The following is a 288,358-nucleotide window of genomic DNA, read 5'->3' as shown; positions in this document are numbered from 1 at the left end:
TGACATTAATGTTTCACTCTTCACTCCTCACCACCCAACCCCTCTCCCAGCGCGCAATGCGAGCAGCAGCGCGTCGCGCAGCCGCTTCGCAATTTGGATCGTGCCGCGATGCAAGAACCAGCTCATGACTAAGGGCCCCGTATGGGTTCGAAACTAGTCGGGCATACTCCGACCTAATATTACGTGAGTCTTAGCCGTGTTTCATGATCAATTAATATATCACCTTGTTCTCCTGCAGCACATCATCGTCGTCGCCCCAAGCACCAGCCGCTTCCAAGGGCTCGTCACCCGCAACATCGGCCACAGCACCCACCGCGCTAGCGTCCGCCGCCGTGCGAGCTCCGCCCGCCACTTCGAAGAAACTCCTGGTACAAATAAAAATAGGGTATGTTTTATTGTTTATTGTATAATATACTAGCGGACGCCCGCGACTTCGTCTGCGTAAAATTCGATGTCAATTTTACTACTACCCCCTAACCTAACCTAACCTACCCTACCCCTACCATACCCCTACCCTATCACTACCCCAACCCTACCACTGCCCCAACCCTACCCCTACCCTACCCCTACCTTACCTATACCCTACCCCAATCCTACCCGTACCCTCCCCGTACCCTATCCCTTTCCTACCCCTATCCCACCCGAACCCTATCTCACACCTATCCTACCCCTACCCTGCCACTTCCCTATCCTACCCTACCTCTACCCCGACCCTACCACTACCCTAAACCCGGCCCTAAACCTACCCTACCCCTACACTACCCCTACGCTTCCCTACCCGTACCCTAACCTACCCTGTAACTTCTCTATCTTACTCCTACCCTTAGCAAAATCGGTCCAGTCCTTCGAGAGTGGTGGTATGACCAAGAGAAATAGAGACTTCTATGCTAATAATATAAAGAGGTAAAGTTCGTGTGGTTGTAGGAGGTAATCTCTGGATCTACTGCAACGATTTGGAAAATTGTTTTACCAATAGAAAGCTACGTTATTTGCGAGTGTCCAAGGCTATGTTTGATCCCCATATTCACTACGTAAATGAAAGCGCCGGGCGTCATATAGTGGAATTTCTGCGTCTTTTAGAAATTTTGTATTATCTCCGAAACTATTTAAGTAATTAACATACTGTAAAGGGCAAATCTTATCTCCATAATACCCTTGTGATTATTAAATAATTTATTTTAATAAGGATTAAAGTTTAATTGTATAAATAATGACGTAAACCTAAGTATATAAAATTAATAATTTTTAAAACACAAAAGGCCTTTTTTCTTCTATATATCAGCTAATATATATAAGATAGATATGTGGTGTCGCGGACTTTTTTGTAGAACTTTTAAAGATACATAAAGCCTCCATACATTAATTTCAATTTTACACAATGGTTAAGGCAGCGCATGCGAATAAGTCTGCCTAAGAGGATTTTCGGTCCGACCTGTATGACAAAAACTGTGATAACTCGGCTAATATATATGATACCAATATAAAATATAGCCTATAGCACTCCCCGATAATGTAGCATTCTACTGGTGAAAGAATTTTTAAAATCGGACCAGTAGTTCCGAAGATTACCCCATTTAAAAAATGTGACAAACTTACAAACTTACAAACTTTACCTCTTTATAATATTAGTATAGATATATTTTTTATTATTTACAAGTTAGCCCTTGACTACAATCTCACCTGATGGTAAGTGATGATGCACTCTAAGATTTTTTTTTTTATTCTTTACAAGTTAGCCCTTGATTACAATCTCACCTGATGGTTAGTGATGATGCAATCTTAGATGGAATCGGGCTAACTTGTTAGGAGGAGGATGAAAATCCACAACCCTTTCGGTTTCTACACGACATCATACCGGAACGCTAAATCGCTTGGCGGTACGTCTTTATCGGTAGGGTGGTAACCAGCCACGGCCGAAACCTCCCACCAGCCAAGATATATTACTTGTTAACCTACCACTATTCTCCAAGTCGGTTCAACGTGTATAAACATTGACTTATGTCTCTTACTCAGTACATAGATGCGCAAGTACAATCTCGACACGAGAAGTGTCAATTTAACGTCACCTCCTTCTGTAAAACTTGTCCTTGTTTTTTGTTGTTCTTTTGTCAGAGGGAGTTATAGAGAGAGATAGATAGAGAGGGAGTGGGAGGAGGGCGTGATGGAGAGAGCGATTGGGAGAAAGATAGGGTGGGAGAGAGTGGAAGTGAGACAGAAAGGGGGAGGGAGTTGAAGACAGCATGAGTGGGAGAAAGATAAGGAGGACAGGGAAGAAGTGAGAAAGAGTGGGATTGGAAGTGTGTCAGTGGTAGAAAGATGGAGGGGGAGAGAGAGTGAGTGGGAGACGTAGTTGGAGAGGTAATGGGAGGTCGAGTGGCAGAAAGAAGGAGAGGAAGAGAGAGAGAGGGAGTGTGAATGGGAGAAAAATAGAGAGGGAGCGAAATGGGGTAGAGTGACGAGCATCAGGTGTGACTCACTTGGAGACGGCTAGTAGTGGCCAGTTGGGCTGAGCCCTCTGCACCGGCAGCGGCGCCCTCACGAACACCGCCTGAGGGTCGGGCGCCGGCACGGGCAGGTTGGCCGCCTCCAGCGCCGCCTGCAGCTGCTCCGCCTCGTCCAGCTGCTTGTGGGTGATGGCCGTCAGGAATGCGAGAGAGAGCTGCGAAACAAGTTCAAACTTAATTAACTAACAAATAATCTTGGGCATAACTCTATTTAATCACTTTTGGGCATGATTGTATACTAGTAGACTACGCGCGGTTTCACCCGCGTGTTTCCCGTTCCCGTAGGAATACGGAGACAAAATATAGCCAATAGCTATGCCTAGCCTTCCTCGATAAATGGGCTATCTAACACTAAAACAATTTTTCAAATCGGACCAGTAGTTCCTCAGATTAGCGCGTTCAATCAAACAAACTATTCAGCTTTATAATATTAGTATAGATTTTTTGGGCAAGTAGTATTTAATGACTTTTGGTAAATTCTGTTTGATCACTTTTAGAAATATTTTTTAAATCATTTTGGATGGGGATAGTTGTATTTAATCACTTTTAGGCACAAGTTTGTTTTAATCTTTTTAGATGAGGATGGAGATAGAGATAGTTGCATTAAATCACTTTTAGGCATAATTTTGTTTAATAATTTTTGGGCAGAATTACATTTATTCATTATTTATTTATTATTTAGACGACCAACAAAATTATATGAACACAGAATCAGAATATTTTAAAACTAGGGCATCGAGACACATAGAACAATACTTAAAGGTAGCCACATCATGCATAAAGTGTAGGTCGTACTGACATTTAAAAATTGGGCAATTATTGGACAAAATTATTGGGCATAATTGTATTTAATCACCTGTCCAGCATTCTTCAGGAGGCGGATCCTCTCGTTCACGTCGCCCAGCAGCAGCGCACCCTGGAACTGCGAGGACACGTCCTTCCTGATCTCCGCGATCTTCATCATCTTGCGCAGCTTGTCCAGGTTTCCCGTGATGAGGTACAGGAACGACAGCTTCTCGAAGTTCTTCGTGCGTTGATAGCACATCTCTACTATCTACAAACGAAGCGATTTCATTATTATAAGCAGTACTTTGCGGTTTTACCCGCGTAGTATCCATTCGTATACTACGCGGGTAAATTCCATAGCGGCGTTATAGAGTAACAAACATCCAAACATCCATACAAACTTTCGCGTTTATAATATTAGTAGGATTAGCGGACCCGGTCAAGCTTCACTTTGATTTTTGTGCACTTCTTCCCTACCCCTACCCTCACATGTAGCGTTAGCCGCGTGTCAAACTGTCAAGGTCACCATGGCTCACCTGATGGTTGCCAGTGGCCAGCGCGGCTTTGGCCAGCTTGTCCCAGGCGGCGGGCTCGTCGAGGCTCTTGGCAGCTTCTAGCGCCACCTCGATGTTGCCACACTGCAGCGCCAGCGACAGCCGCGTGCGAGCGTCCTTGACGAAGTGTAGCGCCACTTCCGGGTAACCTGCCCGGACAAAATGTTATGTATCATCGTGAGTAAGCGACATATTGTATTAGTACGAGATCCGGCTCAAGGAATATGTTGCAAGGATATGATAAAAAGCCGTGATAGCCCAGTGAATATGACCTCTGCCTCCGATTCCGGAGGGTGTGGGTTCGGATCCGGAGGGCATGCACCTCCAACTTTTCAGTTGTGTGCATTTTAAGAAATTAAATATCACGTGTCTCAAACGGTGAAGGAAAACATCGTGAGGAAACCTGCATACCAGAGAAATTTCTTAATTCTCTGCGTGTGTGAAGTCTACCAATCCGCATTGGGCCATCGTGGTGGACTAAGGCCTAATCCCTCTCATTGTGAGAGGAGACTGAGCCGAAAATGGGTTGATAACGGCGATATGATTAAAAACAGGCATTTGGTCAATTTCCTAAGGGATTTGATGAAATCACGGAGGGTGTTAAAATAACAACACGATTTTATCTTTTCCCTAAACAAATCTGGTGAATTGAACAAATCCCTGAACTAGTTCAGTGAAATTACAGGTTATAATCTAAATAACGGAGGTGGGTCTATTTATGGATGGTTTAAAAAAAAATAACCACAAAGGCTAAGGCGCCTTAGCCTTCGTGGTTATTTTTTTTTCTAACCTAACCTATCTTAGTCGGGGTAGGGTAAATAACATTCAGACAAACGGCGGCACCCCGGTTTTCTATCATTTATTTCTTATCCCAAATAAATAACAGATGAGGGTACATATTGCCGGATGTAACTCATAGACCATACTATTATTTTGTTGTTGTAAGTAATTTAATATTATGATGTATGATAATATTTATTAATAGTAAATTATGTCAAGGTAAACTTTATTCAACATGTAATACTTGTGACGAATATTGTACTTATTTGAAATGAGGATTAAAATCGCAAATAACGCATTTTTTCAGAACAAATTTTCTTACTTTAATTTATATATCAGATATACAAAGCTCGTGTCATAGTATTTCTGATCACATATACTCTTCAATCTCCCATTAAAAAGTGGTTGCACAATCAGCAACCAAAAAACTTCCCCACTCAATGAGTGTCAAACACAACTTCTTGGCACTCAATTCAAGTAGTCGCATTGGCAAATTCAACCTTAAACTCAATACTTAACGTTGAATTTGCTCTGAATTTGGGATTTTATTGAATATAGGCTTTTTGGTATAATTTTCTAAATTACTTTTCAAGTGAAATTTTGAAATGAATGAAATGAAATATACTTTATTGTACACCAAAAAGAATAATAACAGGCAAGAAATTAACTTAAAAACTAATGTACAATTGGCGGCCTTATCACTAATGAGCGATCTCTTCCAGACAACCAATCGAAAGAGAGAAAATAAATACAAGGAATAATGAATAATGACATTTACATTTACATAATAATGAAATTTTCTACATGATTGTGCATCCTTTTATTATAAGAGGTCAATGCATATACTGGACTACAGTTTTTTGCGATTAGTGCAACCAAACAAACATTCAGCTATACAGTAATAGTATATCATCATCATCTCCTTACCCTTATCCCACTTAAGTGGGGTCGGAAAACTATGTCAATCTTTTCCATTCATCTCTATTGCTCGTCAACTCATCATCCACTCCTTTTACACACATGTCCTCTTTCACACAATCCAACCATCTCTTCTTTGGCCTTCCTCTCCTCTTATGACCTTCCACTTGCACATTCAACATTTTTCTAGTAATATGACTTTCCTCTCTACGCATTACATGTCCATACCAAGCTAACCTTCTACTCCTCAATTTTTCTGTCACTGGCGCCACCTTCAGACTTCCTCTTATATACTCATTCCTTATTATCCATACAGTAATCTATACTAATATTATAAAGAGGTAAAGTTTGTAAGTTTGTAAGTTTGTCACATTTTTTAAATGGGGTAATCTTCGGAACTGGTGGTCCGATTTCAAAAATTCTTTCACCAGTAGAATGCTACATTATCGGGGAGTGCTATAGGCTATATTTTATATTAGTATGATATATATTTGCCGAGTTAACACAGTTTTTGTCATACAGGCCGGACCGAAAATCCTCTTAAGCAGACTTATTCGCATGCGCTGCCTTAACCATTGTGTAAAATTGAAATTAATGTATGGAGGCTTTATGTATCTTTAAAAGTTCTACAAAAAAGTCCGCGACACCATATATCTATCTTCTATATATTAGCAGATATAGTACCTTTTGTGTTTTAAAAATTATAAATTTTATATACTTAGGTTTGCGTCATTATTTATGCTACTTAACTTAAATCCTTATCAAAATAAATTATTTAATAATCACAAGGATATTATGGAGATAAGATTTGCCCTTCATAGTATGTTAATTAGTTAAATAGTTTCGGAGATAATACAAAATTTCTAAAAGACGCAGAAATTCCGCTACATGACGCCCCGCGCTTTCAATTACGTAGTTCCCGTTCCTGTGTGAATATGGAAATAAAACATAGCCTATGACACTCGCAAATAACGTAGCTTTCTATTGGTAAAATAATCTTTCAAATCGGTCCAGTAGATCCAAAGATTATTTTAGCATAGAAGTCTCTATTTTCCTTTGTCATCGCACCACGCTCATAGGGCTGGACCGATTTTGGTAAGGGTAGGGGTAAGGTAGGGAAGGTATAGGGTAGGGTAGGGTACAGGTAGGGTAGGGGTTGTGTAAGGGTAGGGTAGGGGTAAAGGTAGGGTAGGGTGGGGTAGAGCAGGGTAGGGGAGTGTATGCCTAGGTTAGGGGTAGGGCCTACCCCTATCCTAGGGGTAGGGAAAGGGAAGATTACGGGTAGGGTAGGGTACGGGTAGGGTAGGGGTAGGATACAGTTAGGGTACGGGTAGGGTAGGAGTAGGGTAGAGGTAGGAGATCGATATTGAATCCTATTTTCTGTTTTTTGGCTGTCTGTTTGGCTTTTTTTTGACCGGGCATCACGCTGAAACTACAGAATGAATTCAAATGATACTTAAGACGATTTGAGACCATAATACGTAGAAGGATAATAGGATACTTTTTGTCGCGAAAAGAAAATCAGAAATGGGAAGTAGGGGTACAAAGTTTGTACGGAAAGTTTTAATTTTTCTAGGTACATTTGTAAATGTAAAATGATAAGTGGACTATTTATTAGGTACCTATAAGTTATAAAACTTGCAAAATAGAATCTGAAATAGGGGTTGAAAGTTGATATCGATTTTTACGCGGACGAAGTCGCGGGCGTCCGCTAGTAGTATATATAAATAAAAAGTCCAAAGTCACCCTTCTCCTGCAGATACGCGATGATGCTCTGGCCCACGAGTTTGGCGGTGCGCACCATATGCAGCACCTGGTCGTACTGGCGCGTCACCAGCGCTAGCTTGAACCTGCGGGTATTTGTTTAGTTAATCACTTACCATCAGGTGAGATTGTAGTCAAGGGCTAACTTGTAAACAATAAAAAAGAAATCATTTCCCTTCTTCAAACAAACAAACTGGTGTGTAAGAAGACTAGTACCACTCAGTCTCTCCAACTGCCAACCTCATATACACCCTGCAGATTTTTTTAAATTTTTTTTTATTTTTACAAATTAGTCCTTGACTACATTCTCACCTGAAATGGTAAGTGATGATGCAATCTAAGATGATTTAATGATTCGATGTCGTGTAGAAACCGAAAGAGGTGTGGATTTTCATCCTCCTCCGGACAAGTTAACCCGCTTCCATCTTAGATTGCATCATCACTTACCATCAGGTAAGATTGCACACAAGGGTTAACTTGTAAAGAATAAAAAAAATATATATATCACTATGGGTTGATGATAATGAAGCTGACCTGAGCTGGGAATCGTACCCAGGACCTCGCTGTAAAGAAGCACAGCAAAGCTGTGTGACAATACTGACCTGTACTCAGTGGGGTCGATGTTGAGCACCTTGGGGCGCGCCTCGCGGTCGAGGCACACCACGCGCGCGCCGGTCTCGCTCGCTATCACCTTCACCGCGTACACCGGCACGTCTAGCGTGCGGATTATACCGTAGTCGCTGTGAAAAATCCAATAATTCAAGAAGACGAAGGATTGCGGTGAAAAATTAAGATCGAGTGAAAAATTAAAGACGCGAGAAATCCCACAATGTAACAACTGTCTACAATATGGCCATACTAAACAATTATGTTTTAAGAAAACTAAATGCGTCGAGAAACACACATCGATAAACTGCAAACGTAAAAAGAGGCCAGACTGTGTTAAATACATCCTTCGTGAAGGAAAATATAGAAATCTCAGAATGCAGTTGCAGTAACTATCAACTTTATTGTTTTCTTTGTTATTTTATACAAAAACGTTTATGTATCCTATACGCCAACCATAGAATACCATAGAAAATACAAGCTAAAATTTCCGTCTCATATAAAGGTTGCTGTTTGTTGGTAGTTAAAAACTGCACATTTCGAAAATTTGACAATATGAGCTTAACAAAATGGAATGGGTGGGTTTCAAAGTTACAAAATAAAACCCTTATATTTTAATTCTCGAGTTACGAGCGCGATGCACTTACGTTTTACTTATTTTGAAGGAAATACCCTCCTCTAATTAATCGCTAAAATTTTCTGATAATTTCAGTAAGCCAATAAAAATTGCTTTGAAGCACCGCTAAAAGCGAAAAAAGTAAATAACCATTTATTCTTCCTATAATTTAATCTACCAAATGCAATCGGTCCCAATGACGCTCGACTAACTGCAAACTTAGCATCCCGGGCTCCCCTAATGTTCTCCACTTACCCATCCTTGCAGCAGTATTTGATATGGTTGGCAGTGGTGTATATGAACACTGGCTGAGGAGTCGAGTCGTCGAAGGCTCCCGACTTGACCCGCGCACCTTCGGTGATGGAGCACAGCTGTTCCAGCTTCTTGGTGCAGATAGTCACCGAGTGCTTGGCCAGCAGGGCCACTAGCGACATGTCGGAGTTCCATATCGCGTAGCGGCATTTTGACACTTTCACCTGTTTTATGTAAAAAAAATATATTTATTTTTTTGCAGTATGGTTAAAGTCCAAAAAAAGCCATGGTCATGGCTTTTTTTACGTGCTGCTCAAACGTGATATTTATGGCGTTTTCCTTCCAAGCCATCTTGGTGTGTCTGATAAGACATATGCAGCGCCATATTTACTATAGGAAATAACAATTTTCTTAAGTAAACAAACAATAATAGCACCCAGAACTTTAGACCACACGACTGAAGTAAAACTTCATTAAAAAAAAAAAGCACCATCTATGAGTCTTAGTCATAACTGTATCGCAACAGGTTCTTGAAGTGGGGGTTATTTCAAAGTTCTCTAACAACGCCATCTACTGGTAGTTTTAAATAACATACAATGATCACGCATCTTAAAAGCCTCGCCGGATTAAACTTTTCGTAAAACATTCACCAAGTCAAGCGTGCGTCAAGAAGCTTTACCAAAAAGGGGAACCAAATTTCCTGTTGATTAATATGACTCTTTATTATTGTGATCTTCTTAGACTCGCTCTTCATCACCAGCTGCAGCAAACATATGACTCACGCTGGCAATGGTCCGCTTCTGCTGCACGTCCAGCAGCTGCACGCACTCGGGCTCGCGCAGCAGCAGCATGCCGGTGCCCGCGTACATGATCTCCTCGCTCTTCATCACCAGCTGCAGCAAACATATGACTCACGCTGGCAATGGTCCGCTTCTGCTGCACGTCCAGCAGCTGCACGCACTCGGGCTCGCGCAGCAGCAGCATGCCGGTGCCCGCGTACATGATCTCCTCGCTCTTCATCACCAGCTGCAGCAAACATATGACTCACGCTGGCAATGGTCCGCTTCTGCTGCACGTCCAGCAGCTGCACGCACTCGGGCTCGCGCAGCAGCAGCATGCCGGTGCCCGCGTACATGATCTCCTCGCACGTGGGCGTCGCGATCTTCTTTGACACCTCGTTCTTCAAGTTCTTTATCACCAGCTAGAACAAAAATATTGGTTAAGTTTTAACAATAGTTAAGACTATTTATATAATCTCAACGGAGCTCACTCCAGAAGCTAAGCAAGCTGCCTTGACTCTGATTGTTTATGTAGAGTTGTTAGGGAGCTGCATATTATTTTGATACTCTCACCAGCTTAGTGATTCCACCACCAGGTTCTTACACACACCTTGTTTTTACACACACGCCTGGTCGTTCTTACACACACACACCTGGTAGTTCTTATACACCTGGTTGTTCGTACAAAACACACCTGGTATAGTATGCGCATTATCATCTGAGTCGTCCGGTCATAAAAGTCAAAAAAGATAGGAATGTGCAGCGCGCCTACCTGCGCACCCTAATTATCGATAAACGGCTACCTGCGCACGTGCTAATGATGAGTCAATAATGATTTGGACGATTCTGATTGGTCGGTTTCTAATGTAATTGCATTGCGTATTTTTTTGCTATAAATGTGTTTACTGCAATTAAATAAATACATTCATGTGTTACTCGTTGCGCACTATGGATACTAATATATAATAAATTTGGCAGAAGACGAAGATTCTGATGATGAAGACTCAGATGAAGATTAATTTTATTTAGTTAATAATTATATAATATGAAATATGTATTATATTAAATCAAATATTGTTAATTTTTTTAATTTTGTGAACAAGATACGATAATAAACTTTACTTATCGATAATATGTCTTTCATTGTTACACCCTTCACTAGACGGCTCCATAAGACCCATAAGTGCAAGCGAGATAGATATAGAGAAATGATTTATGGCCCTAAGACTCAGTTGTTAATGCTATTAGTATAGTTCTCACATACACACATGGTTTTTATCACAAACGTACCTGTTTGTTCTTACACACACACACCTGGTTGTTCTCACACACAAACACACCTGGTTGTTCTTACACACACACACACACCTGGTAGTTATTATACACCTAGTGTTCTCACATACACGCCTGGTTGCTCATACACATACATGTCTGTTCTCACTCATACGCTGGTTGTTCTTACAAACACACCTGGTTGATGTCATACACACACACCTGGCTATTCGTACACACACAACTGGTTGTTCTCATACATACACACATGGCTCTTTTCACACACACACACCTGGAGGTTCTTACACACACACCTGGTTGTTCTTACACTCACACCTGGTTGTTCGCACACACACACACACACACACACCTGGTTGTTCTTCTCGAGCGCGGCGAACCGGTTGCGCGCGACCCACACGGCGGAGGTGGCGTGCCCGCGCAGCGGCTCGGGCGGCGCCGTGCTCGCCTCGCCGTCGCGCGGCGCCGAGTACAGCTCGTACGTGTTGCTGTCGCCGATGCGCCACGTCACTAGCACGCACCACTCCGCGTGGTTCAGCGACATACTGCCGAGAACATATTATATTGAAAATTAAAAAAAAAATACAGGAAGAGGTTTTTTGAGTGCACAAATTTTTGTGTTTTTTACATAAAAGGATTATAATAAACATGGTTTTTTTTTTCTCGTACTCGTCGTCAACCCATATTCGGCTCACTGCTGAGCTCGAGTCTCCTCTCAGAATGAGAGGGGTTAGGCCAATAGTCCACCACGCTGGCCCAATGTGGATTGGCAGACTTCACACACGCAGAGAATTAAGGTAATTCTCTGGTATGCAGGTTTCCTCACGATGTTTTCCTTCACCGATTGAGACACGTGATATTTATTTTCTTAAAATGCACACAACTGAAAAGGTGGAGGTGCATGCCCCGGACCGAATTCGAACCCACACCCTCCGGAATCGGAGGTAGAGGTCATATCGACTGGGCTATCACGGCTGTAATTTAATTTTTTTTTTAATCATGATCAAATCATATCAGCCGATGAACGTCCACTGCAGCACATAGGCCTTTTGTAGGGACTTCCAAACATTACAATGGTGAGCCGCGTGCTTCAATGCAAACCCTGCGACTTGTGTGGTCAGTCCACCTGTGGGGGGTCAGCCAACACTGCGTTTTCCAGTGCGGGGTCCCCATTTGTCACTTCAGATTTGTGACTTGTTCTGCTGATCTCCTCATTTCGGATCCGATTGATACTCCGAGCGTAGCTCCGAGCATAGCGTTCCATCGGACCAGTAGTTCCTGAGATTAGCGCGTTCAATAAAAAAAAAAAAACAAACTCATCAGCTATATAATATTAGTATAGATAAAAAACAAAGCGCCATCTATGAGCCTCATGCATAACTGCATCGCAACAGATTCTTGAAGTGTACAAAAAGGGATTGTTTTAAAGTTCTCTAACAGCGCCATCTTCTGGTAGTTTAAAATAACAAACACTGATTTATTATACCTGTAGATGGCAGCGCGCATCTTAAAATTCTCGCCCAATTACACTTTTTGTAACGTTACTCCCCAAATCAAACGTGCGAATTTTACTCCAATTTTTTTTTGTTGTTAAGTTGGCAACACTGTATTCTATTTTGCATGCTACTTACCTGTATGGTTGGTGGCGGCCGCCCCCTTTGATCTGCATAATGGGCGCATCGCGATTGGTCGACATGTCTAGCTTGCGCAGTTGTCTAGAATACGGAAATACATATTATAGCACTACTTATTATATGATTGTGGCGTCTATCTGTCTGTGTCTATATATCGCTTTGCGATAAACTCACAAGCTATTGAACAGATTTTCATATGGCTTTCACTAATATAGATTGATAGAGTTTTGGAATGAGGAAGATGTTCCTATTTAATTAGTCAAGGTATTGTGTAAATTGGTTAAAATATGACGATATAATTGTTGGAATCATCGGAAAAAACGGACTTTTCTTTAAATTGTTTGAATTTTTATTTTAACCTAGAATGGAATCCCAAAACTGTTATTTGTGATTTTTTTTCTGTCTATCCCATTTTAATTTTATCTCGGTCTTTGTGTTTTTCTTTCTATTCGATCTCAATTTTTCTCTGGGTTTTCAACTGCCAAAGATGTACGGCCAAGCGATTTAGCGTTCCGATACGATGCCATGTAGAAACCGAAAGGGGTGTGGATTTTCATCCTCCTCCTAACAAGTTAGCCCGCTTCCATCTTAGATTGCATTATCACTTACCATCAGTTGAGATTGTAGTCAAGGACTAACTTGTAAAGAATTAAAAAAAAAAAGTTTCTCCTACGTGGCGTCTATCTATCTGTGTATATATATATCTATTTGCGATAAACTCATAAGCTACCAAACAGATTTCATGTGGTGTCATCAATAGATAAGATTGATAGAGTTTGAGAATGAGGAAGATTTTCGTACATAATTTGTCAAGTTATTGTGTACATTGGTTAAAATATGACGATATAACTGTTGGAATCATCGGAAAAAACGGACTTATCTTTAAAAAAATTATTTTTCCAATTAATTTTAATCTAGAATGGAATCCCAAAATCCCAAAATGTAATTTGTACCTAACCCGTAACCCTTTTTAATTTTAGTCTTTGTGTTTTTCCGTCTATTCGATCTCAATTTTTCTTTGGGTTTTCAACTGCCCCCCTAAAAATCTCAAACTCATACATACCTGTCCTTTATATAGAACAGCATGTTGTTATGCAAAGCGTAAGCCGGTCGCTCGCGCTGCAGCTTGAACAGTATCATGCCCACGTCGTGGCCGGCCGCGAACAGGTTCAGGGTTGGGTGCGCCGCTAGCACCCAGTACCTGCAACACGAAGCACATTAAGTGAGGTGGTAGTGGTGTTTTAATGATGGTATTGGTAATGAGTTGAGATGTGATAGCCCATAGATATGAACTCTTCGATACAGAATCAAAATTAGAATTAATCTGGGACATGCACCTCCAATAGTTATTTATTTATTTATATACATGAAATATGCCCAGAGAAACATTACAGGTTCCCAATTCGTCTCTCGAGCAATCAGAAATAATAATTACAACAATAAATCTTAAATTACAAAATGAATATTAAACAATCAAAATAATTTAAAAATAGTAAATTCAAATTCAAACAAATTAAATATTAAGAATAAATTAACATTAAGCAAGCACTACACAAGCACACTGCGCTGACCAACCCGCATGCCCAGCGTGGTCAGTACTGGGCAAAACTTTGTATGGACGACAAAAACAAAACTTTGGAAGCCCCTACAAAAGGCCTATGTCCTGCAGTGGACGTCCATCGGCTGATATGATGATGATGATGACACAAGCACAACATGACAGACCACTCGGTTTGACCCGCATAGTTCCCGTAACCTCAGGAATACGGGAATAAATATATGCGTATAGCACCCAGGAATAGCATAGCTTCCCAACAGTGTTAGAATTTTTCAAATTAGTTCAGAAGTCTCAGACATATAGATCTTCAATCAAATCTTTCCTCTTTATAATATTAGTACAGATGTACATTTTAAGAAATCAAATATCACATGCTTCACGTGCGGTAAATCCAGCGGGAACTTACACCGAGGGACCCACGCACAACGGCCAATCACATGGCTAAGTGCGGAAACGGCCCAGAAGAAAGAAGAAGAAGAAGAATCACATGCTTCAAACGGTGAGACAAAACATCATAAGGAAACCTGCATACCTGTGATTTTTTTCGTTTTTCGAATTTTTTGTGTGTGAAGTCTGCCAATCCGCATTGGGACAGGGTACTCACTCTGAGTGAGAGAGTGCTCAACAGTGAGCCGAATATGTGTTGTTAATGATAAAATATTGTAACCCAATTATTTATTCTCGACAATTCAGTTAGTTTAGTAAGAAGTAGTAGGAGATTTGTGCTCAACAATAAGCCAAATATGGGGTGGTAATGATGATGATTGATATGATGATAATGGTAGCGACTCACCGGTCGTTCTCCCGGCGGAAGGTGTGCAGGCATGTGCGCTTGGTCATGTCCCACACGCGGATGGAGCGGTCCTCGCTGTTGGACAGGATGAGCTCGTGGCGCGCGTGGAACAGCGCGCACGACACGTTGTTGTAGTGGCCTCTGCATGTGTCCACTTCCCACGCCTGTACAATATACAATCTCATATATTACTAACGGATTTTCCTATCTTCTATGCACAGATTAATCTATACTAATATTATAAAGCTGAAGAGTTTGTTTGTTTGTTGGTTTGATTGAACGCGCTAATCTCAGAACTACTGGTCCGATTTGAAAAATTCTTTCAGTGTTAGATAGCCCATTTACCGAGGAAGGCTATAATATGTCTATGTCCCCGTATTCTTACGGGAACGGGCACCACGCGGGTGAAACCGCGCGGTGACAGCTAGTCAATAATATGCTGATGTAGCGTACGGAACAAGACGGTGTCGTACCCGTCACGGTTACGAAATTCAAAAACGAATATGTTTTCTTGTCAGTACGATACGAACCGTCGCATCAGTAATTTTCAATATTATTCAAGAAAAATGGCGTCTACGTTTTTAAATATTTTAAAAACTGTTCACAAAAACTAAAGAAACGAGATAAAGTATTTTTTAATGGTTATTATTGATTATTATATTAATTTACGTAATTGTTGTTAGTGTTAAATATAAATTATGAAAAAAGTGTGTATACGCGGATGTCAAGGAGACGCGTGACTTTTGTTTTTTTTTATGGGTTGCACAGGCTTCAGCACGCAATTTGTAAAGACTCTCTCTAGTTACTCTGTGCTTCTATTATCAGCTAAAGAATTTTTCCATTGTCAGGCTTCTATAATAGATTTCCAACAACATTCTCTTGGCTTAAACTATGCTTCTTGTTGTTTCATATATTTAGTGACTTCGCGGTTATCAATATCAATCAAGCACACATCTTAAAACTCTCGCCCGATTACACTTTTTGTAACACATTTACCAAGTTACTGCTAAAATGAAACATACAAAAAGATGTTGCACTTCAATTATGCTGTAGTATACTAAGAAGAGTTTCAGTGGTTTAAGGGAAGCTCTTTGGCATCCGAGTCTGATATTGACTCTCTATTTTATATATTGGTCTCGGAGGCACCTACGCACAAAAAGAACTGCAACTCCTTGCATCCTATTTGACGTCATTGGACAAACATAGTAATACGAAGTCCAAGAAATTACATTATAAAATATATTTACACACATACCTTAGCGTCGTTCATCCTCCACAATTTGACCTGTCGATCATCAGCTCCGGACACTATGAGAGGCAGCGTAGGGTGGAAGGAAGCCCAGTTGACACCGCGATCATGGCCTTCCAACACATGTTTCACCACAGCATCGGCCTAGAGGACATGCAGTCACCTTTAATACTTTAAGATTAACAATGATAATAGATTCTAGTCAAATATTCTAAACAAAAATAATATAAAGACTATACATTCATTTTTAACTACCTCATTGGAAAGCCCTTTTTTTGATTGTGTGTATGTGTGTGAAGTGCTGTAGGTCTCTTTAATCCATAAGGACCTAAGGGGCGTTACCGGGAGGTGCGTATTTGTCTTAATTTCATTTAATCGTTTATTAAAGAATGAAAGCTATTTATACACACAATGCCAAAATTGTGGTCAAAAATTATTATAATGATGAAAATAGATTTATACATTCCATAGGAAAATGTAATCTAGTTTTTGCTTGACATGAATTATGTACAACTTGAAGAAGCAAAGCTTTTTGATACATTTTGAAAATTCTTTTTCAGTATCAAAATATGAATAATAATTATGTAAAAAAAAATGCAACAAACTTTATGTATGTATGAAATATACAGTGAATATTAATGAAATTAGATTCTATTTTACAGATATGACGTGTAGGGTTTTGAGTTGACAAAAACAATGTTTTTTTGTAATGAGATTTTTAACAACAAAAAAAAACGACTTCCATTAGTAAGGGTTTGATTTCACCATAGAGAAAACGAAGCTTAACATAATTAATATTATTTTTTTTTAAGAATAGTTCTTAATTTTTCACCTCATTCAAAATACTCACACTAAAAAACTATACAGTCCAACTATAGGCTAATTGCTTAACTCCAGTTGTTGCCTGCATGGTTTTAAATGAGAGTCAACCACTTATCTATAGACTTCTCTGTCTATGTCTCTATAAAGTATAGATCTGTCATTTGCTCCTCTGTCTACACCCTTTGTTGTTACAACACACACCCCTGTACACAGTGGTGGATTTAATTTAGTACCTTTTAAGTTTTACCCATTTATTTTAATCTGATGTGTTAATAATATCAAATGTCTGTTTATTTTAAAGAAAGAAGTCTTCGTGCAATACCTGTATGTGACAGCAGATAACCAGAAAGCAAATTGCAATGGGAAGGTGAAACTGAAGCCCATGGTTAATGGTTTAAAGTTCAATGCCAGCAGACACGCCATGACTGCATCCCATAAAAAATAATAAAGGCAAACATACATTTACCTGTCCAAACAAATCAGTCGCTTGAGGATTCCTTAAGTGCTCCGCTAACCCTGCTGGGCCGGGGGCTACGCTCTTTTTCCTCAGGCCAGAGAAGTCCCACACTCGGACCGACTGGTCCAAAGAAGCTGAGACTATGAGGTCCTCGGTGGGATGGAATTGTGCACACATAACGTAGTGGTTATGGCCTGTAAGGACACTGATGCATTGACGAGACTGCCAGTTCCATATTCTTATTGTCTGTAAGTAAATAAATTAATATAGATATATTTAGACAATACACAGTATGTAGCCCCAATGTAACTTCTTTTAGGGTAGTAAAATAGCTGATTTCATCCTATCTTATAAATGTATAAATAGATACATTTAATCGTGTTGTATTTAGAACAAGTAGATAACAAATAATTAATTGCTGATAACTTTCAGCATTATCTAAGGCATAATAAGGGTTATAGTGCACTTATCATCTCGGAAAGGGAAAGTCGCCGTTATCGCTTTTCGCCTCAACGTCCAGCACGCATCAACATAAAGGTAGAATACCCCTCTTTTATCACAAATTGTTTATATGGGAATACAGAAAAGTGTTGTTTTAGACATTTTTAAATATTTATGATTTTTATATTACACAAACCTTGTCATAACAAAAACTAATACATAAAAACTAAAATCTTACAATTTGGTGCAGTCGTTCAAAAAGTACGAGGACACATATATTTTAAAGATCCATTTTTATTTATATAGATTTAACTTTAGTAGTTAGTGAGTTATCTCTACTCACACAATATATCACTTAGTAGTTGTACTAATTTCCTATCAAATTACACAACAGACATTTGTGATGGTTTCCAAAAGATTGTCTTTTAATTTCCGTGTTGATAAAATCTCTCTGATAAGAATTAAAGAGAGAGACATTATCTTATGTATCCCATTTTTTTATAGGGTTTTTAAGGTTCCTCAAATGGGCCTGTCACACCATGCGCTTGCACTACCATTTGCTATGTTTACATTGCCACAATGTTGGCCTCTCTGCCAATACACTGCTCTATAGTGCCCGCCACGAGAAATTGTGTTTGTGAAGATAGCAAAAAATTACTGTGCAATGAATCAATAACAGTACAAATGGTGCAGACAGGGCGGGTTCTAGGGAGCTAATTTCACAAACATAAAGATCCAATTTGAAGTGGGGAGCACTGTACTTGCATAATTAATTACAACACTGTACTTGTCATTTGTCTTTACTACACAATCCATTGATAAAATAGGGAGTGGTGGGTAAGATAAGGAACTTGACATGCAGCATGACAGTTACTGTTGCCACTATGTCTTTTTAATTATAAATGATAATTGATTCACAGAACATATCAGAGCTTAAAAGAAAGCACATTATTTAAACCTATTTTCCTATAAAAACAATGAGGGGATATTCTCACTGGGGAAAAGCAAAAAGTTATTACAAAACACATCTGCTTATAGATTACTGATCGCAGATAACCCCAAAAGAAAAAAAAACTGTCTTTGCCTCTTCTCCTTGCTTCCTTCATAACATAGGGTTTGTAGTCAAATGAAATCATATATTTTTTGTAGTAGTTGTAGGAGTTAAAGGAGACAATAAAGATGAGTATATACCTGATCATCAGAGGCACTCAGGATCCATGGGTACTCGTGATGGAAGTATGTAGCACGGATATAGTCCAAATGGCCGAGGAGTGTGAAGAGGCATCTCCTTTGCTTGTAGTTCCAAACCTGTATATTTTAATAAAAAGTTTGATTAAACAACTAACTAAACCCAGCAAACATTATTACTTCCATGTAAATTACTTTGGTATACAACTGATTGAGCACACATAAGTTTCATTCCTATAGAAATATTTAAATAAAAAAATGCCTTTGTATCTACTCTAATTTATTTTATCATGATTATTATGGATTTCATTTTACTATTTGTAGTGTTTGTATCTACTAAACAGGTCTACAATACTACATACACCCATCTCATGGACATTGGTAGTAGGGCAATGGGATAGTCTCACCGGCGCTTGACTGGAGTGGTCATGTGCGGTCTGCTTGACATACCAGTGTAGGGACGAGCCAGTGATTTGCTTATCTAATAGTAAGGACAAGGGTCCTTACAAGTGGCAATGAGAATGGGATCATTTACTATAAAATTCATGTGATTCTTTCTTTCTGATATTCAATGACAAGGAGTCAAGGACTTATATTTTTTCAAGAGAGCAAATGACAATATTTTTGCTTATTATTTATAAAATATATTTTCAAAACAGCTGGTTTCATTAGTGGCAGACAAAATTGACCCTGTCTTATGGAAGTCAATGTTGTTCAAATATAAGCAATATTTCATATCCATACTAATATTATAAATGTGAAAGTAAGTCTGTATGTTACCTTTTCATGGCAAAACCACTGAACTAATTTGGGTGAAACTCAATACCAACATAAATTGAACCTTGTAGCGGAAGATAGGCTACTTTCTGTCCCAGAAAAATCACATGTGTATGGTTTGTATAACACTGAATTCACAAGAACATAGTCGGGGATGTCACCTAGTACTTTATAAAAAAGAGTTAGCAATATTTTTGACTTTAAATGGCAGGCTATGTAATAATAACAACCACTATCAGATGTCCAAAAATCAATGGAACAGATGTCCAAATTAATCCAAACCAGGACCAAAGGCTTAACATGCTGTCAGAGGCAAATTTCCAAAGTCTGGGCTGAGAATTATTACTGAATTTTTAGTAAGAAACAAAAGCTCAATGTTTCATAGCCTGAGACAGGACTCACACCCAAAACCTCTTGATTCAAAGCCATCACTAGACCAATGAGGCAATACTTGATCAAACAATATTCATAAAACACGTAAGACTTAGAACCAAAGTTGAATTAAATACTTCCTAACTTACCTTGATTATGAAACTCTAATGCAATATTAAAAACAAGTATCGGGAAGCGCACTTGTACACTAGACAAGTCCTAAATCATTATTATAGTATTATTTATTCTGCTAAAACATAAAACATGTTGGCATACGTCATATATGTAGGGAGTAAATTGATAGGAAAGTTGGCTCTAACCTTTATCTTATAGTCGTCCCCGCCAGACACAAACAGCGGCTGCTGGATGTGGAAGCATATACCACGCACTGGGCCATCGTGTTCATCGAATTTCTCAAGCAATGTACACATACGATAATCCCAAAGTTGTATTACACCATTGTGAAGACTGGCCAAAACCCATGGTCTTTTCGCGTGAAACGATATACCCTTCACCCTGGCTGATTTGGTTTCGAATTTAGTCAACATTTTAGACGATTTCTGTGTACAATTTCACGTACTTCCACTATAAATACACTTTTAAATTCTACTTTTGAACAAAACTTTGCGAACACCATCGACATTTCATTTCATAATGTCAAACTGACGTGACACGTCTGAAATAGTGATGTGTCAAGCACCAAATAGATAAAAAATTGTTGTTTGTTTTTGTTGCACCGGCATCAAAATTGTTGTTTGCTGCAGAGGTATATGTCCCTATTAAATATTATATGGAAAATTAATAATATTTATTTTTATCCACATATTAATAAAATTGAATATATCATTAAAAATTGCGAAGTCTATAGTTTTTTTTCTGTCATAATTTGCACTCTATTTTTCTAACTGTCATAGTCTATGATTTATGATTTTCTAACCTGAAAATTTGTGAGTTTTTTTTGCTTTGTTTACTAAAAAAAACAGATCTATTGTATTTTTATTTTTTTTTTCAAGTTTTAAAAATTAAACTAGAAATCAGAAAAGTTTAATATTGAAGAATAGCATCCCATAAAATAGAACCACACAAGTATAAATAATCTATAGACGTAAAACTTCCTACAGAAAAGATTGAAACAATTTTTTTATTACTAAGGTATTCATTTATTTCTACGATTTTACAAATTACAATGGACGAGGAAGGGACTGAGAAAATATGCATTCCGGGAATGCGTCTAAGTACGTTACAGGGGCACAGCAGTGGTCAAGGAACTTACGTAAAAGACGGTTACATTTTCGCTGCTTTGTCGGGCATACTGAAAACTGAAGAAGACAACAAGGTACTTGTAACTAGTAGAACAGATAGCAAGTGAGAAATTAAAAAACCTTATTAACTTTACGGTTAAAGAGTCAGATTCTATCAGATTGGGTTGGATACTCTTTAATCTCATATAGTTTGTTTGATTTCAATAAAAAAGCTGATTTGTGTAGTAAGCAAGTTTTTTATAAATGACAACCTAAAGAGACTTCCTCTCAATTTGCTGCATATAGTTGTTTTCTTTTAATTTTTTTTATGTATGCATACTAATTTATCTGAAGCCCATGGTTCCCATTTGCATATGAATATAGGTATAAAATATAGCCTGTGACACTCACTAATAAAATAGCTTTCTAGTGGTATAATTATTTTCAAAATTGGTCCAATATCCAGAGATTATCCCCTACTCCCCTACTCTCTACTACTCTAAACTTTGAACATAATCCATCATCATCATCACCAGCCGATGGACGTCCACTGCTAGACATAGGCCTCTTGCATGGACTTCCAAACGAAATGGTCTCAAGCCGCCAGCATCCAGAGGCACCCTGCAACCCATTGTACTCCTATTAATGAAATCTCACTATATCCTAACTACTTCTTTATTTTATTGGTGTAGCAGCATTCTACAGGTCTTCACGAGGTCCCTGTATCACATTGACTGCTTTTCCTCTCCAATACTGGTTGCTGCCAGGTACAGCAGCAGTAACCTAACCTAACTTAACTACTACTATTAGTCTATATTAATATTATAAAGAAGAAATATTTGATTGTTTGCATTCAATAGACTCTGAAACTACTGAACCAATTTGAAACATTCATTCTCTGTTGGCAAACTACACTATCCCTGAGTGCTATAAGCTATATTTTATCCCCATATACCTACTGGAACAAGAACCATGCAGGTGAAACTGCACACAGTCTGCAATCCTATAATATTTTCTCTGAATTTTTAGGTTATAAAGCTCTCAGTAGTAAGTCTAATAACACCTAGCATCCTTCCAAAAGCAGGTGACATAGTCACAGCCAAAGTGAATGTTGTCAACTCAAGACAGGTTCAATGTGTTATACTGTGTACAGGTCAGACAATCTTGACGCGACCATATAAAGGGATTATCAAGAAAGAGGACATACAGCTAAAGTATAAAGATGGGATTGATCCGTATAAATGTTTCCGGCCAGGTGACATTGTATTGGCTAAAGTTGTATCCTTTTCACAATACAAGATAGTAAAATTTTTTCAACAAAATAATTTAACTGACTTTAAAGATGCATTACTCTAAAAAGAATGACATGGTACCTATGGATTGAAGGTGGTGTTATGCCAAATATGCTCTTAATGTTTATTTTTGCCATTTTAATTTGTAAAGTATATATGTGGAATTATATTTGTCTGACATGTTGTGTTGTGACACATCAGAACAGAATCAGTATTATACATTTGTATGGCAATGTTTACACTTGTGACATTTTGTAATGGCTTCTGGTGTGTCTCATACAAAATGTATGATACCGATTCTGTTCCGATGCGTCACAACACAACATGTGAGACAAATATAATTCTGCCTTAATTATTACTGTGAATAATGATGATTTTCAAAGAACTTTCAGTTCATTTGGATTTGCTCAGTGAAATATGCCATTGGCCAACCTGCTGATGCAATGTCTAAAATAAATAAATATGTATTATTTGCAAATTACTACAAAATATACTAGTTTCTTATCAAGGGAATATTGTGATGTATAATTTCCTCAGCCATTAAATCAGCTTCCAACAACAGAGCTACATTGGTACCACCTGTCTACAGAAGATAATGAACTGGGTGTTATCATAGGTATGTTTTATATTGCTTTATACAAATCAGTAACAATAGCAAAATACAACAGACAATAGAGAAATTGACCTGTGTCCTGAAGAAATTGATCTGGCTAGGTAATAAACCTTAATATCTCTACGGTAAAAGAGCATCTCTGAAATCATAGAGAACTAGGGTTTGATTATCCTAGGATGCACTACATGAATATTTTCCAGTTGTGGGGATCAAACCCACAGCCCTGGATGCAGGATGCAAGGTCCCACTGTGCCACATGGCAGTCAACATTATGTTTGATTAATTTCCAATCGTAATTAATGGCATCAGTTGGGACAATTTTGACAACAACCTCCATTGTGCTTTTATATGTGGAATATGCATGGGATTTCAGCCTGTCTTATTTTTGATTCTACCCTTCTCAGTGTGACATGACTGTGACGTCACATAGACTTCGCGCCATGAAAGAAGTGCCATGGTTAAAACCTGCACTAAAATTGACCGCATCTTACACAAATGACATTAAACCAGAGTCTACGGGACTTGTTTCGTGGCGCGGGTTCTAGTTTACAAATTCAAGCCTTCAAGGACAATTTGTTTCCTTTACAGCAACTGCAGAAGGATCTCCTCCAGGTGTGAGCATGATACCCATCAACTGGTCAATGATGCAGTGCCCTAAAACATTAGTGAAGGAATTGAGAAAAGTTGCCAGAGTGGTGCCAGAAAACATCAATGAAGCATTATTACCGCTTCATTTTAACCAAGATGATGAAAGTCTACTGTTGAATAAATAAATAAATAAATAACTAATGATTTTTCAAGTTTTTATTTTATCAAGCTTAAACTTTTTTTACTTGGTTTGTTTGTGTTTTCAAAGCTTGCAGCTGAATTTTAATAGTTATCCCAAAATGATTGATCTGTTAATTTTAATTACGCTCAGATACCTACTCCTAGATTATGGGTCACCCTCATAGAGTAGGATGAATATAGGGTATGGTCACCCTGTCAGCATTAGTGCTCACTAATGCTACACTCGAAGAGCACGCTATACTATTGGTCCCAGTCTATATGTTTAACATCTGATAGTGATTGTTAAATATGATAATGCATTTAACATTATCACTCTAAACCAGCATTGGAGCAATGTGGGTCTAAGATCCATATGCCCTTTCTTGTATAGAGGAAGGCCTGGCTTAGTTTTTTAATTAGTTTGAAGCAGGACCAGGAAGCTGTTATTGATAAAAACAAGACATTTTGCACACTTTGTGCCTCCTAAGAGTATTATTATTGTGTGCTTTGTGCACTGTAATATTTGTCGATGCAACAATTGGCCAACTCTGAATCTCTGTGGCCGTATTGCAACGTGGGAAAAAATATGGGAAAATAAAGTTTTTGTGAATTTATGGATTTTTGATGTTAATGATACCAAATACGTATAGAGATATTTTTATTACTACCTAGTTATAGACACATTTTCTGAACGCAAAGAAAAAAGTCAAATTATATGATGACAATCTGTCAAATCCACGTCAAATCACAAATGTCAATCACATTTACAATTTGCAAATTTTTGTGTCCACTTTTTAATTAAAATCCCTAACGTTTGTGATAAAATATATAATTTTATATTATAAGAAGTGTAACCAAAAACATTCCACCTATTTAGTTAATATTTGTAGGGTAATTATTGTAGTGCTGTTATCATGGTTACTTGTATAAATATACGCTATCTCTAGGGTTTAGTAATACTCAAGTGTTTTGTTAGAACTTAGAATTTTTAGTTGTTCGTGGATCGCTGAAGTGATTAAACGTATGGACAATGAAGTTCGCAGAGCACCTCAGTGCGCATATTACGCCTGAGTGGCGAAAACAATATATCAATTATGAGGTATGAAAACACTCATGTTGTATAGCGATTTTTATAAAGGTTATTAATGTCTGCAAATAAAACATAGACACCTAACTAAAATTCTGAATAAACTTCTCTAATCCTATAACATATAGATAATCTTGAATAAGATAATTTCCTTTTTGCTAAATACACATAGGTGCAAGGACGGAATTAATGTTTTATCTTTTTAACATTATAAGACTATTTTAATGGTCCACTACAGGCGACTGGGCCTGGCTTTTTTCCTTGCAGGGAGGGGATTATGGAGCTTTGACTTTCCTCTATACCCAATGGGGGTTTGCAGTTTTAGTCAATGATTTAATTTTTATAATGATTCATCATCATCATTATCAACCGATGGAAGTCCACTGCTGGACATAGGCATTATAATGACAAATTTTATAAAACTCTTAAGGCTTAACATGCTCTTCAAAGCACAGAGTGAAACAACTAATATCCCTTCTCCAGGCTGAGAATTTTTACATTATTTTTTTGGAAAAGACCAAGAGAAACCATATTTCGTAGTTAAAACAATTAGAAAGAAAGTTGTGAGTGGGATCAATAATAGTCCAGCACAGAGGCATCTCTAACATATGCAGTCTGTGGGTGCAATAATTAATTACCCTAGCACCCTCTAATTCCTCTAATAAGTGTGCTGTTATAATTGAATAGTAAAAAAATGTTAACAAGTTTTTATGGCTAGTGCCCCTCAAAACCATCACCCGGGTGCTATGCACCCCCTGGTAAAGATACCTCTGGTCCAGCAGGCAGGGTTTAAACTTGGAAACTCAGTATTTCTTAGTCCAAACAATTAGTAAGAATTAGAATTATGAGTGGGTTCAATAATAGTCCAGCAGGCAGGATTTGAACCTGTGAACTTTCTTTGTTAGGGTAGCCTGTTTACTGTAGAGCTATTGTGGCTAGCTAGAAGGTACACTTTAAAAATCCCTTTTTTAAGACAGATTAACATACCAAATTATTATATGCCTTTCTGTTTCATATTAATGTTGTTTCTTTTAAAATAATCAGGAAATGAAAGCAATGCTGTACACAGCTGTGGAAGAAGCTCCATCGGCTGAGAATGTTGAACCAGAAGTATTATCCAGACATTTTGCCAATTTTGATGAAACTTTCTTTCATTACTGTGATCAGGAGTTGAAGAAAATAACCACATTTTATTCAGGTGAGATTATAAATACAAAGACAACATGGTTTTATCTAAGTACACTATCAGTATGCAAATGTCTTATAAGTTTTATTATATCTCTAACATTAGTAAGTGGAGTTTGTTTGTATGTTTGTTTAAAGTCAGATTTTAAATGTTATTTTTGTATAATATAATTATTAAAATATACTTACACTAAACACTAATTACTACTTAGCCCCAAAGTAAGTGATATAACCTGTGATATGGGTAATAAGATAGCATATTTCAACATATAAACTTATACCTACATATAATGCATAAATTCACCCAGAAATTCAAACAATTTTTAATTATGGTAATCAAACTCACAGCCATAGATTCAGAAAGCAGAGTCACTACCCACTATGCTGGCTGTCAATACAGAAAAAAAATTTTAGTCAGACTCAGGAAGTGAATTTCTTGAAATGATAATTAAAAAAAAAAATCAAAATACTAAATCAACAGTATTTTAAGCAAGTTTTTTAATACACTCACAGTATACCTGCAAATAAGGAAAAGCTTAGTACTGTATGCAGTACTAAGCTTTTTTTACCTGCTTATAGTGAAAATCCGAATAAGACATCAAAAATTAAATATTAAACATTAAATATTAAGAGCTTTTGACTGTAATTAAAAAATTAAATTTTCAAATCACTATTTTTATTCTGAGGTTTTTTTTAAACTAAGGTAATGAGGTTTTTAACTATTTATGTACATACAGTTTATACAAAAGAGAAAATTCCTTCTTCAACATAGGTTGGTAATGAGGCAACAGTGTAGTGCATTTGTACAATCTATCTATAAAGTGCATGTCGTTGTTTTTATCACTGCTAAGTTGGGACAAAATAAAGTTCGATGATCATCTAATTCTACGGAACAAATACCATCATTCTAATTCGTCATTGGTGATGCAGAACCATGGATACCCTATACTGAGCGCATTCCTACTGATTTTCTTATTTACCTGCGTTTTTGTTGCGGAAGCTCAAGAAGCTCTAATAAAATTTTATATATGTACAAAATTCATTTCAAAGTACAGACATTCTATTTCTGTTAATAATAGGTATCATCATCATCATCATTATCAACCCATATTCGGTTGACTGCTGAGCTCGAATCTCCTCTCAGAACGAGAGGGATTAGGCCAATAGTCCACCACGCTGGCCCAATGCGTATTGGCAGACTTGACACACGCAGAGAATTAAGAAAATTTTCTGGTATGCAGGTTTCCTCACTATGTTTTCCTTCACAGTTTGAGACACGTGATATTTAATTTCTTAAAATGCACACAACTGAAAAGTTGGAGGTGCATGCCCTGGACCGGATTCAAACCCACACTCTCCGTAAGCGAAGGCAGAGTTCATATCCACTGGGCTATCACGGAACTCATAATAATAGGTATAACGTAGGTTAACAAATATGTTGTCTGTTGCAGAAAAACTCGCAGAGGCCACACGTAAATATGCCACATTACAGAGTGAATTAAAATCAAGGTTTGACACAATAAAACCCAAGAGTGGGGGTGACAAGAAATCCATCCCTCGTCGGAAAGTCCAGGAGCTAAAGTTGGCCTTCAGTGAGTTCTATCTTAGTCTAATACTGCTGCAGAACTACCAGAACTTAAACTATACAGGATTTAGGAAGATATTGAAGAAACATGATAAGGTTAGTTTATTCTGTGTTTTATTATTATTATACTGGGTGTCTGCTTTTCCTTTACACGTTTACGTTAGGGACATATGATATTTAATTTCATAAAATGCACACAACTGAAAAGTTGGAGGTCCATGCCCCCGACCGGATTCGAACCCACACCCTCCAGAATGGCAGGAAAAGGCAGAGGTCACATCCACTGAGCTATCACGGCTCTATAACACATACATGACCCTACAGAGCACAAATTTTGTCTGTCCCTAGTGGCGAAAAATTCACAGTCGCCACTGGACAAGCAAATACAAACATAATAAGAGCATCAATCATTAATACACATACATATAAATAAAATTAAAGTGTCCATCTGTGCTTTAAAAATCAAAACAGCTGTGTTTTCTCTAGTGCTTAAATAGTTGTTTGCACAATATTATTTTTTTTTTATGTAGAAGTTTTTTAATGGACTTTAAAAGTGAACAAGATTTAAAATTTACAATTACTTTTACAAAGATTAAAAAGAATAATAGAATCTAAATTTAAATTATTAAAACACTATTGAACCTGTATTAATTTTCGTCTCTTTAGAAAATCAATTGACATTAATGTGACATTCAATGGCACATAGAAGAGTATATTGAGCATAATTTAGGCTACTTTTTATCCCGAAAAATCCATGCCAACCGTGCTATTTGAGAAAAACGCAAAACGAAGATTTCACGCAGAAGCAGTCGCGGGCGCCCGGTAAACTTGCATAACAATGCAAAGACTCTTTGAAGATAGATAAATTGTTTGTGTATAAATAACTCAGCATACAATAACCAGTCACCCATAATCATCACAACAAAATAGCTATTGTAACCATATTGAGTATCACTAGACCATAAAATTAATTAAAGTCTTAACAGACTCAAGGTTAGAAAATATTGTTAGAAAAACCAACATCAAGGTGAATTTGCTAACAATTATTATGAAATTTGTAATGGTTATACAAAATAGTTTAAATAAAAAATTGATTTTAATGAAGTCCACTTAGACTGCCCGCAATAGCCAGACGTACTTCATTGCTTATAGCAATAAGGCTGCCATTGCATGCATTGTTAATTTTTAATGTTTTTGTTTATTTTTTTATTTGGTATGCAATAAAGTGTTTCTCATTCTTCTTCTACTATTTACACCAACACGAACGACAGTTACACCAACTATGACATACCCAAATATAGATTGTCGATTTTGATAACAGCCTAATGCCAAGCGGCACGTCGATTCTAGTCGATTGACGTCTTTCTACGATCGCAAACGCTTCGAAAACTAGAAAAATGCACCTCCTACTTTTCAATTACGTGCATTTTAAGAAGTCAAATACTTATCACGTGTCTCAAACGGTGAAGGGAAAACATTGCGAGGAACCCTGCATACCTGAGAATTCTCTTAATTCTATACAAATGTGAGGTCTGCCAATCCGCATTGGGCCAGCGTGGTGGACTAAGGCCTAATCCCTCTGAATTTGAGAAGAGACTTGTGCTCAACAATGAGCCGAACATGGGTTGTCAATGATGACTGTAACATATTCATTAACATCAGGAAAATGAGGTAATATGATAAAATTACCTCCAAGGTATAGCTTCCCAACTCTGGGCTGAGAATTTAACTGACAATATCTCAGAAGAAAAATAAACTCAGATACTCATGTAGCTCGACCTGGGATTCGAACTTGTGATCTTAAAACAACATGGGCTCACCTCTGAACCACCGAGGCAGTTCATATGTATGTATGCCTGTAAGGATGTCTATAGTAATGTTATAAAGACGGAAGATTTGATTGTTTGTTTGTTTGTAATTAAGAAATTAAATATCACGTGAAGGAAAAAGATCGTGAGGAAACCTGCCAATCCGCATTTGGCCAACTAGGTGGACTATTGGCCTAACTCCTCTCATTCTAAAAGGAGACTCTAGCTCAGTTGTGAGCTGAATATGGGTTGATATTCCGAAACTACTAAACCGATTTGAAAAATTCTTTCAAAGTTGGGATTCTACACTGCTATAGTCTAAATTTTATCTTCGTATTCCTACGGGTACGGGAACTACGCGAGTAAAACCGCGTGGCGTCTGCTAGTATTTATATACTCTCTTTCCTCAGCTACTAAACGTGAGCAACGGCGCGCAATGGAGGGCGGAACACGTGGAGACTTCTCACTTCTACACAAACAAAGACATAGACAGACTTATAAGCGACACAGAAGCGACGGTCACCAACGATCTAGAAGGCGGTGACCGTCAGAAGGCTATGAAGAAGTTGCGAGTGCCACCGCTCGGAGAACAACAGAGTCCGTGGACAACGTTCAAAGTGGGACTCTTCTCTGGATCGTTTATAGTCCTGTCGATCACTGTTGTCCTTTCCGGTGAGTAGATTCTGTTTTTAACTTGTTGTATAGTTTTTTTTTTCTCTTATTTATTTACTTAACCCCCCGCTGCGGGACATTTGAGTGCCCAAGCAACCAGTGGTCAGGGTTCCAGAGTGAGGAACCTCCTCACAATACGCGCCGTCTCAAAAATAACTGCCTTCTCTATCCGACCCTTGATCCAACTGTTTAGCGAAAGCTTCTTGAGATGTTGGTCGAAGCTTTTTGCTATAAGACCATTGACTGAAACGACTATCGGAACAATAATAGTTGACTCAACATTCCACATGGCGGTAATCTCGTGAGCAAGGTCCAAGTATTTTGTTACAGGATGCTCAGTAGTATTTCCCATAACTTCAAGGTGTTGACAAGTCCACATATAGGAGCCGAACTGCATATATTTTTTTTTTAATAAAAAAAACTTATTATGTTTTCATACAAAGTAATTCAAATAATTCTGACTATCCATGTAACACACGCCTTTATCTATCCTTGCATTTTAAAATTTTAATAAAAAAATACAACCGACTTCAAAACCTAAAAACGTACCCACTGAACTAAAAAGCGAAAAATAACATCATAATATGTTCTACCTGCTGATCAGTATGAAGGCGGTGCTAAGCCGGTGATGTATTAATTCAAGCCATTTGAGAATATCTTATAGATTTAGATTTTGCAGATAGTGTTGTTTCATGTGGTCCTGTCAGAAATGGCTTAAATTAAGACAACACCGGCTAAGCACCGCCTTCATACTAATCAGCAGGTAGAACATATTATGATGTTATTTTTCGCTTTTTAGTTCAGTGGGTACGTTTTTAGGTTTTGAAGTCGGTTGTATTTTTTTATTAAAATTTTTATTATTTTTCCATTTTTAGTGTAAAATTTCATTTCAAACGAATACATCAGACCCCTAATGACAGTCATAACCCATCTTGGTACAAAATTCTCAGCAATACAAATTAATCAAGCCCAAGCACATGGTAGCTACCGTAAACCGTTAAGGGGTTCCCTTAATTGACCTTGGTCTTCATCATCAGACCCCTAAAAACAGACACAACTTATCTAGGTAGAAAGTTCTCAGCAATACGAATTAATTAAGGCCAAACACAAGGTAGTTACTGTAAACTGTTAAGGAGTTCCCTTAATTGTCCTTGGTCTTCATCACCAAACCCCTAAATGACAGTCACAACCTACCTATGTGGAAAGTTCTCATCAATACAAATTAATCAAGCCCAAACACAAGGTAACTGCTGTAAATCGCCGAGGAGTTCCCTCGTCTGTTTTATGGCTCCATCATCAGATCGATTTCAAACCTTCATGAAATTGTAGCGCTTTAATATACCAAATGGAAAAGTATACGAACACACTAGACACCCATATAATTTTTGAAAGTTCCCCTCAATTTCTCCAGGATTCCATCATCAGAACTTGACATGATGGCAATGGGACCAAATGGGGACTATACCGTTTCAAACAAAAAAATAATTTTTGAAATCGGTCCAGGCGTCTTTGAGTAATCGGTGTACATACATAAAAAAAAAAAAAAAATACCGACCGAATTGAGAACCTCCTCCTTTTTGAAGTCGGTTAAAAATACGTAAGTAATAAGACTGTCGATATCGACGAGATATTGCAACTGGCACTTCAGAAGTAAGCTACTTTAAGATATTTATCAATGAATAAGTTTGGCTAGGTCATAATATAAGGATGCGATTGAAGAGGCACTGATAATTGTATTTTTGTGGATTTTTCCAGTGTTTATATAGCTATTCTAAGTGTATAATATACATATAGATAAAAAGTATATTATGTGGTAATCCAAGTTATAAACCATAATTATGTGCAAGTACCAAATTCCGCTGAAATATATTCAGCCGGTAATAGTGTCAATAGATTGAGAGCCTATCATAGCCAGACCTTCGTAATTTTATTAAAAGTAAAAGATTTTCAGCCTATGTTTCTATGAAACGTACGTGACTAAATACGGTAGGCAAAAAGGCTAAATTCACTGACTGAAAACTGAGGAAAGATTTTGTGTATATCTTATACTAAACTAGAAAGTTTTAAGTTAGTTTTTTTCACTATTCAACAATAAAAAAGGCATTTTTACGAAACTCCTTACACGACGAATACGATTAAGACTATGAAACATCGATTGTATAGACAGTTTTATAGTCGCATTAGATCGCTGATCATATTCTTTGACAGCAAATGTAACGTCTAGCGAGCCAGGTCACTGTTTCATTAGTCTGAGGTAAGCAACTATGGAGTTAGACTGTAAAGGTCCAGCTCGAGACTCAAGTCCAAGTGTAAAAAGTAATTTATTTATTAGTAATTATATAAATATACTAGCTGACGCCGCGCGGTTTTACCCGCGTGGTTCCTATACCCGTAGGAATACGGGGATAATATATATTATATAGCCTACAGATAATATATATCATATCTAACACTGAAATAATTTTTCAAATCGGACCAATAGTTCTTGAGATTAGCGCGTTCAATCAAACAAACAAACAAACTCTTCAGCTCTATAGATATTATAGCATAAGCTCTTCCCCCTCAAAAAATGACAGACTATTTTGTTTGTGAATTTGGTTGCGATACTAGTCCTTATGTAGTTAGTCTGAGTTGCATGAGCTGACAAATTCACAGCTTTAAAATGACAAAGGTCTAGTCACTCCAGACTTGCAATCCAAAATTAGCAAACAAACATTTTAGTTTTATAATACAATTACTCTTTTAAATATAATTAAACGCACTTACGTTATATCATGTAGATTCGCATTGTTAAAACCACGTGTCATGTGTTTAAACAATGAGTTTGTTTAACAGCCTTATCAAGTCATGATTTAAAAATGCGTCCTCGATTCAATGTGATGTAATGCATATATTGGTCACCATAAACTATGCTATGCAAACAGCCTATTGTAATTCACATCTGTTATCTATGGACTATGCTCCATGACACCGGCCAGTAATCCTCCATAAACAACGTGGACCTAGCGCTTGGACAAACATTTGTGCAAATATCTGCATAGTAGTGTTTGCTTGGGTGTGTAATTTTCTCAATGTTTGCATAATGCATCTAGGTTTAGGGCATGAGCATATGAGAGACATTCCTTGATGGTATAGCCTTTCTTTTCTTGTCAACTTTTGTTTCAATTCAATCCGAACCACTTTGGTTTGAATTCATAACATATTTATTTAGGAGCCCGGTAGTGCCGTCGTATTTTTGTCATTGTCATCATTAACAACCCATATTCGGTTCGAAAACGAGTCTCCTCTCAAAATGAGGTTACGCCTTAGTCCACCACGCTGGCCAAATGCGGATTGGCAGACTTCACACACATAGAGAACTAAGAAAAATCTCATGTATGCAGGGTTCTACTCCTCACGATGTTTTTCCTTCACCGTTTGAGACACGTGATATTTAATTTCTTACGCACTTTTCACATTAACTAAAAAGTTGGAGGTGCACTCCTCGGACCGGATTCGAACCTACGCCCTGCTAATCGAAGGCAGAGGTCATATCCACTAGGCTATCACGTCTCTTTATTTCTTCCCCTTCTACATTTGATCGATTCAATTTAAAACAATCATGTGCATACAGCCTCAAATCTATCTATACTAATATAAGGAGCTAAAGTTTGTTAGGTTATAGGGAGATATATCCGGATGCACTCAACCGATTTTGAAAACTCTTTTACCAACTTTTCAGTTATGTGCATTTTAAGAAATTAAATGTCACGTGTCTCAAACGGAGAAGGAAAAACATCGTGAAGAAACCTGGATTCCAGAGAATTTCCTTAATTCTCTGCGTGTATGAAGTCTGCCAATCCGCATTGGGCCAGCGTGGTGGACTATTGGCCTAAGCCCTCTCATTCTGAGAAGAGACTCGAGCTCAGCAATGAGCCGAATATAGGTTGATAACGTTTAAAAGAAAGACGTACTTAAATAGTAAAAATATTTGCAACTCATTACACCCCCAACAATGCCCAGCATATGTGGAACTATAAAACTATAATAATCGATTTCGAACGATGACCTATAACGAAACGGTTAAATCAAACATATTTGCTGAAGTATAAGGTTTGTAGAGAACTATGATACAAGCCACCAGATCTTGAGAAAATATATCTATTTAGTCAATCTACACTAAGATTATATAAAAGATAAAGGTATTTTTTGTCTTTTATCAGTTGATAAGAGATAATAATAGCATATGAAAAATCAATGATTATAGGATTAGGAATGCATTGACTGAATTCTCAATTTAAAACAAATTTTTAACTCAGTCTTTTCTGTTGAATGTCAAGTTAGCCCTTAACTGCTATCTCATCAGTAGTAATAGAGGATCTTCCCCCATCTGCTTACTGGGTGAAATGTTTTTTATATCAAACTAGCGGTCCGTGTGAAATTTAGTTTTTCACAAATCCCTCGGGAACCATAGATTTTTCCGGGATTTAAAATAGCCTATGTGTTAATCCAGAGTAAAATATATTTGCACTTCAAATTTAAGCCAAAAAGGTTCAATAATTGAGGCTTAAAGCCTCAATTATTGAACCATCAAAACGAACATCCATACAAATTTTTGCGTTTATAGCATTAGTAGGATTAAATATGCCAATATTTTTTGCCTATAAAATGAAATACAAATTTTCGGAGTAAATAATATTCCTTTTAGTAAATGACGTAGCCAAGTTTGACGTATTTTAAAATGCAAGGATAGATAAAGGCGTGTGTTACATATCCATATATAGGTTTCATCCGCGTGGTCCCCGTTCCCGTAGCAATATGGGGATAATATATATGCCCGCCTTCCTCGCATCCATCGCATTTGAGTGCATCCGGATATATATCGCCTTCCTCGATAAATGGGCTATCTAACACTGAAAGAATTTTTCAAATCGGACCAGTAGTTCCTGAGATTAGCGCGTTCAAACAAACAAACGAACTCTTCAGCTTTATTATATTAGTATAGATGCTGGATCTTAGACTATTAGTTTAGTACCCCCAAGCTACGTTTACTTGTGGGCTAAACAGTGATGTGTATATTGTCTTAATATATTTATTTACATTAATATTTCTTGTTTCAGCGCTATTCCACGAAGGAGGCACGGAGAGTTTCAAATCCGCCTTCAGATTATACCGAGGGCCATTCCTATTAGTCGAATTTATATTTCTAATCGGCATAAACGTATACGGATGGCGGTCTTCAGGGGTCAACCATGTATTAATATTCGAATTGGACCCCAGGAAGCACTTGTCTGAACAGCATTTAATGGAGTTAGCCTCAATTTTTGGGGTGGTTTGGGCTCTGAGTTTGCTAAGTTTCATTTATAGCGAAAGTTTGAGTATACCGCCGTTGGTGAATCCTCTCGCATTGGTTGTTATTATGCTGGTGTTTCTGATGAATCCTCTGAGGGTGTTCAGGCATGAAGCGAGGTTCTGGTTTCTGAAGATCTGCGTAAGTTGATGTTTTTTTTATGTTTTTTTGTGTGTTCCATAATTTGGTGGTGGCCTCCTTGGCGCAATTGGCGCAGAGTTCCTGGGTTCGATTCCCGTTGAGGTTTTTGTAATTGGTGCGGATCTGGCTGGTGGGCTTCGGTCGTGGCTAGTCACCCGACCGGCACAGACGTACCGGTAATAGCTAATTAAACAGTGGCTGTATGCATCGATCGTAGATTGTTAGATGGGCCCCAAAGCGTCGCAGAATTTTTATTGGTTTCGCACATACTTACGAATGAAAGTAACAACTTTCTCATTATTCGTGTTGCGGCTTGTGTTTTTACACTTCCAAAATGATCACGAGGGCATAATTTAGGGATTAAACAAGAAAAAAACAGTAAAATGTTTTTTAAGTCACAGCATGTGCTTGTTGCATACTAAGTTAAGATGTGCGTGCACGTCTTTGAGTAATGACGTAACATTGTGCGTTCTTTAATATGCAGGGGCCAATCTAACGATTTATATATATGCCTGTATGGTCTCTTTTTGGTGCGTTGGTTTCGACCATGTTTATTTATTACCTTAATTATTAGGTTAGCCTTGTCTCTTAACTTATATGTCTATCAAAATATTAAGGTTACATAAACTGTAAAGCAAGCTTATTTATATGATTTATCTGTAAATAATAGTGATATGCTGATGAAAAATACTTGCTGAGTTTGTTAGCTTTTCAGTTTAGGCGCCTTATTGTAATTTTAAGCTTACATTTTATTTAAAGGGTTAACCATTATTCACGTGATTTTAACACCCCCCACCTCCTACCTTTTGCACTACCCCTATCCTCTCAAAGTTCAGTGGATTATTTTTATTATAAATTATCTTTGAAAGTACGTATATGTAAAGCCCTCTGTTCGCTTTACCGAAACATCTACGTTTCGCGTTCTCTTTCGTCCCATTTATCGAGGTAGAAGTTATTTATCAACAATACCCTCAGACTAAATACATTAGGACCAATATCCCGCCCAAATTCAGGAACGAAATTGTCTGTCGTCTTTTGAAAGGGACGAGGTAAAAAATATCAGATCATTGATCTGATATTTGACAGAGGGGTAACGTCTAGCGAGTCTTGTCCATATTATGTAATTAGTCTCAGACAGTACCACATTTCCTACCTCCCTCATTATACGCATGCTAGGCATGCTCGTAATATTTTGGTATTTCAACCCTCAATCTTGCCTGTGATATTTCTTGATATTTTTCAGGACCCCTTCCCGTTTTCACTTGATTAATGGTCAACCCCTTACCGTGTATAGATTAAAGCTCGGATTTGCTCGTTCCAGGGTCGAATACTAGCGGCACCTTTCATGCCAGTGTTATTCGCAGATTTCTGGCTGGCGGACCAGTGGAATTCCTTCACCTTCGCCTTCCTCGACTTTCACTTCCTCGTCGCGTTCTATATCGCCGGCGCGGACTGGTTCAACGTCAACAGTGAGTTTTGTTTTCTCTATCGATCAATCACTCAGTCATTCAATCATTCAACAACACAATTTCTGGCATTCTAACTAATACAATTCCTTTATCCTCGCCTTTCACTTTCTTGTCGCGTTCGATATCGCCGGCGCGGACTGGTTCAACGTCAACAGTGAGTGCTGTTTTATCAAGCAATCAATCAGTCATTCAATCATTCAATGACACAATTTCTGGCATTCTAACTAATACAATTCCTTTATCCTCGCCTTTCTCGACTGTCACTTCCTCGTCGCGTTCTATATCACCGACGCGGACTAGTTCAACGTCAACAGTGAGCTTTGTTTTTTCTATCGATCAATCAATCATTCATTCAATCATTATATGACAAAAGTTGTTTCGCCTTGCTCGACTCTCACTTCCTCGTCGCGTTCTATATCGTCGGCGCGGACTGGTTTAACGTCAACAGTGAGTACTGTTTTCTCAAGCAATCAATCAATCAGTCATTCCATCATTCAATGACACACAATTTCTGACTTTCTAACCAATACCATAGCTTTATCTTCTCCGCCTGTCTAAACGTCAACAGTAAGTGTTATTTTCTCGCTCAATTCGTCAAAAAAAAAGTCATTCTATCATTCAGCGACCATTGTTTAATGCATCACTTAATGTACCCCACCAACTGAATGGTGATCATTTAAGAATTTAGATTTTTTTTTGTATAAAACAGGCAGAACAACGTTTGACGTGTCAGCTAGTTCTTGCCTAATATGTTTTGATTGTCGCAGAGAGTAGTGATACATTCAATCAAAAACTCAATAATTTAATTAATAATTATTATTAATCATTATAATTTTGATCTTTTAAAGCAGGCGAAAATCGTGACTGTGAGTTGGTTTTATCTTTCACTCGGTAAAAAAATTATCAAATTCACTTTGTTCAATTTATAATACATACAAGTTTTAAAATTTTTTCATAATTTACGATTGTGTAGACTTTGTGTGGATGTCCATACAAATAGGCTTTTTTGCCCGACCATCATTTTGGACGTCCATCGGCTGATGATGATGATGAATCTATTATTAACATTATTTACTTTATATGATTAATGAAATACTCTAAAATAAATATTAAAACCTTTTTATATTAAAACCTTTTTATATTCTATTATAATGTATGTCATAAGTAATGGTTAGCAGCGACACCGATTGTAACGTTTGAAACTGATCTTGTGGTAGAGAAAACACCTCGAGCCAATCCCAGGGTGACCTTGGGTGTCGGTTTAAGGGATGCCATTAGAATGCATTAACACTCACCTCCCCTGCCTGACATGTTCTCCATACTCACATCAATAATTTCATCACAAAACATTATTGCACAAAATCACTAACGCGACTGGCAGCGTGACGGCGTTTACGCTGCCTAACAAACAACTGGACTCAAATCACGAAATACCCTTTTTATTTACACTATCGCTGTCGTATACAACTGTATAATCACTGTGTGAATGTAAACCCATATTCGAGGAACTCCTAACACTGTTTCTTGAGAACTTTTACATGTTACACAGATACGTTCGAGTCAACAAAGTGGTTCATCTTCACTCGCGCGGCGGTCAACATAGTGCCGGCGTGGGGGCGGTTCTGGCAGTGCCTGCGCCGGTACCGAGACAGCAGGGAGGCTTTCCCGCATCTCGTCAACGCGGGGAAGTATTCCACCACGTTCTTCGTTGTGTTCTTCTCCACTTTGAGGACTTTGTACAGTGGTAAGCAATCAATCACTCAGTCCAGTTACCCAATTCAGTTCCAGTTACCCAAGTTAGGTCCCGATTCGAGGAAGAGGTGAACCGTCGAATCCAGCTTGGCTGGGCGTTTGGGAAACTTGCGAAATCTATCTGTCTTAAATTCCGCAGTTCCTGAAGACGAAAGTTTCTTGCCAGTGGATCAAGGAAAGTCACTCGGTCGCCGATGGAGCGAGCGATGCTTGGAGTTTCTCTGCGTGATCGAATCAAAAATAAGCAGATCCGCAGAAGAACCAAAGTCACTGACTAAGATCAGAGAGTCGCGAAGTTGAAGTGGCAGCGCAGGCTACATAGTTAGAAGAACCGATGGCCGTTGGGGTTCCAAGATGGAATGGCGACCTCGCACCGTAAAGCGCAGTGTAGCAGGGAGCCACTGGACGCTGGCGGCTCGAGACCGTGGTATTTGGAAATTCATGCAAACGGCTGATAGACTGAAGTAAAACTTCTTTCTAAAGCGCCATCTATGAGCGTAACAAAATTGCCATTTGAGTGTTGACTCTTAATATAACATTAACCTGAGCATTTTCTCTTCCGGTTCTTCTGCTTTGCTATCATAGAGGATAAAACTTCTTTCTAAAGCGTATTCTAGGAGTGTACAAAAAGGGATTGTTTCAAAGTTCTCTAAAAACGCCATCTACTGGTAGTTTAAAATAACGAATTAAGGGTTACTATGCCTGGAGATGGCAGCATGCATCTCAAAGCCAAAGCCTCGCCTAAGTACACAAATGTGTTACAATTTCCATAACACCTTACTCCCCAAGTAAAGCGTAAAGAAGTTTTACTTCAATAATCGTAATGTTGTTTCAGCTGATTACGAGAGCTCATACGACAACCCGTTCCTGTACCCGTGGCTCGCGTGCCAGTTCGTGTCATCTACCTACACGTACACGTGGGACGTGAAGATGGACTGGGGGCTGCTGAGCGTGGGCCCCAGCGCCGAGAACAGCCTGCTGCGCGACGAGATCGTGTACAGCCCGGGGGTGAGTGACGTCAGCGAAAATTTATAATATATCACAGAGGAAAATAATGATTTTTGATGATTGACATTTAAGCAGAAACTTAAGAAATGGCTTATAAATAACTGTTTCTATAAAATAGATGAGTTTTTACAATTTAAAACCTGACAGAGCACGACCGCCTACAAATTTTGAAACTATCAATTTATAAATAACTAAAAATTTATTGATATTTTATTTTAAAACATGGACATTATTTTATTTTAAAACTTGGACGTTGCTCATTTATCCCATTATTTTGACAATTGTAATTGAGTGAATATGTTCATTTAATTTTATTAGTGTTAATTAAACTACTATTATGTCATTACTATACCTGACATTTATATTATTTAAAATCTTGAACATTCTAATTTAATTCTATAAATGTTCCGCTCAAGTTTCTACTTCATTTTTATCTTATTTTAATTTTGTCTAATGAAATGTAATATATTTTATCTCTTATTATTGCATGTAACATTATTATTTTTAGCAATGCCCTGACAGGGCCCTATGTATCATGCATGCTAAGCTTATGTAAGTGCATGGATGCTAAATACATAAATATCTCAAATACACCCTGCTACACTCTTCGACCATTAACAACATGACCTGCCTTGCTAACCGTTACCCCCTGGCGAAGATCAATGATCTAACGCGTTTCTAAAAACTGTTGCTACAGAATCGATGTTTCATAGTTGTAATCGTTTTCGTCCTTAGACCATTTAAATAACAGGACCTGCCTCGCTAACCGTTACCCCTGTGGCAAAGATCAAGAATCAATGATCTAACGCGTTTATAAAAACTGTTGCTAAAGAAACGATGTTTCATTGTTGTAATCGTTTTCGTCCTTAGACCATTTAAATATAAGGACTTGCCTCGCTAACCGTTACCCCTCTGGCAAAGATCAAAAATAAATGATCTAACGCGTTTATAAAAACTGTTTGTACAGAATCGATGTTTGATTGTTGTGATCGTTTTCGTCATGTAAAGTGCCCCCTAAAAATGCCGGTTTGTGTAGTTGAATGGCATAAAAAACGGCCAAAATCTTGTAGTTTAGTAAAAGATGGAGTAACGTTTCATTTGTAAGTATTTCTTTCTACCTTAATTTTATCAAATCCATACTAATATTATAAAGCTGAAGAGTTTGATTGTTTGATTGAACGCGCCAATCTCAGGAACTACTGGTCCAATTTGAAAAATTCTTTCAGTGTTAGTTAGCCCATTTATTGAGGAAGGCTATAGGCTATATTATCTCTGTATTCCTACGGGAACGGGAACCACGCGGGTGAAACCGCGCAGCATCTACTAGTTTATAATAAAAACAATTTCTAAAAAGAATCGATTCTTTTGACGGAACAGCAAAAATCGATCAAACAATTGAATATTCTATGTATATAATCTGTGGATAGTCTAAGCGATGTGTTTGTGAGCTGCGTAAAAATTACGCATGTGTGTGTTGCGAGTCAAATTTATAGTTGTGTGTAGTGTATGGACACAGAATATATTTAATGGTGTTAAATATTTTCGATGTGTGAGTTTACCTCGTCCCCTTTAAAAAACGACAGACTTTTTTGCTGGTGAATTTGGGTGCGAAATATAGTCTAAATAGTCAAAGGTTTATCCCTCCACTCTGACGTCATAACCTTGCACTGAATGTGCTCTACACACGAGGACTCGTGTATGTAGTTTACCCAAAGTCTAGATGACCGTAACCATGTTGATGTTGATTCTAATTTTGGTTCCTGTTTTGTATACAAGATGGCTTTCGAATACATATGCAAAAAAGGGAATTCGTCGATGAAAAATACCATTAATTCCGGCTACTTGCTTTCACTACTTATAAATGACAAATTTACTCTAAAAATTGAAATTTGTGTTTTTTTTCTTTTCTTTACAAGTTAGCCCTTGACTACAATCTCACCCTGGTAGGACAATCCTTTCGGTTTCTACACGACGTCTTACCGGAACGCTAAATCGCTTGTATCGCGGTAACTTTTTTTTTTTATTATTTACAAATTAGCCCTTGACTACAATCTCACCTGATGGTAAGTGATGATGCAGTCTAACATGGAAGCGGGCAAATTTGTTAGGATAAGGATGAAAATCCACACCCCTTTTTGGTTTCTACATGACATCGTACATCGTACTGGAACGCTAAATCGCTTGGCGGTACGTCTTTGTCAGTAGGGTGGTAACTAACCGCGGCCGAAGCCTCCCACCAGCTAGACCTGGACCAATTAAGAAAATCGGCCCAGCCGAGGATCGAACCTAGGACCTCCGTTTTGTAAATCCACCGCGCATACCACTGCGCCTCGGAGGCCGTCAAAATGTATTAACTATTGATATAACTTTAACCTTAAACATTATCTCTTCCAGTTCTACTACTTCGCGATCGTAGAGGATTTGGTGTTGCGATTCATTTGGGCGCCATCTTTCTTTTTGACGGAGAACAAAATCGTCAGCGGCGATACCATGGTGTCCATACTGGCACCGCTTGAAGTATTCAGGTGACCGTCTAATTGTTTCGGAGTTATTTTAATAAACTAACTAGTACTTCTTGTTTCACTTCTTTATCTCTATGTCTAATACAATACTATGTAACTAGAATTATTTACTAATTTTTCTACATTACTTACTTATTACTTATTGTGAGAAATAACATTTTAGATGCATTCAATAATTGAAAGTTTTCTCTTAAATTTTTGCATATACTGTTAAATTATAAGAAGCGACACCTGTATGTGGCGCAACTGAAAATTTTTTAGCAGACTCAAAAGTGATTACAAAAATAAGAAAACTAATGTCGGACAAAGGATTCACAACATTTGTCAGCACAACTTAATTAACAAATCAAACTGTAACCAAAATAAGACCCTAGAATCGCAGAGAATGACCTTGAGTGAAGTCACGCATTTGTGAACGTTGGGTTGTAGGGTTAAAGGATCCTTTGTCTGTATACAAACACTCCTCTTTTTCACTCAAGTCACTCTCCCCGCCTTCCCAAGTAACCCATAAAGAATTACACAACAAGAGATGTGGACGGCTCGAACGCCACGAGCACACTGAAGCCGTTCGTACCGCAAGTTGTTACAACGCGGCGATAACAATGCTGGAACATTCTCCTCGGTTGCGCACCTTTCACCTTTCACATACATAATCTGCGGGGCAACATACACCTATTTAGACAGTCGATCTGAAAGAGTAGGTAAACTCCATTCGTGCGACGGAGCTGACACACTCTTTCTTTTCCAGGCGGTTCATATGGAACTTCTTTCGTCTGGAGAACGAGCACCTGAACAACTGCGGCAAGTTCCGCGCCGTGCGCGACATCTCGGTGGCGCCGCTCGACTCGTCCGACCAGGCGCTCATCATACGCATGATGGACCTGCCCGACGGAGTCGTCAATAGGTATCCTATTCTAAATTTATTCTAGTTCTAAATTCCGGCTGGTGGGAGGCTTTGGCCGTGGCCAGTTACCACCCTACCGGCAAAGACGTACCGCCAAGCGCTTTAGCGTTCCGGTACGATGCCGTGTAGAAACCGAAAGGAGTGTGGATTTTCGTCTCACTTACCATCAGGTGAGATTGTAGTGAAGTGGGGTACGCGAACCCCTAGAGATTCGCCATTCGACGGCAGGGGGTTCGCGACAAGATTTACGTAAAAAATACCGAGTCAGAATTAATGCTAAAATTGTCCAAATTTACTCCTAACATTGAATTCATTTGCGATAAGAAACAAGCACCTTTTATTCAAATAAAAACCTCATTTTTCAACAATCAAATTTGTTACTTTTTTTGAGGGGGGAGGGTTCATTAGTTAGTAAAAGGTTCGCTGTCACTTGGAAATTTTAACAGTGGTTCGTGGAGCCGAAAGTTTGAGAAACCCTGTGTTAGACTATTATAATATTAGAAATAAGAATATCCAAGAAACCGTAAAATATATCATAACCGATGAAGAGTTCCCTCAATTGTCCTTCGTCTTCATCACCAGACCCCTTAAGCAGTCACAATCTACACACCTATGTAGGTGGAAAGTTCTCATCAATACAAATTTATCAAGCCCAAACACAAGGTAGCTACTGTGAACTGATGAGGAATTCCCCTAACCGTCTTTCGTCTTCTTCACCAGACACCTAATGCAGTCACAACCCATCTAGGACATTGAAGTTACTCTGCGAACATAATATATTACTTATAACATTGAATTTTTACTGTACACATTATTTTCCCCTTACGCCTCCCATTTTTTCAGTAAATTGTTGTAATCGATATCAGCCATTTTTTTTTACTTTTTATTTGAGGTTTTAATTATGCAATAAAACAACTTATTACAGATTCATTGACTTAACCTGGATTCCGAGATATAAACTTTACAGCACTCCACTACTATATTCAAATTTACTTTCCTGCCTATAAAAGCAATAAAATGAGATTTTCGTCCGTCTATTGTGCCAAACAAAGACAGTGTAGCGTTATCCATTTAAATATTATTGTATAATCATTATTAGCGTATCCACATTAATATTTAGTTCGTAGATTATCCTTGATATGTGTGTGTGATTCTCCTTCTCTTGTTTGAGGGCCTTATGTGGCTTGCACACGCTTGACTCATGTAGACCTTTGTTTAAAAGGTTCAATGTTCTCCCTCTGCCTTGTTTGTATATATTAGAAATATTATTACTAGTTAAAAGATATCCTAAATATTTTAAAAGTTACAATGAGTTAAGTGATGTCAGGCGAAGAAGAAAAGATAAGCTAATAATGCCACCAAAAAGGCTTGACATATTCGCTAAGAGTGTACATTGTAGTGCAATTTCAATATATAACAAACTACCAGATATCTATAAGATTGACAATGTAAATAATTTCAAGAGAAAGGTTTCTAAAATGCTCATGGATAAATGTTTCTATAACTTAAATGAGTATTTAAATTACAAATTTTAATGATATTTCTTTTTTTTTTTGACGTATGATAAATATTTTGACATAATTTTAATTGACATGTGTATTTGACATAATTTTAATTGACATTTTAACATTTAATTGGTAATAATGACTTGACTTTGCAGTAAATTTAACATAGTTTAATAATGTCTATTTTATCTGTCACAGTAGTTTTGAGTTAGATTTGTCATAATCATTGAATCTTAAAATGTTAAATTGTATAAGCTATTACATATGTTTTCTTTTTTATCTGTTTGCTTTTAAATTAGGATTATACATAGTCTATTTAAATTTTTCATACACCAAATTATTATGGTAGAAAGTATCAGGGTCTTATTATATTTAAGTAATCTTTGTAAACCTGCTTTCTGATGAATAAATAAATTATTATTATTATTATTATTATTATTATTATTAAGTTTACAACATACCAAATAGGGATGATGACAGTTTTTTAAATTGTATATAAATTAAGAGTATACTAATAGTAAAGCAATTTTGTAAAAGGAACAGGGTATCTAATATCATTACTTTCGGAGCTACAAGGATTTAAAAAGTCAGATTTGCGGCGCTGCCGCGGATCCCTGAAAAACGCCCCATACAAAATGGCTCGAAAAAATGACGTCATAGGCAATGTAATGATCGTTAGATTTGTATGCGCGTTCAAACAAAATTACTAATATCTTTGTTATTTGTGCGTTTATCTTTATAGTTCATATATTAAAAAATGTCATATTTAATGTAAGGAAGCTAAAACTGTATAAATTTTCATCTAATTACGATAAAAAAAATTTAATAGTTTTTGAAATTTTATAATCTCATTTATTTTGCAAATATCCAGACAATCTTTGCTTTTTATGTATAAAATAGTTAACATTGACCCTATTTACCCGAATGTATCATAAAAATCAATATATTCAAACCTAGTCATCATCCCCATTGTAAGCCGACATGTGGCGCGCACGTGTCGATACTAACAACTCAAGAACACATTACTAACCCAATATATTTAGTAATATTAAACCAGTTGAACAGTAAACGGCGATCGATAAACACGCTTTTCTTTGCCCCCTTACCTTCTAACCATACGCGGCAAAACAGCTTTACCGACCTAGTGACATAAAAATTACATTTTTTATTGTTATTTCAGAGTAACCAAGAAGAAGCACGTGAAGAAGGCGAAGGAGAACGACAGGAAGCCTTTACTCAAGAAGGAGTCGATCCAGGAGTTGCAGCGCGAGCTGGAACTGTCCTCCAAGATGCTGTGACTGTGATATACTAGCGTACTGACCGCAGAGCACTGGACGATGAACCTCAATAGTCCACGATTGTGGAGGTGGACTATATAACTATAAAAAAACAAGTCTGCTATAGTCCACACAACTGAAGTAAAACTTTTTTTTACAATATTAAAATCGTAAATGATCATATAATAAAATTTGATCATTTAATTATGAAGTCGAACTTTGTAATACAATTTTTAATTAATTTGATTTTATTTTGTAAAATACTTTAAAAAGCACTTAAAAAAATAGATGCAATAAAAAGTATAACTTTTAGCAATACATTTTACATAATTTATTATACAACAGAAAGACATTTTTTTAAATATGTACTTAAATATAAATAAATAATAATAATTAAACAATAATCAACAGAAAGACGTAAAAGTAAAAAGACAATTTAAATACCTTTATTATTTTATGTTAGTAAATATATTATTCAACTGTCGGAAACTATACAGAAAATATTTTTTCTGAGAGATAAATAGACAAATGTCAACCAATAGCAGTGCAGCCGGAAATACCGCTATCTCTTTCCTTGCTCCGTGGCGCAGTGGTAAGCGCGGTGGATTTACAGAAGTCCTGGGTTCGATCCCCGGCTGGGCCGATTGAGGTTTTCTAAATTGGTCCAGGCCTGGCTGGTGGGAGGCTTCGGCTGTGGCTAGTTACTACCCTACCGACAAAGACTTTAGCGTTCCGGTACGATGTCGTGTAGAAACCGAAAGGGGTGTGGCTTTTCAACCTCGCCCGCTTAGGCCGCTTCCATCTTAGATTGCATCATCACTTACCATCAGGTGAGATTTTAGTCAAGGGCTAACATGTAAAGAATAATAATAATAAAATTGCTTTGGTACGAAAGAGATGGGACTGAGACATCTCCGCTATTGGATGATATTTTGTCTATTTCTTTTCACTTGGTCGCATAAATAGTCTGACAAGTTGGTTGATGACACTCCCATGATATGCGGGCGACGGGGGAAAGACTGCGCGGGTATGAAATCGTGCGTGCATGGGTTTTTCATTCAACGCTACACACCCCCGCCCCGCGCGGATCATCGGGAGTGTTATGAACGAAGTTGCCAAGTACAATACCAAGACAGTGTTTCAGAGTATATACTTGATGTCTACTGTATTGTTATTCTACCTCAGGAAGTCAGTTTGAGATTTTAATAGTTGACATTACAAACGCCTTTGTGTATGTATACTAATATACTCAGAGGCACAATTATCCGCCCATTTAAATAAACTCGCATCTATTTAAAGTGGGCGGATAATTGTGCCTCTGAGTATAAAGAGGTAAAGTTTGTGATGTTGTATGGGGTAATCTCTGAATTTACTAAACCGATTTTAAAAATTCTTTTACCACTAGAAAGTCACGTTTATTGTTGTGTGTAAGACTGAAGGAGCGCTAGTTTTAGTCTTACACACACACCTGTAAAACGTCTGTCTATACACCTTACCATTACAACCAACCCCAAACTGACTTCCTAAAATAGAAGGCCCATATCAGTAATACCTAGTTTCAGTGGCCTGCGGTGTTAGCCATAAGTGATGTTAAAAAATCTATTAATACAATTATATTTATAAATATATTATGTGCTGTTTTATTTAAAAAAAAAGAAACTTGTGCGTCTCAGGACGTTTGACAGATGTGATAACTTAAACCTGCTGCCATATGCGTAAGAGAAAGGGAAGCCAGACAGAGTGGCGCCGTAATGCGTTACGTTAAGAAGCGGTTTTTTTTTATTCTTCACAAGTTAGCCCTTGACTACAATCTCACCTGATGGTAAGTGATGATGCAGTCTAAGATGGAAGCGGGCTAACTTGTTAGGAGGAGGATGAAAATCCACACCCCTTTTCGGTTTCTACACGACATCATACCGGAACGCTAAATCGTTTGACGGTACGTCTTTGCCCGTAGGGTGGTAACCTCCCACCAGTCAGACCTGAACCAATTAAGAAACATCAATCAGCCCAGCCGGGGGTCGAACCCGGGACCACCACTGCGCCACGGAGGCCGTCAAAACCACTCTAAGAAATTATCACTTTAAAGATCCATTTGAACAAATGACCCGAAGCCAGCTGGTCCAGCACCAAAAACAAGCTGGTCCAGCTTGTTTAGAAGCCGCTGGATGCTGGTAAGACCGTGAAGCTTTGAAGTCATTGTGGAGTCTAAGTCCAGCAGTGGACGTCCATTGACTGACAATGATGATATTAACAAACTCTGGTTGGTTATACTTAAAAACCCAATGGATATGACCTTTGCCTTTCGAATCTGGTCCGGGGCATGCACCTCCCAACTTTCAGTTATGTGCATTTTGAGAAATTAAATATCATGTCTCAAGCGGTGAAGGGAAAACATCGTGAGGAAGCCTGCATATCTGAGAACTTTCTAATTCGACGTGCGTCAGCATTTCCTTTACCTTATCCCACTCAAGTAGAATCGGCAAAATATGTTAATTTCCTCCATTTCTTTATTACTGGTCAACTCATCAATCATTCACTTTACACACATGTCCTCTTTCACATACTCCAACCTTCCTCTTTTGTGTCATCTCTATGTGTGAAGTCTGCCAATCCGCATTGGGCCAACATGACCCCCCCTCATTCCGAAAAGCGACTCATGCTCAACACTGAGCCGAATGTAAGCTGTTAATGATGATACTTAACAGCTGGACCGATTTTCAAAAAAAACGATTTGTAGTTTTTGTCTCCTTTTTCAAAAAGCAAAATAATATCATCAGAAATTTCATATTGGTCCTAAAAGCTTTTAGAACATATACGAGTAGGTATTTACCTAAAATTATACAAAATACATAGTAGTAGTGCATTTATTAATATTTAAAAGTATTTACATTAAAAATAATTACTTAAAACGTTCTGAATAACATAAGATAATAATAAATACTATTGAATAATTCAGATAGCAAACATCTTTAACAAGATATGCAATATTTTTACAAACAGAAAGCAGAAGTCATTACCAAATATTGGTCGGTGTTTAAGTAATAATAATTATACAGCCTTGTTTACCAACGAAAAAATTAGTAATGAAGGTAGAAAATGCATGTCATTTCATAGACTACTTTTTATCCCGAAAAATCCATGGTATCCCGAGATTTACGAAACCTGATGATTTTGATGATATGAATGTTTTTTACTAATTCACGCCTCGACTACTGAACCGAATTAGCTGAAATTTGGTATTGAGATATATTATAGCCTGGATTAACACATAGGCTTTTTATCCCGAAAAAATCCATAGTTCCTATTATAGGACTCCAAAAGTGATTACAAATATAAGAAAACTAATGTCGAACAAAGGTTATGATTCACAACACTTGTCAGGACAACTTAATTAACAAATTAAACTGTAACCAAAATAAGACCCTAGAATGGCAGAGAATGACCTTGAGTGGAGTCACGTACTTGTGAACGATGTGTGTAGGGTTAAAGGATCCTTTGACAGTCGACTAACACTCCCCATTTCCACTCAAGTCACTCTCCCCGCCTATCCTAAGTAACCCTTAAAGAATTACACAACAAGAGATGTGGACGGCTCGAACGCCACGAGCACACTGAAGCCAACACGAGATCGAGCGGCGTCATATCCGTCACAGACTACTATTTCCAACACTAAACGGCGATAACATTCGGCCATCCTGGTGGCGCATCCGTCCCTGGATCGCGTTCGTGTCTGGTGCAGTTGCGTTTACACTGACAACTTGAGCGTGTACAAACCACTATTGAAGGTCGTGTATGACTCATTTTTAATCGAATGAGTGTGTATGGACCCCGTGTATCTAGGGTTATGTACCTATAGTTCAAGTCACCATTGTATGTAACGTCGTATATGACTCATATTTATCGAAAAATGGGAAGGGTTACTTAATCCGGTAACCACAATTCACAAATTTCAAACAGTTATAAGTTGAATTATTAACACAAAATCTATACGGCAACATTTCGCGTCTTGTCATAATATTAAAACGCAAAATTTCATCTAGAATACCATGGAACACAATTTCTAAACAATTTCTGTCATTGCCGTCAATACTAAAGTTATACCGTCCACAACTTAAACTTGAAATCACGATTCACACACTATTTACATTCCAATTTAACAATACCGTAATGTAAAATTCATCAGTGTACTATACTCAATTAATTTGTTACCCTCTTTTATAAAAAATGCTCTCATACCATATTAACAAAGAAATGTAAAACGATTGGCCTGAACTAGGTTAGTTTTAAATTACGTCGTTATCTTTATTCACTATGTGGGCACCAGTTCTTTATCGCACTTCTGATATTATAGGACTCCAAAAGTGATTACAAATATAAGAAAACTAATGTCGAACAAAGGTTATGATTCACAACACTTGTCAGGACAACTTAATTAACAAATTAAACTGTAACCAAAATAAGACCCTAGAATGGCAGAGAATGACCTTGAGTGGAGTCACGTACTTGTGAACGATGTGTGTAGGGTTAAAGGATCCTTTGACAGTCGACTAACACTCCCCATTTCCACTCAAGTCACTCTCCCCGCCTATCCTAAGTAACCCTTAAAGAATTACACAACAAGAGATGTGGACGGCTCGAACGCCACGAGCACACTGAAGCCAACACGAGATCGAGCGGCGTCATATCCGTCACAGACTACTATTTCCAACACTAAACGGCGATAACATTCCCGAGGGATTTGTGAAGAACTAAATTTCACGCGGACAAAGTCGCGGGCGAAGTAGTAGTAGAAAATAGTTTCTTTATGCACACATGCGTTTTCTACCTTAATTCCTTCGTTTCTAATTTGTTTGTTGGTAACCATTGAGTAGAGCTGTAATATAGCTTCCATCTTATGCATCGTCACTTAACATCAGGTGAGATCGCAGTCAAGGGCTAACTTGTCATAGACTAAAAAAAAAATGCTGTTGCAAAAAATACTGTTAATAGGTCTTAATAGGTAGATCTTCTCAAATTTCAGAATATTATGCCTATTTTTGTAATTTACCCTTACTTCAAAGACCCCGTAAGTAAGTTAAAACAAAATGGCGCAGGTAAGCAAAAGTTAAAGGCGTGCTCCGTAGCCCAATACATACATTACCTACAGCATGGCGAGTCTTAGCTCCATATCCAAGCAAGGTCTGGCCTTGTGTAAAACATGCCGATAATGATGACAGAATAAGCACAAGTCAACCAATCGGGTTATTGTTTGATAGTTTAAAAGTATTTTTGTTATATATAAAAAGTTATCTAATTTTAATAAATACACGACTTATATAAAGCAACATTAACATCTCTTAACAAAACTTATTGACTAAGAGCCAGCAATAGCCAGACATACTTCATTTTATGAGGCTGAAGGTGTGACAACGCATGTTCCTACCATTAGTATGCATGGTAGTCAAAAAAGCTAGTTAACACTTTTTAAATGGTCATAAAATTGTTCATTATAATTATACTAAATTGAAAAAAATTATCATATTTTTGAGACATGGAATAATGATTTTTAAACATTTTTTTGACAATATGAGTCAAAACGCTATCAGCCATGATGGTCTATATTTTATTTATGACATGGCATCACGTAAACACTAAACCGTTTAATATCAAGGCAAAGAGAAGAAAAAAATTGGTCATGCCTTACAGTGGAATTCATAGACGTTGTAGAGGCACCCCCAGGGGATCATTCACTCGCTGAGTGTCAAATTCTCAAACAAATAGAGGTTAAATTCGACACTCAGCGGCTGAATGATCCCCTGGGGGTACCCCTGCAACGTCTATGAATTCCACTGTATGTTTGACGTTTATTCCTCTAATGGTAGTGACATCAAGTTACATCATAACGTCACAAAATAGACGACAGCGTTTTTTAGGTTTGGAAAAATAAAAAAAAATACATAATTTTTAAATTAATTAAAAAAACCTCAACTTATCTTAATGAATATACATATACATTTCGAACCCTTATTCCATGTAGTATTCGAAATTAATATAGTTTATATTAAATTTGATATGAGTCAACTACCCAATTTTTTTTAATTTGAGTTTTTTTGACTTTTGGATTGTAGTGGCTTTGGAAAGTGGCAGGTTTCACAGGTCCAGACCCTCTGCATTTCAAGTCGCTGACTAGTCCAAGTTGACAAATTTTTAACCTTCATGGGTATGTCTGACTACCACAAGCTATTGTCCTATTATTGTAAATACATAATTATTTTATTAATATTAATACAACAATATTATTCTTTAATGCGAAGACAATAATTGCAACATTTAAAATAATTATTTAAAGGCGTTTTTATTTGTATAAAATCTCTCTTTATATCCAGCATAATTATGACGTTCAAAAAGTCCATGGCATATCTGTAACAGAGACAATATTGTAAATTAGAGGACGCTCGCGATTTTGTGTGAAATTCAGTTTTGCAAAAACCCTCTCTCATTCTGAGAGGAGACTAGTGCTCAAGAGTGAGCCGAACATGGGTTGCTAATGATGATGATGATCTACCAATGAAAGTACCATTTTAATCGGTTCAGCCTTTCCACAAATTAGACCAGACAAATAGACAGACAAACGAAAATTAATTATAAAAAGCGTACCTTTTTGTATAGAGCAAATACGAGTAACAATAGCACTTGAAGAATCACAGTTATCTTGAAATCGAAGACAGGTACCTCTATTTTATTTATATGCACAGATTAATCAATAGTAATATTATAAAGCTGAAAAGTTTGTTTGTTTGATTGAAAGCGCTAATCTCTGGAACAACTGGTCCGAATTGAAAAATTCTTTCAGCGATAGATAGCCCATTTATCGAGGAAGGCTATAGGCTATATATTATCCCTGTATTCCTATGGAAACGGGAACCACGCGGCGTCAGCTAGTCAATAATATACAGATACGGAACACAACAGTGTCGTACCGGTTACAAATACAAAATTCATAAAGTAATACATTGTCTTGTCAGTACGACACGAACCGTCGTATCAATAATTTAAAGTATTATTCAAGGAAAATGGCGTCATATTTTTATGTTTTAAAAGTGTTCTCAAAAACTAAAGAAATAAAATATAGTATTTTTTTATTGATTATTATTGATTATCATATTAATTTACATAATTTTTGTAAGTGTTAAATACAAATTATGAAAAAAGTTTGTTTATGCGGATATCAAGGAGACGCGTGACTTTTGTTTTTTTATTGGTTCAGCACGCAGTTTGTAAAGATTCACTCTGGTTAAACTGTGTTTATATGTATTGTTTGTAGGCCTATAAGGATTTGTATCCAAGGCTGTAAAATAAATTTTAAAAAAAATGTTTGTTAGTAAAGATCTCACCATTATATCCTAAGACCGTAGGGCTTCGAGCCGGGACTGCATCTCGTCGAGTTCCGTTTCGTCGGGCTCCGCCTCCACTGGCTCCTTGCTGGTCGACGGGGCTCCCACGGCGGTCGGCGGCGCCGGCGCTTCGCCCAACTTGCCTTGCGTTAGCTCCCACAGTACCTAATAATAACACGTGATAAAGGCTTTCCTTTTATAAGAAAAATACGTCAACACTAAGGTTATGAATAGACATATTAAGATAATATGCTTTTACTTGTTTGCATATGCATAATGCATATAAGATTAGATATTTTACATAAAATAATAATAATAATAATAATAAAGTCATTATTTATTTCATACAAATTAGTAATACAATTTTTTTTTTTAATAGATTTTTTTTTTCTTTTTATATTACGTTTGCATGAATCCCATTGTCTTGGGTATAGGCCTCCTCCAGCAGTTTCCACTTTTCTCTGTCCCGTCCTGACCTCATCCAATCCCTACCAGCCACTTGAGCAACACTAAGGTTATGAATAGACATATTAAGATTATATGCTTTTACTTGTTTGCATATGCATGATGCATATAAGATTAGATATTTTACATAAAATAGACCATTTTAATTTCAATTACAGCAGCTACAGCATTGAAAAACTGATTCAAGATAGAATAAGGGTTGCACAAAAAAATTTGAAAAATCCTAAAAAAAAAATATAACTTAGTCCTCTAGGGATTTTAGGAAAACTATTCAAATTATTTTTAGATAATTAGCTGGTGTATCTACCATTTGTGTTTTATCCTTTAATTACGGGACATCCTGTATAGCTCTGTTAATAAACCCTTTTTTTTAACTGTGCATATTTACTCTTTTTTTACATGCATACTAGAATGCATATAAAAATCTATATATATTAAAATTATTCCATATATCCCTTGGTTATGCCATCACGCGTGGACGGCTGGACCAATTTCACCATTTGTCTAATTTCAACAAGTCAGGAGACAATAACAAACATAAAACTGACTGTCTTATGACGGAGAAAATTAAAAAAATTGAAGGGGTAGGGCTAGGACAGGGGTAGGGGTAGAGAAGGAGTAGGGTAGGAGTAGTTGAAAGTTAACATCGAGTTTCACGCAAACGAAGTCGCCTGCGTCTGCTAGCAAAAAAAATTAAAAATAAATATTTTAGCAATATATGCACTGTCAAACAGTGAATATAATCCGAGGTCTACTCATTAATAAATAATTTTACTACAGCTTACCTTACACCCAGGTGTAAAGACTAAATTTTTCAGGTTACCTTGTCAACTTCAGTCTGTGCAGCCTCCTCCATTTCCTCCTCATCCTCCATGCCTGACATGGTCTCGTCCAGCATCTCCTCGATGATGCCCGCCTTCATCATCTCCTTGCTCAGCTCCTGCATCGTGTGTGCTATTTCTGGTAGACGGAGGAGTGCTTGCATTGCTTGCATCACCTGGGGAAATTATAGTGGCTAATTACCACCCTCTGGCAAAGATGTGTAGAAACCAAAAAGGGGAGTGGATTTTCATCTTACGCCTAACAAGTTAGCCTACTTCCATTTTAGATTGCATCATCACTTACCATCAGGTGAGATTGTATCTTGTAAAGAATAAAGAATAAAAATAAAGCCTTACTTTACATATAGTTTTACCAAAAAAGTTTAGTTACCAATTACAAATCATCTTAATTCACTGCAGAACCCTAAAAACAAGGTAGTCCAAAGAAATTTACCTCTGTTGACTTCTGCAATGATCCTGCCACCCTTAATGTTGCTGTAATATAAAGAATAGTTGTAAGGTAACTTACTAAATCAGGTAGTTTACTAAATCAATACATATATAACTTAACTTTTAACCAACTTAAAATAAATAAAACATAAGGAGGTTCTCAATACAAAGTGTTTTTTACAAGCATTATATTAGCTTCACTTGTAACTATGTACGTAAGAAAATCTTGGAATCTCAATTTGACCACTGCTTGGTTTTCGATTAGGATGAAATTTTGCCCACGCTCTGAATTCTGATGACAATACATGACTAGTTAATAAACGTCATTACAAATCCAATATGGTGGCCTCCCCAATCACTTTTAACTATGTAGGAAAGACAAGTCTTTCAATCATAATTTGACCAACTTCCTGGTCATTGTGTAGGATGAAATTTTGCACACGCTCTGAGTTCTGATGACAATACACGACTATCTAAGAAACATCATTACAAATCCAATATGGCGGCCTCCCCAAGATGGCGGACTAGATGTTTGAAATCCACCCCCCTGATATGGATATCAAATGAAAGGGTTTGCTGTCAGGAATACAAAAAAAAATAGTCACGTGACTTAAATCCCATATTTTTAGTGTGTGCTAAAGGCTCGTTTTTTAGTTTTTTAAACTATTTAAAGTTATTGATTATATTGCTTCTTACCTAATTGATTTTTCATTTGCATCTGTACTGAATTGAGGTGGGCTTTACTTGTGTATATTTTACTGACTGCCTTCCTCGACCTGATGATCTCCTTGGCTAGGATTGTGCAGACTTGCTTGTCGTTCTTAGTGGCCGCTTCCTTCAGGGACCTTTTGATTTTGTCCTCTTCTCTTTGGATAGCTGTAAAATATGTTAGAAAGAATACAATTATAAATCCAAGCTAACTCATACTAGTAACTAAACAAATCATGCCCACATGGAATGGTGGTAAGAATACTGGCTACATTTCCATGTTGGACAGCCATGCTGGTCCTTTGCACAAAAATATTAATTAGCTGTTCTGTCACCATATTTCCACTAAGAAAGTCTTTTACTTAATTTGCTTAAGTAAAATAGGTGAACTTTTTAATATTAGTGATAACAAAATAAGAAAACTAATGTTGAACAAAGGTTATGTTTGTATGTATTCACAAAATTTGTCAGAAAAACTTAATTAACAAATGAAACTGTAACCATAATAAGACCCTAAAATGGCCACACGCATTCTGAAGCTGTCCGTACCACAAGTCATTGCAACGCAGCAATAAGAATATCCATGATTTTTTAATGTTCTATACAATCTAATTTATGTAGATGTGTGATTTCTTATTAGAATATGTTATTTAGTTTTAGTTCTTTTATTACAGTTGTATATTGGTGTATGGCTACACACTTTTGTAGTTTTACCAGTAGTGTGCAGGTTTTTAACCAGGGTTACAAATTGTACAATATAGAAAATTCATTTTCCAATACAGGTTCCTAATGAATCCTCAGGGTAGGTAGGTGCAGTTCTTTCTGCCAATTAAATGTACACCACAGGATGTTACTTGGATCAAGATGCTATTAAAAACAGGGTTGTATGCTCCAACATTTACTTGGTTCATGCAGCACAAACTGAGTAGATTTTTTAAAGGTTTACCTCCACATAGCAAAGTAGTGTTTCGTGCTTATATGTGGGCTTTCGTGTTGACCTTTATATGCGTTACACATTAATAGAATACTAAGACATTGAGATGTGTAGTGCAGCACAAATTCAAAATAAACATTTTTTCTTTATTTATTTTAATAGAAGTACCTCTTATCTGTCTGTCCAGGTTATACCCTTCTTTACGAAGCTTATGAGACCATTCATTTACCTGAAAGATAAAAATTTGTAAGAACACAGCGTTTTTAAAGATTTTTTTGGGATAATAAACCATTAAAGGTAAAGTAATATTTTTTTTGTCGTACAACGCACCATTTCCTTTGGATTACTCTCGGGAGATTTTCCAAATAAACCCATTTTTAGATAATTTGTTGGAAAACCGCAAACACTCCAAATGTTTATCAAATCAAAATAAATTTTGATTTGACATTAAAAACAATTTACCATGACATTGACATTGAAAATTACGTCATCAAAGTGAGTAATCACAAGTACGACCTTCCACTAAGCGACCACGACGATCACGCTCACGATGGTCGATGAGTTTTTCCGTATCACTTGCTTGCTATGACCGTTGCAATCTTGCATTCTTATTTTATAAACAACTAGCGGACGCCCGCGACTTCGTCTGCGTAAATTTCGATGTCAACTTTACTACTACCCCTACCCTACCCCTACCCCTACCCTACCACTACCCCAACCCTACCCTACCCAACCCCTACATCTACCCTACCCCTACCCCTACCCTACCCCAAACCTACCCCAACCCTACCCCAACCCTACCCCTACCCTCCCCGTACCTTATCCCTTTCCTACCCCTATCTCACGCCTATCCTACCCCTACCCTACCACTTCCCTATCCTACCCGTACCTCTACCCTACCACTACCCTACCTCTACCCCTACCCTACCACTACCCCAAACCCGGCTCTAAACCTACCCTACCCCTACGTTTCCCTACCCGTACCCTACCCTACCCTGTAACTTCTCAATCTTACTCCTGCCCTTAGCAAAATCGGTCCAGTCCTTCGAGAGTGGTGGTATGACCAAGAGAAATAAAGACTTCTATGCTAATAATATAAAGAGGTAAAGTTCGTGTGGTTGTAGGAGGTAATCTCTGGATCTACTGGACCGATTTGGAAAATTGTTTTACTAATAGAAAGCTACGTTATTTGCGAGTGTCATAGGCTATGTTTGATCCCCATATTCACACGGGAACGGGAACTATGTAAATAAAAGCGCCGGGCGTCATATAGCGGAATTTCTGCGTCTTTTAGAAATTTTGTATTATCTCCGAAACTATTTAAGTAATTAACATACTGTAAAGGGCAAATCTTATCTCCATAATACCCTTGTGATTATTAAATAATTTATTTTAATAAGGATTAAAGTTTAGTTGTATAAATAATGACGTAAACCTAAGTATATAAAATTAATAATTTTTAAAACACAAAAGGCCTTTTTTCTTCTATATATCAGCTAATATATAGAAGATAGATATATGGTGTCGCGGACTTTTTTGTAGAACTTTTAAAGATACATAAAGTCTCCATATATTAATTTCAATTTTACACAATAGTTAAGGCAGCGCATGCGAATAAGTCTGTATAAGAGGATTTTCAGTCCGACCTGTATGACAAAAACTGTGATAACTCGGCTAATATATATGATACCAATATAAAATACCTACCTATAGCACTCCCCGATAATGTAGCATTCTACTGGTGAAAGAATTTTTAAAATCGGACCAGTAGTTCCGAAGATTACCCCATTTAAAAAATGTGACAAACTTACAAACTTACAAACTTTACCTCTTTATAATATTAGTATAGACTACGTATGTATATCTTTTACAAAATTAAGTTAACACAAAACACTATAATTACACTTACTAAGTTTTAATTAATTTATATACACAACAATCGAAATAATACCATAAAACGAAATAATAACTAATTACACGAAATACGTATGACGAAAGTCGAAAGTCGAAACGAAACGAATAAAATAAAATTACAAATTATTTATTTGAATTTAAAGTTTAAACCTGATTACCTGAACCTAAACAAAGAAAGTACGACGTATCTAAACTATAAATTAAAACTTAAAGTATGTCTCTAATCTCTATTTCTAAATCTAAAAAGCAAATACGTAAATAGACAGAGTCAGTGTCAGTCAAACAGTACCTAGCTAACTTTAACTACCTACGTGGTACGTGCCTAGAAGTAGAACATAATCATTAACAATTAACATCGACTTGCCAAAATCTAAGTAAATTTTTCACCACCAACATCAATGTATGTACAATCAATTTCGATCATCATGTAGTCGGCATAAATCTCCCTAGCGCCGTACAAAAATATGGTGTTTTTGCTCAACGCCATCTATTGGTAGATGGATAAAACGCCTACATAGAGTTTAGTAACCAAAAATGCTGATCCCTATAAAATACGTAGAAACCTATAGAGGAAGGTTCAACTTAATTTGGCGGTTGGCGCTTAAACATAAGCGGCATTCCGCCTTTTAGAAATTTTGTATTATCTCCGAAACTATTTAACTAATTAACATACTATAAAGGGCAAATCTTATCTCCATAACATCCTTGTGATTATTAAATAATTTATTTTGATAAGGATTTAAGTTAAGTAGCATAAATAATGACGCAAACCTAAGTATATAAAATTAATAATTTTTAAAACACAAAAGGTACTATATCTGCTAATGTATAGAAGATAGGTATATGGTGTCGAGGACTTTTTTGTAGAACTTTTAAAGATACATAAAGCCTCCATACATTAATTTCAATTTTACACAATGGTTAAGGCAGCGCATGCGAATAAGTCTGCCTAAGAGGATTTTCGGTCCGACCTGTATGACAAAAACTGTGATAACTCAGCTAATATATATGATACCAATATAAAATATAGCCTATAGCACTCCCCGATAATGTAGCATTCTACTGGTGAAAGAATTTTTAAAATCGGACCAGTAGTTCCGAAGATTACCCCATTTAAAAAATGTGACAAACTTACAAACTTACAAACTTTACCTCTTTATAATATTAGTATAGATGGAATGGAATATGAAGCGTTTTGACCACAGATTTAAATATTAAAAAAGCATTTTTTTTTCGTTTCAAGCAAGCGTTTATATTCATAATTTCAAATATGGATTTAATCAAGCAATTCTTAATTTAAAATTGTTATCAAATTATCATTTAACGTTTGACTGGTTCTTTTGTAAGGTATTTTGAAAACGGCGTTTAGTATTATCAGAACAAAAACTGTGAACAAAAAGTTGATTTAGGTACTATTTTTGAAAGATTAGTAAATAGTAGTAGATTGTGATGGGATGGGTTGTTACGAGCCTTTCGTGAGTGGAATTAATGATGTTATCATTAATTCATACGTTTTTGCCCGCGACTCGACCCAACCTAAACGACCGCCGTCATCATGTGGAACATCCACAGGAGTATTTTAAAGATTCCTTGATCGCTTAGTGAAACGTAGCCTCTAAAGTGTCAATCGTCAAGACCAAAGAATATATTTCTCCATCAAGACGATCAAAAATGTCTGTAATCTGTGGAATATTTTTAACTTTTAATAATCTGTTTGTATTTGTAATTGTCTTCATTTGACGTTTGTGGTCTTGTTTGTTTATGGTAGTAAATGCCGGTCTTGCAAAAATATTTTCAAACATTTGGGATATATGAAAATCTCCCTTTTTGATTTTCTTCCTACTTTAAAAACGAATCATTTGTTGATTAAAGCCAGTGCATCAGCCATCAATAGGCTACTGAACGACTCAACAAACCAGTTACAAGGTGAGTCAGTTTATTATAAATATTTATTTTGGTACCTGTATGAAACTTCCGATATTAACTAATAATTTATGTACATAATTCTTTTGCTTACACGTTTTAGATGACTATAATTATTTTACGTGATTCTGTCCTAACAAATCTAGCAAAGGCAAATGAAATTTTAAAGAAAAAAAAGAAAGAATTTACTGCTGGCTTTACTTTTTTTAATTTTAGGAATTAGCAGATTTACCGTTACGTAAAAAAAAAGTTTAATCAACTGAAAATAGAACTGCCTCCTAAAACCATAAATACTAAGTCTGTTAAAAATAGTCTGTTAATGGTAGTGGTATGTAAATAATATGGACTGAGAGCCTGCAATAGCCAAACATCCCTCATTTTGCGATGGCTGAAAGTTTGTCAACTCATACTTTAGCTGGTAAGTATTGTAGCTAATTATGGAGTTAGGACTGTGGTGGCTTTGGAAGATAGCAAATCAAAACTCCAGCCCTACACTTTGTATGTATAAAGCACAGAATAAAGATGATCCAGAATGAGTCTCTATTAGCACTGAAGTGAATCCCATAAAAAAACAAATGTCACGCATATCCTTGACACCTGCTTATACAAACTTTTTTCATAATTTATATTTTAAAATTTAACACTAACAACATTTACGTAAATTAATATAATAATCAATAATTACCAATAAAAAAATAGTCCATCTTATTTCTTTAGTGAACAGTTATTAAAATATTTAAAAACATAAGACACCATTTTTCTTGAATAATATTGAAATTTACTGATGCTACTCTTCGTGTCGTACTGACTCAAGAATGTATTCGTTTTGAATTTTCTATTTGGAACAGCTACAACACTGCCGTGATCTGTGCGCTCTATCTGCCTATTATTCTTTAATCTGTGTGTGTATAAAGCATATTTTTTTAAAATATTTTTTCAGCATAATATGAGAAATCATGTCCACAATAACCAATCACTTAGCTTCACAGCAACCCTTACAAAAGACAGAGAATCTCAAATAATTGTGTTTTAAATTTGAAGTATCTGGCATTGAAACCCAAAGGCTTTGAAATATAAATATATTTATATATTTATATTGCAAAGTAGTAAGCTTTATGTGTGTAACTAATTTTCTTAAACTTTGAAATAGCTCAGTTGCACAGGTTGTAAAATTAAACATTGCTATGTTCAAAATTATAAATTGAGTGTATTTTATTTTTGGTGTGTATTTATTTTTCTTTATGCTTTGCGAATTTCGATACAAGCACATGCACGGTGATATACAAAAGAAAACCCTGGCTGAGTTTGTTGTGGGCTCTTGTGACTTTAATTTAAAGTTGACTTATTATCACCATTATCTAATAACACCATTTAGGTGAAATTTTCATCATGATTGTGCGTCCCTTTATTATAAGAAGTCAATGCAAATGTACAACTATTTACAACATATTTATAACTATTTTAATAATTATTTTACCACTAGAAAGACAAGTTATTAAAATTATCAAAGGCACTATGTGAGTAAAACAGTGGCATCGGCATCAGCTAGTTACGTAAAGAGACAAACATGCGAAAATTATAAAAAAAAGCCTTTATTTGTTATTTAGTAAATAAGCTGAGCTAAGGCTGAAACGAAATATCCCATTAGGTATGACCTCTGCTTTTGATTTCGAAGGTGTAGGTTCGAGCCTGGTCCGGAGCATGCACCTCCATTTTTTCAGTTATGTGCATTTTACAATGTGAATGAAATGAAATTAATTAAAGTGTCTAAAATGACAAAGGAAAAACATCATGAGGAAACCTGCATACCTAAGAATATCTTTAATTCTCTATGTTGTGTAGTCTGCCAATGCTCGTTGAGTCAGCGTGGTGGGCTAAGGCCTAACCCCTCTCATTATGAGAGGAGTTAGGCCTCACTCATGCTCAACAGTAAGCCGAAAATGGGTTGATAATGAAAAATGATGATTATGTGAATAAAGTGCACTTGAGAAAACAAAAATATCAATTGAAATTACAGACAGACACTTAAATTTTTTTTTTATCCTCTATAAGTCAGCCCTGGACTACAATGTCACCTAATGGTAAGTGATGATGCAATCTAAGGTGGAAGCGGGCTAACTTGTTAGGAGTAGGATGATATCCACACTCCTTTCGGTTTCTACACGACATCGTATCGAAACGCTAAATCGCTTGGCGGGACGTCTTTTCCGGCAGGGTGGTAACTAGCCACGGCCTAAGCCTCCCACCAGCCAGATCTGGACCATTTAAGAAAATCAATCGGCCCAGCCGGGCATCGAACCCAGGACCTCCGTCTTGTAAATCCACCGCGCATACTACTGCGCCACGGATACCGTCAGAATTTAATGATTTATATTAAAAAAGTCATTTAACAAATAAATGAAATCGACTTCAAAATCACAATACTAAAAAATGAAAAATAACATCGTATGTGCTACCTACTGATCACTTTGAAGGCGGTGCCACAGTACGGGGAAGTGGGCCAAAAAAAGAATTTTCAAAATCTGTTAAGTAATGACGAAGTTATTAAGTAACAAACACAAAAACGCGTCGAATGAGAACCTCTTTCTTCCTTTTTTTGAAATCAGTTAAAAATTCATAGGTTGTGTTAAATTGTGTAGAAATGGTTGTTTAGGTCATTGTCCTCGTAGGAGTCCTTTTATCTGTCATCCCAACGTCTCAAGCGTTCTTGTATTGTCATATAATCAGTCCTTTGTGGCTCAATTTGTCCACTTTGTAGTTTTGTACAGTTATTGATATTGTTGAAGGACTTGTTATTTTCAACACTTATACATTTTATATTACACTCGACACTGGGTGCCTGAAACTGAAGTTTGGTGGTCATGTGTAAATAAACTCTTCCTGTCCTTTGCAAGATTTTTAAACTGTGTGTAGGTTCACTTGGTCCACTGTTTTTGACGACCTCCGTGGCGCAGTGGTATGCGCGGTGGATTTACAAGACGGAGGTCCTGGGTTCGATCCCCGGCTGGGCCGATTGGGTTTTCTTAATTTGGTCCAGGTCTGGCTGGTGGGAGGCTTCGGCCGTGGCTATTTACCACCCTACCGACAAAAACGTACCGCCAAGCGATTTAGCGTTCCGGTAGAAACCGAAAATGGGTGTGGATTTTCATCCTCTTCCTAACAAGTTAGCCATCTATCCGTCCATCTTAGACTGCAATCACTTACTATCAGGTGAGATTGTAGTCAAGGACCTACTTGTAAAGAATAAATAAAAAAAGACATGTCACTAACGCGTCGAAATTGAGGCGCACATAGGTGGCTAATAATCTCTTATAAGTGTAAAATCTTTGCTGATGCTCTTTGAAAAACCTTGGTCTAGAATACCCACTTCAATAGGGATGATGACAGTTTTTTAAATTGTATATAAATTAAGAGTATACTAAATATTAAGCATAAGCATATAGCAAAGCAATTTTGTAAAAGTAACAGGGTATCTGCGATCATTACTTTCGGAGCTACAGGGATTTAAAGGGTCAGATTTGCGGCGCTGCCGCGGATCCCTGAAAAACGCTCCATACAAAATAGCACGATTTAGTGACGTCGTTGGCTTGCTGATCGTTAGGCTTGTATGGGCGCTCAAACAAAATTACTAATATCTTTGTTATTTGTGCGTTTATGTTTATAGTTCATTTATTGAAAAATGTCACATTTAATGTAAGGAAGCTAAAACTGTATGATTTTTCATCTAATTACGATAAAAGATTTTTAATAGATTATGAAATTTTATTATCTCATTTATTTATCAAATATCCAGACAATCGTTGCTTTTTATGAATAAATTAGTTAACATTGACCTTATTTACCCGAATGTATCATAAAAATCAATATATTCAAACCTAGTCATCATCCCCGTTCTGTTTCGTTGATACACGTAACGATAGCAGCGCAGGACGTTGCGCAACACAAAATTATAGATCGCAAACGTGATGTACCGTTTGCATAACAATGTACGACACGCGATCACCGGGTACGTACTAGTACGCAATGGACAACAATGTGGTGACACCGGAGTCGGAGATCCGTGCCAGATACGTGGCGAATTGTTGTTAGACACAACACGTCGAGAATTTTCCAGAATATCATATATTTTGAGGGTTTTTTTACAATTATTACATTTTTAAGGGTTTCTACATGTAATTGTTGTCTTTCTACATGTATTATATTAAGAATTTAGCTTATAAAATCTCAAAAAATTATATCATTTATAGTAATAGCTACTTACCTACATAATATACTAAATAGTATTACGATTAGATATCATTTAAACACAGGAAGAGAACTTTGTACACTATTGAATTGACTCAATAACGGTGTATAATGCTAGCCACAAACGATCAATTATTTTCACGTTTCTGTAGCACCCACGGCTATAATTGATTGTGTGTTGGTCACTGCGTACATGACTTGTATAGTATGCCGCGTAGGTAATCCCGTTTGCTTTTCAGAAACGTGATAATAGTTGACCGTCAATGGCGACCTTTAATTTTTAATGGTACGTAATCTGATAACCAAATCGTATACACTTGAGTAAATGTCTGACAGTTTTAGTTATGCTTTATGACACAAATAGGAGATTAATTATTAACTTTAATGCGACAATAACCCAATTTTGATCTAAATTCAGTAGCTTGTTTGTAAATTCTCTGTACTTACTTAATTGTGATATGTTTTGTGTGTTACAAAGTGTGTAATTTAGCACTTATCTTCGTTGTCATCGTCGTCATCAACCCATATTCGGCTCACTGCTAAGCTCGAGTCTCCTCTAAAAATGAGAGGGGGGTTAGGCCAATAGTACACCACACCAGAGAATTAAGATAATTCACTGGTACGATTTGATTTCCTCAGGATTTGAGACACGTGATATTTAATTTCTTAAAATGCACACAACTGAAAAGTTGGAGGTGCATGCCCCGGACCGGATTCGAACCCACACCCTCCGGGATCGGAGGCAGAGGTCATATCCACTGGGCTATCACGGCTCACGTTGACACTTATCTTACAATTTGATAACCAAATCGCATATACTAAGGAAATGTTATCTGATAGTTTGATTTGAAGCGGTAGATGTTTTGGTATGTGACGTAAAAAAGTGATTAAAAATTTTAGTTCAAAACACTAATTTAAATCTTAATTCCCTTTTGTTTATTTATGCATGGATTATCTGGATTTAAGAGATTTTTGTTTTGTTCTGTTTTATTTTAAGTGTTTTGTTTAATTTCATTACATATGAGTTTGATAGAACTTTGTAGAGAGGTACACTCTTGAGGATGTTTCGTTTTCGGTAAGTATAAGAATAATTATTATTTATCATCACCATCATTATCAACCCATATTCGGCTCACTGCCGAGCTCGAGTCTACTCTCAGAATGAGAGGGGCTAGGCAAGCAGTTCACCACGCTGGCCCAATGCGGATTAGCAGGCTTCGCTCATGCAGATAATTAAGAAAATTTTCTGGTATGCAAGTTTCCTCACGATGTTTTCCTTCACCGTTTGAGACACGTGATATTTAATTTATTAAAATGCACACAACTGAAAAGTTAGAGATGCATCCCCCTTATTATTTATAATAAACTATTTATTCTTCCCATCATCTAATCTATTATCCAATAGGTCCTCGAGACGATAGCGTGAAATTACCTTTATCATCACGTGCCCAAAAGCAATGTTCCGACTGACTTATTTTTTAATTTTGTCTAAAAATTGTAATATAAAAATTAATTTTCACATAATAGGTACATATAGTTATTGAATTATTTTATACTTACATATTGTATTGTAATGTCGCGAGTGGGTGCTTGTTCACGTAAAACAAGCGGGCCCGGGAGCGGCGACGGGCGCGGTGGACTAGGCGAGCTGTGTTCACATTGGCTGCCAGGCGTTTGAGCGACTGGGATGCATTGTCAGGGGTTAAATTCATGCATGCACCATTTTTAATCGTTAATTCAAACCTAAAGTGGGATGAAAAAACATTGATTTGGTGTGCAATTAATAAAGTGTGGTGAATTTCATACCCAAAACTGTCCATTAGATCTCGGTCATCCAAAATGACATAAGTGCATTGCTGGCGAGTGGACGGCGAAGTGACCGTGGTAAGCGAGGCGTAACCAGAGCGTTTCCGTTACGTGTCAGAGGCGTAATAATGAGTTTTCAGATTTAATCGCGCGCTCCGCCTCCAGTTTCGATGTAAACACTCAAATAATATCAAATCATAATATCATCATAATATCAAATGTTTGCCATACAAGCGAGCGCACCGCGAACGCCAGACGCTAGTTTGCCTGCGTAGCAAGTGTTCATTTACATTTTGTACGGCGTATTCTTTTTTAAATATTTGCCATCTTGATATATATAAATTACGTGACACGTTGTCGGTCGGGGATCAAACCATGATCTTTCGGCGTGAGTCCCGTCTCTTTACCAAACTATTGAGGCTTAAAATGAATATTACGCTGTGTGTTTGATGTTTCGTGACCGCGTCCGCCACCGCGCCCGCTTGTCAACATGAACAAGCACTAAGATACAATACAAGTGACGCGTGCATTGATGAAACAGCGTTTGTTTACATCGGTACACGTGCACTTGGAATGAACTCAGCCATAGAAATATTAATATCACGCCAATAAGAATTGCATCTACCCATCCCAGTTACACAAAACAAAGTGTCGCCTACGGATACCTGACTCTTAAGTGTCGAGTGCAGAAACAGTGAGGCATATTTTTGATGATAATGAACGTTTGACATAATATAGTTAAATATTGCGATAGAGTTCGTTACTGAAACGTTTTTATTGATTTTTTGTAACCTATGGATAACGTAATCCCCTCACCTCAAGACAAGCTTACGGTTTGCCGTTGCCGCACTTAAGGCTACGTGAATCCTTGCCATTATCTCCCCTCCCGTAAATCGCTTCATTGTCAACCTGCCGGCCGTAAGCGCAGCGTCGCCTAGACGTAGCCGATGCCGAGACGCCCGAAATGATGACATAACGACCGACAACGCTTCCCAGGCAACACAAACACAAGCTACACAGCGTCTTCGCCGGCGAAGACGAGGTCCCTGATATCTGACGTCACCCAGACGTGGGCATTTTAACTGGAAATTTTAAAAAGAAAACACCATTTCAAAATGGCCCTCTAAGCCAAGGTCCGATGAGACGCCCTTAGGGAGTCGTTCCGCCCATCTTTTGCTTCTGCCTTCGGGCCCCATCAGGCGATGCTTCTGCGCTCGCTCAAACCCCTCGGTGACGCCGCTAAGGTCCCATGAGAAGCCTACGACACTTCATCATCATCATCATCATATTAGCCGATGGACGTCCACTGCAGGACATAGGCCTTTTGTAGGGACTTCCAAACATCACGATACTGAGCCACCTGCATCCAGCGAATCCCTGCGACTCGCTTGATGTCGTCAGTCCACCTGGTGGGGGGGTCGACCAACACTGCGCTTTCTAGTGCGGGGTCGCCATTCCAGCACTTTGGGACCCCAACGTCCGACGGCTCTTCGAACTATGAGCCCCGCCCATTGCCACTTCAGCTTCGCAACTCGTTGAGCTATGTCAGTGACTTTGGTTCTTCTGCGGATCTCCTCATTTCTGATTCAATCATGCAGAGATACTCCTAACATAGCTCGTTCCATCGCCCGCTGTGTGACTCTGAGCTTTCTTATGAGTCCCATATTTAGCGACCAAGTCTCGGAACTATAGGTCATCACTGGCAACACGCACTGTACGAAGACTTGTCTTCAGGCACTGAGGAATTTCGGACGAAAAGATGTCGCGAAGTTTCCCGAATGCAGCCCAGCCGAGTTGAATTCGGCGGTTCACCTCTTTCTCGAAACTGGATCATCACTTACGCAGTCAGAATCGGTTACGATCCCTTTCCAAGTTATGTGTGCTATAACCTTTAATCTTTTTTGGTATAGATACTAAAACCACGTTCACACCCACGTGCACAATCGATAGGTAAGCAACTATCTTTGCGCAGTGTTAGAAAGGCTAAAGTCCTTACGGATAATACCCTTTCTTAATTACATTGTTATCTGGGAATGTGACGTAATCCACATAATGCGCTGTGTACGGTTGCCGATCGATTATCATCATTGCTAGGCTGTAATCAGTGTCAATTAGAATAATGACCTTTAGGTAAATCAGTAAACACCGTGTCATTTGAAGGTCGCTTTCTATCAAGATGTGCTTGCAAACAAATATGATTTAGAAATAAGATTAAAAAAAACAATCATCACACTATATAGGCGAATGTGTGTGTGTAAGGGTGTATGTTTGTTCCTCCTTTACGCTGCGGCTTCTAAAATTTGGAATGGTAATTTTACCCTGGATTAACATAGAGGCTACTTTTCATTTTGGAAAAATCCATGGTTTCTGCAGGATTTGTGAGAATCTGAACTTCCAGCGGACGCAGTCGCGGACGTCCGCTAATAATCAATACATATAAAACAAAATTGAAGTGTCTGTCTGTGATTTCAAAATAACCACGTTTTAATTGATGATTATAATGGGGATGATGACTAGGTTTGAATATGAACATTCGGGTAAATAAGATCAATGTTAACTAATTTATACATACAAAGCAAAGATTTTCTGGATATTTGCAAAATAAATAAGATTATAAAATTTCAAAATTTACTAAATTTTTTTCATCGTAATTAAATGAAAATTCATACAGTTTTAGCTTCCTTACATTAAATGTGACATTGTTCAATAAATGAACTATAAACATAAACGCACAAATAACAAAGATATTAGTAATTTTGTTTGAACGCCCATACAAACCTAACGATCAGCGAGCCAACGACGTTACTAAATCGTGCCATTTGGAGCGTTTTTCAGGGATCAGCGGCAGCGCCGCAAATCTGACCCTTTAAATCCCTGTAGCTCCGAAAGTAATGATCGCAGATACCCTGTTGCTTTTACAAATTTGCTTTACTATTAGTATACTCTTAATTTATATACAATTTAAAAAACTGTCATCATCCCTATTGTTTACATGATATCAACATCATGAAATGTATGGGATTTATAAATATATTATGTAAGTAAACACAAAGTTATGCATGTGTGCGCTCAGTGGAGTCGCTAAATTAGGATCACTTTTTGCTGTGATTTTGTAGGCACGTAACATATCTATAGTATAAAATAATCATTGATTATAGTAGTCACACGGACTACTAAAACTCCTTTGACTACTTTATTACCACAAAAAAAATGCAATAATATGCTACTAGCTCCATGGTCAGAACTAGCAAGCACATGCGACTTTAAATAATTTAACTTCATCTTAAACCCGCCATCCTACATTGGAGCATCGTGGTGAGACCAAGCTCCATATCCACTATAAGGGTGTCTGGCCTTATGCGGGCCATTAAAATGGGCTCTAACTTTACTGTGATCAAACAAAGTTATTTTTATCTTTGTTAAGTCTCTCATTTAATTTACTTATTTGAAATACCAGTGGCTATAACCTACCTAGTAATTTGGTTTAATTTAGCACGCTAAGGTCTTTGCAAGGTGCTTTGGCGAATTAACTAGAACATTATACATCCGATGTTCTGTATTTAGTGTTTTTTTTTTACTTAGGTCGCTATTTTCCCATGACTATTTAAAACTAGTTTGTTTATTCTATATGACCTTTCTGGCTTCGGACAGTCAACACAAACCTAAGGTTAAATGAAGTTTGTTCTACGTTTAGTTTGTTATGTTATTTAAATATATCCGTAGGCTCAACCTTTGATTACTATTTCTGAGCACCAAAAAAAAAATAAGGGTTTTTGTACTACGTACGTTTGGAATCCTAATACGTCACTGGTTTGAAACTAGACCCTCCAAGTTGTCAGTCCATCCGTGAACTATTGAGCTATTGTTTTTTTTTTAAAGAATATTTGCCCTATCTTTTACATATGACCAATGTTCGCGTTCCTCTCCAACTATACTCCGCGCCACGAAACAAGTCCCGTAGACGAGGTGTTAATGTCTTATTCTCATTTGTGTAAAGCGCTGTGAAATTTAGTTCCGGTTTTAGCCGCGGGATTTCTTACGTAGCGCGGACTCTAGACGGGAAAGACTGTACAAGGCTGCCAGTCCACTGAAGCGGAGCGAGGCAGCGGAGCCAAAAAACGGAGATATAATAACTACTAGGATTGGACAAATTTTTGCTCCTCTTTATTTCTTACTCGCTATTTCTCAAGTGGACAGGGACTTGCGAGCTAGTTTAAAAATTCATATAAAACCGGTAAGTGAAGCGGGGAAACAAAGTGGAGTTAAATTTATTAATGGTCAATTTCAGGTCCACTCTTGTATCCTGTATCAAAAAATACTAGGATTTTATTAAAATAAGTGAATAAATCTAACTAAATAAAAAGAAATAAATAACATTAAAATCCAAGTTTTTGAGTTATATAAAGATGGCGACCTTAGAGCAACTATGACAACACAATTGACAGCAAACGTCAAATCGAATACTGCATTGAGAACGTCATCAATCCGCCATTATAACCCTTAATAGTGTTGAATTTCTTGAAAGAGAATAAATATTATTTAGAAAGAATTAAAGTAAATTCATAGATTTGTATATGTTTTCTTTTATTTCCGCCCCCTGGATAATAAAAGAAAACTTATACAAACAATACTGGTACAATGACTGATCCTGGGCTCCATACAATTTTAGACCATCTCCTTTAACATTTATTTATTCAACATAGTCTGCAACTCCGCTCCGCACCCTCGCTCCGCTGCGGTGGACAGACAGTACGCAACTCCAGGCAGGCAGTCTGAGTAGTGGGTACGATAATAGTCCAACGGGGCGAGGATCGAACTACCGCCCCTCGGTAAGGAGTCCGACCGCTCTTACCATAGAGCTATTGTTCATATCAGGCCTCCAACACGTGACGAGGAATTATGCGGTCGAAGGCAATAATTTATCAGTAATTAATTAGACCTAACAGTTGAACTGATCTATTGGCCGATAGTATATAGCGATTTGCAGTGTCAAAGTGTATCGATGTTGACGCACTTTCCTGAGATTTGTTGTGGAAGGATACCGAGGTTTATCTCTAGTGACGAGCCGCGACCTCTGCGGTCCAGTTTGCGTACCGATATATTGTTGTTTGCTAATAAATTACGCTATTGCGATTCAAGATAAGTTCGAAACTTGGTGGGATCTATTTTATATTCTGACCCGGTGGACTTCTTACCGACTGGAGATTTATTACAAACTAGCGGACGCCAGCGCCTCTTTAATCCAGCCCTTACAGTATCGCTGTAAGAATGGAGTAATTTCTCCCGTTTTCCCAACATTTCCCTTCACTGCTCTGCTCCTATTGATCGTAGCGTGATGAAAAGTATACTATAACCTGCTCAGGAGTATGAAGTATAACTGTACCAAGTTTTGTTAAAATCCGTCGAGTACTTTTTTTTTTCTATAACTAACATACAGACAGACAGACAGACAAAAATTTTACTGATTGCATTTTTGGTATAAGTATCGATCACTAATCACCCCCTGATAATTATTTTGGAAATATATTATGTACAGAATTGACCTCTCTACAGATTTATTATAAGTACTAGCGGTAACGCCTGTGACTTAGTCCGCGTGGAAATAGGCTCCGAAACTACTGAACCAAATTGAAAAATTCTTTCACAGTTGGGAAGCTACACTATAGGCTATATTTTATCCTCGTATTCTTACGGAAACGAGTACTACTCAGGTGAAACCGCGGCGTATAGGCTAGTTACTCACACTAATATTATAAAGCCGAATGTTTGTGTGTAAGTGTGTGTGTATGTTTGTTCTTCCTTTACGCTGCGGCTACTAATGCGAAGCTGAAATTAAGAATGGAAATAGATTTCACTCTGGATAAACACATAGGCTACTTTTCATCCCGGAAAAATCCATGGTTCCCGTGGGATTTGTGAAAAACTGAATTCCACACAGACGAAGTCGCGGGCGTCCGCTAGTATAAAATAAACTAATTTCACACGAATAATGATTATTGACATCCCGTTGACTTGGAAAATTAATCAACAAACATGTGGATAGTTACGGCAAGGATACTATTATCCTTTCCGCCGGATACTGTACACTGTACGGCTCATTTTCCATTTTATCGCGTGCAAAGTATCGGTAATGGCAGTGGCGTGCACAAGGTTGTCAATAGGGTAGGCACTATACGTGCATCTATACTAAAATTCATCATTAGCAACTCATTTTCGGCTCACTGTTGAGCACGAGTCTCCTCTCAGAATGAGAGGAGTTAGGCCACACATCACGCACATAGAGAATTAAGAAAATTCTCTGCTATGCAGGTTTGCCTCACGATGTTTTTCCTTCACCGTTTGAGATACGTGATATTTATTTTTTTAAATGCACACAACTGAAAAGTTGGAGGTGCATGCCCCGGACCGGATTGGAATCTATGCCCTCCGAATCGAAGGCAGAGATTATATCTACTGGGCTATCACGGCTCATACTAATAATATAAAGAGGTAAAGTTTGTGATGTTGTAGGAGGTAATATCTGGATCTACTCCGTACTGAACCGATATCGAATATTCTTTTACCATTAGAAAGTCACGTTATTTGTGAGTGTAATAGACTATATTTTATCCCCGTATTCTCACGGGAACTACGCGGGAGATACCGCGGGGCGTCGACTAGTAAGTGTTATAATTACTAGTCGGATAAGAACGGATTTTGCGACGGGGGTGGATTAAAGAGATTTAAGGGTGGATGTCTTAAATATTACTTCAAAAATGAAGGACTTTCAACCCCTTGTTTCATCCCATTCTTTTTCTGCTCCAAGGTCCATTTTATATCTATGTAAGAAATTCTTCAAAATCGATTCAGCAGCTTAGTAGACAACAGACATAAAATGAGTATTTATGCATTTTGCCATAGCTTTCAAATATGACCAATATTCCCATTCTACTCCAACTAGTCGTGTGCCTGTATACGACAATAGTCCATCTGGGCGGGGATCGAACCACCAACCCTCGGAGACATTGTCCGCAAACGAAGTCGCTAGTAAACGCTAGTCAGAGCAAGCGTTATTAATACTACGCAGTCAGTCTTCCCACATCTCGTTGGCTGTTTTTTTTACACAAAAGTAATCTGTAATTTCTTTCTCGCGGTAAGTTAATCTACGATAATTATGTGTTGCCGCAAAAACCGTCTAGTATCACATTATAGTTTAGGAGTTAGTGGACGTTTTTATCATCTAATATGAAATTTTCGTATCGCGGTGTTTGTTACCAAATACTCCCGAAACGACTGGACCGATTTTTACGAAATTTTGTGTCTATAGGTATGCGAATCTACCTACGTGTATTTTTCATACCTCAAACCATACCGGTAGTTAAGTTGGTTTTGTTTTTTTTTATGATGTGACATTGTAAAATACAAACAACCATAAATTTTGACCCGTCTACCATCAACCCCTATGTTTTAATAATTACGATTTTAAGGCAAAACAGCCTTTGCCGGGTCAGCTAACATTGAAAATAAATAAATCACAACACATTTTGCATCATGGTTAGGCTTAATTTTAATATGTATTTTGTAGAATAATAAATAAATAAAAAAACAAGCATGTACAATACTTGTACTGTTTAGTAACTGTATGAAAGCATAAATAAAAATTTTCGAGTTATAAGATTCACGCAAATGTACGAATTAATCGCTGAGAGCTGGAAATTTTGCATAAACAGTTTTTAAAACACTTCATTCTTGTTTTAATATATTTTATTCGTACCAATCAATGATTTTATACTATTAGATATTTTACGTGCTTACAAAATCACCGCAAAAAGTGATCCGAATTTAGCTACTCCACTGAGCTCACACATGCACAATTTTGTGTTTACTTACATTATATATTTATGTATGTTTAGTTTTTACATTTGAACACACAAGTCGACATTGTAGACAATATATAAGTATTATTTATTTAAATAAATTCCGTTGTTTATGCGACTAAATGAACTACTATGTTCACCTCAGTTTCGAAGCGCTAGTGACATATCTAATAATATTGACATCTTTGGTACCAATGACATCAAAAAATCTGCCACTGTCTCTCCAACTATTAGGCAATATACGAGTTATACTCAGTTTCATAATAATTACTTGCCGACCGCGGCTGTAATTTTGAGCCGTTCTGCAGAGTTAATTTCATTCGTCGCTAGTGTTTTGAATTATAACATAACTGTCCCGTTTTTTTATCACCATCAACACCGAATTATTGTCCCTCTGTTGGGCATTGACATCTAGGATTAAAAGCATTGTCCTACCCCGAATTTTATGAATGAATGAATGAATGAATGAAATATACTTTATTGTACACCAAAACAAATAAAAACAAGCAAGAAATTAACTTAAAAACTAATGTACAATTTTAATACAGCTACACGGTTAAACCTAGGGATATAACGGAGGTAATTTTATCTGAATCGAAAGCGGAGTCGGAGTTTTAAAATTTGATTTATTGGAGTCCGAACCTGAGTCGGAGGCAGGGTCTAAAGTGGTGGCAGGAAAGAGATGTTTTATTTAAGGATTAATCAGTCAAATTTTTTTAATTTTTTTTTATTATAAAATAAAACGCAAACAATAGAACCTTTGCATGTCTCCAAATAAAGAGAAAAAATAAATTAAATAAATAGAATCCCAAAACATTGAATACATATGTGTTGCAACGACTTGTGGTACGGACGGCTTCAGTGTGCTCGTGGCGTTCGAGCCGTCCACATCTCTTGTTGTGTAATTCTCTATGGGTTACTTGGGATAGGCGGGGAGAGTGACTTGAGTGGAAAAAGGGAGTGTTTGTTAACAGTCAAAGGTACCTTGAACCCTACACACAACGTTCACAAGTGCGTGACTTCACTCTGCCATTCTAGGGTCATATTTTAGTTACAAATTGATTTGTTAATTAAGTTGTCCTGAAAAATGTTGTGAACCTTTGTTTGACTTTAGTTTTCTTGTTTTTGTAATCACTTTTGAGTCTGCTAAATGTATCAGTAATGATACTGAGAATAATTTATAGTACGAATGATATTTCTTAGCCTGACCCAAGACCACACACGGTTGGACTACTAGGCCAATGAGGCAGTAAGTCCACATTTTTTTTTTTTTTTTTTTCTTTACAAGTTAGCCCTTGACTACAATCTCACCTGATGGTAAGTGATGATGCAGTCTTAAGATGGAAGCGGGCTAACTTGTTAGGAGGAGGATGAAAATCCACACCCCTTTCGGTTTCTACACGGCATCGTACCGGAACGCTAAATCGCTTGGCGATACGTCTTTGCCGGTAGGGTGGTAACTAACCACGGCCGAAGCCTCCCACCAGCCAGACCTGGACAAATTAAGAAAATCTTAATCTGCCCAGCCGGGGATCGAACCCAGGACCTCCGTCTTGTATATCCATCGCGCATACCACTGCGCCACGGAGGCCGTCAAAACATACTACTACATACTAGTATTCACATTTCCAACACACACCCCATCATCATTAACGTTTTTTTTATTATCCTCAACGACTCGCTGCAAAATTCCATACATCGATGCACCTGCTAGACGCTAACTATGCAATGCAGGTGTTTTTAAATTACACGCCTGAGACGCTTGTTGATAACAAGTTTGCGCGAGAACCCGAACTTATTCTAACATGGAAACGTGCTAAATTTGATTGTGAATAACTGTTTTTAAAGGCCCTAAAGGTTAACGCTGACCTGCAGCCCAATTCACTAACATTGACGTATATTAGGGGACATATACGAAACTTACCAACTAGCTATTGTTAGTAATTCTCAAGCCACATGATTTCGTATTAACTGTTTATTTTTATGCGCCGTGATAGCCCAATGATCACTAGTGATCACTAGCGGAAGCACTCGACTTCGTCCGCCCTTAGACCTCTTTAATCCATCCCTTACAGTAGTAGGTATCACTGCAAAAATAGAGTAACTTCTCCCGTTTTCCCAGCATTTTCCTTTACTGCTCTGCTCCTATTGATTGTAGCGTGATGAAAAGTATAATATATCCTGCCCAGGAGTATGAAGAATAATTGTACCAAGTTTCGTTAAAATCCGTCGAATAGTTTTTGTTTCTATAAAGAACATACAGAAAGACAGACAGACTGAAAATTTTACTGATTGCATTTTTGGCATCAGTATCGATCCCTAAACACCCCCTGATAGTTATTTTGGAAATATATTTCATGTACAGAATTCTTCTCTACAGATTTGTTATAAGTATATAGATGAAGTCATCTTATTCAAGACAAGAGTTTAAAGCACTTACATAATATATTTGTACAAGAGAATATTTTGGTAAAATGTATTGTCACGGTTAACCTTGACCTGTCCATTGTTACCACAAGGCCAGCATATTCTTAAGTATTACTAAGGTGATTGAATCGTACGTACCTACTTCGATAACCGATAATGTAACGCATTAACAACACAAAGAACATCAAATATCGCTTCGCACAATTTGACGACGATAAATATTCTTTCTGTTTATTTACATTTGCGATAAAAGCCTTATCATTTCACTTGTTATTCTAAATGTGCTATTTATTTATATTTGTATTCAGTATTTCAAAACTAATACTATTTTATAATAGTAAGATTTTATTTTTTGTATGTTTATTTGTTACGAATACGCTCGGAAACTACCAGTAGTTTATTTTAAAACTAGCAGACGCCCGCGACTTCGTCCGCGTGGAAATCAATGTAAACTTTCAAGCCCTATTTCACCAGTAGGGGTTGAATTTTATTTTTTTTTTAATCTAATGTGATTTAATTTTTTTTATAAATATAATGATATTACACAGAAACACTATACGACGTAATTAAACTAATGTGTTAAATCGTGTTGTAAAAGTGCTAACTCATGCCCACAAAGGATTAGTATGCGTAATAATTTACAATTTCATCGTCTGATGTATATGATGAAACTTTTAATATTATTATCTCATCACCTACTCTGCGTCTTACTCGTATCTCCGAGAAAGTCATTGTTAGCCTATTTGGTCCATTACAGAGCAGTCCCTTCTTCGGGTCGGTGAGCTTAGGGTACTCAGTAACGATGAATCATCATGATCATATCAGCCGATGAACGTCCACTGCAGGACAAAAGCGTGTAGGGACTTCCAAATATCATGATCCTGAGTCATGAGTCTCCATCCAGCGAATCCCTGCGACTCGCTTGATATCGTCAGTCTACCAGGTGGGGGATCTACCAACACAGCCCTCTCTAGTGCGGGGTCGCCAATCAAACATCTTAGGACCCCAACGTCAATTGGCTCTTCAAACTATGTGCGCCGCCGACTGCCACTTAAGCTTCGCGACTCGTTGAGCTATGTCGGTGACTATGGCTCTTCTGCAGATTTCCTCATTTCGTGATTCGATCACGCAGAGATACTCCATGCATAGCTCGTTCCATCGCCCGCTGTGTAATTCTGGGCCCATAGTTAGCGACCAAATCTCGGAATTATAGGCAACACGAACTGTTTGAAGACTTTTGTCTTCAGGCACTAAAGAATTTCGAACGAAAAGATGTCGTGAAGTTTCCCGAATGCTGCCCAGCTGAAAGATTAATATCAGATTATTAATTATAATGTAAGGGGCCGATGGCTTGACGTGCTCTCCAAGGCACAAGGATGTAACACGTCATTAACTTCGCAAAATACAAACACAATATTATTTTAAAATCAGAAATTCTAAGATCCACAACATATAGTATTTAGAAGTTTGTAGTAAAAGTGCTAATTAATAGTAGCCATAGCCATAGCTACTAACAGTGTGATGTTATCGCTTGATAATATCAACGTATAGAATTCTCTTTATGTTGAAGTTACAGACTAAAAGTCTTTTTCACCAGCTTTCATTTGATCTTACCTTAGTTATACGAGCTTTGAAACAATGAGAAGCTTTGGAATCTGCAGAAACTAATCTGTCTAAAGAAGCTTTTTATATTCTCTTTAAAGATATGAGATTTTATATTCAAAACTACTTAAATAAACAAAGTCTCTTTGTAGTAAAAAAATTGACAATACCAATGTAACAAAATTTCTTGGTCTACAAATAGATAAAAATTTGACATGGAAAAATCACATTGAGTATGTGTTTAACATGTTAACATTTAAACATTTAAAAAGTTAAACATTTGTGTAACATGTTAACCGACCACCTGTTTATATAATGCATGTATCTGCAAATAAATAAATTGATTGATAGATTGATTGATTGATTAGTAATATACGATAGGCGTAGTATCAATAAATCGAAATTGCGCAATGGTTATTTTAAAACCAAAAAGAATCGTGAAAAATAAAACGCAAAACTATTTTGTGTAAGGATGTTTGCGAAAATAATACTTTTGATTAGCATCAATTAGAGATATGCGTATGTCAATGATTTTGTTTTTTTTTTATTTTTCGATAAAAAATATGGAAGTTATTTTCCGTGGATGTTAATCAAAAAAGTTCAAGGCTTCTCATAGGCATTTTTGCGATTCCATAGATATAGCAAATCCCTTAATGGTAAAAGTGTATATACTTAGTAAGAGACTTATTGCTAATTTTTGCCGAATAGGTAAAGTAAAATATTTAAAATCAAATGGTTCTTTCTTTTTCTTTATTCTCTACAAGTTAGCCCTTGACTACAATCTCGCCTGATGGTGAGTGATGATGCAATCTAAGATGGAAGCGGGCTAACTTGTTAGGAGGATGAAAGTTCACACCCCTTTTGGTTTCTACACGACATCGTACCGGAACGCTAAATCGCTTGGCGGTACGTTTTTGTCGGTAGGGTGGTAGTAGCCACTAGTCCGAAGCCTCCCAGCCAGACCTGGGACAATTAAAAAAACCTCAATCGGCCCAGCCGGGGATCAATCCTAGGACCTCCGTAAAGTTGTCATATAATTTTCTTCCTTTATGTTATCGGACGCGCCGAAGTCTGGAATATGGTTTATAAGGAAAACGCTCTACCACCATGGTTTCCTACGTTCGTAACATTACCTGACTCGCCATGATTATCACATACTGTAAAGGACAAACCCAGTATCCATACAAACTCGGGCCCAAATTATACAAATGATACAGAGCTGAAAATTAGCCATAAATAAGGTCAATTAAGGAGAACTCGTGAGGGCAATTTTCAAAGAAATCCATATTTGCCTAACCAGTTAAATTACTTGTAACTATAATTCGCATCCCTTTGATATAAAATTAATTGCATTATCTGTGTCTAACTGACGACAGTTTTAATAAGGATATAATGCTAACATGACACAATATCAAATTATGGTAAGAACGATATTTGACAATGTCTTTAATTGACTTTGATATTGACAGCCCGCGTCTGCAAGGACAACTGACAACCAGCGAAGGATATATATAAATCACAACGTCGCGTCGGTGTTAAAATAATGAGATCAGCTCATTCAGTTATTTTAACTGTTGGCGAATATTATTTTAGCTAAGGTTCTGATGGAGTAATCTAGAAAAAGTACAAGATTTTTAGTACATTTTGCATTTCTTATTCTTCTGAAAAGTGGGCCCAATTTCGGACATCCTTTGAGCAGTATCAATCAGTGCCTAAAGACCAAGATTATTACTTGGAACGCACAGATAATAAAATTGTGTACTATAAAATAATTCTTTAAGAACTTTACAAGATTTTTAGTACATTTTGCATTTCTGATTCTTCTGAAAAGTGGGCTCAATTTCGGACATCCTTTGAGCAGTATCAATCAGTGCCTAAAGACCAAGATTATTACTTGGAACGCACAGATAATAAAATTGTGTATTATAAAATATTTTTTTAAGAACTTCCATAATGATTTTAAACTTATTTCGTGGTTGTTCATTATGAATGTTATTTAAAAATCTCGTCTTTTTATCGTGGTATTATTTATTTATTTATTTATTGTTCAACAAAAAACACATTTAAATTAAGCCTAACCATAGTATGTACCCGTTTAAATAACATTCATAACTTCCATTATGTTAAGTATTGTAAATATATATTGTAAGCAAAAATATTTACACACTTAACGTGACGGTATTTTAAGTTCTTCAAAGCGATAAGTAACTTCATTAAGTTTAAAGTTGATTGCATTAGAATTCATGTATTCCAAGGCTTATTTACAACTGTTTGTAGTAGTTTCATCGGTTTGGATCAGAGGTGTGATTCTGCTATTTTATATTCGCCTATAACAAGTTTAATTAGAATTTGAACTTTATTTCTATGGGATGTCTAAAATAAAATGTCACTAACAACGAAGTTGCCATTGTGATGAGCTATGTCACATCGCTGTAACTTTACAGAATGGAGGGGCTGGAAGTCAATTTGCGTAAAGCTGTACAGTTTCTATTTTGTAAAAGAATTGTCAAAATATACCTACTAGTTATCAGCGTTTTTTTTATTTTGTCTGTATGCAGAAGAAGAAAAAGAGAAGATTAACTGTCAAAACTGGGAAAATTTTAAACTTTCCAAATTTCATCATTATTTTATCAGCCTATTTTAACGGCCCACTACAAGGCCATATCACCCTCCTTATACGAGTAAGAGAGGGGATATCCATCTATACTGTGTATTTACTGGCCATTTCCTTTCCCCCAACTTTTTCATGTAATTTTATATTTAATATCTCCTGAGCATGCTTCACTTTCGGAGTGAAACGTACATACAGGAATCTTTGTTGATTTTGTATTTACGATTAGATTAGCCGGTGTTTCGCGGAGAATAACAAAATCGATTAATTATTATTATTCATTATTTGTAATTCAAGATCAATAGACGTGTAGATTATATGCACTTGTTTATAGAAATAACATGTGTGAATAAGTAGCAAGAAGCAAAAAATTGATCGTATCAGGTTGTCGGTCAGGGCTTACAACAATCGACAACAAAAGGAACAAGTTTAAAGGCACCTTTATTAACATTGTTAACATTGTTTTCGCTAATGACTTAACTACACGAAAGCGTTCGATTGAGTTTCGGATGAACATTGGGGTCAATGTATGACGAATATAATAACATAAAAAAATAATTGCTTGCAATGCTTTTTAGAATCAGCATTAGTTTATTTTGTTTGAAATATTTAAAAAATAAATGATTCTAGTGCGTGTAACACGCGAGAAGCACTGATACGATCAAATAATGATAATAATATGAAAAATTGATATAAAACTAAAAATACTGCACAAAGAAATTGGTTTCTCGTTAAGTCGACCTTAATTTCACGCAGACGAAGGACGCGAATCAAGGATATGATAATAGTAAAAAATACACAAAGAACAATAGCGCTCAGTTAAATTAAAAAAATAGCTTTATCAGGGTAGTCCTTTGTCGCTTGTGTTCTAAAATATTCATATTACTTCTGGTCAATAATTTGTAACGATTTCAAGCTGAAACAAAAATAAACAAGCTATATTTAAACCAGCTCCTGCATAATACTTCTCGACACGCTGACGACATAATACTTTTTGAGGAAAACAGTAATGACCTAGAAATGGTGATTCATCTCTAAACGAAGACATCGTGAAAGTAAGAACACACTTATCTTCAAGTTCATAACTTTCGTGACCAAATCTTAATTCGGGCATATCCAGTTTAAGGAAGCGTTATAAAATATAATTCTGTTAAAAATAAAACAAGAACTTAATATAAAAATAAATAAAGAACATCATAATCAACAATCGCTATGAAGTTTTGTTTATGACAAAGAGCATCGAAAAATTACCTAAGAAATTTCATAGCGCTGACAATGAAGAGACGTGGGAAGGCTCAGCGGCGTCTGAATTCTGCCAACTGCGCCAGGCAACAAATAGTAAACATTGTTTTTCTTGTTTGCGATCGACGCATGCGCATCGTGAAAAAAAGAACACCGGCTGATGGCGTGTCATGGCATTTCAGCCACCGGCTCGTCGACGTTGACGTTGTTCGCTCAGTTAGTCAGTTATACTTCGACCGTGCGCGTGGGAGGACGTGGCACGAGCCGCGATACGGTTCGCTTGACGTCGCGTTGTTACATAAATTTAACATTCGCTCGCCACAGTTTTTACCGTTTCATAACAATTAACAACAATTTATTGTGCATTTCTAAATCATTCCCTACTGTTGTAATTATTAATTATTGTATCGAATAAAAGTGAAAAGTCATTTTGTGTGCAGTCGATTTACATAAGGTAAAATGTCAATTACAAAAGTATAACACAAAATCATCGGATATAGTAAAGTGAAATTACGGATATAAACTATCATCGCTATATTAATACGTCACAATTTGCTGCCGATTTCTCTTTCCATTCACGCGATCGCCGGAATTTGATACGATCGTTGGAAAATTGGATACAAATCTCGGACGATTTTTAGATTTTGGTGCTGTGTTTTGTAAAAATTTCGTCATATCATTACGTTTGTGAGATTTTGGTTCAGTAGCCTACGTACATGACAGTTAGTCACGGTCCGATTAATCCGATTTGTAATTCACGATGTTACCGACTTGTTGCCGGTAATCACCTAACTGTAGTGTACGCTCAATGAACTGCGATTGTTTTCATTACATTTAACTTGTATTGTTTTAACAACAATGTTAAACATACAACTTACGATGATAAGAGATTCTTAATAGATTTTAGTTGTTACATTTTAGTTGCTATCAATAGTTTAATCAAGATTGCCGGCAACGTGTAGGTGATAGTTATTTGTATACACACATAACTCACATCTTGTGTATCGCTCCATTTAAACTTATCTCGAATTAAATATAAGTCGTTCATCAATTCTTTAACATTGAATTTTTGCTTTTAAACGTGTCTTAGAAACGATCTCTATCTTACACTTTCGTACACCTAGACAGTTTCCAGATATCCTGAATACTTTTTCAGTGTGGTGTTTTGCAATGTTTATCTAGACTGTTTCTAAAACATTTTTCAGTTCTGTTTAAAATAGTATGCCAGAAAATATCTGATTGTTGTGTTCTTCTATTTTAAACCTCGTTTTCGCTTGCTCTATTGTGATTGATATCAGATGATATGTTAATAACAGTGAGTTAACGTGCTCTGTGAGGCATGGATGGAAAGTGAACACCCTATTTCAGTACCACTACAAATCGGTCAACCATGTTATTGACTAGTGGACGCCCTCGACTTCGTACGTGTCAATTTCTGTTATTCAAATCCGGCGGGAACCTTCAAAACATTTTTAGCATAAAAAGTAGCCTTTACGTTGCCCCAGAACGTCCTCTTTCTTCCAGTGAAAGATCCATTTAAATCGTCTGAGCTAAGCCCTGACAAACAGAAAGACAGATAGACAAAGCTTGATTATGTTTTAGTATAGCTATAAGCATTTGACAAAATACAGATATTTTAAAACCACAGACAGACACTTCAATTTTATTCATATGTGTATTGATAGTTGGTAGTTATAGACTAGCCCCGATGTTGAATCACCTTATCCAGTTTCTGCAATTCGTACAGCTATTCGAAGTATTTGTTTGTACTAAATTCTTGTTTTGATATATTAGGGATAACTTGTTATTCGCGCTTCCATTGTAAAAGTAATCGTGGATTGTTTTGTTGTTAAATTAGCTTATTCTTTTTGGTAATTTGTTCGGACTTTAAAACTAAATAATATCTTATCATTAAGAGATAGAGATAGAGCTCGTACGAATTCGTGCTTCTTCGTTTCTTATTCGCGGGGCTAGGCTAGAGTATGGAACTCTCTCCCGAAGCCTATTCCATATAAAAAAATATATCTTCATACATGTCTCCAGTCCAGACTTCCAGTCGGATTGAATTTTAGTTATGTACTTTCACACTAAAAAAAAGCCGTGATAGCCTAGTATATGACCTCTGCCTCCGATTCCGGAGGGTGTGGTTTCGAATCTGGTCCGGGGCATGCACCTGCAACTTTTCAGTTGTGTGCATTTTAAGAAATTAAATATCACGTTTCTCAAACGGTGAAGGAAGAACATCGAGAGGAAATCTGCATACCAGAGAATTTTCTTAATTCTCTGCGTGTGTGAAGTCTGCCAATCCGCATTTGTCCAGCGTGGTAGACTAAGGCTTAAACCCTCTCATTTTGAGAGGAGACTCGTGCTCAGCAGTGTCTTGTGCTCAGTCGATTATGGGTCGTTAATGATGATGATACAATTAGAAGTAAATACCCGGTTTCCATGTACTTATTAATTTTAAAATTCAATATTTTCCCTATTTAATAAACAACCATACATTTCGTTTTGTTGTTCACGTTGCTATAACTGTCGTAATGTTCGCAGGCTTATTCATAACCACAGTATCGTTCGATGTTACATCATGGTGTACTTAGTAAAAATGTGATTCATCATCATCATTATCTGCTGGGCATAGATCTCTTGCATGGACTTCCAAACGCCACGGTCTGAACCAGCATCCAGCGACTCCATGCAACCCGCTTGATGCCCTCAGTCCACCAAGTGGCCCTCCACTTGGTGGACTGAGGTGAATTGATGAACGTTTCCTCTGCGACTCGGACCTCGGACCGCTTTCCGGAGGTCGCGAGTCTCAGAGGAGACGCCCTTAGAGAGTCGTTCCGCCCATCTACTCTGCTTCTGCTTTCGGGCCCCATCAGGCGATGCTTCTGCGATCACCCAAACCCCCGATGACGCCGCTGAGGTCCCGGAGTCTACGGCACTTACACAATCAGAAAAAAAAGCGCTTTCCGGTGTAGGGCGGCCATTCCAGCACCTTATACAATATATATATATTGTATAAGGTATACCTTAGCAAATTGGTTCATTGCCTTTCATTCCTGATACAAAACTGACACTTGACTCCTTGTAATTATATATGTATCATCGAAACTAGTTTTCACATAGACGACCAATTTGGACGCAATGATTTTATACTGTTAGATATGATACTTGCTTACAAAATCACCGCTAGAATTTTTCGAAACTCAAGCGCACACATGCACAATTTCATTGTATGGGCAATTTCGTTCAATTATTTCAGATATTTTGATTTTAACAAAAAAATACCGAACCGATTTTCGTGAAAATTTAATGGGACCAATCCGGAAGTATTCTCTTTCAAACAATAAATATTTTTCAGAATTGGTTTTTAAATGACAAGTTATGTTAATAATAAACATTAAAAAAACATACGCGTCGAATTGAACCTCATCCTTTTTTGAAAGCGGTTAAAAACACAGATTTCATAATAGTGAAGTGCAAACGAAAATTAACTTTAACCGATAGCACAGATTTTTATGATAAAAATAGATGAAAGATTGCGTAAATCAGCTTTGGATTCCGATTATCCGGTATTTTGTATACGTCTTAGGATTTTTGCGATTATCCGATTAGCACGATTTATTCTAGGATACATTTCTGTATCTATGATAAGAGAGTGCAAATTCAGTGTTTGCAATGATAAAGTAGTAGAAAAATAATAAAAAAAAAAGAAAAAAAAAAATACGTTACCATCTGTAAAATTACTTCTGTGTAATAATAAAATAAATAGAAATGTACATGTATTATAAGTGCTTGCAACAAACAGGCGCTTAGCAGTGGTAGGTTGGTACCTACATGTCTCAAGTTAATAATAGTTTGTTACTTTGTAAATTATGTCCTAATTGTTTTTCCTGCCATTATTCTTAATGTTTATAAAGGTGTGTAAGCCTGTACACACAAATGACCATAGCGTGTTAGCAATAAGAAATATTTATAAGTCTATTGTTCTAACAACACTGTTACAATCTATACTAATATTATAAAGAGGAAAACTTTGTTTGTATGTGTGTTTGATTGTAATGAAAAGGCTCAAAAACTACTGGACCGATTTTTAAAATTCTTTCAACATTCGAAAGTTACATTATCCACAAGTATCAAAGGCTAAATTTAATTTTAGAAAAAAATAGGGTTCCGTAAGATATTTGGGTTTTTCGGACACAAGGTGTAAAAAATCAACTAGAAAAGTAGGGTAGGGGTAGGTAGGAGTAGGGTAGGGGTAGGACAGGGGTAGTTGAAAGTTTACATCAAGTTTCACGCGGACGAAGTCGCGGGCGTCGGCTATATATTATATAATAAAGTCATTAAAAAATCAAATCTAATGATAAAGTAATCATCTAAGTACGTATATTTTCGTCCAAAATTCTTCAATGTCTGAAGACGAAAGTCTTCGAACGTTGCGTGTTGCCAGCAATGACTTACGAATCCGAGACCAGGGTATTATGTATTTCGGTGTACCATTCAGATAAAGTAATCATTGAAGTATGTATATTTTCGTCCAAAATTCCTCAATGCCTGAAGACGAAAGTTTTCGAACATTGCGTGTTGCCAGCGATGACTTACGGATCCGAGACCAGGGTATTATGTATTTCGGTGTACCATTCAGATAAAGTAATCATTGAAGTATGTATATTTTCGTCCAAAATTCCTCAATGCCTGAAGACGAAAGTCTTCGAACATTGCGTGTTGCCAGCGATGACTTACGGATCCGAGACCAGGGTATTATGTATTTCGGTGTACCATTCAGATAAAGTAATCATTGAAGTATGTATATTTTTGTCCAAAATTCCTCAATGCCTGAAGACGAAAGTCTTCGAACATTGCGTGTTGCCAGCGATGACTTACGGTGATGATTCCGAGACCAGGGTATTATGTATTTCGGTGTACCATTCAAATAATTAGTCCACTACATCGTTTTTCATCATATTTTCGTTTATGCAATCATCTAAGATCGTATTTTCAACGAAACTACTAAAGTATCTACATTTTACACACACACGGTCAGTTTTATCGTACGTAAATCCATTAGCGCTGCAGGTGTGTGGGATTACTTAATCGTCAGTGGCTGACTTAACAAAAGCACACACCTACTCAGACCAATTACCATAGGACCTGCCTCGCTAGACACGTGTAATTTTAACATGGTGAAATTAAAATTACACGTGTGTATTACGATTATAGCCCTGATAGCCCAGTGGATATGACCTCTGCCTCCGATTCCGGAGGGTGTGGGTTCGAATACGGTGCGGAGCATGCACCTCCAACTTTTCAATAGTGTGCATTTTAAGAAATTAAATATCACGTGTCTCAAACGGTGAAGGAATAACACCTGCATACCAGAGAATTTTCTAAATTTTCTGCGTGTGTGAAGTCTGCCAAACCGCATCGGGCCAGCAGGTGAACCCCTCTCATTCTGAAAGGAGACTCAACCCATATTCGGCTCAGCAGTGAGCCGAATATGGGTTGATAATGATGATGATGTATTACGATTTAAATTTATCGTTGTGTGCATTGGTGTTAAATATTTTCGATGTGTGAGTTTACCTCGTCCCCCTCAAAAAGCGACAGACAATTTTGTCGGTGAATTTCGACCGACATATTAATTGTCTGATTCAAAGGTCTGTGGACACCTACGATGAAGTCATTGGCAATAATAGTCAACAATTATTGTGATTGCTTAAACTAACCTAATTAATTATATAAACTTATTTGCGTACAATAGACACATGAAGTTGATACGAGTATACCTATATATTTTGTAATCCTGTACTAAAAAACTTGGTTTCTTCCGATATTGTTGGATTTGTATATAAATACTAGCAGACGCCGCGCGGTTTTACACGCGCGGATCCCGTTCCCGTAGGAATACGAATACAAATAAGCACTAGGGCAGAGTGTCTCAAACTTTCGTCTCCACAAACCCCTGTTAAAATTTCCAAGTGACAGCGAACCCGTTACTAACTAATGGAAGGAACCCCCCAAAAAGAAAAAAAATAATTTGACTGTTGAATACAATGAGGTTTTTATCTGAATAAAAGGTAACACATAAAGTACCATAATAATGTGATGAGTGTACTTGTTTCTTGTCGCAAATGGATTCAATGTTAGGAGTAATTTTGGACACTTTTAACTCTCGATAACTCAACTTAACGACTCGGTGTCAGTTATCAAGCCACAATTACGTAAATCTTGTCGCAAACTCCCTGCCGTCAATTGGCGAACCTCTAGGGATTTGACCCCCCACTTTGAGAAACTCTGCACTAGGGGATAGAGTAGTTTCCTACCAGTGATAGAATTTTTCTAATCGGACCAGTAGTTCCTGAGATAAGCGCGTTCAAGCAAACAAACAAACTCTTCAGCCTTATAATATTACTATAGATATTCTCTTGACATAAAGACCCTTTACATCATCTGCGTTTCTTGAAGGCTTTTAGGAGCATCCTTAACACCGTCTTGCTCTTGACTCTTGACCGTAGTACCTACGTCCGTGTGTCGAAATCGTGTTATAATGGGTCTAACGCCGGCTACAGACAGTCAAGTTAGTTACACAGAGCTGTATACTTGACCGTCTGTGACCGACGTAAAACGATCGACCATGACTAATTTGAAAACATAATATCTATTTAAATTTCATTTAAATCGATTTTCTATTTGACTTGTAAAATAAATAAAAATAAATGAAAGTCTAGTTTTATAACGTCAATTTTTTCAAGGGAAAACGAACTGCCTGATATGAATACAAATACTTGAAATTATCTGAAATCTATACTAATATAATAAAGCTGAAGAGTTTGTTTGTTTGTTTGTTTGATTGAACGCGCTAATCTCAGGAACTACTGGTCCGATTTGAAAAATTCTTTCAGTGTTAGATAGCCCATTTATCGAGGATGGCTATAGGCTATATATTATCCCCGTATTTCAACGGGAACAGGTACCACGCGGGTGAAACCGCGCGGCGTCAGCTAGTATAATATAAATGGGGAAACCACCTAAATCGGAACAGTATTTTTAAAAATATTGCCGACATGTACTTATACGGAACCACCTTTTATTGAAATCCATATTATCGATAATTTTATAAAAAGGTGTTAATTTGTATTGTCCTACTATAATATTAGCATGTATACGCTAGTTATTGTTTCATTTTATGTATTCGGCGTATTTTCCGTTCTATATGAGTATCCTTACTAAATGAAAATATCAATAGCTTGTGCTAAATACATAACAAATACTTGCATGTTTTAGTACTGTTTCATCTTGTTAAATTAAACTAATGTTTCAGTTACACGTAACTTTTTTTTTAATGAGAAAGAATACAATGCGGAACTTAAGCTAACTTATCCTAATAACTATACAAATCATGCCCACGTGGAATGGTGGCAAGAATACTGGCTGCATTTCCGCGCTGGACAGCCAGGCTGATCCTTTGCGCAAAAAATGAGCCAGCCCTTCTGTCACCAGTCGAGGCATCTAGCCACGGATTCGGTAAAATTTTTTGGCACTGCGACTCCATGGCCCAAGGGGCTCCACGGCAAAAGGCACAAAAATGTACTCAGTTACACTGTATTGACCTATCTATATTTATAAAATAACAAGCATAGCCCCAAGGATTTACATTTACATGTGTGATTTACATTTACGTGTCTTGATTAAAGTTAATTTAAAAAAAAAAAAATTGTATCATCAATTTATTACAAGCGGACGTCCGCTCCGTTCGTCCGCGTCGAATTTAGTTTTTCACAAATTCCGCGGGACCTATTGATTTTTCCGGGATGAAAAGTGAAAGCCTAAGCCTATGTTAATCCAAAATTTATTTCCATTCCAAATTAGTAGCTAAATCGGTTCAGTAGTTGCGCCGTTAAAGAGTTACAAACATCCATACAACATACAAACGTTTATAATTTTAGTAGGATTATTGCAACATCAAATTTGTAATCGCGCCTGGCCTGAGAGCCCCCAACAATCTCAGTTTTTTTGTTATCACTATATACAAAGAAATTACTCTCATATATTAAATTAGTTGACGCCCCGCGGTTTCACTTGTCTAGTTCCCGTCGCCGTATGAATACAGGAATAAAATATGACCTGTTAAACCTGTCAATATCGGTTCAATAGATTACCCCGTATTCCCAGGAATGGGAACTAAGCAGGTGAAGTCACGGGGCGTCTAGCACTTCGTAAAAAAATATTATTATAAAAACAAAAAACCTGACTAAACCAGACTAAACACCACAAAGAATTTAGTCAGAATTGTATACAATATCTGTATACAATTCTGACTAAATTCTTTGTGGTGCTGCAGACGGGGACAAATACTTTCCTAAGGGCAAAGAATGAAATACAAATGTATGTCACCGCATGCGGCAACATAAAGAAATTAGTCACGAATTAGTCAAGAACTTTATGTAGATATTGTGATACATGTTTATATTAATAATACTTTTTTTTGAACTTTTTAGTTTTTATAAGACAGATCTTTTCCGATCTTCATTTAAAATATAACTAAGTACAGACAATGTCATTCCTGACTTGAATAGGTACATTCTAGTTAGTAAATTTTACTTCGATCGTCCCAGTATAATTGGGATAATTGGGAAAAAGACGCTTTTCAATAATTTGTGTTAAAACAGTAATATATACACAATATAATATATATTTTTTTAAATGGTATTTTTGAGAACTTTCATTTGATACCCATATTGTAAGGAAAAGGTAAAAAAAAAAATTACCCCACCCTTTTTTAAGTGCCTAAAATACGCCATTTTGAAAATTTATATAGCCTATGTCATTACTACAATACTGATGAACTGAATGACAGCTCATACGTGAAAACAGTCCAGCCGTTTGGGTTGTAGGGCGTGTCAAAGAAATGGACATACATACATACGCTAGAAAAACATGACCCTCCTTCTTACGCAGTCGGGTAAAAATAGAATATCTAACAAAGTCGATATCGTCTCATTTGCTTACAATGCCGGCATGCGGTCGCGTGTGATACATTGTGTAACTCTGTATTGGGTTACTGTGACTGTAAGTGAGGCTAAGTGGTTTAGCAGACCTATCACACTTATCTGGGGTGGGCATTGTGCAAGGTATTGGTTGACAATCGGTATACTTTTAAGTAATAGCTGAAAGATCTACTTACAAAAGACAATTAAGACATTCGGAAGTTTTTCTAAATTTTCGATTTTATTTTATGACCTATAATCTCATATCGATATAATCTCAAATGATTGAAACGCTATTAACTTGGCAATTATACACTTTACTCTGTAGACTACCATAGCTTCCATTAGATACACGATAGTACCTACTTTTGACAAAAAATAAATAGTAAACACGAAATCACGTGACTTGAAAATTACTAACAATAGCTAGTGTTATCACCGTGTTTCACCTTCAGTGTGCTCGTGGCGTTCGAGCCGTCCACATCTCTTGTTGTGTAATTCTTTATGGGTTACTTGTGATAGGCGGGGAGAGTGACTTGAGTGGACAAAGGAATTTTAGATATCTGTCAAAGGCGCCTTTAACCCTACACACATCGTTCACAAGTGCGTGACGTCACTCTTCTAGGGTCTTATTTTGGTTACAGTTTGATTTGTTAATTAAGTTGTCCTGACAAATGTTGTGAATCATATTCTTTGTTCGACATAAGTTTACTTATTTTTGTAATCACCTGTGAGTCTGCTAAAACTAGTTAATAAATTTCGTGTATATCCACTAAAATACTCAAATTTAGTGAATAGGCTAGCAAACCTTGCTGTGGATCATTCGATCAGGCAATGATGATCATACGATTCACTGTTGTTCATGATAATTAAAAGCCGAGCCAGCTGATGACCTCAAACGTCATTACTACAAACTTATCAAGTTATCATGATGCTATCATGCATATACTATTTAATATTATATTACTTATAACAACATTATATTAATCTCGGATGATCTGCGACCTTCAATAACATTTTATATATTTATATTTACATAATATTAACACATGAGCTGTGATAGCCCAGTGGATATGACCTCTGCCTCCGATTCCGGAGGGTATGGGTTCGAATCCGATCCGGGGCATGCACCTCCAACTTTTCAGTTGTGTGCATTTTAAGAAATTAAATATCACGTGTCTCAATCGGTGAAGGAAAACATCGTGAGGAAACCTGCATACCAGAGAATTATCTTAATTCTCTGCGTGTGTGAAGCCAGCCAATCCGCATTAGGCCAGCGTGGTGGACTATTGGCCTAACCCCTCTCATTCTGAGAGGAGACTCGAGCTCAGCAGTGAGCCGAATATGGGTTGATGACGACGATTAACACATAATGGTTATTATTATATTAACCTAAGCTGGCATATGAAAATTTCCGAGATACGACCAGATATCGCGTGATTGCTAACCCTTGACATACGGTATACACATGATATATTATAGAGATTTATTTATTTATATAATTATCAACGTGATAGTTTTAATTATAGACGCAATTGCGCCTGTAATTTGTTATCTCGCTGAGATTAGCGGCCTGTAAGGTTAATTGATTGTAGTTTTTATTTTGTTTGATGGTTATGTTTTTTGTTTTCCTAGCAATAGCGTGCACAGGCTTTTTAATTAGGGTAGGCACTGTTCGCAGTGTTGCCACATAGCACTTTCGGTGCTAGATATGGCACTATTTTCTCAATTCCAACACCGTAATTTAACATTTAGCACTTAATTTAGCACTTTTAGGTCCAAAAATTGTTCGTACTCGACTAAAATACTAAAGTATCTTCCACTTCCACGCAGCCACCACAGAAGAAAACACAGCAGAAGAGAGATATGTTATTGAAGATGACTGGATGTAGTTTGAAATAATTGTCATAATTATTGGAAGATTCGAAGTTAAACAATTTTATATTTTTATTTTATTTAATTTTAATCTTGTCTAAAAAATAGCACTTATTTTATTTCTTTTTATCAATCTAGCACTATTTGAGATGTCATTTAGCACCCACCTAAGATAATGAGGTGGCAACCCTGACTGTTCGTACGTTTTTAACCGAATTACAAAAAGGTGTTTTTTACATGTTCGGCTGTACTATGTTTTATTTCATTTATTTACTAGGATAACAAACAGCTGCATAAATAACTTAATTATAAAGAGCAAAGATTTGAATGTTTATTGTTTGATTGCATTGAAAAACTTGATTTGAAAAATGTTTCAGCTGTTGCGAAGCTACACTATACCCGAGTGATATACCTAGGCTATATTTTATCCCCGTATTCGTACGAGGACGGGAACCATGCGGGTGAAAACGTGCGGCGTCTGCTAGTTTAATATAAAGCCAAAAGCTAAATCTAAATTTAAGTAAAAAAAACAAGCCTTATTGGCAGTTAGGTAAAAAGTCACAAGACACACTGCAATGTTTTTTTTTGTGCTCAGCGTACATGTATTAGATTATAATCTAAATAGAGTATAATCTGATTACGTTATCAACCCATATTCGGCTCATTGCTGAGCTCGAGTCTCCTTAGAATGAGAGGGGTTAGGCCAATAGTCCACCACGCTGGCCCAATGCGGGTTGGCAGACTTCACACACGCAGCGAATTAAGAAAATTCTCTGGTATGCAGGTTTCCTCACGATGTTTTCCTTCATCGTTTGAGACACGTGATATTTAATTTCTTAAATGCACACAGCTAAAAAGTTGGAAGTGCATGCCCCGGACCGGATTGGAACCCACACCCTCCGGAAACGGAGGCAGAGGTCATATCCACTGGGCTATCACGGATAATAATCTGATTATCATCTAAAAATTAAAATAATCCGAAACACAAAAAGTCCACGAATTAAGATATTATACAAACTAATTAAGCATTCAGTCACTGACATTTACTAAATAACATTAAGTCGATACAGATTGAAATGAGACTATTTGTTTTTCATTTATCACGTTTCATGGATCATTAAGTAAAGTTATGTCTGAAAAAAAACCGACAGTCATAACATCTACTAAATCAATGTTTACTTTTTTTTAATCTGCTCTTTCGGGTCAGTTCGGACGATTTGTTTGTACATTAAAATGACTTAGGTCAGGGCGTGATTGCCGAATATGGGTTGATGTAGTAAAATACTACATCAACCCATATTCGGCTCACTGCTGAGCTCGAGTCTCCTCTCAGAATGAGAGGGGTAAGGCCAATAGTCCACCACGCTGGCCCAATGCGGATTGGCAGACTTCACACAGGCAGAGAATTAAGATAACTCTCTGTTATGCAGGTTTCCTCACGATGTATTCCTTCATCGTTTGAGACACGTGATATTTTAATTTCTTAAAATGCACACAACTGAAAAGTTGGAGGTGCATGCCCCGGACTCGAACCTTCGCCCTCCGGAATCGGAAGCAGAGGTCATATCCATTGGGCTATCACGGCTCTTTCTACATACAAAGTCGATATCGTCTCATTTGTACAAAATGTCTTTAAAAAAATTATCAAAAAAAATATATTACCATTGTCCAAACTCTATAATGCTACAGGTATATGGGCTTATCCAATGATGAGTGGCCGGCATGACAAATTAGTTTTTAAAATTCTAGTATATCGCATATCTGTTATGCAAGCAGATAATAAAATATAGCCTATGACACTCACAAATAATTTTATATTTAGTAAAAAAAATTCAGTCGGTTTAGTAGATCCAAAATTTAGTCCAACTTTACAAACTTTACCTCTCTATAGATTAGTATACGTATACATATTTTACTAAATTAAAGTGTACTGTAGGTATAGAATACCTTTCCGGTGCCCGTTTCCTGCCACGTACGATTTGAGTGCCGTCAGAGCAAGTGAATAGGCAATTTCTAGGTCAACGCGCGCCAAGTTACCCATTCAATGTTTTTATTTGGCTGGTGGGAGGCTTCGGCCGTGGCTAGTTACCACCCTACCGACAAAGACGTACCGCCAAGCGATTTAGCGTTCCGGTACGATGTCGTGTAGAAACCGAAAGGAGTGTGGATTTTCATCCTCCTCCTAACAAGTTAGCCCGCTTCCATCTTAGACTGCATCATCACTTACCATCAGATGAGATTGTATTCAAGAGCTAACTTGCAGAAAAAAAAATGTCAAGTTACTCCTTGACTGTGATCACACCAGCAGGGTTATTATGTAACTCGGTGTACCATTCAAACAATCAGTCACTACATCGTTTTTCATCGTATTTTCGGTTTTGCAACCATCTAAAATTGTTTTTTAACGAAATGACAGAATTATCGTCATTTCACGTAAAATGGCATTAGTATAAAAAACTGGTATTTACGTAATTTTGTTGAAATAATCATGTTAGATGATCGTAGAAACAAAAAAAAACATTAGCGCTTAATGTAAAGTAGTGCAATCAAGCTTATTTCGTTGAAATAACTATTTTAAATTATCACAAAAACGAAAATACGATGAAAAAAGATGTAGTGACTGATTACTTGAATGGTACACCGAGTTACATAATAACCTTGCTGATGTTAAGTGACGATGCAGTCTAAGGGTTTATTTACACGAGCAGAAACTGCTACCGACGACTGCACTCGGCGACGTCTCGACGGCAGACAGCAGTCGACTGCAGTTGCCGACGTCTCGGCCGTAGTCAACGGCAGTCGACTGCAGTCGTCGGCAGCAGTAGCTACTCGTATAAATGAACTCTAAGATGGAAGCGACTTTAGCGATTTTAGTACTTGAAGGAGGTACAAGTTAATTCTACCCATACCTCTGCGACAGATCTCATACCCATCTCTCATGTGCCGTGATAGCCCAGTGGATACTTATATGACCTCTGTCTCTGCTCATGCTCCGCCAACTTTTCAGTTGTGTCCATTTTAAGAAATTAAATATCACGTGTCTCAAACGGTAAAGGAAAGTCATCATGAGGTAACCTGCATACCAGAGAATTTTCTTAATTATCTATCTATCGTGATGGACTATTGACCTAACACCTCTCATTCTGAAAGGAGACTCATGCTCAGTAGTGAGCCGAATATGGGTTAAAACAAACAATCAAATCTATCTTATAATATCAGTATAGGTAATAACGTAAACCCGAACCCAGGACCTCTGTTGAGTAGCACTAAGAGTACCTACTGCGCCAGCGAGCTCGTGAAAACTTAAAACTCATAATTGCTTGCCATAAAACGTGATTGTATTCAAGCGTAAATTTATATTTACATAAAAAAGTACTCGCATCTACGAAGGTTATTATTGATCATTGATAGGTAGGCGATGTAAATCTTCTAATATATAAAATTCTCGTGTCGCGGTGTTCGACATTGAACTCCTCCGAAACGGCTCGACCGATTTTGATGAGGTAGGGGTAGGGTTGGGGTAGGGTAGGGTAGGAGTAGGGTAGAGGTAGGGTAGGGGTAGGGTAGGGGTAGGGTAGGGGTAGGGGTAGGGTAGGGGTAGGGTAGGGGTAGGGTAGCGGTAGTTGAAAGTTTACATCGAGTTTCACGCGGACGAAGTCGCGGGCATCCGCTAGTAATGATAATAAAAACAGTAGTAAAGTTTTAGAAGCATATAAGGCACATCTTCTTCTTCTAATATTATAAAGCTGAAGAGTTTGTTTGTTTGATTGAACGCGCTAATCTAAGGAAATACTAGCCCATTTATCAAGGAAGGCTTTATTTCTTTATATAAAATATAATTAGCTTTATATAAAATTCTTTATTTATCTTCAAAAAAGCCACGTCAGTCAGCTAAAACTATTTTTTTTATCTTATGGTTGGGAAATGGGTGGGGGAAATTAAAAACTGTCAGATTTCTACGAATGCAAATCTATATATACTGCATATAAGAAAGTCGTGTTAGTTACACTATTTATAACTCAAGAACGGCTGGACCGATTTGGCTGCAAGTTGCTGAGGTAAAAGAAAGGCTAAAAGAGGTAGCTTTGAATCAGGGGACGGGCATAGGATATTTAGGGTAGGGGTAGGGTTTCACGCAGACGAAGTTGCGGGCATTCGCTAATTCTTTATATTTTTCTTTATAATAGGTTTGAATTTTATAACCTTAGTCATCAGAAAAACTCAGTGTCGGTAACCATAGTTATTACCGTGATAATGATTTATAATGATTAATGATATTGGGGCGACAATGATAGGTTCATGACTGGTAAACACATCCGATGTAAAGAAGTTCTGCGAATAATTTCTTTATAATTGTCTTACTCGTAAATATATATAATAAATAATATTATATAATAATTAGCCGACGCCCTGCGGTTTGACCGTAGTACCCGTTCCCGTGAGAATACTGGGATAAAATATAGCCTACGACAATATCAAATAACGTGGATTTCTAGAGGTAAAAGATTTTTTTAAATCGGTTTAGATTTAGAGAATACCCCCTTCAATATCACAAACTTTACCTCTTTATAAAATAAGTATAGATTCATATTTATCTATACTAATATCATCGATTTCCTATTAAAAAGTGGATGCACAATCATCAACCAAAAAACGTCCCCACTCAATGAGTGCCAAACACAACTTCTTGGCACTCGATTCAAGTTGTCGCATTTGCAAATGTAACCTTAAACTCAATCCTTAATGTAGAATTTGTTCTGATTTTATTGAATATTGGACTATATTATATAAGGCCTTTAGGTATAATTTTCTTTACCAATAATTCTAAAACTGTCACAGCAATATTAGCCAGTTTTCAAGTGAATTTTTCTACATGATTTTACTTTTACTATAAGAGATCAGTGATACTAATACTATCTAGTCTAGTCTATAGTAATATTATATAGAGCCAAAGTTTTGTGTTAAGGTAAGAGCCATATCACAAATAACATGGCGTTCTATTACCACTACAAAGCCATGTTATTTGTGAGTATCATATACTAATTATATCCCCATTTATCACCATAAATCTCTTTATAATATTCATTCATTTATTCATTATCAACCCATATTCGGCTCACTGCTGAGCTCGATTCGCCTTTCAGAATGAGAGTGGTTAGGTCAATAGTCCACGACGCTGGCCCAATGCGGATTGGCAGACTTCACACACGCATATAATAAGAAAATTCTCTCGTGTGCAGGTTTCCTCACGATGTTTTCCTTCACCGTTTGAGACACGTGATATTTAATTTGTTAAAATGCTCCCAACTGAAAAGTTGAGAGGTGCATGCCCCGGACCGAAATCGAACCTACACCCTCCAGAATCGGAGGCAGAGGTCATATCCAGTGGGCTATCAGGGCTCCTTTATAATATTAGTATGAATTAAATATAATGCCGTCCTTTTCAAACTGGAGCTGTCTGAAAAGGATGGCGTTATTTTTGGCCAAATTAGTAACGCCGGAGTTCTGCGTAGTGCCGAATAATTAGTAACTACCTCACGTACACACCCGTAGGACAGGTTTTGAATGTATGATGTCATACGATGTGCTAACTTTAACATTCATTATCACAACACTGTGACACCAGTCACACTTGACGGAGACTCACCTGCAGGGCCAGCAAGCTATAGTTTGGCAACTTCGTTCGTAACACTTCGCTGTGTAGCGATGAATGAAAAACCCACGACTGATGCATGTCACTTCCCCGCACGCACCATTTTACACCCGCATAGTCTTTCCCCCTGTCGCCCGCATATCACGGGAGTGTTATCAACAAACTTGCCAGACTATATTTCAAGTTTGACGTATTTTAGTTGACATATACAAATCCAGCTGACGCCGCGCGGTTTCACCGGCGTGGTTCCCGTTCCCGTAGAAATACGGGGATAATATATAGCATATAGCCTTCTTCGATAAGTGGGCTATCTAACACTGAAAGAATTTTTGAAATCGGACCAGTAGTTCCTGAGATTAACGCGTTCAAGCAAACAAACAAACAAGCTCTTCAGTTTTATAATATTAGATATATTCTATGTAACAAATGTCTACATCATACAGTAGGTAGATGACATTTCTCAGCAGATTTAATAGGTTGTTAATAAAGGCCAAATTAGTGAATAGGCCAGCAGGCCCCCTTCAGCAACATAGGCTTCTTTTTATCCCAGAAAAATTCAGTTTCCGCGAGATTTGTGAAAGACTGAATTTTACGTGGACGAAGTTACAGGCGGTCGCCAGTATATAATATAACTAGCTGACGCCGCGTAGTTTCACTCGCATGGTTCCCGTTCCAGTAGGAATACGGGGATAGTGTATAGAATACAGCCTTCAACGATAAATGGGCTATCTATCTAGCACTGAAAGAATTTTTTAAATCGGAACAGTAGTTCCTGAGATTAGCGCGTTCAAGCAATCATACAAACAAGCTCTTCTGTTTTATAATATTAGATAGATTCTATGTAACAAATGTCTACATCATACAGTAAGTAGATGACATTTCTCAGCAGATTTAATAGGTTGTTAATAAAGGCCATATTAGTGAATAGGCCAGCAGGCCTCCTTCAGCAACATAGGCTTCTTTTATCTCAGAAAAATTCAGTTTCCGCGAGATTTGTGAAAGATTGAATTTTACGTGGACGAAGTTACAGGCGGTCGCCAGTATATAATATAACTAGCGGACGCCCGCGATTTTGTCCGCGTGGAAATCAATGTAAACTTTCTAGCCCTATTTCAATACTTTAGGGGTTGAATTTTAAAAATTTTTGAATTACATTATATTTCGAATTTATTTATGATCAAATTCTTAAAATTGTAACTCTAAAAATTAAGGACTTTCCATACCTATTTCACCCCCTTCTCATTTTATTTTCGCTATAAAAATATCCTATAACCTTTTCCGTATTATGGTCTTAAACCAGAATGTACAAAATGTACAGAATTTGTATTTTAAGTATAGATTCTAGATGGCGCTGCGCGTCTGTTATGCCACGCTAACGTTTGTTGTTACAAATGGTATAAGTAAAATCTCAAATTGCGAATAAATGTATAGGATACGACCAGTTTTATTATAAGTATAGATATAGAGGAAGGTATTATATAGTAGGTGTTCTAACAATTGCACTTTGATCGTGTAGTAGGTGTAGTACATAGCGTGACAATATGACAGATAATGACTAAATGCCTTTGTTGCTCCCTACTGATACCATCTGCTAACTAAAGTGCAACGGTTATTAGTTTATCGGCAATTATTCAGGTCGCTCATAAATTGTTTTTAATATACCACTGCAACTTAGAACTTGACTGCAATTTTATAACAATTTAAAATTACAAATAACATCGTACCTGTGATCGATTTGAAAGCGGTGCTTTATTTTATGAGAGCTAACTAGATGGTATTGTCTTAACTAGTTTTGGAGTTCCTATGATGACTTCATTATTAGAGTAGCTCCATAGGATATTGTTGAGTTTTTTTTAGTTTAGTGAGTTATTGAGTTAGTTCTAGTTTATGTATTATGGCAGTACTCAATACTCTAAGGGTGATGCTGATATTTCTATATAAACCCTCTAGCTATACAGGGTGATTCGGTCTTTAGTGCGGATATTTTTTTTCGTGGTTCTGTATCCATTAATAGAATATAATGTATGTATTAATAGAATATAAATCTACAAACAGTTCGATATATTTTATGTAATTTTTTTTTTAATTTATGTCTCTAAAATAACAAAATAATGTACATATTATTACTAAACAAGATATATTCAGCTTAAAAGTGATCTGGTGACGTTCTTTAGGTATCAAACGAAAATAAAATAAACGCACAATAGGGTGACCCTAAAATTCTGTTCAAAAGTAAATAACTTTAGCTAACGATAATTTTGTTATTTTTGAGTTAAAAAAAAAAAGAAAAAATACGTGATCATTAAATTTTGTTTATGTACAAAATATAAAAATATCCGCACTAAAAAAATTTTCTTCCTGTATGCCAACTTTGCAATGTATGATCGGACTGACTAATTCCTCTATTTCTGGTTGTTGTTTCTCCTCCATCCCCCTCCATTTAACTAACTAACTAACTTTTCTTGCTGTTGAATTAAACCAGGGCTGCACGACAATTAGCGGTCGACGAGTATAAAGAACAAGAATCGATCTCCTGTTTGTTGTGTTGAGCTGACATCGCAAGTCGGCATGTCTGTAGTGACTAGATCGTTTTATCGAGCACGTCCAGCACTGCACTGGCAGGGGTGATGTTGATAGTGTGATCCCCGATGGCGTCGAACGCGCTCGTTAAGTGCTAAATTACTCTATTATTGTCGTTTCATTACGTTCACACACTCGCTCAGTCCAACACCAACTACCAGTTCAACTCCGACTGTCGTCGAATCGACACGTGTGTATCGCGTTTAATTAAATATCTATTTATCGCATTTTAAGTCCGATAATTTTATTTTAAGTGCGGCATAAACTGTACTTAGATTCGACAAGGTATCTAAATTAATTGCGTATTTTAAATAATTATTTTTCAAGTAATTAAGTATTATTTAAAGTTTTTTGAATGGAAATTGAAATCGGCTTTTTTTTTGAAATTGGTTTGCGTTTAAAGGGACTGCAAATATAAATGATTGTTTTGTAAAAAAAAAGTGTAAATATCACGTTCAAAATTGAGCGTTTTAGTGTTACAAATGGTACTGGGGATGTGAGGGGTGCGATGGATGCGATGATCAACGTGTGGACGGTGGTGGAGAATGTCCGCGTGGCCAGCAGTGCCGCGGAGGTGGCCATCTTCACTGCCGTGCTCTACTGGTTCTTCACTTCGAGGTACGTGGTTACATCTATGACCTAGGACTAAGAGTAACTAAGGCTCAAAATTTGTTAATTTTAAACTACCAGACGTTCCAGCTGCGTCCGCTCTTAAACCTCTTTAATCCGGCCCTTAAAACTCTTTAATCCGGCCATCTCGAAATACCATTCTTAGGGGACCTCTCATCATTATCAAACTATTCAGGCCTCCCTCCTTATAGGACAGGGGATATGGAGCTTAGACACACCCCGCTTTTCCAATACTTTAGTGTTACAAATGGTATCGAATGAGTTATCGTTCACTGTAATGGTTTTTTTTAAGAACCTGATTTCTTGAATAGTCTTAAAGTACACAGGTAAATATAATGGTGTTTATCTTAATGTATGTGTACATACAATGCCGAAGAGTTGACACTTTTATACTATACAAACTAACACACAATTATACTATACAAACTGACATTATAAATATGTTTATCTGCAGTGGCGTGCATAAGGTTGTCCATCAGGGTATGCATTAGTAATAAAATTGAGTAATCTGGAAAAATCTGTATTTAATAAGCACCAAAAAGACAACTCTTAGGGTATGCAGTACTTTAATGCATGTATGAAGTGCACGCCACTGTTTATCTGTAACTTGGAAATATAGAAAAAGTATATAACTCGGTTACTCTTACTTTAATAGAGGTGCCTTCGGTCGTGTGGTTAAGGAAATATCCATTCCCGGCCCTAGACTGTTTTAAGATTGCTTTTATATATATATTTATTTTATTATAATGACCCTTTCGATATTTTTATTTTATAATTTTCATGTAAATTAATAACAATAAAATGTGGCTTTTAAAATAATATAAAACTTAAAATCACAATGGGCCGTACGTGCATTTTAATACGTATTAAACGAAATAATATAAACATATAATTTTATTATTTTGCTGAAGCCATCCGGTGATGATTAAATATTTCTGCTAATTAATAAATACTATAATTATTAATTGTATAGAAGTTTGACGGCCTCCGTGGCGCAGTGTTATGCGCGGTGGATTTACAAGACGGAGGTCCTGGGTTCGATCCCCGGCTGGGTCGATTGAGATTTTCTTAATTGGTCCAGGTCTGACTGGTCGGAGGCAGACGATGACGATGACGATGACGATGATGATGATGATGACGATGATGATGATGATGATGTACTTAAAAGGTGATTTTTCCTTGTTCCAGCCGTGTAGCTGACATGCTGGAGGTGGTGGGGGAGCGGGTGGGGGGGTGGTGTGGCCGGGACTCGAGCTCGCTGAGGCAGGCGGTGCGCGCGCGCAGGCGACACAACGCGGATGTGTACGCTAAGCTAGACGCAGAGATCACTGTAAGTTGTAGCTCACTGTGGGCTCCTCTCGAGCCGTGTGGTGTAGCTGACATGCTGGAGGTGGTAGGGAAGCGAGTGAGAAAAACCGCGCGGCGTCACATAGTATGCTATAATTTAATTAATATGACAATTATGATGAAGGAAGTATGTTGCAAGTTGCAACCCAAGTGGGATATTGCACCGGGCGTGAGGCACCGTCACAGAATTGCAACACTTTGTTGTCATTTACTTACCTAAGTGTTTTTTTCCTGTTTAGGCAATTCCGCTGTACCAAATATACATTTTACATTTAGTGAACCTAAACATCTAAAAGCCTTGGTCAAAAATCTGCACAATAGGGATGATGACTAGGTTTGAATATATTGATTTTTATGATTCGGGTAAATAAGGTCAATGTTAACTAATTTATACATAAAAAGCAAAGATTGTCTGGATATTTGCAAAATAAATAAGATTATATAATTTCAAAATATATTAAAAATCTTTTATCGGAAATAGATGAAAATTCATACAGTTTTAGCTCCTTACATTAAATGTGACATTTTCAATATGTGAACTATAAACATAAACATAACAAAGATTTTAGTAATTTTGTTTGACCGCCCATACAAATCTAACGATCATTATGCACCTACGACGTCATTAAATCGTACCATTTTGTATGGGGCGTTTTTCAGGGATCTGCGGCAGCGCCGCAAATCTGACCCTTTAAATCCCTGTAGCTCCGAAAGTAATGATCGCAGATACCCTGTTACTTTTACAAAATTGCTTTACTATTAGCATACTCCAATTATATTTACATACAATTTAAAAACCGTCATCATCCCCTTTGCGATTTGGGCTTACCCACCAAGGGTTCGGTACATATTTGATTAACTTCAATGGTTGATCATGTGCCTTAAAATATGATGACTATATTTGTATAATTGAATAACAAATAGAGTGTTTTCAGATTTTTCCATATACTTGTGGTATTAGCTATATACACCACATTGCGTAGTTTTAGGTAAAAGAATATTTTGATTCCTTCAGTGTGCCTAAATTTACGTATTTTTTTCGGTCCCATCTTTGTTTAGGTTAGTGTACTGGTACGTATACTCATGTATATGTACCAGTGAAGTTTTTTATTTTGAAAATATACACAATCTAAGCGCTGCTTAAAAGTAAATAACACGAAGGTTTGCTTCAAAAAAAATGCTAATGAAGTGAAATCTGTCAACAGACGAGGACGTCGTCGCTTTATCGACTCAAGGAAGAGCCGCAGGTGCCGGCGCCGCAGCCCGACCGACGGCCGCCAGCTGGACTGGCGTGCTCTAGGTGTGCGCCTTTGTCAAGGGTAAGCATTTTGTAAAGCACGTTGCATATTCACAAAAATGACGTGGATTTTAATATTTTTTTGGGTTTCGTTTTTATTTTATTTTATTTTATTGAGGGCTTACAAACAACATCATAGTACATAATAGTAATATAAATAAAAACTATAACTATGACACCAGCTTCGGAAACCACAGATTACAATACTATAAAGTAGATTACTACGTACCTAAATAGTTTATATAAAATTATTACAAACAAAAAATAAAAAAAAAAAAAATAAAAAGTGAATAAAAAAAATAGATGAAAGAAAAGACTAAAGACTAAAATTAAATTATTAATTAACTAATAGCTATAAACTCTGCAAGCGTTTTATAACCAACCTCTTGAAGGTACCTACACTTGTAGAAAAAATATCAATATTATTGAATTACTCAACAAGGAACCCTAATAGTTTTGCCATATCCTGGGTTGAAAACTGTAATTTAGCATAAGTATAGACCCCGGCAAGTGAGTTGAACTAAAATGGCCGTCATCTGCGGAGGTACAATTATAAACCAAATTGTTAAGAGTGCTCGGTGGTTGCCAAGTAATTACATTAAAGATGTCTAATAATTTAAAACATGGTACATATCAAAGATGTTATCCTATAGATATGTCACTAGCGCGTCGAAACTGAGGCGAACAAAGGCGGCTAATTATATTAATTTTATTTAGTCGCATAGTAAACAACGAAAGTTATTTAAACAAATAATACCTAAATATTGCCTACTAGCCGACGCCCGCGACTTCGTCCGCGTGAAACTCGATGTAAACTTTCAACTACCCCTATCCTACCCCTACCCCTACCCTACTCCTACCTACCCCTACCCTACTTTTCTGGTTGGTTTTTTACACCTTGTGTCCGAAAAACCTAAATATCTTACGGAACCCTATTTTTTTTCAAAATAAAATTTAGCCTATGTTACTTGTGGATAATGTAGCTTTCGAATGGTGAAAGAATTTTTAAAATCGGTTCAGTAGTTTTTGAGCCTATTCATTACAAACAAACAAACAAACATACAAACAAAGTTTTTCTCTTTATAATATTAGTATAGACAATGTCGAGTTGTGTGTTCAGGAAGTGTAAAAACTATATATGCTTAAATATATAATGTAATTGAACGCAAAATTGTACATGTGTGCGCTCAGTGGAGTAGTTAAATTATGATCATTTTTTGCGGCGATTTTGTAGGCACGTAAGATACGTAGCATGTCTATAGTATAAAATATCTTTGGTACGCAAATTTAATGTAATGTCTGCTGTGGTCGTATTCGTCGTTATAATACAAAAATGTATTACTGCGCATAGGTCAAGTTATTGGCCGCTACCTATATGTACATTTCTGAAGCACCTCGACAAAGTTATAAAATATTCTTATTTTTTTATTTTTGAAATCACATAAATTTGAATAAATTATTAATAACCAGAATTCTAATCTTAACACTTTAATATAATCATACATTATTTAGTGTTATATAATACGACATGCTACGGTCAAGGCCGGTTGCATAGTTTACAACAAACCAGTTCAATTACAGACGAAATTTATCTTCACTTGACTAATTTTTCACAAAAGTTGAGTATGTGATGAAATCTGACGAACTTCCGATGCATTCTGTAAAGTTACAGCGATGTGACATCGCTCATCACCATGGCAACTCCGTTGTTAATAAAATAAATAATGAATAAATAAGCCATTTATTCCATATTTACATTTCTAAATTACATTTCAAAACTTATTAGTAGTTTGTTAGCATGTTTTGTTAGTAATATTAGTAGTATGTTCTTTTTAAATATGGACCCCTGTCTTTGCCAGATTTCATCCATTCGTTTCCGGCTATCTGAGTGATATCATCAGCTCACCGTTTAATTGGTCTTCCTACATTTCTTTTTCCTAGCAGACCTTTCAATCGTGTTGTTTCAATAGTCCATCTTTTGTCCACATATCTTTAGATGTGTCCGGCCCATTGAAATGAATATGAATTTGAAAAGTTCAAATTCTAATAAAACTTGTTATAGGCGAATATTAAATAGTGGAATGACACCCCTGATCTGATATATTTGTGTTTTAACTAATATCCCTGCCTATTTCTTAAAATCTTCATTCTCAATTTTAAATAATGAAAACCGTATCATCATTAACAACCTATATTCGGCTCACTATTGAGCACGAGCCTCTCTCGGAATGAAACTTATAATAACTAATAGTCCACACTGGCTCAATGCGGATTGGCAGACTTCACACACGTAGAGAATTAAAAAATTCACAGGTATGTAAGTTTCCTCACGATGTTTTTCCTTCACTGTTTGAGACAAGTGATATTTAATTTCTTAAAATATACTCTATGCACATAACTGAAAGTTGAACTCGATTGGAACCTTCCAAATCGAAGGCAGAGGTCATATCCACTGCCCATCACGGCTCTTCAACGTAAACCGTATAAAAACTTGTTTTTTTATAACTACAAGTTAGCCCTTGACTACAATATCAACTGATGTTAACACGTTCGCTGCGGCACTGATATTTCAGTACTTTCTCTCTTACTAAAACTTCATGTGATGTGGTACGAGGTCGATCGACCTCGTAACTCTTGACGACGCTAAGTGTACGAGGTCAATTAACCCCGTACCGCAGCGAACGTTTTAAGTGAGGATACATTAAAAAAACGCTAAATCGCTTGGCGGCACGTCTTTGTCGGTAGGGTGGTAGCTAGCCACGGCCCAAGCCTCCCACCAGCCAGAGCTGGACCAATTGAGAAAACCTCAATCGACCCAACGGGGAATCGAACCCAGGACCTCCGTCTTGTAAATTCACCGCGCATACCACTGCGCCACGGAGGCCGTCAAAATTACTTCAAACAAAAATAAACAGCACGAAATACTCGTAGCGTCGAAGGACTTTATAATGTTCACGTGACAAATTCATGCTTCCAACAGTTCCAACTAAAGATAATGGAGGCAAAGTTCCACTAGAACTGCGCAGTTATTCGTTAACTTAATGACAAAATCGGAACGTTTATTGTGTGATTTACAAATTTACAAAGAATTAGTTAATACATTAAAATCGTATTTTATAGCCCATTAATATAATCAGATTAATCAAATGGGGATGATGACTAGGTTTGAATATATTGATTTTTATGATACATTTGAGTAAATTAGGTCAATGTTAACTAATTTATACATAAAAAGCAAAGATTGTCTGGATATTTGCAAAATAAATTAGATTATAAAATTACAAAATCTATTAAATTTTTTTTATCGTAATTAGACGAAAATTCATACAGTTTTAGCTTCTTTACATTTAATGTGACATATTTTTATAAATGAACTATAAACTTAAACACACAAATAACAAAGATATTAGTAATTTTTGAACGCACATACAAATCTAACGATCATTACATTACCTACGACGTCATTAGTTCGTGCCATTTTGTATGGGGCGTTTTTCTGGGATCCGCGGCAGCGCCGCAAATCTGACCCCTTAAATCCCTGTAGCTCCGAAAGTAATGATCGCAGATACCCTGTTACTTTTACAAAATTGCTTTACTATTAGCATATTCTTAATTTATATACAATTTAAAAAACTGTCATCACCCCTATTACTTAAGCAATGTATATACTAATACTAGCTGACGCCGCGCGGTTTCTGTTCCTGTAGGAATACAGGGATAATATATAGCCTATAGCCTTCCTCGATAAATGGGCTATCTAACACTGAAAGATTTTTCAAATCGGACCAGTAACAAACTCTTCAATTTTATAATATTAGGTACAGATTATAAAGATGTAATGTTTATATATCACGTGTCTCAAATGGTCAAGGAAAACATCGTGAGGAAACCTGTGAATTTTCATAATTCTCTAGTCTGCCAATCTGCATTGGGCCAGCGTGGTGGACTATTAATCTAACCTCTCATTCTGAGAGGAGACTCGTGCCTAACGGTGAGCTGAATATGGGTTGTTAATGATGATGGTGATGAAAGTTTGTGGTATCATAGGGGGTAATCTCTGGATCTACTAAATCGATTATTAAAATTCTTTTTTTTTTCATTACAAGTTAGCCCTTGACTACAATCTCACCTGATGGAAAGTGATAATGCAGTCTAAGATGAAAGCGGACTAACTTTTTAGGAGGAGGATGAAAATCCACATTCTTTTCGGTTTCTATACAACATCGGACCGGAACGCTAAATCGCTTGACGGTACGTCTTTGTCGGTATGGTGGTAACTAGCCACGGCTGAAGCCTCCCACCAGCCAGACCTGGACCAATTAAAAAATCTCAGTCGGCCCAGCCGGGGATCGAGCCAGGACTTCCGTCTTGTAAATCCACCGCGCACACCACTGCGCCACGGAGGCCGTCATTCCTTTACCACTATAATGCCACATTATTACGGGTACGGGAACTACGCGGGTGAAACCGCGGGGCTTCGACTAGTATCAAATAAGTAGGTAGGTTAGGTTTTTTGTTTTAGACTAACGAACCCTTTTTTAACCATGTTAAAATAGTAACTTGACGGTTAGTGTATCAGTCTGTCTGTTTGACATCCTAGCTTCTAAACGAATGGGTATGTTTCTCTTTGTTTAAAAGTTGACGTGTTGAGGTGGTTTTTGGCTATGCATTAACAAACCCTGAAAATATCGGCGTTTTTCTATTATGATGGAAAAAAAATTAACAAAAGTCGTTGTGAGTAAAGCAACTGTTACACATGCCCATTTCAAGCACGAAAGTATGCTACTATTGAGCAGTTGCTACTTATTAGCAAGTGTATCGCAACATTGCTAATAATGACCATGCTTATTTTGAGATTGCTCAAGAATCAACAGTCGTGCTATTTATGAGCATGCTACTTGCTGCACGGATGGAAGGGGGCGTGCTTTTAGCGCGTCTGAACAGGTTTGCTTATTGAGTATGCTAGTCAATCAGCATTGCTATTCTGTATTCTCTTCACCTTCATCTCTCCCTGTCTTACACGATACTGTAGACAGAGAGCGATAGATACAAATTAGCATGTGTATTTGGAATATTGCTTTGAGCATGCTTATTCAGGAGCATACTTAAAAATAGCATGCCTATTGCTAGCAAATGTAAAATGATGATAAGCATGCTCGTATGGAGCATACTTAATAACACGTTTTTAGCATGCTATTTTAGAGCATGTGTAACAGTACCATATGTAAATACATGGCCGTCAGGGGATATTAAAATTTTCATTTTAAATTAATTTAAACAGCGTTGTGACATTATAAAAAGAAAAAAAAATAACGATTATATTATTTTTCTCTGAAACTGTTATTTTACGTAAAATGTCAAAACAATTAACTGTAAGTGTAACATGTGGTTATGTAACACGCAGAGTTTAATTGCAAAATGCGAAAGTGGGTTAAAAATTGGCACGATTTTTTTAATGTTTTACACTTAGGTAAACTTTAGTTCTTATACGTCATCAACCCATATTCGGCTCACTGCAGAGCTCAAGTCTCCTCTCAGAATGAGAGGGGTTAGGCCAATAGTCCACCACGCAAGCCCAATGCGGATTGGCAGACTTCACACACGCAGAGAATTAAGATAATTCTCTGGTATGCAGGTTTCCTCACGATGTTTTCCTTCACCGATTGAGACACGTGATATTTAATTTCTTAAAATGCACACATCTGAAAAGTTAGAGGTGCATGCCCCGGATCGGATTCGAACCCACACCCTCCGGAATCGGAGGCAGAGGTCATATCCACTGGGCTATCACGGCTCTTAGTTCTTATATGTAACTATTATAAGTTGATTATTCAAAAAATGTTATATAAAAATTAAAGGTATTTTTACTAAAAATGTATCTGTATAAGTATATAAAAAATTTAAATAATTTCATTGCTATAAATAACTTTCATAAATAATTCAACTGTTATTATTAACTTAATAGCATACTATTAAAGTGAAGTACCTACATTTATAATATCTTTAATAGTTCCGGAAATATTAACTTAGCAGAAAAAAAAACAAATAACGCAGGTTTGGCAAAAAAAGGCCAAGAAAAATAAAACTTTAGTGAAAATTAATTCAGTTACTACATACATATACGCAGTGGCGACAAGATTTTTAACTAGGGTAGGCTCTATGTTCAAAATGAAAAGTTCCTCCTTCGATGCAAGTACGTAATGAATCCTCAGGGTATGCATTGCGTTTGTGCATCTATGAATGGCACGCCACTGCATACATGCCCAATGGAGTGTTGCTGGTGTGGCGAACGAACTCTTTCGTTCGCCCACTTTAGGTTAGGCCATCTACATTCACATTCCAGATTAATTTCATATTTAGAATTCCCTCGAACGCGCATGCGTGCATATATTGTTTCACCCATTCATTACGTCTTTACCGTTCCTCCATCCAACACCACTTCATCTATTTGTTAAGCTTTTATTTTCTATCCTTTTACAGTTAATATAATCAGTGAAAGAATAAATATACATAGCAATACATCGTCCTCTTCATATCTATATAATAATACCAAACCTCCATGGCGATACTCGGTTTATAGTTGATGGTTTTCCACGTTGCCAAATCAGCTAAAATGTTTGTAATTTACCAATTCAACCAAGTGATCAAAATTACTGACCATTGTCTAATGGAAGCAATAAAAAAAACATACATATAAGTGAAAAGCGTTCTTACAGAGAAATTCATAGACGTTGTGGGGGCGCCCCCAGGGCATCGTTCATCCGCAGAGTGTCGAATTTAAACTCTATGCGTTTGAGAATTCGACACTCATCCGGTGAATGGTCCCCTGGAACGTCTACGAATTCCACTGTTAGACATTTTAGTGTATATCGATTTGAGATTATTTATATATTATTTATTATAAAAATGTCATCCGTTAGCTATTGACAAGTTGACAACCCTTCGTTGATATCATTGAGTAGGTAGTGAATATTGCCCAGTTGACATTGTGTATTTAGTTAACAATGGGCTTCCCGGAATACGATAAATGCAGCTGTTATTGATTCGATATTAATTAAATTAGGTGTCTAATACGCTTAAATTAGTGAATAGGCCGACTGAACTACAATTTTTTTTTCTAAATCGCTTGGCGGTACTTCTTTGCTGGTAGGGTGGCAACTAGCCGCGGCCGAAGCCTCCCACCAGACAACAATGCAATAGGTACTATGACGGATATTACTATAAAATATGTATGCTTACAATAAGGCCCTTTGTTTTAAAGCGTCTTTGTGTATTTTTGCGTGTGTAAGTAGTTTACGCATACATTTATTTACATTTGTTATTGATTCCCGGAAATCATTGTGTTGGCATTGTGCTGCCGAGCTGTACAAGCGATCTTTTGTCTTGCAAGCTATAAGTTATAACAAAAGATAGTGTACATCGGGTCAAGTAAAATAAACACTGACAAAGACTATTTATATTTATAGCTAGGGCGTTGCACTGTCATGTTTTGTATTTAGTGCGAACGTCGGTGTTTAAATTTATCACCAATACCAAGAGCATGCGATAGCCAGACAGATCTCTTTTATGAACTAACAATGGACCTTATTAGAAGGCTCAAAGGCACTTAGCGCGCGAGCGAGTTATGCTTGGAGTTTCTCTGCGTGATCGAATCAGAGATGAGGAGATTTTTATTTATTTTATTTATTTATTTATATAAAGCACGCCAACAATACACATATTAAACGTTAAAACATAAAATAACACATATTAAAGAGTTCTGATATGCATATAAACAATAGGCGCACATAACATTTATATAATTATATGTCAGCACTTAACTAATTATAGTATGTCAAATTTATAGGAAGGATTAAATGTCAAAATTAATAATTACCTAATTTAAAATTAATAAAATAGTATACAATTTTAAAACAATAGCTTAAAGAAGAAAACTTAACTAAATTAAATACAATTTTTAAATTAATTTACTAGGTAGGTAGATTATACAAAACAAAAAGAATGAATATTATGAAAAAATATTAACATTAAACTAAATCTTACTAATAATAGAGACAATTTAATTATTATGGAGTTTAAAATGGTCATACAACTTGTTTTTAAAAACGTAGAAGGAATTGTGGAAGATGTCGATATCCGGTATAGGAGATCCGCAGAAGAATCAAAGTCAATGATATAGCTCAGCGAATCGCGAAGCTGAAGGTCGTTGGGGTTCCAAGGTGCTGGAATGGCGACCACGCACCGGAAAACGCAGTGTTGGTCGACCGGTCGAGAACATCAAGCGGGTAGCAGGGTCCATGCAAAATTACGTCCAGCAGTGGACGTTTATCGACTGTTAATGACCTCTTTTATGAAGGCTGAAAGTTTGTCAGCTTTTACCATAGATAAGTACGGATTCCATAGTTGTCTATTATAGAGTTTGGACTATGTGGCTTTGGAAAGTATCATGTTTTAAGAATCCACACCCTCCACCGTCCGAGTATAAAGCGTATTTTTAACTGACTTTAAAAAACGAGGAGGTTCTGAATTTGTCGGAATCCTTAATTTTTATTTCAATTTTAATTTTTATATCGCTGGTTACTCGAAGATGCCTGAATTTGGAAAATTCTTTTGTTTAATATTTTTCTCAATATAATGCGAGAAATCATGTCCCCAAACGCAAGTTACTTAGCTTTGCGGCAACTCTTCGAAAACACCGTTAAAGGTCTGTCCTTTAAGGGTTCTGTAGCGAAGGGTTGCCACGCAGCCAGAATGGAGAAAGTGGAGTGCACAGGGTTCTCAACTAGGCACTATACGTATGTATAGTGCCTAGTTGAGAAAGAGAAATAGTACAAAATAGAAAATTCCTCCTACAATACAGTAATAAATTCTCAGTATGCACTGCGTTTATGCATCTACGAAGTGCACGTCGCTAACTGGAGACATGATTCCTTATTATATCCCATGAAAACGTCATTCATATTGACAGAAAGGATTATTTTAAAATTTAATTAATATAATTGATTAATTAAATTATTTAAAAAATGTGACCTAATAAACTTAGCTTCTCCTTTTACGTGACATCTGTTGTACACAGTTACCTCATATTGAGCCAAATAATGTTGCGACAGTTTCAAATATTTTTGACCTGTCAGTAGGACGATGACTTTCTTCTTTTGTGAAGAACTGCTATGTATTTTATGAACTAGCTGACGCCGCGCGGTTTCAACCGCGTGGTTCCCGTTCCCGTGGGAATATGGGGATAATATATATATCCTATAAACTTCCTCGATAAATGGGCTATCTAACATTAAAAGAATTTTTCAAATCGGACCAGTATATCCTGAGATTAGCGCGTTCAACCAAACAGAACAAACAAACTTTTCAGCTTTATAATATTAGCATAGATTTCACCGCGGCTAAGTTGCCTCGAATGTTGACAGAAGGGCTGTCTAATTTTTTTTGCGAAGGATCACCCTGGCTGTCCAGCGAGGAAATGCAGCCAGTAAAGGCTGGTGGGAGGCTTCGGCCGTAGCTATTTACCACAGTATCGACAAAGACGTACCGCCAAGCGATTTAGCTTTCCAGTACGATGTCGTGTAGAAATCGAAAGGGGTGTAGATTTTCATCCTACACCTAAAAAGTAAGCCTTGATGAATAAAGATTTTTTCATTTTCATTTTCAACAAGTTAGCCCGCTTCCATCTTAGATTGCATCATCACTTACCATCAGGTGAGGTAGTCAAGGGCTAACTTGTAGAGAATAAAGTAGTATTCTTGCCACCATTCCATGTGGCCATGTATAGTTATCATAAGTTAAGTTAGCTTAAGTTGCTTATTGTATTCTATGTTTATACGAGCAATTCTTGGATTTGTAATACATACATACATACAAGAATAAATGTTTTGTAGGTTTAGTGATACATGCGGCTCATTGTGTCTTCGGTCAGAGTACATTAATATTGAATTTTTCTTTTTTCCAAATAAATCTTAGAAATCAGCAGATTGTTAAGTTAAAACCTTGTCGGCCATTGTTATTAACACCTGATCGTGATAAGCGTTATCAGTATAAGCCCACCAAAGCGCACTGGAGCGGCTTGGTGGGCTTAGGCTCCAAAACCTATATACAACCATCTATATAGAGAAAGAAAGGAAGTCGCTGCGTGGTGGGTTATGATGTCAACGTTATCAAGAATTGCTAAATATGAGTAAGCGGTTTCACCCGCGTAGTATCTGTTCTCGTGGGAATACGGGGATAAAATATAACCTATTGTTACTCGCTGAAAATGTAGTTTTCCATTAGTAAAAAAAAATTGTTATAGCGGTTTAGGCGTACAAACGTTACATACAAACGTACATTTGTATTTACTTATATTAGTTAGGAACGCTAGCTACAGACGTTAGTGGAATTTGTTCCGCCTCAGTTGAAAAAACCACGTGTTTTGACCTCACGTTTCCTTGCAAAAATTAACATGTACATTAAAATGGTAATATACGGTTATCGCTAATTTAACTGCTTAGTGGTAAACTTGTTTCTTAAAGACTAGCTGACGCCGCGCGGTTTCACCCGCGTGGTTCCCGTTCCCGTAGGAATACGGGGATAAAACATAGCCTATAGCCTTCCTCGATAAATGGGCTATCTTACACTAAAAGAATTTTTCAAATAGGTCCAGTAGTTTCTGAGATTAGCGCGTTCAATCAAACAAACAAACAACTCTTTAGCTTTATAATATTAAGTATATATAACTTTTTATAAACAAACCATACATAATGTAAAATAAATAAGGTATCGTTGTTTACCTTCATTTCTAATTTCTTTGTTGGTAAACAGTATTCATCAAGACAGGCTGTAGTATAGTGGTATAGTCATTATCCCTATTATTAATAGTAACCAAAATATTCATCATCATCATATCAACCTATGGACGTCCACTGCAGGACATAGGCCTTTTGTAGGGACTTCCAAACATCACGATACTGAGCCACCTGCATCCAGCGAATCCCTGCGACTCGCTTGATGTCGTCAGTCCACCTGGTGGGGGGGTCGGCCAACACTGCGCTTACTAGTGCGGTACCAAAAAATTGAAGGCACCTTATAGGTACATTGGCTTGATACTAAAAGTCCAACTGTGACCATGCCATGGGAACTTAGAAGAACGTGAAATATTTATGAAGCAGCGCCATCTACATCCTAGATTTAAGATTCCAGGATAGTAAATTCAATTACATATAGTGTGTATGTATTATAATGTTTTTAGAAATTTAAATCGTGTAAGTACGGAAAAAACCGAAAAATAAAAGAATTATTTATCATTTTAATTTTGACGCGTAATAGGAACAATGTGTTTGTATTTCTGAAGCAAAGGGATTATTAAAGAATGTGTACATTAATTTCAATAATGTTCCACATAGTCATTTGGCCTATAGTATGCGCGTTATCATCTGAGTCGTCCGGTCATAAAAGTCAAAAAAGATAGGAATGTGCAGCGCGCCTACCTGCGCACCCTAATTATCGATAAACGGCTACCTGCGCACGTGCTAATGATGAGTCAATAATGATTTGGACGATTCTGATTGGTCGGTTTCTAATGTAATTGCATTGCGTATTTTTTTTGCTATAAATGTGTTTACTGCAATTAAATAAATACATTCATGTGTTACTCGTTGCGCACTATGGATACTTTATTTTCTAACGTTGATCTGAAGAAATTACATGGCGATATTAGCCCTCAAGCTCGAACACTGATTCACAACGTATTCCTGTTTCTCAATGAATTGAAAAGTGATCCGAATAAAGTGGCTTCTCTAAATTTCAACAAACCACGTGAAATGGCCGCATTTGTTTGTGGTGTGAGCAGAGCGACAGTGGACCGAATCAAGACGGAAGTATCACAATCAGGCAGTACCTGTATACCAAGAACAAATTTTAAGAAACCACAAACCGTCACTAATATTGACGATTTTGATAAAAGTGTGTTGAAGCGAACTGTAGCTTCATTTTATGAGAATGGAGAGTATCCATCCGTGGCGAAAATTTTAGAAAAATTCCGTGAACAATTACCCGATTTTAAATGCGGCAACACTTCAATGAGAATACTACTGAAGGAGGTTGGGTTCCAGTATAAGAAAAATAGCGAAGGACGTAAATATTTAATGGAAAGAACTGATATTGTTTGTGCTAGAATGGACTTTTTAAGGAAATTGGATTTACTTAGAAGAACTAACGATCAGCGACCACGTTTCTATCTAGACGAAACATGGATTAATCAAAACCATGCAAGAAAGAGGATGTGGCTTGGAAGCAACGATGAAGGAGGTTTCAAGAATCAGCCTGTGGGAAAAGGCCAAAGATTAATAGTTTGCCATGCGGGTTCTGCAAGGACTGGCTTCGTTCCAGATGCGAAGCTAATATTTAAAGCGGTGAAATCAAAGGATGCTGATTACCACACAGAAATGGATGGCGAAACATATATGGCATGGTTTTCCGAATTCCTGAATCTACTTGAAGAGCCCTCAGTTATAATTGTCGATAACGCAAGCTATCATTCGATACAGTTGGAAAAGATACCCACAAGAAACACGAGGAAAGCTGAAATTCAAGAATGGTTGACAAAGAAAAAGATTCCATATTCCAGCAACGAAATTATTGAAGAATTAATAAGAAAAGTAAAAGCCAGTAACCCGCAGAAGGTCTACGCTTTAGACCATCTGGCAAATGAACGAGGTCATGAAGTAATAAGGCTCCCTCCATATCACTGTCAATATAACCCAATAGAATTAATTTGGGCACAAGTAAAGGGAGAAGTTGCGAAGAATAATAATACCTTCAAGATAGCAGATGTCGAAAATCACCTCCACCGAGCCATAGAAAATGTCACACGAGAAGACTGGGCCAAATGTGTTAGGCATGCCGAAGAACTTCAAAACAAAGATTTACAAAAAGCTCTAATTAGAGATCACGCGCCGCTTATAATAAATTTGGCAGAAGACGAAGATTCTGATGATGAAGACTCAGATGAAGATTAATTTTATTTAGTTAATAATTATATAATATGAAATATGTATTATATTAAATCAAATATTGTTAATTTTTTTAATTTTGTGAACAAGATACGATAATAAACTTTACTTATCGATAATATGTCTTTCATTGTTACACCCTTCACTAGACGGCTCCATAAGACCCATAAGTGCAAGCGAGATAGATATAGAGAAATGATTTATGGCCCTAAGACTCAGTTGTTAACGCGCGTACTATAGTGGTGAATCACAAAGGTACGATCTGATACGAGTTCGAGCCCGGGGTAACAATGGAAAACTTTTTGCCTTTTTTTTTGTTTTTTCTCAATTGGTTTCATCAACTATTACAAAATCAAAAAATCTCTCTCCTTTACAAAAAATATGTATTATTATTTTTTTATAACATAATGGATAATATACTAAAAATACCGTAGCTAGTTACTAGATGGCGCTATCACAGGCGTTCCGAAAAAAGTTAGAGTAGCCTATCTATTTCCCTTAGTACATTGTAATCTTTGACTGTGACCTTAGCGAAGGTAAACCACTTATCCATGACATAAATATGACACAATCATATCTGCGTTATAATTATGATCGATATAATTATATATCTAGATCTTTTTATGATAATTAAGGTCACACGAGTTCGTCGACCACAATAAGCTGTTAATTGTTTACATCATTATGACTAGTTAACAATGAGCCTTATATGGCTTAAAGTCACTCAGCGGGCGTGTTTGGAACCCTCGTAACTTTAATTTTTAAGTTTTCGAGTTTAATTACCACCATTAAATCGTTTCGAAAGTGCTTGTATACTAAGCCTAACTGAAATAAATGATATTTTGATTTTGATGAGATATGCTCGGAGTATCTCTGCCTTTTTTTTTTTATTCTTTACAATTTTGCCCTTGACTACAATCTCACCTGATGGTAAGTGATGATGCAGTCTAAGATGGAAGCGGGCTAACTTGTTAGGAGGAGGATGAAAATCCACACCCCTTTCGGTTTCTACACGGCATCGTACCGGAACGCTAAATCGCTTGGCGGTACGTCTTTGCCGGTAGGGTGGTAACTAGCCACGGCCGAACCCTCTCACCAGCCAGACCTGGACAAATTAAGAAAATCTCAATCTGCCCAGCCGGGGATCGAACCCAGGACCTCCGTCTTGTAAATCCACCGCGCATACCACTGCGCCACGGAGGCCGCCGTCGTGGCCTTGTTGGTCCAATGGTTAGGCATATGGTTTAAAATGGTGGTACCGGGTTCGAGCCCTAGGTGGGGCTATGAAATATTGAAAATGTTATCCTTTTCTCACTAGAAATTTTCCTTGAACATTTGACGTTTAAAAAATTTTTAAAAATACAATTTGAATTTTAAATAAAGTTTTATAAGAAATCTTTATTAATTAACTAGCTGACGCCGCGCGGTTTCACCCGCGTGGTTTCCGTTCCCGTAGGAAAACAGGGATAGTATATAGCCTTCCTCGATAAATGGGCTATCTAACACTGAAAGAATTTTTCAAATTGGACCAGTAGTTTCAGAGATTAGCGCGTTCAATCAAACAAACAAACGAACTCTTCAGCTTTATAATATTAGTATAGATTAGTATAGATATCAATATATGTACTTATTCCATGTACTACACCGAATTAATATTGTTTATATTGAATTTTATATCAGTCAAGTACCCTATTTAACAGTTGCTCTTTAAAAGAAAACATACAGTATGTGGTATTACTACTTCAGTCAATGATGTTAAATACTGTTAGATGTGTTACTAGGTTACGAAAAATGAGGCGCTCAAAAGAGGAAATTTCCACATCTCAATGTTAGTTGTGGTCAACAACGAACGTTATTAAAACAAATAATACCTAAATATCATCTACAATGTCGAGTTGTGTGTTCAGGAAGTGTAAAAACTATACATACATAAATAAATAATGGAATTAAACACAAAATTGTGCATGTGTGTGGATCACATTTTGCGGTGATTTTGTAGGGACGTAACCGATTTATAGTATACTACCGACGCCCGCGACTTCGTCCGCGTGAAACTCGATGTAAAGTACTCCTATCCTACCCCTACCCTACCTCTACCCAACCCCTACCCTACCCCAAGCCTACCCCAAGCCTACCCCAAGCCTACCCCTAGCCCTAACCTACCCCTACCCAACTTTTCTTGCAGATTTTTTACACCTTGTGTCCGAAAAACACGAATATCTTACGGAACCCTATTTTTTCCAAAATGAAATTTAGCCTATGTTACTTGTGGATAATGTAGCTTTCGAATGGTGAAAGAATTTTTAAAATCGGTCCAGTAGTTTTTGAGCCTATTCATTACAATCAAACAAACATACAAACAAAGTTTTCCTCTTTATAATATTAGTATAGAAAATTATCATTGACTTCAGTATTACACAATAGGTATAAATACAGTTGTAAACAAATAACTTGCTCGTAGATACATACATATGAGTGCAGATCCTACTAATATTATAAACGCGAAAGTTTGTATGGATGTTTGGATGTTTGTTACTCTATAACGCCGCTACTACTGAAGCGATTTAGCTGAAATTTGGAATGGAAATAGATTTTACTCTGGATTAACACATAGGCTACTTTTTATCCTGAAAAACTCCATGGTTTTTGCGATTTGCGAAAACTGATGATTTTGATGATATGAATGTTTGTTACTCTTTCACGACTCGACTACTGAACCGAATCAGCTGAAATTTGGTATTGAGATATATTACAGCCTGGATTAACACATAGGCTACTTTTCTTTTTATCCTGGAAAATCCATGGTTCCCGAGGGATTTGTGAAAACTAAATTCCACGCGGAGGAAGTCCGCTAATATAGACATATAGCGATAGGTTTTAGATAAAGCTAGCAATTACCCACGTATTCGCCCACGCACCGATCAATCAATATCGGACATAATGACACAGATAACGGTCGCTGTGCAAATATTTGCACGTTCATGTAATTTGGGTACATCGGTATCCGGCTCTTAAAGTATTATGTATAGCCTTTTTACTTAATCCGTGGTAGAGTCGATTAGATTCACGTCACATATGTGTGTAGGATAGGAATATTATACTCATCATCACCATTATCAACCCATATTCGGCTCACTGCTGTCTCCCCTCAGAATGAGAGGGGTTAAGCCAATAGTCCACCACGCTGGCCCAATGCGGATAGGCAGACTTCACACACGCAGAGAATTAAGATAATTCTCTGGTATGCAGGTTTCCTCACGATGTTTTCCTTCACCGATTGAGACACGGACCATGGATTTTTCCGGGATAAAAAGTAGCTTATGTGTTAATCCAGAGTAAAATCTATTTTCATTCCAAATTTCAGCCAAATCGCTTCAGTAGTAGCGGCGTTAAGGCGTTAAAGAGTAACAAACATCCACACATCCATACAAACTTTCGCGTTTATAATATAAGTAGGATTCAGGATAGCATACTATAAACATTATTTCTTAAAAAATATCAAATACAATGAACATTTTTTGCAATTTTCTCGCGGTCAACGTCGCGGGCGTCCGCTTGTCAATACTAATATTATAAAGCTGAAGAGTTTGTTTGTTTGAACGCGCTAATCTCAGGAACTACTGGTCCGATTTGAAAAATTCATTCAGTGTTAGATAGCCCATTTATCGAGGAAGGCTAAAGGCTATTTATTATCCCCGTATCCCTACGGGAACGTGAACCACGCGGGTGAAACCGCGCGGCGTCAGCTTGTTTGCAATAAGACACGATCGTGGTTTCGAAACAATTGAAGTATGTACATAGTACAAGTATATAAGGAAAATATGGGATACACAATATGTCCCAAGGCGGTCAGTTGCGACGCGAGAGATGAATACATATCGGTTGACCGTGGTGTGCCCTTGTATCGACCCCACATCTACTGTATGTAGTTTATAGCACAGTTCACGGTGAGAATGAGTTTACATTCAGCGAGCGAAGCAGCGGGTGAAAATTAGTCTAAACAAGGTATTAATAAAAAATAATAAAAAAATTCCGATTGCCTCCCCTGCTCGCACCTACAGCCTTTCTTGATGAGTACTGTTTACCAACAATCAAATTAGAAATGGGGGTAGAAAACGCATGCTATTTCATTACTTTTTTATATATATACAAAATATATTAACTTTATTTCATTGTTTTAAGCAAATACATTTTATTATTAGGAGTGAAATGCCTAGAGATTTATACCCTCATTTTTAATTTGTTTGTTGGTAAACAGTACTCATCGAGAAAGGCTGTGTAGTACCTATAGTTAACCGCCTCGCGTATTTTGCATAGCGATAAATAAATAACTTTTCTAACTGTAGTATTTTTTTTTTTGATATGGCCATGATATACCAAATCCTCTTGATAAGCCCTTGAATTTGATACTCAGTACATAAACAAACATCATTCGATCCAAGTGTCAACTGTATCCGCACGAGTTGTAAATAATGTGTTTTCTTTCTATTATAAAAACTAGAGATGCGCCGAGTAACACTTTTGCCGAGTAACGAGTACAGAATTTTACTCGGTTCAATTTTTTTTCAACCGAGTACTCGGCCGAGTAACTCGTACAACAAATACAAGTATTAATTCAATTCAAAATTGTTTTTATCAAGTAGGTTTAGTTTACTAGCACTTTTGAAACGTCAAATTTGACTATTTGTAGTGACTCTACCACCAGCTCTTTTATTTTTTTATTTTTTTTTTTTATTTACCACCAGCTCAGAAGGCGCAGTCTCCTGTTGAGAAGAGCGACGGGAAACTCAACAGTTGTTCTTTTGAATCTTTCATTTTAATTTTATTTAAATATAATTGATATTTTCAAAGATTTCCCAAATTACTAATTAATACTTTTTGATGAATACGGTTGTTTTAATTATATGAAGGTACCTGAATAATGCTTTTCTTAAAAAAAGGTATACTCGGCATTCACCGACCGAGTTATTCGGTCGAGTACGAGTATCAAAAAATCCGCCGAGTACGCCGAGTACCGAATATCAACCGAATACTCAGCCCATCTCTAATAAAAACCTAAAGATAAAATAATGTGCGGGCCGCAATGATAGTATCAGGGACTAGAAAGCCATCACAATAAATACTTGCACGTTTTCGCGGTGTGCATTTATGTATACCGTTAGCCAATCTGCGTGTAGGTCTAGGTAGGTACCTTATCTGTAGGCCTCTTGCCAGCCCACTCGCGATTTCGAGCGACGACCTTTGTTTTTACTAATGGCTACTACACACGGTCCGAGACTGCAGCGCGCTTATGGATGTCAAAGTAAAAAATCTATCGATATATTACCTGACCCGGAAAAGACTTATACAAATAATAGGTGTTGAAAGGTCGAAATTAAGGGTTGTACGTATTTTTCAATGCCAAATCATAAAAAAGAAATCTTAAAATATTAATCAATCAATTTATATGTGTAAGTTAAAAAGAACGAGTGTGTTTTAGTTTACAAAACTGAAGTAAAACTTCTTTAACTCTCTCTCAATGTCCGTTTCATTACACATTTTGTAACACACTCACCAGCTTACTACCCAAGTCAAGCGTGCATTAAGAAGTTTTACTAAAAAAAAAATTTTGGTGGACCACCCTTATCTCTTAGAGGTATGAAAAATCGATCGATGTTATCGTTTGGTTTAGATATATTGTTTAAATTTTTCTTCCATAAGCGCTTTGTTGATTTGACGGTAGGCATACTTGACCGTGTGTGGCTGGCCTAACACTCGTGACGACGATACTATAACAGTGTTTATGTCATCGTTCGAAATGTGCGATCGATTAGACCATTTTTTTACAACAAACCCACCAGCCTACTTTAACTACTACTCTCTTATAAACTAAGACATTTTTTTACTATTATCTGCCGGTCAGCTACCGCTATGTATTTCTACGTACTGACTTTCTATTTCTAATTTCTCTCTCTTCTTTCTTCTCGGCACGTTCTCTTTTTTCTCTCCTATAATCATCATTGCTCTGAGGCATCTTTTCTTGCATCTTTACGCTGCGGCTATTGAAGCGATTTGGCTAAAATTTTAAATGGAAATAGATTTTACTCTGGAATAAACAATGGGCTTCCGTTTCATCCCGGAAAAATCCATAGTTTCCGCGAGATTTGTGAAAAAATTAATTCCACGCGGACGAAGTTGCGAGCGTCCGCTAGTAATAAATAATTAATGACGCGCGCCTATTGGAATCCCACTGCACCGGTGACCGAACAATGTTCATGCCAGTACACGTGAATACAGCAAACACAGAACATTCATTCCACGGGTCCATTCATTCATTGAATGGCGCTCGATTAGCACTTAGCTCGCAATGGCCGCTTTATGTTCCAAATATAAACTCGTTCGCAACCGGGTGGCGTGACTCGGCGGGCCAACCAGTGAGCGCGACGCCACGCGGTACGACGACCTCGTGTTATAGTAAACATGTTCACATACTAGGGCTATCACTGGCAGGTGTTATTTACTGACTTGAATCAGCTTTATAGGTTTCTGAAAGTATTGTAGAGGTTCATTTATACATTGAATGGCTTAATATTAGCAGTTAGCTTGCAATAGCCGCTTTATGTTCCAAATATAAACTTATTAGCAAGCGGGTCACGTGACTCGACGAGCCAACCAGTGAGCGCGACGCCATGCGGTACGACGACCTCGTGTCATAGTAAACATGTACACATACTAGGGCTGGCACTGGCAGGTGTTATTTACTGACTTGTAAATTTCCGAAAGTATCGTAAAGGTTCATTTATACATTGAATGGCTTTAATATTAGCAGTTAGCTTACAATAGCCGCTTTATGTTCCAAATATAAACTTATTAGCAAGCGGGTCACGTGACTCGACGGGCCAACCAGTGTGCGCGACGCCACGCGGTACGACGACCTCGTGTCATAGTAAACATGTACACATACTAGGGCTGGCACTGGTAGGTGTTTTTACCGATTGAATCAGCTTTATAGGTTTATGTAAAGTATTGTAAAGGTTCACTTATACATTGAATGGGTTATGATTAACACCTAGCTCGCAATGGCCTATTTATGTACCAAATATAAATTTGTTAGCAAGCGGGTGGCGTGACTCGGCGGGCCAACCAGTGAGCGCGACGCCACGCGGTACGACGACCTCGTGTCATAGTAAACATGTACACATACTAGGGCAGGCACTGACTGGTGCATAATGACTTTGCAATGGCAACTTTTTGTGTCCTAATGAATTTATGCAATGTGGTGCCTGCTTTATTTAATAAGTCAAGGTCCAAATCCCAAGAAAATATAAAAATCTATAAACTGCAAATTAGAAGTGAGATTAGAAAATTACACAAGAAACCTATTTACTGTGGTTAAATCACAACCTAAGTTAATATAAAAACAGATAAATGTGAGACATTCATTCACTTAATTCGTTTTTTTTCATTCATTAATTCATTACTTTGCATAGAATTAATTGGCTTGTAATGACCACTTTATGTTCTACATATAAATGAGGTATCGTGGCTAAAAAAATAGTGCGACGCCACTCGTGACGACAATACACTACAATACACGTTATAGTAATTAATTTCCTATCAACATTATACAATGTACATAAGAGATAATTCAGAGACATTCATTCCACTTGTTCATTCATTCATTGGTTGGCATTGAATAAGATCGCATTGACCGCTTTCAATTCTACAAATAAACTTGTTTTGTGTCAATATCAATCAAAGATCTAATAATAAATATAAATAAACCGAAGACGGACAGACAGACGGACATGACGAAACTATAATGGTTCATTGTGGACTACGGAACCCTAAAAATTAGTGCGACGCCACGATTTACGACATTATTATGACGCGTAAACATTAGCCATTGCCATAGGGTTGTCACTTCGCTTAATGTTAACTTAATGTCATAAAATTATATTCTTGAAGCGACAACCCTAATGTACGTGATGATGTGTATATTTAGCGAATTGAATTATTATTATTTATGTCTGCTATTAATAACATCACTTGACTAGCGAAGGCCCGCGATTTTTTACCCATTGTATTAGTTATTTTTCCAATGTTTATCTGTGGCGGTTGACCCGCGTAGTTCTCGTTCTAGTGAGAATACTGGGATAAAATATAGCTAATGACACTCACAAATAACGTGGCTTTCTAGCAGTAGCGAAGTCTGCAATTTTGTATTAGGTAACCCGATCATATGCAGGCGTTTATAGTAGATAATGTAGCTGTAGTAATAATATATAATTAAAATTAAAATAAATTTGGCATGCAGATAGATGATATGAAGTAGGCATCCGCTAAGAAAGCTGGTGGGAGGCTTCGGCCGTGGCTAGTTACCACCCTACCGGCAAAGACGTACCGCCAAGCGATTAAGCGTTCCGGTACGATGCCGTGTAGAAACCGAAAGGGGTGTGGATTTTCATCCTTCTCCTAACAAGTTAGCCCGCTTCCATCTTAGACTGCATCATCACTTACCATCAGGTGAGATTGTAGTCAAGGGCTAACTTGTAAAGAATAAAAAAAATAATAAAAAAAAAAAAAAAGGATTTTGATAAATTTTATCATCAAAGGGATAAAATAGAGGATGAAAGTTTGTTTGTAAGTTTGGCTAACTAAATTTTGGAATGAAAATAGTTTTTACTTTGGATTAACACATAGGCTACTTTTAATTCATGGTTCACGTGAGATTTGTGAAAACTGAAAGATTTAAAAGTTAAGCCGATAGGAAAGTTAACCCGCGGGTTGTTTAAAAGTTTAGTGGTAAAATAATTTTTAAAATTAGATTAGTAGATCCAGAGATTACCCTTACAATACCACAAACTTTACCTCTTTATAATATTAGTATGGATAATTCCTTTTGTGTTTATTTATGTCTTTCCATTGTAATTAATGTAATAAAAAAAATTATATCCTTTTGAAAATAACAGACACCAAAGAGTTAACTTATAAATAAATATAAATCCCTCATTTAATGTGCGTAAATTTTAATAGCTTACGTACTTATATAATTTAACGTTTTTATAAGTTAATCTTGTATTTTTTATATTAAGTAATTAAATATATAGATATAATTGTACCTATACATTTATTATTAATTAGAAGACGTCTACGACTTCGTTTGCGTAAAAAATATTTTTTTATTTACTAGCCGACACTCCGTGATTTCACCCACTGAGTTACCGTTCCCGTGAGAATACTTGGATACAATATAGCCTATGACACTCACAAATAACGTGCCTTTGTTGTGGTAAAAAAAAAACATAATCGGTAGATCCAGAGATTACCCTCTACAACATCATAATCTAGACATAGATATCAAGTGTATTTTCTACTATATATAGTTATTTATTTCTTTGACAGGACTCATGGAAGGAACCAAAGTCCGAAGAATCTGGTGCGGTCATCAATATATTGGACATTGGCCGCCAGACATTTGCCAATGGCGGCGTGGTGGCCAGGTATCTGTGCGACTTGGCGCATTGCATACACCTCGTCAAGTATGACTTCAAGGATGTTGTGCCTAGTGTGAGTCGTATTTGACATTGCTTTTTCACATATAGACGTGTTATTGTCATTATTATTGGTTTAAGTATTCTCTATTCCGTGGTATGCTTAGGTTGTATTTTTCGCCTCACTCCACGTTCTTTGCCATTTTCTATCTCTTATTACTACATATTGGATATTGGCCTAGATATTTGCTAATGGCGATAAAAGAATACACCTCGTCAATTATGACTTCAAGGATGTTGTGCCTACTGTGAGTCGTGTTTGATATTACCTTTACACTTATGGACCTCTTGTTGTCATTATTATTGGTTAAAGTATTCTCCAACCCGTCCTATCCTTATGAAGTATTTTTTGGATCACTCCACGTTCTTTGCCATTTTCTATCTCTTAGTACTACATATTGGGATTGGGTATTGGCCTAGATATTTGCTAATGGCGATAAAAGAATACACCTCGTCAAGTACGACTTTAAGGATGTTGTGCCTAGTGTGAGTCGTATTGGACATTGCTTTTTCACTTATGGACCTGTTATTGTCATTATTATTGGTTTAAGTATTCTCCATCCCGTGGTATGCTTAAGAAGTATTTTTCGCTTCACTCCATGTTCTTTGCCATTTGCCTTTGGCATTTTGTATCTCTTACATATTGGGATTGGGTATTGGCATTAGATATTTGCCAATGGCGATAAAAGTGCGATTTGACGCATTGCATAGTACACTTCGTCTACTATGACTCCAACGATGTTATGCATAATTCCGCTTACAATCTTTACAGCCTTAGGAACGTCGTTCGTATTAAGGAGCGAAGCGAAGATAAGTGGCGTGCCACTCTCTATCCGTTGGTATCCTTCACAGTCAAGTACTTCACGCAACATTCGACGTTCTACGTTCTACGCTCTAACTCTCGATACATTTATGAACTTTGCATCTCACTTCTTTTTTCCATGCCATTTTCCATCTGCTAGCCTAACTAATTTAAAATTTCACGTGAATTTAAACTCATTCGTTAAACAGAACCCTGTCACTTTCCAGGTGGTGAATGACGAGCGTTTCCAGCGCGCGATAGAAGACACAACACAGGAGGAGATAAAGAAGACAGTGAATGGCACTCACCGGGCGGAGGACACGTACACCGCCGCCCGGCGCCGCATCGAGGCGCGCGCCATGAAGGTGCTCGCCAACATATCCTCGGCCATGTCCACGCACGTGCTGCGGTAACTATCTCTGTCTCCGTCTGTTGATATAACAAGTGAAGGAGACGGCGAATGGCACGCACCGGGAGGAGGACACGTACACCGCCGCCCGGCGCCGCATCGAGGCGCGCGCCATGAAGGTGCTCGCCAACATATCCTCGGCCATGTTCATGCACGTGCTGCGGTAACTATCTCTGTCTCCGTCTGTTGATATAACTAGTGAAGGAGACGGCGAATGGCACGCAGGTACACCGCCGTCCGGCGCCGCGTCGAGCATATCCTCATTCCACGATGTTCCATTTCATTCATTCCATTTATTTACATGAAATAACTTTAAGGATTACGCACGACCACATCCGACCACGTTTCGTGCAATACTATGAATGTGAAAAAGTGTGAGTGTTGATGCGTTCGTGTTCGCGTGCGAATGCTTGCGAACGTCTTCTACACTCAGACCTTGTCCAGAAAGGGCGAATTCGCCGCGATTCTTTCGCGCGTATTACGCGCGACCGATGCGTCCACAAGGGGCGTACCAACGCGCGAACTTTGATGAGGAATTCAGTACGAAACATGGAGTTGAACGTGCACTCGCTCTAGAGTTCGCGCGTTAGCTGGACGCAACAAGGCGTCCCTAGTATTCCGACTCGCGCGCAATACGCGCGAATCACGCGCAAGTCGAGAGTCTGGCGTAGTGCACGCGATTCACGCGCGTATTTTGAATTCGCGTGATTCTTGTGGAAGCGATGTATTGATGTGACAACGCGCGATATGATTCGCGACGAATTCGGCCCTTCTGGACAAGGTCTCACAGTTCACGTCGTTCACGGCGCGAATGCTGATAAGTAGAGCCGTGGATACGGAACGTATGCCCTTCGAATCGATAGCAGAGGTCGTGTCCACTGGGCTATCACTACTCTCAATGATGAGCCGAATACGAGTTGTTAACGATGATGATGTGTTGTAGGCTGGTGGCGTGGGTGTGCCACAAGGCGGTGCGGCGCATCGCGGGCGGCGGCTGCGGCACGCGCGCAGCTTGCGTGGAGCGCCTGCGCCGCGCGCGCGCCGCCGGCCTGCCGCTAGTCTTTGTCCCGCTGCACCGCTCGCACTTCGACTACATCCTCGTCACCTTCACGCTGTACCTCACCGGCCTGCGCCCGCCGCTCGTCGCCGCGGGGGACAACATGCGGATACCTTTCTTTGGGTGAGTTCACACAAACACAACACATGCATAGATACCTGAACCCTCAGACTAATTAGATAAAGACTTGCCTCGCAAGACATTATTTATCTGTCAAAGTATATGATCAACGATCTTATGCGATTATCAACCCTGTTTTTATAGAATCGATGTTTCATAGTTTACAATCGTGTCCGTCGGTTAAAAACCTCCGTAAGAATACCTTCTTGTGTAGTTAAATTGTGTAAAAAAACGAACAAAAACTGCTAGTTTAGTATAAGATATGTATGAAATCTAAGCTCGTTTTCCTTAGAAAATGGCAGAAAATTTTGTTCGTAAATTTGGGTGCGATACTAGTCCTTATGTATTGAGTCTGAGCCTGAACCACATGATCGAAATAGGGATGATGACAGTTTTTTAAATCTATATATATATAAAAGAAAGTCGTGTTTGTTACAACACTTATAACTCGAGATCTGCTGGACCGATTTTCATGGCTTTTGATTCGTTGGATTTGTCTCCGCCATGAATAGCAGAGTACATCTTAAAAACAATAAAAACTCGAAGAATAAATAATTATGAAAGATGAATAATTTTCCATAAATGTTACTTGTCCATCCTGTCAAATATTGTTTATATAGGTAATGATTGACATTTATATTGGTGCGTTCAGAAGTGCTGACAAATGATTAACATTTACGCGTGCGTTCATAAATCGTTGTAATTTGAGAACTCAAGAACGGCCTCACCTATCCAAACCAAATGTTTATTTGGCTTTTATCGGACTATTTAGTAGATGGCTGTAAAATTTGCACAAAATTGGTTGTCATTTATCGCATTTTTTTGTAACAAATTAATTCAAAAGTAGGGTAGGGGTAGGAGGTAGGGTAGGGGTAGGGTAGGGTAGGATAGGGGTAGGGTAAGGGTAGTGTAGGGTAGAGATAGGGAAAGAGTGCACATAAGTCAAAGCGAAGCTTGGCCGGGTTCGCTAGTTACTTATATACTACACTTTTGCAGATGGTTTTTACGCGGGTGCGGAGCATTCTTCATCAGACGACGAGTGGACGGCTCGGAGTATCACGGAGACCCTGTTTATAAATCCGCTCTTAGGTGAATATATGCATTAGCATCAAGTTTATATTTATTTATTAAAATTACATAGTTTATAATAAAAGGTGAATTACACCACCCACAACAACAAAACTCACAAAGATTTTCTATAATATTAAAAGTTACATTAATTTAAGACCATTCATTAAATAAATATATGTAATCGTATAATATGTAAATAGATGTTATATATGATAGAATTGGTCTTCAATTAAACGGCTTATGTAGTGTCAGTAAGATATCAATGTACGAGTATAACTTGACAAGCGACAAAAAATGTATTTTCACCATCCAACCTTGGGACCCCAACATCTATTACAACAGAATATTATGTGTACACAACACTAGCCGACGCCCGCGACTTCGTCCGCGTGATACTCGATGTAAACTTTCAACTACCCCTATCCTACCCCTACCCTACCCCTAGCCTACTCCTACCCCTACCCTACTCCTACCTACCCCTACCATACTTTTCTGGTTGATTTTTTACACCTTATGTCCGAAAAACCCAAATATCTTACGGAACCCTATTTATTTCCAAAATAAAATTTAGCCTATGTCACTTGTGGATAATGTAGCTTTCGAATGGTGAAAGAATTTTTAAAATCGGTCGAGTAGTTTTTGAGCCTATTCATTACAATCAAACAAACAAACATACAAACAAAGTTTTCCTCTTTATAGTATTAGTATAAATTATTATTGTTTATTTCAGGGCATATATCCTGAACAGTTTGGCAGCTAATAATAATCTAGAATTCTTTATCGAAGGAGGCCGTACTAGAACTGGAAAACCGCAGTTACCCAAAGGTATGTGACATTTTAATCTGTCATATTATAAAATGTAAATCTCCTACCTAATTTGTATTCATTATTATTTTTTTATTTGGATCAACAAACAGTAAACGAAAAGATTACATTTCAAAAAAATCAACAACATAAAAACTAAATCGTCAACCTACACTGTTAACCACAGATTAATTACTAAACAAGAAAAGTGAAATATTGCAAATGAAGTGACATTGAAAGTAGCTACTTTTACATTAGATTCTTACATTTTTAGTGACATTTGTTTTTGTATTTACTTGGACGTGTATCTCAACTATAAAACTCACTTATTTTATAAAATGCACTCGTATCTTAATAACCTCTAATCATTATAAATCATAATGGTATTTTTAAATTTTATATTTATGATGTGAGTAAATTATGTATTTTATTTTTCTTTTAAATTATGAAATAAAAATGTACTCATAAATAATATTAATTTCTTGACTTAACATTGCATGCATACTCATGAAGAAAACACTGAAGGTATGGTACTTAAGAATATAATTGGTTAATTAATTAAAAAAATGTTATTTTTGTAGTAGTTTAATACCATCGTAGAACCATGATACATTAAAAAAAAAGGGTAATAACCTACTGTTAAATACTTTGATGTTCTAAATCTAATCAATCAATCAATACATATAAATAAAGTTAAAGTGTGTGACTGTTATGCCAAATTAGCTGTATTTTCTCAAATGTTTATAGTTATTTATACAACATTAAAACACAAACAATCTTTACTTGATTTTGTCTGGGTGGTGTTACCACTTGGATTTGTTGGTTTAACAAAAGTATTCACATAAATTATCCAAAAATCAAAATAGCTGTAAGTCGATTATACCAAATTCCGTCCAAAAACCTTCAACTGATAATTGAAAGAAGAGAAAGAAAAATGCGTTTATTTCGAAATTATGCCACACATCACAATATCTCCAGTACACCATGACATCCAGGACAATACCCTGCGATGTGTGGCATAACCCAGAAAATGGCCCCAGATCAGCATAATGCTACTTGACCATTAAAATTAGGGCAGCTGATTTTCAGTTGGAACCACAGATTGGGTAACGCCACGAACACAGCCAACACAACCTTATAATTTAAACCAGTGATTCCCAAAGTGGTCTAAATCGACCCCTAGGGGTCTATGACAAACTGCAAGGGATCTATGTCAGCGAAAAAAAAATTGGGGGTCCATTTAATGAAAATGGTTTCCACGATAGTGGATCATTACACATACACTGATAGTAACTATTACATTATATTATCTTATAATATCAAAACATAATATACATTATTTTAAAAGTAACTAAGAAGAAAAAAATCATTATATATGTTAATAAAATATAAGTTGTAGGATACAGAAAATCAATATCAAATAAGGAGGGGGGAACACGGAAAACATGGCAAGGGGTCTACGACACAAAAAAGTTTGGGAAACTTTTTTGTGTCGTTAAACTAAAAAATACTAATAATAAATAACCAAACAGAACTAATAAACTTTGCTGTTGCTTAATTGCTGTTCATGTACTTCCTCAGCGGGCATCCTCTCTGTGATAATGGACGCGTACCATGACGGCACGATAGACGACGCGCTGCTCGTGCCCGTCACGCTCAACTACGACAGGCTGGTGGACGGCAACTTCGTGCGCGAGCAGCTGGGCATGCCCAAGCAGATGGAGACCTTCTGGTCCGCGCTCCGGGGCATATGGAGGACACTCAACACCAACCACGGCAGCATACGCGTGGACTTCAACCAGCCTATATCGCTGAAGGTGCGTTGATACTTTTATAATGAGTAGCAGACCAAGTCTGCGAAGGTCAAGGGTTCAGAGTATGACTTTAGAGTCCGCAAGTGAGGGGTATGTAAGGTGACTTCATTACTGATAAGTAAGACTTAATGAGATGGAAACCTGATCCGCGTTCAGGGGCATATGGAGGACGCTCATTACTAACCACGGCAGCATACGGGTGGACTTCAACCAGCCTATTTCGCTCAAGGTGCGTTGATACTTTTATAATGATTAACAGACCTCGTCTGCGAAGGTCAGGAGTGCCGAGTATGATGGTAAGAGTAGTAGGTAAGTAAGTGAGAAGTAGGTGACATTATTACTGAGCGCATAAGTAAGTGTAATGAGATGGAGACCTGGTCCGCGTTCAGGGGCATATTGGGGATCCTCATCACTAACCACGGCAGCATACGGATGATCTTCAACCAGCCTATATCGCTGAAGGTGCGTTGATACTTCTATAATGAGTAAAAGACCAAGTCTGCGAAGGTCAGAGGTGCGGAGTATGACTGTAGAGTCCGCAAGTGAGGGGTATGTAAGGTGACTTCATTACTGAGCGCATAAGTAAGAGTAATGAGATGTAGACCTGGTCCGCGTTCAGGGGTATATTGGGGACCCTCATCACTAACCACGGCAGCATACGCATGGTTTTCAACCAGCCTATTAAATGCAAAACCATGTAGGCATTATAATATAAATATATTTTGTTTATTTAAGTTTTTTTTGCAGGAATTAGTGACGTCATTCCAAAAATACAACTACCTGAAAGCGCCAATCGAGAGGCCGCTAACACCTCCCAACAACAACCTGGCGGTGAACCTGGACAGGCAGATCCTGTACAACCACAGCCACAGCAGCCTGTTCGGAGCCGACGTCAGCACCGACCAGAAGATGATGGTGGAAGCTATCGGCAGGCATCTTGTCTATGGTATGTTTCCCTAATTTTTTTTGACGAAAAGCATTGGATTTGAAAATGAATTTGAAAATGAATTTGAAAATGAATTTGAAAATGAATTTGAAAATTTGAAAATGAATTTTATTCGTTTTATAAACATTGGATACAAATATTAAGAACTAAAGAAAATAAATTGATTTGGCACAAATACACACAATACAAGAGAAGAGACTAAAAACGCCTCATTTTCTTGTGATTTTACTTTGTGCTTAGAGCTTACTGTACTAAACACGGCCGGCAAATTGCCCTCGAGTAACTGAAAACTTTTGAAAGGCGAGAAGTTACACTCCACTGACACTTATATTTCACATGCACTTGAATCGCGACTTCTTGCTTAAGGCGAGAAGGGCGATGCGTGTTGCCATCTGTAGGCATAGTGAAACTGTATTTGTTATTTTAAACTACCAGTAGATGGCGTTCATAGAGAATTTTGAAACAATCCCATTTTGTACAAGAACCTTGTTACCGTCCATTTCGGAGTGAAAATAAAACTCAGATTTTGCTAGCGTAAATATTTTTATTTCGTATTATATATTATATTAGTATTTTAGTCTTACTTCTATAAACATTTTAAACTGCATTAATATTGGACCTAAATGAGATAGACTACGATTGTCCTTATCTATACATAGCAACAGGTGAATTGACAGAGACGGCATACTTCGAACTCCGTATATAAATATGTTCTCGCTCTAACCGAGCTCAATATTAATACGAGGCAACGACGTTGGCAATCAGCGTTCCTAATATGATGCGTCGGCGCAGTGAGGCTCTCGACCAAAGATTACAGTGTATTATTGGAAATAGATGCATATTTTTTTTAAAGGAGAGAGATTTTTGATTTTGTAATAGTTGAAGAAACCAATAGAGAAAAACAAAAAAAAAAGGCAAAAAGTTCTCCATTGATACCCCCGGGCTCGAACTCAGGATTATTAGATCGTACCTTTGTTATACACCACTAGGCCAAATGACTATGTGGAACTTCGTTGAAATTAATGTCTTTCTTAAATAATCCCTTTGCTTTAGAAATACAATCACATTCTTCCTATTACGCGTCATAATTAAAAGGAAAAATAATTATTTTTTTTTCGCTTTTTTTCCGTGCTTATACGGTTTCAATCTCTAAAAACATGTTATTACATACACACCTTAAGTCATTGAATTTACTATCCTGGAATCTTAAATCTAGAATGTAGATGGCGTTGCTTCATAAAGATTTCACGTTCTTCTAAGTTCCCATGGCATGCTCTCGACGGCGCGGCGCGTGCATGTCCGATAGCCGCTACAACCTCACTGCGATGCAGTTATGCCTGAGGCACATAGATGGCGCTTTTTTATTTTTTAAAAGAAGTTCTACTTCAGTCGTTTGTTCTATAGGACACTCGTTGTTTTTGTTGGCAGATGCTGCTCAGTCGACTACCAGTAGAAGGCGTTCATAGAGAACTTTTAAACAATCCCTTTCTGTACAAGAACCTTTTTGCTATGCAGTTATGCCTGAGGCTCATAGATGGCGCTTTTTTATTTTTTAAAAGAAGTTTTACTTCAGTCGTTTGGTCTATAGGACACTCGTTGTTTTTTGTTGGCAGATGCTGCTCAGTCGACAGCGCTGATGTGCACGAACGTGGTGTCGTACGTGCTGCTGACGGAGCAGCGGCGCGGCTGCAGCGTGTCGCAGCTGCAGCGCTGCGTGCGCGCGCGCGGTGACGCGCTCAGGCTGGCCGGCCGCGACCTCGGCTACACGGGCGAGGAGCATCTAGTCATCAGGCGAGCTGTAAGTGCGAGTCAGTAACGTGCTGCTGACGGAGCAGCGGCGCGGCTGCAGCGTGTCGCAGCTGCAGCGCTGCGTGCGCGCGCGCGGTGACGCGCTCAGGCTGGCCGGCCGCGACCTCGGCTACACGGGCGAGGAGCATCTAGTCATCAGGCGAGCTGTAAGTGCGAGTCAGTAACGTGCTGCTGACGAACCAGCGGCGCTTTAGGATCCTGACAACCGACAACACAAACACAAGTCACACAGCGTCTTCGCAGGCCGCCGATTTCTAACGTCATCCGGACATGGGCTCATTCCGTGCTCCGAGCTGTAAGTGCAAGTCAGTAACGTGCTGCTGACGAAGCAGCAAAGCTGTACGATCCTGACGACCGACACACAAGTCACACAGCGTCTTCGCAGGCCGCTGATTTCTAACGTCATCCGGACATGGGCTCATTCCGTGCTCCGAGCTGTAAGTGCAAGTCAGTAACGTGCTGCTGACGAAGCAGCGGCGCTTTAGGATCCTGACGACCGACAGCACAAACACAAGTCACACAGCGTCTTCGCAGGCCGCCGATTTCTAACGTCATCCGGACATGGGCTCATTCCGTGCTCCGAGCTGTAAGTGCGAGTCAGTAACGTGCTGCTGACCAAGCAGCAAAGCTGTACGATCTTGACGACCAACAACACAAACACAAGTCACACAGCGTCTTCAGGCCGCCGATTTATAACGTCATCCGGACATGGGCTCATTTCGTGCTCCGAGCTGTAAGTGCAAGTCAGTAACGTGCTGCTGACGAAGCAGCAAAGCTGTACGATCCTGACGACCGACAGCACAAACACAAGTCACACAGCGTCTTCGCAGGCCGCCGATTTCTAACGTCATCCGGACATGGGCTCATTCCGTGCTCCGAGCTGTAAGTGCGAGTCAGTAACGTGCTGCTGACCAAGCAGCAAAGCTGTACGATCTTGACGACCAACAACACAAACACAAGTCACACAGCGTCTTCAGGCCGCCGATTTATAACGTCATCCGGACATGGGCTCATTTCGTGCTCCGAGCTGTAAGTGCAAGTCAGTAACGTGCTGCTGACGAAGCAGCAAAGCTGTACGATCCTGACGACCGACAACACAAACACATGTCACACAGCATCAGCGCAGACCGCCGATTTCTTACGTCATCCGGACATGGGCTCTATCCGTGCTCACAGGAGCGTCAGGACTGGACACCCATCCCAAACGAACAAAGCTGAGGCCCCAGCCTCAGATTGGACGCCTTTAGTGAGTCGTTCCGGCCATGTCTTCTAGTATTGCCTTCGGGCCCCATCAGGTGATGCGTCTGCGCTCACCCAAAACTCTTCATCGAAGTACCTTATCATCATCATTATCAACCCATAGTCGGCTCACTGCTGAGCTCGAGTTTCCTCTCAGAATGAGACGGGTTAGGCCAATAGTACACCACGCTGGCCCAACGCGGATTGGTAGACTTCACACACGCAGAGAACCAAGAAAATTCTCTGGTACACTCTGACACGTGATATTTAATTTCTTAATTCGAACTCACATCCTCCGGAATCGGAGGCAGAGGTCATATCCACTGGGCTATCACAACTCTTACACAGTCGGAAATAAAATAAAAAACAAAAGGAAATATCTGCTAATTAGTATGTACGTGTTACAGTTAGAAATGCTGGGCAGCTCTTTGGTACGCGTGGAAGGCAGCGGCGCCAACCGCACGGTGCGCGCGCACGCGTCCGTGCCCGCCGCGCTGGAGCTGTCGTACTACTCCAACGCGCTGGTCGCGCACTACGCCGCGCCCGCCATATTGGGTAAGGGACCCGCCATGTCCATGTCAACCTTAGACCATTAAAAAGAATGGACCTGTTTCGCAAACAAATTCACCAACAAAAAAGTTTGTCGTTTTTTGAGGGGGACGAGGTAAACTCACACATCGAAAACATTTAACAACATTTAGTTTATTCTGTGTCCATACACTACACACAACTATAAATTTGACTCGCAATACACGCGTAATTTTTACACATACTAACCAACACATCGCTTAGACTAACCACAGAATATATATATAGAATGTTCGATTACTTGATCGATTTTTTGCTGTTCCGTCAAAAGAATCGATACTTTTTAGAAATGCTGCTGCCATCTACAAGCATAGTGAAACAGTGTTCGTTATTTTAAACTACCGATAGATGGCGTCCTTAGAGAACTTTGAAACAATCCCTTTTTGTAACTTTAGTACACTTCGGGAACCCGTTGCGATGCAGTTACAATAGATGGCGCTTTTTTTTGACAATAAGTTTTACTTCGTTCATGTGGTCGCTTAAAGCACACTCGTTTTTTTTTTAATAATGGCTTATTGTTTTGGTTTCAGCGACTGCGTTAGAAAGTATAGTGTGCACGCAGGGTGCGGATGAGGATTCTGTGCGGCACTCCGAGCTGATGGAGGCGGCGCTGCAGCTGAGCGAGATCCTCAGCCAGGAGTTCATCCTGTGCGCGCCCTGCACCAGGATCGAGGAGCGGCTGCAGCAGGCGCTCGACGAGCTGATCGCGCAGGACGTACTCGCCGACACACGGGTAAGGACAGATCCTCAGCCAGGAGTTCATCCTATGCAGCAAGCAAAACGGAGGTCCTGGGTTCCGATCCCCAGCTAGGCCAATTGAGGTTTCTTAATTGATCCAGGTCTGGCTGGTGGGAGGTTTCAACCGTGGCTAGTTACCACCCTACCGGCAAAGACGTATAAGCGATTTAGCGTTTCGGTACGATGTCGTGTAGAAACCGAAAGGGGTGTGGATTTTCATCCTCTTCCGAACAAGTTAGCCCGCTTCCATCTTAGATTGCATCATCACTTACTATAAGGTGAGATTGTAATCAAGGGGTAACTCGTAAAGAATAAAAAAAAGTACTCTTTGTACTGCGACAGCTGCAGCTAATTTCCGACACTTCATAAAGCTTGCATTGGATTGACAACTACGGCTGTATCAAAGACCCTATCAACACCCCATTTTTTTAGGGTTTCGTGTGTTTCGTTTCGTAACTAAGGCAAAAATGGAACCCCTAAATGATTACTTTGTTATCTGTCAGTCTGTTCGTCAGCCTGTCCATCCGTTTGTCTATCTATCTATCCTTGGCTATTAACATAGTCATATAAAAAATAATAATAAAATAATATATCATAAATATATTATCGACATAGCTCAGCGAGTTGCGAAGCTGAAGTGGCAATGGGCGGGGCACATAGTTCTAAGAGCCGATGGACGTGGGGGTCCCAAGGTGCTGGAATAGCGACCCCGCACTAGTAAGCGCAGTGTAGGTCGACCCCCCACCAGGTGGACTGACGACATCAAGCGAGTCGCAGGGATTCGCTGGATGCAGGTGGCTCAGTATCGTGATGTTTGGAAGTCCCTACAAAAGGCCTATGCCCTGCAGTGGACGTCCATCGGCTGATATGATGATGATGATAATGATAATCATAAATAACAAAGGGTCTGAAATTTGGGAATAGCTTGGTAAAACTGAACTATTTATCATGATCCTACGTACGTAACCCTCGATGGACAAGTCCGATTCGCACTTGTCCATTTATTTAATAAAAAAATATAACTCCGTAGACCCCAGACGCGTTAGAGGAGCAGCGCTGGTCGCGGCGCATCGCGCGGACCTTCGACGACGAGGATGACGAGGAGCGACCCGACCCCACGCGCTACATCAAGTACAAACTGTCCAAGAGCCCGGAGGCGTTAGCTGAGCGGTGCGTATGCGTTTTCTTTTTTTTTCACATATTCTCAACAAAAATTTTTAACTCCAAAGTCAGCCACACGCCCTAGTGACACAGAAGAATAAAAAATCATTACTTACGGACCCTCTCTCTCTCTCTACAATCCGATTGGTCATCATGGAGGAGTATGACCAAACCCGCCCCCCCCCCCCCCCCCCAAGTTACAGTTACAATACACAAACAAGATCATAACAACATGTCAAGCAACGCTAAAAAAATAAACAAAAAAAATAATAATAATATAGTATTTATACGAAATCTTGTTTCCCCAGTATTAAAACATTCATTATGGTATACCTATCTACTTATTACGGCTTGCTGAAATTAGACGACATATGCGGAAAGCAGATTTCATTTGTCTACAAAAGAGACAAACCTGGATCACATGGATTGAAAAGAAAAAAAAATACAATAGAAATATGTCTATGTTAAATGTAGCTGGTTTTTCTGGTTTTTACCGATATAGTAACACTTTTTAAATAAAAAGGAACTGAAGGAGGCCCATACCCTGTGAGGGGGATCATTATGATTAAAACAATTGGATTATTATATTAGATTAGATTATAAAGAAAAAAAAATGTATTTTTTAAGAAATTATCTAAAAGTACTTTTATTATTATTATTATAACAAATTCTCAGTCCCCATGCAAAGTTATCTAACCACCCCACAAGTGCCAACTAATTCTCAAGTAGGTACTATGAGCCCACATTGGACTCACGGGCTTGTGAGGAGAAACCTGTCAGCCCACATTGGGCGCACGGACTTGTGAGGAGGAATATATGTGAGCCCCCATTGGACTCATTGACTTGTGAGAATAAACTGGCGTGAGCCCACGTTGGTTCACTGGACTGGGAACGTGTTAAATTACGATATCAAAAATATCGGTCACTCATTCATTCCGATGGGAAGAGAGACGTATTGATGACCAATAGCGGCGGAATAGGGGTGATGACTGTTTTTTAAATTGTATTTAAATTAGGAGTATGCATATAGTAAAGCAATTTTGTAAAACAGGGTATCTGCGATCATTACTTTCGGAGGTACAGGAATTCAAAGGGTCAGATTTACGGAGCTGCTGCGGATCCCTGAAATACACCCCATACAAAACGGTACGATTTAATGACGTCGTAGGTCATAATGATCGTTAGATTTGTATGGGCGTTCAAACAAAATTTCCAATATCTTTGTTATTTGTGTTTATAGTTCATATATTAAAAAATGTCACATTTAATGTAAGGAAGCTAAAACTATGTGGATTTTCATTTTGAAATTTTATAATCTTATTTATTTTGAAAATATCCAGTCAATCTTTGCTTTTTATGTATAAATTAGTTAACATTAACCTTATTTACCCGAATCATGAAAATCAATATATTCCAACATAGTCATCATTCCCATTGATAATATAGTTCTCTCTTTTGTTCCGCTGGAACAAGATATCTCCTGACGATAGAGTCACATTCTTTCCAACAGGGCGAAATACCTGGTGTCAAGTGAGAGACATATTGTCGACCAATAGCGGTGAAATGGAACACCAAAAACTTTACCTCTTTAAAATATTAGTTTAGATTCCAAATTTTCCTACTAAGGCAGCAAAATCAAAAAACAACACTACTTTTTTTCCGGGTTAACAATAGATTTTTGATATGCTGAGAAAAAGAGACTTGCGAGCAAGTGAAATGAAAATTTTTATTTTTTTTGCATTATCCAGTCGTCGACTAGTACAAACGATTAGGCCACTGCTGGAGGGTTACGCGGCGACGTGCAGATGTGTCCGCGACGCCACGCAAAAGGAGGTGGTGGGCGCCGCACTCGACTCGCTACTGGAAAGTTTTGCACAGAACAAAATGGTTTACGGTTAGTTTTGTTTATTATCCTACTAATGGACCCTCGGTCTTATCGGTGTACTTCTTGTTTGTTGGGAAAATGGGGACAGAAAATAGCCATATTTTGTCCCCATTGCCCACGGAAACGATAACTGCTCGGTTACATTATCAGCGAGTAACATAGACTAATGTTACTCGCTAATAATTTTGGTGAAAGAAATTTTAAGATTGGTTTAGGCGTGAAAGCGTAACAAACAAAAAAATTCGTATTCTAACAAATCTGATAACTTTTTCTGTGTTACAAGCTTTTATTTAATTTGCAATGTATGTATGTAAGTTTGTTCGGGTGAAATCTTGCAGCTTAATTTTGAAACAGGTATCTTCAACCAATTGAGGTGAAATTTTGTGTACTTGTTCAATTTGATGACAATGTATGGTTAAATTTATGTCGTCATTCTAAATCCAACATAGCGGCATATCTTATAGATGGCGGACCATTTATTTTTAATGCACTTCTACAATATGGGTATCAAATGCAAGGGCTTGCTAAAAATAATTTGAAAAATAAATTGACGTCAGTCTAAATCCAACATGACGTCATATCTAAGATGGCGGACCATTTATTTTAAATTCACTTCTACAATATGGGTATCAAATGAAAGAGCTTGCTAAGAATTATTCGAAAAATAAAGGGACGTCAGTCTAAATCCAACATGACGGCATATCTAAGATGGCGTACTGGTTGTTTATAATTCACTTCTACAATATGGGTATCAAATGAAAGAGCTTGCTAAGAATTATTCGAAAAATAAAGGGGCGTCAGTCTAAATCCAACATGACGTCATATCTAAGATGGCGGACTAGTTGTTTTTAATGCACTTGTTCAATATGGATATCAAATGAAATGGCTTGCTAAGAATTATTCGAAAAATAAAGGAACGTCAGTCTAAATCCAACATGACGTCATATCTAAGATGACGGACTAGTTGTTTATAATGCACTTCTACAATATGGGTATCAAATGAAAGGCTAGTTTGATTACGGAACTCTAAAATGAAGAATCATGTTACAGGTGAAGCCGTATCCACGGACGCGATACGGAACTGCCTGCGACTCCTGCGCCAGTGGGGCGTCATAGAGATGTACACAGACAAGAGGGAGCGCATGATCCGAGTGAGCGCGCCCTACGACAACCAGCGCAGCATGGACGAGGTGTGCGCGAACATTTACAAGTTCAACATGGCCACGCCCGTGCTGTGAATGTGACCAAAGTGTGACCAAATATGTGATGTGAAGTGACTAGTGTTCAGTGGCGTGCATAGTGCTTGTAACTAGGGTAAATACTTAGTTATAAACATTGGTTAAGATTTACTTCAAAGTGAAGTGAAGCAAGAGAGCCGTGATAGCCCAGTGGATATGACCTCTGCCTCCGATTACGGAGGGTCTAGGTTCGAATCCGCTCCGGGGCATACACCTCCAACTTTTCAGTTACTAGGAACTAGGAAATTAAATATCACGTATCTCAAACGGTGAAGAAAAGTATCATGAGGAAACCTGCATACCTGAGAATTTACTAACCCCTCTCATTCTGAGAGGAGACTCGAGCTCAGCAGTGAGCCGAATACTGGTTAATGATAATGGTGAAAGTGAATCAGGAGTTTTGCGGGAAAATCGTTGAAATCGCATGTATTGAAATGCTGCATTTTAGAGTTTTATTGCATAAATTAAAATGCATTGTATTCAATATAATTCTGTGAAAGTGCACAAGTGTGAAAGTGAAGTGCACAAGTGTGAAAGTGAATTGGAGGTTGAACAAGAATGTTTTAAGTGATGATTTCGATTTTCTCGGTGGACTCTCAGAAGTTTTAGTATGGTTGCATTCGCCTTACTAAACTGGGCTATCACAGCTTTTGTTTAGATTTAGGATTAATTTCACTTTGAATTAAAGTCCGGCTGCTCAGCGTTTCTGACATCTGTCAATGTCAACGAGAGAGATAATGTCAATGTAAATGATATATTTAAATGTCTCATATTAATTTTAACATTTAAACTATCGTATTTCATATTAATTTATTATAAAACTTGCGTGAAACGTCTGAGTACACCTGACTATTTTGGAATCCATACGGGGTCTTTAGTCATGAGCTGATTCTTGCAACGTCAGTCAGTTTGGGTCGTGCTGCGTTGTGTTGTTAATAAATTAATATCTTATATCAAGTAATTTACATTAAAAATTGAATAACTATGCCAAGATACAATAAATGTATTTTTTTGGGCTAAAATTATTAACAAATACAATAAAGGTGACATTGACAGATGTCAGAAAAGCAATCCCTGTGGGGCCGGACTTTAGTTTTATGATTAAATCTTAATCAATGTTTATAAAATATGGCTGTATACGTACAAACTGTACAAAATTTATTTTTCTGACAGTAATGAGTATGTAATGAGTCAGGGTAAGCAGTGCATTTTTGTGTGTACGAAGTGCACGTCACTGTTAGTGTTAGTGTTAAGTGTTTAGTGTGGGTAAATGTATGTACTATGCTGCGATAGCCAGACCTACCTCGTTTAATAGGGATGATGACAGTTTTTTTTTTTATAATTGTAAATTAATTAAGAGTGATAATAGTAAAGCAATTTTGTAAAAGTAACAGGGTATCTGCGATCATTACTTTCGGAGATATAGGGATTTAAAGAGATCACGGATCGCTATAAAAGGCATCATAGTAAACTGCACGAAGGAATGACGTCATCGCTTGAAGAGTTCGTTAGATTTGTGTGGGTGTTGAAACAAAATTACAAATGTCTTTGTTATTTGTGCGTTATGTATTTTTTTTTATTTTTTCAGACGTCAGAAACGCTACCGTCTATTTTGTGACGTCACGATGTTATTTGATGCCACTAAATGAATAAACGTCAAACTTAAAAATTAATAACTAATATTTTTTTCAAACACTACCGTTTGGTTAAAGTTTAGTGTTACTTAAAGTCTGTAGGCTTTCGTGACGTCATGAAACAGATAAAATATAGACCATCATGGCCGACAGAGTTTGGGCTCGTATTATCAATAAATATTAGAAAAATTTAAATTTTTATGTCTCTAGAAATATGATAATTTTTTTCAATCTAGTAGAACAATAATGTACAATTTAAGGCCATTTAAAAAAAGTGTCAACTAGACTATTGACCATACTTACTTATTTATTTATTTATTTATATACATGACATGTGCCCAGAGAAACATTACAGTTTCCCAATTCGTTTCTCGAGCAATCAGGAAATGGTATGGTATGGAATGGTGTGTAGGTGCATGAGCAGGAAACTTTCACTCTTCACATAATGAGGCATGTCTGGCTATTGCAAGCTATTGTTGTAGCGGTACTATTATGTATAAATTATTTTTATCTCACCACTTTATAAACAAATCTATACCGGGAAGTCAGTTAGTTTTGAATGTAGTGGTAGATACAGACCAAACGTGATTATTTTTTTTTAAAAGAATACTTGCCATATCTTTCAAACTCCATGAACCCCTGACAGCGAACCCCTGACAGCGAACCTCTTACTAACTAATGAAACCCGGGGGGGTTAGGTTAGGTTAAAAAAAAAATAATTTGACTGTTGAAGAAAATAAGGTTTTTATTTGAATAAAAGGTAACATAAAGTACCAAAATAAATATCTTTGTAATATTAATGTTATGGGTGTGCTTGTTTCTTGTTGCAATTTGGATTTAATCTTAATTACATTGATGAGTTCCTTAATAATATAGATGCTTGGAGGCCGTTGGATCAGCTTCCACCTTCACACAGGAAGTAAAACTATAACAAATTGTAATGTTGTCATCAATTGTAAATTACAATGTTGTATGATTTTTAAAAAGAGCAACTGTTGAGTTTCTTGCCGGTTTCTTCTCAGCAGAACCTGCCTTTCGAAACGGTGGTGAAATCTTTGCAAATAGTCAACTGACGTGTCAAAAGTGCTTGTAAACTGAGCCTATTTGAAATAAATGATTTTTGATTTTGATTTTTTGATAATTCTCACTTGGTATCAGTTATCAAGCCACCCATACGTAAATCTTGTCGCGAACCCCCTGCCGTCGAATAACGAACCCCAGTACCCCACTTTGATAAACCTTGCAATAGACCAACGGGGATCGAACCACCACCCCTCAGTGATGAGATGAGATGAGATTTTGTTGTTTGTGTGTGTCATCTTGTAATATCTGTACCACTACATTCAAAACATAACAGGCTTCCAAAAATAGAATCATAAATGACACAGATACTTGTTTCTGTACATAAAAAAGGAGTGACTGAAAAAAAAATGTTTTTTTTTTTTAATTAAACTATAGTCATAAGTTGCTAATATACTGAAATACAAAACGGCTACGAGTTAGTTATCTGAGTGTGTCTGCCAGATATCAAACACATACGGGACCCTTAGTCATGAGCTTTGTCATCTAAACTCAAATCAGTTTCATTAGCCAGTTTTCTATATCAATATTTCGTTCATTCATAGACTTGATTTGAAACGTCATCAGAGAACATTTGAGTTTAATATAGTCAAATTGGCCTATAAAGGAGTAGTGAATATAAGTAGGCGTTCATTTTTGAAAGTTCATTGTGATCAGTGAATAGTTATTTTATTTTGTTTTCCTAAGCTAATCAATAACTTACGAATATCCAAAAACAGTTCTAAGGAGTGTTTTTCTCTACTATATTTAATTGCGAAGGCTTTGTAGCAAAATAAATCTACTATTCACTGAAAAATTTTAAAAACCACTTTTTTATAGAAAAAAAAATATGACTTCGGCCGCTTGGGGCTGTATTTAAAGATTCCTAAAATTAAAAAAGTAAAAATTTAAAAGGTTGTTAGTTTATTTAATGGAGTTTCAATTGACGCGGGACGTCTTTATAAGTTAAAATATAGCCTACAGCCATTGACCTCTTATAATAAAAGGACGCACAATAATGTAGAAAATTTCATTTAAAAACAGGCCAATTCTGCTTTGACAGTTTTAGAATTATTGGTAAAGAAAATGATACCTAAAGGCCTTTAAATATGGTCCAATATTCAATAAAATCCCAAATTCAGAGCAAATTCAATCTTAAGAGGTTAAATTTGCAACTGCGACTATTTGAATTGAATGCCAAGAAGTTCTAATTGGCACTCATTGAGTGGGGACGTTTTTTGGTTGCTGATTGTGCATCCACTTTTTAATAGGATATCGATGCCTACAGCACTCGGGGATAGTGTAGCTTCAAAAAAGTGAAAGATTTTTTCTAATTGATTCAGTAGTTTCAGAGCTTCTTCAATGCAAACAAACAATCAATCAAAACTTTCCTATTTATAATATTGTTTATAGATAGATGGTTGTTTCGCGGAGCGGGTCGAATCGTGAACTGATTACGTTTCTATATATTTGTATGGCTTATATTTATCTAGATACCGCTTATGCATTCTATAGTATCCAATGGTGTAATTTTTTTGTTTTAATCAATCTGTTCTGGCAAGTATGTTTGGCTTTGGAATGTAGTACACAGGCCAAGTATGTTTGTGTATATAAACTGAAAGTTTGTTTCGTTGAAGAACGTTCGTTTAGTTTTATACACAAACTAGCTGACGCCGCGCGGTTTTACCCGTGTGGTACTCGTTCCCGTAGGAATACGGGGATAATGCCTTCTCGATAAATGAGCTATCTAACACTGAAAGTATTATTTCAAATCAGACCAGTAGTTCCTGAGATTAGCGCGTTCAAGCAAACAAAAAAACTAACTCTTCAGCTTTATAATATTAGTATAGATGCATGGTCTGTCTGTCTGTCTGTCACAGTACAGACGTACTGTGGTGGTTTGTACACACCTGCATCCAAAATCAAGCAAGTAGACTTCCAAAAGTAAGCACAGTGTACCAACAATGACGCTCTAGACTAGATAAATATAGATCCGTGATTGGCCTTATCTTTTATATGTTGTTTTTAACTTTGGCCTGTGTTTCTTTTATACATACAAAGGAGATGGTCCATTTCAGGTCCACTCATGTACCCTGTATCATTAAAATTTAAAAAATACAGGGTATTTGTATAAGTAAGTGAATAAATGTAACTATATAAAAAGAATTAAATAAAATTAAAACCCAAGTTTTTGAGATATAGCAAGAGTGCGCCCCTAAAGCAACTGTGACATGACATTTGACAGCAAACATCAAAACGACTATTGCGTTGAAAACGTCATCAAACCGCTATTGTTACTCATATTAGTGTCGCATTTCTTTGGAGAATGAATATTATTTCGGAAGAATTAAAGTAAATTCGTAGATTTGTATAATAAAAAATAGTTAAAAAAAATATTTTCTTTTCTTTCCGCCAGGGTACAATGACTGATCCTGGGCTCCATACAATGTTGGACCATCTCCTTTGCAAAATATTAAAAAATAGGAATTTTAGTTTTCCAAGTCCAAAAGTCCAGAATAGTAAAATAAGACTGTGGCAAATAGGCGCTTGACATAAATCTTTCAGAACGCTTTGATGAATATCTTGCGGTGTCTAGTTAAATATAAGTGTTGTATGGACTGTATGAATATTTTGCGTTGTTGACTAAAGTATAGGGCATTGTCTAAATGAGTACTTTTCAATTCAATTAAAAGGAAAAATGTTTGAATAAATATTATTTTTTGACTATAACAGTACTGTAGATGTATACAATACTCGTACTTACCGTATTTGTTTGCTGATTTTATACTTCCACTAGCGGACGCCCGCGACTCCGTCCGCGTGAAACCTTACTACTACCCCTGCCCTACCCCTACCCTACCCTTACTCTACCCCCTACCCTACCACGCGACGGCGACGGAAGCTTAAAAAATAACCTGCCCAGAAGTATGTAGAATAATTGTACCAAGTTTCGTTAAAATCCGTCTAGTAGTTTTTGTTTCTATAAAGAACATACAGACAGACAGACAGACAGACAGACAGACAGACAAAAATTTTACTGATTGCATTTTTGGCATCAGTATCGATCACTAATCACCCCCTGATAGTTATTTTGGAAATATATTTCATGTACAGAATTGACCTCTCTACAGATTTATTATAAGTATAGATTTTAATATATTTATTTAACAATACGAGCTTTAAAATAATTGTTCTAACATACAGCACTAATGCTTTATGATACCTTAATATATGTCGTCATCAACCCATATTCGGCTCACTGCTGAGCTCGAGTCTCCTCTCAGGTTAGGCCAATAGTCCACCACGCTGGCCCAATGCGGATTGGCAGTCTTCACGCACGCAGAGAATCAAGATAATTCGGTATGCAGGTTTCCTCACGATGTTTTCCTTCACTGTTTGAGACACGTGATATTTAATTTCTCAAAATGCACACAACTGAAAAGTTGGAGGTGCATGCCCCGGACCGGATTCGAACCCACACCCTCCGGAATCGGAGGCAGAGGTCATATCCACTGGGCTATCAGGGCTCTAATATATGTAATCTATACTAATATTATAAAGCTGAAGAGTTTGTTTGTTTGATTGAACGCGCTAATCTCAGGAACTACCGGTCCGATTTGAAAAATTCTCTTCATTGTTAGATAGCCCATTTAGCGAGGAAGGCTATACGCCATATTTTATCCCTGTATTCCTACGGGAACGCGAACCACGCGGATGAAACCGCGCGGTTATACTATATGTGATACTTTAAACATATCTAGTATAATAAAAAAAAAAAGAAAAAAGTCGATGGTTTCATATTAATTGGTTCCTAGTTTAAATAGACTTAATCATAAGGCCAAAAATACACTAGTAAATATACCAAAATTATAGTCTGACAAATTCGTTGATAACACTCCTATGATATGCGGGCGACAGGGGGAAAGACTGTCAAATTGTGCGTGCGGGGAAGTCGTGGGTTTTTCATTCATCGCTACACGCGATGGGGGGGGGGGACTGTGCGGGTGTGAGGTCGTGCGCGGAGGGCAGTGGGGAGGACTGCACGGGTATGAAGTCGTGCGCGCGCGGCATTACTACCCCCTCCCGGCCTGCGCGGACTATCAGGAGAGTTATGATGTTAAATTTTATTTATTTAACCCCGCTCCGCTTACCGGTTTCATATGAATTTTTAACACGTTCGCTGCGACACGAGGTCAATTGACCAGGTACGTCTAGCTTCTTCAAGAGTTACGAGGTCGATGGACCCCATACCGCACCATAGTTTTAGTACGAGGTCAAAAAACCTCGTGCCTCACCAGAGGAAAGTACAGAAATATCAGTGCCGCAACGAACGTTTTAAACTAGCTTGCACTTATGAGGAGCAGTTTTTGAGCAATCCTATTGGTAAATATTTCTCCGCTTCCTCGCTCCCTTCGGTGGACTGGCAGCCTAAAGTGCATGCTAACAAGGTAAATATTCATAATTATTTTTAAGCGTCTTCCAAAAAGGACGAGGTTCTATGTTCGGCTGTATGTATGTTTTTTTTTACGTCCATCTGCCAACTTTCTGATGGGATTTTTTACGTGACATGTACATGATGTGTATTTGTAAAGTTATCTATTTAGTTTAAGTCAGAAGCTGGAGAGAATGTCAAGTTTATTTGTTAATAAGAGATGTGAAGAATAAAATTATTTGGATTTGCATTTTTTTTGTTTTATTTTAGTTCACCCAGTACGTCTTATAGCCTGGTCCAGGATTCGAACCCAGGACCTCATGATATAAAATCACAGGCTAACCACTGTACCAAGAGGCAGATGCTTGACCATATTACGTCCCAATGTTTATTACGTTCGCTGCGGTACGAGGTCAATTGACCTCGTATGTCTGGCGTGTACAAAAGTTACGAGGTCGATGGACCTCGTACCGTACTACATAAAGTTTTAGTATGAGTTCAAAGAACCTCGTACCGCAACAGAGGAAAGTGCAGAAAAATCAGTGAATACGATTTCCACTCGTGGACTGCTGAAATAATTAATTCTGTTATATACTAAAATAACTTTATTGATAGAATTTAATAAACATTTAAACAATAGACAATAATTCAAAATTGGATAATTAGCAAAAAATTAAAATTATTTTAAAGGATTAACAATTTAAAATTAGAATAATTGTTGTTTAAACTTAATATGATTAATTTTCAACTTACAATTAAAAAAAAACGAAAATAAACTTAGGTCCTGTACACACAAACAATTTATTTGCCAGTAGAAAAAACGTCAGGAATATATTTTTTTTACTAATTGAGCTCGACTCTCCTGAATATCATGAAGAACCATACCCTGTAGCTAAGTGGCACGTCGATTCTCTTTCTACGATCGCAAACGCTTCGAAAACTAGAAAAATGTATGGGAACGACATTTGCTATCGACAGGTCACGTGATCAAGATCTGTCATTCCCATACATTTTTCTAGTTTTCGAAGCGTTAGCGATTGTAGAAAGAGAATCGACGTGCCACATGGCTACAAGGCATGTCTCCCTAGACGTTAGACGCTTCTTGATATATTAATATTATAATCACAATCTAATATATAAAATTCTCGTGTCGCGGTGTTCGAACTTGAACTCCTCCGAAACGGCTCGACCGATTTTTGTGATCCTTAGCGTGATTGTCGGCCAGGGTGGAGAATCGGCCAACATCTATTTTTCATCCCCCTAAATGTTAAGGGTAGTCCACCCCTAAATTTTTTTTTTTATTTTTTAGGCAAAATTTTTTGTTTTTATTTTTTTATGACACAGCATACAAAAATACATACAACCCTAAATTTTCACCCCTCTACGATCAACCCTTATATTTTATTTGTTAATTAAAAACTATAATTTTTTTTGGTAAATTTTTTTTTTATTTTTTGATGACTTACAATAAAAAATCTCATAATACTTTAAATTTTTCACCCCTCTACGATCAACCCCTATAGGGTAGGGGTAGGGTAGCGGTAGTTGAAAGTTTACATCGAGTTTCACGCGGACGAAGTCGCGGGCATCCGCTAGTATTACAATATTTTTTTACACTATTCATTGAGTGTGTACATGACCTAATAATATAAAATTAGAATGATTATTTGAACTTACAACTAATAATAAAGGCAAAAGACTTACAAAGACGATTGAGTCAATGAACCTACTTTGTATCTATTCTCACTATAACATCACATTATAATAGGTAGTTCTTCTATTCCCAGAAGACGATTTGAATGTAGTATTAAGTTAACGTTACTAACGCGTTTTATGTATGTTACATAACGCCTGCCACACACGATCAAGTCAATGTCAAGGCAGTGAAATAAAAAATGGATAGTCATGGTAGTAGTATCGATATTTTGTTCACAGCCAACATCACTAAGCGTCATACTTGATATTAACTTGATTGTGTGTGGGTGGCGTAAAGAATCACGTTTCTAAATTATTTGCCATCGAAACTCGTTTAACTAAAAACGGTTGAATAACAACTACAACAACATAGGTACTATGCTTGTTTACAAGTTTTAATAGACTACAAGCCCTTGAACAAAAACTACATGTGAAATGAACCAACGTGAATAACGCTTAGAAGGCTGTTACTATATCAGAAAATAACTCTCGAGCACTATTCCGTAATTCCTGAGCGGTACAGGTGAGTACGCGAATGAAGAGTAAGGCTTGCGACTCTTATCTTTCGACTCTTGCGCTGGAAATATGTACGGCGTTTATGGGTAAAGTATCTGTATATGTGTACAAAAGGAATTGCACAAATGCCGTAATAAATGACCTATTTTGCTTCTAAATTGTCGACATTTAAAAAATTGTTCGGAGTTCCGGCACCACCATTTTAGTACGGCACTAGGATTTACAACATTTATTTTTAATCATCCATAACACTATAACAAAGCCGTACATTAATAATTAGTCGTAATTCATCATTTGTACCTGAGAAATTCCATTCACTCGCGTACTCACCTGTACCGCTCAGAAATGGCATAGTGCTCAGAGTTATTTTCTGATATAGTAACAACCTTCTAAGCGTTATTCACGTTGGTTCATTTCACAGGTATTTTTTTCAAGGGCTTGTAGTCTATAATGCTCCTTCGATTTTTACACAACAACAAACGCTCGTCTTACTATTACATCTGGTCAAATTGTCTTCCCAGATACTATAATTACACAATCAGGTATTTTTTGGTCAAATATCACATAAAAATAATGTTTTTGGTAAACTTATAACTATAACACATATTACTGTACCTACTTTCTCCAAACACTTTCTTTAAATTATCTAAAAATATTAATTTGTACTGAATAATGTTTGAATACAAAATTAAGTACTCATTAATACAATAATCTTTTTTTTTATGAAAAACGAAAGTCTTGAAAATAAAAAAAACAAAGCTACCGAAAAGTATCTTATATGATGTAAGTAATAATTAGAAAATGCTATATTATTGATATTTTGAAGATTAAATAAAAGTGATGGAAAGCCAACGAATTTTTTTAACACAAAAATAAAGAAAACAATTATCTGTTGTCCATAAAAAATTAATATTATTACAAAAATATTATCTTTTTACTTAAATGAAAAATAATCATAAAGCAATTTCAGTTAGTAAATAATCAAACACCAACTTAAAAAAAAACTTAACTCTATTTGAACTACTCAAAAAAAATATCTTTAATTTTATGTAGGTATTGTATATGGCAAAAGTAAAGACATGAAAGTGATAATCAGGAATGACATTCAACAATCAAAATCTGGATATACCTACCTACCTAAAACCCCGTCATAAGAATTTTTAAAAATATATTACTTTCAAAAATAATAATAATCAATCTTCTGATTTTTGTAATCAAAGAAAACATCTTAAACTAAGTATTGTCAGCAAAAGTATAGACATGAAAGTGATTAATCAAAATTAGCGTCAGTAATCAAAATCTAGGCAAAGGCTTACTAATAAAAATAACAAATTCTTCTGGTATTGGTACTGAAAAAAATATCTTAAATTATAAGTACTTAAGTGATAATCAAAGTCAGAGTCAGTAATCAAAATCTCTAAATACACTTTTACTAGTAAAAAATTAATCAATTTTTCTGATTGTTGTACTGAAAAAAAGTATTATTAATGGCATGAAAGTGATAACCAAAAATTTTCAGTAATCAAAATCTGCCAAAGGCACCACCTAGAAACATTCGAGCAAGGATTTCATTGTGTCTGTCCTCCTCATGTTCTCTGATGGCTGGTAGATATTTTATCAGGCGTACTTTTGCTGAATATTTCTTTTCACCATGATTGAAAGACTTTAGATGGTTCTTCAGCCCTGAAATGCTGGATTCAATGAAGTTGCAAAAGCCACAGTGGTACAACCCTGGCCGGACCTGCAAATGTAAAGTTTATGACAACATATGATAATAATATGTATAATATAGTACAGCATACAATGAAATGTGTGGGCCAATAGTGAATTGAAACTAGAACCATTCAACGGACTAATGACTAAGGGTTGTTAATATTGCAATCAATTACTTTGCTAATGGTTTGAATATATTGATTTTTATGATACATTCGGGTAAATAAGGTCAAAGTTAACTTATTTATACCTACATAAAAAGCAAAGATTATCTGGATATTTGCACAATAAATAAGATTATAAAATTTCAAAATCTATTAAAAATCTTTCGTAATTAGATGAAAATTCATACAGTTTTAGCTGCCTTACATTAAATGTGCTAAATAAATGAAGTATAAACATAAACACACAAATAACATAAATAAGATAAATAATTTTGTTTGAATGTCCATACAAATCAACGACGTCATTAGTTCGTACCATTTTGTATGGAGCGTTATTCAGGGATCCGCGGCAGCGCCGCAAATCTGACCCTTTAAATCCCTGTAGCTCCGAAAGTAATGATCGCAGATACCGTTACTTTTACAAAATTGCTTTACTATTAGCATACTCTTAATTTATATACAATTTAAAAAACTGCCATCATCCTTATTGCTTTTAGCAGCCATTTCAATAAATGCATACGTGGTTTAATGATCAGTCTACTAGGCATTTTATTTGCAAACAAATTCAACCTAGCTAAGATAAATATACACATATTGAGTAACTTACCTCTCTCACAAACTCGGTACTAAATCCTATGAGAAGAGATGCTATTTGCATGGCTTGCACGTGTTTCCAATGTAGAATGTGCTTTGGAAATTCATTACGTTCCATAGATACCTCACATAACTGACATCTAACTTTGGCACCATGCTTGCTCAAAGTGTGATAACTGTCAAAGGTCACACAAAATTGTTCATTAATAACAACATCATGCTCGAATATGTTACGAACTGTTGTTTCATTTTTGAAAAATTGAACAAATGGAACTTTTTCAACAAACTCGTCCACTGTTCCTGTAGCTTTTTGTTTATGTGATTCTTCTGAAACATGCTCCTTAAGTCTTGCTAATGTCGATGAAATTTTTACATTGCAAACATTACAATATGTGCTGTTGCGCTTGTATTTTAGATTATTTTCTTTAGCAAACTTCATTGCACTTCTCAACGCTTCTTCTGGTGAAAGTACACTTTCATCCTTTTCCATGGGCTCGTCTTTTGTATCTAACTTTCCATTATTTTCTTCTGCTTTCTCATTATTATTGTTTTTGTCTCCATTTTCTACAGGAGTCGGTCCAGTCTCAATTGGTTTAGCCACTTTTGCTTTCTCTGTGTGTTTTGTTTTAATTTGATGGTTAGCCAAGTTTTCCTTGCACTTAACATAATTAGTTACATGTTCAGAATCATCTGCATGAGATTCTTTTGAATCAACTGTGATCAAACTGTTGCAGATCAAGCAATTCAAAAATTCATCATCCACCTTGAAATAAAAATGAATGTGTTATTTTAAAATGATTAGGAAGAGAATGTGATTCAGCAGATTGCTGAATTGATATGCTAACGTAAACATATGGATTATGAAAATTTTTATCATCACCATTATATTGGTGCAATTTTTCATTTTGTTTAATGATAATTTTATTGCAGAACATAGCAACTTTAAAAGTTGGGCCTTCTTCCCAATAATGGTTCTGAATTGAACTTTTTCATGTAAGAAATCAGGTTTTGTTTATAACAATTATTAATTTAAATATTTTTGGGACAATAACTAAGTATGACTTTCGATACTAATACTAATACTTTCGATAAGTATTTTACTTGGGCACCCCAGGTAAGTGAGGTCAGTAGGAAGGTGTTTGCATCTATAGGGTCACTTCGAAGATTAAGAAATTTCCTTCCAGTATCTACTAAAATTGCGCTTGCACAATCACTCCTATTACCAATTCTCGATTATGCTGACACGTGTTATCTTAATTTGAGTGAGGAACTGCTTGATAAGCTTGAGCGCATTCAGAACATTTGTATAAGATTCATATTTGGACTTCGCAAATATGATCATATTTCCGAATTTCGCGATAAACTCAAGTGGCCTTCAATTCGCCTTCGCAGGAATACTCACATTCTTTTTATTTTATATAACGTCCTTTTTAACCCTACTACTCCCCCATATCTAAAGGAGCGATTTAACTTTCTCAGTGATTCTCATTGTCGCTCACTTCGATCTGAGGATAATTTCATTCTAAAAATTCCTTCCCATAATACTTCCTATTATTCTAAATCATTCTCTGTAAAAGCTGCTCGAGTCTGGAATTCCTTACCTCTCGAGGCTCGGCGTGCGCAATCTCTAGCTTCTTTCAAACAACTGGTAAATATGCACTTCTTTCCTCCTTGACCTTTTTATCTTTCCGTATTTATTTTCGTTTAAATGATTTTATTTATTTGTTCATGTTTAAAAAATTGTTGATGTTGTCTTGTTTCTTACTTTTTACATCTAAATTATTTAAGTAAAATTTTCGTATGTATGCTTATGTTATATATATATTTATTTGTATGTATCCTTATTTATGTAGGAATATATGTAATTGTTGATAGGTATGTATGTATATTCGTATGTGTTCATATATATATATATATAAATATATTGATTTTGATTTAATATATTATTATCTAAGTGTAATATATCTTCTACTTCTCTTTTTATGTGTACACCCGTCTTTATGCATTATTCCTTGTATTTATTTTCTCTTTTTTCGATTGGTTGTCTGGAAGAGATCGCTCATTAGCGATAAGGCCGCCAATTGTACATTAGTTTTTAAGTTAATTTCTTGTCTGTTATTATTATTTTTGGTGTACAATAAAGTATATTTCATTCATTCATTTCATTCATTCATTTCATTTCATTCATTCATTCATTCATTCATTATGACATGTATTTGTAACAGACAGTATTTTGGCATTGTTTTTGGATCGCATCACATAATATATATACTATAGTTTATTTTTTGGTAAATATAGCTTGTTTATCTAAAACACGTGACGTAATAGCCCAGTGGATATGACCTCTGCCTTCGATTCGGAGGGCGCAGGTTTGAATCTGGCCCAGGGCATGCTCCTCCAATCCAATGTTTCAGTTATGTCCATTTTAAGACATTAAATATCACATGTCACAAACCGTGAAGGAAAAACATCATGAGAAAACCTGCATACATGAGAGTTTTAGGCCTAACCCCTCTCATTCCGAGAGGAGACTAGTGCTCAGTAATAAGTTGTTACAGGTTGTTAATGATAATGATCATGACACAGACAAACTTACCCAATTAAAAAAAAATATATTAAACAAAATTCATACCTTGCGGTAAACAAATCTGTCCCTCTTGAGTTCCAATTTACTTTGTATCACATTCAGAATATGGGCTGATTCCTTGGCATGGTCAGTTTCAACGGAGAACTCCACATTACAAACAAGGCAGGATTCTTTGTTCAATCCGCTCCATGCTTGTTTTTCTATCAGTATATCATCAAAAGCGACCAACCCTTCATCAAGTTCTCTTACCAGTTGAGAAGTTCTGTTAGTAGCATGGGTAGTATTGCCTACATGGATGCCAACTTTTGACGATGTTTGTATCAACATGTTGCAAGGCTCACAGTAGTACCCTGCTTTGACCTACAAAATAAATATGTATACTCTTTAATGCCGCAACTACTTAACCGATTTAGCTGAAATTTGGAATGGAAATAGATTTTACTCTAGATTAACACATAGGCTACTTTTCATCCCAGAAAACTCCATGGTTCCTGAGGGATTTGTGTAAAACTATATTTCACATAGTTTTATATAAAAACATTTACTATTACTTCATAACACCTAAACTATACAATTTATTTGTATAGTTCAGGTGAAGGCACCAATGATGGAAACTTTACCAGTTTTATATAAAAATATGTTGTCTTGTTAATATCTGAGAAAGCTTTATTTGTTAAGCAATATGAATAAGACAGTGAAGACTTTACCAAACAATATATGTAATTAAATAATATAATCTGTATCTATACTTATAATAAATCTGTACAGAGGTCAATTCTGTACATGAAATATATTTCCAAAATAACTAGCAGGGGGTGAGTAGTGATTGATACTGATGCCAAAAATGCAATCAGTAACATTTTTGTCTGTCTGTATGTTTGTTACAGAAACAAAATCTACTTGACGGTTTTTAACGAAACTTGGTACAATAGGGATGATGACAGTTTTTTAAATTGTATATAAATTAAGAGTATACTAATAGTAAAGCAATTTTGTAAAAGGAACAAGGTATCTGCGATCATTACTTTCGGAGCTACAGGGGTTTAAAGGGTCAGATTTGCGGCGCTGCCGCGGATCCCTGAAGAACGCCCCATACAAAATGGCTTGAAAAAATGACGTCATAGGCAATGTAATGATCGTTAGATTTGTATGCGCGTTCAAACAAAATTACTAATATCTTTGTTATTTGTGCGTTTATCTTTATAGTTCATATATTAAAAAATGTCACATTTAATGTAAGGAAGCTAAAACTGTATGAATTTTCATCTAATTTCGATAAAAAAAATTTAATAGTTTTTGAAATTTTATAATTTGATTTATTTTGCAAATATCCAGACAATCTTTACTTTTTATGTATAAATTAGTTAACATTGATCCTATTTACCCGAATGTATCATAAAAATCAATATATTCAAACCTAGTCATCATCCCCATTATTCTTCATACTCCTGGGCAGGTTATAGTATACACACTACGATCAATAGGAGCAGAGCAGTGAAGGGAAATGTTGGGAAAACAGGAGAAGTTACTCTATTTTTACAGCGATACTACTGTAAGGGCTGGATTAAAGAGGTCTAAGGGCGGACGAAGACGCGGGCGTCCGCTAGTTTTAATAAATTATTATCTTTGTTAAGTTCTTAATACTTTTAACATTTTTACATACAGGTCCTATTAAAAAAATTATACCTTTCGGATGTGGTCATCTTTATATTTCTCTACGTAAACTGAAGACTCCAACTTTTCAGTGTGTTCAACATGAGTGATGTGACCAGGCAGATCAGTTCTTGTGATGTATTTTTCACAAAGCAGACAAAAGGAACCTGCAACGCCAGTGAGGACACCGTTCTCGTGAAACTGTGACCCCATGGTAGAGGATAAATCTGTAACAATAAACATTTAAATTAATTAAAACAAAGCTGCAATGAAACCAATTTGGCAATTCGGAATAAAACTTTGGGGATCCGGTTGTGATTCCAGTATCTTGATAATACAAAGAGCTGGGGATTACATATCAAGCAAATGTGCAAACCACCATGGTTCATTAAGAATGAGAGATCCACGAGTATTTTGACAGCCTCTGTGGCGCAGTGGTATGCAAGACGGAGGTCCTGGGTTCGATTGAGGTTTTCTTAATTAGTCCAGCTCTGGCTGGTGGGAGGCTTTGGCCGTGGTTAGTTACCACCCTACCGACAAAGACGTACCGCCAAGCGATTTAGCGTTCCGGTATGATGTCGTGTTAGCCCAGTGGATATGACATTGGGCCAATTCCGGAGGGTGTGGGTTCGAATCCGGTCCGGGGCATGCACCTTCAACTTTACAGTTGTGTGCATTTTAAGAAATTAAATATCACGTGTCTCAATCGGTGAAGGAAAACATCGTGAGGAAACCTGCATACCAGAGAATTATCATAATTCTCTGCGTGTGTGAAGTCTGCCAATCCGCATTGGGCCAGCGTGGTGGACTTTTGGCCTATCCCCTCTCATTCTAAGAGGAGACTCGAGCTCAGCAGTGAGCCGAATATTGGTTATACCTTTGATATATATAATCAAAGGGTTATACTTAATAAACGTCTCGTCTAGAATCGAAGTTACAGTTAGGCGCGCCGCGCGACGTGGGCGCGTAGCCACGACCGAAAAGCTTCCCAGTTCCCACGCCCACCAAGCCACAGTCACACCTAGACCAATTAAGAAAACCTCCATCGGCCTAGGCGGGGATCGAACCCAGGACCGCCCATCTTATCAATCCACCGCGCATGTGTACCACTGCGCCACAGTGGCCGTAAACTGATATCTTTCAAAAAAAGATTCTGCATCAAATAGGGTAAAGATACTATATATATATATATAATACATCTACTTACGTGATGTGGATCAAATTACGAGCCACGAGGTCTAACTGTAAACTGTGGATTGGATTGGATTTTTTGAAATTTGAAATTTGTACAAAAAACTGTCAAAATATAAAATTCGAAACACGAAAGAACTTCACGCAGTGCAGCCTGATGGATACAAAATAGCAATAGACATTGAGAAAATGTTGTTTTGTTGGTGACTGGTGTTTCAAATTTGAATCAATAGCCAATCACGATGTGATAATAATGCATTTAGAGCCATCAGCCAATAGAAAACTGGATGATGCAATTCTACAGTGGTTTACAACGGAAATTCTGGCTAAACATTAAAATGCATTTTAAATTCCCCACCATAGACAATATAATGGATGCCTTCAAAAATACTATATTATTAATCTGTGAAGGCGTTTAGTGTATTATTTTAAAAAGAAGATAGATAGATGTGCAATTTATTAAGCCGTTTGTGGGTGTATGTTTGAGTTCACCAAGCTGCGATTTGTTGTAGCTCAAAATAGCTACAGTCCACGTCGGTACAACGGTAAAATTAACAATGTCAATGTCAAATGACAAGCTGACAATAAAATGTCAACTGTCAATTTAGTTTGCCAAGTGTAGCCGTCAAGCAAATGTCAAAAACAGGGTTCCCAACTTAGGGGTTTTCCCCCCAGATTTAGGGGGCAAATAAGTGAAATGGGATTTTTTTAGGGGTCTGAAATTTTTAGGGGTATTTTCAGGGATTTTTTGACTCTTTATTATTAATTTATTATTAATTAATTAATTGATGATAATTTTAATATTTCTTTCTTGGCCTAGCGACTTATACCGACATAATACGTTATTCTACAACTACTCTGAGGCAATTGGAAGCAATTTTCATCGAATAAAAAAAATTGGTAAATTTGTTCATTGTCAACATGTATGATTTCAAAAAATCTGAATCTTCAGATAAAGACGTAGTATTTTGTCTGTATTAAATATAGACTTTTGAAACATATGACAGCATATTATTTCTAAATTATTATGAATTTATATTTTTTAGGGGGACAACTCAATAATTAAGGCGTTTTTAGGGGTTTTTGACACCAACTTTAGGGATAAATATTTTGGAGAGTTGGTAACACTGGTCAAAAAGATTCAGTTTAATTTTGGTCGGCGTCATGAATTTTGTGTTGTGCATTGTTGTTGTAGAAAACGAACTGTTGAACTAATTTTTCTTTTTATTTTGCATAAATTTGTATCACAAATGGTAAAGTAGCTGCAGTGTGAAATGTTGCAAAGAATCTTGAAGATTAAAATGTTAGTGCATGGTGACTGTGTATGGTGGATTGTGTTAAGCTTGTTTCTCTTGTCCCTGACAAAGGATATCGGAGCCCAGCGAATAAGTAAGTCAAAGTTTAATTCGATTGTTTAGAGCGCTCAAGTCTGGAAAGGGCTACAAACTAAGGCTGTATAACCAGTAATTAAGATTGTGAGTAATAATAGAATTATATTGTGTCAAAAAACCATCAAAATGTCAAGTCAAATTAGTATAAGGTCAGTTTATTTTTTAAATTCTCTTAATACAGATGAAACAATGTATAAACTTTGCTCAAGATAATGTAAAAATGTGGCTAAATTAGAGAATAGCATTACCAACCTATTTTAAGGACAAAAAATACAACTTCTATTTGTTTGGGCTAAATTTTTTATTTTATGGAATTCAGTAGCAGGTTATTAGGCAAGTTAGGAAGTTGGTGGTGTTAGGTGTCCCATGCTGCATAGGGCATGCTTAGCCATTGGTCCCAGTATTGCCAGCGACACACCATCTAATAAGCCTTGCAGTGCTAAGGGCTTGACATCCAATAAAACTGATTGTGTGTTCGTCATTCTCTGCTTGATGTCAGGCACATCCCAACCAACGCATGCACAGTAACAGCCTCCGTTGTGCTGTGGTATGAGGAGTGGATTTACAAGAGGTTCTGGGTTCAATTCCCAACTGGACTTATTGAGGTTTACTTAACTGATCTAGGTCTGGCTGATGAGAGGTTTTGGCAATTGGCCACTTACCACCATACCAGCAAAGACATACCGCCAAGAGATTTAGTGTACCGTTAGGATGTTGTATAGAAACAAAAAGTGGTGTGGATTTTCATCCTCCTCTTAACAATTTAACCTGCTTCCATCTTGGATTGCATCATCACTTACCATCAGGTGAGATTGTTGTCAAGGGATAAATTGTAAAGAATACAAAAATACACAATCAGTTTTATAGGACGTCAAGCCCTTAGAGCTGCAGACATGTGGGCTTATTGGATGGTGTGTGGCTAGCATATTATTATTATCAAGCAATCCTTAACCACCTTAAGTCTGCCATTGGATCAGCTTCCATAACTTTCACACAGGAATAAATTGTAACAATTTTAACATGAGCCATGATAGCTCAGTGAATGTGACCTCTGCCTCAGATTTTGTGGGTTTGAATCCAGTCTGGTTTAAGAAATTAAATATACATGTGTCTCAAATGGTGAAGGAAAAACATTGTGAGGAAACCTGCATACCAGAGAATTTTCTTGATTCTCTGCGTGTGTGAAGTCTGCCAATCCGCATTGGGCCAGCATGGTGGACTATTGGCCTAACCCTTCTCATTCTGTAAGGAGATTTAAGCTCAGCAGTGAGCCAAATATGGGTTGACAAAAAAGTGAGTGTGTTCATGGAGATGATGAACTGGTATCATTAACAAGGACATCAAACAAGTTGCAGAGAGTCGCTGGACTGCAGTTGGCTCAGGACTATGGTGCTATCAATTGAATAGCTTAGTAAGATGGTTATGTGGTTAGTCTGTATGCCGTAGAAGTACATGCGAGAGGATTACCAGCAAAATCTTTCTATAACTCGCCTCTCTAGAACTAACAGATGGCGTAGCTAGGTAAGCAAGGGGCAATACTTATTATAACGGCATTAGAAAAGTAACTACAGAACATACTTAAATTAGAAACTGAATGAGAACTGAGTCCGGTCAGACACTCTCTAGCCCTTTTAATAGACACTGCAAAGCAAGGGGGATCTTCCATTTAAAGTCATACCCACACTTTTACCCACAATTTTACGATCATTACATAATCTAAATCCAAACTATACTGCTGAAACAAAAATGTAGCTAGTGAAATTCGTTATTTGATATTTTCTCATTATTGGATGAAATGTTTATCAAACTAATAGACAGGTCTATATGTAGATCTACATGACGTATGAACTATACAGCTGTGTACGTACTTAGGTTTAGATAAGTTTGTAAAATAGTGGTAAAAAAATAAGAAACCATGGCTGAGTTTGTTGTGGGCTCTTAGACCAAGGTGCTTTTGGAACCTTCGTAACTTTAATTTTAAGTTTTCGACTATTATTAATTTAAATTAGCATTAATTTAAATTAAATTATGAACTCGACCTTACAAAAGTGCTTGTAAACAAAGCCTAATTGAAATAAATTAATTTTGATTTTGATTTTATGGGTCGTCATTCTAGCACCTTGAAACCCTAACATCCATCAATACTTCGAACTATGTACCCCGTTCAACTTTGCGACTCCTTGATCTATGTCAGTAATTTGGTTCTTCTACAGATCTCCTCATTACTGATTGAATCACGCAGAGATGCACCGACCATAGTATAGATCATTGATTCCCAAAGTGGTCCAGGTGGACCCCCAAGGGTCTACAAAATACTCGGCGGGGGTCTACGTTGATGTGACATAAAAATGGGAGTTGATGATACTTAAGTGGGCGTCCACGAGAATCGAACCGAAACTCAAAAAAAAATTTGTTTCATACCGAATGAGGATTTTTCAAAGAAAATTATGGGTAATTGCTTCCTGGTGGTTGTGACTAGATATCAAAAATTAAAGTTGGCCGAAATGACTTTTTGCCTGAACAATTTTACTTTTTATCGTACACTCACTGCACAATCAATTAATTAAGTAATACATTTTCACTATTTATTTTTAAACTGTTATTTTGTCGTGGCTATTAAATCAGCTAATCAAATTTTTTGTCGAGTTTCGGATATAAATTGAACTGGTTCCGGTGGGTTCAATTTGAAAGTGGTCGATGATGAAAAAAGTTTGGGAACCTCTGGTATACATTATATTTTTGTAAGGAAAAATAATTAATATGACAGGACAACGTTTGCCTGGGTCAAATGGTAGTAGAAAATTATAGCATTGAATAGGTAGCTCGTGTTAAGTAGTGCATAATTAACTGGGCATGGTAAAAGCGGTATCAGCGGACGTCCGTTTGCCGCGTCGGCCATTGCGTTGACCCTCATTATAATGTCAGTATTAGATGCTATACATGCATGTATAGCATCAATGTATATATCTACATTGATGCATTGGATAGGTGAGCGTGTATTATGAATATTATTTAAACGGGTACATACCACGAGATTTTAAATGTCGATATTTCCAGTTGCATGGATCGTGGTCACGACGGGACTGAAGTTGCGAGATGCGAAGTTGACATCAGCTGTTAGGGGCAGAATCGATCTACCCTCTTTGTAGTTCTTTTTCTTTTTTCAACAACCTCGCGTTTTTGGCTGTTTACAAACCACACTCGCGACATCGCATTTGTTATTAGGCGTTTCGCGGCGCCCTCTTGGTTTGCACAATTCTATCACCGGGTTTCACTCGCTGGCTAGTTTGAAACCATCTTCCCGATAGAAATTGTTGTATTTTCGAATTTCAATGGCTTCTCGAACTACTCGGTTCAGGTTAGGCCAATAGTCCACCGTCACGATGTTTTCCTTCACAGTTTGGGACACGTGATATTTAATTTTTTAAATTGCACACAACTGCAAAGTTGGAGGTGCATGCCCCGGACCGGATTCGAACTCAGAGAAGAAGGCAGAGGTCATATCCACTGGGCTAACAGGCTCTATCAGTTAAGTAAAACGTTGTGTATACTGTCAATCACATAGCAGCATACCTTAAAAAGGTTTCTCAGTATACTCCTTTTGGAAAGGAAGTAACTATCAGATCGAATGTAGCTTGGTTTGGCAGTCAGATGAGGAAGTGATAAAATAATTAATATTTATGCTTTAATAAACATTATTTTATAATAATGGTTGTCCCTTTCTTGGATTGGCATTTCCTGTGATTGCATTGCTATACATGGGAATCTATTGGCGATATTTATACAAAAGAATTGTGACAAGAAAAGTGACAAACGCCTGTCTATTGTAACCCGTTATAATTCAAGATCCCATTCGCCCCAGACTTAGTGATTTTAGGAAAGATGAAATTTTTAGGATCGGTATAACATAAACATTATAAATAAAGAAAGAAGTGGATAATCGCTAAGCAAGTATAAGCAAGTAACTTAGAATTTAACAAAGCTAAAACTCACGTGATACGTCTGAGTATGCGTAACTAGTTTCGAACCCATACGGGGCTCTTGTATGGGTTCGAAACTAGTTACGAGCTAGTCCTAGTCATGAGCTAGTTCTTGCATCGCGGCGCGATCCAAAATGCTTATAGCAAGATAGCAAGAGCAAGGAAAGATTGCTTAAGACATCAAGCTACCTTAATCTGGCACTGGTTTGGACAATGGATATGACCTCTGCCTTCGATTCGGAGAGCGTAGGTTCGAATCCGACCCGGGGCTATGCATTTTTAGAAATTAAATATTTCGTCTCTGAAAGGGTGAAGGAAATCGTGAGGAAACCTGAAAATTTTCTTAATTCTCTACGTGTGTGAAGTTTGCCAATTCTCATTTAGCTAATCTGAGAGGAGACTTGTGCTCATCAGTGAGCCGAATATGTGTTTGTTAAACCAAACAACTAGCCGTTAGTTTAATTTTGATGCGTATCACGAGGCGTATTCCGCAGAAGCTTAGAAACGTCGATGCAATTAGCATATAGTAGCTGTGAGTCAATACATCCGTCCGACGGAAATCGATCCATTCGGTCGTGATTCACAACAATCATGGACACCCGACTAGCTCTAGCATTCGGCTTTGCGTGCTTTGAAGGTGTCTCGTAAGTTTGTTTTTAAAGTCATCGATCGTAGATCGTTAGATGGGCCTCAAAGCGTCGCGGAATTGTTATTGGTTTCGCACATTGAGTACGTCATCACTCGTAACACATTTCTCTTTATTCATGTTGTGGCTTGTGTTTTTGCACTTCCAAAATGAAGGCATAATTAAGGGATTAAAATAAAGAAAACAGTAAATATTTTTTTATGTCCACGTACACTCACAGCATGCGCTTGTTACGTACTAAGTTATGATGTGCGTGCACGTCTTTGGGTAATGACATAGAATCGTGCGTTCTTTAGTGTGGAGGGCCCCATTTTTTTATATCGATGTTTAAAGAAATAAAGTGTAGAGAAAGGTATACTTGGACGATTTGGACAAGTAGAGAAGATAAGTTTAAGTAAGCATTATACAGGATGCTCGGGAGTATTTCCCATAATTTTAAGGTGTTTACACAGCAATAGACCACTTTGTGAATCACTGCCCTAGAGTTATGGGATATACTACCGAGCATCCTGTATAGTATCTATCTATTCAGTCAGTACATGAATACGAGTTGTAATCGCATACAAATGTCGCTCATCGTGTTTATTCACAGACGGTGGCTATTAGAGCTCATTTGGCTCCAAGTATACAAGTATACAATAAAAATGTGTTAACTTGAACCCGACTCGCCGCTTCGTCAACAGCTGCTTTTAGATTGGCTATTTTAACTCGACCCCTCTTGTCGTACATTTTTTTAGCTGCACAAGGTTCTCGACTTATTGGTGGTGTGCCTATTTCTGGATGTGTATTGTTGGTAGTTATGGGAAAGATGACTTCCCCGCAGCGACACGGTGCGTTTCCTCTCAATGACGTCATGTCCTATACTCGGTGGTGTGCACAAGGTTTTTAACTAGGCAAATATGCACTATAAGTAAAATTTGTACAAAGTTGAAAGTGCCGTGTTGCCAGATGACCTGCGGATCCGAGACTTGGTCGCTATGGGCCTTATTAGAAGGCTCAGAGTCACACAGCGGGCGATGAAACGAGCTATGTTTGGAGTTTCTCTGCGTGATTGAATCAGAAATGAGGAGATCCGCAGGAGAACCAAAGTCACCGACATAGCTCAACGAGTCGCGAAGCTGAAGTGGCAATGGACGGGGCACATAGTTCGAAGAGATGAATGGCGACCCCACACTTGAAAGCGCAGTGGTGGTCGCCCACAGGTGAACTGTCGACATCAAGCGAGTCGCAGGTATTCGCTGGATGTAGGCGGCTCAGTATCGTGATGTTTGGAAGTCCCTAAAAAAGAACGTCCTGCAGTGGACGTCCATCGGCTGATATGTTAATGATGATGATGAATATCCCAATGACTAATTTGTTTATAAAATAATTTGGCTTTTCAATTTCCTAAATACAGATTGCAAATTCAGCGGCTTTCATTACCTAGGTAGGTAGTAGGTACTATATGCATAGGTCAGGAAAATGCAGTTCTAAACTAAATACTTAATACAGTGACTAATTTGTTTTTAAAATGAATTGTCTCTTCAGTTTCCTCATTGTATTTTGTTGACAACTCAATTATTAATGTAACTAGTGGACGCTCGCAACTCTGCTCCCGTAAAGAAAATTGTCACATTACAAAATAGTACAGTAGTACAAGACAACGATATTTTATACTATTAGATATGTAACGTGCCTACAAAATCACCGCAAAACGTGATCCGAATTTAACTACTCCACACAGTGCACACATGGACAATTTTGTATTCACTTACGTTATATATTTATACTACTTGACACCGCGCGGTTTCACCCGCGTGGTTCTCGTTCTCGTAGGAATACAGGGATAATATATAGCCTATAGCCTTCCCCGATAAATGAGCTATCTGCCACTGAAAGAATTTTTCAAATCGGACCAGTAGTTTTTCTTTTTTTTTTAATTCTTTACAAGTTAGCCCTTGACTACAATCTCACCTGATGGTAAGCGATGATGTAATCTAAGATGGAAGCGAGCTAACTTGTTACAAGGAGGATGAAAATCCACACTCTTTTCGGTTTCTACACGACATCGTACCGGAACGCTAAATCGCTTGGCGGTACGTCTTTGTCGGGTGGGGTGTTAACTAGCCACGGCTAAAGCCTCCCACCAGCCAGTTTCTGAGATAAGCGCGTTGAAACAAACAAACTCTTCAGCTTTATAATATAGTATAGATTTTACACTTCCTGGACACACAACTCGACATTGTAGACAATATTTAGGTATTATTTAAATAACTTTCGTTGTTTATAAGACTGAATGAAATTAAGACAATTAGCCACTTATATCTCCTATATACCTCAGTTTCGACTATTGACATATCTAATAGTATATAATCTATGGTACGAGGTATAATAAAATGTCACGTTGCAAGCTGCAGTCTGCCCGGAGGCCACTTCGGATGAAACAGAGGACCTCTTGACCTCTCCCGTTTTAGAACGGCTAGAGTTACGCGAGCCCTCTCGTCTCTCGACTCTTTCAGTCCCTCCTGGCGTATGAAATTTTAAATTCATCCTTGCTGACGCTGAGAAATGGGGGTAGTTATGTACGAGTATATGTATCCTACTTCCTACTTAATATTATAAACGCGAAAGTTTGTATGGATGTTTGGATGTTTGTTACTCTTTGAAGCGATTTGGCTAAAATTTGGAATGGAAATGGATTTTACTCTGGATTAACACATATGCACATAGGCTCTTTTTATCCACAAAAAAAACATGGTTTCCCGAGATTTGCGAAAACTGATGATTTTAATGATATGAATGTTGGTTACTCTTTCACGCCTCGACTACTTAACCGAATTAGTTGAAATTTGGTATTGAGATATATTATAGCATGGATTAACACATAGGCTACTTTTTTATCCCCGAAAAATCCGTGGTTCCCGAGGGATTTGTGAAAAACTAAATTCCACGCGGACGAAGTCGCGGGCGTCCGCTAGTATATAATATTTTAGACTTGAGATTATTATTTTGTATTGCCTTATTTTCGTGCTTATGCTTATGTTATGTAATAACATATTACAAGTTATTAACAGTAATTATTTATGTTATTGTGGTCGGGAGGTATCAGTGTTGGTATAAATAAAAGAGTTTTTGATGAATTTAGCTCAGTTGTTTAGGCAGCGTAGACACCGTCACGCTGCCAGTCGCGTTAGTGATTTTTTTGCAATAACGTTTTGTGTTGTAATTATTGTTTATCATAAATTGCTTAGTGTGGGCATGTAGAACATATCGGGCGGGGAATGTGAGTGTTTATGCATTCTAAAAGGATCCTTGATTTTTAAAAGTTAACCCGGCGGGAATCGACCTGTATGAAATCTTCGCCGCTGCTACTTATAACTGTAATTAAAAGTTCTCGTTGTTTATAATGTATGTCAGTGTTATTGTCTGAGTCCTTTGACCTACGCATCGGGCACCGGTCGTAGGTACCGATCTGTGACGCACATCAATTTAACGTTTATTTCCATACAAATAAGGTTCATTTTCATGTGTCATGGTGTACAGGGTCGTAGGTACCAACCTGTGACGCAAACCAATTTAACGTTTATTTCCATACAAATAAGGTTCATTTTCATGTGTCATGGTGTACAGATAAAATCGGGAGTGCAAAACACATGCGAAAAGTTCATGCGGTTATTGTGCTCTTCGCGTTTGAAAATTGTTTAAAATTGCGATGCGAATTAATTAAACTTTATCACGAATACTGAATAACTAACTAATTAAACATGTACGGGAACTTACTCATACTAAGGTACCTACCTAATTTAAGGGGGTAGAGGGGTTTTTAAAATACTACGTTTGGTCACAGAAATTTTCACCACCCACCCTCCTAAATTTCTGTAACCAAACGTAGTATTTTTGGCTTAGACCAAGTTTTCTCAAAGGGGTAAGCGAACACTTAAAGGTTCGCCATTCGACGGCAGATTCGCGACAAGATTTACGTAATGGTGACTTGATAAGTGATACCAAGTCAGAGTTAAGTTTAAAATTGTCCAAAATTACTCCTAACATTGAGGGGGGGGGGGGGTCCCTCTTTAGTTAGTAAGGGGTTCGCTGTCACTTGGAAAAGCCGAAAATCCATGTTACTCGGTGAAGATGTAACTTTCTAATAGTGAAAGAATTAGTATATCGGTCGAGTAGCTTTCGAGTCAAACCTTAACAAACAAACAAGGAATCAAATTTTACCGGACAGTCAATTTTTACGGAGGTCCTGGTTTCGATCCCCGGCTGGGCCGACTGAGGTTTTCTTAATTGGTCCGGGTCTGGCTGGTGGGAGGCTACGACCGTTACAAGTTACCACCCTACCGACAAAGATGTACCGCCAAGCGATTAAGTGTTCCGATACAATGTCGTGTAGAAACCGAAAGGGGTGTGGATTTTCATCCTCCTACTAACAAGTTATTATTGTATGATCACTTCCCATCAGGTGAGATTGTAATCCATGGTTAACTCTTAAAAGAAAAAAAAGTAGAAGTTACTGGTGACCTGACACCTAAGTAGGGCTGCCATTTCTATGTAGATCAGGTACCAAGCGCCCATAATTCGCACGCAATGTGTCGTGGGCGGTGGGCAGGCGAAATTAATGGCCCTTTCCACTTCGCCCACGATAATGGGCCAATTAGTGATTGATATTGATTTCCATTCCCAATGTTAATGGTCGCTTATCACGACATTATGAGGGTAGCTATTAACAACATTTTTTTAATTAATATTGGATAAGGAGCCTGCGATGGCCAGATCTTTGCCATTTTTTTAATGTGAAAGTTATTTATGCCTTTTATTTTTTTCAAATGAAAAAAGGGAAAAGAGAAAAGATTTGTTTGTTTGTATGCATTGAATAGGCTTTGAAACTACTGAACCGATTTGATAAATTATTTCACTGTAGGGAAGCTAAACTTTCTCTGTGTGCTAGGCTATATGGTATGCCCGTTTTCCTACGGGAACGGGAACCACGCGGGTAAAACCTCGCGGAGTCTGCTAGTTTTTCATTAAAAAAAACATTTTTTTTTTACCCTATATAAATTGTATTTATTATCATCATCATCATGTCAGCCGATGAACGTCCACTGCAGGACATAGGCCTTTTGTAAAGACTATGTCGGTGACTATTTCTTCTGCGGGTCTCCTCATTTCTGATTCGATCACGCAGAGATACTGCTAACATAACTCGTTCCATCGCCCGCTGTGTGACTCTGAGCCTTCTTATGAGGCCCATAGTTAGCGACCAAGTCTCGGAACCATAGCTCATCGCTGGCAACACGCACTGTTCGAAGACTTAAATTGTATTAACTAGCCTTTATATGCTCAGTAAAAGTAAGTAGGTAATTATTTTTACGGTGTTTGAATTAAAACCCACCGTTACATTTGGCAGTGGGCCAGACCGTTTATCATTGCTCGTTTACTTGTCTATTGCCAGTGCATTCTCACTGGACTCGTCAAAATAAACATTGTATAGTTCAACGTACCCGGGGGTGTAGTCAATTAAACATTCGTATTACTCCCTAAGGGCAACTTTCGAGGTACTTCGTTATCAACGCATATTCGGCTCACTGCTGAGCTCAAGTCTCCTCATGAGAAGGGTTAGGCCTATAGTCCACCACGCTCAATGCGGATTAGCAGACTTCACACCGCAGAGAGTTAATGGGAAAAGGGATGATGACTAGGTTTGAATATATTGATTTTTATGATACATTCGGGTAAATAGGGTCAATGTTAACTAATTTATACATAAAAAGCAAAGATTGTCTGGATATTTGCAAAATAAATGAGATTATAAAATTTCAAAATCTATTAAAAATATTTTATCGTAATTAGATGAAAATTCATACAGTTTTAGCTTCCTTATATTAAATGTGACATTTTTTAATATATGAACTATAAGCATAAACGCACAAATATCAAAGATAATAGAATTTTGTTTGAACGCGCATACAAATCTAACGATCATTACTTTGGCTATGACGTCATTAGTTCGAGCCATTTTGTATGAGGCGTTTTTCAGGGATCCGCGGCAGCGCCGCAAATCTGACCCTTTAAATCCCTGTAGCTCCGAAAGTAATGATCGCAGATACCCTGTTCCTTTTACAAAATTGCTTTACTATTAGTATACGCTTAATTTATATACAATTTAAAAAACTGTCATCATCCCTATTCTCTGGTATGCAGGTTTCCTCACGATGTTTTACCTTCACCGATTGAGACACGTGAAATTTAATTTCTTAAAATGCACACAACTGAAAAGATGGAGGTGCATGCCCCGGACCGGATTCGAACCCATACCCTCCGGAATCGGAGGCTGAAGTTATATCCACTGGGCTCACGCATCTCTCGAGGTACTTATTATGGCGAAATTAAAAGCACATAAAATATTCACGTCAGTCCATGTGGGCTACTCCTTTAGGGTAATGAAGTCGTGGGTCGAGTAATAGAATATTGAGGTTTTGAACCAATTTCAAACAAAGAGGGAGATTATGAATTTGACGCGTATGTATTTTTTTAATGTTTGTTATATGTTATGAGGTAACTTCGTCATTTATTAACCAATATTAAAAATTCTTCCTACTGTTAGTGAGTTCAGTTAACAGCGCCAGTTAACTTTTAACGCCTCCAAAATTGACCCAAATAAGAGGTGTGTGCAAGAAAAAGAAAGGGCCGACCTCGTTGTAATTTTGTCTCATTAACCTTTTGTCGTTTCGCCGCGCCCGCCTCAACTCGCTCGCTCAGGAAACCTTATTATTCAGTTAATTGTTTGACCCTCCGGTGTTGACTTCGGTTTTACTCTTTATGTGTAGAAGACTTACGACTTTGAATTCGGTTTTGACGGCCTCCGTGGCGCAGTGGTATGCGCGGTGGATTTACAAAACGTAGGTCCTAGGTTCGAACCCCGGCTGGACCGATTGAGATTTTCTTAATTGATTCAAGCCTGATGGGAGGCTTCGGCCGTGATAAGTTACCACCCTACTGACAAAGACATACCGCCAAGCAATTTAGCGTTCCGGTACGATGTTGTGTAGTAACAAAAAATGGTGAGTGTGGATTTTCATCATCCGCCTAACAAGTTAGCCCGCTTCCATCTTTGATCTTTTTCATCATCACTTATAACATCAGGTGAGATTGTAGTCAAGGGCTAACTTGTAAATAATAAAAAAAAAGTCGGTCCATGTCTTTTTTTACTTTTTTTATTATTTACAAGTTAAAGTTAGCCCTTGACTACAATCTCACCCTATGGTAAGTGATGTTGTAATCTAAAATGGAAGCGGGCTAACTTGTTAGGAGTTTTTAACCGACTTCCAAAAAGGAGGAGGTTCTACGTTCCGCTGTATGTATGTTTTTTTTATGTATGTCCAGGGATAATTCCGTTATTTATTACATTGACGTATGACTAAGGAAGCATTTATAAAGAAAGAAAACTTATTAAATACTAGCGGACGCCTGCGACTTCGTCCGCGTGAAAGTCGATGTAAACTTTCAACTACCTCTACCCTACCCCTACCCTATCCCTACCCTTCCCCTACCCTACTCCTCCCCTAGCCCTACCCTACGTTGAAATTTTTCCTGAATTTTTTTTGCTATAAACCTCACGGAGCCCAAGACCTTTTCAACGAATGCAAAACCGTGGAAATCGTGGAGTTATAGCGTCAAGAAGAAAAACCCATTTTTTTTTATAAAAAGTATCCTATGTCCTTCTCCTGGCTCTAAACTACCTCCCTGCCAATTTCAGCTAAATCGGTTCAGCCGTTCTTGAGTTATAAGTGGAGTAACTAACACGACTTTCTTTTATATATTATATTAAATGTTCATAGCCCGACCCAGACCTAAGTCTCTAAGCGAGGACTTCTGAAGTTCCACAGACTAAATGAAACACTACGCCAACTAGTTGCAAATCAATATAACCTCCTTTTTCGGTAGTCTGTGGCATTAGCAAAGTCACGGACGTCTGCTAAATTCGTTGGCAATGAAACTTAGCTTTGCAAATAACATGCATTCCAATATGGTTATACAACTTGATAATGATAAATTATCATAATCGTACGTACGTTTGGAGGTTGTCACATGTTAATGTCTATAATCGTAACTAAATTAAAAAAAAAAAAAAAACTAAAACGAATGTTTGTTAGGCGTGAAAGCCTAAACCACTAAAAGGATTTTTAAAAAAGCTAAGTTATCATAGTGAGTAAGGTAGGCCATATTTTATCATTCTATTCCCAAGGATATTAGAACTGTGTGGGCAAGAGTTACTAAAGTTTTTAAATTTTAAAATTAAAATTTCGAAACTCCTATAACAATTTTCCAAAATTGTGCCACACCTCGTCGTTATCAACCCATATACGGCTCACTGCTGAGCTCGAGTCTCCTCTCAGAATGAGAGGGGTTAGGCCAATAGTCCACCACGCTGGCCCAATTTGGCAGACTTCACACACGCAGAGAATTAAGAAATTCTCTGGTATGCAGGTTTCCTCACGATGTTTTCCTTCACCGATTGAGACACGTGATATTTAATTTCTTAAAATGCACACAACTGAAAAGTTGGAGGTGCATGCCCCGGACCGGATTCGAACCCACACCCTCCGGAATCGGAGGCAGAGGTCATATCCACTGGGCTATCACGGCTCTTTTTACTGCCACACCTAACACACTATTGTAGTGCATGATAAAACCAAAAGTAATATCAAACATCACTATGTCATATTTTGCCCAACCTTGAAAAAAGGTGCCAGCTCAGCATTGTGCTGCATGCATGTACCATGCTAATAAGGTACGCATAGCTAGCATGTACCAAGCAAATAAGGTACGCATAGCTAGAATGTACCAAGCAAATAAGGTACGCATAGCTAGCATGTACCAAGCAAATAAGGTACGCATAGCTAGAATGTACCAAGCAAATAAGGTACGCATAGCTAGCATGTACCAAGGTACAATATTACAATATTGTGATACAAGGAGCATATTCAAGGTACTAGAATAGCTAGAGTGCTTTCGTTCACCCGCCGTAACTTTTTGATAATTTGGCCGATTTTCATGTTAACTTAATGGGGATGATGACTAGGATTGAATATATTGATTTTTATGATACATTCCGGTAAATAAGGTCAATGTTAACTAATTTATACATAAAAAGCAAAGATTGACTGGATATATGCAAAATAAATAAGATTATAAAATTTCAAAATGTACTAAAAAAATTTTATCGTAATTAGATGAAAATTTATACAGTTTTAGCTTCCTTACATTAAATGTGACATTTTTTAATATGTGAACTATAAACATAAACGCAGAAATAACAAAGATTACAACAATGAAACATCGATTCTACAGAAACAGTTGTTATAAATAAAGGCTTTAGATACAGTACAAGATCAACGATCTTGTACTTTGACAGAGGGTAAAGTCGAGCGAGGCAGGTCAATATTTAATTCGTCTGAGGCAAGCATCGATCTCCTATTAAAAAGTGGATGCACAATCAACGACCAAAAAACGAGTGCCAAACACAACTTCTTGGCACTCAATTCAAGCAGTCGCATTTGCAAATTCAACCTAAATTTGAGTGCTTAAGGTTGAATTTGCTCTGAATTTATTGAATTTATTATTTTATTGAATATTGGACTATTTTAAAAGGCGTTTAGGTATATTTTTTTTTTACCCAGTTGGTAAAGCAAAATTGACCAGTTTTTAAGTGAAATTTACATGATTGTGCGCCCTTTTATTATAAGAGGTCAATGGAGGCAAGTAACGATAAAACACCTGTCTTTGTTGCAACAAACGAAAGCCGACCTACTTACTACGAGTACGTATCGGAACTATTGAACTGTGCAATATGTGCTCAATCAATACTATGTCGATAGGCGATTTGTTGACTACTAGCGGACGCCTGCGACTTTGTCCAGAATTCTCTTCCATTTGATATTTAAAGAACGGTCTTTAATACCTACCTATTTCCTCCTCCACCTTTAAGTAAGCCGTGATATTGGCTCGTCAATCCTACTAATATTATAAACGCGAAAGTTTGTTTGGATGTTTGTTACTCTTAAACGCCGCTGCTACTGAAGCGATTTGGATAAAATTTGGAATGGAAATAGATTTTACTCTGGATTAACACATAGGCTACTTTTTATCCCGAAAAATCCATGGTTTCCCGAGATTTGCGAAAACTGATGATTTTAATGATATGAATGTTTGTTACTATTTAACGCCTTAACCGAATTAGCTGAAATTTAGTATTGAGATATGTTATAGCATGGATTAACACATAGGCTACTTTTTTATCCCGGAAAAATCCATGGTTTCCGAGGGATTTGTAAAAAACTAAATTCCACGCGGACGAATTCGCAGGCGTCCGCTAGTAGTATCATATTTAAAAATATTTATTACATGCCGATTGGTAGTTATCCAATTATTTATTTATTGCGAAAAAAATGGATGAAGAGGTTGAAATTGAGGTTGAAAGTTGGTATGGGATTTCTTAATTTTAAAAGATAAAACCATGAAACTTTATATTTAAGCACTTAATAAGACATAATTAAACATTTTTGTAATTTCGACCTGTGAGGGGATGAAATAGGGGTTGAAAGTTTATATCGATTTTCACGCGGACGAAGTCGCGGGCGTCCGCTAGTAACAAATATTTTTATAAGTGGACTTTCTACATTGACTATAATCTATAATGATAGCATACTGTTGTGATAACTTACACGATTAAATAAACAACATAAAATGCTTAAAAAGGAAACAAAAATGACATTTACTCACTCAAATTATTTTTTTGAAGATAATTTCACTATAGTGATATAACTATGAACAATATCAGCTACGCACCGACCGAAACTGGACTGAAAAATACATAATACAGTACCATAGGGCTCTTTTAAATACTTACCCTGATTGCTAATCACCCTATAGGTAATTAACGCCATTAGCTGGTGATTTACGTCGTGTTTTTTATTTATTTTAAAAATTAAGTCTTACTCAACTTTTCAAAGATACCTACAAAGATTGAGAGTCAGTTATAGCCAGACCTTCGGAAATTATAAAAAGGAGATGGTCCAAAATTGTATGGAGCCCAGGTCCAGTCGTTGTACCCTAGCGGAAATGAAAAAAAAAACATTTTTTTTAACTATTTTTGATTATACAAATCTACGAATTTACTTTAATTCTTTCGAAATAATATTCATTATCTCCCAAGAAATGCAACACTTATACTATATAGTAATAATGGCGGATTGATGACGTTTTTAATGCAGTAATCGATTTGACGTTTGCTGTCAATTGTCATGTCGTAGTCGTTTTATGGTCGCCATCTTGATATAACTCAAAAACTTGGGTTTTAATTGTATTTATTTCTTTTTATTTAGTTATATTTATTCACTTAATAAATTTTAATAAGATTCTTGTATTTTTTAAATTTTAATGATACGGGGTACAAGAGTGGACCTGAAATGGACCATCTCCTGTATACTTAATTACCCTTTGCTCCTACCATAGCACGTGCAATTAAGGTGACTGGAGTTCCGCCGTGCTATATGTGCCTTTGAGTATATTTTCAAATACAATTTTTAGCTTTAAATTCGTACTCGTACATATATACTATTCTATATTTATATCATACTAGTAAGCGCAGTGTAGGCCGACCCCCGCACCAGGTGGACGGACGACATCAAGCGAGTCGCAGGGATTCGCTGGATGCAGGTGGCTCAGTATCGTGACGTTTGGAAGTCCCTACAAAAGGCCTATGTCCTGCAGTGGATGTCCATCGGCTGATATGATAATGATGATGACTCGTACTATACTATTTTATTTTGTTTTATTTTACGTTTGAAACTCGGTGCATTTGTAGCCATTTTTTAGAGAATATGTTGTTGCAACCTTTAGAAAACACCCTTAAATACCAAACTTTAAGGGTATCTAACAATATACCAGTTAAGAAGTACTACTTTAATGTACTAGTTGTACTACTTAGTAGTAGGTACCTATGGTAGAAGCGGGCTGACTAATTTTCAGCTTTTATAAAATGAGGAAGGTCTGGCCATTGTAGGTTCTCCTTATATTTATTGCATTTTCGTAACATTGCAAGTGAGTAGAAATTTTATTTAAATTTTAAAAGAATGAGTAGAAGTGGAATGGGTGAACTTTGAATAAAATTACAATAAAAATCAAAAGAAAAGCAATAAAATCTTAAAAAAAAAATTCGAAATTAGATTTTCTCTAATCTCAACTGGAAAAATGGATTCAATGTTAGGAGTAATTTTGGACAATTTTAACCTTAATTCTGACTTGATATCAATTACGTAAATCTTGCCGCGAACCTCATGCCGTCGAATGGCGAACCCCTTAGGGGTTCGCGTATCCCACTTTGAGAAACCTTGGATTAGAGCAACAAGCTTATAAGCTTTGCTTCATCATGATTGGATGTGAGGGAAAAATGGTATCTAAAAAATATCATGTAGACAGAGTCGCGTACATTTACTAGTTTTTTAATCAACAAATCAGTAAATAATCGTTTATAAAATTATTTGTTTGTTAATTAATCTTACCTAATCGTTCAAATTACTAAAAAACTTAAGCGTTGTCGATTTGTGTTAATGATACAAATATTAATTACTAATATACCTAACGAGGGACAATATTTATTTGATTTTTATTATTAATAATTTTTCCATATCTTTTCAATAAGCCCAATATTCTCCTTCCAACCACCCATACTCGGCTCACTGTTGAGCACGAGTCTCCTCTCAGAATCGGGTTGGACTAATAGTCCAAGACCCAATGCGGATTGGAAGACTTCACACACGTAGAAATTAAAAAAATCTCAGGTTTTCCTTCACCGTTTGAGACATGTGATATTTAATTTCTTTAAATGCACATAACTGTAATTGTAAAAGTTGGATGTGCAATGTGCATGCCCCGGATGGGATTCGAACCTACGCCCTCCGAATCAAAGGCAGGTCATATCCTCTGGGCTATCACGGTTTCAAGAAGTATAGACCATACGATTTTACTAGGATGACACAAACGGAAAAACGGTGGGCGTAGCAATTTCAAACAATGCATCTCGACCTCTATTAGCCGAACGTAAACGGTTGGGATTGTCTTCACATATACTATGTTATTTTATGAGGCAATTGTGTTAATTACCGGCGAAGACGTACCGCCAAGCGATTTAGCGTTCCGGTACGATGCTGTGTAGAAACCGAAAGAAGTGTGGATGGTCATCCTCCTCCTAACAAGTTAGCCCGCTTCCATCTTAGATTGCATCATCACTTACCATCAGGTGAGATTGTAGTCAAGGGCTAACTTGTAAAGAAAAAAAAGTTTTTTTTTTATCAATTTCAAACAATGCATTGCGACCTCTATTAGTCAAACGTAAACGGTTGGGATTGTCTTCACATATACTATGTTATCTTATGAGGCAATTGAGTTAATTGCTGGCTATGATTTATAACTAGAACTGTTAGTTGAAGTTGGAACCTAAGAGAGAATGAAAGAGTCGTAAAATCCTAACAAAGATTTCTTTAATCCAGCCCTTACAGTAGTATCGCTGTAAAAATGGAGTAACTTCTCCCGTTTTCCCAACATTTCCCTTCACTGCTCTGCTCCTATTGATCGTAGCATGATGAAAAGTATACTACAACCTGTCCAGGAGTATGAAGAATAATTGTACCAAGTTTCGTTAAAATCCGTCGAGTATAACGAACGTACAGACAGACGGACGAAAATTTTACTGATTGCATTTTTGGCATCAGTATCGATCACTAATCACCCACTGATAGTTATTTCGGAAATATATTTCATGTACAGAATTGACCTCTCTACAGATTCATTATAAGTGTAGATTAATGCAATTTCGAAATCTAGTATTATTCTTGTTCACATATGCCATTTAGGTTCAAAAAAGTTCTCCGTCTCCTATATAAATGGTTGAGGTGTCATTCGATTCGGAATTGAATGTAGATAAAATTGCTCTGCTCTGCTCTGCACTGCTCACTAAAATTGCTAGAGTTATAAACAACTAGCGGACGCCCGCGACTTCGTCCGCGTGGAAATCGATGTAAACTTTCAACCCCTATTTCACCACTTTAGAGGTTGAATTTTAAAAATTCTTGAATCACATTATATTTCGTATTTCTTTTATGATTTATGATCAAATTTTTAAAACTAACATGTTACTCTTAAAATGAAGGACTTTCTATACAAACTTTCAACCCGTATTTCACCTCCTTCTATTTTTATTTCAGGGTCAAAAAGTACCCTATGTTTTGCTCCAAGGTCCCATTTACTATTATACCAAAATTCATCTTGATCAGTTCAGCCATTTCGCATTTATAATATTAAGTATGGATTAACTAAAAATAAAAAAGGGGTTTCGGTCTTTGACTTTTATAACTCAAAAACTATTTAAGATATTTCTAATCTGACAAAAGATTCAAAAAGAAGAGAAAACTTCCAAAAACTGTCAACAATTCAACCATTTTCATAGGAGACAGAGAACTTTTTTGAACCTAAATGGCACATGTTAACCAGTGTATATGTAACCTAACCTACTTGTTCATACAGTGTCTATATATGTGGCATATAACTGGAACAATTACTATTAGCTAACAGTTCTTACGCTATACAAGGGCAAGTATATAAGGCACTCAGTTGATCTTAATTATACGTAACACCATATCCACCGAGTTTACTCGGACAGTCCCAATATTTTATCTCATTCATTTTATTCTTGCAATATTATTTTCAAGTAAGTACTACTTAAATGAAGAAATATATTAAGTTGTATTCTAAGCTAATATTATTAGGAACAGGTAAGATTTTTGTTTGTTTGTTACGAACAGGTTCCGAAACTACTAGACCTATTTTAAAAGTTTTACACCAATGGAAAGCTAAGTACATTATCAGCGAGTATAGACTTTTTAATCCAATTAATTGAATAAATAACGCATAATTTAAGTAAGTACCTATTTGATATACTCCTATTGGAAAAACATTAAATAAGATTAAGTCAATGGACCTTAGACTTTTAGATTTGAATAATTTATTTACAAGCTTAAGTTAAATTTAAATCACTAATAGGACAGATAGATTAATAAATTGCGTTTGTCTGCAATCTCAGCTGATTGGAATAACAGCGCGCCAACTTATACTTAATTACTAGCAAATGCCCCGCGGTTTCACCGGCGTTATCTCATTCATTCATTTATTATCAACCCATATTCGGCTCACTGCTGAGCTCGAGTCTCCTCTCAGAATGAGAGGGATTAGGCTAATAGTCCACCACGCTGGCCCAATGCGGATTGACTGCACACACGCAGAGAATTAAAATAATTCTCTAGTGTGCAGGTTTCCTCACGATGTTTTCCTTCACCGATCAGCGTTATCTATTCGGAGATAAAATAAAACCTCTGTCACTCGGTGAAGATGTAGTTTTCTAATGGTTTTGTAATTTTTAAAATCGATTGATTAGTTTTTTTAATTAAATCGTAACCAACAAACAAACAAAATTTTATCTAGTTTTATAATATTAGGTGACATGATAGTAACCCTACGCGCAACAGGTGTAAGGGGCGAATATCATAAATAGTTTCCCATGTTGCCTAACTGTTACGAGACATCGACTGGTTATCGAGAACGGGTTAACCGTATCGAGTCCATTCTCGATAGGTATCTATCGGTTCTCGTTCATTAACTGCTGGACTCGCTTCCTCAATCACTTTGAGTTATATGTCGATACGTAATTTTTCACATAAATGGGATTTTATATCATTAATAGACCATTTATGTTGGTTATATATCTTATTTACGTTTAAACCTATTCGTACCGTTTTCGTACGGGTGTAATTTAGTAATGTTTAATCACTTTTGAACAATTGGAAAAAAAAGTGTAGTGGTAATAGGCGGGGCACATAGTTCGTAGAGCCGATGGACGTGGGTCGAGTAGGATAGGAGGTAGGGTAGGGGTAGGGGTAAAGATCGGGTTGGAAAGGGGTAGGGAAGGGGTAGAGTAGGGTAGGGTGGGGGTAGAATAGAATAGGAAGGGTCCCGTGTGGGTCCTAGGTGGGTCTAATGAGCTACGATCTTTATACTGTATTTCATAATAAACTTTTTTTCAATATCCGAATATGAAAAATTTATACAAATCATAATTAACTTTTTTCAAGAAATATAATTTTAGCTCAATCGTTATTCGGACGCATGTGTTAGACAATAAATTTTAATCGAACTGTAAAATTAAATAATTTTTGACTCGTTTTTAAGTTTTTGTAAACGGAAAGTCAAAAGTTCCTTTGGAATTTAGTTACTAAATCGTTATTAAACAAATCATGGTTACACTACCTGCACAACCTCAAAATTTAGACGTCATTTAATTGATATGTCATTTCCTCTGTTAAAGTTCAGAATGGTTTTTTGATACGTTTGTTGATAATTAAGTCGTATTTACATTAGTCGTGACTAATAACGTTTCAAGGTCTTGTTTTGAAAGTGATAATAACAAAAACTGTCAACGTATTGCCCCGGACGGGTCGCTGGTTCTTGATATGACTAAGTAATGTTATCAAAGTCAATACGATATAATCACTGAAGTAAATAAATACAGTTTGTTTTTAATCGACAATAATTGTTTTTTTTTGTTTCGCTGTTTTCCTTTTTTTGTTTTTTTTTTTTTATATTGTAGTTTTATGGTTTCGTGTTTTCACTTTCACTGTTGTTTTGTGTGACATTAATCGTCAATAATTAATGTTGTAAACTGAAGTTGAAATGACAAAGACAACATGAAAATGTAGTAAAAAGACAAGTAGATGTTTAAAAAAAAATTCAAGGTGTTGTTATCAACTAGGAATCCTTTTATTTTCCCACTCGTCTGTCCTTCCGCGGTTTATCTAAGAAACTATTAGTACTAGAAAGTATTTCAGCATGAGTATGTAAATATGATACGCCAATAATGTAAGATAAAATTTTGAAAACTATATCTCTCCTACATGTAAAGTAGGAATGATTTTTTTTCCTCTTCTAACCCAAAGTGTGAGGTGTCACTGAGTAGGTCTTGAAATAATAATGTAAGTGTGTTAATACCATTTTTCGATTTAGAGATCTGTTTTTGAAAAAATAACATTTAAATCGCCTAATTTGTTAGAGTCGAGAGTCGACTCTACCAGCTAAACTGTTGTTTATGGATACGTGAATGCACTATTCACTATTTTAACTTGAAGAAATCCAAAGAATGAGAGTTTTCTAAACGCGCCTGGTCGAGAGCGGCACACATACAAATCAGCCGATTGCTCTAGAAACAAGTATCCAACTGTTTCCTTGATCAAACCGTCAAGCGATTTAGTGTTTTAGTACGATGCCGCGTTAAAACCGCCAGAGTTAAGTAGAATAAACATCTACCTCCGCCGAGTAAGCTCGCTACTATTTTGTACTGCATCGTTCGTTCGCTATTCGTTATCAACCCATATACGGCTCACTGCTGAGCTCGAGTCTCCTCTCAGAATAAGAAGGGTTAGGCCAACAGTCCACCACGCTGGCCCAATGCGGATTGGCAGACTTCACACGCGCAGAGAATTAAGAAATTCTCTGGCGTGCAGGTTTCCTCACGATGTTTTCCTTCACCGTTCAAGACACGTGATATTTAATTTCTTAAAATGCACACAACTGAAAAGTTGGAGGTGCACGCCCTAGACCGGATTCGAACCCACACCCTCCGGAATCGGAGGCAGAGGTCATATCCACTGGGCTATCACGGCTCTCTTGTACTGCATCATCTCTTAACATAATTATGGTGAGATCGGGTTCAAGAGCTATTGTCATTGAATAAAAAGAATCTGTATATGAGCCCGCATATCGATCGTATGATACAAACTACCTTTCGTGTTTCTGTGTTTATGGAGTCAAGGGCTAACTTATGTTGCTGACTTCATAATTTTCAACCCATATTCGGCTCACTGCTGATCTCGGATCTCCTCTCAAAATGAGAGGGGTTAGGCCCTTTAGTCCACCACGCTGGCACAATGTGGATTAGCAGACTTCACACACGCAGAGAATTAAGAAAATTCTCTGGTATGCAGGTTTCCTCACGATGTTTTTCCTTCACCGTTTGAGACACGTTATATTTAATTTCTTAAAATGCATATAACTGAAAAGTTGGAGGTGTATGCCCCGAACCGGCTTCGGACCTATCAACTTTTGCCTCCGCTTCCAGAGAGTAGGTTCACCGTCCGGAGACGGAGGCAGAGTACATATCCACTGGGCTATCACCGCACCAAGGGCTAAGTTATCATTGGATAAAAAAAGTCGTGAGTGTTCGTTTAAGTCACTGATTCCCAAAGTGGTCTATATCGACCCCTAGGGGTCTATGACAGACTGCAAGGGGAAGAAAAATTGGGGGTTCATTAAATGAAAATGGTTTCCACGATAGTGGATCATAACACATACACTACCCATTTTTTACATCATATTATCTTATAATATCAAAACATATACATTATTTTAAAAGTAACTATGAAGTAAAAAATTCATTATATATGTTTATAAAATTGTGTAAGTTGTAGGATACAGAAAATCGATATCAAATAAGAAGGGGCTCCCAACACGGCAAAACATGGCAAGGGGTCTACGACACAAAAAAGTTTGGGAAACTCTGCTTTAAGTCCACATAGAATCGTACGGTACAAAAACTATCGTAAGCTATTCTTTGTTCTGTTAATTGTCTCTATGAGTCCGAATAGAAACGCCCAACACAAAGTGTCGATACAAATTCTTCAGCGCATGATTACGTGTTTTTATTTGAGCGACAATCATCGTCAATTTAGACAATTGAACGTGCATGGGAGGCGTCATTGTTTCGTTACGCAGAACCATTGTGGTGACGGCGCGGCGCGTGCCTTGGAGCCGATTGTGATCGGTGCGACCTTCTTCCAAAGATTTATCTGTATACTAGCGGACGTCTGTGATTTTATACTAGAAAATTTAGAATTTCATCCCCTTTTGAGTTATATATAACTTTTTACATATTTACGATAGTTTATGTACCAATTACCGTAATTATAACAAGAAAAACAGGCCAATTGCATGTTGTGCCATGCGCAATGTAGGGTTCGGCAGTTATACGTCACCAATAAACTAAGTGACTTATATCTATACTAATATTATAAAGCTGAAGAGTTTGTTTGTTTGCTTGAACGCGCTAATCTGTTTGAATTGATTGATTTTGAAATTGTTTTAGTGTTAGATAGATTAATAGGACCGGAGCACCAACAAAGAATGTATCAAAATGGGGGGATTTTATCCTATTGAAGCTCTCAAACTGCGTGCGCTGCGTAAACGGTTAAAGTTTCGCATAAATTATGTATGACAGGATTGTTCCCCTTTTATATATAGATTCCTTTTTAACCGACTTCCAAAAAGGAGGAGGTTCTACGTTCGGCTGTATGCTTTTTTTTTTTTTTTTTTTTTTTTTTTTTTTTCACGAGGCGGTGCCAAGCCGTTTCGTGTTTTAATTAAAGCTGTTTCTGGAATAACCACAGAAATTTTGTAGTTTAAACGTATTTAATTAAAACATCACTGGCTTGGCACCGCCTTCAAACTGATCAGAAGGTAGCACATAGGTAGGATGTTATTTTTTGCTTTTTAGTTAAAGTTATTTTTTGAGTTGGAAGTCGGTTGAATTTTTTTTATTAAAATTTTTTCACCAATAAAGTACGTAAGGAAGGGTTTGTCATATTGTGATTTTATTGTCTTGTTTTTTGACAATAGTCCAATTACTTATGTTATTTATTGCATATTTTTCGTAAAGTATTCTATTATCATATTACTAGAAAAATGTTGAATGTGCAAGTGGAAGGTCATAAGAGGAGAGGAAGGCCAAAGAAGAGATGGTTGGATTGTGTGAAAGAGGACATGTGTGTAAAAGGAGTGGATGATGAGTTGACGAGTAATAGAGACGAATGGAAAAGATTGACATATTTTTCCGACCCCACTTAAGTGGGATAAGGGTAAGGAGATGATGATGATGATTTTTCGTAAAGTATAAAAACAGTAGGAATACTAAAGGAATTACTTTAATTTAAAGCTATTTTGTGCAACAAAGCACTTCCGCAAACCATCTTCCATTTTCAGTATAGTCATTAGCTCTAAAGTTTTTAATTTTTTCTATTTATTGTTCAATAAGTATTCGAAAGTTAATTCTGTACCTACTTGTAATTTCTTTGTAGGATCACCAACCGGTTTGTAAAGTGAGGATATATCTAAAATATAGATTTTTTTAAAAACTGAGAGAATGTTTGTCGAATCGACGTCTCGTAAAGATGCTTGGGTTACGTAGCGAAATGTGCTTAAGGATTGGATCTGGGTGACTTTGTTACTGCTTGGATTTGCCGGTTTTTCGCGAATAGTAACAAAATAAATTAATTATCCTCTACATTTGAGGTATAGTGAGGTTAAACCTCATTGGCTCCACGGTAAAAGGGACCGGACTCATCACCGAGAGGTCGTGATTCGATCTCCGTCCGCTGGGCTTACCCACTCCTAACACAGTCTTACTGACTTGTTGGAGGGGAATGGGTCATATTTAAAAGCGTTACTGACGTAACGCGGTATCAGCCGCGCGGTTCCCTTTCCCGTAGGAATACGGGGAGAATATTTTACCCTGCTCGATAAATGAGCTAACTAACACTGAAAGAACTTTTCAAATCGGACCAGTAGTTCCCGAGATTATCACATTCAATCAAACAAACAAACAAACAAATATTATTTTTAACCGACTTCCAAATAGGAGGAGGTTCTACGTTCGGCTGTATGTATGTTTTTTTTTTATTTTATTTATATTTATTACCACAGAAATTTTGTAATTTATACGGCTTGAATTAAAACATCACTGGCTTGGCACCGCCTTCAAACTGAACAGAAGGTAGCACATAGGTAAGATGTTATTTTTTGTTTTTTAGTTTAAGTTGGAAGTCGGTTGAATTTTTTTATTAAAATTTTTATTATAAACAAAAAAATCACCGGCAAATCGAAACAGCAATGATGTATAGCGGTAGAATAAGCATTTTGATATTATTTTCTCGCACGAGCTTTGTCACGAAAAGCTGTATTGACTTCCTTGTCCGGTTTTTCAAACCTAAAGCTTGGGTACCCTAGCTTACATACGCAACCAATCGGAATAAAACTATTGCAAGATACACTTTCTAACTCTCAGAGAAAATGACAAGTAGCTAATTATAGTAATTGTACGAAAATAGTATTTTGTTTTTTTTTTACATCGTGCTCTAGATTTGTTGCCGATAGAGTACAGCTCGTGCGGATTAACTTGACACCTGGCTCGAATGATGTTTGTACAGAGTTTGTATGGTCGTGTTTGGTAGACAGTGTGCCTAGTGGGAGTTTTCAATATTTTCATACGGTTACTATCACGGTGACGTTTACGCAAATTTATATAGAATTGAAACAGTTGTGCAGCAGCAGCAGCAGTGCCACTAGATGGCGCTGTTTCGATTCCTTAGAAATTCGCGTTTACGTTACGTGACGGTAACAGTATCAAACTGCCACTAGGCCCTCAGATGTCAAGATAATGCGCACGGGTTAAGCGTATAGTTGTGTAAAAGTCATCATCATCTTGAAAGAGACTTTTGGAAATACAATGAAACTCAATGTTACCTATTAACGTACTTTTTTTTGTTTTTTTTTTTATTCTGTACAAGTTAGCCTTTGACTACAATCTCACCTGATGGTAAGTGATGATGCAATCTATGATTTAAGCGGGCTAGCTTATTAGGAGGAGGATGAAAATCCACACCCCTTTCGGTTTCTACACGACATCGTCCGGAACGCTGAATCGCTTGGCGGTACATTTTTGGCAGCAGGGTGGTAACTAGCCACGGGCAAAGCCTCCCACCAGCCAGACCTGGACCAATTCAGAGACCTCATCGGCCCAGCCGGGGATCGAACCCAGGACCTCCGTCTTGTAAAAAATTCCTTGGGATAAAAAAGCATCCCTTATCGGGTAGAACCGAGGATACAGTGCTAACAGGGGTCAAGAACTTTCAGTCTAGTCTTATTGAACGTTGTGAATCACTTTTACTTCTTTGCATGCAAAACGTCTTATTGTTAAAATATTGTGTAAATAAAAATGTACTTAATTGTTAACATTATAAAGTCTATTTTTTAATGTTCGTATTCATTTGTTAATATCACTTGTATTTTTCGTATTGTGTGGTCGCAAAGTTTCACACTCAAAACAACGTATGTGATGAATGAGTGTAATTAAATATGTGTTATAAATTAAATGCTTTTAAGGTCGATTTTACAATGATAAGTTTCCTTGTTTGTTACGTATGATACTTGTAAATGCATTTTGTCGTATATGCAACTGTGCGTTGATTGTTAATAACTGATTGTCGTTAATGTAAGTGGTTGCTAGATTTGTTTTTGTTTTGGTCGAACTCTTTATAATAATAGGGATGATGACTAGGTTTGAATATATTGAATTTTATGATTCATTCGGGTAAATAGGGTCAATGTTAACTAATTTATACATAAAAAGCAAAGATTGTCTGGATATTTGCAAAATAAATGAGATTATAAAATTTCAAAATCTATTAAAAACATAGTATCGTAATTAGATGAAAATTCATACAGTTTTAGCTTCCTTACATTAAATGTGACATTTTTTAATATATGAACTATAAGCATAAACGCAAAAATAACAAAGATATTAGTAATTTTGTTTGAACGCGCATACAAATCTAACGATCATTACATTGCCTATGACGTCATCATTACATTGCCTATGACGTCAACCTGCATACCAGAGAATTAAGAAAATTCTCTGATATGCAGGTTTCTTTACAATGTTTTCCTTCACCGTTCGAGACACGTGATATTTAATTTCTTAAAATGGACACAACTGAAAAGTTGGAGGTGCATCCGAAAATCCGAAATCCTCCGAAATCGGAGGCAGAGCTCATATCCACTGGGCTATCCCGGCTCTAATGAATGATTTAATTATTAAAGTAGAATTACTTATCAAGATTTTTTTTAGATATAAGTGTTATTATATATTAAAATGCCAGGTGGATAGGGTAGGTCTGGGCCAGGGATGACCATTCCCCATTCAACTTAATTGGTTCAGTATCTACTGAACCAATTAAGTAAGTTGAAAACCATTTTTAATGTATGTTACCTCATAACTTCGTCATTTACTTAATAACCAATTTTGAATATTCTTTTCTTTTGTTTGAAAGATTGGTCTCATTTCATTCTGATGAAAATCGGTTTAGTAATTATGTATTATATAAAAATAACATACATTAAAAACTTACTTAATTGGTTCAGTATTTACTGAACCAATTAAGTAAGTTGAAAACCATTTTTAATGTATGTTACCTCATAACTTCGTCATTAACTTAGTAACCAATATTGAATATTCTTTTTTCTTGTTTGAATGATTGGTCCCATTTCATTGTTATAAAAATCGGTTTAGTAATTTTTTGTTATAAAAAATAACTGAAATACGTCTTTGAAGTCGGTTTAATTTTTATGTCAAAAACGGAGGAGTATAGGAATACGCTAGATACAAGATAGGTGTATCCACAAACGTAGCATTGCGAAACTGTGTCGAGTCGTCTACGAGTTGTGACAAGAAACTGCTGCTCGCTGTCCAAACTAACCTATTTCCGCGACACTGCTCTATTTTGATATTATCTCATTATAGGTATAGGTACCCATTATACCCAGCCCTCCCTCAAATACGATAGAGGATATAGAGCTCAGACCCATCACACTAATCCAATGCGGGTTGGTGGATTTAGTTGTTTTTTTTTAAAGAATATTTGCCATCATCATCAACAACCCATATTCGTGGCGTGCACTTCATACATGCATTAAAGTACTGCATACCCTAAGGGTTGTTTTATTAATGATAATTAAATAAAGATTTTTCCCAGTTTAGTTAACTTTTCTTACTAGTGCATACCCTGATCGACAAACTTATGTATGCCACTGATTCGGCTCACTGTTGAGCACGAATCTCCGCTCAGAATGAGAGTGGTTAGGCCTTAATCCACCACGCTGGCCCAATGCGGATTGGCAGACTTCACACACGCACAGACTTGAAATTGGGCCAGCGTGGTGGACTGTTGGACTAACGCCTCTCATTCTGAGAGCAGACTCGAGCTCAGCAGTGAGCCGAATATGGGTTGATAACGAGATATAGCTTGTAATAATAAAAGTTGAGTTTGAACTCTTCCTTGTTGAATGGAAATGAGAAACGTTGCAGCTTTACTGTATAGTCTAGATTCTAGACTATTTTTTTTTTACAAGTTAGCCCTTGACTCACCTGATGGTAAGTGATGATGCAGTCTAAGATGGTAGCGGGCTAACTTTTTAGGAAGAGGATGTAAATCCACACCCCTTTCGGTTTCCACACGGCATCGTACCGGAACGCTAAATCGCTTGGTGGTAAGTCTTTGCCGGTAGGGTGGTTACTAGCCACGGCCGAAGCCTCCCACCAGCCAGACCTGAACAAATAAAGAAAATCTCAATCTACCCAGCCGGGTTCGAACCCAGGAACTTTGTCTTGTGAATCCACCGCGCATACCATTGCGCCACGGAGGCCGTCAAATATATATAGGCCTATACTAGTACCTCAGAGGCATTGTTCTAGACTAATCTAGACTCTAGATTCTAGATCTGCTAACTAATAATGCAATTTGCTATCGATTTAGGATTTTGTAGGTAAGTAATTGTGAATGCACATTTCCGATGTTTCGTAACATTCTGTATCGCCGATGATATTAAAACATTTTAACATGTATCAGATAGGACGGAGCAATAAATTGTTACGGGAGTAAAAATGGAGCCAATTGGCTTAAATTATGTATGTTACGTTTTAATACTTGTATTCTGTGCTTCGAGTAAATTGACTTAAAAACTTTAATTACCATCTGATAAATAGATAGCGTCACTTAAGAAACCTATATTTATGAGATAGATGTAAAGAAAAAGAAAATTAGACATAAGGGTGTGCAACGCATGGGGACCATTATCGGCAAATGGATATCTGCTTACATGTTACAAAATATTGAATGCCTAATTTCAAACACACTTTAATGAAAATAATCAAAAAAGAAATAGGGTTCAAGTATAATAAAAATGCCAAAAGATGGAAATATTTAATGGAAATGACAGATATTGTTTGTGCCAGAATGGACTTTTTAAAGAATAATACATATTTTATTACGCCCTTCACAAGGCGGCTTCATAAGGCCTGTAAGTGCAGGCAATACCCATACAGCAACGATCAATGTATGTATGTAGAGCCGTGATAGTCAGTGGATATGACCTCTGCCTCCGATTCCGGAGGGTGTGGGTTCAAATCCGGTCTGGGACATGCACCTCCAACTTTGCAATTGTGTGCAATTTAAGAAATTAAATATCACGTGTCTCAAACGGTGAAGGAAAACATTGTGAGGAAATCGGCGTACCAGAGAATTTTCTTAATTCTCTGCGTGTGTGAAGTCTGCCGATGCGCATTGGGTCAGCGTGGTGGACTATTGGCTTAACCCCTGTCATTCTGAGAGGAGGCTCGAGCTCAGCAGTGAGCCGAATATGGGTTGATAATGATGATGATGAATGATCTATGGCCCGACGAGACCGTGCATATCGAGCGTTACTTTAGCTGCTCTATATGTAGAGTGTGTGTCTATGTCGCGACACCTACGCCGTCCTGGCAACAGCTGCGCGCCTGCGCTCGGGGCGCGCTGACTCACGGCAAAACTTTGCGCTAAACGGCAGATGCATTTTATACCAATCCCAAGTCGGAAATGGGAACAATGCCTCTGAGGTCCTAAATTAATGGAATTAATTATTTAATTGTAACGTAATATTAATTAAAAACCGGCCAAGTCCGGCCACGCGCTGCGTAGGGTTCCGTAGATTAAGTTAGCACTTTAATCTATTAAGTAATGCAGAACATAACAATACCTACCATGGGATAGAAAATAAAAAAATCATACTAACTTTGCATGTAGGGAAGGAAATTCGAGTTATCTTATTGACAACTTTATCTTTTTAATTACCAACGGTACCTATTAGTATGCTATTTTCGATATCGAATTACGTTTTTTAAGTTTAAGTCGACTATTACTCTTTAAATAGCAATTGTTACTTAAATGTACTACTTTTCCTTGTAATTTCATTTTACTTAATATATACTACTCTGTTGAAATTTTTCACGTATCCATAAACAACCGTTTAGCCGGTAGAGCACACTTGACTCTAACAAAAATTTGCTCTTAAAAGCTTAATATTTTACAAACGGAACCCTACATCGAAAAATATTGGTAAAAAACCTCTCATATCCTTCAAAGACCTATCCAACGATACACCACACTATGAAATAAACAAGATTTTATTTTACGACTTTTACATACATACATACTCATGCTAATTTACATCTTTCTAGTAGTAATAAACCTAAGACTAAAAAATAGTCTCGCTAAACCGCGGACAGACGGGTGAACAGACTTTCCTTGTGGACTACGGAACCTTAATCTCTAAAACCTCACAAACTTTACCTGACTTTATAGTATGTAGTATTAGTATTAAGAGTATGGATATAGACAGTGTAGGCTTGCAATGAGTCATAGTAGTAAAAAATCTCAGCGCTGTGAAGTGTCTGCAAGCCACGTGGCGCCCACGAAAGTGCACCTGCCTTGAGCCGAACTCGCGACGCGTGACTCAGTCTGCAATCGATACCTACTCGTACATACGTACAACAGCTGTTAGCTTGGTAGACCACCATAGTCTGTCTCTGTATACGTTCATACTTTTGACAGTCTGTTTGACCCAAAATCTCTACGTTCTAAAGTCCATACCATATAATACCAATAACCATCATTTACTTACAAGCTTTTATTAACCGACTTCAAAAAAAGGAGGAGGTTCTCAATTCGTCTGTATGTTTTTTTTTGTATGTATGTTACCTCATTACTCGAAGACGCCTGGACCGATTAGAATAATTATTTTTTTGTTTGAAAGGGTATACTCCTGAGGTGGTCCCATTGTCACCATTTCAGGATCTGATGATGGGATCCTGGGGAAATCGAGGGGAACTTTCTAAAATTGTAAGGGCAACTATAGCGTTTTATATTTTTTCCATTAACCACTTTAAAGTACTATAACTGGATGAAGGTCTGGATCTGATGATGGAGCCGAAACACAGACGAGGGAACTCCTAAACGATTTACAGTAACTATGCTCTAATTGATGATCAGTTTGAAGGCGGTGTTAAGCCGGTGCTGTGTTAATTTATCCAGTTTCTGAAAGAACACTGTCTAAAAAACCTAATATTTTATAATATTCTTACATGGCATGAATTAATACATCATCGGGCTAGCACCGCCTTCGAACTGATGATATATAGAACTTAGTATGATGTTATTTTTCGCTTTTTAGTTTAGTCAGTATGTTGTATATTTTTGAAGTTGGTTGAATTTTTTTTATTAATTTTTTTTTTAGTTCACCTGTCCCGTTGTCTGTTTCAAATATTGCAATTTAAATTCCCGGTTTCCAATTGTGCTGAAAGAGCAATGCCCACCGGCCCATACAACGTCGGCCCAGGGAACCCAGGAATACCCCCGTATATGAAGTATATGGAGATGATAACATGATGCATAAATAAGGATCTGGTTAAATAATTGGCTTAAACACTTTTTTTAAGCCAATTATTTAAGCAGATCCTGATTATGTTTCTTGTTTGATACTATATGATAACCAGGGTGATGGTAGAGCTAGAAGGTGGCTATAGGAACTCCGTAATTGAAGGACGCAACCCTATCGAGTTTGGGCTTCAATAATTGGTCTTGACGAGTACTTTGATATTATATGGTAATCAGGGGGTTGCTTTTATTTTCGTATTCGTTTTCAAAAAAGGTTTTTAATGGTGGACTTGTTTATTACGACAAAATTCTTAATCCAATGTTGGGAAGTTAGTGGTACAGCATCGGTGAGCACGTTAAACTGTTGCTCGCGGTCAACATCAACAAAATCAAAATAAGCTTGGCTAAGCTCCACATCCTCTCTCCAAGAAGGGATGCCTTGTCCTCCGTTGGGCCTAAAAATAGCCTGATAATAATGATGAAGCCTCTGTGGCGCAGTGGTATGTGCAGTCGATTTACAAAACGGAGGTCCTGGGTTCGATCCCCGGCTGGGCAGATTGAGATTTTCTTAATTGGTCCAGGTGTGGTTGGTGGGAGGCTTCGGCCGTGGCTGGTTACCACCCTACCGGCAAAGAAGTATCGCCAAGCGATTTAGCGTTCCGGTACGTTGCCGTGTAGAAACCGAAAGGGTGTTTATTTTCATCCTCCTACTAACAAGTTATCCCGCTTCCATATTAGACTGCATCATCACTTACCATCAGGTGAGACAGTAACAAGGGCTAACTTGTAAAGAATAAAAAAAGCCTTTATTTCCTGAATCACATAAATTTTCCATCTTTATTAAGTATTCTAACTCTACATTAAGACATGTATGTAATATTCATAAAAATGAGTCTGAGAAAAATCTCGTGAGTCAGTGTTTGCTTTGACTAGTTATCATTGTTATATGAGTAAGTATATAAACACGTAATTAGCAGGTTTGTGCACCTTCCACTTACGAGTACATCCTGTTTCCGAGATACCTACGAGTTATAATTTAATAGGACTAAACTAACGGCCAGTTTCTTCATCGCAAGTAACAATCAAAGTAACGTCATAAATCAAAAGTGACGGTCTTATTCACTGAAAAATAAAGTCTTCTTTACTACTTACTACTTTTACTGTTACTTACTTTTACTGTTACTTTAGCTTTACATGAAGAAACTGGCTGTAAGTGATATTTTCTTTGACATTTTACAATTAATAAAACATCAATAGCTCAGTGATAAAAGGTCCAGAATCATCACCGTGGTGGGAGGGGTGGTGGTTTGATCCGACCGGTTATTGTTGTACCCACAAATACCCGCAAATACTCTTTTAAAAAATAGCGTGAGATTAAAAAAAAGATAAACCCCTACAACCAAATAATATTATATGAATATAAATAATAGATAAACACATACTCACAATCTTTACCTCTTTACAATATTAGTACATAAAATTATATTATACTCGGAGGATAATTTGTTAAATTGTAGTTTGTACTCAATGCACTTGTTGCGTCACTCATAATAGGGTTGCCAACACAAATATAGTGTGAGAAAAGTTTAGTCTCAGAAAGATGTTTAAAGTATGTATATATTTACTGTCATGGCATAGATATATATTAGTTTATTAGGTTATGTATTTTTATTATTTTATATTTATCTATGTAATCTGGTTTATGTATTAGTGTGTAATTATTTGAATGTATGTATTTTATTTTATTTATAAAGCCTGCACTCTCGTGTTTTGCATTTTCCTAAACCCAAGGTTGCCTGGAAGAAATCGCTATGTAGCGATAAGGCCGCCTTCTGTATCCTACTTCTGTGCTATACTTTTTTCTTTCTTGTTATTTGTTCTTATTATGTTGTGGTGTACAAATAAAGTATAAATAAATAAAGACACGAAGACGCTCGTCCATCGGATCGACGTACAAATCCTCGCTCCGGTCGTGTAGGCTCGTGCCGACGATAAGCTCATTTACTATTAATTCATTCGTTTAAAGTTTTGAACGCAATAAGATAATTCCTAAGACGCTATTACATCTCTAGAATATTAAGCAATGTAAAGTTTTAAAATAAAAATTATCGTTTGTTAGGTTTATATATTATTTTTTTAACGCCAACAAAAGTAATTGGCCAACGTATTTTGCGATTCTTTTTTATATTATAGATTAGTACAATACTAAATTAGTATATTATAGTACGGTCGACAACCCTACTCAGTACCTACTTGTATTGCCAATATCTCCATAACGTTCATGATCGCAGAGAAAGCAACCTCAAGCGGCCGACCTTGTACCTGTTATGTTTTTTTATTAATAAACTACAGTTACTTAATTATATGAATTATCGTAAACAACTGCCTCCATGGTGCAGTGGTTGCGGATTGTTATGTCTAGAGTTCAAGTCCTGGATCAATGATTTTAAACTTATTTCGTGGTTGTTCATTATAAATGTTATTTAAACAGGTACATACCACGATAAAACGACGAGATTTTTATTGTCGATATTTCGACCCAGTTGCATGGATCGTGGTCGCGTTTTTGGCTGTGAAAAAAAGGTTGTTGAAAAAAGAAAAAGAACAAGAAAGAGGGTAGATCGATTCTGCCACTAACAGCTGACTTCACTTCTCATCTCGCAACTTCAGTTCCGTCGTGACCACGATCCATGCAACTGGGTCGAAATATCGACAATAAAAATCTCGTCGTTTTATCGTGGTATGTATCCGTTTAAATAACATTCATAAGTCCTGGATCGACTAAGCCGGTTTCACGACCTTCATTAATAATTAATAAGTGACGTATTCACAAATTTTGTTTATGTTAACCGACTTCAAAAAATTCGATGTGGTTGTTTACGGTCACTATGTTAGGACACAATTAAAACAGAAAATAAAAATCTTTTTTTAACAAAAAAGAGATGGTCCAAAACTGTATGGAGCCCAGGATCAGTTATTGTACCCTGGCGGAAATAATAGAAGATATTTTTCTTAACTATTTTTGATTATATAAATCTACGAATTTACTTTAATTCTTTCGAAATAATAATATTCATTATCTCCCAAGAAATGCAACATTAATAAGGGTAATAATGGCGGATAGATGACGTTTTCAATGCAGTAATCGATTTGACGTTTGCTGTCAATTGTCATGTCATAGTTGCTCTGTGGGCGCCATCTTGATGTAACTCAAAAACTTGTATTTTTATTTTATTTGTTTCTTTTTATTTAGTTTTTATTTATTCACTTTAATAAATTTTAAAAAATCCTTGTATTTTTTTAAATTATAATGATACGGGGTACAAGAGTGGACCTGAAATGGATCATCTCTTTTGAACCCACTTCAAACATGCATTATTCTAATTATCTATTCTAATAATTCTCCTTTCTGTTGATTGGTTTGAAGGCGGTACCAAAAAAAAATACAAAATGAACTGTAGACTATTATAATCTTAGGTGCTTTTCAGATGTTTCTGAAAAAGAACAATCTTAATAAATTATTTCTTGTTGGCACGACACTGGACTTAATTTTCCCTAACCGAAATGACTAACTAACCACGGGAACTAATCTAAAAGAATTACTTATAGTAGGGGTAGGGTAGTAAATGTTTATTTACTTTTTTCGCTTTTAGCGGTGAAAAAAAACTACAAACTTTAAAGCAATTTTCATTACTTTGGCTTACTAAAATTTCCAGAACATTTTAGCGATTAATTAGGAAATTATTTCACTCGTAACTCGAGAACTAAAATATAAGGGTTTTATTTTGTAACTTTGAAACCCTCCCATTCTATTACGCTACATTCAAATCGTCAGATTTTCGAAATGCGCAGTTTTTAGCTATCAACTCACCTACCTTATCTTAATCTGACGTTGTGGTTGAGTATTTCTGATGTTAGTTTTTTTTTGGTTGTCCTAAACGCACCCACCAATATTAAGGGCTCATACTTGGTGGAGGTACTCAACAACGTGCACGGTATAGTCCTTTATGTTTATCTGCCGCGTTCGAGTAACTGCAAAAATCTCCTCTTCGGCTCCCCTACTTAAAAGAACTAGCAACAAAAGATACACAACTACAAACACAAAAAACACGACCAAGAGGACATTCACCGTTGCACGTTCAAGTTTACGATTCAAAATATTCTCATCAAGCCACAATGGGAGGAAGTCTGGGTGCGTCATGCGGGGAAACAGGGGCAAAAAGAGGCGACCCATTTTGTAGGCGTTTTTTTTGAACCGTGACAGTATAGGGCGATGTAAAAAATGACGTCCTGTTGGGATAGCTTTTTTTGAGTTCGCTCCGCGTATTGTATATTAATATGTGGGTTTGTTTAACAACATGTTTGATGTTTGATTGTATTATTAATAGATGTGCCCTATGGATTTACTCAAGTTAAATTAACGCTTAAAACGCACGTAAAATAACGCATATTTTTTTGATACTCTACAAGTTAGTCCTTGACTACAATCTCACCTGATGTTAAGTGAGGATGCAATCTAAGGTGGAAGCGGGCTAACTTGTTAGGAGTAGGATGAAATCCACACTCCTTTCGGATTCTACACGACATCGTACCGGAACGATAAATCGTAAAATAACGCACGTAATAACGCACGTAAAATAACACTAATAATAATAAATAATAACATTAAGGGGCTGTAATAGCCTCTAGTGTTATATTTCCTCAATTAACTACCAGCTAGTCAATATTGAAACTATTTTTCATTTCGAACCAAAAGTTTCTGTGAAATATAACACCTATTTGCTCTGAAATGTCAAAAAATGCTTCAAATTAGTGTCAATCAAAAGATTAAGTATAATTCTTGAAAAACACCAACGACGTAAATAGTATAGACAAATTAGAAAAAAAACATAATAACAACCTCTATCTATTTTTCGTACAAACGTTTAAGTCAAGGGATAGGGGTCGGGTTAGGTCAAAGAGAAGCTTCGCCGGGTCCGCTAGTATTAGTATAGATTGAGATATATTATGAAAGCATATATCTTATTACCTCGAAATAGGTTCATTAAATGTCGTCCGGCGTCCTGCCTCTAAAATATGGGCCACGGATCACTGGTTCATACATTGTAGCTATATACTTGTAGTTTAAGAGCGCGCAGCGCGTAGGTACGATATGGATAAAATTCGAAGCGCAAACGAGACGCCGAATTATGACTTTTACGTGAGTGAAAAGCATGGAGCGATTGACGCGCGACGCAAATTTTGTGACGTGAGCGCCAAAACCATTTTTTAAGTAGTAAATTAAACAACATAACGAAAAAAAAAATGGCCATGTTCAAGATATATACCTAATTTTCTATACAAAACAAAAATTTAAGAAAATAAGTTTGCTTTTCCTGAGATTGAAAGCAACATGTGAGCAAAACATGTATTTTTCCAAAAAATAAACTATCGAGAAAAGTTTTACAAATTGTGTATTTTGTATAGTCATAACGAAGCTAAACACTTTGAAATATCATTTACCTAAATATCAGGCTCCTAACTTTTCCAGAATCTGAGATCCAGAACCATTTGTAACCACCAAATTACATATTGCACACTCTTAATACAGTTCACGACGCTCAGTTCGAACCCTCCATTATTATTGTAATGAGCTGCACACAGTCATGCTGGCACTGAAGTCGTGAGGCGTGCAGCGTGACGGTGTATTGCATGTTTTTAGTTGGATTCAAATTATAACTAGCTATGATAAATAATACATTTTTTTTCTAATGCCTGCCAATTGTATGCTGAAAATATGCATTTAAATGAAGAAAATGACATTCAAATTGAAATATGTGGTTTTTGATACTATCGCGGACTTATAAAACATACATATATGTATAGGACAGGTTGAATACGTAATCTCCTCTATAAAGGCAATTAAAATCACTTCTGGTTCAGTATTTACATAAAAACAATAAAAATTTTAATAAAAAAAATTCAACCGACTTCCAACTCAAAAAATAACTTTAACTAAAAAGCAAAAAATAACATCCTACCTATGTGCTACCTTCTGATCAGTTTGAAGGCGGTTCCAAGCCAGTGATGTTTTAATTAAATACGTTTAAACTACAAAATTTCTGTGGTTATTTAAATTTAATTAAAACACGACACTGGCTTGGCACCGCCTTCAAACTGATCAGAAGGTAGCACATAGGTAGGATGTTATTTTTTGCTTTTTAGTTAAAGTTATTTTTTGAGTTGGAAGTCGGTTGAATTTTTTTTATTAAAATTTTTATTTTTTTATTTTTAGTGTTAGTATACCCACTGCGTGTGTACAGTCGCAATCCATCTAAGTGGAAAGTTCTCATCAATACAAATTTATCCAGTCCAAACACAAGGTAGCTACTGTGAACCGTCGAGGAGTTCTCTTCACTGTCCCTCGTCTTCATTATCAGACCCTTAATACAGTCACAATCCATCTAGGTGGTAAGTTCTCATCAATACAAATTTATCAAGTCCAAACACAAGGTAGCTACTGTGAACCGTCGAGGAGTTCTCTTCACTGTCCCTCGTCTTCATCACCAGACCCTTAATACAGTCACAACCCATATAGGTGGAAAGTACTCATCAATACAAATTAATCAAGCCCAAACAAAAGGTGACTGCTGTAAATCCTTGACGAGTTCCATCGTCTGTGTTTCGGCTCCATCATCAGATCAACGCCAAACCTTCATAAAGTTGTAGTGGTTTAAAATACCTTATGGAAACACTAACAAACGTACTAGCCGTCTCTACAACTTTCGAAAGTTCCCCTCAATTTCTCCAGGATGCCATCATCAGATCCTGACATGAAAAAAATGGGACCACCCTGGAAGTAAACCCTACAAAACAAAAAAAGAATTTTCAAAATCGGTCCATAATTGACGGAATTATCGCTGGACATACATAAAAAAAAAAAAAAAAAAAAAACATACATACAGCCGAACGTAGAACCTCCTCCTTTTTGGAAGTCGGTTAAAAACTGATTTTGATTGACTTTATAGAGGAGGTTACCAATCCATGAGTGGTTTAGATGCGAATAAAAATAAGAAAGAAACATAATTTGCATTGTTTTTTTCTTTATTATTATTTTCATTTTCAGGCTGTACACCAACAAACAAACACCAATATTTATAAGTCGAACCGTCATAGCCCAGTAGATATGACCTCTTCGTCCGATTCCGGATGGCGTAGCTTCGAATCCAGTCCGGGGCATGCACCTCCAACTTTTCAATTGGGTGCATTTTAAGAAATTAAATATCACGTGTCTCAAATGGTGAAGGGAAACATCGTTAGGAAACCTGCACAAAAGAGAATTTTCTTAATTCTCTGCGTGTGTGAAGTCGGCCAATCCGTATTGGGCCAGCGTGGTGGACTATTGGCCTAACCCCTCAAATTCTGAGAGGAGACTCGAGCTCAGCAGTGAGCCGAATATGAGTTGATAATGATGATGATGATGTCCGCGACTTGGTCCGAATGAAATTCAGTTTTTCACCAACCTCGCGGGAATGGATCTTTACTATTTTAACGCATAGACACAGAAAACATATGTACGAAGGTACTAACAATGATAGGTCCAGATCTGGCTGGTGGGAGGCTTCGGCCGTGGCTAGTTACCACGCTACCAGCAAAGGCGTACCGCCAAGCAACTTAGCGTTAGATAATATTTTTAATCAGATACCAGAGAATTTTCTTAATTCTCTGCGTGTCTAAAGTCTGCATTGGGCCAGCGTGGTGGACTATTTGCCTAACCTAATGATCTAGATATTTTTTGTTATTGAAACCTTTTCTGCGTCCTTAGTTTTAAAAATTAAACCCCACTAAGGTCAGTAGACGGGTTGGTAGACTATTAATCTTTATAACTACTTTTATTTTGCCTCAAAGCGAACTGAATTCCTATGCAACTATGAATCATTACTTGACTGCCAAGAAAAGTTATATTTAGCTTCATTTGATTTTTTGTGTTAATTTGTTAACTTAGTGGTTAACTTAGCATATACTAGTTATAATATAGTCTGGTGTAGTAGTTCTAAGAACCATGAAGTTCATGGTTTGAGTCTTAGAAGCACCATGGGAACTTTACATTTCCATACGACTGAGAGGCGTGTAATAGTTCAATCAATCTGTAATTTAGGGTCAGGATATTTTCATGAAAAAGTTTTACTTCATATAACGTTAGGGGGGCATGTAAAGATGTTAACTGTAGATTGGCGGGGTCCCCCCTCCTGCTGTTTTTGAGAAAATCCAAAAAAAATTTAAAACGCGTTTTCTCCGAATCTATGGGTTTTAGGGAAAATTTTATTGAACAAAAAATTTATTGAATAAAATGAGATTTTATTTATTTTATTTAAATAACTTGCAACAAACATAAATATAAACATAAAATCTTAGAACTAAGGATAAAATGCATTGCAAGAGGCCACCTTATCACTAATAGTGATCTCCAGGTTACCTAACTTAAAGAAGCATATAAACCAGTGAGACGGGTAGTCGCAATTACAAATACTCTCAAAACTATATCTACACAATTACACATATAATAATTATTAATAAGTTCATAAAATACATACTATAAATAATATCTATATCTATCTCTAAACTTATAATAAAACTGTTGGAATTCTATACATTTATTCGCAATTTGAGATTTTACTTATACCATTTGTAACACCAAATGTTACCGTGGCATAGAGTACTACTAGCGCCATCTAGAACTTACAATAAAACTGTAACAGGTCAAATTCTGGACATTGAAGATATTTTGAAAATGTTTGTAACAGGGCATTATACAATCTATACTGAAGCTAAAAATATTTTTTTCGATTTTCGATTTTCTTATTCTTCCCCCTTCTATTTATATATTTAAGGGGTTGAAAGTGTATATTGATTTTTACGCGGACGAAGTCGCGGGCGTCTGCTAGTACATAACATACACAGACTTTTGACTTTTCAAATGTTTTTGTGATTAGGAATTTTTGAAGTAAACTAATTTGAAAAGGACCTCGTCTTTGTCGGCAAAGTCGCTGTGAATTTTGTGTGGCGCCCGTGTGCGGTGACATTTAGACCAAACCGGTCTATAAACATAACAAACACACACGTGCCGATCAGCACGTGCGTATAAATAGCGTGCCGCCAGCCTCAGCCGTGCTGTGAAACGTTCAATATTTTACTTGCAAGTTTTATAAACATTCATGTTTTCACGTAAGCACATAAATTGGTCATAATTTATGATTATGCATAGGTGGTATGCATTTTATTAGTAGTCAGAGAAGAATAATAGGCAGATAGAGCGTACGGAAGACGGCAGCCAAATACAATTCAAAAACTAGATACATTCTCGAGTCAGTATGACACAAAGCGTCGCAACAGTAATTTTCAATATTATTCAAGAAAAATGGTGTCTTACGTTTTTACATAATTTAAAAATAGGGATGATGACAGTTTTTTAAATTGTATATAAATTAAGAGTATACTAATAGCAAAGCAATTTTGTAAAAGCAACAGGGTATCTGCGATCATACTTTCGGAGCTACAGGGATTTAAAGGGTCAGATTTGCGGCGCTGCCACGGATCCCTGAAAAACGTAACGTGTGTATGGAGACAAAATGGATTTAGTGATGTCGTTGGCTCGCTGATCGTTAGGTTTGTATGGGCGTTCAAACAAAATTACTAATATCAAATAAATATTTATACATAAAAAGCAAAGGTGAAATGTTTCTGGTTACAAGTAGAGATGCAGTATAATAACTTCATCATCTTCTTTATCAATAGATGGACGTCCACTGCTGTACATAGACCTCATTATCAACCCATATTCGGCTCACTGCTGAGTTCGGGTCTTCTCTCAGAATGAGCAGAGGGGTTAGGCCAATAGTCCACCACACTCGCCCAATGCGGATTGGCAGACTTCACATACGCAGAGAATTGAGAAAATTCTCTGGGTTTCCTCACGATGATTTTTCCTTCACCGTTTAAGACACGTGATATTTAATTTCTTAAATTGACAACAATTGAAAAGTTTGAGGTGCATGCCCCGGACCGTATTCGTACCCACACCCTCCGGAATCGGAGGCAGAGGTCATATCCACTGGGCTGTCACGGTTCTCGACTCTCCACTCTCTAGGTCCACCTAGTGAAAGTGGTGTCAACACTGCGCTTTCCTGTGTGGGGTCGTCATTTCAGCACCTTGGGACCCCAACGCCCATCGGCTCTTCAAACTATATGCCCCGCCAATTGCCAATTCACCGTTGCGACTCGCTGAGCTATGTCTATATCAATGCGTAAAAAACAATGCCAAATCGTTATCGAATCAAAAAATAAATACAATAAAATAATACCCAATCAATCAAAACCAAATCCTCGGCACTGTTTTCATGTCTCCGTGTATTTCAGTAAGCTGATGATAATGTCGTGATTTACGATGTCAGATAAGCTTGTATCTTGTAGGATTCGTGCTTCGATAACGTTAACATTCGATAGACCTAGTTAGAGAGAATTGGATTATCAGGGCCGTCGTATATCTGGCGAGTGAAGGACGATTGTATTAAGAGGAACTTCAAGAGCTTTTTTTCCAATGAAAATGTTTTTAGGCTTATTAGGAAATTAAGTTTAAGCTTTAAAGTATTAAAATGTATATTTTATAATATATTTACTAATAAATTGTTAATTATTTGTGTTTGATCTTGTTTTACGAATACACCTTTCTTGTTTTTGCCTACTACAGATTATCTTAATTAAGTAACAGATTATCAAAAAGTAACACTAATGGGAATCCACTGGCTCCCAAGATACAGTTACAGCTAGTTTGGGAGCCAGGGATCTACTCTTTTATTATATTAGAAATTTGTTACTGTGTGATTAATAAATAGTTTTTATTTTTTATTTTATTTAATAATGCCGTGTAGGAGTATGTATGTAAGCTGAGGATAATGTAGTAAGCCGTGATTTATGATGTCAGATAATCTTGTATCCTGTAGGATTCGTGCTTCGATAACGTTAAAATTTTGTAAGTTTGCCTAGTTAGAGAGAATTGGATTATTAGGGCCGTCGTATATCTGGCGAGTGAAGGACGATTGTTTTACGAGGAACTTCAAGAATTTTTTTGTCATCTTGTATTCGTGCTTTGATAACGTTAACATTCTGTAAGTTTGCGATAGACCTAGTTAGAGAGAATTGGATTGTTAGGGCCGGTGTAGATCTAGTGACTACAAATATCAATGCTGATACACTGCTCAGAAAAACTGTGACCGTTGTATATAAAAACATAGCGGCCCCCCTCCGGCTTCGCACGGATATCACACTAATATTTTATGGGCGAAAGTGAAAGTTTGTGTGTAAGTGTGTGTGTGTATGTTTGTTCCCCCTTGACGCTGCGGCTACGGAAGCGATTTGGCTGAAATTTGGAAGGGAAATAGATTTCACTCTGGATTAACACATATGCCGGAAAAATCCATGGTTCCCGTGGGATATGTGAAAAACTAAATTAAACGCGAACAAAGTCGCGGGCGTCCGCTAGTATATAATATTTTGTAAGAATACCTCCATTATTAAGTATGTGATGTTTGTATCGTAGTAAGCTGGGATAACGTGATAAGACGTGATTTACGATGTAACCTGAGTTTGTATCTTGTAGGATTACTGCTTTGGTAACTTTAAAATTTCGTAACATTAACCAGTGGCGTGCACGTCATAAATGCAAAAATGCACTGCCTACTCATTACGAAACTATTGGAGTACAAAAGAAGTAACCCAGTCTCTATACAAACTTGGGCCCAAATTATACAAATGATACAGAGCTGAAAATTTGCCATAAATTAGGACAATTAAGGAGAACTCATGAGCCCAATTTCCTAAGAAATCGATATTTGCCTAGTCACTTAAATTACTTGTTACAGGTGGGCAATTATTGGTATATCTTTGACATAAAATTTGATCATTGCATTATCTGTGTCTAACTGGCAGGCGACAGTTTTAATAAGAATTTGACACTAACTTGACATGTATCTAAAAAAAATTATGCTAATAATGAAGTCTCATTGATTGATTTTGACATTGACAGCCCGCGTTTGCAAAGACAGCTGACTCAGTGATATACGCATCACAGAGGATGTATAAGTCACTACGATATGCATTTGCAAAGCTCGATCGGTGTGAAAATAATGAAATCAGCTTATTTTTCCTGTTAGCGAATATTGTTTCGACGAAGCTTCAAATTGAGTAATCTACTTATAATATGCAAGAGTTTTAGTACATTTTTCATTTCGGTATCATTCTGAAAAATGGGCCCAATTTCGGCCCTTTATTTATGTACAATTTATAAATATTATAGAACTTACTCTTGTTAAAAATCTTTGTGCACGTCTATTAACGCCACACTATACGATAGTGTTAAGTAGTTTCAAACCGCCATATGCCCGTTAAGCTTTATTGTAGTAGTGTAGTGGGCAAGATCTATATGACATTCTCTCTTACTCGTAGGTATGGTAGACGTCCACTGATTGAAGCGATGCTTCCGATGTAGATCGGTGGACGCCTGCCATTATGGGCTTGTATTCAACAGTGAGACATTGACGTACGAACGGCGGTTTGATAAATAAAACGCGGAGTCATCAAAACGCGTTAGTAGGTATAACGGTTGTTAACCTGCCAGCAGTGTCAGCCGACGGGAAGCGTAGCGGAATTCAATTAGTACGGCGAATTACTGCCGTCGCCCGGTGTTACGTGTATGTATACGTTTACCATAATACGCGAAATTGTGCATCGTGTATGTTAGCGTCTGTATTAGATAGAAGCAGGCGTTAATTTGCGAAAGCCAAGTCCTCGGGTACTGAAGAATGCCTGAGGAGTGTCTAAAGACGAAAGTATTTGGGCACTGCATGTTGCCAGTGATGACTTTCATTTTTTTCAAATCAAAATTTCTTATCGATGCGGATTTGAATCTACGCTTTCCAAGTCAGAAGTCATTAGCACTTCAGAAGTCATACCCACTGAGCTATCACGGCTATCTATTGAACTAAAAGCCTTAGTTTAAAACCATAAGCACGGCACTGTACCTATCCAATCTACTTGTAAACAATATAATGGCGATACAAAGGGCAAAAACTAGTCGCTATAAATAAGCTCAATAACCAAATGTGGGTCAACACGAGACCGTGCCGAATGTCTACGCGTGTGGGTTAGAAATATGGCACTTTTTGTTCGATCATAGTGGTCTAGTTTGATAATGAAGACGAAGAAAAAGATCTTTAATGTCTCGTCCGTCTAGCGGGCTTGACCAAATGTGGACCAACACTTTACTGTACCAGATATGCGTGTAGGTTACAAATATGGCACTTGTTGTTCGATCTTAGTGGTCTAGTTTGATAATGAAGACGAAGAAAAAGATCTTTAATGTCTCGTCCGTCTAGCGGGCTTGACCAAATGTGGACCAACACTTTACTGTACCAGATATGCGTGTGGGTTACAAATATGGCACTTGTTGTTCGATCTTAGTGGTCTAGTTTGATAATGAAGACGAAGAAAAAGATCTTTAATGTCTCGTCCGTCTAGCGGGCTTGACCAAATGTGGGCCAAAACTTTACTGTACCAAATGTGCGTGTGGGTTACAAATATGGCACTTGGTGTTCGATCATAGTGGTCTAGTTTGATAATGAAGAAGAAGAAAAAGAGCTTTAATGTCTCGTCCGTCTAGCGGGCTTGACCAAATGTGGGCCAAAACTTTACTGTACCAAATGTGCGTGTGGGTTACAAATATGGCACTTGGTGTTTGATCATAGTGGTTAGTATGATAATGAAGAAGCTTCGATGTCTCTTTTGTCCAGTGGTTAACTTATGCGACTATGGATCATAAGGTTATTGGTTCGGATAGGACAGGGCTATGAAATATTTGACTTTTCTTCTGTCAGAGATTCTCAGCCACAGTCAGTAAGTAGTCGGAATTGGGGAATTAGTGGTGTAGGTAACATCCTGTGCCGATGAGCTTTTACAGGCAAAGGTCTCGGTTTTTATCAATTATCATTATTTGATAAATAGACACAATGACCAAATGTGGGACAACACGTTACCGCGCCGAATGTCTACGTGTGTGGGTTACAAATGGCACTTGTTGTTCTATCATAGTGATCTTGTTTGATAATGAAGAAGCTTCATTGTCTCGTTCGTCCAGTGGTTTACTTATGCGGCTATGGATCATAAGGTTCTTGGTTCGGATAGGACAGGACTATGAAATATTTGACTTTTCTTCCGTCAGAGATTCTTAGTCACAGTCAATAGTCGTAATTAGGGAATTAGTTAGAAAACTTGTTTGGAAAATAAAAGTTTTAATCGTGCCACGTTGCAAGTTCCAGCTTATGACTAAGGGCCCCGTATGGGTTCGAAACTAGTCGGGCATACTCCAACGTTGTATCACGTGAGTTTTAGCCGTGTTTCATAATAAATTAGTTTTTCAATCTTTACAATCGTCTAATAAAATAATTAACTTACCTACTGCCTCATTGCGACACTGCCCCCCTAGCCATGTGGCACGTCGATTCTATTTCTACGATCGCTAACGCTTCGAAAACTAGAAAGACGTATGAATTTGCTATCGACAGGTCACGTGATCAAGATCTGTCATTCCCATACATTTTTCTAGTTTTCGAAGCGTTAGCGATTGCAGAAAGAAAATCAACATGCCACTTAACTGGGAGGGCTGGTTAGACACTATTTTTTAGTTGAGCCATATTTGTTAATACCACCAAACCGCCGCTATTGGTCGGTCTTTCTCACGTCTCGTGATATGTATGTATCTTAGGCCTAATGATCTAAGTCTCATTGTGATCTCTATCTGTCTCGTATCTGTATTCTGTTCATACATTTGATAGCTCAGATATAAATGAAGCCGCAATTGTTGGGTCGTCGATCTCCATCTAGATCGGCCCGTGCGTGCGCCCGGTTTACATGGCGCTGTTATATTTATCCAGCTTTTTAGTGTTCATGCCTTTTATTAGGTACTAGCCGACGCCCGCGACTTCGTCCGCGTGAAACCCGATGTAAACTTTTAACTACCCCTACCCTACCCCTAGCCTACCTCTACCCCTACCCTACTCCTACCTACTCCTACCCTACTTTTCTGGTTGATTTTTTACACCTTGTGTCCGAAAAACCCAAATATCTTACGGAACCCGATTTTTTTCCAAAATAAAATTTAGCCTATATTACTTATGGATAATGTGGCTTTCGAATGGTGAAATATTTTTTAAATCGGTCCAGTAGTTTTTGAGCCTATTCATTACAATCAAACAAACAAAGTTTTCCTCTTTATAATATTAGTATAGACAAACATTGTCGTTATATTTGTACTTGACTGCATACTAATATGATAAATCTTCTGCTTCTTCTTCTTTTAGTGCCTCTTCGACTAGCAAAGGCCCCCGCTCACTTACAACTTTTAGTTGGCCGACTTAGTCGGCCGATTATAGAACAGGTATAGCGGTGTATGACAGCCCGCACATCTGTCCAACTAAATCACGCACAATTAAAAAGTCGGCCAACTAAAAATTATCAGTGAGTGGCTACCCTTAGCAGTCAGTTTCGTATAGGTTTATTTATCTTTCGTGAGGCGAAATAATTGTGCACTCGCAGTCTACTCTCGGTAGCCATGATGACTTTTTGCGATGGCAAGCGATCTTTTACCGGCAGCTTTTCCCATCAAGATGTGGCGAATGCGAACGCCCACGACTTCGTCCGCGTGGGATTCAGTTTTTCACAAATCCTATGGATTTTTCGGGATGAAAAGCCTATGTGCTCATCCAGAGTAAAATCTATTTCCATTCCAAATTTCAGCCAAATCGCTTCAGTAGCCGCAGCGTGAAGGAGGAACAAACATACTTACACATTTACACAAACTTTCGCCTTAATAATATTATTATGATATTATGATTTAATTAAATTTTTAGCAGACTTAGAAGTGATTACAAAAATAAGAAAACTAATGTCGAACAAAGGTGGTTCACAACATTTGTCAGGACAACTTAATTAAAAATTCAAACTGTAACCAAAACAAGACCCTAGAATGGCAGGGAATGACCTTGAGTGAAGTCACGCACTGGTGAACGTTGTGTGTAGGGTTAAAGGTACCTTTGACTATTAACAAACACTCCCGTTTTCCACTCAAGTCACTCTCCCCACCTATCCCAGGTAACCCATAAAGAATTACACAACAAGAGATGTGGACGGCTCGAACGCCACGAGCACAATGAAGCCGTCCGTACCGCAAGTCGTTGTAACGCGGCGATAACAATTTTTGTATTTAGGTAACCTATTTGATATCTTCAGTCCATTTAGAAGGGGCAAACAAAAACTGCGCGTCCGGGGTTGCTCACCAACACCCAGCAATCCCTTGGGACCCCAACGTCCACTATCTTTTCATACCTTATGCCCCACCTGTTCAGCTTTCTAACCCTTTGCGTTATTAAGTAATTTTGGTTCATCTCCTCTACACCAAGTCACAGATACTCCAAGCATAGCTATTAGATAATAACAAATAGTTAATAGATTAAGAGAGCCATGTAAGCCAACCCTAAGCGTAGTAGCGTAGTCAGCGCGCGACACAAATTCACGCGACGTTTTGTTCGGTTTATGAGGAAACCTGTTGTTAGAGCAAACTGTTGATAGTTTACTCTATTATACTCTATTATACTCTATTGTAGTGTAATCCCATTCTTTTAATCCCAGTTCATAATAATATTAAGTATTTTGTTATGTTTAAAGTGCTGGAATGGCGACCCCGCACTAGTAAGCGCAGTGTTGGCCGAGCCCCACCAGGTGGACTGACGACATCAAGCGAGTCGCAGGGATTCGCTGGATGCAGGTGGATCAGTATCGTGATGTTTGGAAGCTCCTACAGAAGGCCTATGTCCTGCAGTGGACGTCCATCGGCTGATATGATGATGATGATGTTGTTATGTTTGTGAGGTTTTTCTTTTAAATAAGGAGGAGCTGTGTGGCGTAGAAACGAATTTACCAACGAATCGTTGCCAAGCAAACACTCACAGACAGTCTTTACTTGCGTTTATCATCATCAAAGTGTTTTTCAGATAGCAAGGGTACGGTGACAGTTGCCTTAAGACGTTCATAATAGGTACTATTATCGTGAATCGTGGCGGCGGCCATGCTATCTGAAAAACACTTTAACAACCCATATTCGGCTTGCTGTTGAGCACGTGTCTTCTCTCAGAATAAGAGGGTATAGGCTAATTATAGTCGACCACGCTGGCCCAATGCGGATTGCCAGACTTTACACACGTAGAGAATTAAGAAAATTCTGATGTATGCAAGTTTCCTCACGATGTTTATCCTTAATCGTTTGCGACACTATATATATTTTTTAATTATTTTTATAACCAAAGTCAAATCGAGCGTCGTCTTGATGGGACATCCCTAGAAATATACCCTTCCAAACAAAAAAAAAGAATTCAAAATCGGTCTACAAATGACGGAAATATCGCCGGACATAGGTAGCTACATGAAAAAAACAGCCGAACGTAGATCCTCCTCCTTTTTGAAGTCGGTTAAAAATTTGTTTTTGTCTGTGTAAATTAGCAAATAATGAAATAATTCCGTTGCTATGAGTAATTGTTGACTAAAGAATAAAACAGTTCCGCAAATAACAAATTATTGTCTGCCTCAGATAATTCAAGTGCGAATATGGAATAATTTATTGTATTGTTAGTAATGTTGCCATATATTACTGTTAATATGTTTAGTTTCCTGCTTTAAGGGCATTTTCCCGTGTTGTTGTTTTCCTGCGAGAATAGTTAGAATTTTGAAATTCGTGCGTAACTTATATTTATTTATTTTATTTATTTATTATTTGAACCACCAACAAAATTATATGTATACAGAACTAAAAAACTTAATAAATAAGGTATAGAGACACATATAACTTTACTTAAAGGTAGTCACATCATGCATAAAGTGTCGTACTAACAATTAAAAATTAAGTGTTAAAAAATTAATTAACATAAATTTACACAAATTAAAAACAGAGAAAGAGAAAAAAAAAACAACAATATTCACTAGGAATTAGTTAAAAAATAAAAGGAAACTGTTAATTTCACAACTAAACTCAAAGGTTATGAATTTTAGTAAGTAACTTAAAGCAAAAGTAAAATAGCCAAACTTAAAACAAAACTAAGAATTAGATAAAACATGGGTTATACAAACAATGACACATGAAAGGCGGATTATTAAACAGAACTCTTCTTAATAGTATTAATTATTTTGGACTTAAACTTATACATCTTATCACAAAATATGTCAATGGTATTATCTTTCTATATTATGTGTAATTGTATTTTTAGCCCCCACCCCGACCGTAATGTAACTATTCACGGCCGAAGTCTCCCACCAGCCAGACCTGGGCCAATTAAGAAAACCTCAATCGGCCCAACCGGCAGGACCTCTGTCTTATAAACCCACCGCGCTTACCACTGCGCCACGAAGGCCGTCAAAGTACTGAATGTTGCTAATAAATGACGTTGCTTGTTCCAGAAAGTCCCGCGCCAGACTTCCGCCGACACAGAATAGTCCACCCAGTGCTGCATCATGGACGGACGAAGAGGGAGATCAGCTCTACGAGGCACACGGTAAATATCGTCCTCCCTGGGTAGTATTCCTTACTACCCCAGTACTGATCCTACTAGCGGACGCCCGCGACTTCGACCGCGTGGAATAACCTTGATTACGTAAAAAAAGGTTTAGTACAGTGAGTTATTTTTCACAAAAGCTTATTTTGCTTGAGTAAATATCATTTGATTGACTAAATAAAAGGCGTAAAAAATAGAAAAAAATCCAAGTTTAATAAAAATGTTTACCAAAAAAGTAAGAGGTAAATGTCAATGATTGACATACTGAAGATTGTTATTTTGTCTGCAAAATAAATATCGTTAGCCCTGACAAAATAATAAATAGATAAATAAAAATCGTAAAAAAACAGGAACAAAACGTGATATTTTTGAGCTTTAGATGATATTTACCAAAATGTAAAAGGTAAATGGTATTGACTAAGGACATTGGATTAGCTTCCACCTTTACACAAGATGTAAATCTATAAAAAATTGTAGTGTTGTCATCAATTGTAAATTATAGGGTTTCTTCTCAGCAGAACCTGCCTTCCGAACCGGTGGTAGAATCTTTATTAATAGGCAACTGACGTATCAAAAGTGCGTCTAAACTGAGCCTACTTGAAATAAATGAATTTTGATTTTTGATTTTGACTGAAAATTTCTATTTTGTCTGCATAATAAATGCAGACATCGTACGCATCGCATCGAAACGGATTGTAGTACTATTTGTATAGAAAGTCATACAAGTGCGTCGACTGATCAGCATCGTACGAATCGCATCGAATTGATTTTATCTACTGTAAAATCCGTTTGATGCGATGCGTCCGTTACGATGTGGATCTGTGGACGCCTACCATTAACAGATAAATAAAAATCGTAGAAAATAGCAATTAAACGTGATACTTTCGAGTATTAAGATGATATTTGATGATATTGATATGATGATATTATCTGAGCGGTGATAGCTCCGTGGATGTGACCTCTGCCTCCGATTCCGGAGGGTGTGGGTTCGAATCCGGTCCGGGGCATGCACCTCCAACTTTTCAGTTGTGTGCATTTTAAGAAATTAAATATCACGTATCTCAAACGGTGAAGGAAAACATCGTGAGGAAACCTGCATACCAGAGAATTATCTTAATTCTCTGCGTGTGTGAAGTCTGCCAATCCGCATTGGGCCAGCGTGGTGGACTATTGGCCTTAGCCCTCTCATTCTGAAAGGAGACTCGAGCTCAGCAGTGAGCCGAATATGAGTTGATGACGACGAAGATGATATTTACCAAAAATGTAAGAGGTAAGAGGTCTTGATTGCTCACTGAAAAGGTTTTGGAGAGTTTTCGTACGCTCAAGGTCTGCGCGCGCAATTACTGCGTCTATCTGCATTAATCATAACATTATACATAATGCTCTGTAATACTGCAATGGACAAATAATCTGCAGGGGCCGGATCATCCTCATTTTATAAAAATTGACAGTTCGTGAGATGATGCTCCTGCCAATAAATCTATACTAATCTATACTAATATTATAAAGCTGAATAGTTTCTTTGTTTGTTTGATTGAACGCGCTAATCTTAGGAACTACTGGTCCGATTTGAAAAATTCTTTCAGTGTTAGATAGCCTATTCATCGAGGAAGGCTATAGGCTTCATATTATCCCCATATTCCTACGGGAACGAGAACTACGCGGGTGAAACCGCACGGCGTCAGCTAGTAAAATATGTAAATATATTACGCAACTGCGGCGTTTGGGTCGTTGTAGTCTTGGGTTGTAGGTTTCTGGGGTCTAAACCTTCATTTGTTTTAATATAAAACGAAATTTTTAAATACAGTGTAAACTCTACATAACGACACTAAAGGGACTGTACATTTTATATTTATGACGTTATAGAGAGTTGTCATTAAATAAAATGTATGATTAAAATGTTTTCGTCAATATAAAGTGCATCTCTTTTAATAAATAGCCTTGTTACAGTTTCATAGTTTGTGGCTTGTGCGCAACTAAGAAAGATAATGTATAAGTCCATGACTTCTTTTTATCAGTCATGATCAACAGCAGTTTACACGTGCAATCCCAATTTGTAATCAAAAGAACGGATTTCTCAAAAAGTTTTTTTTGCATGATGCCGAAAGTCGAGTTTATTACGGGATAGGATAGTAAAGCGATAACAGAACGTACACGTCTGCACGACTTACAATAATTTTGGCAACTTAAAAGTACTTTTAAGTTGCCAAAATTATTGTAAGTGCCGACCATCGAACCATGTAATGTCGACGCTTTAGAGATTGTCGTTAAATCGAGTGACGTTATATGGAGTTAACACTGTATTTTCTTTAGGAAATCATGAAGTCCCCAGTCACCAGACACTTAGCTGCTTGACAACGGAGACCAATAAAGTTTGATTTTTAAAGTAATTTTGCGAAGGGTTTTCCTCGAAGATAAGTGACTGGCGATTGGGTACATGTATTCTCATGGGTAGGAAAATCAAAAAATGAAATACGTTTTATATTAGGATAATTGAGGGTATGAACACTTGAAACATGCTACTATTTTTTTATATTTTCATTGTTATTGTTTTCTTTTGTGCAATAAAGTATATATAAATAAATAAATATATACCTCTCAAATATGCTACCTCTCAAAGACACTACCATCGGAATTATATGTAGTTGCGTATCGTACATATAGGAGCAATGGACTTTCAGCTTTTATAAAATGCGGTAGATCTGGCAACAACAGGCTCTCGTTCTGTAAGTGTATCATTCATTATCATTTACTTGGAGCAATAAAAGAGTTTAAACATTAATTACACTGTTAGTCATTAGGCCAACTTGTTATCTCGCGAGGTTTTTCAAATAGGTATATGGAAATTGGAACGCAGTCTAGTAATGAAATCATAAATTTCAAGGCAACTAGTCTTTTAATATTCTTCTTCATAATCTATCATCATATCATATATGGTATATGGTGCCTAACTGTGTCCCCTATGTGTATTTTTTTTTATTCTTTACAAGTTGGCCAGTGACTACAATCTCACCTGATGGTGATGATACAGTCTAAGATGGAAACGGGCTAACTTGTTAGGAGGAGGATGAACATCATACCGGAACGCTAAATCGCTTGGCGGTACGTCTTTGCCGGTAGGGTAACTAGCCACGGCCGAAGCCTCCCACCAGCCAGACCTGGACCAATTAAGAAAATCTCAATCTGCCCAGCCGGGGATCGAACCCAGGACCTCCGTTTTGTAAATCCACCGCGCATACCACTGCGCCACGGAGGCCGTCAAAGTATAGGTAAGTTTATTTTATATAATAACTTAACATAATTGTGAACTCGCCGTCCTCACAAAAACGTCAAGTTTATGAGGTTTATCTACCTAATTATGCAACACATTTTGTACAATAAAATAATTAAGAAAAAAAAAAAAAACCAGCCGATGGACGTCCACTGCTGGGACATAGTTCTTTTATAGGAATTCCCAAGACAATAAAGCCTGGGTCTGTGGAGAAATTTATAGGAATGACAGATTCGATCGATCGACACACTTGATCACGTGACCTGGCGATAACAAATGTCATTCCCAAACATTTTTTTAATCTTGAAGCGTTTGCGATTGTAGAATGAGAAGGCGGCACGTGGTTACAGGCCATGTGCCGTCGCTCTCTGCGTCACGTTGTATGTCAGTCCACGAAGTGGGAGCAGTGACGTAGCTAGGTAACCAAGCTACGTCACTGCTTACGTCACGCAGAGAGGCCCAAGGGCCCTGGTGCAAATAAATAAATGCCCACTACGGGCATCTAAACTGGTTATGTTTTATCAAGTAAAAATGTTCAATAACAAATACATAAAAATTCTAAGTTAAATGATCATCAGCTTTGTTTCGTTTTCTTTTTTTTTCTTTTTTACAAGTTAGCCCTTGACTACAATCTCACCTGATGGTAAGTGATGATGTAGTCTAAGATGGAAGCGGGCTAACTGGTTAGGAGGAGGTTGAAAATCCACACCCCTATTCGGTTTCTACACGACATCGTACCGGAACGCTAGATCGCTTGGCGGTACTTCTTTGTCGGTAGGGTGGTAACTAACCAAGGCTTCGGCTGTGGATGTGTGTGTGTGTGTGGTAGTTACCACCCTACCGACAAAGACGTACCGCCAAGAGATTTCGCGTTCCAGTTCGATGTTGTGTGGAAACCGAAAGGGGTGTGGATTTTCATCCTCCTTCTAACAAGCCCGCTTCCATCTTCGATTGCATCATCACTTACCATCAGGTGAGTTTTTAATCAAGGACTAACTTGTAGAGAATAAAAAAGTAGGGTACATCTCTTATGTACCTACTCGTAAATACGAATTGAAATATAATCGGCAAAAGAGAAATTTATTATATCTTACCGCTAATTTACATACAAATCGAGTTGCGAAAGAGGTTTAATAAGAAGTTCCTTTGTTTTCCTTTAAAGGACGCTACTGTATATGGGAGTCGGCGGAATCCATTGTATTTAATTTTTAACCCACAGTTTAAAAAATACTTTTATCCTTCCCACTGTTTTGGATGTAACATCCGTTATATTTGTCGCTAACAACCCACATTCGGCTCACTGTTGAGCACGAGTCTCCTCTTAGGCTAATAGTCCACCGCGCTGGCCCAATGCGGATTGGTAGACTTACACTCGTAGGTAATTAAGAAAATTCTCAAGTGTGCAAGTTTCCTCACGATGTTTTTTTCCTGCACCTTAAATTTAAAAAAAGCATTCGTCGTCGTCGTCATCAACCCATATTCGGCTCACTGCTGAGCTCGAGTCTCGTCTCAGAATGAGAGGGGTTAGGCCAATAGTCCACCACGCTGGCCCAATGCGGATTGGCAGACTTCACACACGCAGAGAATTAAGATAATTCTCTGGTATGCAGGTTTCCTCACGATGTTTTCCTTCACCGTTTGAGACACGTGATAATTAATTTCTTAAAATGCACACAACTGAAAAGTTGGAGGTGCATGCCCCGGACCGGATTCGAACCCACGCCCTCCGGAATTGGAGGTAGAGTTCATATCCACTGAGCTATCACGGCTCTTCTATCCACTGGGCTATCACGGCTCTTAAAAAAAGCATTACGCTATTTTGGAGCGTGCTTACCTAGAAGATACCTATTCACTAGCCTACTAGCTAGCCACTCACCAACCGATAACCTCACATGCCGGCAGCGTTAACGGCTTGACGTCCGATAAAACTGATCGTGCGTTGGCCGCTATCGGCATGATGTCATGCACATCGCGACATACACACGATCCGTTTTACCGACTGTCAAGCAGTTAGCGCTGCAGGATTATGAGCTTATTGGATCGTCAGTGGCTGATTTCAGAAAACACAAATGCCGTATGGACATTTCAAATGTTTGCCGTGTGAAAGAGAAATGTGGATGCAAATTGTAGTCCAGTGAAATATTAATCAGTGTTAAATACTGATACCGCGAATAATAATACGTGTGGTAGCTCATTCGATTCGTCATGATGGATGGATGGATGACACATGACCTCTAGAAAAATGTGCAAAAATTTCAGGCCCGCACATAAACAATTGCAAAAGTTGTAAACAATTGAAGATTTGTAAAAATAGGGGTCTACATTAATGGAAATTACTCTCAAACTATTGATAAAGAATTTTTACAACAAAATTCTCAAAGTAGAGGAAATTTCTAATAAAACTTTTGAAAAACTTGTGGAACTCGATCTCTATTGATAATATATTTTATTTGATGTTCTAGAGGCCATTTATAACGAATCGAAAAGGCTAACACACGTATTTTTATTCGAGGTTTGTTCACTGGACTATTGCCTGCGCGTTGCGATCACGTCTAATGTCTTAGATCTAATAGTAGGACCAAGCGATTGTTTAGTTAAAAAGGTCAAACGTATGAGACATCCTCTGTAGCATCAAGACAGGCAGCGGCATTCCGATCACTATACTAGTTCCAACATCAATCCTTCACCAAGACATAAATAAGGCGTTATTTTTGTCGCGGACAAGTTTCTTGTATTGCCTTGCTTCTAGGGTTATCACTTAGTAACTATCATAACATCAACATCTATAAGTTGGTAAGAGAATTATCCAGAGATTACCCCCTAGAACTTCACAAACTTTGCCTTTTTACGATATTAGTATAGAATAGCGGGCAAGCTTCATTGTGACTTCATCTCATTGGTTAGTAAGTTTACGCTAGCAACCAATAAGCTATCGGCGACAAATATATACTATAGCTGTTTACGGCTTAAAATAAGAAACGAAAGAAACAATTATTTAGCCTGTTTAAATATGATAACTAAATAGTTAAATACCATAAAATTATACGCAATATCATATTTAAACAAAGATTTTTCTTACACTTAGCTATGTAATAACGATTGCTACTTTACCTGATCGTTGGTATAAACACAGCATTTAAAAATATTCAAAAGGTTCGTCTAACTTTAAAGCTTTGCTGTTATGTCGAGGAATCTAAAGCGTTGTCATTTTTGCTGACCTGATAAATCTATAATTTGTCATATCTGGCAACTTTTTCAAATTTGACGTGACTTTTGCCTTTCCGTTCAGAGTGGGGTGAAAATCACGTCAAATTAAAATCTCTATTGACAAATACTTGGACGCTAATCACGGCTAGTAGCCATGTGGCTCGTCGATACTCTTTCTACAATTGCAAACGCTTCGAAAATGTATGGCAATGACATTTGCAGACAGGTCACGTGATCAAGTTATCGATCGAATTTGTAATTCTCATACATTTTTTTAGATTTCGAAGCGTTAGCGTTTGTACAAAGATAAATGACGTCATAATCGTAATCGTATAAAATGGATCACATAGCTACAGACCCAGTGATCCATTTTATAGTCCAGTTGAGCTATATTGATGTTTGACACAACCCTACACAAGCTAGCACGCATGTCTTTTACAAAGAAATCAAGAAAGGCAATTGATATAATGACAAGTTTTTGCCAACAACAACCGTCTCATGGCGTTATTACCAGCTGTTACGGCATAGGAAATTGTAGGCAGGCAAGCAGGCACATAATTCTCGTCGGAGCTAAACTGTTTCCTCTTGCTGCGTTTCCTCCAATTACGCTTGTTAGATAAATTATTATAATTGGGTATGTATCTGTTACAATTATCTTTACCTGGTGGCTTTTATTTTATTAATTACTAGCAGTACTAGCACACGCCGCGCGGTTTCACCCGCGTGGTTCACGTTCCCTTTGGAATACGGAGAAAATATACGACACTCACAAATAACGCAGCTTTCCAGTGGTAAAAGGATTTTCCAAAATCGGTGAAGTAGATACAAAGATACATACCCTAAAACTCCGCAAACTTTACTTCGTTATATTATAATATTGGTAATATTATGATCAGAAAGTTAAAGACTTGTCCTTTTCTGCGCCTAAATTTAAGACTGGATTGGTTTGGACTGAACATTGTACTATCCTGTGACTGAACGTTCGGTTTTAGAATACAAAGCTGTTATCGCCGCGTTGCAACAACGCCGCCGCTTTTAAATTTACATGTTTTTAATAAATAGTGTAGGAAATAGTAGTCTGAGATGGATATGACGTCGCTCAATCTCGTGTTGGCTTCAGTGTGCACGTGGCGTTCGAGACGTCCAACATCTCTTGTTGTGTAATTCTTTATGGGTTACTTGGGATAGGCGGGGAGAGTGACTTGAGTGGAAAAGGGGAGAGTGGAAAAAAAAGGGGAGTGTTTGTTAACAGTCAAAGGTACCGTTAACCCTACACACAACGTTCACAAGTGCGTGACTTCACTCAAGGTCATTATCTGATATTCTAGGGTCTTATTTTGGTTACAGTTTGATTTGTTAATTAAGTTGTCCTGACTAATCTTTGTTCGACATTAGTTTTCTTATTTTTGTAATCATTTCTGAGTCCGCTAAAAAAGCTAATCATGGAATATTTGCATCAGATTCCTGTGTTTAGGTCATTCTAAAAACGTGTAAATCCATATTCCACCTATATCTTGGGTAAAACTTAGATTTCTTTCGTTGAACGGGACACGAATATATTTTTGATGCCGCCGCAATTGGTCTCTCTGATGATTTCTCTTTTTGTCTTCACGATATCAAATAACCTCAAACATCCTTTGACAATCAGGTGAAATTGGATATACCACGTTCAAGGAGTACTTATCTGGTTCCAGGAAGGCCTTCACCACCCAGAGGTGACGATGACGCTGGCCATCGAGGGGGAGGAACACATCCTCGACCTTCGGCTGAACGAGGACCTGGTGGCCGGAGACCACGTCATCAGCTACCAGAAAGACGGGAAGACTGTTCTACATAAGCCGACCATTGAGGTGAGATGGTAATCTATTTACCTACCGTATACATAATTATCATTAACATATTATTTCAGAGCAATTATAGCCCAGTGGATATGACTTCCGCCTTCGATTCGGAGGGCGTGGGTACGAATCTTGTCTGGGGCATGTACCTCTAACTTTTCAGTCATATGCATTTTAAGAAATTAAATATCACGTGTTTCAAACAGCGAATAAAAGTCTAGCAGCCAGGGGAAGGAGGTGACCTCTGCCAGTGGTGTGCACAAGATATTTAACTACTAGGCAGTAAATGTAGAAATCGTACAAAATGTAAAATTCCTCCTTCAAAAGACGGTCATAACAAGTCCTCAGGGTAGGCAGTGCATTTTCGCATCTATGAAATGCACGCCACTGGTCTTTGGTTACCCCTAATAAAGTGTGATATGTACTTATGTGTGTACTATCAATTAACTTGCAGGAATTAGACATATGCCAGTACTCTGGCAAAGTGAGAGGCAAGAAGGACTCGTGGGTGGCGCTGTCGACCTGCCATGGGGTCCGGGGGGTCATACACGACGGGAAGCAGATGAAATACGTCGAGCCTGCGCAAGGTATATTATATAGTATATTTGTTTATCTTGCTATTGTCTTCTGCAGTAAATTTTGGTTCTTTAAGTTATTATATTAAGTACGAATATCATGTATCGGCTAGAAGCCTTATTCTTCAAGTAGGCTAAGTATACAAGCACTTTTGATACGTCAGTTAACTATTTGTAAAGATTCTACCACCGGTTCGGAAGGCAGATTCTGCTGAGAAGAAACCGTTAAGAAACTCAACAGTTGCTCTTTTTTTTAAAAAATCATACAATAATATTATAATTACAATTTATGAGAACATTACAATTTCTTATAGTTTTACTTCCTGTGTGAAGGTGGAAGCTGATCCAACGGCCTCCAAGCAACGTAGTCATTAAGGAACTCATCGATGGTGTAGTAACCTCGACTAAGCAAATGTTTTTTAACACATTGCTTAAAGCTATGCAATGGCAGGTCCATCACATCTTAGGATCTTGAGCCTGGCCGTTTATGCTGAAGATAATATAATTCACTAAACAAAGTTCCATTGGCTCGAACTACCACCTAAGCCGAGGTCAGGGTCTCGTAATAGACGTCCTGAAATAGTCGCATCACCCAACATTCTTCTAGAACTGGAGCTCGCGTCTGGAAGAGCTTCTGCGTGGCCTCTTCAGGAGGATTCTACAGCAAATATACAATTAGAAAACCAACAGTTGTGCCCCCTCTCTTTCCTCAGTCATAAGCCAATCACCGGTCGCAAACAGGACAGGAAAGGGATCAGGGAGAAGATTGTTTAGATAATTGATTCTTTCAAAGGAAAAATAACTCAGCTGTGCTCACTCTCTTTCATTCAAAGCCAATAGAACTGCAGACTGATGTTATTTTATAGAAAGTATGAAATTACCTGTAACATAGTTTACCACCTGTTTCAGTTGAAGACACCGAGATAGGATCGAAACATTACGTGTACGATCATTCTGATTTGACGAGCCATTTCCACTGCGGCTACCAGGGTGGGGTGACCAACAACACGGAATACGATCCCGAGCTGATGAGGAGACATCTTACTGAGCAGAGCATAGGGAAGAGTCGAGTTAATCGGGTTAGTGTTTATGTACAGTTAGTAGACGACTTATACTGTGTCTCATGCATCATCAACATTTTTATCATTAACAGCCGATGGACGTCCACTGCTGGACATAGGCCTCTTGCATGGACTTCCAAACACCACGGTCTCGAGCTGCCACTTGATGATTTCGATCCGCCTTGTGGGCGGTCGACCAATACTGCGCTTTCCTGTGCGTGGTTGCCATTCCCAACGTCCATCGGCTCTTCGAACTATATGACCTGCCCATTGCCACTTCAGCTTTGCGTCTCACTGAGCTATATCAGTGACTTTGATTCTTCTACGGATCTCCTCATTTCTGAGTCGATCACGCAGATAAACTCCAAGTATTCCATCGCCTGCTGAGTGCATCAACAACAACAACAACAACAAGTGGAAAAACGTGATTAGTGAACGTGAAAATTATCCAAATATGAAACATAGTGCTTTTTTGCAATTTTAGCTTACTATCAACCGTGATTATAATCAAGCATAGATCTGTCAATAAATAATATGTACTAGCTTACCCGCCAAAAATTGTTCTGTGAAAATCTTTGCTACAAAAATACTAAAATAGCGATTATAAAATAAGGGTAGGAGGGTGAAACGTAAGGAGGGTAAATATTAGAATAGGTCATACCTAATAATTTACGATCTTTTACTAATGTTTACCAAATATAAAAGACAAATAATATACAACTTGAGTCGTTTCGAATGAATGCGAATAATGATATTTAAATTAATATGTTTAATGTTTTATTTTCAGTATAAAAGAGACACATCCGAGGACACCGAAGTCCGGGGTCCGTTCAACGTCAACAAGAAGTCTCGGTTCGTGGAGCTGGTGCTAGTGGCGGACAACGGCGAGTACCGAGCCAATGGGGAGAACATCCACACGGTGCATCGCCAGCTGAAGGACGTCGCCAACATCATCAACTCTGTAAGTTGGACCAATGAGACCAGAGACCAGCCATGTGTATTGTCCAAATATATTCATTTATTTATTATTACAATACAACAACTATATAGTGAAAAGCATGATTCAACATCTGTTGACCTAATAAATACTTTTATAATAATCGTTTATACTCTATAAAACCGTAACATAATAGGTAAAAATGGCAGTTGTAGGAACTGTGACAAAATTGCTGACACTTGTGACATTGAACGCGGTCCTTATACATTCATATGTACATATCATCACGCCTCTTTCACTTTAATATCTTCCATTCTCAACGATCCTTCAAATTTCCTCGATGTAGGGTACACTTGGCCTGACCTGGATAAAAATGCCCTGGATTTCATCCAGGAATGTTCACCTTGGTCTTCACATTTGAAAATTTTTAATTCACCGTCGTTTTATAAAATACCTTAAGCTCTTTTTCTTTTATTACTAAAAAAAAGAAAAATTAGCTTAAGTATTAATCCGGGGTATAATCTATCTCTATTCCAAATTTCAGTTTAATGGGTTTAGTATTTTCGGTGTGAAAGAAGAACAGACATCATGAACAAACTCATGCCTGGCATGGAGGGACAATAGTAATCGTATATTCTTGCTGTGTTTTAAATTATCATATTTGATTTATGAATTAAATTCGGTACTTTGTTGTATTTCTGAAATAAATTGATGGTTAATTATAATTTCCAGGTATACGCACCTTTGAACATCTTCATAGCGCTAGTAGGGGTGGTGGTCTGGACGGAGCAAGACCGGATCCGTCTAGAGGACGATGGTGACGCCACGCTGACTCACTTCCTCACCTACCGGAGAGAAACTCTGCTCAACGAAATACCCAACGACAACGCGCATTTGCTTACGTGCGTATATATGAGTAAATTAGTTCTAAAAGTTATAGTATCCTATCTTAGTCCTATTTTAGTGTCCTATCCTAGTCTTTACTAGGACTATGATATCATAGTCCTAGTCCTACAAGTGGTATTTTTGTTTTAAATTCCTTACAAGCCCTTGACTACAATTCACCTGATGGTAAGTGATGATGCAATCTAAAATAGAAGCGGGCTAACTTGTTAGGAGTAGATAACAAGTAATAATAAAAATCCACTAAACTATCCATCAGATAAATTATATCCTGGTTTAATGTATAGGATACTTTTTGTCCCGCAATTTCATGGTTTCCGCGGGATTCCTGAATTTCAAAGCAGCATTATAAGTACCACCAAAAGATTGAAACCACAGTCTACCTGTGGTTTCAATCTTTTTTAATAAGATCTAGAGTATATCTTTCTTATCTCAACATGGATTACTTGGCATCACACATACTATTTTAATATAATAATAATAATTGATTGTTTCCAAAATTAACTACCAATATACTACCATACATATCGTCATACATTACAGACGGAAGAAATTCAAAGATGGCGTCGTGGGCAAGGCATTAAAAGGCCCGATCTGCACGTACCAGTATTCCGGAGGTGTGGCGGCCAACCACTCCGAGGTCATCGGCCTTGTGGCGACCACAATCGCCCACGAGATGGGCCACAACTTTGGCATGGAGCACGACACGGAGACGGACTGCAAATGTCAGGATGAGAAGTGCATCATGAGTCCATCCAGTACATCGGTTACGCCGACTCAGTGGTCGGACTGCAGTTTGAGGTCGCTCGCGCTTTCATTTGAGCGAGGAATGGATTATTGTTTACGGTAATACTGTTGTATTTTTTTTTTAAATTCTATCTTAATGCCTTTCAAATGATTCTTCCAGATCAGAGCAACTTAGTACGATGGGGGAAAGCCACTGAAAAATCTTGCTATACGTGTGGTGAGGCAATAGGAACAGCAAGGTTCTTGTTGGTTGGATGCAAGGTGCTCCTGGATAGGGGTCTTTACTCACGTCGTCATGATAGAGTACTCCAAATTATTCGTGAAGCTATAAGCCTTTCAGTAGCTAGAGCTCAAAAAGGATTGACTACAAAAAGAAGACAAATTAACTTCGTCAAAGCAGGTTCAATAACAAAATCATCTAGTAAGCCTTACTTAATCCTCGGTTCTGCATCGGATTGGACTTTATTAATTGATACGTATGGGAAACATTATAAAATCCCAGCGGATGTCGCTATTTCGAGATCTAGACCAGACATTTTCCTTTTGTCCAAACAAACTAAGCGAATAGTACTTGTAGAGCTTACTGTGCTGTGGGAGACTAACATTCCGAAGGACCACAGTATAAAAGTGAATATATATTATGACCTGACAAATTAACTAACTAAAAATGGCTATGTAGTTGATGAATGCCGTAGAAGTAGGTCCGAGAGGATTACCAGCAAAATATCTCCATAACTTGCTTAAAGACCCTGGCCTCTCTAGAAGTGCAGCTAGTTCTATATTAGAACGAGTATCCAAAGCTGCTCTAATAGGATCTTACCAAATTTGGATAGGTAGGGAGAACAACACGAGCAGAGAAGGGGAGTGTTGATCGATCGTCAAGGAATTCCTTAACCCTACATCCAGTAGTCACAAGTCCTGGACTTTGCTTGGTGTTTTTCTCTCTACCACGCGACGGACCCGGCACCTGCATGGTGAATCCATGGAATGCTAAGATATTCGTCTCATTTTATTTTAGGATTACCAGCAAAATCTCTCTATAACTTACTTAAAGACCTTGGCTTCATTAGAACAGTAGCAAGTTCTATTTTAGAATGGGTATCCAAAGTTGCTCTTACCAAATTTGATTAGGCAGGGAGAACACGAGCATAGAAGGGGAGTGTTAGCTAACTGTCAAGGGTGTCCTTAACCCTACACCCATTGGTCGCAAGTCCGGGGCTCTGCTCGGAGTTTTTCTCTCCACATGCTGGACCCGGTGTCGTCTCAAATTTCGTCGTTTGTGCAAATAGATTGTCCTCAAGTTATAATTGGCCCTATTAGAACGAAAGTGGTCAAGTATCCATTATTGTCCGTCAGTCGAGTCATGTCGACAGTGCACATCGGGTATGGCTTTGTATAGATATAATATTCAATAGCTTGACGAGGGATGGGGAATGGTGAAACGACTCTATAAGAGCTCCCGTTCACTTACAACTTTTAGTTGGCCGACTTAGTCGGCTGATTATAGAGCCACATCTGGCTCTATAATCAGCCGACTCAGATGGGCATCTGTCCAACTAAATCACGCACAATCACGCACAATTTAAAAGTCGTCCAACTATCGGCCAACTAAAAATTGTCAGTGAGCGGGAGCTCTTATAGAGTCGTTCCACCATTTCCCACCCCTCGCCAAGCTATTGAATATTATATTAATAGATATAAGACCTTTCCTATGAGATTCTGACCTCAGCTTGGGGTACTGTAAATCACGGAGTTATTATTACTTCTAGCATATCGCTGACTTATATTTGTATTTTTATATTTTTTTTTTGACAGCAACAAGCCGAAGCGCCTGTTCGACTCGCCGACGTGCGGCAACGGGTTCGTGGAGCCGGGCGAGCAGTGCGACTGCGGGCTGCGCGCCGACGCCGCGTGCGCCGCGTGCTGCCACCCGCGCGCGTGCGTGCTGCGCCACAACGCGACGTGCGCGTCGGGCGAGTGCTGCGACCCGCTGGTGCGTGACGCGTTGTAGACCGACAGCAAAGCCCGCGACTTCGTCCGCGTGGAATTCAGATTTTCACAAATCCCGCGGGAACCATGGATTTTTAGGATGGATGAAAAGTAGCCTATGTGTTAATCCAGAGTAAAATCTGTTTCCATTCCAAATTTCAGCCCAATTGTTCCAGAAGCCGCAGCGTAAAAGAGGAACAAACACACTTACACACTTACACACAAACTTTCGCCTTTATAATATTAGTGTAAATAAAAAAAAACGAGTGCGTTAGACCACACAAACAAAGTAAAACTTTATTCAAAAATAAAAAATAAAGCGCCATCTATGAGCCTCAGGCATAACTGCAATGTAATAGGTTTCAAAGTTCTTTGAGAACGCCATCTACTGGCCGCTGGTGCGTGACGCGTTGTAGACTGACAGCAATCTAGACAATTTTTTATTCCAAAGATGTAACATATTAGTACATTATACATTATTAGTCTACTATATATGGAAGAGCGGGGCCGCCCGTAACAAGTTACAGTAGTAATACTGCAAACTTAATGGGATGGTTCCAATCACAATATTACTGCTATGTTTGAAAATAATGTACTAATATTTTACATCTTTGGAATAAAATTGTCTAGACAGACTGACAGCAATGTTTTATATTAAAAAAAAGTGCGTTAGACCACACAAACAAAGTAAAACTTTATTCAAAAATAAAAAATAAAGCGCCATCTATGAGCCTCAGGCATAACTGCATCGCAATAGGTTTTAAAGTTATTCGAGAACGCCATCTACTGGTAGTTTCAAATAACAAACACTGTTTCACCATGCCTGTAGATGGCAACACGCATCTTAAACGCCTCACCCGATAACACTGTTCGTATCGCATTCCCCAACTTACTAAGAAAATTTTTATTTTATATGTTTATAGCGGACGCCCGCGACTTCATCCGCGTGGAATTTAGTTTTTCACAAATCCCTCGGGAACCATGAATTTTTCCGGGTTTAAAAGTAGCCAATGTGTTAATCCATGCTATAATATATCTCAATACCAAATTTCAGCTAATTCGGTTAAGTAGTCGAGGCGTGAAAGAGTAACAAACTTTCATACCATCAAAATCATCAGTTTTCGCAAATCTCGGGCAATCATGGGTTTTATCGGGATAAAAAGTAGCCTATGTGTTAATCCAGAGTAAAATCCATTTCCATTCCAAATTTAAGCCAAATCGCTTCAGTAGTAGCGGTGTTATAGAGTAACAAACATCCAAACATCCAAACATATATAATACTAGCGGACGCCCGCGACTTCGTCCGCGTGAAACTCGATGTAAACTTTCAACTACCTCTACCCTACCCCTACCCTATTCCTACCTAACCTAACCCTACCTTACCCATACCCTACCCCTACACCACGCCTACCCCACCCCTACCCCAATTTTTTATATGTTTAAATATAGTCCAAAAAAAAAGTCAAAATTTTTAAATAAAAAAATGATGGTTGTGCCTCACTCGACATAGATAGGTAGGTATAGTGTGTCTTTGATAGCTTATAGTTTAGGCAGCGTATGCAAAATAAGTTCCTTTCTAGTTGATTTATTACACCTTGTGTCCAAAAAACCCAAATATCCTGAGGAACCCTATTTTTTCCTAAATAAAATTTAGCCTATGTTACTTGTGGATAATGTAGCTTTCGAATGGTGAAAGAATTTTTAAAATCGGTCCAGTAGTTATTGAGCCTATTCATTACAAACAAACATACAAACAAAGTTTTCCTCTTTATAATATTATAGTATAGATTAGTAGGATTTATACAGTTTTGGTTGTTATTCCAGACGTGTCGGCCGTCGTCTGCGGGCACGGTGTGTCGGTCGGCGGAGCGCGAGTGCGACCTGCCCGAGTACTGCACCGGCGTCTCGGAGTTCTGTCCCAAGGACGTGCACAAGATGGACGCCACGCCGTGCTCGAACGATCAGGTTTGTTCATAGAGGAATTAGAAAATGGACATGCATCGCACTCAAATTCACGAACAAAATTGTCTGTCGTTTTTTGAGGAGTCGAGGTAAACTCGCGCATCGAAAATATTTAACACCACTAAAAATATTCTACGTCCATACGCTACACACATCTATAAATTTGACTCGCAATACACACACGCGTAATTTTATACACAGACTAACAAACACATTGCTTATACACAGATTAAATACATAGAATATTCGATTACTGATCGATGTTTGGTTGTTTCGTAAAAAGAATCGATTCTTTTTATAAATTGTTTTTATTACAAATTTGATAAAATTAAGGTTTAAATACTTTCAAATGAAACGTTACTCCATCTTTTACTAAACTACAAGTATTTGGCCGTTTTTTATGCCATTTAACTACACAAACCGGCATTTTTAGGTAGCTCTTTACACGACGAAAACGATTGCAACAATGAAACAACGATTCTGTTGCAACAGTTTTTATAAACGCGTTAGATCATAGATTTTTGATATTTGCCAGAGGGGTAACGGTTAGCGAGGCAGTTCCTGTTATTTAAATGGTCTAAGGGTTTGTTATATCTTCACTCTTCAATCTTTGTCAATTTCCTGCCTGCTGACTGATGGAAGCTCTTCAAAAACCTTCCGGCAAGCTCGACTAGATGACTTGCCGGTTTTGTTCCTTTTCTGTCAGTTACTTGGACTTGATCGTGACGCTGCAGACAGCATCCGACGAACCGGACATGAATCCAGGGGTCATGTCTGTATTGTAGGCGTTGATCACCCTGCCCTGACATCAGACACCCGGAGACCTGTGGTGAAAAGTTTCATATAGTATTCAGTTTTTTACAAATCCCACGGGAACCATGGATTTTTCCGGAATGAAAGTAGCCTATGTGTCAATCCAGCGTGAAATCTATCTCTATTCCAAATTTCAGCCAAATCGCTTCAGTAGCCCCAGCCTAAATGCCGGAGTGGGCCGCTATGTTTTTATATACAACGTTCACAGGTTTTCTTTAGTGTATTTAGTATAAGTATTGCATCCGTGCGATGGTGATACTAAATACGTGGGCGGGTCTCTAGTTATACTTATAAACCTTCTTCAATCACTCTATCTATTAAAAAACCGCATCAAAATCTGTTGCGTAGTTTTAAAGATTTAAGCATACATAGGGACTTAGGGATATAGGACCAGAGAAAACGACTTTGTTATTTATTAGTGATATACAGCTATAATAATTAGTGATTAAACGAACTTAACCTGTAAGTGATTATATGAGTCGCTTCATTCGAAGATATAAATGTACCAAGTAGTTTCCTTTAGCTTACAAGCAACAACGCACGTTTGAGAGATTTATTTGCTTTGAACCGGATATCAACAAACAAAATATTTCCCACTATGTCATCTGTTTAACGTGTTGGTCGCGTTTATAATTTCGAATTAAGTGACTGAATGAATAAAATGAATCAATAAAATACATTTACGATAAGAATCTCCATTGAACTCTCTGTTCCCAGGCCTACTGCGTGCAAGGCTCCTGTCGTACCCACACGGACCAGTGCCGCCTGCTGTGGGGCTCCACGGGCTCCAGCTCCGACGTGCAGTGCTACAACAACTCCAATATTAAAGGAGACAAGTGAGTGTGGTAAACACTTTTTTTTATACAGGGTGATACATTTTTTTAGTGCGTTTTTTTTCTATAAGGAGATAAGTGAGTGTGGTAAACACATTGTTTTTTTATACAGGAAGATGCTTTTTGTAGTGCGTAATTTTTTGTTGGTGCTTCTGTATCGCTAACAGAATATATTTTCAATAACAGTCCTTACTTTTTAGGAAATGTATTTTTTCTTAATCCAAAAATTGTATAATAAAGGTCATATTATTTTCAAAGCTAATCATTATGTGTATCAACAGGAGATACGGCGATCCCAAAAATCATGTTATCTTTGTTAAACAATAAGTTTGGTATTTTTTAATAAATGAAAAACTATTCTTGGTCCATAAAATAAATATAAATATAACTATTAAAAATATTATTGTCTATCAAGTCCGCTTACGGACGAACGATAATTTTACGTGATAAAGTAATAAGAAAACATTGATGAAAAATTGCAAAACGCATAGGCCGATCGTGTCTCTCTATCCGCGCACTCGATTGCACGCTCGGCTCGGAGACCGAGTTATGCTTTTTCGTGTGTGCAGCCGGCCTTCATCGATTTATAAGACTTCACCACGTAAAAAACATCATTCTAATGAAATCTTTTGTTTGTAGAAAAGGCAACTGCGGATACAGACGCGCTACCGAGCGGGACCCAGCCCAATACTATCGTTGTGCATCCGAAGATGCGCTGTGTGGCCTGCTGCAGTGTCGACACCTCAACGAGCGCCTCGAGTACGGCATGGAGACCGTGGCCACGCTGTGCGCCGCCTTCATCAACAACAACGGTGAGTTGTTGTACAGCTCAGCGTGTCTAGTGGGATTTTTCAAAATTTTCATACTGTTACTATCGCGTTGACGTAAACGAATTTATATGCAATTGCAACTGTTTTGCAGTAATGCCACTAGATGGCGCTGTTTCAATGCCTTAGAAATTTGCGTTTTTGTTAACGCGATAGTAACAGTATTAAACTGCCACTAGGCCCTCAGTTGTAGTGTAGTACAGCTCTTTGTGACAATCCTCGTCCGAGTAAGCGGTGTGATGAGATGAAAAAGACAGCATGCCATATACAATTATGTTGCGCATCTTATACCTATTGATAAAATTTTAAATTTAACAGAAATGTTTTGAATTAAAACTTCTTTACATACGCTTGAGTTGAGGAGTAAGTTGGTGAATGCGTTTCGAGCGACGCTTTCAAGATGCGAACTGCCATCTACAGATAAAGTTAGGCAGTGTTTGTTATTTTAAACTACCAGTAGATGGCGTTCTTTTAAGAACTAGAAACACACCTTTATTCTTTTTGTACACATCAAGAACATGTTGCGGTGCAGTTATCCCTGAGGCTTATAGATGGCGCTTTGTAATTTTATTTTTGAAAAAAGTTTTACTTCAGTTGTTTTTTTGTTCATTTTCTTGTGACCAGTTAACGTACAATCCAACGTGTTTTTCCTTATGATATTGAGTTACCTGCAATCTGATTTATTTTTATTAGGAAATAAATTACTTAAAAGGCAACTGAATTTGAAGCTTGCCACTCCCATATTACATACACACTCTGTCAAGTATGTGACAATGAAGGAGATGAAGGTAAAAAATACTTCCTCCAACGTAAAGAGGAAAAGAGGCTCTTAAATTTAATATTTTTGGAATCACCTTTAAACTAATCAATAGAAAGGACATAGGTACGATGCTAATTTTCGCTTTTTAAAGTAATGCATCTTCGACGTCGGTTAAATTTTTTTTGTTAAAAAGATTTTATTTTTCTGTTTTTAGTGTGTCCTAGCATAGTGACCGTAAAAGCCACAACATGGGAATGGGTAGTTTTGTTATTATTTCAGTTATTTTGGTTTTAACACAAAATTACTGAACCGATTTTCGTGAAAACTAAATGAGACCAATCTGGAAGGGTATTTTCAAACGAAAAAACAATTTTCAAAATTGGTTGAATAAACGTTATTAAATGTAATTGTTTTGTTCGCAGGCACTATAATAGTGTGCCGCACGGCGATGCTCGACATGGGAACACAAGACGTCGACCCCGGGTTGGTGCCCGACGGTGCTAAGTGTGGAGAGAACAAGGCAATTACTTTACTGTTGTTTTTAGTTTATATCCTGGCTCTTCGAGTGCCCCGCCCATTGCCACTTCAGCTATACGACTCGCTGAGCTATGTCAGTGACTTTGGTTCTTCTGCGGATTTCCTCATTCGTGATTCGATCTAGTATGTATTAGAAATGCGGAACTAAGTCTATCTGTCTGTCACCTTTTCACTGCTGAGCAACTGAACCAATTTGGATGAAAGTTTCATACAAAGATACTGGATAGATTGGAGAACGTTGGATCAGAACATAGAAAAGAAAGAAAGATCTTTATTTTTTAAGTACATAGGCTACTTTTTATCCCGAAAAATCCATGGTTCTCGTGGGATTTGGTAAAAAACAGAATTTGTTGCGAACAAGTCGCGGGCGTCTGCTACTTTATTATCAATGTGATGAAACAAAGCCCAGGAATTTATGTGATAAATATGCTTGCCGCACGTGGTGGACGACAATTGACAGCTCCTTACACAAATGACAATAAGACCGCCATTACCAAATGATGATAGTCATTAGTCAACTGATAGTTTTATAGTGATAGTAGATAGTAGATTTTGATTGGTGGGAGGCTTCGGCCGTGGCTAGTTACCACCCTACCGGCAAAGACGTACCGCCAAGCGGTTTAGCGTTCCGGTATGATGCCGTGTAGAAACCGAAAGGGGTGTGGATTTTCATCCTCCTCCTTACAAGTTAGCCCGCTTCTATCTAAGACTACATCATCACTTACCATCAGGTGAGATTGTAGTCAAGGGCTAATTTGTAAACAATTAAAAAAAAGATATTATCTTTCTTTAATACAGTCTAAAGACTCGTCTTATTCTGTAGACTGCAGTCAAGCTAGTTTATAACCTACTAGCTGACTCCGCTAGTGTCACCCGCGTGGTTCCCGTTCCCGTAGGAATACGATAATATATAGCCTATAGCCTTCCTCAATAAATGGGCTATATAACACTGAAACAATTTTTCAATTTGGACCAGTAGTTCCTGAGATTAGCGCGTTCAAACATACAAACAAACAAACAAACTCCTCAGCTTTATGATATTAGTATAGATTTCATCGCTTATGTGCTACTTGAGTGTCCAAGTAAAAAAAAATCCACTATTAATAGTACATTGCTATTTTTACCCGACTTTAAGAAGAGTTAAAAAATGTAGACGAAAATCATTCTATTCAATATAATAGGTCCCAACTGTTTTCTAACTGCTTTCTACACTTCTGGACTGAGCTTGTTTTTTTTTTCAGTTTTTGTTTATTTTATGCACCCGGGTTTTTTTATTTGATTGATTAATTTATTTTTATGTATAGTCTGTGAAGAATTACTGAAGTTTTATTATTGGTACAGAACCTGCGTTCTATGATTCGGTTTGTACAATGTATTCTGTGGTGTCAGTTCAAAATTACCAGTTTGCCTTGGCGTTGATAGATGGCGCTACTAGTAACTTACATCGCAGTACCGTTTTGTTTCCCCGAAACCTCATAGACTCGTCTCAAGAAGTACACGTTAATCGATTTTAAAAATTCTTTCTATTTTTGGATATCATTCGTTGTACTTCGTAAGAAGGAAATGAATGGTCGTAAATTTATAAAATTCGTCCATAGTAGATGAGCCATGAGGTAAATGTGAGTCTGAGGGTATTAGTATTAGAGGTGAGTCGTACTCGCTAAAACGCGTACTGAGTGTTACGAGTACGAGTACGCCGAGAGACGCGCTCCAAAGACTAGCTCCACGAGTATTTAGAAGTACGAGCCATTAGGACCTATAGAATAGATACGTACTCCTAAATACTCAGTGGCCAGCGATTTTACGTCATATTATCTGATAGTAAGCGTACATTAATTTCAAACGAGTTCTACGTAGTCATTTGGACTAGTGGTATGTACGCAAGGTACAAAAAAATTTAATCCTGAGTTCGATCCCGGGTAACAGAAAATCATTTTTGTCTTTTTATTTTGTTTTTTTCAATTGGTTTCTTCAACTATTTTTGGTTTTTGTAATCCAGAAAAAAAAGAAAAAAATTTGCAAACAAAAATATTTCAGTCATTAATTTCAAAATTTCAATTTTATTTTATTATTTAGTTATTTCTTTTAATATTACCTCATGATACTGTCGGGTTACATTAACTTGTTACTTTAGCGGATAAATAATCATACTAAAACAAATAAACATTATGTTTTTAAAATAAGGATTAAAATCAGGGACTCCAAATATTGGAGTATTAAGTGTATACTGCGTTAAAAAATCGGTCTTATGTTTGATAAAGTAAAGACAATTTTTCATCGGCAATGGGACGTCACTCACACATTCTTAAACGAACGCGTCCGGGAACGCGTCTCGCGATGTTTTGTCTGTATGAATATGGAGTATGAAGTGTTTATTGCGTTGAAAAACCGGTCTTATGTCTAGACAACAAAGTCTATTTTCTTTCGGCATTGATAGAAGTCTCTCACTCACACATTACTAATCGAACGCGTCTCTGAACACGTCCCGTATTGGTTGGACCGTTAGAGTATTTGCGAGTATTGGACTCGCACTCTGTTGACGTCTTGCGCTCCTCGGTACTCGGTACTTCTAAATACGCTTAATACGTGTATAAGTCCCTGCTCCGTACTCGTACGCCATACGTCTTCCAACAAACCTAGTGTTAAGACCTGCTCCAGTATATACGCCTCACCTCTAATACATATATTAACGTATGTGAGTTCTGCAACCAAGAAAATTGTTTATTGTTTGAAATAAATGAGCAAAATTATGGAATCTTCCTTTTTATACTTTACCTACTATTTTTTTATTGGTGCATTAGTGTTTTTTAGCTTTTTGAGGTTGGCAGCACTGGCCATGAGGTAAAGGGGAGTCTGAGAGTATTAGTATATTAATCTATGGTCTGAGTAGTGACCAAGTGACCAACTGACCAGTGGTCTCGATCTCGAAGCTACTAGAGCTACCGATTTTTCGGTTTTTCGGTATTTTCTACCGGAATGGGCTGTGTTCTACCGAAATGCAACGATTTTTGAGCAAACATGGAAATTCAGAAATTCTCCCGATTTTTCTACCGATTTACACTAAGTTGGAACTTGGCGGCGCTTTTCATTTATGTTAACGTTATGGGAAATCCTGAGGGATTATAGAAGAGTTCTAAATTATTGTGGAATGTCTTTATATTTTGGGGTATTCCCCCTTGAGTCCTACAACCCTGAAGTTTTAAGGGGGATATCCCAAACCTAGGAATGGGAAATAGTTTTTTTTTTGTTTTTTTCTCTTAACAAGTTAGTCCTTGACTACAGTCTCACATGATGGTAAGGGATGATGCAATCTAAGATGGAAGCGGGTACACGACATTGTACCGGAACGCTAAACCGCTTAGCGGCACGTCTTTGCCAGTAGGGTGGTAACTACCCACGGCCGAAGCCTCCCACCAGCCAGACCTGGACCAATTAAAAAAAACTCAATCAGCCCAGCAGCAGATCGAATCCAGGAACCTCCGTCTTGTAAACCCACGCGCATACCACTGCGCCACGGAGGCCGACATAATACTATATTAATATTAACACACTATATTCATTACACATAGCGGGCGATGGAACGAACGAGGAGATATGTTAGGAGTATCTCTGCGTGATCGAATCAGAAATGAGGAGATCCGCAGAAGAACCAAAGTCACCGACATAGCTCAACGAGTTGCGAAGCTGAAGTGGCAATGGGCTGGGCACATAGTTCGAAGATCGATGGACGTTGGGGTCCCAATATGCTGGAATAGCGACCCCGCACTAGTAATCGCAGTGTAGGTCGACCCCCCACCAGGTGGACTGACGACATCAAGCGAGTCGCAGGGATTCGCTGGATGCAGGTGGCTCAATATCGTGATGTTTGGAAGTCCCTACAAAAGGCCTATATCCTGCAGTGGACGTCCATTGGCTGATGTGATGATGATGCTAATCATTACAATAATGAATATATTGTATGAATTTTTAAACGGTAACCCGGCAGGAATCGGCTTGTATGGGCTCTTCGCCGCTGATTAAGTATATGTTTTTATTTACAGATGTGCTTGAAACAGAAGTGCGTGTCGGTGCTAGCGGTGCGCGAGCAGATGTCTCGCCGCGAGTCGTCCGTCTGTCCGTCCGACTGCTCCGGACACGGCGTCTGCAATTCCGAGGGTAAGGGCTTTACTGACTCTGGATTGTTTATAAGATTATGAGCCTTAACGATCCAGTTTTTAGGTTGAATTTAGATTGGACACGGCGTCTTCTACTCCGAGGGTAATAGACACATTCTGGCTACATTATAGTATTATGAACCTTACTGTCCATTGTTTAGGTTGAATTTAGATTGGACATGATGTCTGCAACTCCACTGGTGAGAGCTTTTGCAATTCTGGCAAAATTATGGAATAGTGTACTTTATGGTGCAGTGTTTAGGTTGAATTACTACTATGAAGGCAAGCGCTAGAATAGTACATTATGATATAAGTCCGGTAAGTTAAAAATTACAGCCGAGGCAATATTGCAGCTCGAGCTAAAGTAATATTTTATCTCATAAAGTTAATTTTATTCATAAAGTTATGAAAGCAATTGTTTAAATAACTTATAGGCTAATGCAGGACTGGGAAATAGTAGAGCAAACAATCTTCGTTAGCTAAGAAACGCTCAAGTTATCGCCTGCGGCTCTTTCTCTACCCTCAGTTGGCATATCCTGCACCCAATGTCAATAAAATTGTAAATACTATTGTCAATTTTAAAATGCAAGGATAGATAAAGGCCTATTTTCACGTGGATAGTCGTTATTATTTGAATGACTTTGTATGAAACATAATTTTTTTTAAAATTAGTTATGCAGTTCGGCACTGCATAACTAATTTAAAAAAAATTATGTTCTCAGTAGTGGTCTCGTCAACACCTTGAAGTTATAGGAAATACTCCCGAGCACCCTGTATAATTATAGTACATGTTATTATTATGGTTAATGTATGTTTGCCCCAAGGTCACTGCCACTGCGACGCCGGGTTCGCACCTCCACTATGCGCTCTGCCCGGCCCCGGCGGTTCCATCGATTCCGGTCCAGCCACTGACTCTAGCAGTAAGTTTTGCTATCCTACCCTCATATTTCATAAAAATTAAATTTCAAATTTGTAAATTTGATAACTTGATTAATAGCTTATATTATAATTAACCTATGTGTAATTCATTACAAACTAAATTAACACTTAGGCTAGTTTTATCTCGAAAAATCGATAGATTCTCCGGTATTTGTGAAAAATGGAATTTTAGGCGAACAGAGTCGCTAGTAATCCATATTTAATATTATTATGTGAAGTTGTGTGTGTCTGTCTGTCTGTTTGTTTGTTTGTCCGTCTTTCACGGCAAAACGAAGCGACGAATTGACGAGTTTTTTTTAAGTGGAGATAGTAAAAAGGCTACTTATGGTCTCTATCTAACCTCCCACTTCCCTAAAATGGGAGATGGAAGCAAGGTAGAAAGCTAGGGTAGAGTAGGGTAGAGGTAGGGTGGGAGTAGAGAGAAAGCCCACATTAATCAAAGCGGAGCTTGACCGGGTCCGCTAGTAAACATATATATGTGCACAATTTAGTCAAAACATTATACAATTATAAAATTACTTTAAATTGGCAATGTATTGAAGTATATAATTTTATTTACAGTTCAAAGGAACTTCATGGTGGCAATGTACATCATATTCCTCGGTATCCTGCCATCGATTCTACTGGTCCTATTCCTACTGTACTACTCGAGGCACAACGTGCTACTGTGGTGGAAGAAACCCAGGAAAACGTACGTACCGAAAATATTTACTGGCGGAAACAGAAACTTCAAATTCAACCTAACATCTATATCCAGTTCGAGCTCATTCAAAAAACTAATAAGTTTCAAACGTAGCAAAAAACAAGATGTACCAAAAGAGGTTGAAAAGGTTGAAAATATTTACGACACCGTTGCTGAATCCGAACATGACTATGAAAGTCTTAAAAGCAACACAGAATTGAACAAAAACAATAAACCGTTCTACATCAAAGTTTTCCAAAATAAATCAAAACAAGAAAACCAAAAAGTCAAGAAATTCCATAGAAAAATTAACAAAGAAGACATAAAAGTCGCCGATAACGACGAATTGGAGAACGTTAAAAAACTACGCAACAAATTCGTTCCAAACAATGATAAAGTTGAAGTTAATAAAGCTAAAGCCATAGTTATAGTAAATACCGGTTTGGCTTCAACAACGAACGAAAACATTAAAGTTGAAGCTAAATTTAGTAATAACCCAAGTAAAATAAATAGTGAAAATCATTTGATCAAAAATGTCAATTCTAACAAAACCACGAATAGACTAAACACAGGCAATCAATCTAGAGATACTAATAAAAGTATCAATCAGTCAAAAATTAATACTAATAAAAGCACTAGCAGTTTTAATACAGGCAATCAATCGAAAGTTACTAATAAAAATGTCATTCAGTCGAAAGTTACTAATAAAAGTAATGTCAAAGGTCTAATTTCAACAACAAATGGTATAATAAAAGATAATAATACAGAAACAGGGGATGATATTCCTAAAGTTAGTGTAAGCGACTTAAGAAGTAAATTCGGTCAAACTTCGCAACCGCGTATTGATGTAAAAGACTTGCCGAAACAAAGTGATTTAAGGAAAGTGAATAATTTTAAAGTGTGATTGAAATTTTTTGGAGCAAATTTAAAATCTGTATGTGAAAAAGCTCTCGAAATCGAATTAAGAACCTCCCCTTTCTATAGTTTGTGAAGATGTTAATAATTATAATAAAAAAAAACTTTTTTTTTTTAATTTTTATGGTAGGGATTTGAGAAAAATCAATAATTTAAAAGTGTAATTAAAATTATTATATTTTTTTTAGTGCAAATCTAAAATGTTTATATAAAAACAGTATACAGGTCAAATTAAGAATCTATCCTTTTTTATAGTCTGTGAAAAAGTTAATATTTTTTTAAATATTTTTATTCTATCTATGCAAACATTTGTGAGTTACAAATTAGATAAGATTAAATAATAAATATAAGATTAAAAGTGATATAAAAAGATATCTAAATTAACAATAATACTTGGCGATTGCGATAATAAAATTATATAAAAAAAATGACACTGATCAAAAGGAAATTGGAAAACCTGCCAAAACAATAAAACCTTCACAAATCATTTCTGTTCATTAATTTTTCTAAAAATAAAACCAAAGAGTTTAAGTAGTAAAATGTTTTTATAAGAATCTCATTTTTTCGATATAGCAAGTAAGCATTTTTAGGATAGTTAATTGTTTTGGTGATTTATTTTACATTTTTTGGCTGCATAGTTATTTTGCAAATAATATTACATTAATAGAAGTAGAATAACTTATTGGTATTCAAACTTGAATTCATACAACTTTTTCATATAATTTTTTTAATGCTGTAAAATATAATGTAATGTCAAGAAAATGATAAATCCGTAGACAGAGAAGTAAATAGACGATTAGATAGCATCTATCATATTCCCACAAAATAGAGATAAACTTATGCGTGGACTTTGTAGAAACGAGACAAGATCTGATACTCAATGTCATGCTAAACTATTTGTATTTGTTTCTACACGACATCATCGTGTAGAAACCGAAACAGGTTCGGATTTTCATCCTCCTCCTAAAAAGTTAGCCCGCTTCCATCTTTGATTGCATCATCACTTACCATCAGGTGAGATTGTAGTCAAGGGCTAACTTGTAAAGAATAAGAAAAAAAAGACGCGTACCGTTTCTTCAACCGCAATTGCTTTTGTTTGTTTGTTTGTTTGTTTAGTGACAGTTACATAAGTTTGACTGTTTGTCAATCTATACTAATATTATAAAGAGGTAAAGTTTGTAAGTTTGTCACATTTTTAAAATGGGGTAATCTTCGGAACTACTGGTCCGATTTTAAAAATTCTTTCACCAGTAGAATGCTACATTATCGGGGAGTGCTATAGGCTATATTTTATATTGGTATCATATATATTAGCCGAGTTATCACAGTTTTTATCATACAGGTCGGACTGAAAATCCTCTTAAACAGACTTATTCGCATGCGCTGCCTTAACTATTGTGTAAAATTGAAATTAATGTATAGAGACTTTATGTATCTTTAAAAGTTCTACAAAAAAGTCCGCGACACCATATATCTATCTTCTATATATTAGCAGATATAGTACCTTTTGTGTTTTAAAAATTATTAATTTTATATACTTAGGTTTACGTCATTATTTATACAACTAAACTTTAATCCTTATCAAAATTAATTATTTAATAATCACAAGGATATTATGGAGATTAGATTTGTCCTTTACAGTATGTTAATTACTTAAATAGTTTCGGAGATATTACAAAATTTCTAAAAGACGCAGAAATTCCGCTATATGACGCCCGGCGCTTTCATCTACGTAGTTCCCGTTCCCGTGTGAATATGGGGATCAAACATAGCCTATAACACTCGCAAATAACGTAGCTTTCTATTGGTAAAACAATTTTCCAAATCGGTCCAGTAGATCCAGAGATTACCTCCTACAACCACACGAAATTTACCTCTTTATATTATTAGCATAGAAGTCTCTATTTCTCTTGGTCATACCACCACTCTCGAAGGACTGGACCGATTTTGCTAAGGGTAGGAGTAAGATAGAGAAGTTACAGGGTAGGGTAGGGTACGGGTAGGGAAGCGTAGGGGTAGGATAGGTTTAGGGCCGGGTTTAGGGTAGTGGTAGGGTAGGGGTAGGAAAGGGATAAGGTACGGGGAGGGTAGGGGTAGGACGGGGGTAGGGTGTAGGTAAGGTAGGGGTAGGGTAGGGTAGGGGTATAGGTAGATGTAGGGGTAGGGTAGGGTTGGGGTAGTGGTAGGGTAGGGGTAGGGTAGGGTAGGGTAGGGTAGGGGTAGTAGTAAAGTTGACATCGAAATTTACGCGGACGAAGTCGCGGGCGTCCGCTAGTCAGTAATAATTTTTAAATTAAGCTTTATATTGAAAAAAATAACAAAATTACAAACTTTTATATATATTTGTGGTAAAATGGCGTAGGTGTACTGTCAAAATCTTTTCACTTTTGTCAATGGCACACCAAACCATTGTCTATTTCTTTTTCTGTCTACGGAGTTAGGGTATAACTCAGTTGGATCTGTTTATCATTATCATAATATCACCTGCATTTTTTGTGGCTCGATTGTAGATACTATAATTTTAATTATTTAGAAGTAATATTTTTTTATAATAAATTTATTTTTCACTACTTTTCTTTTCATTAACTAATTTTCTTTTAACTAGCCAAGTCTCACTAATCCGGCACTTGGAATGTTTGAATTATTGGACTGTATTTGAAAAATTACGTTATTTTATTATCAAGTAATATAAGTTCTGAGAATGGTACATAATATATCAGTCTATAACTTTTGTTTATATTGTTAAGACCATAGAAATATCTTCTTTAGTGTGTAATAAGGCGATATAAATGGCACGTTCCAATGCAAACTATAGAGACTAATTTAGCCATTAGCTATTCTATTTTCGGAAGTCGGTTGCTTTAGTGATGGATTATAGGATGTGCCGGATTAGTGAAACCACAAATGGGTATATTCCATAAATATACATACATAACACAAGTTAAGTATTTATATTTATATTTATGGAATTTAAATACTTCAATGGCCTCTAAATTTTAACATCTTCTGTCTTTTCTTTTCCTTTCCTATCTCTCTACACTATTCTTTTGTTTACTAGCTGTATTATGTGGATGAATATTCTTTAACATTATTCGCTATTTTGTGTAGTTTATGGTTACGTTAACTCTGTTTATGGCCTTGTTTATGGTTTTGGATAACGACTTTTCAAACTAACTCATCCACATATTACATTTGTCTGACGTGTCGTGTCGTAACGCATCAGAACAGAATCGGTATCATATATTTTGTATGGCAACGTTTACACTTATCTGTTGTGACATGTCGTGATGACTCCTGATGTGTCGCATACAAAATGTATGATACTGATTCTGTTCTGATGCGTCACGACACGACACGTCAGACAAATATAAATCCGGCTTTAGTAGATATTTATTTGGTGATTGGTCTGCACATTGCTTTTGGTGAGTGGTTTTGGGTTCTCTATGTTTTGCAAATAATCTTTGCATGGTAAATATAATTCGCTTTCTTTCTTATGTAATCTAATTAACTCGCTGTCAAAACAAAAAATAATCTTTAAATGGAAAATGCATGATTTTAACCAAAACTTTGCTTTTTTCAAGCAATGCATTACAGAATTGCATTTTTTTATTAATTTTCTACATTCGCTATGGCTGTTGAAACAAAATACTATGTTTATTCAAATTAAAACTAAATTTGAAAACAATATCCCTTATTTTATTAAAGGTCGTAATATATTTGCAATAAAAATACAAAAACTTACCCCCAAAGTTTACCCTTGTAATCAAATTTAATCCAGTCTTGTCACACCTTTGCACTTGGGTCATAAGAATTTATATGTGAACCCGAATTTCAACTTCATCGGTCCTGTATATTCGGAAAAATTGGTCTGCGACAGATGGATACGCGAGTGGTCCTTCTGTTTTTGTATATGGATGTTCAGAATTGATATAATTATGGGTAATTTATAAACTAATTTTCATGTTTCCAGGGTCCAATCACCAAAGAAGAACAGCCTCCAGCGACGTCTGTCTAGAAGCGCTAGCAAATTCGCGGCCAACTTTCAAAACAGCGCGCAAAATAACGCACAACCCGTCAACGTCCACACGCTATCCAACCCTGACGATATGAGCTCCAGCCTCCTCAGAAGCGACTCCGAACACAGTCCTTCTGGAAACTTGAACCCTTCTGTGAACTTCTTCGGCAATTTCAAAGGCTTCTCGCTCACACCTATCGATAAGGATCCACCGCAAAACGAGACAAAAGGCAAATCTGATGTTTCTAAAAGCGCGAAGATAACACCTGTACACAGGAGTGGTAGCAACAGTCAAAATCTAGGACAAGCTTTGAAACCGGTTATGCGATCTGCGCCGCCTTTACCCGTTGTCCCTATAACCACAAAACCCAACACTAGTCCTTCAGTCAAAAGAACGAACAGTTCAGTCCAAAATCGAATAAAAGCATTGATAGCTTCGGAAAAGGAAGAAGAGCCAATCGTCTCTAATCCAGTTCCAAGACCGGTCATTTCCAGCCCCATTCTAGAAGCATCTACTTGTACTGCGAAGGAACTGATTTCTCCTCTGCAAGGCTCAAAAACTATGGGTCCCATAAGAGCAGCTCCCACTGTACCGAATTTCTCACCAAATCTACCGCAGAGACCTTTAAGCATGCATTCTGCTGGGAATGTCCTGCAAAAACCTCTGCCCGAAGAACCAAAGAAGGTCAAAGAAGGTATATCCATAAACAGAATAGCGTCTTTCCTGAAACAGGAGAAGCATAAAGAGAAAGAACGGAATCCTGTTGAAAGGAGTCATTCGTTGCCCAAAAATTCGAATAATCAAGTTAAACTGCTAAAAACTGCTGATAAAGCAGGGTTGCGTAATTTGCAAATATCGAATCCTATTTTGCAAAAAGATATAGAATTATCTGTGAATACAGTACCAGTGGTATCCGATTCGGAGGACGGAGACGATTCGAAGGCCTTCGTCAATCGAGCCCAGAGTATGAGGGCACCGCTTTCTCAGAAACCAACGATCCAAAGCTTTGGTTCGATGAGACAAGCCGCCGGCGCTCCGAGGCCTTTGTCATGCGTTGGAAGACCGACCGCCCCGCCTCCTCCTCTACCAAACCAATCGAAAGCCCCAGAAGAGCCAACGATTTACCATAAACCGAAACAAATTGAAGTGAAATCCACCGACTACGTGGACGCTATAGAGGAAAAACCTGCCCCTCTAGCTCATATAGATGAAGAATCTGGTGACAACATTTATGCTGTTATAGAAGAGAGTCCCGAACACCGTTACAAGCCTCTATCCAAATCTTTGCAAAATAAAAACCCAAAAACACTACCTGCAGAAGAATACAAAACTCCCAAACCCATAAATTCGAATTCAGGAAGCACAGAAAGCATGGGATTGTTAGGGGAAATCGTCTGCGAAATACAAAACCGCAACTTCGATTCTATTTATTCTGCGTCCACCCTCTCGAGAAAAAAAGAGAAGGAGAGAATAAACGCTGAGAACAAAAGAGACAGCACGTACATGAACTCAGATTATAAAACTCCAGAGAGCGTGTACAGTAACTCTGGAGCGAAATCCACTGCGTCTACCACAAGCAGTGGTTATTTACATCCGTCTGCTGTAAACGTACCAACTTATATGCAAAAGGAAGATTCAAAACAGGAGACGGATAAAACTAATTCAAAAATACCAACGTTTACAAGACAAGTTACTCCTCCAGGTCTAAGAACTTCCACGTTCAAAAGTGTACCACAATCACCAAAAACAGTACCGAAAAGCCTCAAAACAATACCAAACAGTCCGGATTTAGTATCCAGTTGCACTGTACCGGATGCGAAGAATGTTAAAGCGCCCGACGTAATTAACAATAACAAAGTAGAACCACCCAAATTAGCAGTTAAACCAACTACAACATTAAAAAGCAACGACAATCGGCCGCCTTTAAGACCAGCTCCTGTAGTCGACAAAAAACCTGCAAAAACCACTCCAGCGTTAAAACCAACGAATTTATCGACAAATATCACAAAAATCGATAAAAATCCGCCCTTAAATCGTACAAATTCCAAAACGGACTCCAATGTCAAAGCGATAGCGGACAGTATGAACAAAAATCGGCCGAAAATAGTTCCAAAACCCAGCGCGATAACGCAAAAGACTGATACAAATATAAAACCGAATACAACGAAGTTAGCAACAAAACCCTCGAACGTTGCGAGTTTGCAGCAGAAATTTGAAAATAGAAAATCTTTAGGCAAAGACATTGCAGCTAAAAAATAGCATACAACAAACAGCTAATAGGAGTTAATCAATTCAAAGATCTCTATAAGTTAACGCTTTATTTTAAAAGAAGTTTTTTTTTTTTTAATGAAGTGTGAACGAGACGTCCATTGGACAACGCGATAGAATAAAGAGATTAGTTATTTTTAATAGTTATTTCTCGACTTATAAGATGGAAGTGAACAATATTTACAGAGATTTTAGTTCATATAAAATTACATATTTTTTGTAATAACTTTGACTGTGAGATTGTGATAGCTAGACATACCTCATTTACAGTGGAATTCATAGATGTTGTAGGGGCACTCCCAGGGGATCTTTCAGCCGCTGAATGTCGAATTTAACCTCTATTTGTTTGAGAATTTGGCACTCTGCGGGTGAATGATCCCCTGGGGGTGCCCCTATAACGTCTATGAATTCCACTGTTAATGAAGGCAGGAAGTTTGTTAGGCTGTTCTTCTACTATATGTAAGTATGATAGCCAATACTAGTATGATAGCCAATACTAGAGTAGTTGACACTATTTTTAAAATAGTCTTAAATTGTTCATTATCGTTCTGATTGACAATTTTTAAATATTATTTGACGAAAACCAAAACGCTGTCGGCCATGATGGACTATATTTAACCGTTTGATGACGTCACTTCACAAAATCTTAACCAAACAGAGTGTTTTGACAAAATTATTAAGTAGTTAATAATAAGTTTGACGTGTATTCCTTTAGTGTCAAGTAACATAGTGACGTCACAAAATGGACGACAGCGTTTTTTGACGCTTGGAAAATTTAACAAATACATAATTTTTGAATTGAGTTTCATACGAAACGACCTTACCTATGGTAGAAGCAAAAGTCGACTTTCGGCCTTCATAAAATGAGGTATATAATGGCTATTTTAACTGTTTCCACTAGACATTTTATAACGTTTGCATAAGATGTCTTATGACAAACTTCAGTTTATTTACTAGTGAGTTATTATAGTACGATTATTATTAATTACTGATGTCACTGATGTCAGTGTGTGTGTGTGTATCAGTCAGTCAGTCAGTTTACTGACTGGAATTAATAATCGTATATATGATTAATCTTACACTAAGATTATTAATTGCAGTCAGAAAAATAACATCAGGGACAGTTGTACTTGTCATTTCACTGACTTAAGTCGGCCAACTTTCTGAAAATTTAACCATTTGACTCCTAAATGGACGATCGGTCGTCCATCGTATCCGTTACGTGACATGTCAAAAAATATGAAGTAAACCCACTAAGGGCAATAGGCGAGCACAGTATCATGCTCCGCGCGATAGAGGAATATAAAGATTTTTTTAATGGCTCACAATGGTAGATTAAAACAGCATTTCCTGACTGTCGGCTTCTTCAACGCAGACGGGCTCACCGACAAAATACTCGCGGGCCGCGAATACGGGACTTTTGGAGAATATTTATGGTTGGGGGGGGGGGGGGGGGGAGTTTAGTCGGTACCAAAATTACATGAAAATATAAAACTTAGGTACGAAAGCCTTTGTATATCACATTTAAAAATCAAAACAATCGCGCGCCTCTTCCGCTCTTACGCCTCATGTATTCTGTAGAGAGAAAGAGAGAACGAAATCACGCGCAACTTGCGTGCGCGCGTGTAGGTGTTGTGTATACTTTGGTAGAAAATGCGGGACACGGGACTATTTTACTAATTATTTCAAATCGGGATTACATGTAGCATAATTACGGGACGGTCCCGCAGAATACGGAACGGTTGGCCACCTTGTACTGACTGGAATTAATAATCGTACTATAGTAGTGAATACGTAACCGCAAGTAAGGATTTGTATACAAACATTATTATCTAGTCGTATATGTTAAAAGAAAGGAATTTAGTTTTAGTTTCTCTAAATCATTAAATAATAGACACTATTATTATTAATAGTAATAAATTTAGTTTAGTAATTATTATATGAATAATTGATTATTATTTTTTCAAATGAAAGTGTTCATATTTTGATATGGAATGGCATTTTGATGTGTAGATTACGAGTTTTTCTTATGAAGTTACGATAGGTTGTAAATATATAGATTAAATGAATTTCATTGTATGCGATAGCGCAAAGTATAGTCTCTAGCAATCTAAGGGCGATGCTTCATTAGTGCATAGTCGCAATGGATCAACGCTTCACATTGCCACAAATGCGTTGCGTTGACGCACAACGTCGCAGCAGATCAACGTATCACATTGCCATGAATGCGTTGCGTTGACGCACTACGTCGCAACGGATCAACGTGTTACATTGCCACACCTGCGTTGCGTTGACGCACAACATCGCAGCAGATCAACGTATCACATTGCCATAAATGCGTTGCGTTGACGCACTACGTCGCAACGGATCAACGTATTACATTGTCACACCTGCGTTGCGTTGACGCACAACATCGCAACAGATCAACGCATAACATTGCTTCAAATTCGTTGCGTTGACGCACACACCCAGTCAGTCTCAATTCATACAAAACAAATGAGCACACTGTCCGCAGTCTGTAGAAACGTGGTGTGCGATGACGCATTGCGTTAATGTGGCATGTCACTTAAAGTTAAAATATATGGAGAACAACGCAGCGTCGACGCTGTGACATCGTAATGCAACGCACTTATTGGGCATCGCTCTAAAGTGTTAGGTTATAGACATGGATTGAGATTTAAATCTCAATTCTCTTCAAAGTAAAGTGGACCTAATCACTACTGTTTAAAGTTCACTTTACTCTGAAGACAAATTTTTAAACCTTAATCCATGTTATTGAATATGGCAGTTTGCGTTGCGTATAGTAAAGAAAAAAGGATGGTATGGTAATGTAAATCCATTTAAGTACATGAAACTTCTTTAGTTAGCTGTATTTCAGAACATGAATTATAGTGTAAGAGCCTGTGTTGGTCAGACCTTCGTCAATGAATAGAATATTTTTTTACGTATTTAGTTGTCATACAATATAATGTTATCTATTAGTCTATTTTGTTAGTGTTGCCAATGTAACATTTTTGATTTTCCCTACTTTTAATTTCTATTCAAGGATTTATTATTTAGGTATCATATTTAAGCAACTAAATTAGTAGGTTCCGGTTAGTAAGCTCAACCAAAATGGCGGTCATCTGCTGAGGTGCAGTTACAAAAAAAAAATGTTAACAAAATCTTAGCGTTGATATTTTATAAATAACAATGTGCTATGTGGTCAAAGAATTTTTATTTCTCATAATTATAATAAGTAGGTTCTTTTGTACATATTTGATTATTTTGTTGAATAAAAGATGTATCGCGTCAGGACGAGTTACGCCTTATATAAAATCGCTAAGGTCTGGCCACCTCAGATCTTCTGTCTATATTTTCTATAGTTTTGTATATCAATTAAATAAGAACTAAAATTTCTTAAAGAATAGTGTATCTATTTGACGAAGACTGTTTTACTAAAGCTTTGGTATAGCACATTGTATTATTATTATGCGTTACTTGATTTTATATAGAAGTGAATAATACATTGGACTTATGCAACTAATAGCTAAAGAGCTGGTGGACATTTTTAGGTAGGCATTTGAGACAGACCAAAAACATGTCTGGTACCTCCAGTCTCCTATACTACTCTAACACAAAACTAGTAGAACTAGAACTAGTGGTTACATAGACTTAAATGTTGATTAGTAATGCTATTATTTTAGCAATAAATATCTTTGTGAATTCTTTTTCATACAAAAAATATCCTTGAGGCAATCTGGTTTATATTTAATCAGTAGTCCGCCCCCGATTCGCAAGGATGCCATGTATAAAAATAAGCTAGTCGGGCTTTTAAATAGTTTAGCTAAGCCAAAGCCCGACTAGATAAAGTGGTTTATTTATGGGTACAAAAATCTCTAAGCCAGTTATGTGTTAGGATAGTTAAAGATGTATAGGACAAGCTTTCCGCTCGTCTCACCTGCCCAAAAATGTCGACGAGCTCTCGGACTATAATGTTAAACTGCCTTCGTGAAATAGAACATTATTTAGGTAGGTATTTAAAAATAATATAGTATTAAGCTTCTGTAAATATTCAATTCTATATTATTATTACTTTTTTTGGTTAAATTTAATTCGAACAAGTGTCTTAATGATAAATTACTTTGTATTTTTATAAAGACTTTAGATAGTATAAAATTATTATAACATTTATTAAGAATTTGATAATAGATAACATTAAGCCGAGAGCTGGTGAACTGTTTTAGCGTAGTTTAATCATCCGCCCGCTCTTGGACTACGAGTGACGTCATTTAAAGTAACAGTCTTTCATAGAATTGAAATAGGTCTAAATATTCCGCTAATGGTGCTAGTTATAACAGTGAGTGTGTGGCGCGTAGCTTACGTTCATATAGGTGTTACATATTCTGGGCTTTACTGGATATTAGTAACAGTAATAGTAATAATGAAAATTACTTCATTCAGTCAGTAAAAATAAAAATTGCTGTGTAAAAATAAAAATTGCTGTGACTGTGATCAGTACAAATAACAATTCTTTATTCAAACAGGTATATATATTTACAGAAGAGTTTATACATATTTTTCGGACATTTTGTGAAGGCGTACCTAACAAATTCTGTGAAGAAAAAATGAAAAATGAAATGCATTCTCACAGTTTGCATGTGTGTTGTCTATGAAACGTGACGTCACACTGACATTTCTCGTTCATTAATGAACAATTCACTAGGTATTTCAATTTATTATAGTGACAATACCTACTTTCTCTTTGTCTCATTAGAAAAAATATATAGAATATTCGGTAAAGCCTCGAACTACTTAATAAAAAAAATATATTGCATTAATTATACAAATATACTTATACGTCCAATTATCCACTGCCAGCTTGTTAAAAAATGTGGTGCTGTTTTGTCGCAAAAGCAATGACAGTGTTGAACTGTTTAGTGGGACTTGCAATATTTATTTTCATCTACTTAATTAAAAAACGTATTGAAAATATATTAAGAAGGTTGTCCATATGAACGTCATCTCGAAATAAATAAAAAATTAAAAATAATCGGCCAAGTGCGTGACAGGCCACGCGTAATGTAGGGTTCCGCCATGAATACCTACTTAGATGGCAGTTTTTGGATGGTCGACTAAAATTCTCTTCAAATTGGTCTCGTACAACTCGATTTTTTTTTGTATTAAAAGGCGTAAAAGTCTAGTGTTTATTAGGTATATCAAGTACATTTTTAAAAATAGTCAGAGATTTTTTTTTGAGACCTTAGACACCCTGATTACCACACAATTACGTTTTATTTGGAAGTCCCACAATAATAGTTGCAAAAATCACATGTGATTTTTTGTTATGAATGTGTGAGATGATTATTTAATCCGAATACATAAATATAGATATTTGTAAGAATTGTGATATTTAACTATTGGATTTTATCAATATTATATATACCTACCTATTAATATTATGCCCATTTTCAGTAAGCTTTGTCGGTTTCAAAATTATTTATGATGATTATCTTCAAAAACTTGTTGCATTTATTTTATTTTACGTACTTTTTATGCTATGTATTTCCCAAAAATATAAAACGAAAAATTAAAATTTTGTTATTATTGTATAGTTATTTTTTGGATTTTAAAGCGAATGGTTTAAAAATTTCTTATCATGATTTTTTTCCTTTGCATTGCGTATCGTATTGAGTTTTTACTATTTAACATTAATAATTTGATTAATAAATAGATAGATTTATTGCTGATTGATATTTATATAGTATAATTTAATTGTACGCTTCAAAATAGGTGCACCTTGTATTAAGACCTGTTAAATTTAAATGCTTGCACTGTCAAATTAAAAATCCTACAAATAAGAGACAAACTTTGGGAACTTATATCCAATTGTATTATATTGAGAAACAATTATTATTTATAATGCTTCAATTGATTAAATTCATTTTATATTTTTTTGATTATTTGTTATAATAATTTGAATCCAAACTTTGCGAACCTCAGTTATGTTTGGTTCAGTTTGTTTTATTAAACAAATTACTTTGGCAACAATTAAAAGTATTTGGTATAATTATAACACTCTATTTTGAAAACGAGCTCCTAATTTTTGTTGGTTTTTTTACTGTGTTTTCTGCGATTTTGTGATAGTAAAATGTATGTATTTTGAGAGTTAGAATGAGAAGTACATTACTGTAAATACAACCAAAGAAGATTTATTAAAAGTATATTTTGAAAGTTCGTAAAACATCGTGTGTAAATAAAATTTGTACTATTATTCTTAGTTACATTCTGTTTTCGTCAGTGTATTGACACAGTGACTTGGCATTAACCTCAGAAAGTTGCATTGCAACTTATGTTCATTTCACATCTGTTGACTTTTAGCTTTAGTGTATATTCAGAATCGAATAAGCGTCGCCACTTGTGCAAGTGTTAGGTATGAAGTCTGTCTCAATTTAATTAATGTTGATATAATATTAATGTCGATATAAAATAAACTAATTTCTGGTCAGATATAAACAGTATAGAACGAGAGCTTGCGATAGTCAGACAAACCTCATTTTTGGAAGGCTGAAAGTTTGTCATTGCTCCTAGAATAGGTAAGTACGATAGTCAGTGGGATTAAGACCGTGGTGCTTTTGGAAGGTATACCAAATCTAAAGCGTCATAAGTCGTCATAATTTTTTTTATGAGAAATTATGAGGACTTGTTCGTGGCAACCTTAGATGAAGTTTGATATTTAAAAGTGGTTTTTAAAGCGATGCGGTTTAGCTAAAAAACTAGCGAATGGAGGCATGACTACTCATATTATGCCGAGGAAGTTATTAAAAATATGCTTGAGAATGGAACCTGTTACCCTCCAAATCCACCACATTCTAATCAAAAAGGGTACCATACTTATTATTAGGTAGAATAGGCTGACAATTTTTCAGCCTTAATGAGGTATGTCTGGCCATTGCAGGTCTTAGTCCAGTACAGCTCATGCGGATTACCTTGACACCTGGCTCGAATGATGTTAGCCAGGCGTCAAGTTAATGCGCACGAGTTATAAGTACAAAACAAGCCAGTATGTCAGATGTGAATGCTCCCTTAGAATGTACGACTGAAATATGAAGTGTGAATACACACGATACTTAGTTAAATATTTTTACGGCGAGACCGCAATTAAAATAATACTTTGCACTGAATGTATTGAACTATGATTTCACTTTAATTATATCGTTAGGAAGTCTTTTATTTCTCTTTGAATAAATGAGATTTGCTAAAATATGAAGTTTTATTTGTTACAAATGCACGCACACTACTTCGGTTGTGTGGAATCCCTGACCACCACACCATTCTTTTCTATAATAGAAACTTTTTAAATAATCCATTTGAAACCGCGTTAAAATTTTTCTTTTTGGAATAATAGATATCTTGTTTTGTAATACAAAACTAAGTAGGTACCTAATCTAATTTTCAAGAAACTTTTTTTTTTTTTCATAAATTGTAGTAAGTTAGCATTAAAATATTATTTCATTAGTTGAGGTTTAGGTTTTTTTTTGATAATAATTGTGGAAATTCTTTGCCTAGTGGCAAAATCACAAAGAGACACTTTAATTTTATATAATATGTATGTGTTGATTAGGGTTATGTGTGTTTGAAATAAAATTTGCAACAAATTCTTAGCAAACTTTATTATTATAAGAAGAGAAAAATCTTAACTAAGCTTAATGTCTACTTTCCTGCTGCCGTAGCAAGTGGATTCCTTAGCACTAAGATCACTGAGTCACCGCGAAGAAACATTTTCGATATGAACTTATCTTTGTTGACTGCCTTACCCTGAAAGAATAAAATGTTTAGTTTAAATTTGTGAATAATTAGAAGGAGGAGATAAAGATTGTCTAATGAAGGCTAGCCCATAAATATCATCATTAACTGCTGATGGACGTTCACTGTTGGACATAGGCCTCTTGCATAGACTTCCAGCCTTGAGCAGCCACCAACCAGCGGCTCCCTGCAACATGCTTGATGTGTTCAGTACATCTGTTGGTCCACCTAACCTAACACTGTGCTTTCTGGTGCGACGTTGCCATTTCGACATCTTAGGACCCCAACGTACATCGGCTCTTCAAACTATATGCCCTGCCCATTGCCACTTCAGGTTGCGATGCCAGTGACTTTGGTTCTTCTATGGATGTCCTCATTTCAGAGTCTTATAAATCTACTACACACCACTTTAGCTGCTTTTTTTGTTTTCAATAAAACCCAGGATCTCTTTGTTGAGAACTATCAATGTGATCATCAAAATGCATTAATGTTATAGTCAAATGCTTAGTGGGGGAGAATTTTAGTTAGTGCAGAGTATAATATATCAAAAATAGGCCATCAGGTACAGGTAAAACTGCACTGCATCAATTTGGGTTACTGCTCCAGTGTGTTAACTCTAATAACTACTAGAAATATGCTGTACACTTTTAATACCTTTAGAATTACCTGGTAATCCAAAAGAAATGAAATTTTTCATTTAATTTTATTCAAGACAATAATTCTTTATCAAGCTATAGCTATAGGTTTATCCAGTATAAAAACTTTGTCTTTCAGATAAATAGTGTATTTTTTTCATTCAGTGCTCGCAAAACCCTCAGTGAGTTGAAGTCCAATTAAGGACCCTATGGCACTAACACAATGAGAATAACAGGAACTTAGTAAAGTTATTGCTTGGATTCATAAGTTTATTGCAAAATAAAGAAATTTGTCACCATTTTTAAAGAACTTCCGCGAAGTAACGATTCTTTCTGTTCAAGACTTTAGGTTATGAAAGAAAATCTCAAATAGTTGATAGTAATATTTAAGCATTTAACCTAATGAGTTTAGAAACTTAAATTACCTTTTTCCCTTTCCCCGTTCTCGGAACTTCTGTCCACATTTCCTTCACGTTTTCAAGGACCATGTTACAGTGCCGGTCGAACGCCTTAACTCGGCCCAGAAGCTTCTTGTTATTCCGACAGTTTATCAGCACTTGTGTGTTGTTTTTAACAGACTGTGTGAGTACCGAAAGGGGGCCAGTGCTGAATTCTTCGTCTTCTATCTTGGATAATTCCTCCAAAGTCATTTCCGAGCGTGGCTTCGATGTTGACGCCCTGTAACATTTGTTAACCAATTTTTAGAGGTATCCATCAAACTTCAGCGGATTTTTGTTTTGTTTAAATACGAATACTTACATTTTGGTTTAATTTGTCCTAACAAGTGACGGAAATTAGCGCTAAAAAGGTTTAGAAAATGAAAATTTATTTAGCGGGCGCGTGAAAAAGACAAAGCAATAAAGCCAAGACGCAAGACCATAGACAACATACACTACTTCACAGATCACTATAGACTATAAAACACTACTTAAACGTCAAATAACATAGACATCACCACAGACGTCAAATAAAGTAGACTCGTATCCACAGAATCACAAATCAATCCTTCAGACTTAGACCATTTAAATAACAGGACCTGCTAACTGTTACCCCTCTGGCAAAGATCAAAAATCTATGATCTAACGCGTTTATAAAAACTGTTGCTATAGAATCGTTGTTTCATTGTTGACATGGTTTTCCTAGAAATGCCGGTTTGTGTAGTTAAATGGCATAAAAAACGGCCAAAAACTCGTAGTTTAGTAAAAGATGGAGTAACGTTTCATTTGAAAGTATTTAAACCTTAATTTTATCAAATTTGTAATAAAAATAATTTATAAATAGAATCGATTCTTTTGACCAAACAGCTAAACATCGATCAGTAATCGACTATTCTATATATATACTCTGTGGATAGTCTAAGCAATGTGTTAGTTAGTCTGTGTAAAAATGTATTGCGAGTTAAATTTTACGTGTTACAAAATTTAAATTACGTGTGTGTGTGTATTGCGAGTTAAATTTATAATTGTGTGAAGTGTATGGACATAGAAAATTTTTTAACGGTGTAACGTAATGGTGTTAAATATTTTCTATGGTGTAAATTTGTAATGGTGTTAAATATTTTCGATTTCGTGAGTTTACCTCGTCCCCCTCAAAAAACGACAGACAATTTTGTTCGTGAATTTGAGTGCGATGCATCTCCATTTTCTAATTCCTCTATGCCTTCAGAGCAGCACAGACATATACTTATTATACTCTTTGAGCACAGACTACAGAGCAACAGAGCCATAGAGTACATTGAATGACATGGAAAAGAGCACAGAGTCCTTGCTAGAATATGTATTCGTCTAATAATCTGTACTTTAGTCTGTAAATTGTAAAATACGCCCGGGGATTTCCGGCTATATATTCGAAAACGTTGTAAGTTGTGACGTTTCACGTTAGCTTATTTGTTTAATTCTCTTTTTAATTTAGTTAATATCTTTCTTTTGCTAATGTTTGTTGAAATATCTTAGTTATAATTGATCGTTTTTTATTATTCGTAGGTGCTATTTTGTTGAAGTCAGGTGAGTTTTTGAGTACTTCATAATTTGCTATCTAATCAATAAACATAATTATCTTTTTAAAATATTTTTGAAATAAGAATAATAATGCTCATTGCACACTGATTAGACGCCTCACGGCCTCACTTTTGGCGTGCTAGTAACAACCAACTTATTATAAGTAGGTAGGTAGTAGTAGATAGATATTGATATAGAATTTTATTAAGATTAAGGTGGATGGGTGTAAAATAGACAGGTAATAGTTATACATAAGTTACATGGTACCTGGCAAAAAAGCAAGGACATATTTTGTAAAATTACAAATTATTCATGTAAACCTAGAGCATGTGATGGCCAGACCTTTGTGAAATTTGTAGAATGCTGAATGTTTGTCAGCTCATGCTCCTACTATAGGTAGGAGGGAAACTGGAGTTGAGTTTATGTCTTTGGGAGGTCAGCAATGGTGCAGCCTTTGATTTTTTACTAAGGACCATAGATCTACTATGTTCTGTTATGTTATGTTATTGCCTCTTTGCTAAGTACCTGTACTATAGCCTTTCTTGATGAGTACTGATTACCAACAAAGAAATTAGAAATGAAAGTAGAAAATGTATGTCATTTCATAACTTATTTATTTTAAATTATGTATTATGTATGGTTTGACAAATAAATTAAATTAAATTTTGTATGGTTTGAAGAGACGTGATAGCCCAGTGGATATGACCTCTGCCTCCAATTCCGGAGGGTGTGGGTTTGAATCTGGTCCGGGGCATGCACCTCCAACTTTTCAGTTGTGTGCATTTTAAGAAATTAAATATCACGTGTCTCAAACAGTGAAGGAAAACATTGTGAGGAAACCTGCATACCAGAGAATTATCTTAATTCTCTGCATGTGTGAAGTCTGCCAATCCGCATTGGGCCAGCGTGGTGGACTATTGGCCTAACCCCTCTCATTCTGAGAGGAGACTCGAGCTCAGCAGTGAGCCGGATATGGGTTGATGACGAACCACATCTATGAATATTATTTATTTAAACGGGTACATACCACGATAAAACAACAAGATATTTAATGTTGATAATAATATTCATAATGAACAACCACAATATTAGTTTAAAATCATTAACCACATCAAATTGTTCTAAGCTTATTAATCAAATTTATTTTCATTAATTTAAGAACAAGTTAATTATAATTATTATTAACTGTGAAATGACTAGTGATTTATACCTTCTATTTCAATTTGTTTGTTGGTAAACAGTACTCATTAAGAAAGGCAGTAGTATTAATGATGCAACTTCCATTTCATACCAGAAAACCTGTTTATGTGTCCTCATATTAATTGTTACTAATAACTTTGGTTCGGGCACATTAAAATTCAAACATCCTTTTGATTTTTAATGTGACTTAACCAAATGTTGTTATTATGGGCATGTTTCGCGCATTCTTCTTTGGTTCGGAGAACAACAGTGGGTGAAGGGTGTGACTGCACATCATCAAGACGCCCTTAAACCTACAACAGGGCTACGAGTCCCAGAAGACTCTTGAGTTTCTCTGCCACATGATAGACTTTATCTTCTTTCTTCTGGGCCGTTTCTGCACTTGGCCATGTGGTTGGCCGTTGTACGTGTTATTGCTGAGGAACCAATGTAGGTTGCTCGTTGTTCCGTTATGCCTCTGCAACTGAGCATTATGATAGACCTCACACTTGCTCAGTAAATCATACTAAGATGTCTATTATGTAGTTGCATGTATGATATTCAAAATATGTACTATTATCGTGAATCGGCAAACTTACAAGAGAGAAACGAACTGTCACCTACAAGAAACGAAGTGTAGTATTAAATCTATACTAATATTATAAAGCTGAAGAGTTTGTTTGTTTGTTTAATTGAACGCGCTAATCTCAGGAACTACTGGTCTGATTTGAAAAATTTGTTGATAGCCTACTTATAGAAAAAGGCTATAGGATATATATTATCCCTGTATTCCTACGGGAACAGGAACCACGCGGGTAAGACCGCGCGGCGTCAGCTAGTATGCAATAAAATCACTAACATATTTTCACAGAAATGACAACTTTGAGCAAGAATTGTATCCTGGTGGGTATAGTGGACTATTACTGTTTAGTCTGTGAAATATACCTCAAAAGTGAGAGAGATGCAAATATACATATCGCCAAGTCTGTCCATCAAAGACAGCTGGACTCTGTACAGTATGTGGAGGAATTTAAAAATGACACGATTAAAAAGGTACATATTTCATAGTTAAGTCTTCTAATCCGCATTGGGCCCACGTTAACCACCATTCTGAGAGGTGATGATCATAGTTTTTATCAGTACAGTGATCCTGCAGTAATTATACTAAAGCCATACTCAATGTGCACTGTTTACCAACAAAGAAATTAGAAATGAAGGTAGAAAATGCTACTTATAATTATTATTAAACAAGTTACTTATAATTATTATTAGGTGTGAAATGACTAGTGATTTATACCCTCATTTTTAATTTGTTTGTATATACTTATAGAGGGGACGTCTGACTAGACCAGATGGGTGATCAGTCCTAATTAGGGACCATTCCACCCAATTCCCGTGGTAAAAGGACACAGGTTCACTGGTGTCTCGACAGTGTTCCCCCCTCAAATCTTCCTGTAGCCTTCGTGAACCTAACAATATCCCCTATACTGAGATCTGTCAGGTCTACTTTATTTAATGTATCCTTACCTAGTAACTCCCATCTTACCAGCGCGAACATGGGACACTCAGCTATAAAGTGATAGCTGGTCTCCTCCTCACCACAACCTGGACATGATGAATCTTCTATGATTCACATTATCTTCAAGTGTCTATTGAGCAGACAATGTCCAGTTGTCATGCCTGCTACCAGTGCTATGTTGGGTCTGCTTTGTAACAGTAGTTGTGTAACAGTAATTTGTTTGTTGGTATACAGTACTCATCAAGAAAGGCTGTAGTATAGGAACTTCAACATCTATTGGCTCGTATAATGACAACTATTGGCTCTTCGCACTATTGCCTCTTCGGGTTTGAGACTCTTTGAGCTATGATATAACTGTTATTAATTTGTATTTCAGATCAAAAACAAATACTTTTGTGAGCTATGCAACAAACTGCTTGCTGTGCTACCTAGAGTACGCTTGCACATCACAGAACTGACACATATAAATAAAAACCACAGATTGTTTCGAAGATATGGAAATTATGTAATTGCGTTCCAAAACATTGCTATAAGCGACCAATCGTGGAATAGTTTAAATGGGAGTGCATGTGCAATATGCAATGTTGAATATGAAATAGAGAATGAGGATGTACATAAAAATGAATCTACCCACATTCTCAACGTTATCCAGATACAAGTTCAATTTGATGACAATAAAAATATTTATCGCAAGGTAAGTTCAATATTATTATTTGTAGAACAGACTTAGTTCAATCACGATAACTAATAGATAAGTCAGCCCCCCTAGGCAAGTGGCTCTCTCTTTCTACGATCGCTAACAATACTAGAAAGATGTATGGTATGGCTATTGATATTGATAACTAATTATAACTGGTTTAAGTACTTTGGTTACAAAATTAAAAAAGCATACTAACTTTACAAGCACTTTTTAAACTTCCAAAAAGGAGTAGGTTCTACAATCGGCTGTATGTTTGTTTTTTTTATGTATGTCCAGCGATAATTCCGTCACTTATAAACCAATCTTGAAAATTCTTTATTTGGTTCTAGGGTGGTCCCATTTTTTTAAATATTATATTACCTAAACCGAAGGTTGCCTGGTATTTAGTTAGTTAATTTAAAATGAGTTGTGAACAAAACTTAACTAACAATTAAATTCAAAGTATTAAAACTAACATTTTTACAATTATTTTATAGATTGATGATGCTACATTTCAATGTACGACATGCAATATGTTATATGCATTGAGCTCTCTGACATCTCATTTTGCTGGAGAAAAACATAAAAAAATATACCAAGACTGCTGTGATGCTTACAGCATGATAGCAGGCAACATACAAACAGAAGAAATAATTGACTGTAACAAAACAAATGAAAAACAGGTGGCTGTTTGTGAGCTCAGTGTGAACAATGAGATACAATTACAAGATTTTATTGAACCAGAATCCATAATCAATGAAACAACAGAAAATACTCCAAATATAGATACAACTGGCGAACTATTGGACTGTAAAGAAAAAGCCATAAATGTAGATACAACTGGCGAACTATTGAACCGTAAAGAAGAAGTCATAAATGTTAATAGAACTAGCGAACTGTTGGACTGTAAAGAAGAAGCCATAAATGTAAATACAACTAGCGAACTGTTGGACTGTAAAGAAGCCATAAATGTAAATACCACTAGCGAACTGTTGGACTGTAAAGAAAAAGCCATAAATGTAGATACAACTAGCGAACTGTTGGACTGTAAGGAAGCCTTAAATGTAGATATTATTGGAGAAAAATTGGAATGTAAAGAAGAAGCCATAAATGTAAATACAACTAACGAACTGTTGCACTGTAATAAAGAAGCTATAAATGTAAATTTAACTAGCGAACTGTTGGACTGTAAAGAAAAAGCCATAAATGTAGATACAATTCGCGAACAATTAGACTGTAAAGAAAATGCTATTAATGTAGATACAACTTGCGGGCTAATAAGCTGCAAAGACGAAATCACTAAGAATGTTCAACCAGTGGAAAAGGCTAATAAGATAGAAGCATGCACACCTGACAAAAATAACAATAAACATGCAAAGAGCAAGGTCGAAAAAACCAAAACTACATTCGAAGATAGTCCTAAAGAAGTTTCCAAAAATTTAAGCAACAAAACTCAAACTAAGAAGGTAAATAACAAAGATGGAACAGTTTATGAAAAAGAAGAAGTTAAAATTTGTGAAACATTGCATTGTACAGATCATATAACTCGAACAGAAAATAATGAAACATTGTGCATATTATGCAATTTGACTAAAGTGAATCCTAATAACCATGTTGATTCAAAACATCACCAGATTCTACTAAAGTTGCATAAACAACGATTACAAAAAATGGGAAATAATACTATAGATGACTGTCACACACAAGGAACACAAAATGACTCTGACGATATATTAGACAAATTACCTAAGTTCCAAAAGGAGGAAGTTAATATCAATTTTGAATCAAAAACTGCATATTGCAAGAAATGTAAAACACATATAGAATTTGTTTTAAAATCTATAGAAAATCATATTTCAGAACATAAGACGAAGACTGTAAATAAGACGATAAAATGCAATGTTTTCGATAGCTTACCGAAAGCTGCAGACAAAAACAAAAATTTATTTACAAGCCCAGTGTTTCTGAAAGCCAAAAATGATAAAATGCAAACAGACAAACAGGAAAATGCATGCACAGAAAAAATTGTTTCCGACAAACCAAATGAATCTAACATTCCAGAAGCTTTACCTTCAAATGAAAGAGACGACATTTCGTCAAATGGAGATTCTAAATCATCATACATTGTGAAAGTCCAGAGTGCTAAAACAAAAAAAACAAAATCAGTAAACCTTATTAAAATGCCTTTAAAAGATTTTGTACATAGTATGGTAGCAATACAGTATTTGATGTACAAAGACTTACTGATAAACGAAAAATACTGTATAAATTTTCTCAGCTTTAGTTTTCTGGTGGTGTCACTACCAGACCTCAGATGTCAGGTCTGTGATGAGTGTCTAGGGGATCAGATTGGTAATCACTTGTCTGAGCTAAGCCACACACGTTATATGAGGCTGACGTCAGTCATAGAAAATGATGATACAGAATTTATAAGAGAGGTAAGTTCTTGTGATCATTGTGAGCTGGTTTTTAATAACCTATCCGTATATCCGTATATATAAATCCGTAGCAATTCCACAATATTTTGACATTTTGTGCCTCGTCGCTTACTCAGGTAATTAAAAATTGTGGGATTACAATAGGCTAGTTGATAATTTTTTTTAATGTTTTTTAGAGATGGGCCGAGTACTCGGTTGATACTCGGTACTCGGCGTACTCGGCGGATTTTTTGATACTCGTACTCGGCTGAATAACTCGGTCGTTGAATGCCGAGTATACCTTGTTCAAGAAAAGCATTATTTAGGTACATATAATTAAAACAACAGTGTTAATCAAAAAGTATTTATTAGTCATTTAGGAAATCTTTGAAAATCTCAATTAAATTTAAATAAAATTAAAATAAAAGATTTAAAAGAGCAACTGTTAAGTTTCCCGTCGCTCTTCTCAACAGGAGACTGCGCCTTCTGAGCTGGTGGTAGAGTCACTACAAATAGTCAATCTTGACGTTTCAAAAGTGCTTGTAAACTAAGCCTACTTGAAAAAAAAACAATTTTGAATTGAATTAATACTTGTTCACGCGCGCGAAATGGAAATTTGATTGAACCGAGTTACTCGGCCGAGTACTCGGTTGAAAAAAATTTGAACCGAGTAAAACTCGGTACTCGTTATTCGGCAAAAGAGTTACTCGGTGCATCTCTAAATTGTTTTTAAATAGTTCATTATCGTCCTACTAGACTAAATTTTTTTTTTCAAATTTTTCCGAGACATGAAAATTTTAGTTTTTACATATGTTTTTGACAGTACGAGCCAAAACGCTTGTCGGCCACGACAGTCGTTTTCAACTGTTTCATGACGTCACTATAACAAATCCCTTGCAAGCGGAGCGTTTGACAAAAATATTAGTTGATAATTAGTTAGACGTTTAGTACATCAAGTGTGTTAGTGACGTCACAAAATGGATGACAGCGTTTTTGAAGATTGGAAAATTTAAAAAAATACGTGATATTTAAATTAAATTTTATAATATCTTTCATCATTAACTTTTATTTATTGTTGTCGTTATATTTCGGACCCTTATTTTTTATGTAGGTACTACACGAAATTAATATTTTTTAAATTAAAATTAATATGAATCAACTAGCCTATTCCATAATGTTTTGACATTTGATCTCTTGATACCCTTACTATTCAGATGGCAATACTACTGATAATAATAAAAATAAAAATCATCAAAATTGCTCCATATACATATACTACGAAGTCACATACAAAAAAATATATATATACGGTCGAATTGAGAAACCTCCTCCTTTTTTTAAACTCAGTTAAAAAATAATAGCAAATTTGGCTGGTGGGAGGCTTCGGCCGTGACTAGTTTACCACCCTACCGACAAAGACGTACCGCCAAGCGATTTAGCGTTCAGGTGATGTCGTGTGGAAACCGAAAGGGGTGTGGATTTTCATTCTCCTCCTAACAAGTTAGCCCGCTTCCATCTTAGACTGCATCATCACTTACCATCAGGTGAGATTGTAACTAAGTTACTAACTTGTAGAGAATAAAAAAAAACTGGTAGGTTTTAGCTGTGGTTTGTAAATATACTAGCTTTACGGTATGATGGTTAAATAAATGATATTTTTTATTTCTATCCAGGTTCAGACAGGATCATTCCACTGTGGTTACTGCAATACTATGGAAACGTCGTGGGATATGATGGAGGGACACCTTAAAAGTTCTGCCCATAAAGAAATCAAAGCCTCAGCGATGTGGCGCAGAACCATCTACCTAGACAGGATACAAGAAAGCAAACAAACAGACTTTGATACTATCATAACTGATGATATTCAAATGGAAAAAATTAGTAAGAGATTCTGTTGATATTAAGGTAATTTATTTACTTGCGGACGTCTGGATTATTTTCAAAAAGTCCATAGGCTTATGCTCCAACGACATCTTGTGAAGAAAAAAAAGACTGTCATTTTTATGTATGTTGTATGTTAGGGGTGGCGAGAAAAGAAACTCGAGGTTCAAAAACACACCACTTTAATAATACAACTCTTCGAATATAATCACAAAGACTGAACCCGTCTCATCCATGAAACCACGTTTTTATACCTTTCCAACGCAATAAACAACCAGAACAAAATAGTCAAACATCAATCTTTTATCTATACGGATATTGATATAACTTCACTTATGAATTATGTCAATATACGTTTTTAAATCTATTTATTTATTTTAGTTTAGTTTAGTTTAGTTTTAAGAACAAAGAATTACTCGTCATTATACGTCATGGTACCTACGTATATTGACAACACTACAGTTATAACCAGGTTGTTTGTAACATATAATGTAGCATATCCGTTAATATAAATGCCTTATTTAATTTTCTAACATGTAGGTATGTATTTTGAAAGAAAGAAAGAAAATATAATATATAATATAATAAAAATAAATAGCCTCAAAAGCTCGACGGTAAGAGCGGTCGGACTCTTCACCGAGGGGTGGTGGTTCGATCCCCGCCCCGGTCTATTGTTGTACCTACTCGTAACACAGTCTTTCCCGACTAACTGGAATATTGGTCATATTTAAAAAAAGATATGGCAAATATTCTTTAAAAGAAAATCTTTTTAACAATAAAATGGAACTGACTTAAAAGTCGTTATTTGGATTTTAACACAAAATTACTGAATCGATTTTCATGAAAATGAAATTGCACCAATCTGGAAGTAAACTCTTTAAAACAAAAAAAGAATAGCACAACTATTAGGTACATTTATTTGTTTTGTTGTGGAGACCCTTATGCCTAGTTAACAATATATGGATGAGATACCGCCCAAAAATCGTTCGTACTCAACTAAAATACTAAAATAGTCCGAATTGGGCATAGAGTTGCAATGCCAAAAAAATTCAAATTATTTCATAGCCGGCAAAGACGTACCGCCAAGCGATTTAGCATTCCGGTACGATGCCGTGTAGAAACCGAAAGGGGTGAGGATTTTCATCCTTCCCCTAACAAGTTAGCCCGCTCCATCTTAGACTGCATCATCACTTACCATCAGGTGAGATTGTAGTCAAGGGCTAACTTGTAAAGAATAAAAAAAAAAACAAAACAAAAAAAATAAAGCTAGTTGCTTCGACTGGTGACAGAAGGGCTGGCTCATTTTTCGCTCAAAAGATCAGCCTGACTGTCCAGTATGAATGATTTGTATAATTTTAGTTATTAGCTTCCTATTGTATTGTCTATACTTATAGTAAATCTGTAGATAGGTCAATTTTGTACATGAAATATATTTCAAAAATAACTACCAGCGGGTGATTAGTGATCGATACTCATGCCAAAAATGCAATCAGTAAAATTTTTGTCTGTCTGTCTGTATGTTCGTTATAGAAACAAACGAATCGACGGATTTTAACGAAACTTGGTACAATTATTCTTCATACTCCTGGGCAGGTTATAGTATACATTTCATCACGCTACGATCAATAGGAGCAGAGCAGTGAAGGGAATTGTTGGGAAAACGGGAGTAGTTTTTACAGCGATACTACTGTAAGGGCTGGTTTAAAGAGGTCTAAGGGCGGACGTAGTCGCGGGCGTCCGCTAGTTTCTCAATAAAAATAAATTGTAAATAACATTATTTAAAAAGAATCGATTCTTCAACCGAATACCAAAACATCGATCATTAATCGAATATACTGTGTAATTAAACTAAAACTAAATTAAGATTAGACGATGTGTTCTATATAACGAGACTTCTGTATGTGATGTGTTTGTTAAAGTTGTATTAGTATGTGTATATTCCGATTTAAAGGAGAATGCCCACCGGCCCATATAACGTCGGTCCAGGGCACCCACCTGGGTTCCCTGAAAAAGTATATAAAAGTATATGGAGATGATAATATGATGTATAAATAAGGGTCTGGTTAATTAATTTGCTTAATAAAAGTATGTTTCTTGAACAAAAATACATTTTTTTATCACTCTTCTAGGGCAAAATGATCGCCGGTGTACCAAGTGAAGTAACATTTGAAGCTTAATTTTTTTTGTACAATTTTTTTTTCTTACCAACAAGCTTAACAAACAAGAAACCGAACCTACAAACCAATCATAAGTCTTCAAAAAATATCGTAAAAACTCAGGCTGTATAACCAACGATCTTCATTTTTTAGAACAAATTAAAGATGAATTAAAAATGTCGTAAATCTGTTGTAGCAAACTTTTTTTGATTAAGGAATGATTTCATTATTTTTAGAATTATCAAGATTTTTTTGGAAAGTTACCTGCCAGGTGGTTAGGGTAGGCCTGGGCCGGGAATGGGCAATGGGCATTCACCTTTAGTTTTATTTATGTGAGGTGTAAGGATATAAAATATTGTGTAGGTAAATATTTTTTTATAAAGGAGCTTACTTCGTCCCCTTCTAAAATCGACAGACAATTTTGTTTGTGAATTTCGGTGCGATACTAGTCCATAGGTAATTAATCTGAGGTTTAATGTGATGAAGAATGCTCTATTATTATTAAGTACAAAGAATGAAAAAATCCTATTTTTGTTAAAAATAATATAGAGAAATCTTTAAAATTGTATTATTCAAAGAATTAAAAAAAATCCTATTTTTGTTAAAAAAACATAGAGAAACTTTACAATTGTGTTATTGTAAGAAATATGTCTTATTATTATGTTGTGTACTTATATAAAACTTTTAATAATATAAATAAATGTTTAAATCAGCATACAATTTATTTAATTTTTTATTTAATAAATCAATAATTTTAGTATAAACTACACATAAAACAAATCTTTAAATTGTAACATACCTAATATAGTTCATAATCTCACTCATATCGGTTTCACTTCGATATATTATAATATACCGAAAAATAGCACGTTAAATTGTAATCAGTATGTTCAGTTCACAATATATCGACAGATTACAATATCGCGAGTGAGATTAAAAAACTAACATATTTTACAATTTAACGGTGACATACAAATGAAATGATTCAATCGTAGCTCCATTTCCATCCAGTAAGTCCAAAGTGTAAGTCAAATTTGGGCTTAAAGTCAGGGAACTGCGCTGGGCCGGAGTCCACGGAGCCGCCAGTGCCGGACTCAGCGCACAGAGGCGGCGCGTATCCAGCGTTGCAATGGCAGTGGCCTGGTTATAAATAAAACGATATTTCAGCATTAGAAAGCTACAACTTCTTCAGGTTAACTATGGACCTCATAAGGCTCAGAGTCACACAGCGGGCGATGGAACGAGTTATGCTTGAAGTATCTCTGCGTGATCGAATCAGAAATGAGGAGATCCGCAGAAGAACCAAAGTCACGAAGCTAAAATGGCAATGGGCGGGGCACATAATTCGAAGAGCCGATGGACGTTAGGGTCCTAAGGTGCTGGAATGTCGACCCCGCACTAGAAAGCGCAGTGTTGGTCGACCCCCCACCAGGTGGACTGATGACGTCAAGCGAGTCGCAGGGATTCGCTGGATGCAGGTGGCTCAGGATCGTGTGTCAAGAATACCAAGGATATCAAGCGGGTTGCAGGGACTTGTGCTTGGAGGTTCATGCAAGAGGCCTAAGTCCAGCAGTGGACGTCTATCGGCTGATAATGATGAAGGTTTGGCTTAGCTTGTAATAAGATGCAGAGATAGTGATACCGGTATCTCTTTTATTGCGTTGGGAGAAATGGAACTGAGACAACTCCGCCGCCATTTGTACCTAGATATTTTGTGTATATCTTCACTTGGTCGCATGCTACGCCTACAAAATGTGTAAAGCTATCATACTCAGAGATGCAGTTCGTAACAAGAAGGGTACTTACGCGCATTATACACAATCTAAATTCAACCTAAACTCAACTCAGTAAAGTACACAATTCGTCATGTCCAATCTAAATTCAACCTAAACACTGGATTGTAAGGTTCATAATACTGTAATGTAGCCAGAATGTGTCCATTACCCTCGGAGTAATGACGACGCTGTGTCCAATCTAAATTCAACCTAAAAACTGGATCTTTAAGGCTCATAATCTTATAAACTATCCAGAGTCAGTAAAGCCCTTACCCTCGGAGTTGCAGACGCCATGTCCGGAGCAGTCGGACGGACAGACGGACGACTCGCGGCGAGACATCTGCTCGCGCATCGCTAGCACCGACACGCACTTCTGTTTCAAACACATCTGAACACAAAAAAGTGCTGTAGACCATACGACTGAAGTAAAACTTCTTTCAAAAATAAATGAAAAGCGCCATCTATGAGCCTCTGCCATAACTGCATAGTAACAATGGGGATGATGACTAGGTTTGAATATATTGATTTTTATGATACATTCGGGTAAATAAGGTCAATGTTAACTAATTTATTCATAAAAATCAACGATTGTCTGGATATTTGAAAAATAAATGAGATAATAAAATTTCCAAATCTATAAAAAATCTTTTATCGTAATTAGATGAAAATTCAAACAGTTTTAGCTTCCTTACATTAAATGTGACATTTTTTAATACACGAACTACAAACATAAACGCACAAATAACAAAGATATTAGTAATTTCGTTTGAACGCCCATACAAACCTAACGATCAGCGAGCCAACGATGTCACTAAATCGTGCCATTTTGTATGTAGCGTTTTTCAGGGATCCGCGGCAGCGCCGTAAATCTGACCCTTTAAATCCCTGTAGCTCCGAAAGTAATGATCGCAGATACCCTGTTACTTTTACAAAATTGCTTTGCTATTAGTATTAGTATATTAGTATACTGATTTATATACAATTTAAAAAACTGTCATCATCCCTATTTCATGAAGTGTACAAAAAGGGATTGTTTCAAAGTTCTGTAAGAACGCCATCTACAGGTAGTTTAAAATAACAAATACCGTTTCAGTATGCCTGTAGATCACAGATGGCAACAAACTAAGTCTACTTGATATATTCGTTTAGGGATTGTGATTTTTAAGGAATTCCTTGTCCTTATATACCTTTTGTACATGGTGTTTTTGAACATTATATTGTCCTAAATAGGTCCTAATGTTATGATGATGAGGTTGTTGAATACCTTGTCTTCCCCGCACTTCGCTCCATCAGGCACCAACCCGGGATCGACGTCTTGTGTTCCCAAATCGATAATTGCAGAACGGCAGGGGATTATAGTACCTGAGCGAAAATTCATAAAGTCTAAATAACGACATGCTGATTAATTATTGGCTAGCTACCTAGCGAACTAAGTGCTGTGGGAAATATGGATTTGCGATTTTCCCGGGATAAAAAGTAGATAGTATATACTCAATAACCTCTACTGTCTAATAGTCTATCTTCAGTGAAAGTTCTATTAAAATCCGTTCAGCCATTAGAAAGGCTAGACCGGACAAACAGACAGAAAACAATTTTAAAAAAGCTCAATTGTGTTTTGGCAAATGTAAATAACTAAAAGCACCTGACATAAGGCTAAACACAAATGTTATGAGGTAGTCCATATCAATATCAACTAGGTTGGTACTAATTTTTTTTTAAACTTCAATCACAATGAAAAAAAAACTTGGAAAAAAAACGAAACGATCTAGCGTGTATCCTTCCTTGTGACGCATAAACGACTAAGCGGTTCCGCTCCGAAGTCCGACGTCACAACGCAAACCCCCCCCCCCCCCCCCCAATGGTGTCTAGGAAAACATTTATGGAAACCCCATAATTTCACGCAGACGAAGTCGCAGGTATCAGCTATTGACGGCCTCCGTGGCGCAGTGGTATGCATGGTATTTACAAAACGGAGGTCCTAGGTTCGATCCCCGGCTGGGCAGTTTGAGATTTTCTTAATTTACCGGCAATGACGTACCGGCAAGCGATTTAGCGTTCCGGTGCGATGCCGTGTAGAAACCGAAAGGGGTGTGGATTTTCATCCTCCTCCTAACAAGTAAGCCCGCTTCCATCTTAGACTGCATCATCACTTACCATCAGGTGAGATTGTAGTCAAGGGCTAACTTGTAAAGAATAAAAAAAAAAAGTTAATCTCATAAGACTTACTCACCGTTAGTGTTTATAAACACGGAGCTCAGCATGGAGACGGACTCCATCCCGTACTCTAACCGCTCGTTTAGATGCTTGCAATGCAACCGACCGCACCGTGCGTGCTCCACTGCGCACGGATCAAAAGACTTCGAGTTTTCTGTGACAATAATCCCACAGTTACCTTTCCTGAAAAAAAAATATCATGTTTGTATAAAAAATGGCCAAGTGCGAGACGGACTCGCGCATTGAGGTACCTACAGATTTTTGTAATGAATTCGATTGGATAAAACTGTACCCACCTACAGTTAAATTAAAACTTAATTTCTGTGGCCAGCATAAAATAGTGTAATCGCCTTAATGTTGATCTTAATATATATATATATATTATTCTTTACAAGTTAGCCCTTGACCACAGTCTCACCTGTTGGTAAGTGATGATGCAATCTAAGATGGAAGCGAGCTAACTTGTTAGGAGGAGGATGAAAATCCACGGTTTCTACACGACATCACACCAGAACACTAAATCGTTTGGCGGTACGTCTTTGCCAGTAGCGTGGTAACTAGCCACCGCCAAAGCCTCCCACCAGTCAGACCTGGACCAATTAAGAAACCTCAATAGACCCAGCCGGGGATCAAACCAATAGGAGTTATCTATTGTTAATTCACCGAGCATACCACTGCGCCACGGACGCCGTCAATACAATGTCTACCAGCACGAGACAATTTAAAGAATACAAACTCGAACATAAGACCTCTTTATTGAGACACAGCACTACCAATTACACTAGTGAGGTCGTCAAAACGTCTTCGTTTGTTTACTTAGTTAGATATAAAGTCACAACACTTACTTATCACCCTTAGTGTTTAAATCGTAACACTTGTCCTCAGCGTTCAAGCCCGTGGAGCCCCACAGCAGGCGGCATTGGTCCGTATGAGTACGACATGAGCCCTGCACGCAGTACGCCTGCGAACAGAACATTTAGGTTAGCGGGCTGGTACGATTTAGTCCACGACGAAAGAGAGGGTACTTTTATAAGAATAACTAGCGGTAACCACGTGTACTGACGACATCAAGTGGGTTGCGGAGAGATCGTGGCTCAAGATCGTGATGTTTGGAATTCTATGCAAGAAAGAAAGAAAGAACGAAAGAAAATAAAATTCATCTAAAAGTTACAGACAGTCAATAAATTCCCTATCCTTATGACAGCATGTCTGTCTGTATCATTTAAAAAGAAAGGGTATTTCATAGTCAGCATATGCCGTGCACTACATACAAGCATAATACACGGCGCTGATTTGTGACCCGTGTGACGTCACAGCTAATATGAATACGTCACATGTCCAGCAGTGACGTCCATTGGCTGTTAATGATGATGATGATGATGATGATGATGATGATGGTGATGATGATGATAATGATGATGATGATGATGATGATGATGATGATAATGATGAACTAGCAGACGCCCGCTAAGTGTACGTCCTTCCGTTTATCCGTTATCATTAACAACCCATATTCGGCTTCGTGTTGTGCACGAGTCTCCTCTCAGAATGAGAGGGGTTAGGCTATTCACCACGCTGGTTCAATGCGTATTTCACACATATTGACAATAAAGATAATTCCAAGGTATGCATGATTTCTCAGGATGTTTCCTTTACCGTTTGAGAAACGTGATATTTAGAAACTGAAAAGTTGGAGGTGCATGTCCTGGACCGGATTCAAAACTACGCTCTCTGAATTGAAGGAAGGCTCTTCCTCATTCTTTTTACTGTATACAACAAACCTGATTATTAGAACACGGCGTGGCGTCCATTTTGTAAACATCTCTTGGACAGAATTCCGAGTTTCCAGTGCAGTATTCGGGCAAATCGCAGTCGCCTTCAGTGGTTCTACAAACTGTGCTGGCTGTCTGTAGCTTACATGACTGCAAAACAATCGTCAGAATCAGAATCAGAATCATTTATTTGTAAGAAACATTAAAGCTAATCAAACTCAAGTGGGCGATGGAGCGAGCTATGCTTGGAGTTTCTCTGATCGAATCAGGAATGAGGAGATCCGCAGACGAACCATAGTCACGAAGCTGAAGTGGCAGTGGCATTGGCGTATCTAGGATTATTTCCTAGGGTGGGCCTGACCCCCGACATGAAGTCTTTTTATTTATTTTTTTTCTTGACAAGTTAGCCCTTGACTACAACCTCACCTGATGGTACGTGATGATGCAGCCTAAGATGGAAGCGGGCTAACTTGTTAGGAGGAGGTTGAAAATCCACACTCCTTTCGGTTTCTACACGACATCGTACCGGAACGCTAAATCGCTTGACGGTACGTCTTTGCCGGTAGGGTGGTAACTAGCCACGGCCGAAGCCTCCCACCAGCCAGACCAAGACCAATTAAGTAAATCTCAATCTGCCCAGCTGGGAATCGAACCCAGGACCTCCGTTTTGTAAATCCACCGCGCATCACGCGGTGCGCACACCACTGCGCCACGGAGGCCGTCGAAATAATCTAATATTAGTATCATATTAGAATTCAATAAGCCCAGCTTATAAGCAAACTACGAGTACGAAGCGGACCTACCCGTATATCACAGCATTCCCCAGTAGCGCACGTAGCATTGCTCCTCAGCATGCATGTCTCCGCTTCGCAGCATGCGGTGCATGCAGGGAGGGGATTCAGCCCGCAGTCGCATTGCTCGCCCGGCTCTACGAACCCGTTGCCACATGACGGCGAGTCGAATAGCCGCTTAGGCTTGTTGCTGTTAAAATACATTCACTTCAAGTATTACAAGATGAAGCATAAAATCTGTACTAGGATCGAACTTTAGAACTAGAAGAAAAACCCAAGTCGGTTTGGGTGAGGTTTCGTACCCTATTGTCTTAGTATGTAATTAGTCAGGCTATGAAATATTGATCTTTTCTATCTGAGAAATTCTCAGTAAAAATTCTTAGAGTACGGAGGTTGGTTGTTATTATTATAAAAAAAAATATAATAGTTTAAAGAACTAAATAACACGCTTTTAGCACGCACTAATTTTCGTATTCCTGACAGCAAACTCTTTCATTTGATATCCATATCATGGGTGGATTTCAAACAGCAGGCCGCCATCTAGGGGAGGCCGCCATATTGGATTTATAGTGACGTTTCTTAGCTAGTCATGTATTGTTATCAGAACTCAGAGTGCAAAATTTCATCCTAATCAAAATCACTTGGGAAGTGGGTCAAATTGAGATTCCAAGATTTTCTTACATACATGCTATATATGTAAGAAAATCTTGGAATATAGCTATTTATTTTTTAATGAACATAGCTATGGCTATACAGCTATGTTCATCTATACTTATAATAAATCTGTAGAGAGGTCAATTCTGTACATGAAATGTATTTCCAAAATAACTATCAGGGGGTGATTAGTGATCGATACTGATGCCAAAAATGCAATCAGTAAAATTTTTGTCTGTCTGTCTGTCTGTCTGTCTGTCTGTATGTTCTTTATAGAAACAAAAACTACTGGACGGATTTTAACGAAACTTGGTACAATTATTTAACATACTCCTGGGCAGGTTATAGTATACTTTTCATTACGCTAACATCAATAGGAGCAGAGCAGTGAAGAGAAATGTTGAGAAAACGGGAGAAGTTACTCAATTTTTTAAGATTCCGTCGCGTGTACAGCCTTAATCGTTAAAGCTACATAGAAATCATGTATGAAGAAAATGTTCTCCTTAAAATTATCTATAAAAACACAACAGCATATATATGTCTATCTTTTATGGTTGACTCACAATAACACGTGTAACTCCCGATAGCTTAGCAGTTCGGAGCTTTCTAATTATATTTGTCTACTATTATGTTTATAACACTCATCAGTCATCCCTAATAAGAAAGTTAACATTATTACCTATTCAATAAATAAAGAATCATAAAAATCGGTAAAGAAACCTCCTAAGGAGTTACCTGATGATGATGTTAATGCTGGACCTTACCGTAAGCAGTGATCCATTCCACGTTCAAAAGCAAGGTTAAGATCTTGTCGGCTGCAAAGAGACCAGCGTGTAGGGGGAATAGGTCCAAATGTTCGAGTCATGATACATTTGTCGTCAGGACAGTCGCAGAATGACCCGATGTCGTGCTCCATTCCAAAATTGTGCCCCAACCCGTGAGCAATGTTAGTAGCCACAACCCCAATAACCTTAGAGACGTTCGTGGCAACACCCCCAGAATATTCCGAAGTGCAAATCGGCCCCTTTAAGTGTTTTCCTATAACGCCATCTGTGAATCTTTGCATCCTGAAATTAAGGGTTTTTTGAGAAATAATACAATTAGAAGGTACCTAAAATTTTGAACCCTTAAACTGAAATGTCGTAAATGATCCCTTTGTTGACAAGATAGGAAAGCTTTCGTAGAATTTCGTATACCTACATATTGTTTAAAATGCCAAGTTGTGTGTTCAGAAAGTCTAAAAACTACTTATATCGACAAAAATATATAATGTAAGTATTTGGATAGAAGTAGGCGTTATTTTGCGGAAGTTCATCATGAATAGATAATAATTTGTTTATTTTCCTATCATCCGCGAAAAGCCGACGAACCTATCCGAAAACGTCACCCAGGTCCGAGAAAATACTCTTTATGTCCGTTTCACCCCGAAATCGGAGCATCCTCAGGAGATGTTGACTCTACAACGTGCAATTGCCAAGTGTCGTTTAATAATAATATTGTAAGTAAACACATAATTGCGCATGTAGTAGGGTAGGTACCTAATAGCTAAAATAAAAATATATCTATATACTTATATAAAAGAAAGTCGTGTTAGTTACTCCACTTATAACTCAAGAACGGCTGAACCGATTTAGCTGAAAATTGGCAGGGAGGTAGTTTAGAGCCAGGAGAAGGACATAGGATAATTTTTTTTGTAGGGGTAGGGTAGAGGTAGTTGACAGTTTACATCGAGTTTCACGCGGACGAAGTCGCGGGCTAGTAGTAGATAAAATAAAAAAATCTTAATTTACAAACCCACTAAACATCAAGGAAATTACTCACGTTATCAACTGGGCATTATCATTGGGCAGTCGACTGTTTAGCGAATCCTTTCTGTATCGCAAGAACTTGGTTAGTGTCGCATCTCCATCATCAGATAATTCTATTTTGTCATGTTCCGTCCATACTTCGACGCCTACCAGTGTTATGAAGATATTTAGCGGTGCAAATAGCTGAAATCATCATCATCATCAGAAACCCTTATTTGGCTCAATGCTGAGCTCGAGAGTCCTCTCAGAAGGAGAGAGGTTAGGCCAATAGTCCACCACGCTGAGCCAATGTGGATTGGCAGACTTCACACACGTAGAGAATTAAGAAAAATCTTAAGTGCAGTTTTCCTCACGATGTTTTTCCTTCGCCTGAGACACGTGTTATTTAATTACTTAAAATGTACTGAACTGAAAAGTTGGAGGTGCATGCCCCGGACCGAATTCGAACCCACACCCTCCGGAATTGGATGGAGAGGTCATATCCACTGGGCTATCACGGCTGTATTACTCTGAAATACATTAACTTATTGCTTGAATTTCTATGCCTGTGTGATGGGCACCCTACCAAAAGCGGCTTTTGACTTTTGATAAGTATTTTTAAGAAGTTACCAACAAAGTCATAACCCAGTGGTTATGACTCCTGCCTCTGATTCCGCAGGGCGTAGGTTCGACTCCAATCCGGGGCATTAACAATACTTTACAGGTACCTACTTATTGTGTTACTACTTAATAAAACTTTTCGTTTTAACTCAGGCCTTCATTTAGAAAAGAAAAGCATGCAAAATTGTAATCTGCATGCGTTTCTGAGTTCCAAACGGTAAACAGAATGCGATCTTTGAATTATGCATACTCACAACCTCACAACGCCTAGTCTAAAAACGTAAATTTATCATTGGTTTAGATTATCACATCAATACTTTTTTTTTAATTCTTTACAAGTAAACCCTTGACTACAATCTCACCTGATGGCAAGTGTTGATGCGATCTTTGATGGAAGCGGGCTAACTTGAAGAGGATGAAAATCCACACCCCCTTTAAGTTTCTACAGTAGTGTTTGCCGGTAGGGTGGTAACTAAGGTCGAAGCCTCCCACCAGCCAGACCAGCCTATATAGCCAAGTGGCAGGTCGATTCTCTATCTACGATCGCAAACGCTTCGAAAACTAGAAAAATGTATGGAATTGACAGATCTTGATCACGTGACCTGTCGATAGCTAAAGTCATTCCCATACATTTTTCTAGTTTTCGGAGCGTTTGCGATCGTAGAAAGAGAATCGACTTGCCACTTGGCTACAGGGAGCTGGAGCAATTAAGAAATGCCAATCCAGCCGGAGATCGAACTCAGGACCTCCGTCTTGTAAATCCAACGGGCATACCACTGCGCCACGGAGGCCGTCAAATCATTTTCATCATCATTATCAGCAGATGGACGTCCACTGCTGGACATAGGCCTCTTGCATGGACCTCCAAGCATAACGGTCTCGAGCCGCCAGCATCCATCGGTTTCCTGCTTAATGTCCTCGGTCCACCTAGTGGGGGGTCGCCATTCCAGCACCTTAGGACCCCAACGTCCATCAACTCTTCGAACTATGTGGCCTGCCACTTCAGCTTCGCGACTCGCTGAGCTATGTCAGGGTTACTTACAGAGTTCATACTATTAGCAATGTCCTTCATCTGTCTGTGTACACTCTGTAAATTTTCCCCATTGGCTTTATACACGGCGTTGTCAGCAACTAGCACCAGCTCAACGAAGCGAGACTTCTTGTCCATCTTGAATGGACCGCGGACTTCTGTATCGTTTGGGGCATCTCGTTTATACTGAAATTGTAATTAATAAAATCATTAATATATTGCTAGCGGATTTCGTCCGCGTGAAAATCGACGTAAACTTTCAACCCCTAATTCACCCCCTTCTATTTATATTTTAGCATGTTTTATAAATCTAGTCACATTACAAAAAAATTAGCTCTATACATGAACGATTTATATTGAAAAATCTTCAACCCCTTTTTAACCCTATATTTTATTTTTAGTATTTTTCTAGAAGTACACATAACAATTTTTACAAATGTAACTTGTTATATGAAAGGCTTTCCATACAAACTTTCAACCCCTATTTCACCCCCTTCTATTTATATTTTCGTTCATGTTTTATCCTACTAATATTATAAACGCGAAAGTTTGTATGGATGTATGTTTATTTGGATGTCTGTGTGGATGATTGTTATTCTTTATCCGCTACTACGGAAGCGATTTGGTTGAAATTTGGAATGGAAATAAATTTTACTCTGGATCTATGGACTATCCTGAAAAAATCCATAGATTTTTTTGGCCTCGCGTATTTCGTATAGACAACTAATAAATAACGTTTTTCAAACTGTAGTTTTTAACATGGCTACCATTTTAGAATCCTCACAAAAAGCTCTTGAATTTGATACCCATATTGCAATATTAGAAAAAAAAAAAAATCACCTCGAGTCTATAGCGTCTCACAGTCGTCTTGTTATTTTTTTTCAGTTTCACCTATCCAAGAACACTTGGGTTATTGAGACAAATCTAACGATATCCTAATTACGTAAATCCATTCAGTGGTTTGGAAGATATGAGGAAATAAAGAATATTACATACATACATACATATATACTTACCTACATACATACATACAAGATACGCGCGAAAAACATAACCCTTCTTGCAGTCGGGCAAAAACTTATAAAAAGTATATTTCATTTCATTCATTCATTCATTCATTTATTTATGCATTACCGCGTGTGTCGGAGATACCATCTCTCTTTTCGTTCGTCCATGATGTACCACAGGCTGCACTACACTCTGTCGGCTGAAATCCGACGCAGGAGGTTCTGAAAAAAAAGTATGTGTAACAGTTCCGAGGAACAGTGCCGGCTTAATGTAACTTGATGCCTTAACACGTTCGCTGCGGTACGAGGTCAATTGACCTCGTATGTCTAGTGTGTTCAAGAGTTACGAGGTCGATTGACCTCGTACCGCACCAGAGGAAAGTACAGAAAAATCAGTGCCGCAGCGAAAGTGTTAAGCAATCTCCTCCTCCTGTGCTCCTCATCTTGTAAAAAGTCGTGATAGCTCAGTGGATGTACCCCTGCCTCCGATTCCGGAGGGTGTGGGTTCGAATCTGGTCCGGGGCGTGCACATCAAACTTTTGTTGTGTACATTTTAAGAAATTAAAAATATCACGTGTCTCAAACGGTGCAGGAAAACATCGTGATGAAACCTGCATACCTGAGAATTTTCTTAATTATCTGCGTGTGTCAAGTCTGCCAATACGCATTGGGCCAGCGTGGTGGACTATTGGCCTAACCCCTCTCATTCTGAGAGGAGACTCGAACTCAGCAGTGAGCCGAATATGGGTTGATAACGAACGAAAGAAAATTGTAACATTTTTAAACAAGTTTCACTCCTCGTTAGGAAACTCATTTCATAAGGAGTAAGCTCAAAAGAATAATATTAATATTGTCACAACTTTTTTTATATTAATTTATATAATAAAAAAGAAAGAATACAATAGGGAACTTAAGCTAACTTATCCTAATAACTATACAAATCATGCCCACGTGGAATGGTGGCAAGAATACTGGCTGCATTTCCGCGCTGGACAGCCAGGCTGATCCTTTGCGCAAAAAATGAGGCAGCCCTTCTGTCACCAGTCGAGGCAACTAGCCGCGGTGAAATGGTACGGAAATTTTTTTTGTCACAACTATATATCAGAGGGTAGATAATATAAGGAAAAACATTAATTAAATACCTATAACCTATAACCTGGGCTGTGGGTTTTACCAGACTATTAAATGTCAGAAGTTATAGTTTTTGTTATCTTAAATAAACAAAACTTTTTATCATTTTTAACCGACTTCCAAAAAGGAGGAGGTTCTACGTTCAGCTGTATGTATGTTTTTTTTATGTATGTCCAGCGATAATTCCGTCATTTAAGGACCGATTCTGAAAATTCTTTTTGTTTTGAAGGGTTTGATTCCAGGGTGGTACCATTTTTTTCATGTCAGGATCTGATGATGACATCCTGGAGAAATCGAGAGGAACTTTCGAAAATCGTAAAGCGGCTAGTGCGTTTCTTAGTGTTTCCATAAGGTATTATAAACCACTACAATTTTATAAAGGTTTGGTGTTGGTCTGATGATGGAGCCGAAACACGGACGATGACGATGGAACTCGTCAACGATTTACAGCAATTACCTTTTGTTTGGGCCTAATAAATTTGTATTGATGAGAACTTTCCACCTAGATGAGTTGTGACTGTATTAAAGGTCTGGTGATGAAGACGAGGGACAGTTAAGAGAACTAATCAACGGTTCGCAGGTCCAAACACAAGATGGCTAACCTTGTGTTTGGACTTGATTAATTTGAATTGATGAGAACTTTCCACCTAGATTGGTTGTGACTATATTAAGGGTCTGGTGATGAAGACGAGGGGCAGTTAAGAGAACTCCTCAATGGTTCGCAGTAGCTTCCTTGTGTTTGGACTTGATAAATTTGTATTGTTGCGAACTTTCCACCTAGATGGGTAGTGACTGTATTAGGGGTCTGGTGATGAAGACGAAGGACAGTTAAGGGAACTCGCAGTAGCTACCTTGTGTTTTAATTTGATAATTTTGTATTGATGAAAACTTTTCACCTGGATAGGTAGTGTATTAAGGGTCTGGTGATGAAGACGAAGGCCAGTTAATGGAACTCCTTGACTGTTCGCAGTAGCTACCTTGTGTTTTGATTTGATAATTTTGTATTGATGGGAACTTTTCACTTGGATAGGTTGTGACTGTATTAAGGGTCTGGTGATGAAGATGAAGGATAGTTAAGGGAACTCCTCAACGGTTCACAGTAGCTACCTTGTGTTTGGACTTAATTAATTTTATATTGAAGAGAACTTTCCACCTATATCGGCGGGTATACCATAAGGCGGTGCCAATCCAGTGTCATGTTTTAATTAAAGCCGTTTCTGAAAGAACCACAGAAATTTTATAATTTAAACGGCTTGAATTAAAACATCACTGGCTTGGCACCGCCTTCAAACTGATCAGAAGGTAGCACATAGGTAAGATGTTATTTTTTGCTTTTTAGTTTATGTTAATATTAGAGTTGGAAGTCGGTTGAATTTTTTTTTATTAAAATTTTTTTATCTCTCTATTCGACTCGTTAATTGTTTCTATGTATGAACACGCGTAACTTTTTACTGAGTAGTCTGATTTTGATAATTCTTTCTTTATTGGAAGGTATTTCGAAGTCCCATATGGAAAAAATGTATGGAAATAACGAATCTTCGAACCTGTATAACTTGGTTCAGAGCCCTCCTACAACTTTCATGCCATACTAGCTATTACTCCCAATGGCTAGCTCTAACGATTCGTGCCATTTTTTTTTTGATGGCCGGCACTTTTAAAAAGAGCCCAAAAATGTATGAAGCGTGAATGATCTCCTTTAGAAAAAACAATACAACTCTAAAGTTAGGAAAACAGAGAATGATTGATTTATAATTGTAGGTAGGTACCCAGTAGGTAGAAAAATTTATAATATTATATGAGTTAAATCTATGATTATAATGTTATTTTTCGCTTTTTAGTTTTCTGTGTAATAACCTACTTTAGTGTTAGTGAATTCGCTTGTATTTTTTCTAATATTGCTGTAATTGTAAAAATTAGTAAAACCAAGTAATACCTACATAAATAAATAATGATTACTCACTTTTATACTTGTGTGCTTGGCTAACATTTATCAAAATCGGTAAAAGCACCACCAAACACGAAAACATACCACGCATTTTTACAAAATATTTTAAGCTACATTCACACTTGTAATTTATTTAATTATTAATAAATTATTTAATTATAATAGTAATAATTAAGTAACTAATCTTTTATCACAATATTGTACACTTTATTTAAATTATTAATAAACAGTATTAATAAGTTGTTTACACCACAAGAGCCAGATATGGACTGTCTTCTTATTTTAATGACCTTCATTAAGACCACGACTATATAAATACAGGCGTTGTTTTTTTGACCCCATCACAGATATATATAATGGTGGTAATGTCCGAAACTTTGTTTATAATAAAAATCTTCTAAAAGTAATCTACAATTACTTTCCCATTTTTTTTTGGAGTATATTGGAGTTTACTAAATAAATATTTAGAAATAAATTGATTGATTGATTGATTGATTACTCCATAACAATCGATTTTTCATAAATAGCCCCCGGTATGAAAAAAATAAAAGCAGTAAAATTCAAAAAATAGTAAAATAGTAGTGTATGTATATAAAAGCTCTAATGTAACGAAGTTTCAATAGTAGATTGTTATACAAGGGGCTAAAAAGACCCATTATGTACGAGGTATTTTTAGGGCCCGAGACGTAAGGCGAGGGCCGCCTAAATAGAAATCGAGTTTATAATGGGTTTAGCCTCACGTGTTACACTCTGCTTTTCACTACGATTGCGAGAAAATAAAATAGTTTAGTACAATATTCAATGATTTATTTTAATTGAAAATTAAATGTACAAAGTCTACAATTTTGGATATTAAGGGAGATGCTTTTACCTGGTAACATAATTTCCGACTACTGTGAAGATGAATAATGAGTACGTGAGGTAAACGTGGGAGATAATAGTTTAAAAAACTCCTTTCGTAAGTGAATTCATTCGTTGTTGTTTTCTTCACTTATTAAATTTTTCGTTCATCCATCTCCAAATTAGGATCACCATTCTCACTAGATGAAGACGACAATAACAATTATTGTTGAAAAATATGTAAGTAACGGTCACAAATTTACAATGAATTTCTGAAAAAAATCAAGTGTGTATTATTCACGCTAATTGTTTTTAAATTCTCATTCTCGCTTTTTAATTTTATTTTTTTCACATGAGAATAAGGCAAAGGTATTACACCGTAAAGGATGTCCCATGTCTTCAAATCTCGCTCTATTCGCAACTCAATAAAAATTAAATAAAAAAATGAACGCATTCCACAGACAAGAACGCTGCATTTCATTCCAATTTAAAGTTATTTATTTATTTTTCAAAACAATCAGGGCCTTACCTATAATGATTCTATTTTCGAATAAAACCTCGAAAATAATATTATAAAGAGGAAAACTTTGTTTGTATGTTTGTTTGTTTGTTAGATTGTAATGAATAGGCTCAAAAACTACTGGACCGATTTTAAAAATTCTTTCACCATTCGAAAGCTACATTATCTACAAGTAACATAGGCTAAAATTTATTTAGGAAAAAAATAGGGTTCCGTAGTATATTTGGGTTTTTTAGACACAAGGTGTAAAAAATCAACCAGAAAAGTTACTTATTTTGCGTACGCTGCCTAAACTATAAAAGATAGAACCATATAAAAATTTTAATAAAAAAAATTCAACCGACTTCCAACTCAAAAATTAACCTAAACAAAAAAGCAAAAAATAACATCTTACCTATGTGCTACCTTCTGATCAGTTTGAAGGCGGTGCCTAGCCAGTGATGTTTTAATTAAAGCCGTTTAAATTACAAAATTTCTGTGGTTCTTTCAGAAACGGCTTTTATTAAAACATGACACTGGATTGGCACCGCCTTCAAACTGATCAGAAGGTAGAAAACTTTTATTTCTTAATTTTTAGTGTTAGCACACCTACTGAGTGTGAAAAAAAATTAATAAGCAATTAGTTGAAACGTTATTTTCTTATGATAAGTATCTAAGTCCTACAATCCTAATTTTAAAAATACTACCTTAACTCATTTACAAAATTTCACTCCCACTTTATCCACACGTAATATGAATATTCAGAAAAACGTGAAAGGTGACTGTCCTCCGTTCATCACCAGACCCCCTATGCAGTGACAATCCATATGGTTGGCAAGTTCTAATCAATATAAAATTTATCAAGTCCAAACACAAGGTAGCTACTGTGAACCGTCGAGGAGTTCCCTTAACTCTCCTTTATCTTCGTCACCAGACCCCTAATACAGTCACAACCTATCCAGGTGGAAAGTTCTCATCAATACAAAGTTATCAAGTCAAAACACAAGGTAGCTACTGTGAACCGTCGAGGAGTTCTCTTAACTATCCTTCGTCTTCATCACCAGACACCTAATACAGTCACAACCCATCTAGGTGGAAAGTTCTCATCAATACAAATTTATCAAGTCCAAACACAAGGTAGCTACTGTGAACCGTTGAGGAGTTCTCTTAACTGTCCTTCGTCTTCATCATCAGACCCTTAATACAGTCACAACCCATCTAGGTGGAAAGTTCTCATCAATACAATTAAATCAAGCCCAAACAAAAGGTACCTGTTGTAAATCGTTGACGAGTTCCATCGTCTGTGTTTCGGCTCCATCATCAGACCAACTCCAGACCTTCATAAAATTGTAATGGTTTAAAATACTTTATGGAAACACTAACAAACGCACTAGCCGTCCCTACGATTTTCAAAAGTTCCCCTCGATTTCTCCAGGATGCCATCATCAGATCCTGACAAGAAAAAAATGGGACCACCCTGGAATCAAACCCTTCAAAACAAAAAAAGAATTTTCAAAATCGGTCCAGAAATGACGGAATTATCGCTGGACATACATAAAAAAAAAAAAAAAAAACATACATACAGCCGAACGTAGAACCTCCTCCTTTTTGGAAGTCGGTTAAAAATGTTCTTATTAATTGTAGATCTTATAAAGTCCGCAACACACTATACCTATCTATGTCGAGTGAGGCACAACAACCATTTTTTAATTTAAAAATTTTGATAAGAGTAGGGTAGGGGTAAGGGCAGGGTAGGGGTAGGATAGGGGTAGTTAAAAGTTTACTTCAAGTTTCACGCGGACGAAGTCGCGGGCGTCCGCTAGTCCATTATAAATATCGTTGTGCGTCCAATATCAATAAAATCTTATTATCACCGTTCAATAGCCTTTATAAAACGCGCGTCATTTCTTTATCGTTTTTTGGGCTTTTTTCCCCGGGAGGCACCAGATAATGTTGATAATATTTTATTAATTTTTCCTTAAGGGGCCTTTAAGGGGCCCTGTAGTCGCCGTATTATTGATACGGCGGTAGCTACACCCTGATCACTGTTCAGTAGCCCCTATACTACAGCCTGTCTTGATGAGTACTGTTTACCGACAAAGAAAATGAAAATGAAGGTAAAAAACGCATGTCACTTCATAACTTATTTATTTTAAATTATACATGGTTATAAAATGTTATTTAAAAAATATTTACCATATCTAATTGTTCTAAGCTTATTAATCAAATTTATTTTCATTAATTTTAGAACAAGTTGCTTTATCTGTGATTTAACTGTGGCTTTAACTTTGACTTTAATTTAAATTTCACTTTGGGCACAGATTATAGAATAATAGGCAGATACAGCGCACGGAACACGACGGTATCGTAGCCGTTCCAAATACAAAAATCCAAAACGAATACATTCTCGAGTCAGTACGACACGAAGCGTCGCATTAATAATTTACAATATTATTTAAAAAAAAATAGCGTTTAGGTTTTTAAAGATTTTAAAAACTTGGGACTCCAACATCCATCGGCTCTTCGAACTATGTGGGCTGTCCATTGCCACTTCAGCTTCGCGACTCGTTGAGCTATGTCAGTGACTTTGGTTCTTCTGCGGATCTCTTGATTTCTGATTCGATCATACAGAGATACTCCGAGCATAGCTCGTTCTAGTTCGTTCCATCGCCCGCTGTGTGATTGTGAATTCGGATATGCTAGACGCTAATGCATTAAAGTTAATTAAAAAAAAAAGATTATAATATACATATTTTAGAATTTGAACTATTTATATTTACTGATTATGAAACACGGCTAAAGCTCACGTGATACAACGTCGGAGTATGCCCGACTAGTTCCATACGGGGCCCTTAGTCATGAGCTAGTTCTTGCAATGCGGCACGATCCAAACAGTTTATCAAACGTTGTATCACGTGAGTTTTAACCTTGTTTCATCATCATCATCATATCAGCCGATGGACGTCCACTGCAGGACATAGACCTTTTGTAGGGACTTCCAAACATCACGGTACTGAGCCACCTGCATCCAGCGAATCCCTGCGACTGGCTTGATGTCGTCAGTTCATCTGGTGGGGGGTCTACCAACACTGCGCTTACTAGTGCCGGATGGCCATTCCACCATTTTGGGACCCCAACGTCCATCGGCTCTTCGAACTATGTGCCCCGCACATTGTCACTTCTGCTTCGCAACTCGTTGAGCTATGTCGGTGACTTTGGTTCTTCTGCGGATCTCCTCATTTCTGATTCGATCACGCAGAGATACTCCAAACATAGCTCGTTCCATCGCCCGCTGTGTGACTGAGCCTTCTTAATCATAACCTCATAACCAGTTAATCTATACTAATATTATAAAGCTGAAGTGTTTGTTTGATTGAACGCGCTAATCTCAGGAAGTACTGGTCCGATTTGAAAAATTCTTTCAGTGTTAGATAGTCCATTTATCGAGGAAGGTTATAGGCTATATATTATTCCCGTATACCTACGGGAACGGGAACCAAGCGGGTGAAACCGCGCGGTGTCAGCTAGTAATAATACATTTGTTAGATTTCAGTGTCGAAAATATTATGATGTTTTCTTGTAACTGCAAGTTGACCGACTACTCAACTAGATGGCGCTGTGCGTTCAATATCAATAAAATCCCATTATCACCGTTCAATAGCCTCTAGATAACGAGCGTCGTTGCCTCCAAACCAAAACCCACGGTCACAGAGTGTTTACAGTTTACTTACGTTTCAATTCAATCATTGTTATGTTTTTATCCGCTCTGACAGAACGCCGGTTCTGTTACGTGTCGTTGAGCAAACGTATTTGCCTTGACAGTGGATTGCAATGGTTCATAAATGATTGTTAGTTTAAAAACTCGATCGTCACGGACATCGTATTTTCATAGTGCTGTGTGTGGACTTTAATTTTGAATTTGGAACGTTTGTTTTTTTTTAAAAGGAAGTTTGCGGTTTTTTTTAAGGAGGGTGCGTTTTATGATTTTAATACACTAGCTGTTTAAGTGAAAATTAACAGTATTTCTTTATTATGAATTTTTTAAGTCTATCTAGGTATAATAATATTATAAAGCTGAAAAGTTTGTATGTTTGAACGCGCTAATCTCAGGACTGGTTTGATTTGAAAAATTCTTTCAGCGTGATATCGCCCATTTATCGAAAAGGGATATATTATCCCCGTATTCCTACCGCGCGGCTTTAGCTAGTTAAAAATATTTGTTATCAAAAAGTCCATCAATTTTTTAAAGAATGAATATCCCGTTTGTTGTATATACTGTACTTGAAGTTGATACGATAATAGTCTAGCGGGCGGGGATCGAACCCGAGACTTCCATCCTCTAGTCTAGTTCTATAAACCTTACAAATTATAGGCAATTCTGCCAGCCTTTTAAGTACTTTACCAATAAACATCGAATCGGATGAATTCTACGACGCTTAAGTCTTTAGATATAATTTAAATTTAGTATACTTCCTTGTTTTTATTTATTTTTAAAATATTACTAGACTTACGCGACTTCGTCCGCGTGGGTTTTATTTTTTCAAAATCCCGCGGGAATCATGGATTTTTCCGGGATGAAAAGTATGTCTTAATCCAGAGTAAAATCTATTACCATTCCAAATTTCAGCCAAATACAAGAGCTACATGAAAGAACACAATCTGAAAAACCTTTAACTTTATGATATTCTGTCATGGCTTGAATTAATACATCACCGTGTTAGCACCGCCTTCAAACTGATCAGTAGGTAGAACATAATACGATGTTATTTTTCGCTTTTTAGTTTAGTCGGTACGTTTTATGTTTTTGAAGTCGGTTGAATTTTTATTGTTAATTTTTTTTTAAATCAACTTGTGTTGCGTTGAAAAAACCAAGTAGATAGTTCTACACGCCTACGTACTAGTCAATTTAAGGTCATTGCAATTTTTTTTCATATTTAATTAAATGATAAAGATGTCTAACACGATTCATTATCATCGGAGGACCTTTACACACATCCTTGTTAATTTTCTCTCCTAAGGTAAGCATTAAGCAAGCCACGACTGCCAGACACTAAGTGGCGTGAACAAAATTTTTAACTAGGGTAAGCACTTTACGTGGTAAACAAAAAACAATAAACATTGGCTGAGTTTGGCTCTTCTCGGACCAAGGTGCTCTTGGAACCCTCGTTATTAATTTTAAGTTTTCGACTATTATTTTCACCATTAGATTAAAATAAATTATGACATAATCCTGACTTTTCAAAAGTGCTTGTAAACTAAGCCTAATTGAAATAAATGAATTTTGAACTTACGTAAAAAGTACAAGTCCTCTGATCGTCCGTTCACCTCACACAATTACACTTTTTGTAACGCACTCACTACTTGACCGGGTATTATAAATCGCGAAAGTCTAGTCATCACAGGCTCTCAATGTATAACGCCTTAAAATGTTTTTCAGATAGCCTGCGCTTGGGTACGGTGACAGTTGCCTTTAAGACGTTCATAATACGTACCATTATCGTGAATCGCGGCAATCTTTAAACTGTCACCCGCACCATCCCACATGAAACGAACTGTAATACCAATACTACAGTTCGTTGCATGTAGGATGGTGCAGGTGACAGTTCGTTTCACTCTTCAAAGTTTACCGCGATTCACGATATTAATAAGTATTATGAACGTCATACAGGCGACTGTCACCTTACCCATGCTATCTGTAAAACTTCTTAGCTGTCAGTGTATATCAAAATTTTATAGTACAAGATCCGGCTTAAGAATTTATACCCTCATCTGTTATTTATTTGGGATCCTATTAATACTATAAACGCCAAAGTTTATATAGATGTTTGGATGTTTGTTACTCTTTAACGCCGCTAGTACTGAAACGATTTGGCTGAAATTTGAAATGGAAATAGATTTCACTCTGGATTAACACATAGGCTACTTTTTATCCCGAAAAAATCCATGGTTTCCAGAAATTTGTGAAAACTGATGATTTTGATGTTATCAATGTTTGTTACTCTTTT

At 37.2% G+C, this 288,358-nt stretch overlaps 10 protein-coding genes across 12 annotated transcripts in view; 5 read left to right on the top strand and 5 right to left on the bottom strand.

The window, feature by feature from the left end:
• Positions 1-20,801, bottom strand: part of LOC112045428 (coatomer subunit alpha) — a 26,885-nt gene extending 6,084 nt beyond the window's left edge. The window contains exons 1-16 of the mRNA XM_052888956.1: positions 20,461-20,801; positions 18,995-19,111; positions 17,372-17,608; positions 16,090-16,227; positions 14,835-14,998; positions 13,547-13,684; positions 12,481-12,564; positions 11,202-11,394; positions 9,829-9,981; positions 8,784-9,004; positions 7,909-8,046; positions 7,289-7,392; positions 3,827-3,993; positions 3,361-3,558; positions 2,478-2,659; positions 224-365 (exon numbers count right to left, since the gene is read on the bottom strand). Of these exons, the coding sequence (XP_052744916.1) occupies positions 224-365; positions 2,478-2,659; positions 3,361-3,558; positions 3,827-3,993; positions 7,289-7,392; positions 7,909-8,046; positions 8,784-9,004; positions 9,829-9,981; positions 11,202-11,394; positions 12,481-12,564; positions 13,547-13,684; positions 14,835-14,998; positions 16,090-16,227; positions 17,372-17,608; positions 18,995-19,111; positions 20,461-20,688 (2,604 nt within the window). The 5' untranslated portion in view covers positions 20,689-20,801. The remainder of the gene's footprint in view (positions 1-223; positions 366-2,477; positions 2,660-3,360; positions 3,559-3,826; positions 3,994-7,288; positions 7,393-7,908; positions 8,047-8,783; positions 9,005-9,828; positions 9,982-11,201; positions 11,395-12,480; positions 12,565-13,546; positions 13,685-14,834; positions 14,999-16,089; positions 16,228-17,371; positions 17,609-18,994; positions 19,112-20,460) is intronic.
• Positions 20,802-21,103: 302 nt separating this feature from the next.
• Positions 21,104-24,071, top strand: LOC112045393 (exosome complex component CSL4). Its single transcript, XM_024081554.2, has 4 exons — positions 21,104-21,476; positions 22,411-22,659; positions 23,223-23,289; positions 23,875-24,071. Exons 1-4 carry the CDS (start codon positions 21,327-21,329, stop codon positions 24,057-24,059), a joined length of 651 nt encoding a protein of 216 aa, XP_023937322.1. The 5' UTR covers positions 21,104-21,326; the 3' UTR covers positions 24,060-24,071.
• A 765-nt stretch (positions 24,072-24,836) lies between these two features.
• On the top strand, positions 24,837-47,929 carry LOC112045399 (xenotropic and polytropic retrovirus receptor 1). Its single transcript, XM_024081560.2, has 11 exons — positions 24,837-25,153; positions 26,186-26,339; positions 27,778-28,007; positions 30,130-30,391; positions 35,491-35,861; positions 37,183-37,330; positions 38,880-39,074; positions 39,918-40,090; positions 42,485-42,615; positions 43,361-43,516; positions 46,202-47,929. The coding sequence occupies exons 1-11, from the start codon at positions 25,085-25,087 to the stop codon at positions 46,317-46,319; spliced, it is 2,007 nt and encodes a 668-aa protein (XP_023937328.2). The 5' UTR covers positions 24,837-25,084; the 3' UTR covers positions 46,320-47,929.
• Positions 47,930-49,151: 1,222 nt separating this feature from the next.
• LOC112045394 (charged multivesicular body protein 3) lies at positions 49,152-57,533 on the bottom strand. The gene is made up of 7 exons (XM_052888951.1): positions 57,383-57,533; positions 57,221-57,281; positions 56,107-56,286; positions 55,415-55,455; positions 54,963-55,136; positions 53,675-53,839; positions 49,152-52,700 (listed from the first exon to the last, which is right to left on the bottom strand). Exons 1-6 carry the CDS (start codon positions 57,425-57,427, stop codon positions 53,684-53,686), a joined length of 657 nt encoding a protein of 218 aa, XP_052744911.1. The 5' UTR covers positions 57,428-57,533; the 3' UTR covers positions 49,152-52,700; positions 53,675-53,683.
• Positions 57,534-82,927: 25,394 nt separating this feature from the next.
• Positions 82,928-150,634, top strand: LOC112045396 (glycerol-3-phosphate acyltransferase 1, mitochondrial). Its single transcript, XM_052888953.1, has 17 exons — positions 82,928-83,132; positions 102,177-102,391; positions 103,592-103,733; positions 104,956-105,069; positions 127,430-127,594; positions 128,608-128,789; positions 129,733-129,969; positions 130,963-131,055; positions 131,768-131,862; positions 133,423-133,658; positions 134,403-134,601; positions 136,215-136,399; positions 138,057-138,204; positions 138,768-138,970; positions 140,006-140,145; positions 141,885-142,030; positions 143,072-150,634. Exons 2-17 carry the CDS (start codon positions 102,282-102,284, stop codon positions 143,257-143,259), a joined length of 2,583 nt encoding a protein of 860 aa, XP_052744913.1. The 5' UTR covers positions 82,928-83,132; positions 102,177-102,281; the 3' UTR covers positions 143,260-150,634.
• A 332-nt stretch (positions 150,635-150,966) lies between these two features.
• Positions 150,967-177,414, bottom strand: LOC112045435 (uncharacterized). Of its 2 annotated transcripts, none has more exons than XM_052888949.1 (5): positions 177,279-177,414; positions 159,340-159,533; positions 157,699-158,013; positions 155,080-155,829; positions 150,967-154,336 (listed from the first exon to the last, which is right to left on the bottom strand). In XM_052888949.1, exons 2-5 carry the CDS (start codon positions 159,517-159,519, stop codon positions 154,118-154,120), a joined length of 1,464 nt encoding a protein of 487 aa, XP_052744909.1. In that variant the 5' UTR covers positions 159,520-159,533; positions 177,279-177,414; the 3' UTR covers positions 150,967-154,117. The 2 variants fall into 2 exon arrangements, with proteins under 2 accessions (XP_052744909.1, XP_052744908.1); XM_052888948.1 differs by lacking the exon at positions 177,279-177,414 and adding an exon at positions 160,514-160,735.
• Positions 161,634-253,282, top strand: LOC112045434 (disintegrin and metalloproteinase domain-containing protein 12). The gene is made up of 17 exons (XM_024081601.2): positions 161,634-161,886; positions 212,711-212,805; positions 220,978-221,133; positions 221,576-221,708; positions 222,606-222,775; positions 223,545-223,718; positions 224,427-224,596; positions 225,141-225,443; positions 227,160-227,337; positions 229,158-229,298; positions 230,826-230,944; positions 231,581-231,753; positions 232,951-233,048; positions 237,106-237,220; positions 238,044-238,139; positions 238,720-238,849; positions 243,726-253,282. The coding sequence occupies exons 1-17, from the start codon at positions 161,772-161,774 to the stop codon at positions 246,028-246,030; spliced, it is 4,671 nt and encodes a 1,556-aa protein (XP_023937369.2). The 5' UTR covers positions 161,634-161,771; the 3' UTR covers positions 246,031-253,282.
• Positions 253,283-253,676: 394 nt separating this feature from the next.
• On the bottom strand, positions 253,677-255,377 carry LOC112045401 (probable small nuclear ribonucleoprotein Sm D2). The gene is made up of 3 exons (XM_024081563.2): positions 255,219-255,377; positions 254,885-255,137; positions 253,677-253,836 (listed from the first exon to the last, which is right to left on the bottom strand). Coding segments are annotated over exons 1-3 (360 nt in total). The 5' UTR covers positions 255,221-255,377; the 3' UTR covers positions 253,677-253,731.
• An 899-nt stretch (positions 255,378-256,276) lies between these two features.
• Positions 256,277-266,625, top strand: LOC112045392 (uncharacterized). 2 transcript variants are annotated; one of them, XM_052888945.1, is made up of 6 exons: positions 256,277-256,462; positions 258,507-258,688; positions 259,531-259,848; positions 260,331-262,271; positions 263,924-264,259; positions 264,672-266,625. In XM_052888945.1, exons 2-5 carry the CDS (start codon positions 258,509-258,511, stop codon positions 264,146-264,148), a joined length of 2,664 nt encoding a protein of 887 aa, XP_052744905.1. In that variant the 5' UTR covers positions 256,277-256,462; positions 258,507-258,508; the 3' UTR covers positions 264,149-264,259; positions 264,672-266,625. The 2 variants fall into 2 exon arrangements, with proteins under 2 accessions (XP_052744905.1, XP_052744906.1); XM_052888946.1 differs by lacking the exon at positions 256,277-256,462 and adding an exon at positions 256,515-258,085.
• A 494-nt stretch (positions 266,626-267,119) lies between these two features.
• Positions 267,120-281,202, bottom strand: LOC112045426 (disintegrin and metalloproteinase domain-containing protein 12). Its single transcript, XM_052888947.1, has 12 exons — positions 281,030-281,202; positions 278,066-278,160; positions 276,944-277,117; positions 275,315-275,484; positions 274,258-274,560; positions 272,852-273,029; positions 272,058-272,198; positions 271,122-271,237; positions 270,293-270,459; positions 269,327-269,424; positions 268,336-268,450; positions 267,120-267,427 (listed from the first exon to the last, which is right to left on the bottom strand). The coding sequence occupies exons 1-12, from the start codon at positions 281,103-281,105 to the stop codon at positions 267,273-267,275; spliced, it is 1,788 nt and encodes a 595-aa protein (XP_052744907.1). The 5' UTR covers positions 281,106-281,202; the 3' UTR covers positions 267,120-267,272.
• Between the last annotated feature and the right edge of the window lie 7,156 nt (positions 281,203-288,358).

This window comes from Bicyclus anynana, chromosome 24, assembly GCF_947172395.1.
Source record: "Bicyclus anynana chromosome 24, ilBicAnyn1.1, whole genome shotgun sequence".
Classification (NCBI taxonomy): Eukaryota; Metazoa; Arthropoda; class Insecta; order Lepidoptera; family Nymphalidae; genus Bicyclus; species Bicyclus anynana.
This window is presented reverse-complemented; position numbering and strand designations above follow the sequence as displayed.

What these genes read in the sequence shown, in the direction of transcription:
- LOC112045393 (XM_024081554.2), top strand. Translation starts at nt 21,327, where the DNA reads ATGGACGAGGAAGGGACTGAGAAAATATGCATTCCGGGAATGCGTCTA. An exon ending in ACATTGTATTGGCTAAAGTT is followed by an intron (nt 22,660 to 23,222) that starts GTATCCTTTTCA and finishes CCATTAAATCAG; the next exon opens with CTTCCAACAACAGAGCTACA. An exon ending in TGAACTGGGTGTTATCATAG is followed by an intron (nt 23,290 to 23,874) that starts GTATGTTTTATA and finishes TTTCCTTTACAG; the next exon opens with CAACTGCAGAAGGATCTCCT.
- LOC112045399 (XM_024081560.2), top strand. Translation starts at nt 25,085, where the DNA reads ATGAAGTTCGCAGAGCACCTCAGTGCGCATATTACGCCTGAGTGGCGA. An exon ending in TATTGAAGAAACATGATAAG is followed by an intron (nt 28,008 to 30,129) that starts GTTAGTTTATTC and finishes CTCTTTCCTCAG; the next exon opens with CTACTAAACGTGAGCAACGG. An exon ending in TTTGAGGACTTTGTACAGTG is followed by an intron (nt 39,075 to 39,917) that starts GTAAGCAATCAA and finishes ATGTTGTTTCAG; the next exon opens with CTGATTACGAGAGCTCATAC.
- LOC112045394 (XM_052888951.1), bottom strand. Translation starts at nt 57,427, where the DNA reads ATGGGTTTATTTGGAAAATCTCCCGAGAGTAATCCAAAGGAAATG. An exon ending in AGAGTAATCCAAAGGAAATG is followed by an intron (nt 57,282 to 57,382) that starts GTGCGTTGTACG and finishes TTTATCTTTCAG; the next exon opens with GTAAATGAATGGTCTCATAA. An exon ending in GCAAATGAAAAATCAATTAG is followed by an intron (nt 55,456 to 56,106) that starts GTAAGAAGCAAT and finishes TTTATATTACAG; the next exon opens with CAACATTAAGGGTGGCAGGA.
- LOC112045396 (XM_052888953.1), top strand. Translation starts at nt 102,282, where the DNA reads ATGGATGCGATGATCAACGTGTGGACGGTGGTGGAGAATGTCCGCGTG. An exon ending in TCAAGGATGTTGTGCCTAGT is followed by an intron (nt 127,595 to 128,607) that starts GTGAGTCGTATT and finishes GTCACTTTCCAG; the next exon opens with GTGGTGAATGACGAGCGTTT. An exon ending in ACAGAACAAAATGGTTTACG is followed by an intron (nt 142,031 to 143,071) that starts GTTAGTTTTGTT and finishes ATCATGTTACAG; the next exon opens with GTGAAGCCGTATCCACGGAC.
- LOC112045435 (XM_052888949.1), bottom strand. Translation starts at nt 159,519, where the DNA reads ATGGGGTCACAGTTTCACGAGAACGGTGTCCTCACTGGCGTTGCAGGT. An exon ending in AAGATGACCACATCCGAAAG is followed by an intron (nt 158,014 to 159,339) that starts GTATAATTTTTT and finishes TTTATTTTGTAG; the next exon opens with GTCAAAGCAGGGTACTACTG. An exon ending in ACAGATTTGTTTACCGCAAG is followed by an intron (nt 155,830 to 157,698) that starts GTATGAATTTTG and finishes TTTTATTTCAAG; the next exon opens with GTGGATGATGAATTTTTGAA.
- LOC112045434 (XM_024081601.2), top strand. Translation starts at nt 161,772, where the DNA reads ATGTTGCAAAGAATCTTGAAGATTAAAATGTTAGTGCATGGTGACTGT. An exon ending in GCGAGTGCTGCGACCCGCTG is followed by an intron (nt 227,338 to 229,157) that starts GTGCGTGACGCG and finishes TTGTTATTCCAG; the next exon opens with ACGTGTCGGCCGTCGTCTGC. An exon ending in CGCCTTCATCAACAACAACG is followed by an intron (nt 231,754 to 232,950) that starts GTGAGTTGTTGT and finishes TTTTGTTCGCAG; the next exon opens with GCACTATAATAGTGTGCCGC.
- LOC112045401 (XM_024081563.2), bottom strand. An exon ending in GAACGGGGAAAGGGAAAAAG is followed by an intron (nt 253,837 to 254,884) that starts GTAATTTAAGTT and finishes TTATTCTTTCAG; the next exon opens with GGTAAGGCAGTCAACAAAGA.
- LOC112045392 (XM_052888945.1), top strand. Translation starts at nt 258,509, where the DNA reads ATGACAACTTTGAGCAAGAATTGTATCCTGGTGGGTATAGTGGACTAT. An exon ending in ATAAAAATATTTATCGCAAG is followed by an intron (nt 259,849 to 260,330) that starts GTAAGTTCAATA and finishes ATTATTTTATAG; the next exon opens with ATTGATGATGCTACATTTCA. An exon ending in ATACAGAATTTATAAGAGAG is followed by an intron (nt 262,272 to 263,923) that starts GTAAGTTCTTGT and finishes ATTTCTATCCAG; the next exon opens with GTTCAGACAGGATCATTCCA.
- LOC112045426 (XM_052888947.1), bottom strand. Translation starts at nt 281,105, where the DNA reads ATGCGTGGTATGTTTTCGTGTTTGGTGGTGCTTTTACCGATTTTGATA. An exon ending in TGGTATCTCCGACACACGCG is followed by an intron (nt 277,118 to 278,065) that starts GTAATGCATAAA and finishes TTACAATTTCAG; the next exon opens with TATAAACGAGATGCCCCAAA. An exon ending in TTGCTAATAGTATGAACTCT is followed by an intron (nt 275,485 to 276,943) that starts GTAAGTAACCCT and finishes TGATGATTTCAG; the next exon opens with CTATTTGCACCGCTAAATAT.